Source organism: Protopterus annectens, chromosome 10.part0, assembly GCF_019279795.1.
Source record: "Protopterus annectens isolate FY-2018-M chromosome 10.part0, PAN1.0, whole genome shotgun sequence".
Taxonomy (NCBI): domain Eukaryota; kingdom Metazoa; phylum Chordata; order Ceratodontiformes; family Protopteridae; genus Protopterus; species Protopterus annectens.
In genome coordinates, this window is record NC_056744.1 from 1,516,323,102 (window position 1) to 1,516,578,709 (window position 255,608).

The window sequence follows — 255,608 nt, forward strand, 5'->3', positions numbered from 1 at the left end:
TGTCTTTTTGGTCAACAAGGAACTATAATTTTGTTAACTTTCAACGTTAAGAGCCATACACAGCTTGTTAAATTCTTTAAAGCAAAATTAAACTGGATTTCTTTTCTTACTTATGATATTTTTTCAGGCCAGCTTTTTACTGTAATACTTGTCAGTAGTTACATTTCTAAGTCAGTGTCAGAGCGCCTCTGAAATTATCATTTTTTTTAAATATATTTATTTTTTATTTTCTTCTTTTGTCAGGGATAATTGTGGTATTACTCAAATATAAGATGTTTTCTTGAGTTTTTGGCAAAAATTGCTCTTCTGACCTTATCTGTTATGTATAGTTTCTTGCCTGGTCAGAGTTTTGCTTGCAAACCATACTTCTGTAGATTAAGTAACATCATCTGCATTTTTGTATGTACAAAGTTTCTGTCTATTCTTCTCAACAGTTTATGATCTGTTATTGCCCAAACTTCTTTACAATAGATATACAAGTATAATTTCTCACATCCCCATGATGTTGATAATAGTTACTTTTCTGTTTAAATATATGTCTTTTGTGCATCTATAAATATTCTTGACCCACTGAACTAATCTTGCAAGAGCATAATTATTTCATAATTTTGACTGACATCTACTTGCAACACAAATTACTATTTTACATAATAAAATTATGTAAGTGGGTTGATAACTAGTTTCTTAAACTTTTCAAAACTGTTTTCCTGTTCATAGCTCATTCCCGGGCTACATCTTATCATATTGGTATTAGACATTTTACTTACAGACTTTGCAAGGTATCACACCATTCTTAGAAACGTCTCTACTGTTTGTCTTCTGGCCATGACATTTGAACAATTGATATTTTTCTGTATCAGGTTTCATTCTCTCTCTGATTTTGAAACATGATTTCTATATTTCAGACTTGTTGCTCAAATTTACATTTGCTCTTATTTCAATTGGAACTATGCTGCCTTACTCTATTCAGAAGTTGCATCAGTATCTTGTCATGCTTTTCTTTAGTTTGATCCCAAAGCAATAGATTTGGGCTTTTCAAATGACAGCCAATGGGCAAATCCAGCCAGTAAGTAATTTTTGACTGGCCCTTTACAAATGATTTCTAAGAATGTATCTTTGAATGTATTAAACATTTTCTGTATTGACAATGCGCCCTCATAAATTATGTTTTTCAGAGTTAATTTTTGTGACGGGCAAACTCTGAGGATACATGTACAAGAGTTTACTATTTTAAGCCAGTAAACCAGTCTGTAATGCAGGGATGAAATAAATGAAATTGTGCATAGCACAGTCAGTCCCACAATTTCATCCACTAATTTTATTTGCACAGAGGTTGAAGGTTCAATAATTGATAAAAATCCCATCTTACTATACTCAGCCTTTATGAACAATACTGTAGCACTGACCATGCATCTGCAATTTCATTAACATACTAATTTCTTTCATAAAACACTTACTATGACCAAACATTATGAATGAAGTTAGTCAATGAATGAAGCTGTAGACATGCAAAGTCAGCAGAACTTATTCAATTCACTAACTTCAATGACAAAGCAAAGCATTATATGACGTAATCAGGCAGAAATGTACAACTACAAATGATGTTTTCTGGAATTAATTTTAAAAATGGTGTTACTTTTACTGTACAATGCAAAGCAAAATATCATGACTCTAGAGGGGACTCCCCTCCACAACTGCAGTACTACAAAAGGCATGTTAGTGAAAAACTACTATGTTGTTAACAATCAGTGTTCCTTCCTATTATTTAATTATTTTTTTATTCAACAGTTTAGTACTGAATACTGGCCTACACAGACATTTAAGTGCCAGGTATTATTTCATGTTAGAGTTCCAGAGCCTCCAGACTAATCAGATATATCAGAATAGCTTATTATCACAGAACAGTGCTATGTTGGTGTTCTATCTGACAAAAAGCAAAGCGTGACATAACAGCTGCAATCAGAAAAGTAGTAGATTACAAATGCAGCTTTCTCGGATTATTTTAAAGTACTGAATATTACTGAAAGTGCAATGCAGCATGACACAGTTCTATGTTAAGTTTGATTTTATAATTGTAAAAACTCATTTTTATGTGTCAAAGCTGAGCTGGCTGCCATGGGAGGCAATCTGGAGCCTGGTTCAGATTGGAGTCAAATCCTTGCACCCTTTGTTTATGAGGTAGATGCATTTGCACTAAGCTAATCTCATGTGTGTTTTATTACTGTTTGACTGCTATGATCTAAAAGTGTTTTATGAATTAGGTGGAGCTTGATGGGAGGCTTGGAAAATCACATGGAAACAATCACATGGTTGCATTAAGTGATTCTTATTGATCTAAAATACTTTTTAAACATGAGTGTAAATTAATTGTCTGATGAAGTCTTTTATATAAAAAGATGAAAGCGCTTATCATTTTATGTATAAATAAAAGGATTTGATTTTAAATCTTGAACACTTATTTGAAAAGGAATTAAGGGAATTTTCCTTTAAGTACAGTTCTAGTGCCTGTATTTCCAGCTTTCAACAAACCACTTGTTCCAAGTTTGTTTTTGATGTCCCAGTTCTACACCAGAGCCCATCCCCAAATATCAGGCAGACATCTTAGAATTTATTTACTTTTTTGGTATTTGTTCACCAGGTAAGTGGATTGATCTACTGACACTTTTCAGTCATAACCAGAGCTCAAAGAGCAAAAAATGCATTATGGTTTTCCTAATCAACAATATTATATACATGCATACAAAGCAACATTCAAAACGTAACAGTCAGAGCTCAATGAGAGAAAAAAAATAATGACAAAATGCAAGACAAGATTTGCATAAAATACAGTGCAATCACATATATCATATAGCATAAACAAATGCTTACATACATGTGAAATAATTGTGTATAAGCTGCCAGGTTATGAGGCTGAGAAATGTTTCTTAAATGTATTTTATTATCCATGATATGGGATGGTAAGTTCCCGTCAAAGTGTGGTAGCATTTGCCAAGTAGATTGAGTAAAGAGATGCTCTTAAATGCATCTTTGAAGCTTTTAATGGTTCCTAGATTTTTTATGTCAGTAGGTAGGTGGTTGCAGGGAGCAGGTCTCAATCTACAGAAGGCTCTCTCAGCTACAACAGTTTTAAAATAGAGGGCAAACTAGAGAGAAACTGTTGTTCTGTGTACTTCTGAATCTATAAGGGTTATCTAGCTAGTTGTAGACAGCACAGCATGCCAAAGGAAGACTTCAGCACACATGCTACAGACACAATTACAGATGACACAATGAGGGTAGACCAAGTACTTAAGTATTCAGTGTAAGACAATTAGGGATTCTGCACATGCCAGTGTAATTCTAAAAAACATTGTGCGCTCACAATGCAACTCAAATACAACAGCCATGCTGACTCAGATTTTGAAATCCTCTGTGCATATATTTTGGACTGAAAGGAATTCAAGCAAATACTATGGATTACAGTGAAATCTGTAGCAAAATGAAAAAAATATATAAAAATGCAACCTGCTGGTAATATACTGCAGCAGGCAGCACTGATACAAGCCATAAATAAGGCTATGCATCCTAGAAGGCAGCCAGAATCAGAACAAGGCAGCATCTAGATAAGTTGTCAGACCAGGAAATAATCGGAAGATATCCTCTGCACAGATAAACAGTGCAGGCTGTCTGTAATATGTGTGCCCCACACATGTCCATACAGACCCTGTGAGGAACCCCTTCCCCTTGAAATTAAAGTGTATCTCACCCTGGGTGTACTTACCTCTGGGACATTCCAGAAGCACATCAGGGATGCTGCGGGAGTACCACTGACAGCTGCCAGTCGTATCCTGGCAAAATACCTAAAAGCAATGTGCAGCAAGGAGGATGACTACGTACACTTCCCATCCACCACCCCACAGAAAAGAGAAATGTAATGTGCTAGTTCTACAACACAGCAAACTTACCCAATGTACTCAGTGCAACAGATTGCAGACACATACCAATCAAGACTCCAGTACATCCAGAAGCAGACCAATACATAACAAGAAACAGATGGCCATACATCAGCTATCAAGTTGCGTGTGCAGCAGATGGTAGCATAACATCGTGGCAACACACCCAGGAAGTGTCCATGGTACTGCCATTTGGAGGGGAAAGTGGACTCAGGGCTGCATTCCAGCACGGTGAAATTCCTGAGGGACTGCTACTAGGTAACTACAGGAACACAGCTAGGATATAATCTAACAATCCTCCTCTCAACAATATCCAGTCTGACAAAAAGTGTTTTTATTCCCCACATCAGGTGATGGTGGCTGAGCTGTGGTTAATGACTCCATATTGTGAACCACCCCACCCTGCATAGCAGGACAACAATAGAGCACATACAACAACCAGAAACACCATACAGCATGTGTTTGGTGTATGAAAAGCTAGGTTCAGATGCCTGGATACATCTGGGGTGCACTGCAATACAAACCTGAGAAGGCAGACCAGATGGATAACAATGTGTGCCATGCTCCACAACATGCTAATCCAAGCACATGGTGGTCTTCCAGCTGCAGGTGTGGGAAAACTACCCCAAGAACCACAAATGTCTGAAAAGGACATCCCACAGTTATCAGAGGAGGAGCAGGAGGACTTAGGGGCAGAAGTCACAGGCGTAGGCAATGTAGCATGCGACCACAAGTGCAGGCTCAAGCTACATGCATCTGATCCAAACATTTGAATCATGACAAGCCACATGTACATGACTTCACAGATTGAACACTGATGTTTAGGTGTTGCTCCATCAAAGCAACACATATTGCATCTAATGGCAATTACCCACTAGATGTACACATTGAGTATCACACAAAGCATAACCATACCTCTCAACCTCTTAGAGTAAGAAATCTGGACAAAGTCCTAAAAAAGTGATACAATTAGGGACAATTTTGAAATATTGCTCTTACAGACTTAGAATGTTGATAGAATAACATGTTTTACATTAGCATGAATTTTCTGAAGAGTATGAAATCTAAAACTCAAAAGTCTATCATTATTTTCTAACTTCAGTCTTTAATGATTTGCCACTAATTTGCCAGAAAGCCACAATTTTATTAGAAATGGACCAAAAATATAAGGCAAAAATCTGGACATTCTGCGAATATCTGTACAATTGAGAGGTATGAGTATAACATATTCCAAAGTGAACATATGCAAATGTGTCAAAAATAAAATCACCTTAGGGCACAACTGACACAAATATGCATACACACTCTGGTGTATCACTGTATTGTAAACAATAAGGGACACATGTCAGTGCTACAGTTACATATCTGTACAATGTTATAACATGAAAAAATGAAACCACGTGCAACATAATGCTGACATTTTTATTTCGGAAAGCACATATCACAGTACAGTACAGTGGTATTGAAATAATATGAGTTAGATATGTGTACTACATCAATGGACACACTCTAATGCAGTCTTGGTCATGCTCACTGACATCTCATACCACGGTCTGCCCTGTCACCATGTACAGGCACACCTTGCTCTGGTTGCTCCACAGGAAAGATGGATGGTGGTACAACACTATGTTGAGATGAAAGAGCATGACTGCAAGTTGAAGACCTTGTGACTTGCAGGACCTCAGCAGATGGGTCAGAAGTTGACATCTCTACAGGATGGACCACAGACAGGGATTCTCAATGCCCAGTGGTGGTTCTGCAGACAAGTGGCCTGCCTCTCCCAGGTTGCAATCTGGTGTGCATAGTCATGGAACACAAAATCCTGCTTGTATTACAACACTATGGCAGTACCATAGAGGCCAGTGTTTCCACTGACCATGCCACAGCTAGTATATTTTCATTTTGAGTGGCCAATGCAGCCATAATCTTACCATGTCTGCACTCTTGTCCTTCATGCATGACACATAGCTGGTGCTCCACACCATCTGTGAAATCGGCACATGCACGGATGTCTGAATGATGCTGTTGCTGTGGCTATTTAATTGCCTGCAGCAGGAAGCAGACACCCTCTGACATCTGGCCATGTACAACATCTGCTCGCCTACATCTGTGGTGATGCCCTGTGTCTGGTTGTTGTGTGGATCTGCCAGCAGCAGTGCTCTCAACTGTGGTGTGTTGATCAGCAGCGTCACCTTGTTCATTGTCCAGTGAGCCATCTTCTTCTGAATGCATAGACAAGTGGACCTCCACATGTGGCAATACATCTGGTGCAACATCAGTGTCAACCTCACGGATGGACTCTCCAGACAACTCAAGGTCCTCTGTGCCAGGGGCCATATTACCAAGCTGAGATGCATCACAAACAGCATCACGATTGCTGGATGATAAAGATAGTTGATATGCTACAGTATACAATGAAACAGATCAGAACAATGTCCCTACAGCACATGATGAATATCAAAGACACTTGCATATATATTTCACTACAATGTTATGAAGACTAATTACTTCACTTACAGTCTACTGTACGTATGTTTCATGGAATGTACATACCACAACTATACAATATATTAACATGGTATACATACATGACATATGAGATGCATAAAAAAATAAAAAACACACCTGGCAAACTCTCATGGAATGAGGTTGTCGTTCCAATGGGGAGAACTTCAATTAGTGTAGGAAAAAAACATTACAGATCCCATTATTCACACCATTAATTAGGTGAATACAATTAAAACAAACAGAATGTGTGACATGCACATACCACTCACATGTGAACCTGAAGACTCCTGTTGTATAGAAGTTGTGGGTTGTACTGTGTATCCTGCAATGAGAAAGTAAAAAGAAAGACAGCACAGACATATACTTAGCAAAACAAATACTGCCACCATCACATATACAACACAGTGATAAGGGCCACAAATACTCATGTGATGGACATTACAACTCTACACCAAAGTAAACAGACCTGTGAATATTAATGCAATAAATATTACAAATGTTTGCACCATTCTGTCTGCAACTCAAATGTACCTATACATGTAATTATACTTACGGTCATCATCCTCACCCTGTGTGGAAGTGTGTTCAAGGTTCAACTCTGCTGCTGTAAATCAAAAACAGCAATAAATGAATATGCATGCTGAAGCAATATGCAGTGAGTGTCACAAATACTCATCTCTGTATTGAGCATAAATACATACATGTCCATCCTGGAACTCCTCTTGCTGTATGCAATGAGACCAAAAAAAAACTGTGATTTCATCAGGTGGGGTTCAGTGTTGGTCCACCATTGGTGGTGCCATCCCTCAATCTCTCATAATGTGTCCCTCAGTCTCTCTCAATGTGTCCCTCAATGTCTCATAATCTGTCACTCTGTTGGCTGCACAAAGAATCATGTCCAAGTAGCATCATACAGGCCTTACAGGATTGGTTGTGTCCTCCAACTGCATTGATCATATTGGTGAGGTCTATCCACATTTTATTTCTCCAAACAGTATCCCCTGAATAGCCTAGGAGTCTCCTTCCATGTTGGCAGAGAGCTTTATTATGATGTCAGTTTCCTAGGGGGAAATTATTACCCCTAGGATGGTTGGCCATCTGAAAAACATTGATATGCACAGGATAATAACTATGGTTGAAGACATTTATGTGTTTGATTCTGTGAACAGCATATGTCAAAATAAACACTATGCATTCATGTGCAATACAAAGATCTGTATAACACTGTTTGTGATAACTAATAACATTACATATAAAAATTATCAAAATGCCTTCATACAGTGTCTGTATAATCAACATAACTTGCAACATTTATACAGTTTGTGACTGGGATTAGAACCCCTGATACAACATGTATGTTGAAAGGAGGTCCAAAGACAACAGCATCAGGCCACTAACCTATGTTTGTATTTCACATTAAAATACTGCATCAATTGACAATTAAACAACTTAAGGAATGCATCAGAATACCGCAGGATCCGTAGGGAGTACAGATACTTAATAAACTGAAACAGTAGTGATAACACCTTTGTTTAAAAGCAACACTGAAGAAATATCTGTAACAGCAGCAACACTTGTTTTAACACTCCCCAGGATTCACAAATCCTCCATGTAAGACTAAAGAAGTCTTACACGGAAATGCCAGTCTAAGAGTAAGACGGCAGTGTGCCATGCATATTAATGAGGGTGCGCTGCCTCAACTCAAAGGCTAACATGGAGCGTGCATGAGTGCAGGGGGTGTGTCGGACTGCCGAGTAGTCCAAAAATCCATGCCTCTGCAAGTCTCTCAATTGGGAAATGTCAACTGACATGACCGAGTCCACCCAAGTGTGTACATACCCAACACTACACTCCCCCACATTCTAATCCCCAGTACGATTATAAAATGTAAAACTTTTATTTTTTTTTTTATTATTCCTGATATAGCTGCCCGTATTTGCGTGTGTTTGCACGGGTTTGCCCATTGCTTAGCTACAGTTAGCAGTCAGGACATCGAAGAGGATAATAAGAAACTTATATGCAAATTAAGCAAAATAGCAATAGCGTTGTGGTAGAACCTTCGCACAAAGAGGAGGCATTCCCGGTTCGAATCCCACCACTCCCCTTTTTATTTTCTGTTGGAAATCTGTATATGAAAAGAATTCCTAACATTTATCATTGAAATTTTTGTAAAAAGCACTGAAATGGCCTTTGTAGTAGTGAACAAATTTTATATATATATAAGAAAGTGAAATGGTTATACATACTGATGAATGCATAAGTAACATATCTTAAGCAAGGTGAAGCACTGCTAAGCAAAGTTTACCAGTATTAAGCACATTTCAGTATAATTGCTCTTAGCTTAGCACTGCTTTAGCACAATAGCTTTGCGCAGAGCTGTGCATCATGCCAACTAGCGCAAACAGAACATGTTTGCGCATAGCTGCGCACCACGCTAACTCGCATGATGCAGGGCAATGTCAAGCAACATAGAACAACGTAGAGCAACATTGGGCAAAGTTGAGCAAAGTCGGCTAAACACAGCCACACCTCCTAGCCGGTCTGGCCAGTAGTAAAATAAAAGGCAGTGACAGGCCTCGAACCTGGGATACTGTGCACCATAATCACAGTACTGAACCACTAAGCCATGACAGCTTTGCATATGCATGCACTTTCAACACACACATACATATCAATAGAAATTTACCCATTGCTAAGCAGGTGTGCTTTCAGCTGAGTTTCTTCAAAACCGGCCAATCACAGATAAGTGCGGGAAATTAGGCATATTTAAGCTCCATAGGCGGGAATACTTGCCATAACTGGTTGTAGCTCCCATCTGCAGTCAGCATGGCCAGTGTTGGAGAGGGCTCTCGATTTCGAGTGCAACGTTGGGGCATTGAGGAGTCAAAAGTAATGGTTTGGCTCCTCTTCCATAATCATGAGGAGAGACTCCTGCAGGGCCAGTTCCAAGGCACCCAATACAAAGCGGAAGCCTGGAACCATCTAGCTCATGATTTCACCAGTGCCACAGGCATCCCTCGGACTGGTGAGCAGGTCAGACACCACTACTCAGACCTGAAGAGACACAAGGAGGAATGACTGAACCAGTGGATACAGGAGGCCTGTGGGATAGAAAATGCCCCACTACTGAGTAGGTAGCCATGGAATGAAGTATGTAAGAATTGCTATTGTAGTCTATATTATGGATAGGTATGTCTCAATATCACTTAATTTACTTCACAGCTACAGGTGTCCGTGCTGTAAAACAGCAAGCCTATGCAGATAGGCTGCTAAGGCTGCGCCACCAGGCAGGTTAGTAATTAGTCTGCATGTATTGTTATATAAAATAAGTGAGAGAGCCTGAAAAAGAGTGTTGTAACCCATTAATAAAGGTATAATAAGTCTTGAATAATTTCACTGCTTGTACTGTTATATAAAATAAGTGTGACAGCCTGAAAAAGAGTGTTATAACCCATTAATAAAGGTATAATACATCTTGAATAAGTCTTCTGCATGCACTGTTATATCAAATAAATGAGAGAGTCTCCAGAAAAGTGTGTTATGTAATTAATAAAGGTATAATTCCTGGAGTGTGTCCGTGTCCCTTTCTTTGATATATTGTTGTACTCTTGCATAATAGAAATAGTATTGTTGTATTAAGCGCTGTCAACCCACACTTGGGTAGGCCCATATAAAGTGGATGAAGGGAGTGCCAGTAGCTGTTAAGCATATATACAGTCCTCAACTGTTGGTTCATGGCAGGCATGTACAGGTTAATCTTGCACATGAGTAGCTTGTTATTGTGTTCCCCAGAAATGTCAGTGTGCTGCTATAAATGTAGGGGGCTGTTAAAATATAACTGATAATGTCACCTGAACACATCTAGATATGTAGATATATAAATATAAATTTAATATATAAATACGTAGCAGTAACATCTGCATCCTGGACAGTTTGTATGTCAGATACAGGTCAGGTATATAAAGAACTAGCAAAAACCATTTCACAATTTAACGGACATTGCCTAGTGTAATAATACATGTAGGGGATATATATCTGCAGTCAATAGGAATGTAGTGTAAACTATAAGTATAAATAAGTTGTTAATGGAGGTATCTTTTTACACCCTACTGTATGTGCATAAACAATGCAATTCCACACCTCAATGGCTATGCCTAATCTCAAAACATTTGTTGAGACATATGTCCTATTGGTTTATAAATATATGCATTTACTTTGATGCATGTGCCCTGTTCAAATACCACGATCCTGGTCGCCTGTTGTCACCAATTAATCCTGCATGCTGTTGGAATGTCCACTGTTGTTCTATATATGCGTGTGTTATGCTTGCTGTTCTACAGTTGGAACTCTGGTGTGTTGGGTTAATGGGAATACTACTGCATACTAATTTGGAATGCTGTTGGCTGTTACTAACCCATATTGTCATTAAATCCTCCTAAACATAGAACGTATGGGAAGGCTGGTCCCAGCGGACCCACCTGTCCCACCTCAGCTGGCGATGGCACCTGGCAGCAGCAGGTCTGGTGCCCAGCCCGGGACCTCCTCCTCCATTGGGCTTGTGCCACCTTCTGATGGAAGTGCTGCAGGGGATGGGGCTCATCCCCCCGTGCAAGTGTGGGCAGAGGAGGGCCTCCTCTCACCCTCCGAATGATCCGGGCTGTGGTGCGTAGGGAGATCCAGCGTTCTGTCACTGATCCCCTATGCCAGCTTGAGGCACGAGTGGCGCAATTCATGGGTGAGCCTGCCCCTCCTATGCAGCCCCCAGCACAGCCACCCTCTGGTCTGTGAAGGTGCAGTGGTGACTGCCTATGGGTGGGGATCTCAGTTCCACTGTCGCCATCTGTGGGCTCGTGGGCTTGCGTTTTCCAAACATCCTTCCCCGTCAATGTTGTTCACCCCCCACATGAGTCATATTCCACCCCTGTATGCATCTTGTTTTTCCTGTCTGTTTACCTCCCCAACCTACCTCCCCAGATATACCTACATCTCCTACCCCACATTCCACTCTCACCTGAAAAAAGGAAAAAAAGGGCAATCTGCTCCAAAAAAAATTACGCCCCATACATAGCTGCCCATTTTGCACACATATCTGCTGGACATATAAAATGTAATTTAATTGGCAGTACAACATACTTTGTTGTCCTCACCCCTCTCTCAGGGGTGGAAGGTTTCATATTTCCCTCCAAATGTGTTGCATATGCACAGCTGTTGCTGTAAAAGAAATGGGCAGTTATGGCCCTTCCCTACACCCGTCCTGCACATCCCGAGCTGTTTTCCCTACTGTCTTTCCCTCTTTGTGCCCCTTTTTCACCACTGTCCTATCTCCCCATTTTCTTTTCTTTCAAAGAAATGAGTGCAAGGGTTAGCGGAAGTAAGCACTTTTAAGCAGTAGTTAGCGGGTTTGCGCGAGTGTGCACTTGGGTGCGCTTAGCTAAGCATTGCTAAGCTTCACGCAAACCCTGCGCAAACCCACTTACAACTGCTTAAAAGTGCCTTAGTTACCCTGCATGTGAGGGCCCTTATTCTCCTCAGCAGCAAAATAAAACACCTCTGTCAGTCTCAAACTCCGGACCTTGGACACACTAGACTGCATGAAGTGCCACTAAGCCACAGTAGATATACAGCAGGTTGTTGCTGAAATAGATATATCATGCATCAGAATGAGTGAATGTAAAGGAAAATAGAAATGCCATAACACAAAACCTGTTCTGTGGAACTTTACCAGCAGTTGTTGTGGAATTGCATTACATGACTGTGATAAGAGAACCAGCCATTCTAGCAGTAAATGATGTTACAGCAGCACTTTACAACCCCCACACAGTATCATAGCAGGACAAACAGTGGCATATCTGATTAGGGCAGAGGACATACATCCCAACTGTGACTACATTTCAGGGATGTCCCTGATTTTGAAACATATGTTAGCTGTGTCCCTCTGAATCCCCTGAAAAGTACTGACATTAGGCAGAAAGGTGGGGTATTACACCTAATGAATAATGACAATATGTAGGAGTTAGACACCACCTGTACTTCCGAAAAGGTGTAGTGATCCATATGCACTGGTTCTCCCGAAGTCTCCACTTACTGTCTCTAATATTTTGAAGGTGTACCTCACTCTTATCGACCTTTACCTCACTCTGTTCAAATATGTACCTGAGTGTTTCAGAGGCCTCTCTGAGGCAGAAACACACAGGCATATCAGCTTTTCTGCTGTTACACACTGTGCAAATAGCTTTGGAAGGAGTTCCACAAGCATACCCTTATGTAGGAGTACAACACTGAAATACCAAAGGATGTAGCCATGTACTGGTAGCAAACGACTGTAACAATGCCATTGTACCACTGCTGAAAAGACCTGTGCATTGCACAGACAGAGAAGAACAGCCTAACGTCTGGCTACCATCTGGATAGGTCCACAGTTTTGTACTATGCAGACAGACTACTTGCCTTACTAAACTAACAGGTACACAGCAATCATTTAAGTCCAGCAAGATAACATTCACACAACAATACATAATGCTGTCTGTATGTCTGCATCCCCACCCAAATGTACAATATACCTGTGTGTTCAGGGTCTACCAAGGATGTAGGTAGGCATACTCAGTACTGGAATTGTCCAGTTTTCTTGAGCATCCTGTGCTAATGTCAACAGTAAAAAAGCACAAACTGTGCAGAAGTGAGTACATTAATATTCACAGTATAGCAGTTCATAAACAGTTCATGTGCCAAATGAATACATCTCAATAACTACTTTTGTATGGCAGTTAATTGTATAAGTAGAAAAGAAACTACATACTCCCATGTATCTTGTGTTAGCATTTGTAGGGGTGAGTGCAATTCTACACTGACAACTGTGTACTGGAATTGGCAACATTCTGGTCTGAGCACAACATTTAAATCACATGCTACACCCCTAGCTTCAGATATAAGAACTATACCAACCTTCTGACTTAAACAACGGTGTCCACAGCAAACAAGCATGGGCCCCACTTTGGAAAGCTGAAAGGGCTACGCCTACCTGACATAGAAATTTATACCATTGGGTTGCTATGACAGTGAGTACTGCAATTACCACACAGCAGGCTGCATGCAATTACCAAATGGTGGCCACCAATTGGTGCTGAGGCCATCATATGCACATGTGCACATACCTATACAAGCAGGCTGTATGTGCTGCCCACACACACAATCATTTCATTGCAGATATTGAGAGAGAGAGAGACAGAGACAGAGACAGAGAGAGAGAGAGAGAGAGAGAGACACCCACCCACCCACATCAACAGAATAAAAAAAGCCAAAGACACAGGGGACGTAATACTACCAACACATACAAAGGAAAGGTATGTAACAGATATTTATTTACTGGCATGTAGTAGATGTTTTTGAAAAGTACTCAACATACTTTTAAATATCCATATGTGGCAGCAGTATGTATCTATGCACAGATGCCCTGCATAACTACTGCAATGAACAAATCAGTGTGTAGCAGTGTGCAGTGGGACATAACTGTGACATATGTAGCTCAGCAGTAAATGTCAAACATCTGATCCATGTTATCTGTGTTCTGTACAGTAGTGTGGACAATGGCTGTTTGTGGGAGTAGCGCATACAGCTATATAAACATGGATGTGACAGAGTAACACATGCATGATAGTCATATTAACGTGTAGCTCAGCATTGGCAACTGCTGTACCAGGCTAGTATGCTAATCTAATATTTGCAGCTATATATACACACCCTCTAATATTACTGTGTGCTCACATGTGACACCTGTTCATGTTGCAGCAAGGCCCAACAGGTCAGCTGTGAGGTCCAGGGACTTACAACAGTGTGGACCTTGTGTGTGTATGGCACACACATACAGAGAGATATATCTGTGTCAGATATATTAGCATCTGTACATGTACATAGAGCAAGGGACATGCTGCAACTGTTTGTGAAGGGTGGTCATATATATGTTGGTGAAGGTTGTTATGTGCATATTTGTATGTAGGTTGTAGTGTGTGGCAAACAAGACAGCATACAGTGCTGGTATATGACATGTGGTGGTTAAACGCTGTGGGTGTGATTTGTTATGTTTGCAGTGTTGCAGCCAATGAGGCCTGCTAAAGCCACATGGGCTGAGAACACCTTCAATGCATTTCGCACAAGACTATGCAATATTATTACATAACTGTATACCTCACATCCGTCGCATAATTGATATTCCCACCATGAAAGGTTGACTGTATATGTGCCTATATGTATACCTATATGTACACCAATGGATGTTCATATGTACGTGTATGTATATATATATATATATATATATATATATATATATATATAGAGAGAGAGAGAGAGAGTCATATTTACTGCGACAGATGCCTGGTGACAAAGCCATGGCCTCAAGCTCAATGTCAAAAATGCATTGGCATTCCTTCTGATAAAAACTTTGTACCCATGAACTACCACATAGGTGGCAGTCGACTTAATACCGAAAGTGTGATAAGAGACCATGGGACACAGGTGGACAGTAGTCTCCCCTTTGATAATCAGTGCCACACTAGTCATGTAATCTGTCTACATGGCACACCTCATCACAAATGGTGTGTCATGCAGGGAAAAAGAGGTCAGTGTTCCCCTCTACTCATCACTCACAAAACCCATTATAGAGTACAATGCCCCTTCTGGTATGTACCTCACAAGACATCTACAGCAACTGGAAAGGTCACAGACATACCTCACAAAGAGTATTACTGGCCTCAAACAGATGCCCTATTCAGACCATCTCACAAAACCACAGCTAGACTGTGTCACATACCGCCTACCCAGAGGTGACCTCTGCCTAACATACAAAGCTATGTCAAACCCAGAGCTGTTGGACATGCTCCACGTAGACAGATCCCAATCCCTATGAGCTACATGCTCTAGGGACCTAAACCTTGTCACCTCAATAAACAGAACATACTGGAGGGATAGATTCCTATCTCAGAGACATCCCATACTCTGGAACAAACTACCTATCAATAGCAAACAAAGCTCCTCAGTAGCACTCGTCATGAATAATCTTGATGACTGGATGGGAGATAGCAAATACACCCCGGGAATCACCTCTGTGGCTCTGCTTGACAGGGGCACATGAAATTGAATTACTTGGGTGTCAAAGGCCAGGGTACCATCTGGCTAGGCTTCTATAGGCCCTAGGGCCAATAGCCTATTACCTACCTATGAACCAGTACACACCCACATGTACTTGTTGCAATAATTGCTATGTGAGGTTGACTGAGTGTGATGGTGAATGTGTTGATGAATGTGTCACAGTTGTGTATATGTGGGATAGCTTAGTGGGAAACTGTTTCTGTCATGGCATTTTGTGTCCTAGCTCTGATCCCAGAAAAAGATGTGTATGCTATTGCTAGGCAGAAAAAGCAGTATGGCATATGGTCTGATGTAGTCCCTTGGTGTTAACTGGGGTGTGCCATTGGAGGCTAAAGCAGTACATGTATGCTTATTGATTGGTACTGCTGGTGAATCCAAATCCTGTATGAACTGTAGTACTACCCGAAGCTGTAGGCATAAACAGCACCGTATGGTGTATGTCCACATTGCTTGGAACCACTGTTTTGTGTGTTCCCTGTAGTCCTCACAGATTACATACCTCAGGCATAAGGTTTTGTAAGTACTGACACACAGTACTGTATGGTACACACGTAAAGCTCATCTGGGTTGCCATACCTCTGTGTCCTGTAAGTATGTCCGATGTGTGTTTGGGTATGCCTGTAACATACCCTCGGTCATATGTGTGTTACAGGATATAAGTGCGTATCTAGCAACATGTATAGTCCAGTACAGCAGTATGCCACCTATATTCACGAATGTGCACATATTTTAGGCAGGGGTTTGCCATCAACAACTAGTGTGGTATAGTGGTAATACTGTAACTGGACTTTACAAGCATTGCAATGGATGACATATTTCTTTATGCATTAACTTGATATATACCTCCTGTGGCTAGGCGGTGCATTGTGTTGCATACAGTGTGCCATGTACTGTTGTATAGTCTTACATAGTGGTTTCTCTTTGTTGCTGTGCAGAACATGGTTTAATATATAGAGCATGCCAGGCACTGTCAGGCAGTTGTGGGTTTTGCACTGATATGTGGTATTGAAAGTGTGTATCCTCTGACAGACAATAGGTTGCTATTTATGGCAGTTCAGTGATATCTGTACTGTAGACTGTTAAGTGTGCCACATGACTTGCTCACCCATATTGTTTCATTGTCTTCCAGGGTCATGGCCCACCATCGCAACCCAACCTATAGTCCTGCTGAGGATGAAATCATAATGGCCAGAGTGGTTCAGCACTACACCCTGCTATTCTCAAGAACCAGCCAGGACCAGCATGAGCGGGCTGCACTTTAGCAAGATGTTGTCCATAGGGTAAATGACATAGGCATGCATAACCGGACATAAGAGCAGGTACACCATCACTGCAGTGATTTACTTAGACATGTCTGGCAGCGTGCGTCTGATGTCCGTAGACAACAGCTTGCCACAGGTGGTGGGGTTACCATCCATCCCCCACTCACCAGAGTGGAGGAGCTGCTCCTGAGCCTTGTGGCTCCTGGCCAACAACAACAGCAGACGTGTATCATCATGGAGGCCGGAGCCCCCCAGCAAGTTCACATGGAGCGTGCAGGTAACATGGCATATCTGTAGACTACTGTTACCTCTATTGGTAGTTCATGCATATGTGAGATGTGTACCATGTAGTTAGAAGATGTGGAGCCTGTTGTTGTGCAATACTGATAATTTGGAACATGATCTGTAGGCCTGTGACTGTCAAACATTGTACTACTGTAAGATTGCAAACCCACAGTAGCAATGCTACAGTTGTTGCCACTGACAAACCGTCGCATATCCTTGTAGGTCCCTCTGGTGTGACAACAAGGCAGCAGACCCATGCTGGTGAGTGTGTTCAACATTTAATATTGCAAATAAAATGTGCATGTCATAGGTGAGGTGTAGGCCATGTACACATGTAACACACCTACGCATAATGCATGCTGTGCATGTTTGCTGTGAGACTATGCACATCTCAGTAACGTGAGTAGCTGCCTCAAACACATGCAATACACAGAGCATCCCAAACAATTGTGGCTGCACTGTAGTGGACATTGGATAGGCAGAGTCGATACACATGCACACAACATACACAACTTTGTCATACTCAGTACATGTTAATATGCTACACATGGCATATTCAGACACCTGCTGTAAGGTCACACTCCAGTATCCCAAATGTCATCCACACAGCACACATAATATACCTGAGGGGTAGAGACCTATCATAGGGCGGTGTGACACTCTTCAACACACAACACATTCATGTTAGGCAATGCTTCCTATTGGGCACCTTACAAACCCATGTAACAACTGTCTGTGAAATGGTGAATGTAGCCATGGTACTGCAGTTCAGGTACAGCATGATAGGTTCCGGTCTGGCACACATTAGTAGCCTTGAGTGACCACATGATGCTGCATGACGATGGCTCATGGTACTACACCCCATCCAGTTACAGTAACCACAGTACTACACATAGCATTCATTGCTATACACCTCAATGTTGTGTGTATGCAAACATATGCACCTATACACAATATGCATAGCAATCACCATTTGCACAAAGTGACACATATATGTCTTGTAATGCTATTGAGTGTATAGGTCACGTGACACACATTGTGTATGTGTGATATTTAATGTTGCAGTTGTGTTGTAGCATGCTATGTCATGGCTGGCACTGGCATGTCCACAATATGTTCTACACTCACCATAACTACTGTACAATGGCTATGTTGAGCAATGGTATTCCATCAGGTATACACGCACCACTCATCCTGTGTGTATACATAGCATGCATGAGCTAAACCTGTGTCCACAATTATCTGCTAAAGACAGATGCTCTAATCAGTAATGGATATCTATGTGACACACAGATAAACATCCAGCCATGGTATGTATACCTGTGACTGATGGTGCACAGCACATTGAAGAGCTTGTAATAGTTGCACAGCAATGTTGCATTCCAGGGTGAGGCCAATCACTGAACAACAACACACATGCATCAAAGCCATGTATACTGTTATTAGCAAGGACTGTCTACACTAGCACCGCATGCTGTTGAGAAACACATGTCCTGCATGCTGACACATGTGATATGACTGTTTGGCTTGTGATACTGTACCCCACCATCAACCACTATTGAGTATGTTCTGGATTGCTGGTGTGTGTGTGTGTGTGTGTGTGTGTGTGTGTGTGTGTGTGTGTGTGTGTGTGTGTGTGTGTGTGTGTGTGTGTCTGCTTTAGTGAGGAGTGTATTTGTGTGCATGTGTGCATGTGTGCATTTGTTCATGTGTTCATGTGTGCATGTGTGCATATGTGCATTTGTTCATGTGTGCATGTGTGCATTTGTTCATGTGTGCATGTGTGCATGTGTTCTGACATCATGTACAGGTCGTAAAGTGTGTTTCCTGTCTTCTTCTCACAGGTGCTGAGGTTGGGCTGGTTCACTGCAGCAGGGAACCTGATGTCACTGATACAAATAGTGATAATGTGGATAGGTCTATTGAGGCACAGGCATGTTTGCCAGGGTCTGTCATTGGGCCACCAGTTGGCAGTACACAGGTGTCCACCCCATCCATGCACACACTCATGCTGCCAATACATCCATCATCACCAATGCCCTTAGTTGAGGGTTCAGTGTACAGTCAGCAATGGCCAGGACAGTGTAGTATCTATGGCACATGCATCCGGACACAGCAGCCATACCCAGAGGTCTGGAACGGTACCACATAGGCAGATGTCCAGAGGTTCTCATCGGAGCACTGCTGGTCATCATCCCCCTGGCAGACATGCCACAGGTCTTACAATCTAACGCATGTTCCAGGCTGTCATGGAGGCACAGGCACGTATGGAATGGTACACCACAGGGACCGCTTTAAATGACAGTATCCATGACCTAGCAGCTGCCATCCGTAATTACACTGAGGTCACTGATAGATGTTGGGGTGAGACATTAGATGTCCTCCGCAATGTCATGGCCATGTGTCAGGACAGTACGGGATGGTTGAGACGTGGATGTGGATGTATGCCAGCAACATCAGCAGCTGGCAGTCACCGCAGACGTCCCTCAAGTCACAGCCGCACCTGTAGTGCCAGTACCAGCCCCAGCAATGTTGGGGGTGGGCTGTCCATAGACCGTCCTAGAAGACCACTTGCACGTGGCTCTGGCCAGTCCCAGCAGGGACCAGGGTCCACTGTACATATGTCTACCTCTGAGGATAGTACCCAGTCTGGCTTAGTACCTGATACTGTCAGTAGCACCCCTGCCAGGCACAGGTACCATATCTGTGGCCAGAGACGGTGATCTGTAAAGCCTGGCAGGTACAGGCTGTGGCTGTCCCACAAATCCCCGTATATGGCAGCCACATGGTGGAACTGTGTGCATGCAGACACACACACATAAACCAGACACCTAGGGCTAACACATACCCGCACACATTACATCAACATTGACCCATACCAGTACACTTGGCCCTCACACACACACACACACACACACACACACACACACACACACACACACACACACACACACATGTCAATTGTATGGCTCAATGTAGGCCTCTGGCAAACCAACAACACACCCTGTGCATATGATGAGACCTATGCCACCTCCTGTCATCTGTAACATTGATGCAGGAACAGGCTAACATGGTACTGATGCACATGATGACTTTATAGCAGTATAGCAATGTTAGCATGTTGTCAGCAGTAAAGTGTAATGATATCCTTGAAGGCGTAGCTGTGCAGGCATGATGCATTAAAGCTATGATTGTCAATGTAGTATTGTTTACACCAGTGTTAACTCCAGTAGTGTATTGTCCACCCACGTGCCACTTGGCGGCATGTGTTAGAGAGTGGACAGTACATGTGGGATGTGTGCAGCACAGATTTGCAGGTGTACATTTGTGAACATGGTGGAGGTGCACTGTCTGCATGTACGTGCATAGTGGACACATGGGCAGGGTGACATGCCCTGTATTACACAGCGGTAACACTCCATAGTTTCTATTGGTGGCCAGTATGCATTGTACTACACACATTTTGGAACATGGGTACACATGTGTGTATGACATGGTTTGACACTGTGCTGTGGGTGACACTGTTACTATCTGTCATTGGTTTGCATTCTGGTAGTATAAATAGCCTCAACAGCCTGACCATAAACAATCAGATGATGTCTTGACAACTGACACACAGATGTAGGACACACAGTAACATTTGGATGCTTTGGGTACTATACTATGCCAGTTACCAGTGGTATTCACCTGCACCCATTCCTGGGACCACTCCTGTTTGGCATATAGCTCTTTTAGGTACAGGCAAACACAGTAGGGATATGTCCGTCCATGTCTGGAAATGCATACTGTGGCCTATATTGCATTCTTTAGATGACACACACATCCTCCACAAGGGTATCATACAGACAGATACATGTTGTCAAACCCATGCTGTAAAGCTGTAAGCCAACTAAAGCATAGTCATCCACCTGTACAAAACAAAGTATCCCCACAGTACCACATAGGTAGTAGCCCCCAACATGTTGAACAGGTACCAATGTGTACATACAGCCAAGTGTTACATCATCTCTCCTTTGGTAATCACATTTCCAAAGGTATTTTGAAATCCCTCGGTGAATCACATAAGCAATAAGGGGTCTGCAGGCATAGCCACAAAGGTTGTTGTACACCTATAATGAATAGCCATCATTGACAGACTTTGCTGCATTTGAACAGGTCTGAAATATACCTCAGGCATAAACCCTCACTCACACTATTCAACGAGTGTGTGTTACACGGATGACCTAGGCCAGGGAACACTGCAGTGGCTGGGCTTGTCACAAGCATACAGATGTGACCTAAGGTCTGGAAAGCAGCAGCACACTCTGGCAAAGATAGATGTGTTCATGGAGAAAGCAGGGTTCCCACCTGTGAAATAATTGAGTTCACATGTGCGTATATGTATTTGCCGTACAGCTACCTGACGTGCAATGCACATACTGTTGTCATTGTGATATGTCATACAGTAGTAAAACAAAACCCCACATTGACCAACTGTGTCACACACATAGAGCACACACTCACCAAGTGCAGGATTCAAATCCCTACCTAACTGGGTTATGATACAAGAACAGTACACATTAACATGACATGCTATACACATTACTATGAGCACTCCTTTCCACAGGTATATTTGTAGGATGGTGACATCATCAGACTTGACTAAGATAAGTATACCAATTTTAAGGTGTTTTAGTAGTCTCCAAAAAGGTTGCTTCTCTACAAGGAGATACACACAAACACTCTTATACAGTTGTCAAGCATAGGATTCAAACCCCTACCAAACTACTTTATGATACTAGAGAAATGCACATTAATACAACACACTATACAAATTACTGGGAGCTCTCTTTTCCACAGGTATATTTGTTGGATGGTGACATCATCAGACGACAAAGATAAGTATACCACATTTAAGGTGTTTTAGTAGTCTCCAAAAAGGTTGCTCTTCTACAAGAAAATACACACACACTCTCATACAGTTGGCAAGTGCAGGATTCAAACCTCTACCTGATTACTTTATGATACTACAAGAGTACGCATTAACATGACATGCTATACACATTACTGGGCATTCTCTTTTCCACAGGTATATTTGTAGGATGGTAACATCATCATACTTGACAAAGACAAGTATACCACTTTTAAGGTGTTTTAGTAGTCTCCAGAAAGGTTGCTCCTCTACAAGGAGATACACACACATACAGACACACACACACACTCTCATACAGTTGTCAAGTGCAGGATTCAAACCCCTCCCTAACTACTTTATGATAGTGGAGCAGTATGCATTTACACAACACGGTATACACATTACTGGGAGCTCTTCTTTCCACAGGTATATTTGTAGGATGATGACATCATCAGACTAGACAAAGTGGGTTACATTAGGTGTTATTAGGTGCGCTACATAGAAGGAATCTCTAAACACTTTGGCAATGTGAACATCAATGGAGAGTTTACTATCTACCTGGGCCCCCAGGGCCATAATTACATTCTCCGTACATACTGGATTACTACCTATGTGGTAATTTGTGTGCACTTTGTTTTATCCAAAGGGGATGACTATGCATTCTTTGGCATTCTGCTTGAGGGCATTGTTTTGACACCAGGTATCTGTCTCTGTAAGACCCTTCTGGAGGATGTCTGTGTCAGCCGTAGAGTCGATTATGGACCACAGTTAGCAGTCATCTGCAAACTTGTTCAGCCATACTCCTCCCATGCTTGCCTGTACCTCTGAGCAGTATCTACTGAATAGGTGGGGTCCCAGGACCAAGACCTGTGGGATGCCATTTGTGACTGGTTTAGAGTCGGACATGGCACCTGCAACTCTGAACATGTCTGATCTGTGAGCCAGTTGGCCACCCATCCTGTGACATAGCTGTTAATGTTCAAGCTGGTAAGCTTGTCCATGATGCCAGAGTGGGGAATGGTGTCAGAAGGCCTTAGTGAGGTCCAGGAGGGCTGTGTGGACTACTTTCACCTCCATCTATGTCCTTGGTAACTGTTTCAAATAAGTCAACTAGGTTTAGGAGGCAGGATCTGCCTTTAACAAAGCCAAGTTGGGTAGAGTCCAGTGTCTGGAGGTCCCCAATGTCTCTGTTTATGGGTTCTATGATAATTTGCTCCATATCTTTGCAGACCAGGCTGAGTAGGCCTATAGGGCAATGGTTTCCTGGTTCTGTTGTGGCACCCCCTTTGTGGAGCTGGATGACTGTTGCTGTATGCCATTCTTTGGGTATATAACCTGTGGCAAGGTTGAGTCTGGACAGTCAATGTAGGTGAGGGTGTAGTTCCTTTTGGGGCTGGTGTAAGTCACAGCCTGGGACACCATCCAGTCCCATTGATGCTGTGTTCTTAGTTTTGGAGAGGGCTGTCTTTATCTGCATGTCCATGAAGTCTGGGGCTCTGCATTCTTCTGGGATGGACACAGGCCCTTTTGGGGGCGATGGGGGGAGTTTGCACTGAACTTGTCCCCCAGGATGTGGGCAATGTAAGTTGGTTCAGTGTATTTTTTGCCATTTTGCAGTAGTTGACAGCATATTTGAGAGTTGCCACCTAAATGTTTGGTATAGCTAACAAAGGCTTTGTGGTTGTTATTCTTACATTCCTTGGCAATTTGTCTTTAGAAACTGGCCTTGGATTATTTTATGAGCAATCATTGTTTCTTCCTAATAATGATCAGTGACGCCTTTCCTTTAGTGAAGTTTGCTCTATCATGTGTTTGTTTCCTCCTCCTTCTGTTGTATAGCTTATTTATGGGCGATGACCACCAGATTGGTTTCTTATTTTTGGAGGAGTGCATCTTGGTTTTATTTGGGATGTCTCGATCCATGCATCCCTGTAGATGCTCATGGACTGCACTTGTAAATGATTCGGCAGATTGTATCGCATTATCCTATAGCAAGGGGGCTTTGGAACTTTCCACTTTGGTCTTGGGAAGTGTGCAGTTTGCTTTTGAAAATGTGTTCACAGTGGTTTCCTTGATGGGGGGGGATGTGGATGTCCAGTCTGATTACTTTATGATCTGATATTACCAGTGAAGGGTTTATCTATGTTGTGGAACACTGGTACCCCATGTTGGTGATGATCAGGTCCAGTATGTTGTCACCTCTAGTGGGCGTGGTGACCAGCTGTTCCAGGGCGTTTGAGTTTTTAAACTCTAGGAAACATTGGGCAAAGGACGTTGTACACGAGTAATTCCCCCACTCACTGTTTGGGTAGTTGTAATCTCCTCACATAATGGTGTTTGATAGGACCTTTATATTTTCCACTGTTCTCAGGAATACTGAGTGAGGTTCCTGAAACAAGGTAGGTGATCTGTAGCAGGCTAGAATCTGATAAGCAGCTTTGCCCAATGTTAGTTGCACTTGCATTGTCTCCAAGGTCTCATGCTGTGCCACTGACCTGAAGGTGTGGGTATCCATAAGGTAAATGGATACACCCCTTCCTTTTGTATTTCACTCTGGGTTTTGGGGCTGAAGATCAGAGGGATTGTGAGTGTTTTTCATGGAGCATGTCCAACAGCTTTGAGTTTGACATAGCTTTGTATGTTAGGCAGAGATCACCTCTGAGTAGACGATATGCGAGAGAGTACAGCTAGAGCACTTTGAGACGGTCAGTGTATGGCATGTATTTCAGACCGATAATGCTCTTTGTGAGGTATTTCTGCAGGCTTTCCAGTTGTTGTAGATGTCTTGTGAGGTACATAGCAAAGGGGGCATTGTACTCTATTATGGATTTAGTGAGCGGTGAGTAGAGGGTAACAATGTCCTCTTCTATTCTGCATGAGATGCCGTTTGTGATGAGGTGTGCCATGTAGAAGAATTTCCTGACTACTGTGGGGATGTGATTATCACAGGTGTGTCCACTGTCCACCTGTGACAAAAGGTCTCTTTTTACACTTACAGTGTTAAGTATACTACCACCTATGTTGTAGTTCATGGCTACAGAGTTTTTACCAAAGGGGATGACAATGCACTTATTGGTATTGAGCTTGAGGCCATGGCTTTGACACCAGGCATCTGTCTCAGTGAGGCCCTTTCATAGGATGTCTACATCTTTACTATTTATAATTATGGCTCCTAGTTTGCAGTCATCTGGTAACTTCATTAGCCACAGACCTTCAATGTTAAAGTTTACTTTAGGGATGTAGATACAAAACAGGACAGGACCTGGGACTGAACCCTGTGGTACTGCACTCATCACTGGTCCAAAGTCATACTTGGAGTCTGCTACTTTCACAGTGTGTGTTCTGTCAGTGAGCCAGTTGGCAACCCATCTTGTGACATAGCAATTTATACCTAATTTAGTGGGTTTATCTATACTTCCAGAGTGGGGGATGGTGTTGAAAGACGTGGCAAGATCTACATAGGCTGTGCGAACCACCTTACCCTTGTCTATGGTTCTGGTGACTGCTTCAATGTCGTCTATCAGGTTTAGGAGACATGATCTGCATTTTACAAACCCAACATGGTTGTGGTCTAGAGTTTGGAGATTACCAATGTCTTTTTTTATAAGTTGTATGATGATACATTCCATGGCCTTGCAGAGCAGGCTCATCAGGCTAATGGGGCACTAGTTTCTGGTGTCCGTGGTAACTCCATCCTTGTGTAGTAGGATAACCATCTCTATGCACCATTCAGCAGGCACAAAGCCTGAGGTGAGGCTATGACTGAACATGGTACGTCAGTGTGGTGCCTGTTCATTCTGTTTGTGTAGAACACAGCCTGTGAAGTTATCTGGTCTCATGGATGCTGTAATACTGACTTTGGAGAGTGTTTTTTACCTGTGCAGCCTTGATGACAGCAACTTTGCAGTCTTCCATTATAGAGATGTGGTCTTTCATGGGTGAGAGGGGGGTAAAGTTAATGCTGATCCTATCTGCCAGGATGTTGGCAATATCAGTTGGGTCTGTATATTCAGTGCCATTGAGCTGTAACTCAGAGCAGATCTGAGTGTTGCCATGACATGGACCTGTCTGTTGGGCAGAGATCTCCTGAGTAAACAGTATGCAACAGAGTACAGATTGAGTTAAATTCAGTCTTGTTGCATGGGGCAACTGTTTGAGGCCAGTAATCCTCTTGTTGAGGTACTTCAGTGGTCTTTCCAGCTGCTGCAGGTCCCTAGTCAGATTCATCGCAAGTGTGTTGTGGTACTCTCTGATGGGTCTGATGACTGATGAGTAGAGGGAACCTCCTTTGACCTACATGCAAAGACCTTGGCAGTTTGTGGGAACACATAGCATGATTGTCTGACCACTTTGTGAATGTGCTTCTGGAAGTAGAGGTGACTATCCACATGTGTCCATAGATCCCTTATTATTACCTCCATATTTAGGGTGTTGGCACCTATGTGGTATTTGTATGACTGTAGCTCGAGGCCATAATTTTGACACCACATCTGTCTGACTGAGACCCTTTTTAGGGATGTCTCTGTTGTCCCAAACATCGATTGTGACAACTGTTTTGCAGTCATCCAGAAACTTTGCTAAACATAGCCCTCGTGTATTTGACTGTATTTCCGAAGAGTATACACCAGACAGGAGGGGTCCCAGGACTGAGCCATGGGGGACAGCAGTTGTTACCGGCTTGAACAGGAGACCACAATTCTTACCTTGTGTGATCTATCTGTGCCCCAGTTGGCAATCCATCAGATGACATACATATTTATGTACAGGTTGTTGATTTTGTGGATACGACATGTGCCTGTGCTGTTGGAAAAGGGCTTTTCAAGGTCTATGTGGGACGTGTGTAGCTCATTTCATTGATGTATGTCCTGGGTGACTGCCTTGAAAACAGTCTAGCAGGTTTGGGAACCATGATCTGCCCTTGACCAAACCAAATTTGGTAGGGTTGGGTGTTTGTAGGCTCCCAATAGCTCTGTTTATGAGTTCCATCATGATGGACTCCATGGCCTTGCATATCAGGCTTAATAGGCTTATAAGACATTAGTTCCCATGATCTGTTGTGCACCAACACTTGTGGACTGTGCCAAATGTCGCTGTAACACATTCAACAGTTTCATATCCTGTACAGAGGGTGAGGCTCAACAGACTGTTCAGGTGCAGGGTCTGTTTGTTCTGGAGTTCACTTATGACACAGCTAGGGAAACAATGTAATCCCATAGATGCAGTGTTTTTAGGTTTGGAAGGAGCTGTTTACCCATTCTATATGTGATATCTGTGCTTTCACAGTCTCCAGGTATGATGATAGGGCCTTTTGTCAGTGAGAAGGGGGTATGTATGTATGAGCCTGTCTGACAGGATGTTGGCAATGTCAGTCATTTACAGTTTGCACTGACTCCGGACATATATGAGTGTACATTGCTATTTATGACATAGCGGAAGGAAGCATCATAGTTCTCTATGGACTCCTTCACAGATTATTTTGCCAAAACATGGACTGGATAATGTTTGGAGTGCACATTGTTTATTCATGATACTGATTGCAGGTTTATCAATCTTCTCTGCTTTTTCACTTTCTGTGAACAACTTAAGTACTTCTGGTACATAGTTTGATTATGACAGGGTTCCAATATATTATATGTGTCTGTTTCCATATAACTGTGTGCACAAGGCAGGATTGGTGAATAGTGACAGGTTCCTGGGGTAAAACATATGCAACTGCCAGATATGTGTGGCCCACTGCTGTACTTAGACATGGCCTAAGTGTGTGAGCATGCCCAGTATGACCTTCAGTATGTTGTTGCCTGACATGTGCTTCATTTATTTAAGTGTGCGAGCATGCCCAGTATGACCTTTCAGTATGTTGCTGACTGAAATTTGCTAAATTTGTTTGTGTGTGTGTGCATGCCCAGTATGGACATATATACTATATGTGTGTGAAAAATCAAGTTGGTTTTTACTTCAGGGCTCACCTTTGTGTTATACATCGACAGAAAGCACGCTGTGCCTGCAGGGCTTCCATGAGTCACTTTGCATAGACTTATCAACATTTCTACATACAGTGGGGACAACTATTGTTTGTACATTTCTACCCAGGGGGGAACACCTGATTGTTACTATGGGTGTACATAGGATGAGGGGTTCACCTGACACTTATACACATTTGCTAGGCCTGCCCTGCTATGTCAGGTACTCCATTTCAGTCTGTACTGTTGCCTATCGTACTGGCTTGAGGCATACTACTGTACTACAGATCTTAGCTTCCAATTTCACGTATATTAGTTTGTGACTTCATAGCCTACCCAACCCACATCACACTGCCTGGCCTGCTATCTGTCTGCATAGGCAATTGGTGCTTAAATATGCTAAATAGTGGTAAAATGTGCTTAGCACTGCTTTATATTGCTTAAAATAGGACAATCATGCCTCAGGTGGTACTGCAGGGCTGCCTAAGTTGGATGCACATAGTACACTCCCTATACATGTTTGAAAACAGGTAGTGTCAAGTTAGGCATCCCTTTTATTGTATGTGCGAGTCAGAGAGAGGTGTCATTTCCAGGGTTCCTACTGAGTCAGTGTATGTGCTATGCGTTGCCTCTTTGCCAAGGCCAGGGCATACTGGGCATGCCTCCTTCTGCCTACTAGGGCACGCTCAGGTTGTTCCTCCTCTGAGTCACACTGTGCCTGTGCAGGCCTTGGCAATGGTGGGGGGCTGTTTGGCCCTGCCCCATGCTGTTCCTACTGCAGCTGTTTTCACAGGATCATATTGTGTAGCATGCCACATACCATGACAATTTGGGTACATGTAGTTGGTGAGTACTGCAAGGCTCCACCAGATGTGTCCAGGCACCGGAACCGTGACTTGAGCATCCCAAACACACGGTCAATAATGTTTCTTGTTTGTGCGTGTGCCTCATTATGGAGTTCTTGTTTGGGTGTGTGTGCATTTCTGATGGGTGTCATCAGCCACGGCTCCAGTGCGTATCCAGCATCCCCCACTAGGTGACTGTCAGGGATGTCCCCATTGGCAAATCTCTGGTACAACTGTGTCAGATGCCATATGTGGGAATCGTGATAGCTTCCAGGGCAGCCAGCACACACATTCATTATTATGCTCTGGGCATCGCACACGACCTGGCAGTTGATGGAGGGGAAGCCCTTGTGGTTGATGTAGACCCTACCCTGCTCACCGGGTGGTGCTTTGATGTGTATGTGCGTGCAGTCTATTGCACCCACTACCTCAAGGTATTCTGCTATTTGGTGGAAAAGACACATATTGCTGACCAATGCCTCACTGAAATTGGGGAAATATACGTGCTCACCGACATGTGCTGACATGGCATCCAGGAACTGGTGCAGTACCCTGGATGCTGATGCCTGTGAAACCCCCATCATATCACCAGTTGGTCTCTGGAAGGTACCTGTAGCTAGTATTCGTAGGCCAACACATACCTTGGTATCCACTGGGATGGGTTCCCCTCTGTTGGTTCTGTGTGTGAGGCGTGGCTGGCACAGCTCAACAATTTGCTGCAGGAGGTCTCTGTCCACTCTATAGCACTCCACTATCTCCAGCTCATGTAGCCCCTGGTAGGTTACCCTGGGTCTGTACACTCTTCTCCATCTCCTCACTGTGGGTTGCTCAGCATTATTCACAACATCACCACCCTCAGCACCTTGCACATGTTGGTTTATGATAGCAATAGCAGCCCCTAACATTTTGTCTGACTTAAGCTTTTTAAGTTTTCACTCTTTGTATACTGCAGTGTTGCAGAGTTCTTGGGAAAGAAACAGGGTAGACTGCTGTTTGCAGAGTTTAAAGGGCTGGGCTGGGCTAGTCTACTGCCTGTGTAATTGGCTGATTCTGATATATTTTACCTGGCAGCTCTGCTAGTTCTCCTTGGTTAACTTCCTACTACTTCTTTTCCTTCCTTTTTCCCTTTCTGTTTCCACAAGGGGCAACGCTGCACAAACAAGCGCAAACACGCGCACACGGGTGCAGACGCGCGCACACACTGTGTGCACATTTTCAAGAAATTTCAGTTATATCCACGGCATGCACCTTTGGTTTCTTGTTTTCAGCTAGGACAACTGTAGACACGCTTCTTGCAATAATGAGCAACTCAGGGCAAACACAAGTCACTGTGCTCCAATCAGCTTACAGTCTTTCAGACATACCCCCTCATGATGTCACCTATCTTCTACTCTACTACTTCCCTACTCCTACACTTACACTCTAGGGACATGGCTCACATGCCGGGGAAAATTGGGATTCACTATCCTTATCCTCATTTGCACAGGATTGCCTAATAATGCTTGGTTACATCTCTCGCACTGAGCTTTGCCCCCTTAGCAACCACTACTCAGTGGCCATGTTGTTTTCAGCCTGCCATTCACATGCAATGCAGAACAAGCTTTTTTTTAGTGAAAATGCCCATTTGTGGCTATTTTTCACTTTTTTCATTTTATTTAAAGCGCAGCACGTTTGCGCGCCGCTGCGCTACACTTAAACATTGGTGATTGGGGGGGATTGATTTTAAGGATTTACAACATTTGCAAATGCCAATGGTCTTATATATGACCATTGGCATGCTTCTTCAACTAGATGCATACTTTATTTGGAGCTGTCATAGCTCCGTTTAGCTATTTGCAGAATGGTACTCCGTTACCAACGGAGTACATTTCTGTAAATAACACTACTCTTACACGGACAGGTTAGTGTTTCCTGGATTGCAAATTTACCTAATTTGCATAGCTTTCAGCAGCAAATGAGCTAATTTGCATACCATAACACTGTCTGTGCAAGAGTAGCTTTAGAAGCTCTCATGCACACCCCTGCCGGCTATTGCTGAATCGCTCGGCAGACATATTGCCTGTCTGCCGTCTTACACTACTCTTACACTCTGAGCAAGCCTTCATGAATCCGGCCCACTGTTTAGGAAACATGAAATATCTGTAATATCAACATCGCATTCTAAACATGAATAATGTCATAATCCATAGGCTTCTATAGTTAGATCACAGAGTACAAGGAATTACCAGTAAGAATTGAAGATGTTCCGTAAATCATTTGCAGTGGGAGTCTGTCTATACAACTGCATATGGAATTGAAACAAAATATTTAGAACACCTGTATGCATAAATTTCCAAACAAGACTGCAGGAACTTTTAACAACTTTTGTTAAACTTAATATTTTGAGTAAATATGATTTTAAACATGTACCTTTTGAAATGATTACCTTTAACAAATTTACTAATTAGCACTACAGAACTTCCACCATTTGCCAATATACCCCACACTTACTGAAAGAATCAAAGTGCACCTTGTGTGCACCCAACTTTAAGTACCATTTGCACCATACATAACTGATGAGGTTAATTAAAATTCAAGTGTTTTGAATCCCGGTCACACACTTCCATGTAAATTGTTACATGCTGAAAGATCCAGCTGTACCATGTAGATTTCCAATAGGTATTGATAAATCATACCATGTGTGGCACGTACCTGTTATCTTCCAATAATCTTAGGACATCTCATCAGTGCCACTTTCAAATATTGATTTTGATACATTTACTGAGCAGATTTTTGCTAATTGTGAACTGAGTGGTACCTCAGTGAGCATTTCTATGTTTTTTACTATGTGAGGATCATGATGGTTACTTCAAGGAGGCTGAGACGTGTCCACATGTCAATTGGACCAAAGAGAAGATGAGCCAGAGGCTGGCAATGTACACTGAATTGGAGCATCATATAACAGCCAGGTCCAGGAACTTACTATGATCAATGTGTGGAACTGTATTGTGAGGAACCATCGAATGAGAATGTGTATCTACTGCAATGGGGTACTGTTTATCACTGCTATGATGACCTGCAATGGAGGGCTGCAGCAGAGCTTTGGAGGATGGTCAATGAGGTGTGGAGGCAGCCTGTAGATCCCTACATTAAATAACAATATTCTACTTATAACTTAGCATTCTTATAGATTTTACAAACATTTCTTTGAACCATATATATCATATAGATGTTCTTATAACCATGCTTTAGCTGCTGTGTGAATTAGCTCATGGGGATAATTAAATAAAATTTGTACATAATGCACTCTTAACTATGGGTTCAATACCCACGTTATTATTTTAATAATTGAATAATATTTTCTTTGTACATGTATATATATTTTATAAACTCTAAGTACATAATTTCACATAGCTTCTGTTCCCGTGAATTACAGACACGTATAGCTCCTAGGCCATGGATGACTGCTCATTTCATAGTTTTCTGTTACAGTTCCACTCTACCACCTATTGGACCATTACAAATTAGAAGACAAGCACATATATAACTTACATAATTCTGCATAAACAAGTACACAGACACGTTTATTTCATTTTAATCATTAATTCCAACACCATTGCTTAAACATAGGTTTTTAGGCATGTATTGATAGCTGTTATGTCTTCATGTTATTAACAGATATACTACATTCTGATATATGTAAATCTGTTTTGCTTGAACATATATTGTTTTAGTGTTGTACACATTACATTGTGTGTTCAGCCTAACATCATGCTGCCGGTCTCACATGGTTGCCATGTGGTTTGCCTATTGTCCACAATATTGTCTGATACTGTTCTGCTCAATTTTACAATGACATGTTGTGGCTGCTCATAAAAATCATTGAAAGCAAACAGTAAAATCAGTTTTTGAACATTAATACATCTTTACAAAGCTAATGACTTGTGTATGTGTGTCTAAGCATATAGCATTGTTCAGGAAAGGATTCTGTTGTCCTTTATAAGAGTACAACACAAAGAGCCATAGGTGCCTCTGCCAATAATGGATGTGTCTCAGTCACTCTGTAAATTGACATCATAACAATATTGTGTTGTGCTATGATTTTTATGTGACTGTTCTGCATATTGACATTTTGTTTTCTTTTCTGTTGTGTTTTGCAATTAATCTTTACACAGCATGGTACCTGTGAAGACTGGTAGAGATGGGTGAAGGCTGCCAGCCTTGCCAGATAGAATTGTGCAGGTAATTCTACCATTTGTTAATACTGTGAAATGTTGAACTTAAAACAATGTGGCAACATTGTCCTCTGCTGTAAAGAAAGCTAAGTCAAGCATTTCTTGTTGGTACTTTGAAATTAAAATTATTTAATGACTGCCTTTGATGTTTACCATTCGGCTCTGGTCCGGCTAGATGAAGCCTTCCTGCCTATTGTTTTTAGGCTAAAGTTAATGACCAGAATTTACATGCGGAATGTCCTTTATTGCTCTAAGTATAAAATAATGTAAATGCAGTTTCTGTCAGCCTGGGAACACCAAGAAAGTGTAAAAGATGACATAATGTTTTAGAAGAATTGCAGTTTCAATTTAAACAGTGAGAACCAGAGATTATTAACCATTTTTGTCTTGATATCCAACTCATAGGCGCTCTGCCTTTTGTTTTATGTAAGTTATCCTAGACTTGTGTTTTCTTTTAGAGAGCTAGAAATTAGAAAGGTTAGACTGTGTTTTTCTGTGATGTCAGAACTGTACTACTGATTTATTTTAAGTATGTATGTGTGATCTCTGAACTCTTTTGACTAGTACTGTGTAGTAGAAAGTATTGTCTTGTGGTTTTAATTATTTATTATTAAATATTTTAAAACCTTTTAATTATAGCTGTTTTATGTAGAGATATGTTAAGCTCTAAGAGTACATTGCATGCATATGAGGATCCTGTACCAGGTCTCTCTAATAAGCCTTGAGACTGTTTAGTCACATCTACCAATTGGATAATAATATTGCACAGTAATAATTGGGCACCCTTTTAAGGGCCTTTGAGTAGCTGATAATATTAGCTGGGTGGTGGCAGTAATTACTACTGTATAGTCTGGGTAAAAGGGGTACAGCTGGAGAACTTGTGCCAGCCTGCCCCAGGAGTGTCTGTGTGGTTGTACGAACTTATCTCAAAGTGTGTGTGTGTGTGTGTGTGTGTGTGTGTGTGTGTGTGTGTGTGTGTGTGTGTGTGTGTGTGTGTGTGTGTGTGAGTGTGTCAGCTACTTGGGCAGGGACACAAAGCATTGGTTGGACAGAGCATGCTGGAGATTTTAGCTTGCTTAGCTAGGCTGCGATCTGGACCCTATAGCTGTTCCAGTGGGGAGTCTTATTGGGGACCTGGGGAGCAAAGGAGTGACCATCCCTGGACTGACTGTGATCTCTGTGTGCTCTTAAGGGAAATTACACTTTACTGTGTGTATTTGTTATCCTTTCCTCTCATATGAGACACCCTCTCTGATGTTAGTGGTGAGGATTGAGGCTCCTTGATTGCTGGGCCAGGGCACAAGCATCAAATATTCATTGTTTGGCAGTGGTGGGATATCCACATCACATATTAATTAGTTGGCAAATACTAATTGACTTGTAGTGGTGTGGGTAGAGTAAATCCTGTAGCTAGTGTACAGTGAGCTTTTTAGGTGTTTTGTACTCTAAAACAGCCATGCAGTGAATACTCAGAGCTCAGATCACAGTTGTTTTATTTCTTTTGTTAGCTTAGTTAGTCAGGGTGAGCAGGCAGCATGTCAGCAGAGGAGTATGGAAAGCTGACAAGGAGCCAGCTGGTGGAGATGTTCCAGGCTAGGGAACTGGTGTATAGAAACCTAAGGCAGACCTGATTGCAGCCCTGGTTACAGCTGCATCAGAAAACAGCAACCAGGAGGGCAATCAGACTGGCAGTGGAGATATAATTCCTTTGGAAAATGGACAGCTCAACCTTTCTGCAGTGGACTTAAAAATCCAGCTGGAGCTTAAGAGACTTGTGTTGGAAACCAGGTGTGTGGAATTAGAAGCAAATGAGAGACTGTGACATTTGCAGGCTGAGGAGAATGGGAAACTGTTATGTCTGCAAGCTGAGGAAAAAAAAGGGACAGAGGCAGCATGAGAAGAAGCTGCTGACTCTTTGCCAGAGTCAAGGAGGTAATAGGGAAGGGAGTAACTGGACCACAGAAGCACAAAAGGTCAGTAAATCTTCCACAGTTTAAAGAGAGGGATAATTTTGATAGTTTGATTCATATGTTTGAGAGGGTATGTAAACAGTATGAAGTTGACCAAGGGCTCTGGGTACGGTTCCTGACCACCTTACTCCATGGTATAGCTGTAACTGCTTTAGCTAAGATGTCTGATGCTGTATGTTTTGATTATACTGTTAAGAAATGTCTTTTAGAACTGTTTAAGCTAACTCCTGAAACATATAGAAAACAGTTTCTTGAGCATAGATGCAAGGCAGATGAAAGTGTGTGAATTTTTTGCTGAATTGAGCACTTATTTCCATAGGTGGGTGAGTGGATGTCAGGTCACCACTTTTGAAGGGCTGGCAGACCTTTTGGTGAGGGAACCTTAGTACCTTGCCTGAAGACATGAGGATCTGGTTAGCTGATAAACAATGTGCTACTTCAGGTAAGTTGGGGAAGAAGGGAGACCTATACCTAGCAAACAGGGCAGACCTGCACAGGAAGGAGACCCCCAGTACTGCTCATGAGTCTAAAGGAACCCATGGTGGGCAGCACAGACCGCCCCCAAAAAATCTCCCAGTAGCAGGGGAACCCACTAGTCCAGGTCCTCGCTAGGGTTAAATGTTTTGAATGCAATCAGTGGTGCCATGTGGCATGCAGGTGTCCACGGAGGCAAGGTGGGGAAACAAAGGTGAGGGAGCCAGTAAGTGGTAAAAACAAAATGCCAATAGTAGGTGGTCTTGAGGCAACAGGGGTGCAAAGACTGGTAGAGAAGGGTGAAGTCTGCCAGCCTAGCCAGATAGAATTTCATACATAATTCTATCATTTAAATATGAATGTAAACTACAGGCTTGTTGTCTTAAATGTAAAGAAAGGCTGTTACTAAAATGTGGCAGCAGTACTCTCTACTGACCCAGTAAAAGCATGTGGTGATCCTTTAAATAGACAGTGGTGCCGAAAAGTCTAGATGAAGAAATTATTTCTATTGTTCTAACCAAGATTTAAATTGCTAGATTTAAACATGCAAATGTATTTTTATTGCTATGTTCCTGACCAGCTTCAGGATAACAAAAGGGAGATGTTAAGAATGTAAATGTAGTTAGTGTGTAGCCTGGGAATACCAGGAAAGTGTAAAGGATTATGTACTGTTTTAGCAGAACTGCAGTTTCAATTTAAACAGTGAGAACCAGAGATTATTAAGAATTTTGTCTGACTATCCAACTTATCAGCACTGCCTGTTGTCTTAAGTAAGTTATATTTGAAGAGTGTTTTCTTGCAGAAATAGCTGGGACTATAAAGATTAGACTAAGTGTTTTTCTGTGATGTCAGAACTGTACTACTGATTTATTTCAAGTATTTCTGTGTGATCTCTGAACTCTTTTGACTAGCACTTTGTAGTAGAAAGTATTGTATTGTGGTTTTATTTATTATTAAATATTTTAAAACCTTTTAACTGTGGCTGTTTTGTGTAGAGATAAGTTAAGCTGTCTTCAAGTATATAAGGATCCTGTACCAGGTCACTCTAATAAGCCTTAAGACTGTTTAGTCACACTTACCAATTTGGATAATAATATTGCACAGTAATAATTGGACACCCTTTTAAGGGCCTTTGGGTAGCTGATAATATTAGCTGGGTGGTGGCAGTAGTTTCTACCATATAGTCTGGGTAAAAGGGACACAGCTGGAGAACCTGTGCCAGCCTTCACCAGGAGTGTCTGTGTGGTTATATAAACTTATCTTAAAGTTTGTGTGTCAGCTACTTGGGCATGGGCACGAAGCACTGATTGGACAGAGAGGATGCTGGAGATTTTAGCTTGCCCAACTAGGCTGAGATCTGGACCCTATAGCTGTGCCAGTGGGGAGTTTTATTGGGGACCTGGGGAGCAAGGGAGCAACCAGCACTGGACTGACTGTGATCTCTGTATGCTCTTAAGGAAAATTGCACTTTACTGTGTATTTGTTATCCTTTCCTCATATATGAGATGCCCTCTCTGGTGTTAGTGGTGAGGATTGAGGCTCCTTGATTGCTGGGCCAGGGCATGGGCGTCACATATTAATTAGTGGCAGTGGTGGGATATCCTCATATATAAATTGTTTGGCAGTGGTGGGATATCCACATCACATATTAATTAGTTGGCAAATATTAATTGGCTTGTAGTGGTGTGGGTAGACTAAATCCTGTAGCTTTTGTACAGTGAGCTTTGAAGGTGTTTTGTACTCTAAAGCAGCCACGCAGGGAATACTCAAGAGTTCAGATCACAATTATTTTATTTCTTTTGTTTGCTTAGTTAGTCAAGGTGAGCAGGCAGCATGTCAGCAGAGGAGTATGGAAAGCTGACAAGGAGCCAGCTGGCAGAGATGTGCCAGTCTAGGGGACTGGTGCATGGAAACCTGACTAAGGCAAACCTGATTGCAGCTTTGGTTACAGCTGCATCAGAAAACAGCAACCAGGAGGACAATCAGACTGGCAGTGGAGATATAACTCCCTCAGAGAATGGACAGCTCAAACTTTCTGCAATGGACTTAAAAATCCAGCTTGAGCTAAAGAGACTTATTGGAGGCCTGGCGTGTGGTATTAAAAGCAAATGACAGACTGCAACGTTTGCAAGCTGAGGAGAATGAGAAACTGTTACGTCTGCAAGCTGAGGAACAAGAGAGACAGAGGCAGTATGAGAAGGAGATGCTGACTTTTCACCAAAGTCATGGAGGTAATGGGGAAGGGAGTAACTGGACCCTGGAAGCACAAAAGGTCAATAAATTTCTTCCACAGTTTAAAGAGGGGGATCATTTTGACAGTTTCATTCATATGTTTGAGAGGGTGTGTAAACAGTATGAAGTTGACCAAGGGCTCTGGGTATGGTTCCTGACCCCCTTAGTCCGTGGTAAAGCTGTAATTGCATTATCTAAAATGCCTGATGTTGCATGTTTTGATTATACTGCTGTTAAGAAATGCCTTTTAGAACTGTTTAAGCTAACACCTGAAATGTACAGGAAAAATTTTCATGCGCATAGACACAAGGCAGATGAAAGTGTGTGTGAATATGTTGCTGAATTGAGCACTTATTTCCATAGGTGGGTGAGTGGATGTCAGGTCACCACTTTTAAAGGGCTGGCAGACCTTTTGGTGAGGGAACAAGCCCTTAGCAGTTTGCCTGAGGACATGAGGATCTGGTTAGCTGATAAGACAATGTGCTACTTCAGATGAGTTGGGGAAGAAGGGAAACCTATACCTGGAAATCAGGACAGCCCTGCACAGGAAGGGGACCCCCTGTACTACTCATGGGTCTAAAGGAACCCATGGTGGGCAGCACAGACTGCCCCAACAGAATCTGCCAGTAGCAAGGGAAGACACTAATCCAGGTACACGTCCAGGAACTAGGGTTAAATGTTTTGAGTGCAACCAGTGGGGCCATGTGGCATACAGATGTCCACAGAGGCAAGGTGGGGAGCCAAAGGTGAGGGGGCTAGTAAGTGGGAAAGACAAAATGCCAATAGTAGGTTGTCTTGAGACAACAGGGATATGGAACTACCATCCTGCAGATGTCCTGATAGGGACGGGTTCAGATGAGGCATTACCAGGTGCTTGTGCAGTTACACGCAGTCAGGCTAGGAGACAAGCATGTGGGTCTGGTAGCCTGGGGGAGACCCAGACAGACTGCATACTTGCAGGCAGGACTGGTGAGGTAGCTACTTTAGGAAGGGAAGTACTTTGTAGCAGTGAGACTGAATGAGAGCCACAGCTGCTTGTGGGTACTGATGTTCCCTTGGACAGAGTGACTGCAAAGGTAGAGGTGAGTAGTAGTACCCAGGCTGACAGTGAGGCACCACTGTCAGAGGATGCCAGACTTCCTGTGGAAGGGGAGCTGGGAAGGGTTACAAGGAGAGAGTTGAGAGAGGCTCAGCCCTCAGACCCTACATTGCAAGACCTGTGGCAGGTAGCTAGGAAGGCACCTGATTCTCAAGGAAAGAGGGAATCTGTATACTGGGACAAAGGGTTACTATACAGAGATTGGATCCCTGAGGGAGGGCTAGAAGGTGAGAGAGTACAGCAGTTGGTAGTGTCGAGAGACTACCGTCTGGCGCTTCTAGCCATAGCCCATGATATTCCCTTTGCAGGTCATATGAGCATAAAATGTATAAAGAGAAGTTTTATGCAGAACTTCTATTGGCCTGGAATTTCCAGGGATGTAACAGTGTACTACAGGACCTGTGAGCAGTGCCAAAAGGTAGGCAAAGCAGGAGACAAGGTGAGAGCTCCTTTAATGCTTTTGCTTGTGATTGAGGAGCTATTTCTGAGGCTAGCTATGGATATTGTGGATCCTCTGAGTACCCCAAATTCCCCAGGGAAAAATTATATCTAGTGGTAGTGGATTATGCTACACGATACCCTGAGGCAGTGGCTTTGTCCTCCATTCAGGCAGAGAAGGTGGCAAATGCTTTGTTAGTGATTTTCAGCAGGGTGGGTTTCCCAAAAGAAATACTGACTAACAGAGGTGCCAATTTTATGTCAGACCTTATGGCTTGTCTGTGGAAGTCCTGTGGGGTGAAGCACATGAAGATCACCCCCTACCATCCCCAGACTAATGATCTTGTTGAGAGGTTAAACTCCACAATCAAGTCCATGCTACTGGCATTTGCAGATCAGTCTAAGAGGGAGTGGGACAAATATTTGCCCCATCTGTTGTTTGCTTACAGAGAGGATCCCCAGGAATCCACAAGTTTTTCACCCTTTGAGTTGTTGTATAGGCATAGGGTAAGGGGGCCTCTAGATTTAATTTGAAATGAGTGGGAAGGTGAGTGCGAGTCTCACAAGGAGTTAGTTGTGACATACGCCCTAAACCTCAGGACAAGGCTCAGGGAACTCATGGGCTTGACCCAGAAGAACCTGGCAGAAGCCCAACAACAGACAAAGGTGTGGTATGACAGGAATGCTCAAGCTAGAGAGTATGCTGTGGGGCAGCAGGTAATGGTTCTCATTCCTGTCAGACACAACAAGCAGCTTGGATGGGACCCTACAAGGTGGTAAGAAAGGTAAGTGATTTTAACTACATGGTGGAACTACTAGGCAGATGGCAGGGGCACAAATTGTACCATGTTAACATGTTGAAACCTTACCATGATAGGGAGGCCCTTGTGCTGAGCATTTGCAGTGGATTGCAGGAGGAGTCTGAGGGAGATCTGTGGACTGTTCTTCTAAGTGAGACTCGGGCTGACACCTCAGTGGAAGGGGTAGCAATGTCCCAGCAGCTATCTCCTACCCAGGTTCAAGAAATCCGGGCAGTGTTGCCCGAATTTGGGGACATGTTCATTGGGAAACCAGGGTGCACTCACCTAGTGCAGAACCAGGTGAATACAGGACCTCAAAGGCCTATCAGGCAGGCCCCTTATAGGGTGCCTGAGAGAGTCAGACAGACCCTGAGGGAGGAAGTACAGGAGATGTTGGAACTAGGGGTGATTCAAGAGTCCAACAGTCCCTGGGCATCCCCAATGGTGCTGGTGCCAATGAAAGATGTCAGCACCAGGTTCTGTGTGAACTACAGGAAATTAAATAGTCACACAGAGTCGGATGCTTACACCATGCCTAGGACAGATTAGGCCCTAGTACAGCTGGGTGGGCTAAGTATCTTTATTTATTTTATTTATTTTACATTTGTTAACCGGGAGAGTCCGACTGGATACATGTCCATTTTCAGCGGAGGCCCGGGGAGAAAAGCTCCAAGTACATAACAGACATATGAACAAGATAGTTGAGTTCTAAATACAATATAAAGATACATCACATCTTGGGAAAAAAAAACAACAGCAGCAAATAAAAAAAAACATAGGTCAGTTACAAAGGCGAGGCGCCTTGTTAAAAAGCGGTTAAGGATAGTGAGGTAAGAGAAGGGTAAATGATAGTGGTTAATCAGGTTTGGAACAGGGACATTGCCAGAGAGTATTGAGATGGGGTTTAAGCTTTTTTTTGAATTGTAGGAGTGAGGGTTCTGAGGTGAGCATGGTCGGTAGGGAGTTCCACATTTTACCTACAAAGTTTGAGAATAGAGAATCCCCAGCAGAATTATTGGCTTTGGTAGTACATCATTGCAACCATGATCTTACCAAGGGTTACTGGCAGGTGCCCTTGACTCCCAGTGCTAGAGAGAAGTCAACCTTTGTGACTCCTTTTGTCTTGTATGAGTTCTCAAAGATGCTCCTTGGAATGCAGTTTGTTTTCTTTACCTTGTGTTTTGCTTGCATTCTGTTTTAACAGCATATTAAAACTTCAAAAGAGACCACAGCTCTCTCTGTTCTGAGTCATGCAGAATTTTTTCCCGCCCTCCCACTCATTTAAGTTGTCTTGTTAAATACCACTGTCTTTCTAGTTGCCCGCCTCTTATGTTAATCTGACCATATATCTCATTTCTCTCTACTTTCACTGGCTTATGTGAGTAATCACAGAATCATCATTTTTGAAATCCCACCCCTTCAATTATTTAAATTTATTGGCCATCCTACAGTATTTCATAGTACCAAAATACAAAAGTGACCACCCCTTTCAATCCATCTTGCTGTTTTAAAAATAGTAACTCTCAACTAAACCTTAACTTTTTAAACAGGTAAAACTCAAGTTACCTACTTTCACATCTAACTTCTCTAGTGCACACTGCAGAGTGCATTCTTTTCAATCTTACCTTTAAGCATCCCTGTGACTAGCACTTTCTCTAATACCTGCTGGAAAGCACTAGGAAGCCTTAACCTCATGCAAACACTGAACTCTCCTTGTTAACAAGGAAATTAATAGTAGACACTAAACAGCCTATAATTGCAAAGTACCTTGCTAAGGAAACAACTCCTATACTTTACAAAGAAAAAAAAAAAAGCCCCAAACCAGGCATGTCCAAGGGTCAGCTTCCGGTGATTTCTCCTGTCCACCTGGTGAATCTGGGCATACTGGGGCAATGCAGCAATTGCCTCATGTACACAGACAACCCTCTCCTCCTACCGCCCAACACTACAACCTGTGAGAGATGCACTTACATAGCCAAAATGGAAGCAAAGCTCTCTCCACCCGAGATTGTGCTAAACAGTCAAGAGGAGAAGGTTAACACCCACACTACACCTCAAGCAACACATAGCCCTTCTAAACCCGCACCACCAACACCCACATATAGCAACACTAAATCCACATATGCAGAGGCCCTTAACTGTAACCTGCCCAAGCAACAAAGATCTCTGAAGCTGAAACGAAACAAACACCAATCACAACCAATGTGTCACATAGTTCACAACACCAGTGTGCCACCCAGCAACAGCCCCTAAGGCAAGACAGTGTACCTAACACTTTAGTCATAGGTGACTCTATAGTCCGGCACACTGATGTCCCTCTCACCAGGTTGAATAAGGAGAAAATTACAGTCAGCTGCCTGTCGGGTGCTAGGATCTGCCACATAACGCATGCACTCAAGTCACTCCACAACAAGAACAAATATGACTCTGTCATTGTCCATGTTGGAGTGAATGACTTGAGACGTACCTCCCAGGACTACATGAAAAGAGACATGGAAGAGCTCTCGGATCATGTGGCCCAGGCAGGTATGACCCTAGCCCTGAGTAGCATCCTGCCTTTGCCCAGAATGATACCACAATATAAGGATAAAATGATTGACTTCAACAATTGGCTAAGCTTATGGTGTCATTCAAAGGGGATCCAGTATCTGTCTGCCTGGGATGACATGACTGACAGACCACGATGCTTTGCCAGAGATGGTCTGCACCTGTCGCCACTGGGATTCAGGTTACTGGCTAAGGCTCTTGCCACCCCTATAGTGCCTTTTTTAGGCAAACTTCAAAGGACAAAACCACCACCATAACAGGTACAAGCATGCAAAATCTGAAGGTAATGCTACTCAATGCTAGAAGTCTAAACCTCAAAATGCACTCTCTCGAGGCACTCCTAAAAATGGAGAACATCGATATCTGTGCAGTAACTGAGACCTGGTTCAAGGCTCCAGAGAGCACGCCTGCAATACCAGGCTACATCTCTTACCACACTTTTCGGCCACCAAACCAGGACCGAAACACTAAAGGTGGAGGAGTGTCAATATTCACCAAGGATATTCACACCACCAGGCTAGTTGGCCAACACAATGTGTCTGAAATTCTCCAAGTGCAACTAACACTAGGTAAGACTGCAATCCAAATTGTAGCTTGCTACAGATCCCCCACCATACCCCAAGATTCGCACTACACCTTTCTAAACATACTGGAAAATATTAAGATAGAACCAAACACCCTAATACTGGGTGATTTTAACTACCCTGCCATTAACTGGGAAAACTACTCATGTCCCAACACCTTTGCAATGGTTCTTGGAATTCATAAATTCCAACGCCCTGGATCAACTAATCCATAGTCCCACCAGGGGCTCCAATATCCTAGACCTGGTCATTACCAACATGGGAAATCAATGCTCCATACCTATGGTCACCCCCTTGTTAGTCAGGTCTGACCATAAGCTAATCACCCTTAATATCCACATCCCACCCCACCCCCAGTAAAGAAACCACCATAAAAACTTCTCCAAAGCCAACTTCATGCTACTCAAGTCAGAAGTGACAAACTTCATGACACCCATGCAGACGGGAACTGAAAGTTCAACTGCTGAATCCTACACTAAGGCACTGTACGAGCACATCCACTCATGCATGAATCGTGCCATCCCAAATAGAACTAAAATGCTCTCATCCAAAAAAGGAAGCCAATCTGGTGGTCCCCTGCCATAAACAAACTTTACAACAAAAGGAAGAAACTTTTGCAGAAAAGAGGAAAATCCCAGGATGCAAAAAACTCCCTTACTAGCCTCAGTAAGAAACTGAGATGCCTCATAAAATCCTCCAAAGCTAGTTACGAAAATAAAATTGCCAAAGATTCCAAAGACAACCACAAAGCATTCTATAACTATGTCAAGAATCTAAATGGCAATGCTCAGATAAGCTCTGAGCTAAAACAGAATGGCATTAAATATACTGATCCGAAGGATATTGCCAATATCCTGGCAGATCGATTCAGTGACAACTTCACCCCCCTCTCACCCCCTAAATGGCCCATCTCAATACCGGAAGATTGCCAAATTCCAGTAATAACGGCCACACAGGTACAAAACACTCTCTCTAAAGCCAAGAATACAGCATCCATGGGACCAGATGACATCCCGGGCTGTGTACTACATGAACTACAATATGAACTGGCACCTCACCTAAGTGTCATGTTTAATCATAGCCTCACCTCAGGTTTCATGCCCACTGAGTGGCGCAGAGCTACAGTTATCTCAATCCACAAGGGGGGATCCACCTTGGATCTCGGAAACTACCGTCCCATCAGTCTGACAAGCCTTATCTGCAAGGCCATGGAGCATATTATCATGGAACTTATAAACAAAGACATTGGCAACCTTCAAACACTGGACCCCACCCAGTTTGGGTTTGTGAAGGGCCGATCTTGTCTCCTGAACCTGATAGACTTCTTTGAATCAGTCTCCAGAGCCATGGACAAGGGTAAGGTGGTCCACACAGCCTATCTAGACCTTGCCAAGGCCTTTGACACCATCCCCCACTCTGGAATCATAGATAAACTTACTAAGTTGGGCATTAATCCCTATGTCACCCAATGGGTTGCTAAATGGCTTACTGATAGAACCCACACTGTAAAAGTAGCCGACTCCAAATCCAGCTCCAGACAAGTGACAAGTGGAGTACCTCAGGGTTCAGTCCTGGGGCCGTTCTTGTTTGGCATCTACTTCTCTGAAGTACAGGTCAACACTAAGGGACTCTGGCTAACAAAGTTTGCAGATGACTGCAAACTGGGAGCCATTATTGAATCCCCATATGATCTGGATACTCTACAAAAGGGCCTTACAGAAACAGATGCTTGGTGCCAGAGCCATGGGTTCAAGCTCAATGCCAAGAAATGTATTGTTATCCCCTTTGAGAAAAAACATGTATCCATGAATTACCATATAGGTGGCAGTACACTAAACAGAAAGTGTGATAAGAGACTTAGGGACACAGGTAGACAGTGGTCTCACCTTCGATAACCACATCACCACAACAGTCAGGAAATCCTTCTATGTGGCACACCTCATCACGAAGGACTTTTCATCCAGAAAAAAGGAGGTCATTGTCCCACTGTACTCATCCCTCATTAGACCCATTATAGAATACAACGCCCCATTTGGTATGTACCTCTCAAGACATCTGCAACAACTGGAAAGGCCTCAGAAATACCTCACTAAAAGAATCACAGGCCTAAAGCAGATGCCCTACGCTGACCGCCTTAAAAAACTCCAGCTATACTCTGTCGCATATCGTCTACTCAGATGCAATCTCTGCTTAACATACAAGGCCATGTCAAACCCAGAGCTGTTGGACATGCTACACTTAAAGAAATCCCAATCCCTCAGAGCTACATGCTCCAGGGATCTAAACCTTGTCATCACAATAAACAAAACATGCTGGAGGGATAGGTTCCTGACCCAGAGACTTCCCAGACTCTGGAATAGATTGCCCATCCATGTCAAGCAGAGTGCCTCTTTGGACCTCTTCAAGAGGAACCTTGACGATTGGATGGGAGAAAGGAAATTCACCCCAGGGATCACGTCAGTCGCCCTGCTAGACAAGTGTCCAGGAAAGTAAATAATGTGGGAAGAAATAGCCAGGGAATTGTTATGGCTAGGCTTGTATAGGTCCTACGGCTGATAGCCTAGTACCAACCTATGAACCTATGAATGAAGAATGCCCCAGACACTTTCCAGAGGTTGGTAGATCATATCCTAGCAGGAGCAGGAGGGTTTACCCTTGCTTACCTAGATGATATTGCCATCTACAGCTATTCCTGACCAGAGCACCTTCAGCATGTCAGGGAGATGCTGGGCAGGCTACAGAGGGCAGGGTTGATCATTAAGCCGAGCAAATGTCAGGTGGGTAAGGCAGAGATCTGCTACCTAGGACATAGAGTGCGGAGTGATAAGATAAGGCCAGAACCTACCAAAGTGGAAGCCATTCAGACATGGCATGCACCTGTTACTAAAAAGCAGGTGAGAACATTTTTAGGGACAGCAGGGTACTACAGAAAGTTTGTCCCCAGTTATAGTACCATAGCTGCTTTGCTCACAGATCTGACAAGGAAGAACAGGCCAGATAAGGCAGTGTGGACCCCAGCATGTAAGCAGGCATTCAAGAAGCTTAAAGAAGCTTTGGGAGGACTCCCTGTGTTAGCCAGTCCAGATTACAGCAAATAATTTATTGTGTAGGTGGATGCTTTAAACCGTGGGGTGGGGGCTGTACTTAGCCAGATTTCTTCAGAGGGGGAAGAGCAACCAGTGGTTTATCTCAGTTGTAGGCTCCAACCCAGGGAGGAATGCTATGCAGCTGTAGAAAAGGAATGTCTAGCCACAGTGCAGGCATTGCAGAAACTTCAGCCTTATCTGTATGTAAGGAAATTCACTGTTATGACAGATCACAACCCTCTAATATGGTTAAACAGAGCAAGTCAACAAAATGCCAAGTTGCTAAGATGGAGCTTGGGGTTACAAGCATATGATATGTTACTGCAGTGGGGTAGCAATGCCAATGCAGATGGGCTCTCAAGACAGGGAATGGGGTGAGGTACACTCAGATATACCTAACCCTCTCAAACGGCGTTTCTCAAGTGTCACTTGAAAAACTAGCTTGAGTTCTTCGGGGGGGGGGGGGGGTGAAGACTGATAGAGAAGGGTGAAGGCTGCCAGTCTAGCCATTTAATATTTTATACATAATTCTATCATTTGTAAATATGAATGTAAACTACAGGCTTGTTGTCTTAAATGTAAAGAAAGGCTGTTACAAAAATGTGGCAACAGTGCTCTCTACTGACCCAGTAAAAGCATGTGGTGATTTTTTGAAATAGACAGTGGTGCCAAAAAGTCTAGATGAAGAAATTATTTCTATTGTTCTAACCAAGAGTTAAATTGCTAGATTTAAACATGCAAATGTATTTTTATCGTTCTGTTCCTGACCAGCTGCAAGATAACAAAAGGGAGATGTTAAGAATGTAAATGTAGTTAATGTGTAGCCTGGGAACACCATGAAAGTGTACAATATTTATTTATTTTATTTATTTTACATTTGTTAACCGGGATGGTCCGACTGGATACATGTCCTTTTTCAGTGGAGGCCCGGGGAGAAAAGCTCCAACAGAGTTACATTGATAATTAGGTACAGTAAATGAGCTGAAAGAACTTAACAAAAACATAGGCTATTTACATACAAGTACAAGACTGCCATTACTATTTCTGAGATTACTACAAATGTAACATTAATAACATATTAGCAAGGACGGTAGGCAGTATAATGACAGAGTTAGACAGGATACATATTTCTTTATCACAGTATACAAAGTACTTATCATCTTGGCTAGTTGTTTATGTTTTAGTTAATGGCACAGAGCTAGTCTGGGTTTGAGCAAGGACATAGCCAGTGTGACTTGAAGTGGAGTTTTAGACTATTTTTGAATTGACTTAGAGAAGTTGCAAGCGTGATGTTATTTGGGAGAGAGTTCCATATTTTACCAGTGGTGTTGGCAAATAGCTCGTCACCACCTAGGTTGAGAGATTTAGTTGTTTGGACAAGGAGTCTGTTTGCTGAGCGAAGGCAGCTTAGATTGGAGTAGGGAGTCATTAAGTTTTTAGTGCTGGGGTATTCTCAGGTTGTTTAAGGATTTTGAAGGCCTCTATGAGTTGGGACTGGTGAAGAAGGTGTGGGAATTCTATCCATCCAAGCTTTTTCAGGTTAGTACAGTGGTGTGTTCTGTAGGGTAGGCCTGTGAACCTGGCAATGTGATTATAGCAGGATGAGAGCTTGGCCAGATCAGATTTGTTAAGGTGAGTGAGGACAGGAGAGGCATATAGTAGGGTAGAGAGAAGGTGTGAACGGGCTGTGGCTGCCCTGGCATTCGGGGTAAGGAATGCTTTAATTCTATATAGGGTCCCAAGTTTCTTGTTGACTGACTTAATGGCTTGGTTGATATGTATATCAAATCTGAGTTTATTGTCAGTGTTTACTCCTAATAGCTTTGTATAGGTGTCTGGGGAGATGATGGTCCCATTATTGGATTTTATAGTGAAGTTTTCAGTCGGAGATCTATTGGTTGGGTAGAAGAGAAGTAACTTGGTTTTGTTTGGATTTAAGATCAGGAGATGGTTGGCAAGCCAGTTTTCGACTTTGGTGAAGCTATGTTGGGTGGTAGTTAGTAGATTTTCAAGAGAGGCATTGGAACATATTATAGTCGAGTCATCTGCATATTGAATGCAGGTGGCTTCAGGGATGACTGTTTGGATGTCGTTTATGAAGACTGAAAAGAGGAGAGGTCCTAATATGGAACCTTGTTTTGCCACATTACTGCTTGTTGTCTCCCAGTGAGGTAAGCTTGAAACCAGTCAAGGGCTGGAGTATCTAGATACAGGGTTTTTAAAGTATATAGAAGTAACTGATGGTTTACCATATCGAAGGCTTTCGATAGGACCAGGAAGAGAGCGGAGGATATTTTTTATTATTCCGGTTAAGATTAATGTTTTCAGTAAAAGAGAGGAGGGCAGTGGTTGTACTATGATGGGGTCTGAATCCATGTTGAGAGTCTGTGAGTAGTTTATTTTGGGTTAGATAGAGCATTAGTTGGTTGTGCATGCACTTTTCCATAATTTTGGCAAGTGGTGATAGTATGGCTATAGGTCTATAGTTGGATAGTTCTGTGGATGAACCTCCTTTGTGGAGTGGAATAATATAGGATATTTTCCAAATTGAGGGGATTGAGGCCTCGGTTATGGTTCTGTTAATTAGGATTGAGATAGGGTAGGCTACGACATCTGCAGCAATTTGCAGGTATTCAGCTGGCAGATCGGCTGAAAGGCTTCAGTTTTTTCAAAAGGGATCTGATAAAGGATGTGGACACTGGCTGGAAGTTAAAAGAGAGTGGTGAGTTGGGTATAGTGTTTATAGAAGTGTGGGGAGGAGAAAGTTGGTTAGCTAATGACTGGATGGTTTCTGTGAAGAAAGTATTGAATGAATTGGCTATATCTTCTTGGCTCTTGTCAGATAATGTTCCTGGGGTCGGAGTAGTGGATTTGCCTGGTTGGAGAAGTTTATTTATGCCTGCCCAGTACTTTTGAGGGTTATTCTGATGTTTATGTTGCAGATTGTAGAAGTAATTTTTCTTATCTAGTATGATGGCTTTTTTAGTCTCATTTCTAAGTTGTTGGAATTTGATACGATCTAGGGGTAGTTTGGTAGTGCGCCATTTATCCCACGCTTTGTCTCTAGTTGTTATTTTGGTTTTGGTGTCTGTTGTTAGCCAGGGTGCTAGTTGAGTTTTAATTCTTACTGAGCGTTTAGGGGCATGCAAGTCAAGTATAGTAAGGAATGAATTGTTAAATGATGACACTGCCTCATCAAGGGGAAGGAACTTTAGTTTTGTCCAGTTACATGATTTGAGTTCAAGTTGAAATTTAGTTGGGTCAAAGTTTTTCTTGGATCTGATAGACCTATAAATAGGTAAGCTTGTACAATTAATTTTGTCTTTCATGATGTATGTGAGCAGGTGATCACTAAGATCATTAGGGAGAGTTCCAGACATATAGTTCTGGGGATGACTGTTGGTGAGTATCCAGTCTAGTATACTCTCATACTCTCAATATGATGTAATGTTTTAGCAGAACTGCAGTTTCAATTTAAACATTGAGAACCAGAGATTATTAAGCATTTTTGTCTGACTATCCAACTCATCAGCACTGCCTTTTGTCTTAAGTTAGTTTAAGTAAGTTATCTTAGAAGTGTGTTTTCTTGTAGAAATAGCTAGGATCATAAAGATTAGACTAAGTGTTTTTCTGTAATGTCAGAACTGTACTAATGATTTATTTTAAGTATTTCTGTGTGATCTCTGAACTATTCTGACTAGCACTGTGTAGTAGGAAGTATCGTCTTGTGGCTTTATTTAAATATTTTCAAACCTTTTAACTATGGCTGTTTTGTGTAGAGATAAGTTAAGCTCTAAGAGTACATTGCATGTATATAAGGATCCTGTACCAGGTCACTCTAAGCCTTAAGACTGTTTAGTCACACTTACCATTTAGATAATAATGTTGCACAGTAATAATTGGACACCCTTTTAAGGGACTTTGGGTAGCTGATAATATTAGCTGGGTGGTGGCAGTAATTACTATTGTATAGTCTGGGTAAAAGGGGCACAGCTGGAAAACCTGTGCCAGCCTTCACCAGGAGTGTCTGTGTGGTTGTATAAACCTATCTCAAAGTGTGTGTGTCAGCTACTTGGGCAGGGACACAAAGCATTGGTTGGACAGAGAGGGTGCTGGAGATTTTAGCTTGCCCAGCTAGGCTGAGATCTGGACCCTATAGCTGTGCCAGTGGGGAGCCTTATTGGGCAATTGGGGAGCAAGGGAGCGACCAGCCCTGGACTGACCGTGATCTCTGTGTGCTCTTAAAGGAAATTGCACTTTATTGTGTGTATTTGTTATCCTTTCCTCTCATAGGAGAAACCCTCTCTGGTGTTACTGGTGAGGATTGAGGCTCCTTGATTGCTGGACCAGGGCACGGGCATCACAGTACCCATGGACATTCACCAATCTGAAGGCATCGATGTGCACACATGAGGCCACTGCCAGATTCTTCCAAAGAAGATGGTGATGCAAAGGCACCTGGAACAATCCTGCCTGCAGAGGTGTTAAAATTGCATGCCTTTTTCATATTCTGCAGTTTATCATAGGATTTCTAATAAAAACCTGCAGTACCTGTTTTCTGCAATGAAAGCCTAGTTGAATGTTAGCTTGGCCTGTAAAGCAACTTGCTAACATGTCTAAATTTTAGGGGGATGTGGGTTCCATACCATAGAAGGGAACCTATTACCGTGGTTAACTTCACCCATATATTTTTTTTAAAAAACATATTGCAATACTTTATATTAAGGTTTATGTTTTCTTGGTAACGACTTGCTAATCTAGTCTTTCTAAGAATGACTCTATAGCCTATAATGACCTAATAACATTAGTTTTTGAACAACATTGTTAAAACAGCAGCACCTGTTTGTGTACGAGTACCATGTGCTGAGTGTTAGCTCAGCTTATAAGGACAGAGACTACATGTCTACATTTATGAAAGGGGACACATATATCAAACTGTTATATTGATTTCATATACCCATAGCATTCATTTAATTAAGCATATTACACGAGATACCGTGGTGGTACAGTGGTAGCCTGGTTACCTCACAGCAAGAGGTTCTCCCGTTCAATTCTCGGTGTGGCTTGGGAGTGCCTTCTGTGTGGTCTGCACGTTCTCCCTGCGGTTGGGTAACGTTCGAAAGACATGCATGCGTAAATGGGCATGCCTTCATTGAAGGTTGGGTGTTGAGCTGGCACCTCGGCGTTTTGTAAAAATCTACTGCCAATCATTAGTGGACCGGAGTTCCGCTGTGGCAACCCCTTACCAGGAAAAAGCCGAAAGACAAACAACAACACTTACTGATATTAATGTATGTTTAACTGTTGTTGTGAATAACTCTATTTGTCGAATTTCTACTGATACAATGTTACAAGTTACAGAGTTAACATCCGCTATTTAACAGTGGTGTCACTATCCTGTTACATGTCTAAGCAAGTTTTAGGCTAATATGGTATATTTTTTAAAAATGTTGTCAACCTCTGTTGTTGAAGGACTGTATTCACTAACAGCTGGAATGAAGACCAGGGAAGATGTATATATTTAACTAGTTATGTGCAATTTAGAAGGAATAATGGTCCTCACACATACCTTTGCGTGTCCATAAAGTACAGCAACAGTCATGGTTCTGTTCAGGGAACCTGGATATTACGTGACACTGTCTAAGGAATGGATGCTCCCCATTACTGTTAATTTAATTTTTCTGAGCACAGTGCTGACATGAATATAATTTAAAAACAGTTTAGCTATGAGCAACACGTTCATACATAAGCCAAGATCATTATTATTAGACCATCCACCATCAAGATGATGTCATAATATTAACTCTCTTCACTGCCTGGAAAAGATGCATTTAAAGTTCAAATGTGTTAAGTTTCAAGGTTAGAATTTAGCTGTAGATCCTTGTTGCAGGTTTGAATCTCATGTGCTCAAAGATGTTAACACCTGAATGTGTGCTTATCTAACGTCCTTCAGAAAAAAAGTCTACAAATTGTTGAAAAATGTATATTATTATTTGAGGAATATATTTTTAAAAATATCTATTTTATATATTCCAAATAACAAGGACCTCAGTCGGAACACAGCCAAATATCTTTTTTTTTTTATTTCAAAGACCTCAGATGGAACACAGCCATGTGCATCGAGTGGATGCACAGGCTTGAATAGCAGTGAAGTGAGAAAGGTGTGTTGAATATTTTATGTATATTATGAACTGAAAATTATATTCCACTGTTTCAGGCCTGTAATTTTCAAATTAACATGTTTATTGATTAGAATGCAGGAATACCCATCATGCATCAGCAAAGTAAGTGAAATCAGAAAACAGTAGCTGCCATTACAATTGTATATAAAACTTAGTGTTAATATATTATGTATTTTTGATAATTTTCTCAGCACTTATTTTTAACAATACATAAACTGTCATTTAGGTTGTATATCTGTTACACAGGTTTTAGGGGGGTTGTTTTACATACAAGTGGGTTTAAGTGTTTTGAGCATTACTTATAATGCATGCTTGGCATATTTGTAGGTCTGGCTGTGTTTTCTGATGATAGCCTGTCTTATTTATATAGTGAATAGGAGTTTGCTGTGTCAGTGATAACATTGCTGTATGCAGATTGTGTGGCATGGCCTTCAGTTAAATTGTATCTGCCTCACACACCATGGCTGCATTTGTAAAGACACTGTCAGTCAACCTAGGCAATAACAATCAGCACACCCTGCAGGTTGTTTCTTTCTCAACTCCCGTAGTTGTTTGTTTTTTTTTTTTTTTTTTTTTAAACACTACTGTAGCGTAGGTTGACTGTCACTTGAGCAAGTACCCATTTGATAGCAGCAGTTTATAATCAGCATGCGTATTCACAAAGTTTTGTTTTGTAAGCCTTCTAATTTCTGATTGTTTTTGAAGGCAATGCATACAATTATACACAAGCAGTAGTGTTAACAGATATACTACATTCTTATATATGTAAATTTGTTTACTTGAACATATATTGTTTTTAGTGCTGTACTCATTACATTGATGTGTGTTCAGCCAAACATCATTCTGCCTGTCTCAGATGTTTTGCCTATTGTCCGCAATATTGTCTGATACTGTTCTGCTCATTTTTACAATGACATGTTGTGGCTGCTCATATAAATCATTGAAAGCAAACAGTAAAATATGTTTTTGAACATTAATACATCTTTACAAAGCTAATGACTTGTGTATGTGTGTCTAAGCATATAGCATTGTTCAGGAAATAATTCTGTTGTCCTTTATAGGAGTATAACACAAAGAGTCATAGGTGACTGCCCATAAAGGATGTGTCTCAATCTGTAAATTGTCATCATAACAATATTGTGTTGTGCTATGATTTTTATGTGACTGCTCTGCATAGACATTTTTTCTTTTCTGTTGTGTTTTGCAATTAATCTTTACAGAGCATGGTACCTATGGACATTCACCAATCTGAAGACATTGATGTGCAACACGTAAGGCCACTACCAGATTCTTCTAAAGAAGATGGTGATGCTAAGGCACCTGGAACACCCCTGCCTGAGATATCCTGCCTGCACCCAACAGTAGAAGTCACCATGACAGTGATAGAGATGATTTATGGGAGGTTTTGAATGATGTGTTCTAAACACAGCTAAGAGAGATGATGGGGACTTTCACTGATGCGATGGCATGGGCTATGTGGGATTTGTTAAGAATAGCAGCTTGGGAGATCATTCGGGAGTCTGATCCACATCAGCCTAGTCTTCCTGATTGGTGGGTATTGTCTTTGTGCTCCACTTGTGTTACGCTGCCAACGTGGTGATTGCAGTTTAATTGATTGGACTGTATATGCACTCTTGTGCATGCATACCATGTACTTATCATGCTTATGTGTTATTACTGTGGGACATTTACTTTGATTTCAATGTGTGCATAACACACTAACACATTACACTGTCCGAAAACATTCACTATCCACGCAATGTGGCAGTTAACTCTGCAAAAGGCAGCCTGCAAATGTGTCTTATTGGGATGACTGACAGACAACATATTTTGTCTATAGTCCAACACTAACATTGTCATATTCCTTGGATGTCTGCTTTGCCACATACAAACATGTCATTTCACATTTTTGGATAATGGTTTTCATGATGTCCCACTGTCATGATGTGGTGTTGTGTCATGGTTTGGCAATACTGATAACATGCGATCATATACAGGTACATCTTGTCAATGTGCAGTCCTTTTCTGACTGCATCAAACAGCAAGATAATGTTAATCTGTACACAATGTAATAGATCATACATTCTTTCATTCCAACACTAGTGATGTACTGACATTGGTGTATACCTTCCATAAATAGTTGTATACATTATGACTGTATGCGTGTGTATGCACACAGATGGATACATACTGATACCGAAATATATCTTTGACAAGTCAGCATTCAGTGATGTCATGATGCTTAGAGTGTCCTTTGCTCTGTATTGAGCAGGGTGGTTGACATACACCTGAGTTTCTTTACTTGACATTTGCATGACAGTATATGTATATGTGATTGCAATTTTTAGCTTACTTACCTATGCGTGTTGATGTGACATGATTGCACATTACCGTGTATGTGTGTTTTCTACATGTTAAGTTATGTGGACATCACCAATCCATCTGGCCATTTGATACAAATAGAAACTGTATCTTTTACACCTCCCAGTGTGCTTTACACATGCATTTACATTTTGCCAACTTACTGTGTCCTGCTTTACCCTGATGTGGTCACAGGTTGTTCACCTCCCTCCCACCTTAATATTTCCCTAGTATTTTTGCAGGTATGTTTGCCTTTGTTAAAACTACTGTCCATTGCCATTTATTAATTTGACATGGTGAACATGTGCCATATGTATGGCCATTTTACAATGCAGGACTGTGCACACAAGTTGCTTGTTAATGTTTGCAAACGTCCTGGTTCTCATTCTACTTGTGTGTTACCTAGTGTAGTTTTCTCACACACCTGTGAACAACCTACTACATTCATTATTCTGTCCTGTTATATTTTGTAACATGTTATTACATGTGATTGGTGTATGTATTTACCTTGACTTCATGTACATTCCATTTATGCCACTGGCACACATACATACACATGTACACACTTGTGGGTTGCCTTTGACATGGCATGTGTGTGTAACACATGCACATTCCATTACACATTTGTTTTGGTTATGTACACCTACTTGTATATGTAGCAGCATTTGTTGCTCTTCTGCAGTACTACTGTTTGACAATGTGCTTGGTAGTTTGCCTTTCACATGCAACCTCATAGATCTGGTTCTGTCCTCTGCAGTTATCTATCAGTGTTTGACCTGCATTTGCTCATCTGTGATGTTGCTTGGCTTACACCTGCACTGCTGACAAACTATTTAGATATGTATTTATTCATTCAATTTGTACTGTGACCCTTATTTATTACCCTACAACACACATCTACCATTGATCATACACATCCAGGTATGACTACCACACAGTTTGCAACATATGGTAAAATGATAGTGCATAGTTAGATTTGTCTTCCTGCATTTCACCATGGCTGGCATGCATCCCCACCCAGTTTGTCAACTTTCCATTGCCTGTGTTGTGTAGTAGGCTGTCTGGGTAACCTACTTGTCCTTATTGTTTTTTTTTTCAATCTTTGCCTGTCTTGTGTTGTGCTATTTGTTCTGTTGGTACACCTGTTGTGATTACCTTCATCTTCTCTATCTCTAGGTTTCATTCTTTAAAAAAAATAGAAAAAAAAAATGAGGCCCATTTCCACCAAAAAAAGACACATGCCCCTCTGACTTTCCCTCGTTTTTTCTTATTACAAAATTCATTTGTCCCTCTACTTCACCCATACCCCACATTTTCCTTTCTATCTCCTACTTTCCTTGGGTGTTTGCATTACCTGTGTTCCCCATACAAGTTCTGAACCCATTTTTAGCCACAGTTAGCTGTGACAATGTGGCCGTGATTGCTGTTCACCCCTGTAAGTCCAAGCCAATTTTTTAAAAATCCACATGTACTATGTATGTATCCTTAGCTCTCATTGTTTAGTGTAATGAGTTATGTGAATATATATGTATTACAAATAGCCTTGCAGCTTGGAAGCATGTAGTATAGTGGATGGCATACAGACATATCCCTGGTTGCCTGAGATGGGTCTCCGTGTACTCCTGCAAATTTATGTTATGAATGCCATGTGACTTACTTTGGGATACTTGTCATTTTTAATGTGTGTGGGTTTTTTTGGTCATCACAACACAGTCAGTGATATTCCATAGTTGTCTGTAACCCTACTGTACAGATGTTGCTATATCTCTAATCAACTATCAGGATTCTTAATTTGTGATCATCTTTCCATTTGTTTGGTACTGTACAATGTCATTTGACAACCATTTCTTATAATTATGCATTACTTATGCATTTTTATAATGTGCCATTAGAAATGTGGTACTCCATTGTGCACTGATGCATTCTGAGTTTCTTGTCGTACATTAGCATATTATAATGTTATCTGCAAGTTTCATGCCAATATAGACATAATGCATCGGATTCCATGAACTTTATATTGTGGGGAAGAAGAAACAACAGAACATGTTTTTCAAAAATATGAGAGAGAGAGAAAAAAACAAAACTCTGGAATAAATTATGCAGAGCAATTTTTTGAAAATGTCAAGAATAATGAGAATATAAATACAGATATGATTGAATATGGACATTATGAGCATATAAACAAAAAACTTAAAGAGGACTTGGACAAACAGGTTTTACATAGTATGGGCATTATGGAATGAAAGAATTAATGAAATTATGTTTAATATACTAAAACCAAAGTTCTTAATATAACCACAACGTACAGAACAAGGAACCGCTGCTGAAGAAGAAATACACATTGGACTGAGGAGCACTTTCATTCCTTTATTCAATAAAACAGGACTCCATAAAAACCCAACTTTAAATAGTATAACTCAACCAATCAGCATCTCTTATCAACTAAATAAATCAATCCAAATCCATTATTTATTAAGCAATGGTACCCGATAAAGAAACCTGAATAAATATAAACTTAAGTTTGAAAACTTCAGAACACTGAACATTTTAAGATTTTAGAAAACTTTTTTGAAAAATATATCGCACATAAAATATTCCACAAAGGAACCAGCTAATATAAAACTTATTAGATTTATACTCCAAATGGTGTAATAACATATGCCAAAAAGTACACAAGAAGTAACTCATATAAAATTCTCATATTTTGTCAGGTTTCAGTGCTAACACGCTGCTAATGGACATTCTATTATTGATTCCTGGACACTGCGCGGCGTTTAATAAGCTGTATAGGTTTCTCTATACTCCAAATAAGAAGACCAATTCCCTCCCCTGTTGTTAGTTATGGGTCTATATTATAAGCATGAAAACACTAAAGTACGAACGCTCACATGAGCAAAAATGATGGTAAACAAACTTGCTATTGTGGGGGGCTGTGTCCCTCACACCCCCGCTAACTATATATTCTAACTCCGAGGTCGCACTACAGTGAGGAAAGGGCAATTATCCCATTCCTCACTGTAACACGACCCCACAACCACACTTTCGATTCCCGGCATTTTCGCTCATGTCAGCATTCGCGGTTTAGTCTTTTTGTGCTTCTGATATAGACCCGTTAGTTACTACCTTTTTAATAACACAAAAAACAAACTTTTTGAAATTCTGACAAGTAATTGTATGCCTTTATAAAGCATTTGGTGTCGTCCTTCCTTTTAATAGCATAGGCATGTTGGTATATTCTTTTCTTAAGCTAATTTTCCATTTTGCCTATATAAAAGGCAGGACACAACAAGCAGTTTGCCACACAGAGAACCTCCTTAGTATAGCAATCAGATGTCCCTGGTATGGGAAACACTTTATTGAAATTCCCTGTTGTAATATTGGTGGTTTCATAGATAAATTTACATTCCCTACAGGATCCACTTTTTTTCCTTTACTAATGTTTTCAAATAAAGTTTTCATGTTTTATAAACTATTTTGGGAAGTGTACCTAGCTTGCTGACCAACCCAAAAGCTCCAAAAACACCACCCCAGTTTTTCTCTATTATAGTTCTAGTGGCAGAAGCATTGTGATCAAAAGTAAGGGTACATGTCAAACCTTATCAAGGTCATTTTCTTTTTGTTCTAAACTGAAAGTCAGGGTGACAAAGCAGAGGGCGACAGTGAGTACACCTGTCCCTTAAAACCATAGTCCCCTGTTCATTTAACAAGTGAATGAGATAGCTCCTTTGCTTGAATGTTCCCGTCAAGATATCTAGTTCTTTAAGAAAGTGTGCATCGTCTGTAGGAAGTCTTGATATTCTGATCATCTGCTGCTTAACTAAGTTCCTTTTCTGCCATATAGGATAGTTACTGTCAAAATGGATAAAAATGTTGAAGTAGGCTGGTTTCTTGTAAATGGAGGATTCAAAACACTTGTCTTGAAAATTTCTGTATAAATGTATGTCCAAATAGTTAACGCTATGTCAGTCTCATCTGTAAAAGACAGAAAAGTGGTGGTACTGTTTATCTATACTATGAAGTCTGGGATTTTTTGTAAATCGTCATCCCATAAAATATGCATATCATCCAGGTATCCATAATATTAAGTAGAATTAGTATTAACTTGTATTGAAAATAAATCTCGTCCCCCATAGCCATAACACCATGTTGGCAAATACCAGGGCAGAGGGGACCACCATGGACACTCTTTTTGTATGTTTGAAGTATTTCCTTCAAACACAAAACCGTTTCTTAGTATCATGTCCATTAGTGTAGAAAACACACAACTGTGCGTTAGTTTAGAATCCAACGCCAAGGCTTTCCTGTAGTGATCCATGCCTTTCTTGTGGGAATACTTAAAAATAAATCTAAATAAAATTAAAGATGACTTTAAATGATTGTATAAATTTGTAAATATGTAAATATTTATATAATTAAAGGACCCCCATTCTTTTCAACAGGTGTCATGGGATGTTTTACATCCATCAGAGGTACCACCAACTCAAACTAATGGGAACTCAGTTTAATGTCTCAGCGGAAGGACACCGTAGTCCAGACTGCAGCATCCCCTTATGCTGCTCTGCCCTGTCTGCAATCCCTCTACCTTATGTGTGAATAAAACCCACAGCCTCCTGCAACAAAAGTGAATGGGTTATTCTACCTATTGCACCACTGACAACACCATTTCAAACACATTACGATGCTGTGGGAATTTTTGAAAATTTAACCAGTCTTGTTATAAAGGGAGACAGTTCTTCCTAACCACTTTTAACCAATAACATGAACAATGGACTTATGAATGCTCCCATATTGGTTAGTAACAGCCTGCATATTAACTATAATTACTCTGTAGTTGATGTCCTAACTGAATGAACTATATACAAAGCAGGCACAAGTACACTTGAAGATTTGCTATATTCTCACAGTCAGGGAAGACTTCAGTATAATGAACAGGGCATTAATTCCTGCAGGCAGGTGAGGAGTCATCAAAACAAACTAGTATTAACCAGGGCCCCATGGCACAGAGGAACACAGGCCTGACAAACATCCAAAACAGCTGGGCTCAATTAGCGGTATGGGTGCAGGAGAGCTGCAGCAATGAAGGGCAGGTGTTTGCCCACTGCACCAATGACTTCAGTCATAAGTCTTAATAGAAGGTAGCAGCTAAGGTATAGATGGCTGAAGCCACAAAACTGGGATGTGGCCAGGAGATGGGCTAAGGTCCACCCTTAGGAGACTCCAAGTGCAACAAGTATGAACAGTAGTGTCACCAGCCACAATGAGGGAATGTTCAGAGCCTGTCTGATAGAACTCAAACTCTGGCTGATACCAAACTCCTAACTCTACGCCTTTGTGAACAAATTGGTTGATGAGACTATACCCCAGGCCAGAAACAACTCGTCTGCAAACCTCTCACCCATCCTGAGAATGAATCTGGCTCTTGCCCCTACTAGGGAACACATGGGCCAAACGGAAGAAGTTAAGCAGAAGTTATAGGTTTGGGGGAAGATTCATGCGAATTACTGAAAAGAGCTGTGATTTAATGTAAATTTGCTAGGTTGTAATGCATATATACCTGCTTAAGTCACGATTCTGCCCAAGTACCAAATGCTGCGGGTATGACCCTGTCACTAGAAACGCTAATAATAATCTACTAGCACTTAACGGCTGCCACAAAAATACATTTCTATTGGAAATGTCAGCACTTTGAACACATTAATTCTGCTGCTGTGTAATGGGTTGAGATACTAGCCATTCATCTGAGGCCAGAATTGCTGGGAGTGGGGGGGTTACCTTATGTTCTACTTAAAAAAAAAAAAAAAAAAAAAAAAAAAAAAACAACAGAGGAGTTCACCATTTCTTCCACTACAGTACTGCTATTGCATTTTCAGTATGCAGAAGACAGGTGCAGACCAGGAGCTAATACAAAGGAACAGCACCTTTTTTAAAGTTCACAAATATAAATATCAAGATAAGATTAAAAATAAGTTAAAGACTGACACTATCGGTGACTGCTACTATACTATACAGCTGATGGCTGGTAAAGTTTCATAAAGTCAGGTGTGCCTTTACTATGATGAATGTACAGGTAAGGAAAACTGTCTAAAAAAGCAGTATTCCACAAATTCCAAACAGATATTATGGAAAACCAAACTGGAGACAAAATAACAAAACATGTTGGAAAAAGGCACATGAAATACTGAATACAATAGAAATTGTTTATTAGAGTGGAAATGAAATATTGCCAGATTTCGGACTCTTTTAGGCACTTGCCACACCTCTACATTTGCACACATTTACTATAACCATGTCATTAATATACAGATCAATCAGTCAATGAGACCTACACATTGTCAGAAAAAATTCAAATAATTAGTAAAAGTCCATATGTACAGTCAGCTACATATATTTTTTTATTTGAACAGCCAAATCAGTACATATATAAACAGCTAAAAAGGCAACTTGACAGAAGAAATACATTGAAAAAAATCTGTACAATTTAAAAAATGTAATTTAAAATCAGTCTCATATTTACTGTGAATACGGTATGCAAGAAACACTTCATTTAAACAAAGTTTCATTGTGAAATATAATTTGATCAGGCATTTACTCTCACAAAGCACCTTTTATTGCTATACATTTGTAAATATCAAGATAACAAAGTTAAGACTGGCACTTTAAATGTCAGTGACTGTACTTTTTAACTTTTCTGCTGTGTTATACTGAATCAATTATTCTTAAGAGTTAACACCTTTTCAGATGTCCAAAGCGTGACAATTTCATAAGGAAAGCAAAATTTTGCAGGATAGCTCATATCTCACAGCTAGTGCAAAACACATTTTCGTTTTATTACCAAAACAATAGATCTCAGCAGTTAAGCAAATAAAACAACACATCACAGCTGTAAAATTCTAGTTGTTCCTATTGTTTTGTATCACACTAATGTCTTTCAGATGTAGTATTATAACTTTTTGTGGAAAAATTTGAAATTATTTCTTCAGCTAAAGTATATTTTCCATTTGTCATTTTCCCATAGGACACAAATGTCCATATTAGGACTCCCCTGTGAAAAGGATAGGTGGTAACTGGTGGTAGTTGGCTAGGCTTAAAATGACTCACAAGAGCAGTTACCCTAGAACTAATTTATTTACCTACAAACATAAATGCTTCTCCACTGTACAAAGCTTATAGGTTGAAGTGACAAAACTTCAGACATTGAGAAGGTGTGCCCTTTGCATGGACACCAGGACTTAAAACTGGGTACAGCTTCTCCCTGAAAGTGCTAGTAAATGTATAGATATGGGAACTGTTATTGGCATTGTAAAAAGAAACCTGTCCTCCCTCATAGTCTACATATACACCAATCCTTTCAGGCTTAATTTTCAAATGGAGAGGTACAAGTTCAGACTCAAGAGCACCATATTCTTTTCCATTTCTTAGCCATATGGCCCAGTAACCGGTGTCTGTTGATATGGTAACATCTCCTTTACGACTTACAGACTCTTTGGCCACACCTATTGTCCATTCATTCTTACTTCCCACTTCTACCTCCCAGTAGTGCTTTCCCGAAGTGTATCCCTGGGACCCAAGCACACAGATGCAAGGGTAAAACCTTTCAGGAAGGTCAGGGACCTGTTGTTTTACATAGCTGAGCTCTACACCGGTCCGATCATCTGTTAATTTAAGGTTTCGCTGTGCAGTCTTCTCATCCAAGGTTACACAAGATGGTACTGTCAAAGATAAATGAAAAACATTCACAAATCAACATTTCCTCAAAAACCATACTTCCTGTTAAAAAAAAAAAAGAAGAAGAAAACATGCAAATGTTTATTCTCCCCTTTAAACTAACAAGGCCCCACAAAATAAAAAACATGCTTTAAGTGTGCCACTTCCATCCCCATCTGATCTAATTGTGCAGTCTCTCTCTCTCTACACTGTTTCGACTGCCTGTGAAATCTTGTACTATTTAGGGTTTCAGAATTCATTACATTATCTGACACACCACATTACCTAAGCAGCAAAGTGTTTGTAAGAATTATTCTTCATTGATAAATGGATAAACAAACAGGATAAAAGGAAACTTGGCACCAACAGGTAAGGCAATGCCTGCAACTTAATCATTCCACTATTTGACAGAAGTAAGAAAACTAGTCTATTTCTTGCTGAAACAAGGAAAGACCATAAAAATCTGCTTAGTTACTTGCAGTTAAAATCTTAGGGAATCAGTGAAAAAAATATACCAACTCTATCTAGATACACTGAGAGAAAACAGCAATTCAAAGAACTGCCAACCCTGAGTCAGTGGAGAGACGAGACTGAAGGAAAACAAAAGGCAAGTCAATTACACACTGCAGGGACACAATTCACTAGGGGAAGAAAAACACCTTGGTTTAAAAACAAAATACTATCACACTATGGCTACTCCTACCATGGCATTTTGATGCAAAACTATTAAAAAAATAGCACTAATTATCAAGATATAAAACTGTTTGTTTTTCTTTTTGTATCTTTTCACCACAGTTCTATGTAAGAAGCATTTAAAGCTCATAGCCATACTGCAATTATGCCATCCACAAACTCCTCTCTGAGGAAAAAGCTAAGAAGGGACTTGCATATGACTCAGTCAGCGCAAATCATGGAATCTCTTCGGAGAGCAGTTACTTTTACCCCATTAATTACTCGAGGCAGAAGTGCCTGGCAAACAGCAAATTAAATGCAAAATTATAATTATTCCTCTGCAATTTAGTCCTTATATGTAGTATATCATCTCAAACTACTTTTGCTAATGGGTCTTTCATGTTAATCTGGCAAAGGCAGTCAGAAGTAACAACAACAAATGCAAACAAAGAGTCAGCTTTTAAGATTCTGACTTTTTTATTCCACTTTGCACCTGTTTCCTGCCAATCATCAGGTCCCTCTTGGCCAGTCAGTCCATAACCACCCTATCACTGGGAATATGGGTCAGCTGGGAGGGCCCATCACTTTGCAGTCTTCATGTGTGGTTCAGGATTTTTTTTTTAGCCATACCACCAAGCATCTGTCCAGTGATAACCCACAGATGGAGCATGCAAATAGCATCAGTTTTGCATTGACCCTCACTTTTACTAGGAGCACATGCCACATGGATGGGCCTTTCTCCTCCATAGGGGGCACTACACAACTGTTTTCTTGGTCTCCACTATGGAAGTCAATTTATGTGGATTTTCCCCACTTGTCCCCCAGATGTAGAGCTTACCCATCCTTCCTGCATTGTTAAGCATTCCAAGCAGCTACTTGAACATGGGGTGTCTAGGCCAGAGTTAAGACTTTATCCCTCTATGCCAGTGGTGCAGGCTATGATTCTTCTGAATTTTAAGCTGATGATAGTACTTCAAATGCTTACCCTCAGAACCTACTTGTACAACTAAGAACTGATCCATTTGTTTGGGATTTGGGAACTTATGTGGACAGTTACCTAACTTTTGCTTAACATGTGCCCACTGCTGTAAGAAAGGTCTTCTATACTGCACAGCTTATAAACAAAGGAATTGCGCCTAGATCTATGTCACTGTCCAACTTTATTCAACCCTTATCAGGCCAATCATTGAATATAATGCCCCCTTTGGCATGTATCTGTCCAGGCACATGTAACAACTGGAATGCCTACAGAGATACCTTACTAAAAGGATACAAGGCCTAAACAACATGAACCAACTCAAAGCCCCATCACTAAACTCAGTATCCAACGGACTGCTAAGAGGTGATCTGAGTCTGGCATAAGAGGCATCCTCTGATACAATACTGATGAATTTACTGCACATGAGCAAGTCAGATGGTATCAGATGTGTTTAGGGATCTAAACCTCTTCTGCAACATCAGCAGAATGGTTTGGAGGGACAGCTATATCTCACACAGGATACTGCTGCTCTGGAACAGATTCCCCTTCTCATAAAACAAAGTTTATCCCTGTCCATATTCAAGCTCAACTTGAATCTATGCATGGGAAACAGAAAATTTACCCCAGGGCTGCCCTTGTTCTACTAATGGGCAGAGGCAGATCCTAAATGCTTTATCCCATGCACTGGCCCCCTCAGATTATCTATGGTATGATCATAGTTATTGTCATTAGGGTAATATATAATTATCAACCATGGGATGAGTAAGGCCAGTCTCTAACCAAATGGGTTAATTTGAGCAGAAAAAGGGAAACTGTCTAAGTTTAAAATGGCCTGGAAGGGCAGCTATCCTAGTACTTACCTATGAACCTATAAAATGCTTAAGTATTATGTATATCAACTGTGGGAACTTTGCCTTCCTCCTAAATATTAAATGCACTCCTCTCCCCTAAGAACAGACAATGGAAAGGCTCTGCTATTCTGAAAGTAAGGCAGAAAACAGTGCACTTCTGAAGAACGTACTTTACAAAATTACTACACAGGCAAATTAATGTTTCTATTCAAATACCCATAGATAAAGCCGTGCTCCTTAAGGTGGATGGCTGAACTGGTGGGATACAAACCACGTTCTTTGATCTCGGTTATGCTAACCAAATGGCTTAAGCTAAACTTAAAGGAAATGTCTCACAAATGTGCAGTACTGCCGTGTGGTGGTCCAAGTAGGCAATGGTGTAGCTATGACTCTTCTATGCTTACAAACATCAGAGGTTCTTCTGCTTCAAGATAATATTACTTAGAACATGGGTGCTCAAACATATTGTTGAGTATGCATAAAATCTGCTAAAAACATAGTAATCATCCTGTGACCAAATCAATCTCACCTGCTAGAAAAATTATATTCCATAAATAAAAACTATGCATCATCGTAAGCGCAACTGCTATTGCTTTTGTGTGGTATAAAACTTTCAGCTGGGCTCCAAAACATTACACTGGAATGAGATAGCATCACACACACACACACACACACACACACACACACACACACACACACACACACACCACAGTTTTAACTTCTCAAGGCTCTCTCTCGTCAGCCTATGCAAGGTGACAGACAGGATGCAGTACAGGCCTTTAAGGTAACTTGCTGTGTGTTAATAGAAGAAATCTGAATTTGTGTGCTCAGTGACAACCATACAATGGTGAGCATTTTGCTGCAAACAAGCAAAGAGTAACAAGGGACTACAGAGCCAATTTTACACTATGGGAAAAGGTAACAACAAAGTTGTAATCAGAGTAAATAACCGTTAAATTTTATACTACTTTAAGACCTAATTACATGAATTGTGTACAAGTATAACAGCAAAGAACAGTTTAATACTACTTTTGTAATATACAGACAATTACTTGCATTATATACAAGTATTTTTAAATTATATAATCTGCTCCTAAACACATACTGTTGTTCACTTACTCTGTTCATCAACCAAAAAGCTCAGCTGTAAGTCACTTCCCATTTACTTTCTGTTAAAAATACAAATGTTACATATTATATCATTACTGGCAACAAAATCTAATTAGCACTATATAGCAAACAGGGCTGGTGTTAGCATTTTGAGGACCCCAGCAAATATCATGGAGGTCCCAGAGGCACTTCCAGTCTAAGTATCACCCTGCCACTGTCACCTCTCCTAAGCAACCTTTTAAGTTCATGCCGCAAACTTTTAGGAGTAGTATGCACAGACTGACCTGTAGCTACAATGCTCTTATATTACAACAGGCCTGTACACCACACTATGTTGGTGTGTCTCACAAAGGGAGACTTACAGTTACTGGCATTTAGTTGCAACGATAATACATTACAACTACTGTATGTACAGGTCTGAACTTAACTGATACTGTTTCAACACCCCCCCCCCCACACACACACACACACACACACTAGAGTCCTCCCCTCTGCCCCCTTCTTGGGCTCCCCATACCATACACATTCTTTTTTTCTTCCCCTTCTCACATTTTGCCTTACTCTTCAGCTTTTTCAAGAAGTCATAACTTTCCATATGCTCCGAAGTGCATTTTAAAGTTTTATCCCCCAACCTTTTCATTCAGTCAAGGCTTTAACAGAAATTATGATTAAGGGAAGGCATTCACTGTAGTTGTTCAGCTTTACTTTTCCTCGCATCCTTTCAACACACATTTCCTGACCAAGACCAGAGTAATAATCATTTAGGAAATAAATCAAACAAGCCAGGGTCCAAGAAGCCACAGGTTTATGGTCTGGAATGCATTTTAGAGCATTTTCTTAGCCTTTTAATCCAATGATAGCTTAAACAAAAATCATGAGAAAGAAAAGAATTTCAGCCTTTTTTTTTCATTCAAGGAAGACATAAGTTGTGCCAAAGGCTTAATGTTCGAAGCTGACAAAATAGTAGCTCACAATAAATTAAAAAGCCAGTTGTTGTAGGAATACATAGGTCTTATCTGGGAATACTGCCAGTCTCCCTAATCCCCCACAAGAGACAGTCACTGCCTATGTATCCTTCTGGTGTTAAGACTGGGATGAAAGCACAAGTTTAAATGGCCACAGTCATGAATTCCAAGTGACTGCTGATATACATATACATAGCATGCCTCCTCACCCCTACCTCACAAAAGCAGCCACCTGTATATCTGCCTGATATGTGATTGTGAGGAAAGTGAAAAAATGACTACAGTAATATACTTTAATTTGCTGCTTCTAGACAGTACACCACTCCTCCACGAGCTATAGTAACCTTCTTTGTACACCTCTCGGTCTGTGAGGAAAGTAAAAAACAATGACCACACTGTCCTCAGTTCAAACAAAACTATAACGACCTCATGTGCACACCTCTAAGGTTTGACTGTGATGAAAATTAAAGTAATAACCACACAATCTCCAGTTCCCCATAACCTACAGCAGCTTTCTGTACACACATTTGAGAAGGAAGGTTTTAGAATGTGTGCAGTTGAAAACAGAGGCTATTATCCTAAGCTATTATCCTATCAGCTTTATTAAGAGTCATATCATAGTACTATTCAGGTTAAACAGCATAATCAGAAAATGGATACATTTTTTTCTCCCTATTTTTGCTCAACCAGAAACAGCTTTTGTTGGGGCCCCGCCAGAGTCAAAGATGATTAAGGGAGCCTCCTGTATCCATTTACACAGTCTGGGGAGTGAGGGCCACCAGACTAAGTGTCTGAATTGTTTTGTGATATATTTTATGGCTTACCTTTGGAATATAATTACTTGTTACATATTTTTTTACTGACATCCAGAAGAATAACGTATGTGCCCTGGAATTACTGATGTGTGCACAGATAGAAATCGGTAACACATACACACGCATAAGCCATAGTAGTACTAGTTTTGCACTTATTTTAGCAAATAGCAATACACTGTCACTGTCCCTGATTTCACAGACATCCCTGGTTTTGCTTATACTTTTGCTTTCTCCTCTGTAAAAAGTTTGACTTACTGGTAAATCATTCAGGATTACAAATAGTCAATAAAGCCAGACATCGGAGTTTTACACTTAATATCCAAAAATACATGTTGATGCAAAAGGTGTTATTCTATTAACTTTTTATGTGAATTACAGTAATATTTAAAATGGGTTTCTGATTCTGAGACTTTATTCTGCTATTATTTTTGGCACTGCACTGAATTCATACGCGAAGAAGTTGAGAGTTGTAGTATTTCTGACAGTATTTATAAAACTCCCTGAAAGACAAAACTATCCCTGAAGATTAGAAGCATCAGCTCTTCTTAAAATCCAAGGGTTGAACTGAGGTAAGTCACTCTGGGCTGCTGATCGAGCCTCAAGTGCATACCTTGTTCATGTTCATTACCAGCTTTATCCTAACAGGGTCATATCACAGCCCTGTTTAGGCTAAAGAGCATAATCAGGAAATGAACAATATTTTTTTCTTCTTCATTTTTCCCCAAACAGCAGCAGCTTTTGTGGGGCCTCCATACAGTCAAGGATGTTTAAGGGGGGGCCCCTGCAGCCACAGGTATTGCAGGGACATAAAGATGGCTATGTAGTTAGTTTTAGTGGAGAAAATATGCAACAGCATGGTTTAACAAAGCCAGGTGCACTATATCGGTGGTAAAATATTTAATGGAATTGTGATGCCTGTTACTTGACAAAACACTGTAAATAACCAGAAATACCTTTGAATTTTAAAGGAAATATAAATAATAAATAAGAGTTATTACCCACCTGGTTTACTAAGTATAAAAGATTGCTGTACTAGCTTTTGATGGTTTGACAGACATGTTAGAAAATATCAGGATAAGATAACCCATTGTGTTTGGGGGGCACCCCCAAGTACAGGAGGCCCCCAGTGACCGCAGGGTTTGCCAATGCCTAAAGCTAGCTATGGTAGCAAATGGCAATTGTTCAGCAATAATACACTGAAATAAATGAGAAAGCCTTCTAGCTTCTGCAGCTACATAATGATATCCACAGGAAGATGCTATAGAACTTTCTACAGAATGTCCACAGGAAACAGAAAACAAGGGATGTACCCTCAGTTTGGAAGAAAATGAGCTAAGAAAACAGTTGCTTGATTTAATATACATGGACAGATATATTAAGATCAATGAGAGAAATAGACTGCACAAGGCCAATAAAACCGAAAAAGTCAGAAGTTTGAAAAAACAAATGAATGCAGTAAACAGCAGTGTCCATAGAGATCCATGCAATATAACAGAAGTAAGCAGGATATATTACTGTGCAGCTAAATGAATAACTGAAAGTTCTACCACAAGAACACAGGGTAGTGAGGGACAGGAAGGGGAGAAACTGAATACCATCACGGAAGTATCGAAGAGAGAAAACTATAAAGCAATTAAGACAAGTGTCACTCTTAGAAGACTATAAAAGAAGGAATAGATCAACAAAAATACTAAGACAGACAGATGTGATAAAAGCAGTGCACAGTATTGGAGCAAATTTAGGGAAACAATAGAAGAATGTAAGCTTACTGCCAGAGCATCCGTACTGATTAGCCTACTAAGCCATTTCTTACTTGGGCACTTCCCTCAACCTCGTGGAAACCACACTGCAATAAAGTCCCTTAAGGAAAAATTGCCTGGACGGACACTACACCTGTCAACTTGTTTCAAACAGATATCTTTAGCGTCTAGGTGTTATTTGTTGTACATCGCTTAACAGATTAGTCAGTGTTTAACTGTGTGCACACCAACTGGCTATTACCGCCACACTTTTTAAACCTGCTCTCATCTTTTACTTTGTAAAGCAACTGCATTTCCATGGAAATGCCACTAGGTGGCAGTATAAGCTCTTACAATCCCAACCAATTCCCCATATTTTACCCAAATAGCCCTCGAGCTCTCTGAAATTTGTCCTTTAATTTTTGCCTGGTGACTGCTTATAAACTTTGCTAACTTCAGGCAGTTATCCCTCTTCTTAGCTCCCGACCACAGCCAAATTCCTATCAGACACTTACCTGTGAATCCCAGTAGCTCAGTGTGAAAGTGAGCAACTGTGTCACGGATTGGTTCAGGTGGCTGCTCATGTCCCCATCTTGGTTCTATCTGCTCCATTCGTCCTGCACGCTCACTACACACCCCTACCCTGTCTCCAATTTCCACCAGCCCTCACTACTCCTACATTTATTCTAACCGATATTCTCCTCCCCTTCCTCTCTGTGCCAATCCAATCACAGCTCCACATTACCCCCTCACCCATCCTCCACTAATTAACTACTCCCTCCCCATCTTAAATCATAACATCCTGTACTTACAGCTATACTCCTCCCTCCTACACTCTCAAACACCCCTGACATCCTGCTACTTTCTTTATACTCAACTCACACCAATTAACTATGCCTTCTCCACTTTCACAAACCCTTCTCATTCCCTCTATAAGCTTACTTATTTTAATTCCCCTATTCCATGCTACCTCTTATTCCTCTTGCAAACTCCCCTCATCTTTCCTAGCCCCCACCACCACTCCACACTCCCATCCTCACCCTATCAGATCTCACTTTCACACTATATCCTCCTCTCTAGTTCAACCAAACCCCCTCCACTACTTCAAACCAAAAATTATACCCTCCTCAAGAAACACCACATACCTAAAGCAATATTGCATTTCCCACAAACCTCAAGGAGCAAACCCAAGCTCCTGCTCCCTTCCACCTTTGACTGCATATGCTTAGCAGGAGACATACACCCCAACCCCGGACCTAAGACTAGCACCAATCCTACTCCCCCCAATCACAACCAATATTACCAACCATAAATATCTCAAGCTACTTACCATTAACGCCCAGAGTTTAAAAAACAAAACCCTCTTCCATGCTTGGCTATATCATATCCTACCAGACATAGTAGCCGTCTCTGAGACATGGCTAAAACCCCACATTACTGTCTCTAAAATTCTACCCCCTGGCTTTCAAGCACTCAGATATGACCGCCAAAACAGGAAAGGAGGTGGAGTAGCCTTAATTTACTCTAGCCTACTCGCCATCACTCCCTACCAAACCCCCATTCCTCAGTTTAACAACGCTGAACTAGTCATATGAATACTCAAAATGAATAACTATAAAAGTATGTGTGTTATGGCCCTCTATATCCCCCATGGAAACAAGGCCACCACTCTTGAAGAAATTCTTCTATGGGCTACAACTAATACTAAGCTTGAGACATACATATTAGGGGATGTGAACATTGACTGGAACAAAATTAATACCAATAATCTCTCCATATCTATCAACCTATTTAATTTCACTCAACGTACAAATGCCATTACCAGACCCAATAAAAACAACTCCCCCAGGCTCCACTCTGGACTGGATCCTAGTCTCCTACCCATATAAAATATCATACTCTGGCATCTTACCAGATTTCATGAGTAACCACTTACCTCAAACCCTCTTCCCCTACCTCTACCCAACCTTCCATCTCTAAAACTCCTCCCATATTTCATCTCAAACCCATCTCCAACTCGTACATAAAAAATAACTTCTCTCTAAACTTAAGCCATGCTCCAACACCCCTGACATATCTCCTCACACTTTTCTAAAACTTGCAGATGGTATCGCCATCCTCATTAGCATTCTCACTAATAGATTCATACAGGAATATTATGTCCCCAAACTGTGGCGTGCAGCCTTTATCCTTCCCCTCCACAAAGGAAGCAAAAATAACAACATCTCAAACTTCCAACCAATAGCCATTCTCTCCCCAATCTCAAAAATTCTTGAAAAATGCATCCACCTCCAGCTCATGCCTTTCCTTACCAATAATCAATTCCTCAGCCCTACACAACATGGTTTCCATCCCAGCCATAGTACAATAACTGCTCTTCTCTCTTTCCTAGACATAGTTAACCACACCCGTGACTCTGGAGAAATTGTATCCAAAGTCCTTCTGGATCTTTCCACCTTTCTAACCTTAATTTCCCTCAAAATACCCTAACCTGGTTCAACAGCTACCTCTTTGACAGATCTCAGGCCGCTAAATGGCAAACTGGCACCTCAGCCTTCCTACCTACCCCAACCGGGGTACCCCAGGGATCCATACTCGGTCCAATGCTCTTTAATATATTTCTTAATGATTTCAATGCAGCCATTCCTAACACTAAGAAAGTACAATATGCAGACAGCTCAACTTTAGTCTGCTCTGCTCAACCTCCCAGAGCGCCAAACAAAAACTCAAATTGCCTTCTCAACTACTGAGAACTAGATGCTTCAAAATCACCTCTCTCTAAATGCCAGCAAATCCAAAATTCTACTTTTCTTTCCCTCAAAAACCCTCCCTCTCGACAAACACTTTCAATATTATCAGCCATGCCAACTCCACCACAGAAGTTGTTCCTTTTGCTAAACTTCTTGAGGTTACTCTTGATGAACACCTAAAACTCGATACACATATTCAACTAAACATTAAGAAAACGCATCAGAAACTTGGCATGCTATACAGAAACTCCCACTTTCTCTCTCCTTCTACAAGACAAACACTCGCCACTACCTTACTACCATCACTATTGTACATTGCCCCACTACTAACCAACATATCTTCCTCCATCTCTTCCAAACTGGAAATCTGTTATTCGCAACTAAATCTAAATACTCCTTCCACCACTGTACATCTCTCAGTCTGCTAAATTGGCTAGAACTTCCCAACCACCTTGACTACCTCCAACTCACTACAGCCCACAAATTAGTTTTTAAACCAACTACATGCCCGGCACTAAAACATCTTACCACTATACACCCCTCACAGAACCCCAGGATCTGCCCACCAAAATCTACTTTCTGTACACAAACCAAACCATTACGCTGGTCAGCTTCTCCTATCCTTTTCCTTAGCCAAAAAATGGAATGCTCTCCCAACCTCTCTAAGAATTTCTGAAAACTTTGAACACTTTAAAACCCAGCTCCATTCCCACCTCTCCCATAACTGGGAATGTAATTGCACTCTACCTACCTAATCTGCTAATGACTCTTCTACATTAAACTCTACTCCATTCTGATTTCCTAAACAGTTGCCTCTCTCAGAATATAACGTAATCTAACATCTATATCTTGAATGTATATACTGCAAATGGTATACTGTCTTCTCTCTCCCCATCTGGGAATGAGTCTCACTACTGCCTACATATAAATGTTGATGCTATTTAACAAAGAACATCAACGCTTCGATTATGCACTCCACTTTTTCTATTATACAACTGCCTCTCTCTGAATACATAAATATCATGAATGTATACATAGCAAATACTTTCCACCATTACTTCTCCCCTATTCTGCAGAAAAACTGTACTTACTGCAATCTTTCAAATGTTAGTTTTTATAATGTACAAATGATTTACAATTGTTAGTTTTTATAACCTTGTACACATGATCTACTGCCTTTGTACAACTCAAGCTCTGTTCAAATTGTTCTCTAATCTAGTATGTAAGTAGGTAATGAATGTTCTATTTTTCAATTGTACTTTGCCAAGTCTCACTATATAATATTACTTTTTGCTTATTTTTATGTAATATAGAGCTTTTCTCCCTGGGCCTCCACTGAAAATGGGCTCCTTGAGCCCAGTGGACCTCCCCGGTCATCAAACTGGAAATAAATAAATATTAGAACAGATCAGGATCTATCATGCACTGCCACAAATAATAAACTAAAAATCTCAGCACAGGAAGAAAAACTTAGAAGATACATACATAAATATAAAGGAAAAGTGCAAAATGAGCAATTTATTGATGACCCAAAAAGGTTTTAGAGAGAAAGTACAGTTGTGTACACTTACCATAAATGTAGATGTTAGTGTGTATTCACTGTTGCAGTCATCACATTTGGGTTATCTGCCTGCAAGTAGCCCTCAGCCGGCCTGAATACCAGAGTCTTGGGATTTCTGCTTCAGATGCTGTCGCTTCTTCCATGACGTCAGGTCATCAGTAGTATAAAACATGCAGCCGAAACCATTACATCAGTTTTTCTTGCCCCAGATGTCAGGTGCCCCCACAATAGGAAGCAATTATATGGTGTGGAATACCCCCAGCAAAAAGCAAATACACACAGTATAAGTTAAGACAAACCAAAAAGGATAGGTGAAAGCAAAGACAATTAGGGGGCTGGAGGGAGGGTAACCAGGACTGCAACAGTGAATTCACTTGAACATCTACATTTATGGTAAGTGTACACAACTATACTATGTTCTTCATGTTTCACTGTTGCCTTCATCACATTTAGGTCGATTCTCAAAGATAAGGAAGGGTGGAGGTAGATTAAGAAGCAATAGGGCTGGCAATCAGGCCCTGTAAGACTGCTGTGGCAAATCCAGCTCTGGATTTAGAAAAGATAGGCAAGTGGTAATGCTTGGTGAAAGTATGTACAGAGCTCCAGGTAGTAGCTTCCAGGATGTCCCTGGCAGGGACTCCTCTGAGAAATGCAATAAAGGTAGATGCAGCCCTAGTGGAATGTGTTCTTATCCCCTGTGGGGTAGGTTTTTCATGGTGCTTGTAGCAGAAATGGATGCAGTGTGCTATCCATTTGGACATTGTTTGCTTTGAAATGGCCTTCCCCTCTGCCCCTGCAGCAAAGCTGACTAGCAGCTAGTCAGATTTTCTGAGAGGCTTAGTCCTGTCCAAATAGAATCTAAGCTGTCTGTGCACGTCCAGAGAATGCAGTATCCTTTCCCCTTTATTCTGAGGATTACGGAGAAAAGTAGGCAAATTAATGGATTGGTTTAAAGCTACACTAGACACCACCTTGGGCATAAAACATGGGTTAGTCCTGAGGGAAACCCTGTCCGAATGGAAGACAATGAAGGGTTCCACTGCCATAAGGGCCTGCACTTCAGACACCCTTCTTGCTGAGGTGATGTCTAAAAGTAAGGCTGTTTTCCAAGAGAGGAATTTCAACTCTGCTGTAGCAGCCGGTTCAAAGGGGAAAGAGTTAAGTTTTTCCAATACAAGGTTAAGGTCCCAGGCTGGAGTGGGAGCTCTCCTGGGGCGGGGGGAGGGAGTCTTACATTTTTGGCCCCTCTAAGGAACTGTTTTACCAGAGGATGAGAGAAGAGGGGTGGCTCAGTATTATAATGGGCTGAGGTGGCATGAATCTTAATTGAAGAGAAGACAGGCCCTTGTGGAGCATTTCTGTTAAGTAATCTAGTATATGAGGTAAGCTGGGCACAGTTGTGCCCATCCCCCCCGAGACTGGCTCCAGAAACAGTATCTTTACCACTTTTCTGAATAAGATTTTCTAGTACTAGGCCTCCTTGCCTCAAGAATGACATCCAGCACCTGCTTACTGAGGGTTGCTAGAGGTAAGCTCAGGGGATTAGCCAGGCTGCAAGGTTCAGGGTTTGAAGCTGAGGGTGCAGAATCTGGCCCGCCTGCTGGGACAGCAGGAAAGGGGTCGGAGGCAGGTGCCATGGTTGTAGCACTGTCAGACTATGCAAAAAAGGGTACCAGTGCTGGTGTGGCCAGTCTGGTGCAATCAGGATTGTCCTTGGCTTGTCCTGTTTGATCTTTAGTAGAACCTTCAAGTGGAGAGGCAGAGGGGGAAAGGCATAGACTGAGAGGCTTTCCCAGGTAAAGGCTAGGGCATCCACTTTCCAAGCTTGACTGTGGGGAGTTCTGGTGCAGTATTTGTTCAATTGATAGTTCTGAGGGGAGGCAAACAGGTCTACCTGTGGTGTCCCCCATCTGCTCCTCAAAAGCTTGAATATTTTGGGTTCTAGTTTCCATTCGTGAGGGTCCATGAGTTTTCTGCTTAAGTTGTCTGCCAGTGAATTTAGTTTGCCTGGCAGGAACTGAGCTTGCAGGTGCACTTGGTTGCTCAAGGCTGTGTTCCACAGAGCCATGGCTAGTCTGCAGAGTGGGTAGGAATGGGTTCTCCCTGCTTGTTTATGTACCACATAACTGTGGTGTTGTCTATCTTTACCAATAGTTGTCCTGGAAGAATGAGGTCTTTGGAGGCTGTCAGAGCATTCTGTACAGCTAACAGTTCTTTTTGATTGATATGCAAGTGAATCTGCTTTGGGTTCCATTTACCCTGAATGCACTGCCCTGCCATGTGCCCCCCCATGCACAGTCTGATATGTCTGTTGTTAGGGTTTGGGAGGCAGGGGGTAGAGTGAAAGGGAGTCCCTTGCTCTGGCTGCAGGCCTCTGCCCACCAAAGGAACTCTGCCCTTAGACAAGGAATGATAGGAATTGTTGTTTCCAGGTCCTGAGAATGTCGACACCATAGACTTTTTAGATACATCTAAAGTTTCCTCTTATGCAGTCTTGCATATGGAATTAACAGAATGCAACAGGCCATGAACCCCAGAGCTTGCAGTATTTTCCTTGCAGACAGCTGGGCTTTTGTGGCCAGTAGGTTGAAGTAGGTTGTCAAATAAATGCGTTTCTCTGGAGTGAGGAATGCCATCTGGGAAGTTGTGTTCAAGCTTGCTCCCAGGAATACAATCTCTTGGCAGGGTACTAGGTGTGATTTCTTTTCGCTGATGGTGTACCCCAGTGAAGTTAGAAGTTTCTTTACAAATGCCAGATGCTGTAACAGCAAGTCCTGACTTTCCGCCTGAATCAGGCAATCATCCAGGTATGGGTAAATCTGAATACTTCTCTGCCTGCAGAATGCAATGGCTGGAGCTAGGCACTTTGTGAATACCCTGGGCGCAGTAGGTAAGCCAAAGGGAAGTGCAGAGAACTGATAGTGCATAGAGCCTGTCCTGAATCGTAGGCATTTCCTGAAAGATTCCCTTATGGGGATGTGCAGGTAAGCTTCTTTTAAGTCTAGGGTTGCCAGCCAGGAATCATTGGCTAGCATAGGAAGCAGCTGTTGGAGAGTTAGCATTCTGAATTTTGGAACCACCAGAAAGGTGTTGAGAATAGACAGATCCAGGATAAGAAGCCAGGAGTTTTCTTTTTTGGGAACCAGGAACAGTCTTGAATAAAAGTCTTGCCCCCTTTGTTCTGCTGGGACAGGTTGAACAGCCTTGATGCTGAGGAGAGAGAGTACTTGTTTTTGGGCCTCCGCCCACTGGTTTGGGCTGGGGCAGGTCTGGCCATCCACTCAGGGTTGGGAGGGAGTTTAAGTGGAATCTGTATCCTAGGAAAACAATGTTTAAAACACATTTGTCTTGGGTAATGTAATCCCAGTTTTTTGCAGGCACGGCAAGCTTTCCTCCTAAAGATGCTAGTAGTTGAGCAAGGCTTGGAGGATTTAAGAATAAGTCATTGTGCAATTTTACCAAAGGGGGGTGGCTTACTACTCCCTGCTTTGGACGTGGGAGCACCCCACTGCTTAGATCTGTGCATAACCGGAGACTGAAGTCTTGGTGGTCTGCTGCCCCTGAGTTTGGACTGAGAAGGCCTGGAAGGTACTGAAAAGGACCAGTTCTTTGAAGACCAATGCCCACTGAATCTAGGTGGCTGCACTTGTAAGAAATTAACAGTTTGCATAGATTTAGCTTTTTCCTCCATCCTTTTGAGGACGACTTCTGCTTTACTGCCAAAAAAGCGCTCTTGGTTTAAGGGTGCATCCAGCAATTTTGCTTTTACATGATCTGGAAGTTTTGTTGCTTAAGCCAAGCATGCCTTCTAAGTACAGACCCAGTGACAGCAGCCCTGCAAGATGCTTCTAAAACATCAAAACCACACTGCAAAGTATGTTTACCAACTTGGTCAGCAGAATGCAGCAACTCTTGTAAATCTTTGTGTTCTGCACAGACAGGAATCAACATCATTTTCTGTTTAATTATCCCCATAATATGCTGCTGATACTTTAACATATGAAACTGGCAACTTAAAGCCCTAATGGCCAGAGTAGCAGAGGTGTATACCTTCTTACCCCATCTGTCTAAAGCCTTAGAATCCCTGTCAGAAGGGGTAGGATTTTTGGCAGTAGCAGCCTTAATGCCTTTTGGTCCTTGGGAAATGGTCTCTGGATCCGCAGTAGGATTCTTGAAAAGGAATTTGTGAGAGTCAGGTACTATAGTACCGGTCAGGTTTCCTGTGAGCTGGAGGCAAAGTATCCGGGGGTAAGGCTGGATTCCAAGAAAACATCATCTACAATCTCCAAAACAGGAGGGATAGCTAGAGGCCTGTGCTGAGGCAGGTTTAAAAATTCCCGGAGTTTCTTTTTGGACTGAGAATAGTACTGGCTTTTCCAGCGGAAATGCTCTTAAGAGTACGCAAGGTTTCACCAAAAGAAAAAAATCTTCTGGAGGGGAAGCAGAGGGAATGGAATCCTCTGCATCAGAATCCTCATCGATAGATAAGGGTATGTCCTGGTAGTCAGAAGGAACAGAGATATCAGATTCCTGATCAGAAGAATCAGAAGGAAAATCAGTTCTAGGTCTCTTAGAGGGGGAAGGCTGGCTTCCCCTAATTAAGGTAATAAGGTCTTCAGCCATTCTAATCATTTGTTTGAGGCATGTGGGCCTGAGAATGCACTTTGGTCATCAGTTTCCTAGGAGTAGTGCAAATTTTAGGCCTAAGGAATTTGGTATTTTTGACTTGAAACAAAGTTGTCGGTTTAATATGAAAATCAGTAGGCCTGAATACACCCTCAGAAGCCAGTGCCTGCACAGCGGCTCCGGACCCATCCAAGGTAGAGACATCCGCAGGTTCCATAGTCAAAGAAGCATCTCACGGCATACCGGACTCCGAATGGGTCTCAGCAGAGGCCTGCGTATCTATAGAAGTGGGTATCAGGGACTGCGAAAGTGCCTCACTGAGTATAGGCGGACTGGCGACTAGCTTAATGGAAGCATCGTCGGCAGTTTTGGACCTATGCAGTCTGTCTCTTCTCTTTATCCTTGTGTTTTTTCGGAAGATCGATTGTCAGATGGCTTAAAGCCATTTCGGTGTACGGAGATGGAGATCGAAAGTATTTAGCTACAAAACTAGCCCGACGACGAATAGTATGAGCATTGAACAAGGCACAAAACCAACAGTGAGGGACGTTGTGGTCTGGGCCTAAACAGGTGATGCAGTAAGAATGAAAATCTCTAGAGGTATTTGCTTTCCACAGGCAAGACAATTATTAATTTTTTCTGACATCGGTTAGAGCCAGAAAAAAGGATCCCCAACGGGGTACTTATCTTTTTGAAGACTTCAGGTCTGAAATTCGAAAACCAAAATTTCAGGAGTCGGCCGACTGGCACTTGCGAACTGCCTCTGCTTTGGGCACCGCACAGCAGGAAAGACTGATGTAATGGCATCGGCTGCATGTTTTATACCTCTGACGACCGGAAGAAGCGACAGCATCAGACGCAGAAATCCCAAGACTCTGGTATTCAGGCCGGCTGAGGGCTACCTGCAGGCAGATAACCCACATGTGATGACTGCAACAGTGAAATACGAAGAACATCTGGGAAATAAGGTAAAAGGAATTGAAAGGCCAAAAAAAAAAAAATAGATACATTTTGGAGAAGTATTTATGAAGATCCTTTGGAACATCCAAGTAAAAGGAGGAGGAAAAGGCAGCAGAAGTCACCAACAACAACAGATAAAAAGAGCCCGGATAGCCATTTCCACGAAAACACGTTTATTGACAGGTATTAAGCACAGCACAGCACTCACTAATGCTGACCACAACAGTAAGCAGTATGTTTTCATCCACAACTTCTTCAGATATCCACAAGCATTACCAGTCTCTTTCTGAGCTCTCTCTGAAGTGAAAGGAAATCACAGTACCTTCTCAAGTAGTTTAACTTGAGAAGGTACTGTGATTTCCTTTCACTTCAGAGAGAGCTCAGAAAGAGACTGGTAATCCTTGTGTATATCTGAAGACGTTGTGGACGAAAACATACTGCTTACTGTTGTGGTCAGCGTTAGTGAGTGCTGTGCTTAATACCTGTCAACAAACATGTTTTCGTGGAAATGGCTATCCGGGCGCTTTTTTTCTATCCTGTGGAACACAATAAAGATGCTAATTGGACAGAATAAGTAAATGAAAGAATAAGAAGTTTAAAGGTACAGGATATGAAATGGGATGAAGCAACAACCAGAGATATTGAAACAAAGTTAAGAAAAGCCTCTAAATGGAAAAGCCCAGGCCCATATGCAGTACCTAACTTCTGGTTAAAAGTATCAACATTTTTACATGAATATTTATCCATGAGTAGGAATTATTTATATGTGCACCCTGAACAGACACAAACTTGGCTAACAACAGGAAAAACAAGAGATAAGAGGAGAGGGGCAGGCACTGGGAATGTCCTGTTTTACTGATGGGGGGGCAGTGGGGTGAAGTTTTCACTGAACCTGTCTGCTAGCAGGTTGGCAATATCTACACATTTGTGTATGTGGTGTCCCTGATCACTAGTTCTGAGCAGATCTGGGTGCTACCCTTGAGGATGTGGACATATGTGAAGAAAGCCTTATGATCGAGTCCCAACTGGCCACATCTACGAAAGACAAAGTTTGCTCTGGAAGACTTCACTATTGCTCTTATTTGCTTGTCCAGGCTAAGGAGAGATTACTTCCAATTAGACACCTGCTCCTTCTTGGTCTTGGACAGCAATTTATTCTTTTTATTATAGAGTTTATTCATTGCAGATGCCCACCTTGAGGTGGATGACTTCATCCTGTCGGGTATTCCTGATTCCATGCAGCTATATAAATGCTCATATAGTACTTTGGTGTAGGTTTGGACATATGTGCCAGTTCCTGTGGAGGGGGAAGGGGCTGTGAAGCTGTTTATACCTTCCCTCAGGAGGATGTAATCAGCTCTAGAGAATTTTTTTTTGTTTGAACCTAGCTAGGGGGATGTCGGGGGAGTTGATGACTTTGAAAGTGACTGCTTTGTGGTCGGATCTTACCAGGGATGATGACACTGTAGGGATGCAGTGGTTACTCATGTTGGTTAATACCTAGTCCAAGATATTTTCCCCTCTTGTGGGGATGTCGGCCAACTGGTCAAAGGCATCTATTGATGAAATCAAGGAATCTCTGGCCATTTATGTTTTGGCATGAATATTTCTTCCAATCTATGGTTGGACACTTAAAAGTCACCCAGGATCAGGGTAAAGGGTTGAATCTTGATAGATTCAAAGAGGTCCAGATAGTGGTGTGGGCATCTTGAGTCAAAGTTGGAGGCCTACAGCTAGCTAGGATTTGAATAGGGCTCTTGTCAATTGTTAACTTTATCTGGAGTGTTTCTTGTCAGTCATACTGTTTGACCAGCCTGGAGGTGTGTATGTCTTTTATAGATACTGGAACGCCACCTCCTTTTGCTTTGCTGCCCACAGTTTTGGGTCTGAATATCGGATATGATGAGTAACGAGGTATGGCTGGGATGCTCTCCACAGCCTTAAACCAGGTTTCTGTGACTGCACAAATGTCAGCATTTACAGGGTTCAAATGCTTGCAATGAGTGCAGTTTCATGTTTAGACTCCTAGCATTTATCAGCATGACCTTTAATTTATGTTTTGATGAAATTTTCATGTTGGTAGCTTTGACCTCACGGCAAGTCCAAGGGAGACAGATGCAGGCCATCTCTGGCAAAGCATCGTGGTTTGTCAATCATGTCATCGCAGGCTGTCAGGTAGGATCCTCTTGGAATGACACCAGAACCTAAGCCAAAGTCAATCGTTTTCTGTTTGTATTGAGGCATCATTCTGGAATACCTCAAAAAGGGTTAAAAACCATGAAGCTCAAGCTCTGGATGTAGCAAACCTGTATCTACACTACCCTACTCAATTTAAGTTTAAGAAGATAGTTAAAAAACTCACAAAAAAGCACAAATTAACTACTTACAGTCAAAAGAACAGAACTCAGTATGAAAAAATACAGTAACAAAATGCAGTAAATGCAGTTAAACAGTAATGAGTTGTAGTACATAGCTATGAAATATTGTTACTCAGTAGATTGTATTAAAACAGCAACTCAGAATAACAACAGTAAAAGACAGCTCAAATAAAGCAGCAATTCAGTAGAATACTGTCATCAATTTAATAAGGCTATCGACAAGCAGTAATAAATATGGCAAACTAAATGCAGTTGAACTCCTAAGCACAAGCAGCAAAATGAAGTTGAAGTAGGAAGAGACATTTTTTAGCAGAAAGGGAGGAGACAAAAGAAAATTCAAGGTTGAAAAGCTAAATGGGTGGGCCTTAACAACCTCTCACTGTACAGAGTAGAATGAGCTGATGTAATGGGACTGGGGGAGTGTCCAATATCAAATATATACTAGAGGCGGGCAACTCAAAGCCACCAACCTTTAATACCACAACAGAGAATGAGCAGATTGGTGGAAATACACAAGTTCAGAACAGACATAAGGATTGAATTCTCCAAGTCTTAAAAACCGTTGCACAGTAAAAGCAGATATGCAGCAAGTGTTTTTAGTAAAACAGAAGTGCAGAAAACGTTGAAAATAAGCACTTATCTTTTTTTCAATCTCACAGCAGAGCAATGGCAGAATGCCTATCTCACTGCAGCTTTACAAGTACAAACTGGTTTAAAATGCTGGCTATTAAAAGCGGAGAAACAGAAACCGGCCCAATTATCCAATCAAAATAACAGTGCTGCAGGAATGCTTCTAGCTATATCGAACCAGATTGATTTCTTCTGCCACAAAGAAACAGCTAGGCCTCTAGACAAAAGATTTCACTACAAGCTCCAAAGGTCACAAACAGTAACAGATATTCAGCTCTAATAAACAGATGCACAAGTTACACACACACACACACACACACGTGTATATATATATATATAGTCAAACAAAAGTGCAGAAAACAGTTGAAAATAAGCACTTAACTTTTTCCAATCTCACAGCAGAGCAATGGCAGAAACATTATCTCACTGCAGCTTTTAGCAAACAAGTACAAACTAGTTGAAACACTGGCTATTTAAGGCAGAAAGACAGAAACCAGCCATATTATCCAATCTAAAAAAAAACAGCCTTGTAGTAATGCCTCTAGCTAGATCAGACCAGTCTGAATTCTCCCTCTCACGAAGAAACAACTAGGCCTCTCTAGACAAAAGATTTCACTACAATCTCCAAAGGTCACAAACAGTAACAGATATTCAGCGCTATGCTAGTGTTTCTCAAGTACAGCAACAGGTAAAAAAGAACAAACAAAAAGGAGAAATTCAGAACAGAGATGAGGATCAAATTCACTAAGTCTAAAAAACAGCTGCACAGTTTAAACGGATATGCAGCAAGTGTTTTTAGTAAAACAGAAGTGCAGAAAACAGGTGAAAACAAGCACTTATCCTTTTCCAATCTTACAGCAGACCATTGAGGATAAGAAATAAATTATGAATTGTTACTACTATACAAGAAGCCCATCATTTTCAGGCAGAAGTTTTACAAAAAGATTAAGAAATGAGAGGAAAGAAAAATACTTCCCCCCAAAAAACTACAGGAAGCTTCAAATAAAAATTTGTGCTCATTAATACAACAGAAAAACTTATATAGACCAAGAAAACTTGGACCGTTTGAAAAAAGAAGCATCTGAGGAAGCGTGAAGATATAAAGAACAAAACCTACAGACTTTTGAAAGGTATAAAAAAGAAATATAGACATGGGAAAGAAAGAGAGATCTGATCTGGTGCAATATTTATGCGAAGGAGAAAGCCAAACTAAAACAAAAAGGCAGCCCCAAAGATATTCAAAGAGAAATACAGGCAAAGGCATCCAGAGATGGAAAATTTCACAATAAAAACAATAAGATCACAAAGATGGAATGCAGAACAGATGATCTGTAAAGTAGATGTTAAAAAAAATAGAAGATGAAGTTATGAAACACTTCAGAAGTGAAAGATTTACTGTAGAAAGTTTAACACAGGTTACAGCACAGCATGGTAAAAACAAGGAGTCCCCAGACTAAGGAGAAACAGGAAGATCAGGAAACATCTGAAGAAGAAATACGGACATGGAAAAGAGATTTAATATGGTGTAATATTTATGCAAAGGATAAAGCAAAAACAATCAAAACAAAAAGAGCAGCATCAAAGATATTTGAAGATAAATTTTGGCAAAGGCATCCAGATATGGAAAATTTTACAATACAAAAATAAGAAAAAGAAGGAAAGTAGAAAAGAGGATTAGTAATACAGAAGTTATAGAAATAGAAGCTGAGGTTACAGATTGCCTGTGAATTAAGGATTTATTGTATAGAGTCTAGCTCAGAAAACATCACAGCAGGATAGAGCAATGGATCCCCAAATTAAGGTGAAACTGGTGGAGCAGGAAACATCTGATCAGTTGCTAGATGAAAATACTTTGGAGCCTTCCATAAGAAACCAGTGTAAATGTCCAGTTGGAGTTGCACGGCAGAGGGAGGAACAGGAAACTCTGGGAACTCTGATGTAGCCAATGTTGTGGGGTGATAGGCCAGTGAGTTCCCATATGAAACAGCAATGGATGATGCAGACTGAAATCAAAGAGAATGTAGTACAGGAAGATGTTGAACTACCGATAGAATGTCCACAGGAAATGGAGAAAACAAAGAATATGCCCTCAGTTTAGAGGAAAATGACCTAAGAGAGAGTTGCTTGATTTAGTAGAAATGGACAGACATATTAAGATCAGTGAAAGAAACAGATGACAGAAAGTCAATAAAATAAAATTCAAGGACACAGTAATTAGGACTATCCACAGAAATTTATGTGATATAACAGAAGTAAATAGGATACATTACTGTGCAGCTAAATTAATAACAGATAAAAATCTTACCACAAAAACACAAGGTATTAAGGGAAAAGAAGGGGAGAAAAAGAATGCCATCATGGAAGTATTGAACAGAGAAAACTATAAAGCGATTAAGACAAAAAGTGTATAGAAGAGGGAGCAGATCAACAAAAATACTCAGACAGATGCGATAAAAGCAATGCAAAGTATTGGAACAGATCAGGATCTATCGTGCACTATCGCAAATAATAGACTAAAAATATCAGCACAGGCACAAAAAACGTTTAAGATATGGCGATAAATATAAAGGAAAAGTACAACATAAGCAATTTAATGGTGACCCAAAAAAGTTTTATAGACTTGGGGAAACAAGACAAAAGGAATCGAAACACCACCAAAAAAAGAAGACGGGCACATTTTGGAGATTTATAAAGACCCTGTGAAACATAACAAAGTTGCTAAATTGATAGCAGAAGTAAAAGAAAGAATAAGAAGTTCATAACGTACAGGATATGAAATGGGATGAAGTAACGGCCAGAGAGACTGAAAAAGAAGTTATGATCTTATCATAACGTTCCATGTGAATTGTTCATCTCGCCTTTATTCTTACGCACGGGTTCGGAGCCGCCCCTTGGCTTCGAGTCGGCCACATCGCAAGCTCTGCATCTAAGAGAAGCTCGAGGCCCAGTTCCTATCCCATGATCCCCTGCTGCTATCCCTCAGATCTAGTTTGCCAAGAAACCAGACTTCAGTAACACAACTGACCCCTTTGCCTACTCTCTCATCCACAGGAGATTGAAATACTCAAATTATATACAGACAGGCATACAGTAATGAGTACACCTAAAAGAAGCAGATAGTGCCAGGTAACCCCAAGAAAGTAACCAGACACCAGTCATACCTGTTCTTCCAGAACGTGGAGGGGGATGGAGGGAGGGATTGTAAGAACAAAGGCGAGATGAACACTTCACATGGAACGTCATGGTAAGAACATAACTTCTTTATGTGAAATTGTTCGATCTCGCCGTTTGTTCTTACACACGGGTAGCGTCCCTAGCACCACAACCCTGGGTGGCTCATGGAAGAACATTCCTGAGAACCGTAGAACCAAAGGAAGCCCTGTCCCTGGAGGTCCTGTCCACTTTGTAGTGAGTAATAAAAGTATGAGGTTTGGTCCAAGTAGCCGCCGCACATATGGTATCCAACGGTAAACGATTGGCGTGGGCCAGAGAAGTGGAAACAGCCCTGGTAGAATGAGCTTTAGGTATGAACAGAAGAGACTGCTTGGAGGATGAATAGACAAAATTTATACAATCTGACAGCCACTTAGATAACGTGCATTTTGTCACTGCCAGTCCTTTCTTATTTTCCGCAAAGGAAACAAAAAGTCGATCTGATCTCCTACATTCCTTGGTTCTGTCCAGATAAAATCTCAACTGTCTGTGGACGTCCAATTTGTGTAACATGTATTCCAATTTATTAGAATGGTTCCTGAAAAACGTGGGAAGCTCAATGGATTGATTAATATGAAATACTGAACATACTTTCGGCAGAAAGGATGGATTAGTACGCAAGGTGACCCTGTCTGGGTGAAAGACTATATACGGGGGTCTAATCGACAATGCCTGTAGTTCCAAGATTCTGCGAGCTGAAGTGATTGCCACCAGAAACAGGGTTTTCCAGGATAGATACTTAAGTGGACACGTCGAAGCTGGCTTGAAGGGTTCCAGCATAAGTTGAGACAGCATTAGATTCAAATTCCAGGGAAATACCGGGTTTCGTATGGGTGGCCTGAGGTGGAATGTACCCTTCATAAATGCTCTACAAAGTCTGTGGGGCATAACTGTAGCTCCCCCTTCACCCACATGAAAATTTGATATGGCAGCTAGTTGAACTCTTATCGTGGACGTTGAGGACCCTTGATGAAAGAGTGTGGAGAGAAATTTTAAAATTTTGTGAATAGGGGCCACTAGAGGGTCTATACCCTGTCTGGAGGCCCAACACGCAAAACGTTTCCACTTGCTCCTATACAGCTTTCTTGTGAAAGCTTTGTGGGAAGAAACTAAAATGTGCTGCACTGCCGGGGATAAAAGGTCCGACCTGGCTAGGTTGGGAAGTGGAGCAGCCAAGCTGTCAGTTTGAGGGACTGAAGAGATGGGTGAGGAACTCCTGACAAGTGGGTCAGCAGGTCTGGCACTGGGTCCAAAGTCCAAGGTTCCTCCATCTGGTGAGCTTGATGAAAGGGAAACCAGATCTGTTGAGGCTAAAATGGTGCTATCAAGATGATTGTCCTTCCCAGACCTTTGGCTTTCTGTAGAAATTTGGGAATTAATGGAATAGGAGGGGAGGCATATAGGAGACCCGGGAGTTAATTGTGTACCTGTGCGTCCCTGGGGGCACCCCCCAGAGGGGGAAGTAGGGTGAAGTAGCTTCTGCATTTGGCGTTCAAGGTGGAAGCAAAGAGATCGCAGCAAGGCTGGCCCCATCTGCGGAAGATCTCCTCCGCAACTTGATTCTTGAGGGACCACTCGTCAAGTAACAGGATGGCTCTGCTCAACCTGTCCGCTATGACATTGGATGTTCCCGGGATGTGCGTTGCTATTAGAAAGCGTCCTGTGGACACAGCCCATTTCCAGATTCTCAGGGCCTCTCTGCATAGGGGTAAGACCTGGTTCCTCCCTGTTTGTTTATGTACCAGACTACTGACATATTGTCCGTCTGAATTGCCACTGTTCCCAAAGGTAAGGAGTTGTGAAAGTGTTGCAATGCCAGGAACACTGCTCTCAGCTCCAGGACATTGATGTGCAGGTTGTACTCTATTTTCGACCACTCTCCTTGGACTGTTCTCCCCTGAAAAAGTCCCCCCACCCTATCAGGGAAGCATCCGTGGTTATTGTGGCTATGGGGGCAGGGAGTGCAAAGGGATGCCCCATCGTCAGCTCCTGATTGTTTATCCACCAACGGAGGTCCCGCTTGCAAGTTTCCGTGATTAAGATTCGGTGTGACAATGGTAACCGTTGGAACGACCACTGAGCAAAGAGGAGCCACTGGAGGATCCTCATGTGCATTCTCCCTAGGGGAACTGAAATAAGGGTAGCTGCCATCATGCCCAATACTTTCAAGACTTGTACTGCGGGGACTTTTTTGTTTTGAAGATGAATAGAGACCTGATCCCTCAGGGTGGACACTCTTGCCTGCGGAAGTCTTACCCGTGCTACGGAAGTATCTAACTCCACCCCTATGAATAAGATATGCTGTGAGGGCGACAAGGAAGATTTTTCGAAGTTCACTGTTATTCCTAAGTTGGAACAGAGGGTGATTGTATAGTCTCTGGCTTGCACTAAGTGATGCTTGGTAGTGGCGGTAAGGAGCCAGTTGTCCAGATACGGAAACACTCGGAATCCCTGTCGTCTCAGGTGAGACGCCACTACTGCCATGCACTTGGTGAACACCCTGGGGGCTGAGGTGAGGCCAAAGGGCAGAGCTCGAAACTGAAAATGACTGGCTCCCAGCCGGAAGCACAGGTGATCTCTGGATGGCCTAGCCATTTTTATGTGGTAGTATGGATCCTTGAGATCTATAGAGCACATCCAATCGTTCGTTTGAAGAAATGGAAGAATCGACTGTAGCGTGACCATCCAGAATTTTTCCTTCTTCATGAAGGTGTTGAGTCTGCTGAGGTCCAGTATTGGCCTCCAGTCCCCTGTTTTCTTTGGAACTAAAAAGAACCTTGAGTAAGTTCTGGATCCTATTTGGTCTGCCAGGACTGGCTTGTTTCTAACAGCCTTTGTACTTCTATGGCTGCTTGATCCCGCAGAGTGGGTGGAACATCTGGGAATCTTTTTTGGGTGGTTGGTTTGTTTAGAAAGGGAATATCGTATCCTCTGGTTATTATGTTTTTTACCCAGGAATCTGATGTGAGATTTAGCCAGGCCTCTGGGTATAAAGCCAAGTGACCCCCGACTTGTCTCCAGAGCAGGACAGTCGGGCCTCCACTCAGGGGTGCTGGAAGGGCTTCCCAGGGACGGTATCCCTGTCGCCCTGGTTTTGCAGACCCCCTCTGCCGCCTGGGTGGCATCTTCCATTTCTTCCCCCTCCTCTGCCTCTGGAGGGGGTATCGCTAGGTGCAGACTGGAAAGATCCCAGTGTCTTCCAGAACCACATTTTCTGCCTCGTTGCCCTTTGGGGTATGGTCTAGAGGGGGCGGAAAAACTGACCCCTACGGCAGACAGGGTCTTTCCCTTTTACTCACACCTAGTGAGTGTCTCCTTCACTTTGGGCCCAAACAAGGCAGCACCATCAAAGGGGGCATTAGTAAAGGAAGACTTAAAGGCTTCCGCAAAAGAGCACAGGCGCATCCAGGATGGTCTCTGCAGAGCAATCGCTGAGGCTGCCGCCCTACTCGAACCTTTGGCCACATATATGAGCCTCATGGACGAGTTAACTATTGAAGTAAGGGTGTTAAGTTGTGCTGTCACCTTGTCGGAGACAGCAGCATCTGTGGTACTCTGGAGAGCATCTCCCAACTCCTTAATGAGATCTCTCTGAAGGCGCGTAAAATGGGTAAGGTAGTTCAGCGATCGCATGGCAAAAGTTGCTGAACTAAACACACGCTTCCCATACCTGTCCATAGTCCTAGAATCCCTGTTAGGAGGATGAACTGAGGAAGATGCTTCGGACATTTCCTTCTTGGTGGCTGCCGCCACCACCATAGCATCGACAGGGACTCCCTTGGTAAGGTAAGCTTTATCTTGGGGGTAGTAATAAATTTATTTGGTCTCCGAGGGACTGGTTCTACAGTATCAGGGGCCTCCTATGCCCTTCGAGCTATTAAATCCATTAACTCGAAGGGCGGAGTCACCCAGGAAGTGAAAGGTTGAGCCCCAAATGCCTTCAGTAACACCGACTCATCCTCAGTGGGGGCAAGTGTCTGCCAGCCACCCCTCTGTTTTAAAATTTCTAAGATGTCAGCAAATGAGACATCCTCGGGGGAGGACTGTGGGGACCCCTGTGGGGAATCAATGTGCCTCCTCTTGCACAATCTCTTCCTCGGAATTTCACGAGAGAGGGCATCTGGTGAAGTTTCCGAGGAACAGGGTTCACCCTCTGGGGCTAGCTGAGGCATTGGGTCTCTATGCTTGGTGTGGATCGAGGGCGCAAAAGCAGAACACGGTCCCTTCGGGGAAGGAAAAGAGGACTCTGATGATGTGAGTGTCTGACCAGACAAGACCTTCCTCATGGCGTCGAAGGCACCTGATCCCCCGGCCGAGGACTCCACCGGATCTGAAGAAAACAGTAGCTTCCCCGGTACCGGAGCCACGGGCTCCGATCCAGAGGATGGAGCCGAGCTAATCTGCGCCGAGGCCCCGAGGGGAAGAGTCGGCACTGAAAGCTCAGTTTGACTCTCCACCCCGGAACCAAGGAGAGACCGTCGGCTCTGAGACCCTCCAAGGGTGTCGAGGTCAGTGGTGCCGACAGCTCTAAGGAAGGCTTCAGCACCGGGGGGGGATCAACAACCCCGGCTCCAAAGACTCTATGGGTCTCGAAGGAGGATCTATGGATGGAACAGGGAGGGGAGGGCTTCAAGTTTCAAAATCAACTGGGATGAAACCGCAATGAGTTTGGACAGAGCCGTGTTCTCCATAAGCTTTTGTACCACTCGATCCACATCGGTGTCCGACATCGCCCTGGAGGAACGGGTCGAAGGGGCCGAAGAGGTCACCGAGCAAAGGATCGAAGACGGAGGCACCTCCGACACCGGCTCCAAGACCTGGGCCTCAATTCGAGACAACCGTTCGATGCTCAGTTCCAAGGTCTGTGGAGCCGGCGACCAAATCTTAATCGAGGTGCTCGGAGCCGAGGACTTGGGCTCCGATACCTTCGAAGACTTCAACCCCTTCAAAGACTTCGATGCCTGGTCGGCCTTCTCTAAGGCCTCTTGAAAATCGGGCTTTAGAAGGTCCCTCTCAATAAGCTTCCTGCGTCTCTCCATCATGACCCTTCCACTAAAGGAGTGACAGATGGAACAATCTTCCTGAAGGTGGAGAGGGCCAAGACAGTAGATGCAGGAGGTATGATTGTCCGTAATGGACATCTTCTGTCCACATTGACAGCACTTGAATCCTGATTTAGCTTTCTCAGACACAACTACAAGCTAACCCTAAATATATATATATGTATAGATATATATATATATATATATATATATATATATATATATAGATATATATATAGATATATATATATATATGTATAGATATGTACGACTATAACAATACTACTGTAGAAAAAACACACAGCAAACCACACTAAACTATAGGCATAAATATAACAGCAAACCACACTAAGAGTAAATATATATATATATATATATATATATATATATATATATATATATAGATAAATATATAGATAAATATATATAAAATTATTACAAATATGCAGAATTAGGAAATAATAATTCTGCCAGAGCCCTGACAGAAACAACCGGCCTATTGCCTAGGAGCAGCCGCTCCTACAACTATGACTACTAATATTAAAAAGGATATATCTAATTAACACACACACACAACTCTCTTAAACTATTAATAAAAAACTATTTTTTTAAAACGTGAAAAAATAAAGTTTTACTGGCCCGAGCTCACTCGTCGACGCGACCTGTTGCAGCGGCAAACTAGATCTGAGGGATAGCAGCAGGGGATCACGGGATAGGAACTGGGCCTCGAGCTTCTTTTAGATGCAGAGCTTGCGATGTGGTCGGCTCCGAACCCGTGCATAAGAACAAACGGCGAGATTGAACAATTTCACATACAAAGTTAAGAAAAGCTCCTAAATGGAAAACCCCCAAAGCCAGATGCAGTATCTAAATTCTGGTTAAACGTATTAACACCTTTACATGAAGATTTAACCTTAAGTAAGACTTATTTACATCCACACCCTCAACAGACACCAGTTTGGCTAACAACAGGAAAAGTAATACTCCTAGTTAAGAGCAAACCTGAAAGCTATCCTGAAAACTACAAATAACTTGCCTTCCAACGATGTATAAACTATACACTGGTATTGATGCAGACAGAATTTACAGTCATTTGGAAGAAAACTCAATCATGGCAATAGAACAAAAAGGTAATAAAAATAGTCATATGGAACAAAGGATCATTTGATGTTAAATAAAGTTATAAAGGAGAAATGTAAAAAGGGGAAGAAATATATGGGATGGACAGACTACAAAAAAGCATCTGACAATATCCCTCATTCATGTATAAAAAAGTGCTTAAAATGTACAAGATACACCCTACACTGATTGATTACATTACAGCGAACATGAAACAGTGGCAAGCCAATCTGCAGTTCAGCCATGATAAAGGAGAAATTATTATTCCAACGATAAAAATTCAAAGGGGGATATTCCAGGGTGACTCTTTCACCGCTGCTCTTTTGTCATGCCCTTAACCCATTAAGCTGCCTCAGATTATACATATTATATTATATATACAGTAAAATTAAGCATATTGTGATCGATTCATGGGATTTTTTGGGGAAATTGCAGCCAGATATGGTTATAAATGACATGTGGTTAGTTACAATAGATGTAGTTGATTTATTTTCGAGTATACCCCAACAGGAGGGAGTGACCAGGTTTTGTAACAGTATTAGGAATTTTGGTGATTTGACTTGGGACAGAACATCCCTTACATTAGAACTTATGGATATTGTCTTAACGCATAATTATATTATGTATGAAGGGGAATATTATATACAAAGAAAAGGGGTAGCTATGGGGGCGGCATGCACCATTTTTGCTAACCTGTTTTTATTAGACTGGGAAACTGAATATATTTTTAAAACAGATTGGTACAATAGTATGATATGTTATCTTAGATTTTTTAACGATATTTTTTTAATATGGAAAGGGGACATGAAAGAGCTAAATGAGTTCAAAGATTACTTAAATACTATGACTGATTATTTAAAATTCACCTTTAATGTGGAGAGAAAATCTATCCCCCATTTGGATACTCGTATAACAGTGGATTTAAATCTAATGTCTTTAGAAAAAACACTTTTAGTAATTCCTACCTACAATATTCCAGCTGCCATCCTTATAATCAAAAAAGGAGTATTATTAAAGGTCAGTGTATTAGGAAGGCTAGGATGACCTCGGAGTATCCAGATTTGGTTATGGAACTAGATTTGATTGGTGTTTTTTTTTACCCCCTGGGGATGGTGACAGATGTTATTGATTACGTGAAGGAAGAACGGGGGAAAAAGTACAAACCACTCATTTGTACTGGACCTAGTAACTGAGGTGGAGGCATTAGTGACAAGGACAATGATGATAGTAATGAATATACAAAGGCATGTGTCCTACAATTTGCTCCCCATAGTAGTGTTATCAAAAAAATAATTCAGAAGAATTGGAATATCTTAAAGACAGTAATGTATTTAAGATACTGGGGGACATGCCAAATTTTGTATCAAGAAATGGTAAAAATATGAAATTTGAGCTGGAGAAGAAAAGAACAAGGAACAACACTCAGGAAGTATCGAGTGGGACTACTAGGTGTGGTACCTGTAACCAGTGTAGTTTAATTATTAGCACCCCCTCACTTACACTACAGAACGTTAACTTAACAGAGGTTAAGTTTCAAAAGGTCAATTGCAGGACTAGACATCTGGTATACTTAGCAAAATGCACAAATTGTCCTTGTTTTTATGTAGGAAAAACGGATAGGTGTCGTAGAAACAGAATATACGATCAGTGTTATAGCATGAAAAAGAAGGATGGAAATAATGCACTATGGAGACACTTAGATGCAAACAAAACTTGTTTGTCTTTTTGTTTTGGCATCCTAGAAATTATTAAAGACAACCCCAGGGGGGGTAGTATAAAGAAAATACTAGGGGAGGAGGAGGCAAGATGGCAGATTAAATTGCCTCCGTGTACCCAGGTATTAATGACCATATATCTATCAAAACCATATTAGACAATAGTGGATAGGTTTATGGCAATGTATTAGGTACGTGTTTTTAACTTTAATTCATTTATAAAGTGGTCTATATATTTTTTATTTTTTTACATGTTTATACACATGTTATAGAACACATTAGGATATATTAGATGGGTATTTTTAAAGGTCATACACCTAGGATGAAATGCATGTTTTATTATATAATGTTATATGAAACAGTATCTTTTATTAGTATGATTTTTTAGATTTTAATGGAAGTACGATTAGCTGTTATCATTCACTTACTTTAAGGTATTGGGTGAGGGAAATATGTACTGTGCACTTTAAGGTTTTAATTGCAACTAATTGTGAAATGGAAGTGATTAGTTTGCAAATGTATTTAAGTTGAGCATTTTTTAACTGGAGCATTCTGAAGAAGTCTATGTTAAATAGATGAAAGTGCTTAACCTGTATTATTTTGTGGTCAATAAAGAGACATTTTGTTAATCTGCTATTGTGCCAGTGCATTGTACATGCTGTGACCAGGAACGGACCTTGTTTTCTTTTACTGTCTCAGATTATGTCATGACTATAATTTGGCTCCCAGAAAACAAAAAAGTGTAAAGACTTCTCATTTTTTTGTAGACAATTTAAAACTGTATAGTCATCAGATGAAGAAGTGAAAGCACAACTGTAAGTGGTCAAAACTTTTTCAGATGATATAAGAATGTCATTTGGTCTTGATAAATGTACAAAAGCAACCATTAAAGCAGAAAAGCTGCAGCACCAAGAAAACATTAGTTTGGGACTGGAATGTGATATAAAAGAACTTGAACAAGAGGGAGTGTATAAATATTTGGGAAATGATGACGGATCAACAATAAAACATGAATGTGAATAAAACTCAGTAAGGAATAGTTTAGAAGGTTTAAATTAATACTAAAAACAGCACTGATATCTAGGAACAAAGTCCAAGCTATAAACTAATTTGCTCTTCCTGTCCTTACTTCCAGTTTTGGAGTATCTGACTGGCCCCAAAAAGAGTTGGATAGTTTGGACAGGAAAACAAGAACGCTTCATGGTCATCAAATGATTTATTAAACATCAGTGCATACCAAGACTATATATTCCCTGTTGTGAAGGAGGTATGGGCCTCCTCGAAATTGATTACACATGTAGATCTGCAACTGTGGGTCTGCATACGTATCTGCTGACCTCACAAGACCCAAATGCAGTCAAAGTTTTGAAGCATAAGGAGAACAAGTCTAAGATGACTTCCCTGCTTAATTTAGCAGACGCATATCAGCGTCAAGTGGGGAATGGAAATCAAACCAGAAGTAGACAAAAATCAGGTAGCAACCGAATGTGCCAAAAAACAAAAGAAAGAATATAAGGTGAAAGATCAGATAAGAAGGGAAGAAATGTGGAAAATGCATAAATATAGTTGCAAGTATAGAAAACTCTTGGAACAATCTCATACAGATCAGGACTGGAAGTAGGAATGGTTAAGGAGAGGTGAATTTAAACCAAAAGATGAAAGTTTAATATTGGAGGCCCAAGATAGTGAACTACTTACATGTTGGTTTACAAAGTCCATTGAATGTGTGGGAGAAACAGACAAGTATAGGTTTTATTAAACAGAACTGGAAACACAAACTGCACACCTTGTTGCTAGTTGTGATATACTGATGGCAGGACTGTACACTGAAAGGCATAATAATGTGGCAGGACTGTTGCATTGGGGATTGTGCAAACATTACAATATTGAAGTAGCCGAAAAGCACTGGAAACATGAGCCACAAAGCATCATAGAAAATTATGAAGTCTACATCACATGGGCTCACACATTACCAACAGTTCAAAAGACAGATGCGAGGAAAACCAGATATAGTGGTCCATGAAAAGATAAAGTAGCATTGATCATTGAAATAACTACACCCAGTGACTACTATGTCTTGCGTACAGAGACACACAAAGTCATAAAATATCAGGATTTGCAGGCAGAAACTAGAGCAATGTGGAAGAAAGATAACCAGACAGTTCCAGTAGTAGCAGGAGCAATGGGTCTTATAAAAAAGAATCTACCAATCGTACTTAGATACATTACCAATGCATGTAACTCAGTACGAATTACAGGAGGAGTCATTACTTTACACACTGTGTGCGCTGTGAAGAGCACTTCTGGCTAACATCAAAGATTGAAACAATACTAATTTTGTGATCTTTAATCACACTTTGACTTAGGAATGGGGTCCATTCCCATAATGGTATTAGAAACCCAAAAGATTTGGAGAAATTAAAAAGACAAGACACCTCCTGAATTTCTGTACCTATTCACAGTTTCTCCAGTCCTCCTACATGGGTCTGGTAGTAATTCCAGGGATAAATTGTGAAACACCAAACTTTTGTAAATCACTACTTTCCCAACTTTGAGTGTGTGATTTTGAAGACTCTTTCAGGAGGTGCCCTAAAATATTATCCGTATAATTTCTGGCATATTACCTACACTGTCATGTCTTTTGTCTTAAGTATATTACAGACAAAGCAGAAAATGCTGCCTATTATACTGTGTAAAAATTAAAATCCACAACACAAATTATTTTTAGAATCTACAGCAAGCCAACTGTCACTGTATACACCTTTCTATGAATTCAAAAATGTAAGTCTTGCAAACTAAAATTTTAATGTCCCATTCATTACATGTAAAATGACCAGAAGCTAAGTATTCTGCAGACTCTTCATATCATTAAACACCAAAATGTATGCTGTGGGAACCATGGGAAACCAAAGATGTACTGTAGACAAAAAGTCTAAGGTGGGTATTCTGTCCTTGTACAGCATGCTTGTTCTAACAAATGTTGACAATAATGAAGGTTAGTCCAGAGATGCTCATATGCTGCACGAGCTGTACAACCTTAGCAAGCAGCTGCTAATATACTTAAAGCAACATATAGCTGCATAATCAACATGTTCAGGAGTGGTTCCATAGATTCTCAGACCTTTACCTAGGAATTCTTCCACAGGTGGCTGTGCCAGGACCTTTTGCTTGAATTCTTTGTACTGCTTTGTTTTCCAGATTACGCATACAGAGTAAAGAAATACTTAGATTTAAAATTCTATTCAGTGCATAATTTCTATGGAAATATCATGATAATGAGCTACTACAACACAAAATATTATTTCTGCTTCCAAATTAGCTGTTACATCATGTACTTTAATTTTGGACAATGCTTACATATATGATCAGTAAAATAAAAACATGTTAAAAATTAATTTGATTTTAGGTATACATGCTAGATAGCAAATAGCCAGTTTAACTGTGGTGGGGATGGGGGTAACGGAGAGACTACATCCTTGTTGTATCCTAGGTACAATAAAGACTACACATCCAGGAAAAAGGGGCCATACATTAATGTGCTTGGGTGGAGGTAATTAAGTAGATAAAAGTAACCCCCATTTGCAATGTAAAGGAGCTTTGTCTTCTTTTCACACCTATAAAATGACAGGAGATGAGAAACTGAATACCAGTGGTGGAAAACTACTTCAGCCTGCATTACAATTGCAATAGTCAATGGATATGCAAAGAGCAAATCTCATTACGATTACAAAGGCTGAATACACATCACTCCTAATACTTTGTAAAAGTCTCTTCTATTAATTACTGTTAACCATTATTAGCCAAATAAGGTACTGGACAACCACAACAAGATCCTCTTGACTGCAGATCATACAGGGAGGAGAAGGCTTAATGGAGAAATAACCAAGAAGGGGTACCTCTACATATCCAAGTCTACTAAACAGAAGGTTTTACTTAAGAAGGTACTTCTTAAAACAGAACCACCAAACTTAAGCCACCTCTACATTAGTAATTTCCTGACATGCACTGGCAGAACACGTTGAACTACTGACAGCAGACCAAATGTATATGAAAATCAAGAAAGAAGTGCATCTTAACTGCTGAAAGGACTCTTCGGACTAGGCAAGTGATTAAGTAACCTCTATGATGAGGTAAGGGCAAAAGGAAACTTCCATTTTTCAAGATCATTCTTCAAAGGATGTTGAACCATGGGATTTAGGAAATTCAGAATTCAGTTAAAGAGGTGGCTGACAGGTATTGATCTCTATATTAACACAGAAATCCCAAAGGCAAAGTATTGTTCAAAACTGAGAAAAGAAAAAATAAAAATAAAAAATAAACACTTATCTAGTTCCACTGTTATAGATGCTATGACATGCACCAGTAAAGTGCTTACTATGCCCAACCAATCTCTCTGAAACAAGTTCACTCGAGGTCCTCACTCCCAAAACATGCATGCTTCCATACACACTCTCTAAGCCACCCACCAAACTGGTCTCCTGGAACCAGGGATGCTGCAAGGTGGAATGGAAACCCTTCGCTTACACTGAATGCAACCAAACTCAGATCTGATAAAGCAACAAAAATGGTTGCATCCCAAACATGTTTCATTCTGGAAACAGTAATTTCATAGTAGATTTAATAAATCAGTTAAAACGTTTTTCTTCTTCTAAATGGGATTCTAGTATTAAATGCTCAACTTCTCTTGTCTTTTTTCTCCCTATTTACTGTCTTTGCTATGAATAAACATCAATGCAACATTTAAAATATTTTAAATTGACTGTTTCTCTCACTAGAACAGTATCTTACTGTACTGTGGTGGTTTCATTTCAAAAAACTTTTGTTCCACCCTGCTGTAGTCTCCAATTCACTGATGTCAAAGGCCACTGAATACAGGTAGTTTTCTGGCCGTTTCCCTCCCCAAACTGACATCACCACTACCATCCTAAACTCACCCATGCTGTGATGTCACAGCTCCCTGGTCCTTCCCCTACTCATACAGAAAGCAAAGGTTAGAACAAGGAAACAGTACATGAACCAAGTCTCCTGCTGTGAGCCGTCAATCACAGCAGGTAATAAGTCAAATTACCATTAGCACTGACAGCTAGGGAAGTTAGGTGTAAAGGGGGATGGGAGATGTGTCAAGTAGTATAATTCAGGCTTCACAAAAGACTGCAGTTTAGCCATTCTAAAAAGAAGCAGCAGTAAAAAGCACTTTGAAAGTCTGTTCTGTGGCATTTGCACTGTTTGTGTTTTAAGTAGTCATTGAATGGCATGAAATGCTACTTAAAACTGACTGAAAGACAGCAGTGTATGCATGTAAAGTCAAGACAGTGACAGGAGCTTGACACCTGCATGATGCAATTATTACAGACAAAACACTGCATTATGGGATGCTTAGAGGCAGAGTAAACAAACAGAATTACTTCAAAATGCCACACCCCATGTAGTCAGACTCAGAAATTATGTATAAAAATATTTAAAAACCTGTAAATAGTCCCAGAATGGTGTTAAAATGTAGGAAACACCAAACCATGATGAAATAAAAATTTTTTTTTGAGTCTGCGGGAACGGTTCCCCTTTAAGCTAGAAGATACTACAAGTTAACAGATCAATGTATGTAATTCATAAACTAGTAGAAACTTATAAATGCGGTACAAAATATAGCAATGTTATTGGTAGCCATGGTGGTGCAGTGGTTAGCGCTGTCGCCTCACAGCAAGAGGTTCTTCGGTTTATTTCTCTGCTGGGGTTCCTTCTGCGCAGAGTCTGCATGTCCTCTCTGCGGCTGAATGATCTTTAAAGACATGTAGGTAGGTGCGTGTGCACGTGTGTGCCTTCTGTGAAGATTGGGTGCCCGGCTGACAACTCGGCACTATATAAAAATCCACTGCCAATCAATCTGTGGACTGGTGATCCACTGCAGCGACCCCTAACCGTGAAAAAGCCGAAAGACGTTGCCTTTTACACAATACAGCAATGTTGCAGAAGGAATTAAGAAAAGACTAAATGAAGACAATGTTGTTCCCAGTTCTGAATGTGCATTCTATAGGCCAACAGCTTTGCAATCTGAGGTCTGTGCTTTCACCCCTCACAAAGATCTGCTGTTCAGGGTATCCCTTCATTCTACCATAAAATAATCTTGTGTATCCAGGTGGTGGCTCCTCTCTCAAAGTGACAACAGCCCAAGCTCTGAGTTTTTTGTATCCTTCTTCTGACATACTTCTTGTAATCTTCGTCTGAATGTCTTCCAACAGTATAACAACCCTGTCCTTAAATGGTCGCCTGAACTGCCTGCACTATTCAGAGTGTGGTCTCATCTTTTAACTCGTACACAGTCAATCACCACTTTAATCAAAGTCTCTTAGAATATAACTCCACTTATTTGCCCGTGCTCCAGTTCTTTCACTTTGTGCTTGGTAATCTATTTTCTATCAGTTCCCTCCACTCTCTATTTTCTAGTAGCACCATTCTCGAGTCTTGAAAGGCAGATAAGAGTCAATGTGCCCCAAATGCTCATATTTCCATTATACCTCAACTGCCCTTCTCCCTGCTTTTTCATATGTTCACATCATTTTTCTCATAAACCCACCAGTGCATGCATTTCTGTATCATCTGCAATGAGTTTAGTTTTAATTACTCTGGTTTCACGTGCGTCTGTAAGGTACCCACTAAAAAGTAGAGAAGACAATTTCTATCGGAGACCGTACTAAGGAAGCTCAAAAATAAGCCATATGCTCAGGTTGCCTGACTGTACCTTTAGCAAAGACTATTAGAAGACATTAAGCCAGCTGCTCTCAGAAAAGCACTAAAGACCTGGGTTTACAGACCTCAGCTATTAGTTGTCTGAGTGGAAGGATTAAGATGGATGGCCTGATCTCCCCATATGTCCAGTAAGAGTTTTGCTTCCTTGTGGCTGCAACACAGTAAAAGTTGGAATCGGAGGTGTAATTCCCTCCAGCAGTACTACGATTACTAAGAGAACAGCAGATGTATTAGGAAGCAGCAGGTTGGAGTACACATTCTCAGCATAAGTGTATGCTTTGCAACCAACCAGAAAGGATAATAAGCCACCTAAAGTTCATAGGTACTTACTAGGTTATTGATATGCAAGGAACTTTATGAGCCTAGCCATACATTCCCGAGATTTTTAGTCCTTGTATTTTAAGTACGAATAACCTACAGATGAGCAGAACATTTACATGTTGCCCCTATCCATGATAGACAAGGGTGTTAAACCGGAGTGAATTTGCAGTTAACATGTCTTCATCCAGATTCTGTTCAAATAGAGTAAGAAGTACTTTGCTTTATATGGAGAGGAAGGCAATTGCAAAGAAGTGGTATTCACTGAGATATACATCTGTCCCTCGAACATGTTCTAGTTCTGTTACAAGGGAGACAGAGAGGTCTTGAATGGGTGTTTATGCACCACTGGACATACGAATGCGCAGCAGGTCTGACAGGATAGGGTTAGCCGATACTCTATAGGAGAGGCAGAGAGAGCTCTCAGTGTCCTATACGACACCGAGAAGAGGGACAAAAGTTTGATAAGGTCCACATAGTTAAGATTTAAATCGTTTTATAAGGAAAAAAATCAACTCTGATAAAAACACTATTTCCAAACCTCTCAATGAAAGTACATTCACAGCCCATACAAATTCTGGCAAACAATCAACTACCTTCGCAACCCTGCAGATCCACCACCCCCTCTCATTCCACAACCAATACCTCCAAACCCTTAGTCTCTTAACTCTTATCTCCTGCCTCCTAGAAAGCTATCAAACACCTACCACTCACAGTCCCCACCCCTGCATCTAGTACAACAGAATCCTTTTCATTTAAACCTATTAAAACATCCTACATAAAAAACCTTCTAAGCAAACTAAAACCCTGCTGCCTTGCTGTTGACCTGCTACCTAATAAATTGCTAAACATCGCAGCCCCATCCATTGCCTATCCCATCTCAATACTACTCAATCGTTCTCTCTCTCTCTGAACAATATGTGCTCCACCCCTGGAAAATCGCTCACATCATTCCCCTCCACAAGGGTGACCCCTCTAGAGAAATCGCTAACTACCACCCCATTGTAATCCTCCCTCCCATATCCAAAATCCTTGAGAAATGTATTCAGCAACAACTCGTAAATCACCTTACATCAAATAACCTCCTAGCAGACACCCGGCGTGGTTTCTGTCCCAAGCATAGTACTAACACTGCTTTATTAGCTTTCACAAATACCATTCACCACCGTATGAACAATGGACAACTAGTCTGCAATTTTACTTGACATGTCAAAAGCTTTTGACACCATCTCCCACCAACTACTTTTTAACAAACTTGCGACATACAACCTCAGTTCATCAACCCTAACATGGTTTTACAGTTACTTATCTAACCGGCAACAGGCTACTAAATGGGACCACAATCTCTCCCCTCTACTGCCTGTTTACACTGGTGTACCCCAAGGGTCTATACTGGGCCCCCTTTCTCTTTGTCATATTTACAAATAACCTTATGTCTGCTACCCAACTTGCCTCGATCATACAGTATGCTGACAATACATCTCTTATCGTCTCAGTCCCCTCCCTACTAGAACTCCAAGATAAGATGCAAAAAGCATGCCAGGAAACTGAATCTTACCTTTCAAATCACCAACTCATTCTCAGCCTTAAAAGACCAAGTAAGTTATATTCACAAACAAATCTACCAAGTACAACTCTTCCCCTCTCTGTTCTATCCACCAATAGTACCAAAATTGAGCCAACTAACCAAGTCAAACTCCTAGGTATCACAACAGATGACCGGCTAAAATTTGACATTCATATATCCCAAACCATCAAACAAGTTCATGCTAATTTGGTGCTCTCTATAGGGCTAAACCTTATCTAACACCACTCACCAGGCCAGCCACAACTAGATCTCACCTTCTCTCTACTCTCCTATACTGCTCACTCAATTTCACCAACTTATGCAGAGCCAGCCTTCAAAATCTTGAATCCTGCTACAACAAAACAGCTAGGTCTGCCACCAATCTCCCTCATAAAGCCCACCATTGTACTGCTCTTCAACAACTAAACTGGCTTGAACTCCCCAACCTGTTAACATGAAACCAACTTACCCTCACCCACAAAATCATTTACAGCCCAAATCACTACCCTGCAATTTCTACCCTGGTCCAATTACATGTCAACAGCAGATCCCTCAGGTCTTCCGAAAGACCACTGCTCAAAATTGCACAGTCTTATAACTACCACTGACTCCCTCTACTCAAACAAAATTGCTAAGTAGTGGAATTCTCTTCCACTAAACATACAAAACACTCCATCCTATCCTTCTTTTAAATTAAAAGACTACCTTATAAACAACTGGCTCTGCTCTTGTTGCTCTCCTGGATAATTCTCATTCTCCTAATACTCATCACCTCCTCCCCTTCTCCTGTATACATTTCATAGCTATTTCTCTTCTTGCTATTAATGTCAGTCTACTCTAAATGGATTTCATTTTCTTTCTTATTGCAACTTTTGTCTCTCCAATCTTCCACTCACTAAAATTGTCTCATAATTCTATCTAGATGCATGCCAATTTCATTACATTAAGAATCTGTAATTTTAGATTTCCATATGGTTCCTTATGTGCAATATCTTTAGCTAGTTTCTCTTTTATGTTTTATTCAATGGTTTTACTCAAATCCTAATACTGTAAACTCTGTACTATACAATTGCTTAAACTGTATTGTCTATATTGAGTGTTGTCTAAATTGTATTGTATTTGTGGAGCTTTTCTCTCTGGGTCTCTACTGAAAATGGGCTTCCAGCTCAGTCGGACAATACTCGGTAAACAAATGTAAAATATAATAAAATAAGAAACTGTTGTGAGTATTCATGTCGTATCAGATGTTTGGACATGTACATAATGATCGGACTGACGAGTACACAATATAGTGGAGTAATCTCATCCATGAACCTAGATGCCATACCCTTAGTAATGAGCCGTACAATGAAAAAAATAAGTACTTTCTTATAAAAATGAATATGTGGTGGTTGAAGGGCAGTTCACTGTCTAGGTCCTTAACTGCTTGATCCATTTTCAGGGGTGCGTTGTCAATGTGATAGTCAAAAGGGACTTGCATGCACAAGGATACAACTACACATTTCTTAGCATTTAGTTTTAGCCCATGAATTTAACACCAGCTACTAGTTTGGGAAATACCCTCATGGATAATTTTGGTGCCTTCTGGGGAGGGGGGGGGTTATGAGGGCACCAAATTTATAGTCATCTGTAAACATGGTCAGCCATGAATGCTTAACAGCAGCTTTGACCTCTGAGAAGTTAATGCCAAACAGAAGCTTCCCCATGAACTGAAACCAGTGGTACACCATTAGTGAAAGGTCTTTTGGAGGAGGTAGAGCATCCCACCCTAATTTCCTAGGTTCCATTTGTGAAACAAATTGTTATCCAATAAGTAATAACATTTAGCTGTTACAGTTTATGATACCAGAATATGGGATAGTGTCTACTGACTTTGAGATGTCCAGTTTTGATGAGTGTACTGACATGCCCTCATTCACTGCATCAGTAACTTTCTTCTGGAAGTCAACCAGATTAAGTAAGCAGGATCTGCCCTTGACAAATCCATATTGGCTTGGGTCAAGAATTTGTACGTTACCTATGTCCTTATTTTTAAACTCCATAATAATGATGCTTTCCATAGCATCACAGATGAGACAGGTCAAACTTATGGGTCTATAATTTCCCAGGTCCATTGACCCCCACCTTTGTGCAAGGGGATGACAGTTGCTGACCTCCATTCATCTGGTACAAAGCCTGCTTGGAGGCTGACACTGAGTAGCCTCTGTAGGGAGTCTGACAGATCATGTTTTAAGCTTGCCAGAAAGCAGTCCTGTATGTTATCTAGCCACATACTTGAATGCTTGAATACTGCCGTGAGGACTTGTTCATGGGAGATTTGAAAGGAGGGTGTAGATAGGACAGTGGGTGAATTTAAAGCTAAATTTATGTGCTAGTAGACTGGCTATGTTATCTGGGTCAGAACATGTGACATCATTTGCTATTAGCTTTATAGAGTTAAAAAAGGCATTGCAGTTGTCCTTTGCCTGGGTGGCTATTTCTACCTCATATTTGGCTTTGGTTGATTTGATCAGGGTCTGGAGCTCCCTGTTAAGTTTAGCAGGAGGTTTTTTTTAATCTTGAGAGATTTATTTTTACATGCAATATGTTTTTTTTTTTTTTTAAACTTTGGAGGGGAAAAGATGCATCTATGCACTTATTCACATGTGCTTAGAATTTGGAAGTAAAGGATTCTGCATAAGCACTGGGTTATTGAGTTATAATGGGATGCTGAATTTAGCAATATCATCATTCAGTTTCAAAGATTAGGTCTTTGCATAATCTATTATTTGCATAATCTAATATTTGCCCTTGTAACTCTCCTCTCTAACATCTCCCACTCCATCTACCCTCAACCTCTCTTCCACCCCACTAACTACCTTTGATTACAGCAAACTCTGATGCTTGTATGCATGTTTATTATACTGCCATAATTTCTTACTGTAACGATGTTAACTGCTATTTACTTCGTAGAATACATGCCATCTTAGATGGCACAGATGCTAGGTATCTACTGTATGTACTATGTTCTTCATCAGCAACTATGTAATAATTTTGCTTGTGGAGCTTTTCTCCCTGGGCCTCCTCTGAAAAAGGACCTGCATCCAGTCGGACTTTCCCGGTCAACAAATGTAAATAAATAATAAAAAAACAATCTCCAAACACTGAGGTACTGGAGAATGTTTCTGTCTTCAGTCTTAAGGTGAAATTGACTGATTTGTGGCTTGGCTTGGCCAGGGAGTTACAACTGGTAGGGAGCACAGCTGTCCCATATTAGTGAGGAGCACGTCTAAGATTGTATCCCCCTTAGTTGATTTGCAGATTAACTGGTTTAGAAAAGCTTGTATTGACAAGTCCAGAAATCTATGGAAATATATATTAGAGGATCTTTAAGTCTCTCAGTTAATAGAGGGGAAAGTTGAAATCCCATAAGAGAACAGAGTATGGCTTTTTGCTTATGAAATCCATACTAATTAGACAGAAGTTATGGGCTGAGGGGATATAGAGGGGGTCCTATAGTCAGCCATGATGTAATAAGATGCGTGGTTGATGGCAAGTTGGATGCTGAGAGTTCCAGACCAGCCATTCTGAAGCTGAGGTGTTTGTTGAGACCAACAGCGTTAGTGTCTTCAGTTAGTGCAATCGGCCTGAATGTACTGTAGGCACTGCAAACCTGATCTGATGGGGTGATTTCAATGTTCCTGACCAAGGTCTCTGTGATGATGCATGCATCAATGTTTCCAGGGTAAGGAGTGGATTTTTTTATTAAGGCTCGTAGCACTGAGCAGGAATACCTTTATGTTATCCAGATTCTGTTTTGTTAAGTTGGAAAATTCTGTGGACTGACATTGCCTAAAAAAATGCAGTTTGGGAGTAGTTTAGATTTTAGTCAATATAAGAAAGCCCTGGGGGAAAGAGGTGCGGGTCATCCCAGACACAATAGTTAGCACTGACCAACAAGGTCCTCCCAAGCTTATATATATATATATATATATATATATATATATATATATATATATATATATATATATATATATATATATATATATATATATATTAAGCCCCCTTTGAATGACATCAGAAGCTAAGCCAATTGTAGAAGTCAGTAATCTTTTGTTCATCTTTCTTGGCAAGGCAAAATACTACTCAAGGCTACATTTACACTTGCCTGGGACACATTCAGATAGCCCAGTCGTGTCTCCTTTCATATAGGTAGTGAGGTACATCTTAATTCATTCACAGCCACATTTATCATGCCTGTGTCACATGTATACTTGTGGCACAAGGACAGGCAATGGATCCTGGCCATCTCATTGCACAGCCTGGTGAATGCTGCAACAGTGTCTCTCACAAGGAGGTCATTGATCATCAGGATGTTGTACTATGTGTAGGTTTGCCTTATGAACTGAGATACTAGGACTCTTAGATGTGGGTGAGATATTATTATAGGTTGGTGCTGCCTGGGTTGTGTGTTTATGAGATTTCTGAGGGCACTTGTTTCTTAGGTTACATTTAGGAGCCTTTGTGATTTGGGTAGGTTATTTTTAACAACCTCAGCATAATTCTTATATTGACTAAAATCTTAACTACTCTCATACTGCCTTTTGTCCTCAATACTATATCCTGTTACAACCTCTGTACCGTAAATTACTTCACACCATTGTTGATGATTTTTAAATTTGTTTTTTTACGAAAGTTGCTATTTTTATTAGTATATTTGATATTTTTATTCTGTGTTGTTTGAACTTGTATTATTGTATTTTGACCATGTCTTGGAGCTTATCTCCCCGGGCCTCTACTGAAAAAAGACATGTATCCAGCTGGACTAGCCCGGTCAACAATGTAAAATAAAAAATAATGTTTGGTCTGATCTATGTGTGACACGTTTACTACAAATAGCATGCAGGTCATCAGTACCACACAACACCACAGTATAGTCGCGTGAGAATTTTGTCTCCTACAGAACTAAATAACAGTGTTTCTCACACACTGTCATTTTATATAAGTAGCCAGTGCACACCTACCTCCACCAGCCTCACTACCAGAATTCCATACACTCATCCAACAAATATAGATGCCAAAGCTTACAAAACTTTATCCTAATCACTCTTGGAGACTTCAGACTTAATTACTTAAGAAATAATTTAGGTCCAAAAGTCATGCTATATGTCAGAACTCCTGGCCAGCTTAAGGCTTACCGAAATTACCTCTGAAGCCACTAGACCAGACCTTCAATCTAATAGGCACATCTTACTAGAGCTTGTAATAATAATACTACAATGAGATTTAATCTCACCATATGTGGCACCCTGCTTTACTGATCACTGCCCCATAACTTTCATTGTACATAACCTAATGTTAAAATACAAACCAAACTTATCACCTTCAGAGCCAGAACCCTTCAGAGTATCACCAATTTAAAAAAAAAACAAAAAACTTGCCACCCTTGATTGGTCTCGCTTACCTGCCATAAAAAACACCCAGAGAAACAGCTAACAACTGTACCACTATCCTAGTGCACTTTCAAAACACATTTTTCCCCATAGTACAAAGGCTATTTTGACCTCGTAAACATGACTGGGTATCTAATAAACATAAACACCTCCTCAAATTACACGAAGCATGACACGGCTGGGAATGCAACCCCTCCACAAATTACAATACACTTCACTACGCAACCTAGCCAAGCAATCCATCCACAGACATAAAAGAAACCGCTACCAAACCAAAAAAATCTCAGTTTTAGCCAAACCTAAAAGCTTCTGGAAAGAAATCAACCTGTTGACTGGTCAAAAAACACAGCACAACTCCACTCTCCTGAACCGCTCTACCACCACCAAATACAAATTCTTACTTCCTCAATGAGCTCAGCAACCTGCCATGCATCAACACCCCCCACAGCCCCCCTCTCTCCCCCTTACATTCCACTATTCCACTTCAAAAAGATTATAAACACAATACAAACAGATACTCAGCCTCAGATAACCTAGACCCTTGGTTCTTTCACCTTTGTAAGGTCTTAATCTCCCACGGTCTTACTCACATATATAAAATCTGCTTAACTAAGATTATGCCTCGGGTAATGAAAAAAGCAATAGCCACTCCTGTTACGAAGCCATTCAAGCCATCTACTGCTTTACAATACTGTCTTATCTCAATACTTCCCATTTTAAGTGAAATACTAGAAAAAATTATCTACAAACAAATTGATGCTTATTTACATAAATACAATCTTCTATCCATTAAACAACATGGATTCTGGTCTGGATGCAGCACCTTAACTGCTCTCTACTCCCTCACAGATGGCATCCTGTCCAATATAGACAAAGGCAACTGACAGAAGCCTTTTTTATTGACCTCACAAAAGCCTTGCTCTAACTGATCATAACTTACTACATGAGAAATTAACTGAAATGGGTATTAGAAGTGATGCAAAACCTTGGTTTGTAGATTTCCTCGGCAACAGATCTTTCAAGGTGAAAGTAGGTACCACCTGTGAAACAGCTCCACATATGAAAGGGGCCCCCCTAGGGTTCCACTTTAGCACCTTTGCTATTTTTCATATTTATCAACAAACTCCAATCTGATCATCCTAAGACATCTCTAATTCATTATGTAGATGACATGGCCATCTACAGGTCAAACAAATCCCACTTGATCATACAAACTCAGCTCCAAGATGAACCCCAAATCCCCAACCAGTAGCTAATAGGCCAGAAACTCACACCTTGTCTCTCAAAAACAAAAGCAATCCTATTTGGAACCAAACAAAAAATAGCCCTAGTATTAAAGATGTTAACAGTACCACTACAGAATATCTTTCAAATACCTTGGCATTTGGCTACACCAATCCATTACCTTTCAACTACACATTTCAAAACACAAACAAAAAGATAAATACACTACTTTTCTGGACAAACATGCCATCGCCTCCTGTGTCACGGAGAGCCAAAACTGCTATAGGCAAAGGCATACTCTTATCTCAACTCAAACATGGACTTGACCATTATTGGTGCAGGCTCAAAGGAAAATGTCGCCATCTTACAAACTATCATAAATAAAATCTGCCCGTTTATTACTAACTCCCCCAAATAATTAACACTGCCTAACTCTCACCACAGCTAAATGTTTCCCAATAAACTCGGTTAACCTCCTACAAGGATCAATTATTCACAAAGCCCTTTCACCCTGAGACATCACCCCCTCTCATTCATAAAATTTTCACCAAAACTCCCACATATAATTTTAAGGGTATCTCTGTCTCAACCCACCTTATTAACTTGAAAAACTAAACTTTACTGTACTGAACATGCATCTCCATCCTAGCACCTGAACTATGGGATTCCATTGCTCTCTCTGTCCGAGACATCTAAAAGTACTTGGACTGACTTCAAAACAACTCAAGGAACACCTATTCACCCAAACAAGTGCAGCTACACTCACTCAAGTTCACTTTACATGAACCCAGCAGTTCTCTCAACCCCCTCCCTATTTCACCCTTCCTTCTCTCATCTGGTCATCCGCTTTACTTACTGCCTCTCATTCATCCTACTTCGCTCTTTTCTTTGCATCTCTCTCACACTTCTTTTTTCTGCTCCCCTTATCTACGCATGCTTCTCTCACCCTTTCTATGTCTTTTCCCCATGGTATCTTTTCTTGCAACTATTCTCCCTTTTCCTTCTAATGTCTTCATACCCCTCTATTACATAATGTTATGATGCTATCCCTGTAGCATAAGCCATCTTAGTCATCGCTACATCTTATCCATAAAGCTGTGCTAAGCATAATTCCATTTTTCCATCCATGTTTTGACACTGTAAACACACACACACACATATATATATATATATATATATATATATACACACACACACACACACACACACACACACACTGGTTGCATGGTATGAAAATTAACTTTTCTAATTTTGCTGCTGTTTAGGTGTGCAAGATCACTGTACCATGGGGATCAGTGAATTTTAACCTTTCCCCACTGTACAGCAATTTCAGAGTTGGTATATATAATTAGCAAGGGGGTTGTAGGAGGCTTGACCCCTGCAAAAAAATAGTGTTTGTATTTCTTCGAATCTATGCGATTCTAAGTTTTTTGTTTTCAAATCTTTTGATTCAAATAGTTTTAGTCTATGTATTAGCATCTGAATTGTCTGTAACATGCTAATGCAATATAATCAGACCTAGCCTCCAAAAAGACATACACGCCTCCTGCCAGTATGTGAGAAAAGAAGTACGACCAGCACAGCCAGCTGGAATTTTGTAAATAATTATATGTCATTGGTGAATATAGAAATGATTTATACAAGATGCTTGTGTTATAAATGTATTTGAACTATATGTCATGTGTATATCAAACTGCTTTGTACAGATGTTTGTGTTGAAAAGGTATTTGTAAAGCGCCGTGTTTAAGACGCATCCAAAGTGTGCCCTACTGGAAGAGAACAGAAATGTACATACACTATTGTAACTGTTTAAATGTATATATTTATAACAGTGGTAATTGGAATACAGGAGGTTAATCTCAGTGCAGCAAACTTTAGGAAAATATCTGAAATTAAATACCTTATAGGCTAGGCCATAAAAAAGGCTATCTGACAGGTTTCAATGCAGCTAGGGACAGAGTCTGTACTAGGAAGCTTTCTGTATTGTCTTGGGGGTAAACTAATTGCTACTTTGGAAGCATGAAGAAATACAATTGCTTTGACTTCCAGCAACCAGTAAAAACCTGAACAAAAGCCCTTGTCTGTGTAGTTTCACAGGTAGATGCTAAATACTGCCAGCTTCAGCAATGGGAGTTTTACCTGGTAACTAGAAGTCAGATAACAAGAAATGATGTCTTGGACCTGACAACCACTCACCACATCATCTGCCTTGCTCTATAATAAGTTACTGGGGAATAGTATAATTCACTTAGATACAGTCAGGAATATAGTAAATCTTAGTTTAGATTTTTTTTCATTATTTAGTTGAGACTGTCCTGCAATGTTGTTTTAAATATTTCCTGTAGGTTTGAACTCTGTCACTGTGAATATATATTTAATATTATCTTGTTTTTTATTATTTATGATTAAATATATTTAAACTTTTCATTGTGGCTGATCTGTGTATAATAAATTTAAGTTTTGAGAGTAAGTGCATATTTATTTGGTGGCACTCTGTGGACCACTCCAAATAACCTTGCTCTTGGTCAAACTATCATTTGCATTGACAGTAACATTACACAGTAATATTGGACACCCTTTGTTAAGGGCCCTAAAGTAGCTGATAAGGACGTGGCTGGTGGCAGTGGTAACTACCTTATAGTCTGGGCAGAAGGGGGCATAGCTAGTGAACCTGTGCCAACCTTCCCCAGGTGTGTGTGTGTGTGTGTGTGTGTGTGTGTGTGTGTGTAAATCAAACCTACAAAAATGTGTGCGTTAGCTACTTGGGCAGGGACACGAAGCACTGGTTGGGACAGAAAGGGTGCTGGGTGTCTTGGCTTTGTGACTTAGCTGAGGTTTCAACCCTATAGCTGTGACAGTGGGGAGTCTTAATGCGGATCTGGAGGAAGAGGGAGAAACCAGCACTGGACTGACTGTGGTCTCTGTGTGCTCTTAAGGGAAATTGCACTTGATGCAGAGAGCTGCATCTGGAAATACTGTGTGTGTACCTGCTATCCTCTCAGTGAACGTCCCCCAATGCTGCCAGTGGTGGATTGAGGCTCCTTGATTATTGGTTGGCAGTGGTGGGTCATCAAACAATACATGAATATTCAAACCATAAATATGGCAGGAGAAAAACAGACTTGTGTTCAGAAAGTTTTTTAAAGATATTTTTTCTCAAAGAGTGTCTTGGAACCAACCTTTTGGAGAGTGTTCACTTGTACAAGGATGCACTGCAGGTGAAAACATTTTAGTGTAAACATAAAAGTTTGTTTTGCCTCCTTAAACGTGATCTTTAATTCCCGTATACTCCATCTTCACTTAACCCCAAGCCCTCTGAAAACAATTTCCATCTGCTTTAGTACCTCCTGAGTTTTACTCATTACCCATTCCTTAAATGCCCCTCTTTTTAAAAAAGCACATGTAGGGAAACAACAATACCTCTTTAAGTTACTTGCATCTTTATCTTACCGCTTACAGATGCATGTTCACTATCATTATTCAGTGCGTCCCAATACTTTTGACAAAAGGCACACACTCTTGTGATATATACTTTGTCCAACCTAGACCACTTACTGTACTGAAGACTAAATTCCCCCTGACTGCTGCTCCTGAAATAATATCCTCTACACCAAACACTTCCACATACTTTTTTAAAAAAATCTACCTTCTCTTGCTATAGTTTCCCTTCTGGGCCCCACTCCAGCTTTGATGCTACAAACAAAATTCCATTCACCATCTGGAAATAAAATGCCCTGCTGGAAGCAGACTTCTCACATAATTATTTTAATGTCCCCTAACTACACTTTTAAGATGAATATGCATGCACACCAGTGTCTCTTCACTGCAAAACATCTTCCACCGTAGTCATTGTTTTTTCTTCTTCTACCACACCTCTTCCTATTAATACAATAGCACCATTTTCTTTGTCTGATATTCTTCTACCTAATATCTTCCATGGTATTCTCTTTATCAAACTCATATGTTCATTTCTATTTTGCAACATGGCAATCCACACCCTACATTTCTTAATATTGTTCAGTTTTCTTTTGCTTTTTTCTATACCTGTTAAGCCCATTTGCATTCCATGTAAAAAGTGATAAAGTAGCTATTCAGTTGTCTTAAAATTATAAGAATTTGTAATGCACGTCACTTCTGGTATATGTAAAGTTCCTATTAACAGCTTATTTTGTAACACTAGACTAGTGTGGCTTTTACTTGGCTCTAGTTTAACACATCTGTTTGAGCTGAGATCACACCTTACCAAACAGTTCAATTCATTACACCCTTCCCAAATCCCTTAAAAAAAAAAACAGAATAAAAGAAAAACTACATACAACTGAAATAACAAAACCCCAGGAGCTTCAGCTTTTCCATGATGGCAACCTACACTGGCTTCCACCGTTAAGGCATTCATGCTAAGATGCACCCTGCCAAGGCTTACACACAAACACAATTACTTACTCAACTATAATACATTTCCCCTCCTAAGTGCAGAAAAGCATTTTACATATATTTAAGCTTAAACACTAACTCTTTGAAACATTACTGACTAGCCTTGTAAAAGAATAACAGTATTGTGGCTTAATACTCAGTACATTCCAAACCCACAGCTGGACAGACATACACTCTGTTTCAAAATTGTTTACCTGCACTTATTTTCCTTATTTTAAAACATGCTCTTGGAACTTGCTTTTATTGTCCTTTAAGAGTAAGCCGCAGCTCCTGTTCCTCTGAAAAGGTCACAGAGGTTACGTTCTGAACCTCACTTAACTGAGTTCTTTCCTACCTCAATTGCATCAGTTCAACTCGTCAGTTTTTAATTATATAACCCAGGCATCTGCACTACAATTATTTAACTAGCTTATTTTACAGAAATGAAGGGCGGCGGCCACAGTGGTGCAGCGGTTAGCGTTGCCGCCTCACAGCAAGAGGTTCCCCGGTTCGACTCTTGGCTGGGGTACCTTCTGTGCGAAGTCTGCATGTCCTCCCTGTGGTTGTGTGGGTTTCCTCCGGGTGCTCCAGTTTCCTCCCACATCCCAAAGACATGCAGTAGGTGGATTGGACACTCTAAATTGGCCCTAGGTGTGTGTGTGTGTGTGTGTGTGTGTGTGTGTGTGTGTGTGTGTGTGTGTGTGCGCCTTCTGTGGAAGGTTGGGTGCTGGGCTGGCAACTTGACACCGTAAAACTCCACTGCCAATCATGAGTGGACAAATGATCCGCTGTGGCGACCCCTAACCGGGAAAAGCCGAAAGAAGAAGAAGATTTTACAGAATTGAAGGGAAAAAAATTAAATCTGCTTGGCAATAATCTACATTCTTTACTCTATTCTTGTAACATACACTGTGCTTATAAAAAACATTTAACTTTACTCTTCTAATTAAAAGCTCTGTATGATGCTGTAACAAAGTGATAAGCTACTTTGCTTTTTGATGGCTTACTGTTACAAACTGGCTGTCACTCAAAAAAAAGTACAGTTGTGCACACTTACTATAAATGTAGATGTTCACGTGTATTCACTGTTGCAGTCCTTACAAAATGGGTTATCCAGCTCCTGGTAGCCCTCAGCCAGCCCGAATACCAAAGTCTTTGGTTTATGACATCAGCTGTAAACCTGACATCAGGTATAAAGGGAGGGCAGCCGACGCCATTTCCTCAGTTTTTCTTGCCATAACTGTCAGGAGCACCCAAAAGCAAGTTAGACCAGGAAGAGAATACTCTGGAAGCATCATCCAGAAAATAAAATACCTAGTCTGTGCCTTAGGAAAAGAAAATGGGGAATGGAGGGTGGGAAACCAGGACTGCAACAGTGAATACACTCGAACATCTACATTTATGGTAAGTGTACACAACTGTACTATGTTCATCGTGTTTCACTGTTGCAGTCATTACAAAATGGGTTGAGTCCCAAAGCCCAGATAAAAACAATAGGGAGGAGGCCTAAACACAGACTAAGGGTTGGTAAGAATGCCTTGCAAAACTGCAGAAGCAAAACCAGCCCTGGATTTGGAAAAGAAAGGTAAATTGTAATGCTTTGTAAAGGTATGGACAGAAGACCAAGTGGCTGCTTCTAGAATGTCCTTAGTAGGCACACCTCTCAAAAAAGCTGTAGAAGTAGAGGCTGCTCTAGTAGAATGGGTCCTAATACTCTTGAGGAGGAACCTTTCCATGCTGTAACAAAAGTGAATGCAATGAGCAATCCATTTAGAAATAGTCCGTTTAGAAATAGCTTTACCCTGGGCCCCAAAAGCAAAACTGACTAACAACTGGTTAGACTTCCGAAAAGGTTTTGTCTTGTCCAGGTAGAGGCGTAGCTGTCTATGTACATCAAGAGAATGCAGAATCCTTTCCCCTTTATTCTGGGGATTAGAAAAGAAAGTAGGCAGGTGGATGGACTGGTTGAGAGTCAAAGCAGAAACCACCTTAGGCATAAAAGAGGGATTAGTCGTAAGAGAGAGGCCCGATCTGCATGAAAAATAATGAATGGCTCCACTGCCATTAAGGCTTGCAGCTCAGAAACCCTTCTAGTTGAAGTAATAGCCAAAAGAAAGGCAGTTTTCCAGGAAATAAACTTTAAATCTGCAGAAACAGCTGGTTCAAAAGGAGGCAGAGTAAGTTTCTCAAGGACAAAATTAAGATCCCAAGCAGGAGTAGGAGCCCTTCTGGGAGGTCTTAAGATTGCTAGTACCCCTTAGGAATTGCTTCATCAAAGGATGAGAGAAAATAGGTTGTTCGAAAGAACAATAAGCAGAAATTGCTGAAGCATGTATCTTGATTGAAGAAAAGGAAAGCCCAGCCTTAAGCAAGTCTACTAGGTAATCAAGAATGAAAGGCAGTGAAGGAAGAGAAAAACTTTCTCCTTTAGCCTGCATACAAGAACAAAATATTTTCCATTTATCAGCATAAGATTTTCTGGTACTGGGCCTCCTGGCCTCATGAAGAACCTCAACCACTTGCTGGAAAAGGTTTAAGGTATTATCCAAGCTGTTAAATACAGAGTTTGAAGATGAGGATGTAGGAAAATCCCCCCCTCCTGAACCAAGAGATCTGGTATCAGGGGAAGATGCCAAGGCTGAGACCGTGCAAGGCTGCAAAGTAGGGGATACCAATACTGCCTGGGCCAGTCTGGAGCAATAAGAATAGCCTTTGGCCTTTCATCCCTTATTTTTAACAGCACTCTGGGAAGCAGAGGAGGGAAGGCATAAATTGAGAGTTGTGTCCATTGAAGGACAAAGCATCCACTTTCCAGGCTTTGACGCGATACTCCCTGGTGCAGAAGGTTGGTAGAAGATGATTTTCTGGAGAGGAGAAGAGATCCACTTGAGGAGTGCCCCACTGATGAATGATGAGACGGAAGATTGCTGGCCTATCAGGTGAATGCCCATGGAAGCTGCAATGGACCAGTCTCATGCTTTGTCTGCACAGGGGGTAAGAGCGAGTCCCTCCCTGCTTGTTGATGTACCACATGACTGTTGTGTTGGCCGTCCTGATCAAGAGAGTACCCAGGGATAGAAGATGTCTGAAAGCTAACAAAGCCTGTTGGACTGCCAGTAATTCCTTTAAATTTATGTGCAGACGAGTCTGTTGATAGCTCCAAGTCCCCTGTATGCATCTGCCTTCCAGATGTGCTCCCCATGCATAATCCGAGGCATCTGTGGTCAGAGTCTAACAGGCTAGTGGAGGGCGAAAAGGCAGACCCTTGTTCTGTCAACAGGCTATTGCCCATCAGAGAAACTCAGACAGGGAATCAGAGGAAGAATCGAGTCTAAGTCCTATGTGTGTTGACACCAAAGGTTCTTGAGGTACCACTGTATTTTCCTCATATGCAATCTTGCACATGGAATCATCAGAATGCATGAAGCCATGAACCCCAGAGCTTGCAGGAATTGCCTTGCAGAGAGCTGGGTCATGCTTGCCAAATCCTTGAAGTAAGTCGAAAGATCTTCCTGTTTCTCGAGAGGGAGGAATACCATCTGGGCGGCTGTATTCAGATTCATTCCCAGGAATATCAACTCCCTTGTAGGTACCAGTTTTGACTTCTTTTCATTGAGAGTATAAACAAGGAGGTGAGGAGGTTCTTCACGAAGTCCAAATCCTGTAGAAGTTGTTCTGGGGAGTTTGCTTGAATGAGACATTCATCCAGGTAAGGATAAATCTGAATGTTTCTCTGCCTGCAAAAGGTAATGACTGGTGCTAGGCACTTTGTGAAGTCTCTGGGATCAGTAGATAAGCCAAAGGGTAGTGCAAAGAATTGAAAGTGATGTTCTCCAGCCCTGAAATGAAGGAACTACCTGCAACTTCCCCTGATTGGGATGTGCAGATAAGCCTCCTTGAGATCCAAACTTACCAGCCAGGAGTCCTTGTCCAGCATTGGTAGTAACTGTTGAAGAGTGAGCATCTTGAATTTGGGAATCACCAGAAAAGTATTTAGGATAGATCCAGGATAGGGTGCCATGTGCCCCCTTTTTTGAGTACCAGAAAAAGTCTTGAATAAAAACCCTGGCCCTGCTGCTTTACTGGAACTGGCTCTATAGCACCCAGAGTCAGTAAAGATTGAACCTGGTTTTGTACCTCTGCCCTTTGATTTGAGGGAATATCTGGGTATCCCTGGAGAACAGGGAGAGTGTGAAAATAAAACTTGCAATCCTGGTTCATTATATTGAGTACCCATTTGTCGTCTGTGATGGTAGGCCATACCTTTGTAAGCCTGGCTAACCACCCCCCCAAAGGAAATACTGGGCCTGCAGAGGCTGGCATGGGAAAGCCTAAGTCATTGAGAATGCTTACCTGGGGAAGGTTGCTTAGAACTCCCAGATTTAGAGGACGAAGAGTGCCACTGCTTACCTTTTCAAGAGACAGAAGCTTGCCCTCTGGAAGACCTGAAACCCCTAGACCTAGAGTGACTCTGTTTGCTAGGATCAGGAAAAGACCAATTTTTTGGAAGGATAATTCCTACTGAACAGAGGAGGTTGAACCTGGAGAAAATCCTTAACAGCTAGCATGGATTTTGCCTCATCTTCCAACTTTTTCAAAACCTCTTCAGCCTTGCTATCAAAAAGGAAATCCTTATGTAAAGGCACATCCAGCAACTTAGATTTAACTGGTTCTGAAAGAGGCTGCTCTCTGAGCCACGCATGTCTCCTAATAACTGAACCAGTGGCAGCTGCTCTGCATGAAGCATCCAAAGTGTCAAAACCACAATGGAAAGAATGCTTAGAAACCAGAGAAGCAGAATTCAAAAGATCCTGCAAGTCCCTATTCTCCATCAAGGAGGGAACATCAGCAATTTTAGCTTTAATAGTCTCCAAAGTATGCTGCTGATACTTGAGCATATGAAATAAACAATTTGTAGACCTAATGGTCAGAGTGGCAGAGGTATAGACCTTTTTACCCCACCTGTCCAAGGCTCTAGATTCCTTATCAAAAGGTACAGGATTTTTAGCAATAGTAGCTTTAACACCTTTAGGACCTTGAGAAATAATTTCAGGATCTGCAGTCGGAATCTTGAAAAGAAACTGATGTGAATCAGGAACCCTATAGTACCTGTCAGGTTTCCTAGGAGCTGGAGGAACAGAATTAGGAGTCAGAGAATTTTCCATGAAATCATCATCCACAACTTCCAAAACTGGAGGAATAGCAAGAGGCTTATGCTGAGGCAAATCCAAAAATTCCCCGATTCTCTTCTTAGACTGAGGAAAGTCCTGACACTCCCACTTAAAGTGCTCCTGAAGTGTATTCAAGGTATCCCCAAAAGAAAAATCCTCTGGAGGGGATGCTGAGGGAATAGAGTCTTCAGCATCAGAATCCTCAAAACCAGAAAAAAAAGCTGGGAGTTCCCTTCCTCATCAGCAGAAATACTGGAAAACTCAGAGTCTGAGTCAGATAAAGTCTCAGGAGACACAGCCTAGCCCTCTTGGAAGCGGGGGGGAAGAGGGTTGAGATCCCCTATTAAGAGTTAAAAGATCATTAGCCATTTTCACCAACTGGGCCTAAGGCACAGGAGAGGAATCCGATGCCTGTTTAGGGGTAGGTTTGCGGCTGGAAGACTTGCTGACAAACCGGACAGACTCTGGGAGGCCTAGCAACGGTAGGAGTCTGAACCTGGGCTGCCAGTCTGGATCTGGCCTCCTGACATACACTGGTGTCAGAAGCTGGTGCCTGCATAGTGGCTCTGGACCCATCTGAGGCGGCGCCAGGTGGAGGGTCTGAAGTCAGTGTAGAAGCCTGCAGTATAGAGGACTCAGTAAATGTCTCAGCAGAGGCCTGCAGCTGATTCTGCGGACTGCAGGGGCTGCGAAAGTGCCTCACTGGCTCCCGCTAGGCTGACGGCTTTCTTCAAAATCCTCGGTGCGTCGCTAGTAGCTATGACCCTAGGCCTGTCGCGGTCTTTATCCTTGTGTTTCCTGGGCACATCTGAAGGCAAGAGACCAGACGCCATACCGACAAACCTAGGCCAGACTCCGAAATGCTTATACAAGATTTTAGCTCTATGGCGTATAGTACGCGGGTTAAAGGAAGCACAGAGATCATAGTTAGGGACGTCGTGCTCAAGGTCCAAACAAATAATACAATAGGAATGAAAATCACGGTGTGGAATCTGTTTTCCACAGGCAAGACAGACAGTTACTGACTATCTGACATTCGTTATAGCAAGAAAAGAATGGCCCCAATGGGGTACTTATCTGAGGCAGTCTTCAACTTAAAAGTTGGAATTCAACACTAAGGTAAACGGCTGACCGGCACTGGTGCTAATCGCATCTGCTTCAGGCTCCGCAGCAAGAAAGACTGAGGAAATGTCATCGGCTGCCCTCCCTTTATACCTGACGTCAGGTTTGCAGCCGACGTCATAAACCAAAGACTTTGGTATTCGGGCCGGCTGTGGGCTACCAGGAGCTGGATAACCCATTTTGTAAGGACTGCAACAGTGAAATACGATGAACATCTATTATTTCTCCACACACATGTATTACTTTACCCTTTATATTTCATAATCAATCTACTACTATATTGTATTTTATATTAGTGTTAAACCATTCAAAACAAAATATAGAAGTGAAAAGTAATTTACTTGCATTTAGTTTCCCCTACATTTCATACATTTTAAAATAAACAGCAACAAAGTAAAGTTGAAACTGAGCTCCTCCACAATTTATCAAGTTCATCTCATTAGTCATTTACACATTCGTCACAGTCTCACCATTCCAGGTTCTGGTTCAAATCCCAGCTTCTCTTAACTGGCACAAAAAGGACACTTATGATCTGCTGCTTTCCATCTAATTTGAACAAGTCACAGTGGGATTAATACTTTCCATTTCAGCCTCTGTTCAGTAAGTTCACTTAACTGTTAGACATCTTCTCATTCGTCATTGTCCTGCAATCCTAGTATCTGGTTAGAATCTAAGCTTGTTCTAAGTGTTCTGCTCTGCACCTGGACTTCTGTCATTTACGTATTTTCTTTTGAAGCAAAGAAAAATGTTTTATTGGCATAGTGTCTCTTGGACCACTCTTACTTGTGTAGATTCAGAAATGGAATCATCTTCCCCTTGCTGCCTGGAATTTTGCTGACTTTTTTTTTTTTTTTAATATGTTTCTGACACACTTGGAAAAATACTCTAAATATTACTATGGATAGCAGTTTGAATCTTACCATAGTCTCACAACTCTTAATGACTGCAAAATAAAAACTTACTCATCGTTTGTCTAGCATAAAGTAAGTAGCAATTTTCCACAAATACCCAGCATTGCCAGTGATCAATACCTTTCCTTTAACCATTGTTTTGTCAGAACCATCTTCTGTTGGTATGATTGCATTTTAAGCAATACAGATCTAGGCTTCATAATGGAAGTTAAATTAAGAGCTTATATGCAATGTGTCCTCTCAAAAACAAAAACTACAGTGGAACACCAGTCCAGTTACTTATTTACGTCTTTATAAAGTTAGCACAGTCCACTCTAAAATTAAAGAAACCCTAAGACTTCATCCTCTGTCTTCTAGACTTACTATTTTCTTAAATGATTTCTTTATTTGATACCTCAATCACCTGTCATTCTTTTCTTCACATCTGTTTCTGACTGCTTCATCTTAGCAGTTCATCAGACTGATGATACTTACATTTTTCCAACAGTTTTTCATTTATTCTTGCACAGTCTTCCAAAGTCCTACCGATTTTAAATGGTTCTAAGTGCATATGATCTATTTTTCTTCTAGAAATCATCTCCTGCATTGTTGTTGAACATAGGTCTTCTTCTGGCTGATCAGCCTTAAGATTCTTCTTGTCCAGACGGGTTTCTTCTCTCTAAGTAGCTTTTTTCCCCCTCAGACTTTTTTTTTTTGCGGACATTCAGTGTATCTCACAAACAACAAATACATTTATCACAAATCTGTTACTTCTACCATCTTTTTCACACTAGGACAGCAATATTGACTGTTTCCTAGTTAGCCACCATCTTGGGAATCCACTATGCATCACAATTATGAAAAACACAATAAGGTTTCAACTAAAATATCTGTAGTTCAATTTTTAAGACATTCTAATTACATTTAATAAAGGAATTATGGTCAGAGTTATGTTCTGTGCAGTTTGGTTCACATATCAGCTGCAGTTTTTTTTTTTTTTTGGTCTTGATGGCAAATGTGCAATTTCACTTTCATCTTCCAGCTTAGGGTTTTAGGGTAGTGATTCCAATTGTTTTTGAAAAATTACTATGCATATATGATGTGCATAATGTGCTGATGATGGTGACAAAATGCACATGAATATAGCTATCTTCCCCTTAAAACAAGTATGTGGATTTATGACATCCTTACTATACTCTAGGTATGCCAATAGGACAACATACCCAGAATTAAAGACTGAACATATACACATAGCAGTACTTATCCTAGAAAACCTTTAAATGGTTAATTAGCTTATCGAGCCCATATCACACTGGATGCAGTTAGCTTTTTTTTGCTGGCTTGGTTGTACACTTATTTGATTCATAAGCAGATTTGAATATGACAGACTTTCTGTCTGAGTTGGGCAAATGCTTCTCCTCAAAAGTTTTGTACACCATGGCTTACACGCGAATGGAACATCTCTTCTCTGACAATACTTCACCATTACTCTTTTTGGCGGCCTGATATTTCAATACCACTTGTCTTCTTTGTTGCAGATAATCTTGTTTACAGTTGTCATACAGCTTGCTCATTTTTGTATCGCTGAAACAAATGTTCTGAAAGCTCAAAGCTGATCACCATGAGAGGAGTCCTTCAGTACTCCTGCAGACTGCATTACTTGCATTTTTATCTTCCTTTGACTCTTACTTTCATTTCTCTCGTCTCTTGTTTTGGTTCTGGTTATTATAACCGACCAACTCCATTTTACAGTATTACAGACATTCCTCCTTACCATGTTAATCCTTTGAGGAAGCTGGAACAATCATCTTCCCTAAAAGATGAGCACATTGTTTGCCTTGTGGAGCAGTCTCATCCTAGCACTGCCTTGTTTTACTGTGCCGTCTGCTCACAGAATTGCTACCAATATAGTCACATTTGTATGACAGCTATACAAGTATGGGCAATTAAAATAACACAGAAAGAAGTTCACTAAATAAATAAAAAAGGTGCATTACATTTTGGGGAAAATCTACAGATATACTTTACTGAAAAAAATGTAATAAGTCAGAGAGAAGGGACTTAAAGCAAAAAAGATTTACAGCTGTTGGAGTTGGACTTAAAATGAGAAATAGCAATTACAGATTGGAGCTGGACTAATAGCAATTACAAATTAATTAAAAACTTTCTCAAAGAATACGAGATCTACCAGCTGGTTTACAGAAGAGTTGACTCCCAGAATAAATTATCATCACACATTACAGACCAACAAGTTTTAGAGGCATTTAAAATTATTTAAACATACAGGTCAGTAAATATTGCTATCATATTTCACAAGCTGTTTAGGCCTTTGGTATGTGCCTGTTCATTATTGTACTGTACCTGTACTGCACCCTTCAGCCTTAGAGTCCTCACAGCTTTAAGGTACTCCCTTCAGACACCTTTCTTCCCTCATTTCTTCAATGCATTCTCTGAATATACTGTTGTCAACATCTTTTTTGTGTTTGTGTCCTTACACCAGTTATCTTCTGCTTCAGGAATTAAGGTTCTTTTTTTCCTCACCATAATTAAAACTTCATAAATACCCATGTGGGGCTTCTTTTCAAATATTGTCAGAGAAATCAGCTTCTCTCAGATGATAGTAAACTCAATCCAGACCAACTGTATGCTCATTTCTACTTGTGGTCTTTACAATACTCACTTAAATGTAGGAAGTCTGTAAGAGAGAACATCTCTCAGAATCATGAGTATTCATGAGTAACTCCAGCCTTACATCATTTCATCATTTTCTGAACACTGTCTGAAAAGTGAAGCCCATCTTTCATTGGTTCTTTGAGTATCAGTTCTTTAGGAGCAACTGCTCCAAATGCGGTGCTCTTCTTATGGTTTAAAATTTCCTTAAGGAAGAGTGTTACTTCTGGCTTAAGTCATGCAGCATGGTCACACTTTTTAGATCTTAACCTCAGCATATAAATTCTACCCCTTCTATTTCACCAGTTCTAACAGTGTAGCATCTTTAAAATATTTCCTAACATTATCATGAAAACTGATTCGACAAAAGCAGAATGTATGAAAACTAAATTTTTAAAGAGACTGTAACCTATGCCCCGCACTTCTGCCAAGTAATATATGCCAACTTGAAAATCATTGTAATTTAGAGAACATGATGTACTCTGAGGTACTGCATGAGGTACTGCAACTTCAAACTTCCCCCAAGTTTACATTTACAGTGCTGCAATTATGAGGATTGGAGTTAAGGTCCTTGGGAATTAGAACAAGGACACATTCTTAATTTTAACTATGGCTTTACTGAAAAATGCATATCATTTTGGATCCTTCAATGAGTCTGGAAGCTGGACTCCTACAACGTCTGTTAAACAAATTAATGGGATCCGAGATCTGTGAAGTGCTTCTTGATAACATTCAGCCTAATCTGATTTTACGTAATCAGAGGTCTTAGACTGGGCTGGACTCACAGGATTTTTTCAATTTAGACTGCATCCCTTTAGGACCGAAATTTCAAAAGTATTCTCCAATTTAAGTCACCCATGTCTACTGCCCTTGTTTTCCAGCTGTTGTACACACACTGATGATATGGTTGCTGTTTGTCTTGGAGCACATACACTGATGTCATTCAATCCAATCTGCAAGGAGACTTCTTTCAGATCTGGAAATGATGTGCAGACAAAGGCCTTCAGATTAATCCCAACAAAGCCAAATAGTTTAAAAGAATCTAGTAGAAGCTGTGTAATTCTGTGTTTCTTTGACCCCTCTTAATATGCAAATGCATCAAGTTTTTAAAATATTTAGGCCTGTGGTTTGATCAGAGTTTGCCTTTCACCATTCACAAGGACTGTATACCAAAGTATTCAACACAATTAACATCTCTTACAATGTCACCAATTCAATTACAAGTTAGGCTGGTCATCAGCAAAATGCATTTATTCCTAAAATGAGAAACACACAAAATCTAAAAGACTTCACATGCCCAATGTAAGATCAGACCTCACATACAGTTTTGTCAGAATAAAGTCTACATAAATGCAGTATTCTCTTTGAATAGGCCTAGAAATCCAGCCGTATTAAATCAGGCCTATATTTAATTTTGTATTTCATATTTTTACACACAGTTTCAGTAAGTCAGGTTTCAACAGACAGAAATATTGCAGTGAAACAACCTTTAGGCCAAAGCACTGATAAGGTGAGACATGCTAACAAAATGCGTTGAACAATTTGTTGTGCGTCAAAGACCTTGTGGAGATACAAAAGCAGGCATTTTGGAGAGAGTCACCTGCATTATTATTTAGATGGTACAATGCTTGGGAACAAAGGTTAAGGTGGTGTATAAAATGGGACAAGAAATTTACAGAGATTTGGTATTAAGATAGATACTTTCAAGTTAGAAGTCAGTTCAAAGGCCTGAGTCATAGAAACTACAGATAACAGTAGTTCTGGGTTCAGAACTGTAAAAAAAAAGTAGTTTCAGTTCTGCAGTTGCAGAACAGTTCACTTCAGTCTTTAGATGTACTGAAATCTGAATATTCAGTTTGCAAACTACACTCACAAAAGCTTCAGTATGATTCAGTTCATCAGCTCTGTCATTTGAGACAATTTTGGTAATATATGAATATATCTAACTCCACTGCATGCTACTAACATGTTACATAAAAAAAACACATGCATCTCACATCCAGTGAATTGAGACTTTTATTCTGAAAGGTCCAAGAGGAGATTTGGCAATTTTTCAGTACAGCCACAGACATCCGGTTCACTTATTTCACCCTTCTTAATAAAATGTGTTGTTTTATTTTAGCCAGTAAACATAAATATCACTGTAATCTTTGCAAGTTGGCAAACTGCCTCACTACTTCGCTATTTATATTGGTTAACTGGGGACTGATAAAAGGACTTTTTACAGCCACACCCCAGGCCATTTGGCACAAAATATACATAAAGTACAGCAATAGCAATTTGTAACATAGGATTCCAATAAACAATAATGGCAAACAGTAAAAAGTACAGTTTTGTACCTACCATAAATGTAGATGTTCGAGTGCTAATACAGCTGCAGTCATAACAGATTGGTTTTCCTGCCATCAGGCGGGTCCTCGGTCGGCTGAATTCCAAAGTCTAGGTCCGGCGTCGGTTGTCATCGCTTCTTCCCTGACGTCAGTGCGACAGAGGTATAAAAGAACCAGCCGACGCCATTTTCTTCAGTTTTTCTTGCCCCAGATGTCAGGTGCCCTCAGAAGGAAGGCAATACATAAATTTATGTAATAATGCAATGCAATATAATCAAAAAATAGTAGTTACAAGCAAATACACCATAAATGAATACCCCAATCAGGTTGTATGAGGAGGTGTTAGCCAATAGGCCTGTCCCAAGAGGGGAAGGAGGGAGGGAAACCTGGACTGCAACTGTATTAGCACTCTAACATCTACATTTATGGTAGGTACAAAACTGCACTATGTTCATCGTGCATACAGCTGCAGTCATAACAGATGGGTAGAATCCCAAAGCAAATAAAGGGGTGGTAGGCACTAGGTGGAACTAGGAGGAGACAGGATGCCCTGCAAGACTGCAGTGGCAAAGCCTGCTCTAGTTTTGGAGTATAATGGTAGGTGATAGTGCTTGGAGAAGGTATGCACAGAACTCCAAGTGGCTGCTTCCAAAATATCTTTGGTAGGAACCCCTCTGAGGAAAGCTGCAGAGGTAGCTGTGGCCCTTGTGGAGTGAGATCTGATGCCTGCAGTTACAGTTTTACCATGAAAAGAGTAACAAAAACTTATGCAGTGGGCTATCCATTTTGAGATTGTCTGTTTGGAAACTGACTTCCCTTGAGCTCCTGTAGCATAGGACACAAAGAGTTGCTCTGATTTTCTGAAAGGCTTTGTTCTGTCCAAATAACAACGCAGCTATCTGTGTATGTCCAGGGAATGTAGTAGTCTCTCACCTTTGTTTTGAGGATTAGGGTAAAAGGTAGGTAAGTGGATAGCCCGATTCAAAGCTACCCTGGATACCACCTTTGGCATAGACGGACGGATTGGTTCGTAAGGAAACTCTGTCCTGATGGAAAATGATGAAAGGCTGCACAGCCATGAGGGCTTGTAGTTCCGATACCCTGCGAGCTGAGGTGATAGCCAGAAGGAAGGCTGTTTTCCAGGACAAATATTGCAATTCTGTTGAGGCAGCTGGCTCAAAAGGAGGCAAGGTCAGTTTTTCTAGAATGAAGTTGAGGTCCCAAGCAGGTACAGGTTATTTCCTTGGGGGTTTTATATTCTTAGCCCCTCTGAGGAACTGTCTTAAGAGGGGGTGAGAGAATAAAGGAGGATCAGTGTTGTATTCTGCAGAAATGGCTGAGGCATGGATTTTGATGGAGGAGAATGAAAGTCCACTGCTTAGCATCTCAGCTAGGTACTGTAATATTTGAGGTAAATTCAGTATTCCAGGATTCTGGCCCTTTTTCTCATTCCAGGCACAACACCGTTTCCATTTTGCGGAGTAAGCTTTTCTAGTAGAAGGCCTTCTGGCCTCCAAAATGACATCCTGCACCTCCTTGGAGAGTAGGGTCTGTTGTGAAGTTAAGGAATCTTCCATGCAGCCAGATTGAGTGTTTTCAGCTGACTGTGAAGAGTTTTGAAGCTGTGCTGAGTCAAATAGGCATTAGAGGTAGGGTCCATGGTGGAGAATGCGTCAGGCTCCTCAGGAGTGGGTACCAGTGTTGTCTTGGCCAGTCTGGAGCAATGAGAATCATCTTTGGTCTGTCTGCTCTGGTTTTTAATAGAACTTTGGGCAGCAGAGGAAGAGGTGGAAAGGCATAAACTGTCATTGTTGTCCAACTGAAAGAGAGTGCGTCCCAGGCCTGTGGATGAACAGTCCTTGAGCAGAATTTTGCCAATTGGTGATTTTTGTGGGAGGCAAAGAGATCTATGTCTGGCCTTCCCCATGCTTAAATTATCTCTGCAAAACCTTGAGGATGCAACTTCCATTCGTGTGGATCTGTCATATTTCTGCTTAGGTGGTCTGCCAGCGTGTTTTCCTTGCCTAGCAAGTACTGTGCTTGAAGTTCGATTTGTAATTCCAGAGCCATGTTCCAAAGAGACATGGACAGCCTGCATAGGGGTTTGAATGGGTTCCTCCCTGTTTGTTTATGTACCACATTACTGTGGTGTTGTCTGTCCTCATCAATAGTTGACCTGGATGCAGAAGGTCTTTGAAAAATATAATAGCATTTATTACTGCTAGCATTTCCTTTTGATTGATGTGTAGGTGCTCTTCTTTTTGGGACCATTTGCCCTGAATGCACCGATCTGTCATGTGCGCCCCCCCAGGCGTAGTCCGATGCGTCTGTTGTGATGACTTGATTTGCTTGAGGCTTGCAGAATGGGAAACCTGTGTTTCTTTGGCATGCTTGAGCCCACCACAGAAATTCCTTTTGAAGACATGGAATCAGTGGTATTATTGTTTCCAAACTGTGGCTGTGTTGAGACCATAGGGTTTTCAGGTACCGAGTTTCCTCATATGCAGCTTTGCACATGGGATTAGTAGGATGCAAGATGCCATGAATCCCAGAGCCTGCAGGATTTTCCTTGCAGTAAGCCTGGTGAAATTTGCTAGTTTTCTGAAGTACTGAGTTAGTTGCCCCCGTTTCTCTGGCGTGAGGTAGGCCATCTGGGTGTTTGTGTCCAAGTTGGCACCCAGGAAAATTATTGTTTGAGAGGGTATTCGCCTTGATTTCTTTTTGCTGACTGTGTATCCCAGAGAATTCAACAACATTATTACAAAAGCCAGATGTTTCAGAAGTATGTGCTTGATCAGGCAGTCGTCCAAATATGGGTATATTTGTATCCCTTGAAGTCTGCAGTAGGCAATTACTGATGCCAGGCATTTCGTGAATACTCTGGGCACAGTAGAAAAGCCAAAGGGCAATGCAGAGAATTGATAATGGGCTGAACCGGCAAGAAATCTGAGGTATCTTCTGCAATCTTGTCTGACTGGGACATGCAGGTATGCCTCCTTGAGGTCCAATGTTACCAGCCAAGACTCCTTGCCCAGCATGAGAAGAAGCTGCTGTAATGTGAGCATCCTGAATTTTGGCACGAGTAAAAATGTGTTTAGGATGGATAGGTCCAAAATGGGTCTCCAATATTTTTGGATCCTTGGTACCAGGAATAGTCTGGAGTAAAAACCTTGACCTTGTTCTTGTGTAGGTACCTCTTTAATAGCTTTCATGTCCATGAGATCTGAAATTTGTTTTTGTGCCTCTCCCCTTTGATTGTGTGGCAGGTTTGGCATGCCTCTCATTTTTGGAAGGGTGTGAAAATGGAATCTGTAGCCTCTGTTTATAATGTCCAGGATCCATTTGTCTTTTGTGACAATATGCCAATTTTTCAAAAATAATGCCAGTTTTCCGCCTAAAGGTGCTGCCATTTGAGCCTTGCTTGGCATGCAAAGGGGAAAGTCATTGGGTCTGCTTTCTGAATGGCTCTGAACTATCCTCACCACCTCTTTGTGTAGGAGCTTGCCATTGTCTGCCTCTAAACGATCCTTGAGATTGCCCTCTGCCCCTCGGGCGCCTGTATCTACCTCTTTGGGGTCTGTCCGTGGCTGGAAAGGACCAATTTTTGGAAGGCCAATTTCTACTGAAACGTGGAGGTTATACCTGCAGGAAATCTTTCACTGTTTGCATTGATTTAGCCTTTTCCTCCATTTTCTTTAATACCTCCTCAGCTTTAACACCAAATAATACATCTTTTTGCAGAGGGCATCTAGTAATTTAGCTTTGACATGATCTGGTAAGGTTTGCTCTTTGAACCAGGCATGTCTACGTATGACTGATCCTGTAACAGCAGCTCTACATGAGGCCTCTAAAGCATCAAAACCACATTGCAAGGTATGTTTACCCACTTGTTCTGCACTATGCATCAAATCCTGCAACTCCTTCAAGTCTGGTTGTTCAGGTTGTGACATTTTGCTTCTCAACTGTGATAACAGAAACTGCTGGTACTTTAACATATGGAACTGGCAGTTTGGTACCCTCATGGTTAAGGTGGCAGAGGTGTATACCTTTTCTCCCCACCTTTCTAAAGCTCTGGAATCTCTTTCTGAAGGTAATGGATTTTTAGCAGTGGAGGCCTTAATTCCCTTGGAGCCCTGTGAGATAGTTTCTGGGTCAGCCGCATGGCTTTTGTATAGGAATTGGTGTGAGTCAGGAACCCGGTAATACCTGTCAGGCTTGACTGGGGCTGGAGGTAAAGAGTCTGGGTTAAGGCAGACCTCCGAATACACATCATCTAGAATGTCTAAGACAGGAGGTATAGCCAGAGGCCTGTGTGCTGAGGGAGCAAGAGAAAATCCCTAAGCCTTTTCTTGGAGTCTGAGTACTCTTGGCCTTCCCAGTGGAAGTGTTCCCTCAAGGTATGCAAGATTTCCCCAAAAGAGTAATCCTCAGGGGCTCAGGGGAGGAGACAGAAGGAATGGACTCCTCTGCATCAGAATCTTCAAAAGGGGAGTATGAATGTTCCTGGTCATCAGAATGCTCTGAAATAATGGAGGCCTGGTCCGAGGAGGGGGATTCTTCCTCCACTCTGGGCCTTTTGTCCGGGGTTGAGAACCCCTGATAAGGGTAATCAAATCCTCAGCCATTTTGAGCATCTGTTTTTTAGGCATGGAGCATTGAGAAGGGCCCTGTGGAGCTTGTCTCTTAGTATGCATGGCTGCTTTAGACTTAGTGAAAGCCTTGATGGAAAAAGAAGAGGAAGGCCTGAAGACACCTTGAGAGGTGGCAGACCTGTCTAAACTCTGAGTTTCACCGCCAAGAGTGGCTTCGGTATCGGTAGTCTGGGTGTGGGCCGAAGAGCCTGCAACCTCGGGTACAGTAGACACCGCCAATGAAGTGTCGTCGGTAGTCAGGGGCTGTGGAGGCGCCTCACTGAGAACCGGACCACCTGTAGTCGGCTTTGGCGTGGTGTCGGTAGAAGCCGCGGACCTCATATATCGGTCCTTATCTTTATGTCTTTTACTCAAAACTGGAGTCGGAGTATCCCACGGCATAATGTAATTAAATTTTTTGCCAAAATAGTGTTGGGCGAACTCCGCCCGACGCTTAATGGTGCGTCTGTTGAAAGTAGCACAAAAACGACAGGCCGAGACGTCGTGGTCTGGGCCCAAGCAAGGAATGCAGAGGGAATGAAAATCCTCATGTGGTATTTGCTTCCCACATGAAATGCAATTATTAACTTTGTCTGACATCGGTCTGAGGCAAGAAAAGTTCCCCCAAGGGGGTACTTGGCTTTTAAGAAGACTTCGGTTGTAAAATATTCGTAATCTCAGGAGCTGGCCGACCGGCACTTGCGAACTGCTTCTGCTTCGGGCACCGCGCGGCAAGAAAGACCGAAGAAAATGGCATCGGCTGGTTCTTTTATACCTCCGTCGCACTGACGTCAGGGAAGAAGCGACGACAACCGACACCAGACCTAGACTTTGGAATTCGGCCGACCGAGGACCCGCCTGATGGCAGGAAAACCCATCTGTTATGACTGCAGCTGTATGCACGATGAACATCTTTGTTTGTAGGAGCAATCCAGCAAGTTACAACAAAATGTGATTACATACTGACAGAGCAAGCAACATATCAACTGCACTGTTTGACAACTACATAAGAGATTCTGCCTCGAAGGCCAAGATTTTGACTGAAAAGGCAATAACAATAAAACCCTGCTTTTGGGAACAAGACTGTAAGCAGTAATTGAATGTAATAGTATATCGATATGGTAATAGTACAGTTGTGTACACTTACCATAAATGTAGATGTTAGAGTGTATACACTGTTGCAGCCATTACATTTGGGTAATCTGCTGGCAGGTTGCCCTCAGTCGGCCTGATTAACAAAGCCTTGGGTCCTGCGTCGGTTGCTGTCCCTTCTTCCATGACGTCAGGGGGTATAAAACATGCAGCTGACGCCATTACAACAGTTTTTCTTGCCCCAGATGTCAGGTGTCCCCAAATGGGGAGCAAAATATATATATACATAATTTAAAACATAAAACATATACCTCCAAACAAAACCAAATACACCAAAAAGGCTTTTAATCATAGTAAAGAAAGGAGAGGTATAGTTAGAGAAAAACATGGGGCTGGAGGGAGGGTAACCAGGACTGCAACAGTGAATACACTCGAACATCTACATTTATGGTAAGTGTACACAACTGTACTATGTTCGTGTTTCACTGTTGCAGTCATTACATTTGGGTAGAATCCCAAAGCTATGGTTGGGAGATGGATTTATACAGCATTAGGAGCAGCTATAAGGCCCTGCAGCTGCCCAGTGGCAACATCTTAGTTGTCTGTGTACATGCAATGAATGCAGAATCCGCTCACCCTTGTTCTGTGGATTGGGGAAGAAAGTTGGCAGATGAATGGTCTGATTAAGAGCCACACTGGACACCACCTCAGGCATAAAGGATGGATTGGAACCGAGAGCCACCCTGTCCGGATAAATGGATTGGAACCGAGAGCCACCCTGTCCGGATAAAAAAATAATGAAAGGCTACACTGCCATAAGAGCCTGTAATTCTGAAATCCTTCTAGCTGAAGTGACTGCTAAAAGAAAAGCTATTTTCCAAGAAAGAAATTTTAGGTCCGCAGTAGCAGCTGGCTCAAAAGGAGGTAGAGTGAGTTTTTCCAAAACAAAATTGAGGTCCCATGCAGGAGTTGGTGCTCTCCTGGGAGGTCTTAAAATTTTGGCCCGTCTGAGATACTATTTTAGCAGAGGATGAGAGAAGAGGAAAGGTTCTGTGTTGAAATGAGCTGAAATGGCATGGATTTTTATGGAAGAAAAAGATAGACCCTTGTGAAGCATCTCAGTTCAGTATTGCAGAATCTGACGAATATTGGGCATTGCTGTGCTTATTCCTTGTGCTTGGTTCCAGGCACAGAATCTTTTCCATTTGTCAGCATAAGATTTTCTAGTACTAGGCCTTCTAGCCTCCAAAATGACATCCATCACAGGTTTGCTGAGAGATGTCATGGTTGAAATTAGTTGATTAGCCACACTGCAAGATTCAAAGTTTGGAGCTGAGTGTGCAGAATTTGGTAGTTCTACCGAGCCAGTAGGTAAGGTGTCTGAGGCAGGTTCCACGGAGGAAGGTGTGACACATTGCGCAGGAGTGGGTACCAGTGTTGGCGAGGCCAGTCTGGAGCAATCAGAAACATTTTTGGTTTGTCCTGTCTGACTTTTAGTAGGACTTTGGAGAACAGAGGCAGAGGGGGAAAAGCATAGACTGATGGAGCATCCACTTTCCAAGCTTTTTTGTGATGAATTCTTGTGCAGAATTTATCCAACTGATAGTTCTGGGGTGAGGCAAAAAGATCTATGTCTGGGCTCCCCCATTTGCGTGTCGATATGCTGAAAATTTGTGGTTCCAGTTTCCATTCGTGTGGGTATATAAGATTTCTGCTTAGTTCGTCTGCCAGAGTATTTAGCTTTCCTGGCAGGAATTGAGCTTGTAGATGTATTTGATAAGTCAAGGCCGTGTTCCATAATGCCATGGCTAGTCTGCAAAGGGGGTAGGAATGTGTACCCCACTGCTTGTTTATGTACCACATGACTGTGGTGTTGTCTGTCTATCAGTAGTTGTCCTGGATGAAGGTAGTCCTTGAAGGCTGTCAGAGCATTCTGTACAGCTAGCATCTCTTTCTGATTGATATGTAGGTGCATTTGATTTGGGATCCATTTGCCCTGAATGCATTTCCCTGCCAGATGCTCCCCCCAAGCATAGTCTGATGCATCTGTAGTTAGGGTTTGGGTGGCAGGGGGTGGAGTGAATGACAGTCCCTTGTTTTGGTGGCAGGCCTCTGCCCACCATAGGAACTCTAGTTGCAGGCAAGGTATGATAGGAATCATTGTTTCCAGGCTGTGACAATGTTGACTCCATAAACTTTTTAGGTACCACTGAAGTTTCCTCATATGCAGTCTTGCATATGGAATTAGAAGAATGCAAGAGGCCACGAACCCAAAGGCCTGCAGAATTTGTCTTGCAGATAGCTGGGTTTTTGTGGCCACCTGTTTGAAGCAAGTCATTAACTGAATTTGCTTTTCTGGCGTAAGGTAAGTCATTTGGGCAGTTGTATTCAAGCTTGCACCCAGGAATGTAATTTTTTGAGAGGGTACCAGTTGTGATTTCTTTTCGTTTATGGTGTACCTTAGACAAGTTAGAACCCTTTTTTCAAACGCCAGATGCTTTAGAAGAGTGTCCTTGTTTTCTGCCTGAATTAGACAATTGTCCAGGTACGGATACATTTGAATATTTCTTTGCCTGCAAAATGCAATTACTGGTGCCAGGCACTTCCCTGGGTGCAGTAGATAAGCCAAAGGGCAGTGCAGAGAACTGGCAATGCAAGTAGCCTGCTTTGAAGCGGAGGTATCTTCTGCAAGATTCCCTGATTGGGATATGTAGGTAAGCCTCTTAAGTCTAGAGTTACCAACCAGGCATCTTTGCCTAGTATAGGTAGTAACTGTTAAAGAGTAAGCATCTTGAATTTTGGAATGTCCAGAAATGTATTTAGAATGGATAAGTCCAAAATTGGATGGCATGATTTGTCTTTTCTGGGTACCAGGAAATGTCTTGAATAGAAACCTTGTCCCTTTTCCTCTTCTGGTACTGGTTGAATAGCCCCAATATTCATGAGGGAAAGAACTTGTTTCTGGACCTCTGCCCACTGATATGGAGGCAGATCTGGCCATCCGTTTGGGATTGGCAACATGTGGAAATGAAATCTGTATCCCTGGGATACTATAGTACCTATTTGTCCTGGGTAATCAGTTGCCAGTTTCATGCATGAAGGGCCAGTTTTCCCCCCAAAGGGGTGGCCAAAAGGTAAGTGTTTGGTATTTGTAGAGGAAAGTCAATGAGAATGTTTACCATATGGAGGTGCCTTGTTGCTTCCAGGTTTGGAGGTGGAGGCACCCCATTGTTTTGTTCTAAAAGTTCCTTGTGACTGAAACCTGGAGCCTTTGGAATGTGTGGATTTCACGTGAGCAGCTCTCGAGGGAACTGGAAAGGACCAGTTCTTAGCAGGCCAGTCCCTACTAAATCTGGGTGGCTGCATTTGTAAGAAATCTTTCACAGTCTGCATAGATTTAGCTTTATCTTCCATCTTTTTTTTTTAAACTTCTTCAGCCTTCTTACCAAAGAAACTGTCCTGTTGTAAAGGAGCATCCAACAATTTTGCTTTAACATGGTCAGGCAGATCTTGCTCTGAGCCAAGCATGCCTTCTTATCACAGATCCAGTTACAGCAGCCCTGCAAGAGGCCTCCAAAGAATCAAAACCACATTGCAAAGTATGTTTTCCAACTTGTTCAGCTGAATGTAATAAATCCTGCAACTCTATTTTCCACACAGTCAGAGATCAATATAATTTTCTGTTTAAGTAAACCCATGACATGCTGTTGATATTTAAGCATATGAAATTGACAGTTTAAAGCCCTGATTGCCAAGGTTGCAGACATGTAAACCTTCTTACCCCATCTACCCAGTGCCCTGGAATCTCTGTCAGAAGGGGTAGAATTTTTAGCAGTAGAGGCCTTAATGCCCTTGGGACCTTGAGAAATGGTTTCGGGGTCAGCAGTAGGGTTTTTGAAAAGGAATCATTTGTGGGAGTCAGGAACCATGTAGTATCTGTCTGGCTTACTAGGCGCCAGAGGCAGAGAATCAGGAGTCATACTGGATTCTGAGAAAATATCAACAATGTCTAGGACAGGAGGTATAGCCAAAGGCCTACGCTGAGGAAGAAGAAGAAAATCGCTAAGTCTCTTTTTAGATTCAGAGAAATCCTGACTTTCCCAGTGGAAGTGTTCCCTTAAGGTATGTAAAGTTTCTCCAAAAAAGAAATCCTCAGGGGGAGAAGCAGAAGGGATGGAATCTTCTGCATCAGAGTCCTCATAAGTAGGTATAGATAAATACCGTTCAGAAGAAGAATCAGAAGAAATAGAAACCTGATCTGAAGATTCATAGTCAGTGCCTTGCCTAGGCCTCTTAGCAGGTGGGGGATGGGTACCCCTGATCAAGGTAATTAAATCTTCAGCCATTTTGATCATTTGTTTTTTTAGGCATTGGGGCCTGTACACGTGGCCCAAGCTTCATTTTTTTTATTCACAGAAGTAGATTTTGGCCTTAGTTTTGAAGATGGCGTTGGTTTAATATACAAATCTTTAGGCCTGAAAACACCCTTGGAAGCCGGTGCCTGCTCAGCGGCTCCGGACCCATCTAAGGTAGAGACATCCGTGGGTTCAATACTTAACGCATCTTGCAGCATACCGGACTCCGAATGGGTCTCAGTAGAGGCCTGTGAATCAAAATTAGCAGGTATCAGGGGCTGCGAAAGCGCCACACTGAGTACCGGCGACTGGCTTAAGAGAAGCGTCGTCGGTTTTGGACCTCGACGGTCTGTCTCTGTCTTTTTCTTTGCATCTTTTAGGTATTCCAGTAGTCAGATTGCTAACAGACAACATTTCTGGATAGTTAAATTTTGAACCAAAATATTTAGAAGCAAAAATATACTGATGTTTAACCGTGCGTTGATTAAATTTAGCTCAAAACCGACAGCAAGGCACGTTGTGGTCAGGGCCTAGGCAAGGAATACAGTACAAATGAAAATCTTTATGAGGTATTTGCTTCCCACAAGTAATGCAATTATTAACTTTTACTGACATCGGTAAGGAGCAAGAAAAAGTTTCCCCAACGGGGTACTTGGCTTTCAGTTGAAGACTTCGGTTCTGAAACTCGAAAACAAAAATTTCAGGAGTTGGCCGACTGGCACTTGCGAACTGCTTCTGCTTCGGGCACCGCGCGGCAAGAAAGACTGATGTAATGGCGGCGGCTGCATGTTTTACACCCCTGACGACCCGACGTCATGGAAGAAGGGGCAGCAACCGATGCAGGACCCAAGACTTTGTTAATCAGGCTGACTGAGAGCAACCTGCCAGCAGATTACCCAAATGTAATGACTGCAACAGTGAAACACGAAGAACATCAATAACATATTCATATAGCAACATTTGATTTTATATATATATATATATATATATATATATATATATATATATATATATATATATATATACACACACACACATACACACACACACACACACACATAGATATATCGATATATATATATATATATATATATATATATATATATATATATATATAAAGGAGAATATATAAAGGGAGAATGTTTGATAAACTAAGGGGTGACAGTACATAACCACACAGCAACAAGAAATAGCTGAACAAGTCAAAGAGCCATAAAACTAGTCTAGAGATGCGCTCAGGAATGTAGAAGCGATTTAACTATTGTCCCTAATGCAGCTACATTTACACTCATTTTTAAGATAAGCAAGCATTTTTCTTTTTTTTTTTTTTTACAAAATAGCAGAAGCTTGTCAATTAAGCTGGCAGATAAGCTGTTCCAAGAAGCAGATGCCATCTTAGAAAAAGTTTTTCTTTGTTAAAGCTAAAGCTTTATTTTCATTTGTTAACTGCTCCCCTTGTATGACTTTCAGCCTCAGTGGATATCAACAAACACAATGAAAACAGTTCAAAGTAATTAAGGACAATTTTGTGCCATATCACGTATTAGGGCACATTACGTTACAAATACTCTTGTGTCTGCATAAGACATATCACCTAAAGGGTCTATATTACCAAATCGAAAAGACCTATAATCGAATGGCATTTACATCGAAAATGTCATTTATCGAAGTCGGTCTTGTGGGGAGCTGTGCCCTCCACACCCCCGCTAATTATATATACCAACTCCGAGATCGCACTACTGTGAGGAAAAGGGCAAATTTTCCAATCTTCACTGTACCACAATCTCACTATAAACACCTCGATGAACAGCAGTTCGATGTGAAATGCCGTTCGATTACATGATTTTTCAGTTTGGTGATATAGACCCTCACCTAACCAATCTCCTTTCCAAGTCTCTTCTCCTCTGTCAAGATTCACTGAAGATTGACCCACTTTAGAAACTAACGTAAACATTGTAACTTCCACTCCGATTGTACATTGCACTGTGCTTAGTCACTAGAATATATCTATCCAGTTATTTCTACGTAATTAGTCTGAACTACTCTGTTATTGTTTACATTTCTGTATTTTTTGTTTTGGGAAATGTTTTGCATTTCTCCTGGGCTGAGCCTGAAATTGGTCAATACTGATCAGTGCTCTAACCTGGTAAACAAACAAATAAATAAACACGTAAAAATGCACAATACAAATTATTAATACAAATCAATAGCCCAGAGAGGTCTAAGAAAGAGCAATATCTGCCTGCCTGACTTCTTAGCAAGCAGTTATTTTGATGATACCCATGTGCACTGACTTAATAGTAGGCAGTATATCTACAATCAAACTGAATAATTAGTAGACTCAAAACTATTAACAACATAAGGAACATTTAAAGAGACAGAACAAAATGAAGCATATTAGACTCCATGCAAGCACAGCACGAAGTAAACTGTCATCTATTCTCATTTACAAACATGTATAAAAGTGAAACCTTAAACCTTACTGTGCCAAATATTACTATCTAAAATGTATAACAATCTTATTAAAATTGTAAAAACAGATTTTTTTTTAAACGTATACACGTATTACACAATCTACACATAGGTTCATACTAGGCTATCTGCCCTAGGGCATTTATAAGCCTAGCCAGAGTGTGTGTGGCTTCCGCCACCTCTTGGAATGATGATACTGTGCCGGTTTAGGGTTTAGTTTACTGTGCCTCTGTCTAGTAGTGACACAAAATGACCCCCGGGGTAAACCTACGATCTCCCATCCACTCGTCAAGATTTCTCTTGAAGAGAGTCAGTGAGGGGCTCTGCCTAACATGGACTGGGATTCTGTTCCAGAGTGTAGGGAGCCTCTGGGTTATGAATATGTCCCTCCAGTATGTCCTATTTATTTCTGTGTTGAGGTTCAAATCTCTCGCTCTCGTGGCTCTGGTGGATTTGGATTTTTTCAGGTGGAGCATGTCCATTAATTCCGGATTGGACATGGCCTTGTAGGTCAGGCATAGATCTCCTCTGAGTAGGCGGTATGCGACTGAATATAGCTGGAGTTTCTTCAGTCTGGCAGCATATGACATATGTTTGAGACCCTTGATCCTCTTGGTGAGGTACTTTTGGGGTCTTTCTAACTGCTGCAGGTGCCGGGTAAGGTACATACCAAATGGGGCATTGTACTCAATCATGGGCCTGATAAGGGAAGAGTTTAGGGGCACAATGACCTCTCGATCTAGATGTGAATCCTTTCATAAGGTGGGCAGTATAGAAGGTCTTCCTAACCACTTTGGCAAAGTGGGTGTCAAATGAGGGGTTACTGTCAACTTGGATCCCTAGGTCCCCGATTACTTCTTCCGTAATTAATGGATCACCACCTATGTGGTAATTTGTGGGTACTTTGTTTTTCCCAAAGGGTATGACTATACATTTTTTGGCGTTCAGTTTAAGGCCATGGCTCTGGCACCAGTTATGCGTTTCTGTGAGGCCTTTCTGAAGGATGCTTGTGTCCGCTGGAGTATCAATTATGGTGCCCAGTTTGCAGTAATCTGCAAACTTTGTCAGCCAAAATCCTCCTAGGTTTGCTTGTACCTCTGAAAAATAAATGCCAAACAAGAGGGGGCCCAGGACCGAGCCCTGTGGGACACCACTTGTGACTGACAGAGTCTGACATGGCTCCAGCAATTCTGATCTTGTGGGTTCTGTCCTTCAGCCAGTTTGCAACCCATCTTATGACATATGGGTTTACATTTAAGCTGGTGAGCTTGTCTATGATGCCCGAGTGGGGTATTGTGTCGAAGGCTTTTGCAAGGTCAAGGTAGGCTGTGTGAACTGCCTTACCCTCCATCAATGGCCTTCGTGACTGTTTCAAAAAAGTTGACCAGGTTCAAAAGGCAGGATCTGCCCTTAACAAAGCCGAATTGGGTAGGATCAAGTGTCCGTAGGTCCCCAATGTCTTTGTTTACGAGTTCCATAATGATCCTCTCCATAGCTTTGCAGACCAGGCTCGTCAAGCTCAAAGCCGAATTGGGTAGGATCAAGTGTCCGTAGGTCCCCAATGTCTTTGTTTACGAGTTCCATAATGATCCTCTCCATAGCTTTGCAGACCAGGCTCGTCAAGCTTATGGGGCGGTAATTTCCAGGGTCCATAGAAGCACCTCCTTTGTGGAGTGGCACCACTGTTGCTGTAGGTCATTCTTTGGGTACGTATCCTGTAGTAAGGCTAAGATTAAACAGCAGCCTTATGTGCGAGTTTAGTTCCTCTTGGGGTTCATGTATCACGCAACCCGGGACACCGTCTGGTCCCATTGATGCTGTGTTTTTAGCTTTGGAGAGGGTGGCTCTCACCTGGACATCTGAGATGCCAGGGAGGCTACATTCAGTTGGGATAGATATTTCTCCTTTTGGTGGGGGGGACTGAACCTGTCTGCCAGTATGTTGGCAATATCTGTGGGTTCAGTGTATTTTTTGTCATTTTGAACCAACTCTGAGCACATCTGAGAGTTTTCACCCGGGTTTCTAACATAACTAAAGAAGGCCTTGTGATTATCTTTAGTGTCTTTTGTGATTTTTCTCTCAAAGTTGGCTTTGGATGATTTTATGAGTGATCGTAGTTTTTTGCTAGTACTGATCAGAGATGCCTTCCCTTTTTGGGATTTTGCTCTGTCCTGTAGTAGCTTCCTCCTCCTGTTGTAAAGTTTGTTTATGGCTGGGGTCCACCAGACAGGACGCCTTTCTTTGGGGGAAAGGGTCTTGGTTTTATTTGGGATTGCATGATCCATGCATTCTTGAAGGTGTCCATAGAAAGCGTTTATAAAGGATTCAGTGGTGTGGGATGTGGTTTCCACTGGCCCAGGGGCCTTAATGGATACCACTTCAGTCTTAAGAAGTGTGAAGTCAGCTTTTGAGAAGTTCCTCACTGTGGTCTTTTGTGCAGGAGGTGGGGGCGGGATGTGGATTTCCAGTGAGATTAGTTTATGGTCTGATCTCAGCAGTGAGGGGTATACTTCCGGTGTGGAGCATTGTGTCCCCAAGTTTGTGATGATCAGGTCTAGTATATTATCTCCTCTTGTGGGAGTGGTGACTAGTTGTTCCATCGCATTTGAGTTTATGAATTCTAGGAACCTTTGGGCTAGGGTGTTGGGGCTCGAGTAATGCTCCCAGTCTATGTTTGGGTAGTTGAAGTCTCCAAATATGATGGTATTTGGAGAGACATTCATAATCTCCAGTGTCTTCAGGAAGGCCGAGTGGGGTTCCTGAGTTTGAGAGGGTGGTCTGTAGCATGCTACAAACTGTAGAGCAGTTTTGCCTATGGTTAGTTGCACATGGATGGTCTGCGATGCTTCATGCGTTGCCACTAACCTGGAAGTGGGTGTCTTTGATGAATATGGACACTCCCCCTCCCTTTGTGGTTCGGTCAAAGTTATGGGGCCGAAAAGCATGATATGAGGTATAACTGGTAGTGCTGGGGTGCTCTCAGGAGCCTTGAACCAGGTTTCAGTCACTGCACAGACATCGATGCTCTCCATACTGAGGAGGGCTTGGAGAGTCTGCATCTTGAGGTTTAGACTTCTGGCGTTGAGCAGCATTACCCTTAGTTTTTTTCCACTTGTATTTTCTAGGGAGGTGGGTTTGTCTTTTGAGCCTTGCCTAAAAAAGGCACTATGGGGGTGGCAAGAACCTTTGCCAAAAGCCGGAAGCCTAGGGGTGACAGGTGCAAGCCGTCCCATGCGAAGCAGCGTGGCTTGTCAAGCATGTCATCCCAGGCAGACAGACACTGGATCCCCCTAGGAATGATACCAGTAATTGAGCCAATTATTAAAGCTGATCATTTTGTCTTTGTACTGTGGCATCATTCTTGGTGAGGGTAAGATGCTGCACAGGGTCAGAGTCATACCGGCCGGGGCTACATAAATCAGAGAGCTCCTCTATAGGTCTCTTTTCATGTAGTCCAGGGAGATACGTCTCGGGTCATTCACGCCGGCATGGACAATGACAGAGTCATATTTGTACTTCCTTTGGAGTGACCTGTGTGCTTGTGTTATGTGGCAGATTCTAGCGCCCGACAGGCAGCTTACTGTAAACTTTTCCTTGTTCAGTCTGGTGAGCGGGACGTCAGTGTGTCTGACTATGGAGTCACCTATTACAAGTGTATCAGGCATGTTGTTTGGCCTTAAGGGCTGTGACGGTTTGGCACACTGACTTTGAGAAATATGTGTTGCATGTGCTATGTTTTGAGGTAGTGGTTTCTTGGATGTCTGCTTTGGAGGCCTCTGCTATTTTTGGTAGATTTTTAATTAGAGCCTCCAAGTATGTCTTTGCGTGTTTATGTGTTTGGTTTGCAGTTATGTTTGGTGTATGTGAGACTGGGTTTGTGGTGTGTGTGGTTACCTTCTCCTCCTGACTGGTCTTGCCAGTACTGAGTCGAGAGAGCTCAGCCTCCACATTGGCTATATAGTTGCATCTCTCACATATATTTCTATTTGTTGGGAGGAGGAGAGGGTTGTCGGTGTACATGAGGCAGTTGTAACATTGCCTCAAGATTCCCAGATTCACCAGCTGAACTGGAGAGGATGCCAGTAATTGACCTCTCGACATGCTAGAATAGTGTAAGGGATTGCTGTGTAACTGAGTCAGAAAGGACCTAAAGGGAAATGGGTACTCAAGGGGATTGTAGGTGGATGTTGTGGTTTCTTTTGTTTAAGAGTGCTTTACCTGCATAAAAAATGCTTTAGGAGCAAGTGCTGGGCTTTTTAGATAGAGAATAGATTGATTTTATTGAAGGTAGAGCGGCTTTAAGGGAAAAACTGAAGAGCAGACTTGGCGGAGCCAGAAATAGCTTAAACTTGTTTAACAGGCGCTGCACTATGCGCACAATCGCGCAAAAGCGGATTTTTATACAGGGAACTTCAAAAGAGCTAGAAATGGTCCAAAACAACCAATTACTACTAGATCTTGTGCTGAGGTCACTCCTTCAGGGACAGATAGGCTGCTCAAGGCTCCCCACTCCCACTGGTGAGCAAAGAAACTTCCTTCTATCCAAGTAAGACAATGGGCAACACAGGAACTATCCCAAAGTCCAGAATACAGCAAAGCCTGTATAATGGACTATTCTAGTCAAGAAAAGGCGGGAAAACAAGGATATTTTTTGTAGGAAACTATAGACAAATGCAGGGAAACAGCAGTATATTAAATGCACAGGCTAGCGCACTTGAGTGGGCGCCCTCAACAGTTAAATTAAACAATCTTTAACTTAAGTGCAGGTAATAAAAATGCTAAATACAGATAAAATAGCAGTTAAACTTCGTTTACAGCAAGAAAAGAAGGTTGCACAGGTAGAAACAGCAAAAATATACTTAAATCTGGAAAGTCGTCACTTTTTTCAGTTCTCTGCTGCTAGCACCACTCTACTCTGCAGGACCACGAGGAGCTGTTGCTGAGTAGTATAGTCGAAAAAAAATGCTCAGAGGCAGATTTTTATACAGGGAACTTCAAAAGAGCTAGAAATGGTCCAAAACGACCAATTACTACTAGATCTTGTGCTGAGGTCACTCCTTCAGGGACAGATAGGCTGCTCAAGCCTCCCCACTCCCACTGGTGAGCAAAGAAACTTCCTTCTATCCAAGTAAGGCAACATTACAATCTTGCTGCCCTTAACTTCAGGACAGGTACAAGAGAAACATTCTCATTTAATCCAGGTTCCCTGTAGGCTTCAAGGATAACCTGTATTGTTTTGTCAGAACCATCCTCTCTTGGTATGACTGCATTTTAAGCAATACAGATCTAGGCTTCATAGCGGAACTTAAATCAAGAACTTCTATGCAATGTGTCCTCTCAATAACAAAAACTCCAGTGGAACACCAGTCCAATTACTTATTTACGTCTTTATAAAGTTAGTATAGTCCACTCTAAAATTAAAGAAACGCTAAGACTTCATCCTGTCTTCTAGACTTACTATTTTCTTGAATGATTTCTTCATTTGATACCTCAAATCACCTGCCATTCTTTCCTTCACGTCTATTTCTGACTTCATCTTAGCAGTTCGTTTTTCCAACAGTTTTTCATTTATTCTTAGTCTTCCAAAGTCCGACTTATTTAAATAGTTCTAAGTGCATATGATCTATTTCTCTTCTAGAAATCATCTCATGCATTGTTTTTGAACAGAGGTCTTCTCCTTGTCGATCAGCCTAAGATTCTTCTTGTCTAGACGGTTTTCTTCTCTCTTTCTAATTAGCTCCCCCTCAGATTTTTTTTATTGTTTTGCTTACATTCATGCATCTCACAGCCAACAAATAAATTTATCCCAAATCTGTTACTTGTAACATCTTTTTCACACTGGGACAGCAATACTGACTGTGTTTCCTAGCTAGCCACCATCTTGGGAATCCACTATGCATCACAATTATGAACAACCCAATAAAGCTTTAACCTAAAAGGTCTGTAGTTCTACTTTAAGACATCTACTTACATTAAAAAAGGGAATTAAGGTACACAGAGTTATGTTCTGTGCAGCTTGGTTCACATATCAGCAGCAGTATTTTTCTTTTTTTTTTTTGTCTTGAGGGCAAATCTGCAATTTCACTTTCATCTTCCAGCTTAGACAGGGTTTTAGGGTAGTGATTCCAATTGTTCTTGAAAAATGACAATGCATATATGATGTGCGTAATGTGCTGATGCAGACAAAATGCACATGAATATAGCTATCTTCATCTTAAAACAAGTAAACCTGATCAGAAGAATCATACTCTGTCTCTTGCCTAGGCCTCTTATCAGGAGGGGGATGGGAGCCCCTGATCCCTCTTATCAGGAGGGGGATGGGAGCCCCTGATCAAAGTAATTAGGTCTTCGGCCATTTTAAGCATCTGTTTTTTAGGCATGGAAGTCTGAGTAGGAGAAGGCTGTACTTGTTCCTTTGTCTTTAGTGCTGCTTTAGTCTTTGTCTTTGAAGCTGAAGATGGCTTAATATAGAGTTGTGTAGGTCTGAAGACACCCTCAGAAGCAGATGCCTGCTCAGCGGCTCCGAGCCCATCTGAGGGAATGATTTCCAAGTGTTCAATACCTTGAGTATCCTGAGGCCCATTCGGCTCCACGTGGGAGTCGGAAGCAGCCTGTGACTCTGAGGTAGTGGGCGCCAGGGGCTGCGAAAGCACCTCACTGAGAACCGGTGACTGGCCTAGCAGAGGCTTCGTCATCGGTTTTGGACCTCGGATGCCTATCTTTTTCTTTGTCCTTGCGTTTTTTGTAAACTCCGGTTGTCGGCTGATCCGACGGCATTATATAATTAAATCTTCAGCCACAGTAATGGAATGTAAAACTGAACAGATGCTTGATAGTGCATTGGTTAAATCTAACACAAAACCGACAGCTAGCTATGATCGGGGCCTAGGCAAGGAATACAGTAAGAGTGAAAATCCTTATGAGGTATTTGCTTCCCACAAGTAATACAATTGTTAACTTTTTCTGACATCAGTCCGGAGCAAGAAAAAAAGTTTCCCCAATGGGGTACTTAGCTTTAATGAAGACTTCGGTTCTGAAATTCGAATATGAAAATCTCAGGAGTCTGCCGACCGGCACTTGCGAACTGCTTTTGCTTCAGGCACCGTGCGGCAAGAAAGACTGGGGAAAATGGCGTCAGCTGCATCTTTTATACCCCTGGCGCACCGACGTCAGGGAAGAGGCGACAGCAACCGAAGCCGGACCTAGACTTTGGAATTCTGGCCAACTGCGGGTAGCCTGCCAGCAGGATAACCCAAGAGTAATGACTGCAACAGTGAAACACGATGAACATCAAGTATGTGGATTTATTACATACTTAATATAATCTAGGTATGCCAATAGGATAAATATACCCAAAATTAAAGATTAAACATATACACATAGCAGTACTTATCCTAGAAAACCTTTAAATGGGTAATTAGCTTATCAAGCCAATATCACACTGGATGCAGTTAGCTTTTTTTTTTGCTGGCTTGGTTGTACCCTTTTCTTATTTGATTCATAAACAGATTTGAATATGACAGACTTTGTGTCCTTGAGTTGGGCAAATGCTTCTCCTCAAAAGTTTTGTACACCATGGCTTACACTTGATGGAACATCTCTTCTCTGACGATACTTCACCATTACTCTTTTTGGCCTGACATTTCATCGACTTTTCTTCTTTGTTGCAGATAATCTGTTTGCAGTTGTCATGCAGCTTGCACACTTTTGTATTGCTGTAACAAATGTTCTGATCGCTCAAAGCTGATCACCATGAGAGGAGTCCTTCAGAACTCCTGCAGACTGCATTACTTGCATTTTTAACTTGCTTTGACTCTTACTTTAATTTCTCTCGTCTCTTGTTTTGGTTCTGGTTATTATACCCGACCAACTCCATTTTACAGTATTACAGTTATTCCTCCTTACCAAGTTAATCCTTTAAGGAAGCTGGAACAATCATCTTCCCTAAAAGATGAGCACATTTTTTGCCTTGTGGAGCAGTCTCATCCTAGTACTGCCTTGTTTTACTGTGCCGTCTGCTCACAGAATTGCTACTAATATAGTCACATTTCTATGATAGCTATATGGGCAACTAAAATAACAAAGGAAAATCACTAAATCAATAAAAAAGGTGCATTAAATTTTGGGGCAAGGTTACAGATATATTTTATTGAAAAAAAATGTAATAAGTGAGAGAGAAGGGACTTAAGTTTTAAAGCAAAAAAGATTTATATCTGTTGGAGTTGGACTTAAAATGAGAAATAGCAATTACAGATTAATTAAAAACTTTCTCAAAGAATACGAGATCTACCAGCTGGTTTACAGAAGAGTTGACTCCCAGAATAAATTATAACACATTACAGACCAACAAGTTTCAGAGGCATTTAAAATTTAGATATCCATTTCAGTAAAGATGGTTATCAGATTTCACAAGCTGTTTAGGTCTTTGGTATGTGCCTGTTGCTTACTGTACTGTACTGCACCCTTCAGCCTTAGAGTCCTCATAGCTTTAAGGTACTCCCTTCAGACACCTTTCTTCCCTCATTTCTTCAATGCATTCTCTGAATATACTGTTGTCAACATCTTTTATTTTGTGTTTGTGTCCTTACACCGGTTATCTTCTGCTTCAGGAATTAAGGTTCTTTTTTTCCTCACCATAATTAAAACTTCATAAATACCCATGTGGGGCTTCTTTTCAAATATTGTCAGAGAATTCAGCTTCTCTCAGATGATAGTAAACTCAATCCAGACCAACTGTATGCTCATTTCTACTTGTGGTCTTTACAATATTCACTTAAATGTAGGAAGTCTGTAAGAGAGAACATCTCTCAGAATCATGAGTATTCATGAGTAACTCCAGCCTTACATCATTTCATCATTTTCTGAACACTGTCTGAAAAGTGAAGCCCATCTTTCATTGGTTCTTTGAGTATCAGTTCTTTAGGAGCAACTGCTCCAAATGTGGTGCTCTTCTTATGGTTTAAAATTTCCTTAAGGAAGAGTGTTACTTAAGGCTCAAGTCATGCAGCATGGTCACACTTTTTAGATCCTAACCTCAGCATATAAATTCCACCCCTTCTATTTCACCAGTTCTAACAGTGTAGTATCTTTAAAATGTTTCCTAACAACATCATGAAAATCGATTCTACAAAAGCAGAATGTATGAAAACTATTTTTTTAAGAGGGAGACTGTAACCTATGTCCCGCGCTTCTGCCAAGTAATACATGCTAACTTGAAAATCATTGCAATTTAGAGTACATGGTGTACTCTGAGGTAATGCAACTTCAAACTTCCCCCAAGTTTACATTTACAGAGCTGCAATTATGAGGATTGGAGTTAAGGTCCTTGGGAATTAGAACAAAGGACACAGTCTAATTTTAACTATGGCTTTACTGCAAGATGCATATAATTTTGGAGCCTTCAATGAGTCTGGAAGCTGGACTCCTACAACCATCTGTTAAACAAATTAATGGGATCAGAGGTCTTAGACTGGGCTGGACTCGCAGGATTTTTTCTGTTTAGACTGCATCCCTTTAGAACAGAAATTTCAAAAGTATTCTCTAATTTAAGTCACCCATGTTTACTTCCCTTGTTTTCCAGCTGTTGTATACACACTGATATGGTTGCGGTTTGTCCTGCAGCACATACACTGATGTCATTCAATCCAATCTGCAAGGAGACTTCTTTCAGATCCAGAACTGGTGGGCAGACAAAGGCCTTCAGATTAATTCCAACAAAGCCAAATAGTTTACACAGCTTCTACTAGATTCCTTTAATCTGCGTTTCTTTGACCCCTCTCAATATGCAAATGCATCAAGTTTTTAAAATATTTAGGCCTGTGGTTTGATCAGAGTTTGCTTTTCACCATTCACAAGGACTCTATACCAAAGTCTTCAACACAATTAACATCTCTTACAATGTCACCAATTCAATTAAAGTTAGGCTGGTCATCAGCAAAATGCATTTACTCCTAAAATGAGAAACACAAAATCTAAAAGACTACACATACCCACTGTAAGATCAGGCCTCACATATAGTTTTGTCAGAATAAAGTCTACATAAATGCAGTATTCTCTTTGAATAGGCCTAGAAATCCAGCCATATTAAATCAAGCCTATATTTAATTTTGTATTTCATATTTTTACACACAGTTTCAGTAAGTCAGGTTTCAACAGACAGAAATATTTCAGTGAAACAACCTTCAGGCCAAAGCACGGATAAGGTGAGACATGCTAACAAAATGCGTTGAACAATTTGTTGTGTGTCAAAGACCTTGTGGAGATACAAGCAGGAATTTCGGAGAGAGTCACCTGCATTATTATTTAGATGCTAGAATGCGTGGGAACCAAGGTTAAGGTGGTGTATAAAATGGGACAAGAAATTTACAGAGATTTGGTATTAAGATAGATACTTTCAAGATAGAAGTCAGTTCAGAAGGCCTGAGTCATAGAAACTACAGATAACAGTTCTGGGTTCAGAATTGTAAAAGAAAATAGTTTCAGTTATACAATTACAGAACAGTTCACTTCAGTCTTAAGATGTACTGAAATCTGAATATTCAGTTTGTGATCTACATTCACAAACGCTTTTGTACGATTCAGTTCAACAGCACAGTCATTTGTGACGGTTTTGGTAATATATGAATACATCTACCTCCACTGCATGCTGCCAACATGTTACACAAAAAAAAAAAGAAGGCATCTCACATCCAGTAAATTGAGACTTTTTCTGAAAGCTCCAATAAGAGATTTGACAATTTTTCAGTACAGCCACAGACGTATGTTTTATTTCTCCCTTCTTAACAAAATTATTAGCCAGCAAACAAAAATATCACTGTACTTTTTGCAAGTTGACAAACTGTCTCTCTATTATATTGGTTAACTGGGGACTGATAAAAGGACTTTTTTTTACAGCCACACCCCGGGCCATTTGGCACAAAATATACATAAAGTACAACAGCAATACCAACCTGTAATATAGGATTCCAATAAACAATAATGGCAAACAGTAAAACTGTTGTTTGTAGGAGCAATCCAGCAAGTTACAACAAAATGTAATTACATACTGACAGAGCAAGCAATAACATATAAACTGCACTGTGACAACTACATAAGAGATTCTGCCTCAAGGCCCAGGATTTGACTGAAAAGGTCTCTGCACCTGCTCATGCAGGTGGTTAACAAACTAACAATAACAATAAAACCCTGCTTTTGGGAACAAGACTGCAAGCAGTGACTGAATGTAATAGTATACTGATATTGTAATCAATAACATACTCATAGCAACATTTGATAGACATATATGTACATACACACTATATATATATGTACATACATACATACACACTATATATATATATATATATATATATATATATATATATATATATATATATATATAAAAAGAGAGAATGTTTGATAAACAAAGTAAGGGGCAACAGTACATCTCCCCACAGGAACAAGAAATAGCTGAACAAGTCAAAGAGCCATTAAACTAATCAAGAGATACGCTCAGTAATGTAGAAGCGATTTAACCATTGTCCCTAATGCAGCTACATTTGCACTCATTTTTAACATAAGCAAGCATTTTTTTTTTCAAACTAGCAGAAGCTTGTTAATTAAGCTGGCAGATAAGCAGTTCCAAGAAGCCGATGCTATCTTAGAAAAGGTTTTTCTTTGTTCATAGGTTCATACTAGGCTATCTGCCCTAGGGCATTTATAAGCCTAGCCAGAGTTTGGCGTTCGCCACCCATTTTAAATTAATTCTGCTATGCCCTTTTTCGAGGTTAGTATACTGTGCCTCTGTCTAAACAGTGACACAGAAGTGATACCTGGGGTAAACCTACGATCTCCCATCCACTCATCAACATTCCTCTTGAAGAGAGTCAATGAGGGACTCTGCCTAACCTGGACTGGGATTTTATTCCAGAGTGAAGGGAGCTTCTGGGTTCTGGGTTATGAATCTGTCCCTCCAGCATGTCCTATTTATTTCAGTGCTGAGGTTCAAGTCTCTAGAGCGCGTAGCTCAATGGGATTTGGATTTTCTGAGGTGCAGCATGTCCACTAATTCCGGGTTGGACATGGCTTTATACGTCAGGCACAGATCGCCTCTGAACAGGCGGTATGCCACTGTAGAGCTGGAGTTTCTTTTTTTAAGCAGCATATGCATCTGTTTTTTGAGCCCTTTTTGGTTGGTGAGGTCTTTTTGGGGTCTTTCCAGTTGCTGCAGTGTCTGGTAAGGTACATCCCAAAAGGGCATTGTACTCAATTATGGGCCTGATGAGGGATGAGTAAAGAGGCACGATGACCTCCCTGATCTAGCTGTGAATCCCTTCATGATTAGGTGGGCTATATAAAATGTTTTTCTAACCACTTTGGCCACGTGGTTGTCAAATGAGAGACTGCTATCAACTTGGGTCCCCAGGTCCCAATTACTTCTTCTGTACTTAATGGATTACCACCTATGTGGTAATTTGTGGGCACTTTGTTTTTGCCAAAAGGGGATGACTATACACTTTTTGGCATTTAGCTTGAGGCCATGGCTCTGGCACCAGTTGTCTGTTTCTATGAGGCCCTTTTGGAGGATGCTTGTGTCGGCTGGAGAGTCTATTATGGCACCCAGTTTGCAGTCATCTGCGAACTTGGTCAGCCACAGTCCTTCCGTGTTGGCCTGTACCTCCGAGAAATATATACCGAACAAGAGAGGTCCCAGGACTGAGCCTTGTGGGACACCACTTGTAACTGGTTTGGAGTCTGACATGGCTCCAGCAATTCTAACCATGTGGGTTCTGTCCTTGAGCCAGTTTGCAATCCATCTAGTGACATAGGGGTTTATATTTAAGCTGGTGAGCTTATCTATAATGCCCGAGTGGGGTATTGTATCGAAGGCTTTATGCGAGGTCCAGGTAGGCTGTGTGGACCACCTTCCCTCGCCAATGGCCTTGGTGACTGTTTCAAAGAAATCAACCAGGTTTAAGAGGCAGGATCTGCCCTTAACAAAGCCGAACTGGGTAGGATCCAGTGTCTGTAGGTCCCCAATATCTTTATTTATGAGGTCCATGATGATCCTTTCCATAGCTTTGCAGACCAAGCTAGTCAGGCTTATGGGGCGATAGTTTCCAGGATCTGTTGAGGCACCACCTTTATGGAGAGGGACCACTGTTGCTGTGCGCCACTCTTTGGGCACATATCCTGTAGTAAGACTGAGATTGAACAGTAGTTTTATGTTTGGGTTTAGCTCTTCTTGGAGTTCATGTAGGATGTAGCCCGGGACACTGTCTGGTCCCATTGATGCTGTGTTTTTTGCTTTGGAGAGGGCGGCTCTTACCTGAGCATCTGAGATGTCAGGGGGGCAGCACTCTGCTGGGATAGATATTTGCCCTTTTGGTGGGGAAGGAGTTTGCGCTGAACCTGTCAGCTAGGATGTTGGCAATGTCTGTGGGTTCAGTGTATTTTTTGTCATTTTGGACCAATTCTGAGCATATCTGGGAATTACCACCCAGGTTCCTAACATAACTAAAGAAAGCCTTGGGATTATCCAGTGTCCTGTGCAATTTTTCTCTCGAAGCTGGCCTTAGACAATTTTATGAGTGCCCGTAGTTTTTTTGCTAACACTGATCACTGATGCCTTCCCTTTTTGGGATTTTGCTCTATCATTTAGTAGCTTCCTCCTTCTATTGTATAGTTTGTTTATGGCTGGGGTCCACCAGACAGGACGTCTGCCTTTAGAGGATTGGGTCTTGGTTTTATTTGGGATCACATGATCCATGCATTCCTGAAGGTGTTCATAGAATGCGTTTATAAAGGATTCTGCGGTCTGGGCCGTATTTTCCACAGGCTGGGGGCTTTGAAGGATTCCACCTCGGTTTTGAGGAGTGTGAAATTTGCTTTAGAGAAGTTTTTCACTGTGGTTTTCTGGGCAGGGGGTGGGGTCGGGATGTGAATATCCAGTGAGATTAGTTTATGGTCTGATCTTACCAGTGAGGGATACACTTCTGGTCTGGAGCATAGAGTCCCCATGTTGGTGATGATCTTTGTTAAAGCTAAAGCTTTATTTTCATTTGTTAACTGCTCCCCTTGTATGACTTTCAGCCTCAGTGGATAACTGCTCCCCTTGTATGACTTTCAGCCTCAGTGGATAACTGCTCCCCTTGTATGACTTGCAGCCTCAGTGGATATCAACAAACACAATGAAAATAGTTTAAATCAAGTAATTAAAGACAATTATGTGCCATATCAAGTATTAGGACACATTACATTACAAATACTCTTGCGTCAACATAAGACATATCACCTAAAGGGTCTATATTACTAAATCGAAAAGACCTACAACAGAATGGCATTTACATCGAAAATGTAATTTATCAAAGTTGCTCTTGTGGGAGTCTGTGACCCCCTCCCCCGCTAATTATATATACCAACTCCAAGATCGCACTACTGTGAGGAAAAGGGCAAATTTTCCAATCTTCACTGTACCACAATCTCACTATAAACACCTCGATGAACAGCAGTTCGATGTGAAATGCCATTCGATTACATGACTTGTCAGTTTGGTGATATAGACCCTCACCTAACCTATCTCCTTTCCAAGTCTCTTCTCCTCTGTCAAGATTCACTGAAGATTGACCCACTTTAGAAACTAACGTAAACATTGTACCTTCCACTCTGATTGTACATTGCACTGTGCTTAGTCACTAGAATATATCTATCCAGTTATTTCTATGTAATTAGTCTGAACTACTCTGTTATTGTTTACATTTCTGTATTTCTTGTTTGTTAAACATTTTGCACTTCCCCTGGGCTGAAATTGGTCAATACTGATCAGTGCTCTAAACCTGGTAAACAAACAAACAAGCAAACAAGCAAACACGTGTAAAAATGCAAAATACAAATTATTAATACAAATGAAGAGCCCAGAGAGGTCTAAGAAAGCACTATCTGCCTGCCTGACTTCTTAGCAAATACTTATTTTGATGATACCCATGTGCACTGATTTAAGTGGGCAGTAGCCTTCATACATCCGGGTTTTGAGTAGGAAAAGTGGCCTTAGGTGTAAACAGGCAGAGAATGCACATTTTCAGTGGCGATATAACAATGCTTGGTATTATTTTAAAGAGTAACATTACTTAAGACTTAAATCAAGTAGGGGAATCCTCAGTCACTAAAACACTCAGAACACTCCAAAGACAGAGGATGCAAACAACTCCAGTAGTTGCACAGTCACAAAATAATCCCAAACGAATAAATGGCAGGCACTTCTGGTATTTAACGCCACTACTTTATTATGTACGTTTTCGTCAAAACACTTCATCAGAAATGAACACCAGGACTAAAATCACACCCTTTTTTTTATATCTACAATCAAATTGAATAATTAGTAGACTTAAAACTATTAGCAACATAAGGAACATTTAAAGAGACAGAACAAAAAGAAGCATATTAGACTCCATGCAAACAAAGCACTGAAGTAAACGGTCATCTATTCTCATTTAAAAACATGTAGTGCAACCTTAAACCTTATTGTTCCAAATATTACTAAATGTATAATTATTTTATTAAAATTGTAAAAACAGATTTTTTTTTTTAAAATATATATACGTATTACACAATCTGCACATTACAATCTTGCTGCCCTTAACTTCAGGGCAGGTAAAAGAGAAACATTCTCATTTAATCCAGGTTCCCTGTAGGCTTCAAGGATATCCTGCCAATATAACTCACGGTACTCAATTCTTGTGTCCCACTGACCACCTCTCACATCACAGGGAAATTATTCTAACACATAAAAAGAAAAAAACAGCCTGATCACAAACCGAAGTGTGTTTATATAGGGCATTGTTAACATTTTGGTTGCGAATGTCCCTAGTGTGCTCATATATTCGTCTCTTTAGCTTTCTCTCCATTTTATCAATACAGAAAGCGGGACAGGATCCACACTTAGCTATGTATACCAGACCCATAGAGTCACATGAAGAATGGCTGGTTGCAGCTATACATTTGCTACATGCTTCTAAAGTCACCACTTCACCTTGTGCTATCAGAGGACACTGGGGGCATCTACCACATTTATATGTCCCTAATTTACAATGATTAGTCCTATTTGAAAAGTTTCTATCAAATTTTTAATATTTAGACCCTTTCTAAAAGTACAAGTGAGAGAAGTATCCTCGACTCCTTTAAGGAGAATCGACCCCAATCACTATTCAAAATATCTCTAATAACAATTGCGTCCCCACTAAAATCAGTGGTAAAGGAAGACTCGTAATTCTTACTTACAAGTGCAGTATCAGTACTTGGCCCAATGGACCTCCCTATTACCACACTGTCCATACCTATTAGAGGGCAAAGTCTACTTTGCCTGCCCTCTTTCACATCCTTAGCAAACTGTTCTATCAATCCGCTAGGATAACCCCTCTCAGTGAACATTTCTTTTAACTTCAATACCTCTAAGTCAAAGTCACTGTCCTCGGAGGTCATATAACTAGCTCTCACCAGCTGACCTTTCACTATACCTTTTTTCTGACTAAAAGGGTGGGCACTTTTAAAGTGGAGGAAAGAGTCAGAATATGTATCTTTCCTAAAAAATGTTGATTTAAAGCCACTTGATGTTTTTACAATAGTGATATCTAAATAATTTAAGTTCTCTAGCACAATGATAGGTAAACTTAAAAAAAAATTGTGCTCTTGGAAGCATAATCCAAAAATTCCTTCCGTCTATCCTCTGTATCCTTCCAAAAGATGACTATGTCATCCAAAAACTAAACCGTCTGTAGATGAACCAACAATCTTTGAATGGGGACTCAACACATATTTTCACTCCCAGTGCATAAGGGCAAGGTTAGCCTATACTGGAGCGCATCTAGCACCCATAGCAACCCCACTAATTTGATGGAAAAATTTGTCCTCAAAAAACAAAAAATTATTGTTAAGCAACAGATCCATCAACTCAACACATGTTCAAAATTCATTGAAACAGTTGGGGATGTAGGAATTCTGACTCAATACACCTTAACATGTCCCACGAATCCCTTAAAACAAATTGGTCTCGTTGAGGGATGCGTTTCAACTTTACATCAAGGTATTTTGCTAAGGGGGCAGTAATGGATCTTTCAGCCGTCACTAAAGGCCTAAGTGGAGGATCATTTGTGTCCTTATATACTTTGGATATCCCAAATATAGAGGGAACCTGGGGTTTGTCATTGGTTAAAAATTCAAGAGTACCTGTATCAATCAAACCTTCAAACATTAAATCATTCAAAGCTGGTGGGTAATACTGATTTCATTCTTGGATGCCCTGGTATACTTTCCTGGTTCCCCAAGAATATCTAGCATTTTTGCATTGTAAATAGTGGTGTCCATGAAAACCGTACCCCCCTAGTCTGGTTTCATAACCCTTACATACTTATTGTGCCTAATGTAATTCAATAGACTGTACTCCTCAGTGGTGAGATTAGGTGAAAATCTGTTGTTCAGTTTAGCCATCCTAAGTTCTTTCTCTACCATCAACTGAAAATTTTTCAACTGAGGGTGGGCGGAGGGTTAAAAATACTTTTTCTCTTAAGACCTTCATAGGCCAGTCTATGTTTTGTTTCACCCATCATTATTTCAAAATTTTTCTTCCGCAGAAACATTTTAAGATCAATAATTACTCTACTAATGTCTGACTTCCGCTTGGGGACAAAACTGAATCCCTTAGAAAAGTCTCATTAATGTCCAGACTATTATAATTAAATATGTTGTATCCCCTGCAGGTACATATAGGCCCCTCTTGTGTAAAAAAGACTGAAGGTTTAAGTCTAGTGTTTCATTTAATACTTCCTGTTGCCTTTCCTCCTGGTCCAACCCGTGTTGTTGCCCCTGCCCCTCCAGTAGTAACTGTTGGAATACTTGTTCTAGAGCCTCTCAGACCTCCTAAGGGGTGGGTACTCCACAGGTTCCGGATAGTTTAAACTAGGCTCAATTTCGAGATGGCACTACTGTGAGGAAAGGGCAAATTTTCCAATCTTCACTGTACCACAATCTCACTATAAACACCTCGATGAACAGCAGTTCGATGTGAAATGCCGTTCGATTACATGACTTTTCAGTTTGGTGATATAGACCCTCACCTAACCTATCTCCTTTCCAAGTCTCTTCTCCTGTCAAGATTCACTGAAGATTGACTCACTTTAGAAACTAACGTAAACATTGTACCTTCCACTCTGATTGTACAAATATATCTATCCAGTTATTTCTATGTAATTAGTCTGAACTACTCTGTTACTGTTTACATTTCTGTATTCTTTGTTTTGGGAAATGTTTTGCATTTCTCCTGGACGGAGTGTAAAATTGGTCAATACTGATCAGTACTCTAACCTGGTAAACAAATAAATAAACATGTAAAAATGCACAATGCAAATTGTTAATACAAAAATCAAGAGCCCATAGAGTTCTAAGAAAGAGCAGTATCTGCCTGCCTGACTTCTCAACAAGTAGTTATTTTGATAATACGCACGTGCATTGTTTTAACAGTGGGCAGTAGCCTTCATACATCAGGGTTTTGAGGAGAAAAGTGGCCTTAGGTGTAACAGGCAGATAATGCACATTTTCAGTGGCAATATAATGATGTTTGGTATTACTTGAAAGAGTAACATTACTTAAGACTTAAGACGTGGCGTGTGTGATAAGTACTGTGATCTGTAGTGTGTAAGTCCAGATAGGTAGGGGCTCTAATCTCACTCTGGCCCACTTGCTTTGTGTGTGTATCTATACCTCCTCAAAGAGCAAGTGCGAATATCACACTGACTTCAAAACTGGCATTGCTTTACATGTTTCAGGGGCATTGGGTACTGACTTGTCTAAACATGGGTTAAACACTTGGCTAGGCTTATAAGGGCCTCAGGGCAAACCGCCTAGTAACGTCATATGATCACAGTAATTTGTTTTCAGCGATTTTTAAGAAGCGTGTACTATTAGGAGAGAACAGGGAGATCGGCATACTGTACTCATCTAGGAAGTAACACATTGATGGCTATTGAGCTTTTTGCTTTGCATTAAGTAGAAATGAGACTTTTTGTTAAATTCAGAAGTGTGCCTTACACTGCCTTAATGCTCTGACATACACGTGTTTCTTCCTACAGCATTGCTCTCTATGGCACTGGCTTTAAAGCCTTGTGAACCTCCTTACTATCTTGAACCATGGTGCTGCTGTCTTAAAACTAGTCACCTACATTTTGTTATATAAGCAACATTACTGTTTTGTTAATATCTGTACCTGATTATGTATTTCAAACAATTTGCTCTTCCATGTTCTTTATGAACCAGGAAACAGAGGATTATAAATCTACACTCTGGGTCTTGTGAAACAATTTTAATGTACTTATGGTTATGTCTGACCCTGCCCTAATCTGTAGCTGAAAAATGGTCTTCAGTCTAGCCTACTAACTAGCTTATAAAATATGAAAAGACCATCCATTCACAACCCCCCTTTACCCATTTTTGCATATTGGGATGGGGTGTCACTTGCGCAGTGCAGTCATCTACAGCCAAGGTTGACACTGCTGGATGGTTAGCCCTGCCACAGTAGTTCTTCCATACACATTCACACATACGGCCAATTTAGAGTGCAATTTAGAGTGCACAATCCACCTACTGCATGTCTTTGGAATTTGGGAGGAAACCAGAGCACCGGATGGAAACCAACACGAACACAGGAAGGTCATGCAGACTTGGCATAGAAGGCACCCCAGCTGAGAATCAAACTGGGTAAAATGAACACACATAAATCAATAATACTTTTAGAATTTGAAAAAAATAAAGTAGGATAGTATCATTTGACAGTTGGAAAAACTTTGCATACTCTAAATCAATAACTTATTTGAATGTAATATGCCATCTATTTTCCTACAATAAGACAGAAAACTGCTCAAAACACTCAGTTCATAAACGAGAAAATGAATAAACAGACAGAGCGTCACTGAAACTCTCAAAACTGATAATTTCCTAGGGCTGCTAACCAAATAAGGATGTACACCTCTGATTTTTTTTAAACACTCTTTTCATCTGCACACCTGACCATCATTGCTAGATACAACTACCAGTACTTCCTCCAAATCAGAGTTGTGGCCAGCAAGGAGAATAAGGCATCATAGACAGAATCGCACTTCTGCCAAAGATGTATTTCTATTTTGCTTCCCTCTTCCAGCACATGTCCAGTAACACCACAGGTAAGGAACATGCAATGGACTGTGTTTTGCTTCCATGAAGGAAATGATATCTGAAGGACACCCCATTCACCCTCAGGCAGCACTTAATGGTTGTTTCCCCAGTCTCCCCCAGAGGAAATAAAACAGTGGCATGTGCCCCCTTCCCTCTTCACCCCAGCATGGGTATACTCATCCATCCTGCCCTTAAACACCAATGTCTTTTGGCTTTTCCCGGTTAAGGGTTGCCACAGCGGATCACCAGTCTGCAGACTGACTGGCAGTGTTTTTTTACGGTGCCGAGTTGTCAGCCCGGTGCCAAACTTTCAAGGAAGGCACACCCACAAGCACCTACCTGCATGTCTTTAAAGCTCACTGAGCCACAGGAAGGAAAAGCAGACTCCGCAAAGAAGGAACTCCAGCAGAGAACTGAACCAAAGAACCTCTTGCTGTGTGGAGACAATGCTAACTGCTACACCACTGTGGCGCTCCCAGCACCATCGACACCAGTGTTGATAAATCAAAGCCAGGTCACTCAGGCCACAGTCAGGGCTTTACACTGTACACCACAGTAGTGTCTCCACCTCCCCTGAATGCTAACCTATTCAACATCAGGAGAAGTTACTAGTTTCTAAGACTTCACTATTTAAATCACATCAGTACAAAATGCTGCACATTCCCAAAGAAATTCACACAGAAGAAATATATTCTCACCTGGGGAGACAACAGATTTCATTTCTTTCCAGGTAGCATACAGTAAAGGACCTCGGAATTCTCCCAGAAACTCTGCATTTGACACCAAACCACATGTCAGCTTATGGTTTACCTGCAACCTCTCACTACAGGACCTATAGAGATGGAAAAACATATTTGTGCTGTCAACAACTGGACAATCTTCACCTATGTACAGTAGCAAATAACCTGAAAGACCACTGGAATGCTCAGCAAGGGGAATCTAAACGGGTTAATTTTTGCCGGGAGAGGGCTGATTAACAGTTTGGGATATTAACGTGCATACTTGTTTTGAATCTGGACACCACTATAGTCTTAATGTCTGATGCATCCAGAAACATCTGAGTCAAGGGTTCTATCATGGAATGCTCAAATTTAAACTATGCTGATCTACAGCTACTGAAATGGAGTGTAGACTGCTGCTGAGGACACAGGAAGGATAAGGATTCTGGGAAAAAGTCCTCACCAATAAAGCACAGCAGCATACATGAAGAACAGAATCCCCCAGTGGGAGAGAAGAACACCTCTGAAATGGTGGCAGCAAGGATACTTCCAGCCTTAAATAAAATAAAACAAGCAAAAATCACTTTCACATGTGGCCATAACTTCAAGTTTATTATTCAAAACAATGCTACAGAAGCAACAGGATGGCTTCATTCTGGAGGGACAGCTTCTCTGAAAGAAGACATGAAGATACCTGTAAAGGTCTATAACTACTATATACTAAAAAGGGGCTGCAGGGAAAAGAGAGAGAGAGAGAAAGAGAGAAACATAAAACTTATACATACGTGTCAGAAAAGTCTTTGATTCCCTGCATTAAAAATGAGAGAAAGGGAGAAAAAAATTAAATACTGATTTTCGCAACTTAACAAGCAATCTGTGCAGTAATTAATTTCAAGCAACTCTTAACACATTATGAATAAAAACAGCTTCTTTAAATTCAACAATCTACTCAGTCTTTTTAATTAATAAGCTCTGCCTCAACCTGTATTTTAGTTCCTCGCTCTACTGTTAAGTGATCTTGACCTTTTCCAGTATTGGCAAGTTATCATAATAATTCAAATTACAGTAGAACCATTAACATTCTTCATGAAAACAAAGCAATGGTATCCTGTGAATCTGTTCATACATTAAAGAATCAGTGCATCTTTTGTTGTATAGTTACTGGAGATAATAAGGTAAAAGATGACAGCGCTAATGAAAGACGGCTATCTGCATTATAATTCTAAGAATCCAAAGTTCTACTTTAGGTAGGTTAGACAGAACAGTAGTTTTACATTCAATAATCACGTAACAGATGCTTTGGATGTCATGGAATCTATGCCTCAGCATTTCAATGGAAGTTGTACAAATCAAGCCACCACAATTATCAGTTTATATTTAAGATAAAATCAACAGGGTTTAAAAATGAGGAATAAAGCCCTAGAGGCAGGCCTGAACATAAACAGTGAATTAAAGCTGGGTAGAACAACTAATTAAATCATCAAGATCTATAGTTTACTTACACACAGATAACAGAACTACTAAAAAAGACTGTGGGAGAATAGTTGAAAAATAAATGAAAGTGGGAGTATCTTCAATAAAGTTCTACAGACATCTTAATCAGTTAAGCTGTACAAAGGTCTTGGAGAAACGTACACATAATTCTTTAAGCTAAGAACAGATACTATACTTGACTGCAGCCAAAACAGCTTGCGCAAAATTTATCACAATGTGGATTATATGAATTAACTAACATGAGCAAATGTTCACTATGTTTACAATTTAGTAACCATGGAAAGGGTACGTCTAATTTTGACCTAAAGAAAGAATCCAGCTTATAGTGCTTTATAAAAATATTTACACATGACCAAGCTGCTGGTTCTAGAATGTTTCTAGAATCCAACCCTTTCCAAAAAAGCCACAGATGAAATCAAGGACCTGGTAAAATGGGCCTTGATCCTGCCTGAAATAGTTTTGTTGTGGTTGAGTATAACACAAAGGGTAATAGCCTTAGGCAGCCATTTGGAAATAGTTTGTTTGAACAGATGTTGTCCCTCCTATTACTTCAACAAGAAATTAACAATTGATCTGAAAGATTTAATTCTGTCAAAATAGTGCCAGAGTTATCTGTGGACATTCAAGATATTGGGTACCATTTTCTCCCTCATTTTTAGGTACAGGAAAAAAAAAACAGAGAGATGGATAGTTTGGCTTACAGCGAACTTAGATATCAGATTTCAGAGCTAGTCCTTCTTTTATGCCTAAAGAAACCATGTCTCTGTGGAAAATGAGAACTCAGATACTCTTCTTACAGAGATCAGAGCAATCAGTAAAGCTGTTTTCCATGTTAAAAACTTCAAGTCAGCCAGATTAGCTGGTTCAAAAGGATTTAGTGCTAGCTTTTCCAATACAAAATTAAGAGCCCAAGGAGGGGACACTGGTTTTCTTGAAGGCCTCTTATGGAAAACCCCTTTCAAAAACATTTTGACATGAGACTGCATTGCAACAGGAGGATCCATGGGAAGACATGTTAAAATAGCCAATAAATTAACCTTGATGGAGAAATAAGAAAGGCAGTAGTATAGTAACTCGCACAAATATTGTAAAACCAGAGAACAACTATCCCTGAATGGGTACTGGTTATCTTCTTAGCACCAAATAGAAAACCTTTTCTATTTGCAAATATATGACTTAGCAGGATTTCTTGCCGCCATTAGTACCTGCTGCACATCCTCAGAAAACAGGTGCCTAAAGGGAATTAAGACCTTATCATCGAAACAGTCAGTTGAAGTTGATTGGGGTTGGTGTGTATCAAAACCCCTTGATCTTCTGTGAGTAGAGCCATTCTATGAGGAAGCTTGTGATAACTACCCATGGCTATTTCCAAAAGAAGGAAGAACCACTGTTGTTTGGGCCAGAAGGTAGCCACCACAATGATCTTAGCAGCTTCCTTCTGAATCTTCAAAAGTACCCTGGATGTTAGAGAAAAAGGTGGAAAAACATATCCCTGTCCAAGGAAATGGAAAGGCATCCTTCTTCCGGGTTTATGTTTACCAAATCGAATGAGAAAAGCATTGAACCTATGTTCAGCGAATGTAAAACATCGAACGGTCGCTTCAGAAAATGTTCAATCATTGAATATTTTAGGGAAAAGAGACAGTGGACCAACATTCATACTGTAACACACACCACAGTATATCAAACCCATCCAGGTGGGGGTTGTGCCCCCCCCCCACTTATATATACCAACTCTGAAATCACACTACAGTGGGTAAAAAAGGCAAATTTCCTGAAGGGGAACCAACTAGATGCCTCGAGACCCAAAATCCTGAGGTATTCCTTCACAGAGACCGAAATCTATGAAAAAACCTTAGAAACAGATCTAGATAAAAATCTATTTTTTCCCCTGTGGAAGAAAAGCCCTTTGAACTGAGGTATCTTGACAACACTCCCAGGAAGAAAATTCTGTGTGAAGGAGTCAAAAAGGACTTTTGAACGTTCTCTTGGAATCCCAGCTTGTATGAGAGATCTCTCCCTCAAGTGAGAGATTCCTGACACTTGGAAAAGACTCTGCAAAGATAAGCAAGTTGTATAAGCTATAACTGGAACTAGACACTTTGTGAACACTCTTGGTGCCGCGCATAGTCCAAAGGATAAGGCAGAGAACTGATAAAGGTGTGTCTGGATCACATTAAGAAACACCTCAAGTCTACATTAATAAAATGTGATGACAAGCATCTTTTTAATCTAGCATTACCAGGAAACTTGAATGAGGAAAGAGAGGTAACAAGACTGTCAAGTGACATAATTTTGAACTTGGGCACATTCATAAACAGGTTCAGGAAAGAAAGATCCTACACTGGTCTCCAACAGTTTCTTTCTTTGGCACTGAGAACATGACTGAATAAATACCTTTCCCAACCTGGGAACAAGGAAATAGTTCTATCACTCCTTGGAACAGCATGCGATGAAGAACAGATGGAAATAAGAGTCTGGTCTGGTAGATGAGGACTAAGCACCTGAAAAGGAGGGATTTCTTCCCATGCCTTGAAGGATCCTCAGAACCCATTTGTCAGACATTATCTGTTGCCAAACAGAAAAGTGGAGATTCAGACTTTCTGGAAATGAAAGAGGACTGCCAGAGTGAGAGGAGGGAAAAGGGTTCCTTATACAGTTAGTCTGACTTTTTGAACTACCCTTGGGTTTTAAGGGTTCCTGAATTCTTCTTTGATCCCCACTTGCCATTCCCTTTTAAAGGATTCTTTACGTGCATTTTGTTGAGAATGTTTGTTTTTTGACAACATTGTATGAGGGGTTAGAAAATCCCTTAGCAAATGTGGAAAAGGACGGCTGAAAAATCTTATCACCTCTGCAGCAGATGAACCAAAAACTAAAATTTTCACATTGAGAGGTTCTGAGAATGCAGCCAGGCAAACATCCTCAAATCAGTACAAATATCAAAAGAGTCCTACACATAATATAAAGAATGAGTAGTGACTTGTATAATAAAAGAACATTATTTAAAACAGATTTTTCCTCACAAGAAGAAACTGCAGACAAAACATTCCTCAAACTTTCAAAATTAGTCAGAGTAAACTTTAATACATTAGCCTGACCCTTCAAAATTCTGAAAATCAAAGTTGCAGAAGCATATACTTTTTTCCCGTACTTACAAATAATCTTTTCCATCCTTATCAGAAACAGTAGGATTAGAATTAAAGTACAGTTGTGTACACTTGCCATAAATGTAGATGTTTGAGTGCATTCACAGTTGCAGTCATCACATTTGAGTTATCGGGTGCCAGGATAGCCCTCAGCCGGCCAGAATTCCAGAGGCTTCATCATCATGCTTTGGTTGCTGTTGCCTGTAGAGTGATGTCAGGTCATCAGGGCTATAAACAGAGGCAGCTGACACCATTACATCAGTTTTTCTGTCCATAACCTATCAGGAGCCCCCTTTATAAGTGAAGGCTGGGATCTGGAAATAGATCCTCACTAGAAAAGAAATAAAATTCAATACCCTATGTCTCTTCCCAAGGAAAGGAGAGGAGAGAGGAGTGTAAAAGACAAAAGGGGAAAGGAAGGGGGGAAACCAGGACTGAAACAGTGAACACACTCGAACATCTACATTTATGGTACGTGTACACAACTGTACTATGTTCTTCGTGTTTCACTGCTGCAGTCATCACATTTGGGTAGATTCCCAAAGCTAGGTAGAAGGGTGGAGGCAGCCCCCTAGGGATTAGGGGTTGGAAAGCATGCCCTGCAGGACTGCAGTGGCAAACCCTGCCCTAGATTTAGAAAAGAGTGGCAGATGATAATGTTTGGAAAAGGTGTGGACAGATTTCCAAGTGGCAGCCTCCAAAATTTCCCTAGTGGGAACCCCCCTGAGGAAAGCTGCAGTGGTGGATGCTGCTCTTGTATAGTGGGCTCTGATCCCTTTTGGGGTAGTTACCATATTTGTAGCAAAATTGGATGCAGTGTGCTATCCATTTGGAGATGGTCTGCTTAGATATGGGCTTTGCCCTCTGCCCCTGAAGCAAAGCTTACTAGCAGTTGGTCAGATTTTCTGAAATGCTTGGTCTTGACAAGGTAGTATCTAAGCTGTGTACATCAAGGAATGCAGGATCCATTCACCCTTGTTTTGCAGGTTAGCAAAGAAGGTGGGAAGGTGAATGGATTGGTTAAGGGCAACACTAGAAACCATCTTTGGCATGAAGGAGGGGTTAGTTCTGAGGGTGACCCTTTCTGCATGGAAGATAATGAAAGGTTCCACTGCCATAAGAGCCTGGAGTTCAGAGACTTTCCTGGCTGAGGTGATGGCCAGGAGGAATGCTGTTTTCCAGGAAAGAAACTAACTCGGCAGAGGCAGCAGGCCCAAATGGAGGGAGGGTAAGTTTCTCCAGAGTAAAGTTGAGATCCCAAGCAGGGGCGGGTGCCCTTCTAGGGATTTTTAGATTGTTGGCACCCCCGAGAAACTGCTTGATTAGGGGGTGGGAAAACAAAGGTTACTCTGAATTGCAATGTGCAGAAATTGCTGAGGCATGAATTTTTATAGTGGAGAAGGAAAGGCCCCCTGTTTAGGAGGTCTGCCAGGTAGTCCAAGATTTGGGGAGGGAAATTTGAGACATAGTAATCCCCTGTGTCTGTAACCAAGCACAGAATTGTGCTTGGACATCTGGCTTCTTGAAGAACTTGCATGACCTGAGGGCTGAGAAGGCAAGACTGGTTCGGACTCAGGCTATGAGCCAAGCTGTCAGATTAAGTGTCTGCAACTGTGGATGCAGGAATTTCCCTTCCTCCTGTGTCAGGAGATCTGGGGTTTGCTTCAGGTGCCAAGGCGGTATCTTGGCTAAGCTCCGCAGCAAGGGGTACCAGTGCTGCCTGGGCCAATCCGGGGCAGTTTGTCTTCCCTTATTTTTATTAACACTCTGGGAAGGAGTGGTAGGGGAGGGAATGCATAGGCTGAGAGGAGTGTCCAAGGGAAAGATAGAGCATCCACTCTCCAAGCCTGGTGATGATGTTCCCTCGTGCAAAATATGCTGAGGAGGTGGTTGGAGGGGGAGGCAAACAGGTTGACCTCCGGGGTCCCCCACCTCTGAGATATCTGTTGGAAGACTGACTTGCTGAGTTGCCACTTGTGAGGGTCCAGTACCTGCCTGCTCAGTTGGGACTGCCAAGTTGTTGAGCATTCCTGGTAGGCACTGGGCTATCCGGTGAAGACCCATGGATAATGTTGTTGACCACAAGGCCATGGCCTGCCTGCATGGGGGTAGGAGTGGGTTCCCCCCTGCTTGTTGATGTACCACATCACAGCAGTGTTGTCTGTCTTTATGAGCAGGGTTCCTGGAGAGAGAAGGGATATGAATCCCACTAGGGCTTGTTGCACTCCCATCATTTCTTTTAGATTTATTTGTAAGGCTAGCTGCTGTTGGTCCCATTGGCCCTGTATGCACTTGCCATCCAAGTGAGCCCCCCAGCGTAATCTGACACGTCTGTGGTGAGGCTTTGGGTGGCAGGGGGTGGTTTGAAGTGTAACTCCTTGTTTTGCGCACAAGTTGTGGCCCACCACAGGAGTTCTGCTCTTAAGCAAGGAATCAGTGGTAGATTTATTTCTAGATCCTGAGAGTGCTGACACCATAGGCTCTTTAGGTACCATTGAAGTTTCCTCATATGCAGTCTGGCATATGGAATGAGTAGAATGCAAGAGGCCATGTACCCCAGGGCTTGCAGGATTTTCCTTGCAGTGGTGGCCAATTGCCTGAAGTAGGTTGGAAGAGCCAGTTGTTTCTCTGATGTAAGAAATGCCATCTGGGAAGTTGTATCCAAGCTTGCTCCCAGGAATACAATCTTTTTGGTGGGTACTAGTTTTGACTTTCTTGTTGATTGTGTACCCCAAGGAGGTCAGAAGTTTTTCCACAAAGGATAGGTCTTGGAGCAGCTTTTCTTTGGAGTCTGCCTGAATGAGGCAGTCGTCCAGGTAAGGGTAAATCTGTATGTTTTTCTGCCTGCAAAAGGCGATGGCAAGGGCCAGGCATTTTGTGAATACTCTGGGCGCAGTAGATAAACCGCAGAGCAGAGAATTGAAAGTGCTGTGATCCTGCTATGAATCGAAGGTATTTTCTGCAAGACTCTTTTTCGTTGGGAAGTAGCTGGTTAAGATCCCCTAATCAAATGAATTGAAACCTTGGCCATTCTGAGTATTTGGGTCTGCGGTTGCAGCCCAGAGGTCGTTGGTTGCTTCTGCAAGGTTTTTCGCGAAGTAGGCCGAGATGTCACCCTAAAGGACTCCGGTGGAGAAACAACAGCGGTAGTCGGAAAAGAGTATGCAGGTTTCGGACTGGTTTCGGTAATGTGAAGGGTTTCCTTGGGAGCCGGTACCTGCTCTGCGGCAAGGTAGAGACTACCGCAGTATATGACGCTGAAGTGGAAGCGTGCGGTATGCCAGACTCAGAAGGGGTCTCGGTAGCGGCCTGCACTGAAAATGTAGTGTGAGTCAGGGACTGCGAAAGCGTCTCACTGAGGCCCGATAAATCGACTACAAGGTTCACGGTAATGTCGTTGGTAGTTTTGATTTTTTGCGGTCCGTCTCCTTTGTCTTTACGCTTTTTAGAAATATCGGCAGCCGGATGGCTGCCAGACACCATAACCAAGTACTGAATTGCAGTTCGGAAATGCTTAGCTAAAATCTTAGCTCTGCGACGAATGGTACGCAGATTGAAAAAGGCACAGAGATGGCAGTTACGGACGTCGTGTTCAAGGCCTAGGCAAGTAATACAGTAAGAATGAAAATCTCGATGCGGTATCTGCTTTCCACAGGCAAGACAATTATTACCCTTCTCTGACATCAGTTAGAGCAAGAAAGAGAGATCCCCAACGGGGTACTTAGCTTTTTGAAGACTTCGAAATTCAATTCGGAAAATGTGGTCTGGAACAGCCGACCTGCACTCGTGCGAAATGCTTCTGCTTTGGGCTCCACTGCAAGAAAGACTGATGTAATGGCGTCGGCTGCCTCTCTTTATAGCCATGACTACCTGACGTCACTCTACAGGCGACAGCAACAGACTCCTGATGATGAAGCCTCTGGTATTCTGGCCAGCTGAGGGCTATCCTGGCACCGGATAACCCAAATGTGATGACTGCAACACAAACACAAAGAACATCTTAAGGTTTAGCAGAAGTAGCATTAACTAAAGCTACAGCTGCTGGGTCAGGTTTGGGAAGAGTATATAAAACTTGAAGGAGAAACTCCCATGGGGCGAATCAGAAACTAAGCTCTCCAATGAGCCTGAATCAGCGAGAAGAAAAAGTACAGTTGTGTACACTTACCATAAATGTAGATGTTAGAGTGTATTCACTGTTGCAGTCATCACATTTGGGTTATCCCTGCCAGGGTAGCCCTCGGCCGGCCTGAATACCAGAGGCTTAGTATTTCTGCGTCGGTTGCTGTCGCTCCAGGACTGACGTCAGGTTGTCAGTAGTATAAAGTAAGGCAGCTGACGCCATTACATCAGTTTTTCTTGCCCTAACCTGTCAGGAGCCCCCAAGTGGGAGCCAGGTTTTGGTGGAAGAACCCCACCAGTAGAAAGTAAATACCAATATGCCCCTTCTAAGGAAAGAGAAGAAAGAAGAAGAGGGGATGGAGGGAGGGAAACCAGGACTGCAACAGTGAACACACTCCAACATCTACATGTATGGTAAGTGTGCACAACTGTACTATGTTCTTCGTGTTTCACTGTTGCAGTCATCACATTTAGGTTGATTTCCAAAGCTGAGGAAAAGGGTGGAGGCAGTCAAAGAAACTAGGGGCTGGCTAGGATGCCCTGCAAGACTGCAGAGGCAAACTCTGCCCTTGATTTGGAGAAGATAGGCAGGAGGTAATGTTTGATGAAGGTATGAACAGATGTCCCTGGTGGGGACTCCTCTGAGGAGAGCTGCAAAGGTGGAGGCTGCTCTGATGGAGCGAGTCCTGACCCCCTTGGGAGGAGGCTTTTCGTGTGGTTTGTGGCAGAAATAGATGCAGTGTGGTATCCATTTGGAGATGGCTTTGCCCTCTGCCCCCGCAGCAAAGCTAACCAGCAATTGATCAGACTTTCTGAAGGATTTAGTCCTGTCTAGATAGAATCTAAGCTGCCTGTGCACATTTAGAGAGTGCAGGATTCTTTCTCCCTTGTTCTGTGGGTTAGGGAAAAAGGTGGGCAAATGAATGGATTGGTTGAGAGCCACACTGGACACCACCTTGGGCATGAAGGATGGGTTAGTTCTGAGGGATACCCTGTCAGCATGGAAAATTATGAAGGGTTCCACAGCCATGAGTGCTTGCAGCTCTGTGACCCTTCTGGCTGAAGTGATAGCCAGAAGGAAAGCTGTCTTCCAGGGGAGAAAGTTTAGCTCTGCTGAAGGGGCAGGTTAGAAGGGGGTGGGGGTTGAGCTATTCCAATACAAAGTTAAGGTCCAAAGCTGGGGTTGGTGCTCTTCTAGGTAGCCTCAAGTTGCTATCCCCTCTTAGGAACTGTTTGATCAGAGGGTGTGAGAAAAGGGGCTGCTCAGTGGGAAAATGACCAGAGATAGCAGAGGCATAAGTTTTAATAGAGGAAAAGGAGAGTCCACTGTGTAGGTCAGCTAAGTAGTCCAGGATGAGAGGGAGGGAGGGCAGTGCCGTATTGGCTTCCTTAGCCTGGATCCAGGTGCCGAACCTTTTCTGTTTGTCAGCATAAGACTTCCTAGTGCTAGGGCGGCTGGCCTCACGTATAACATCTAGAACCGGTTAGCTGAGGTTGGCAGATTGATCGGGGGTTAGGGAATAAGCCAAGCTGCCAAACTGAGTGTCTGCAATTGGGGATGCATAAATTCCCCTTCCCTCTGGGTCAGGAGGTTTGGAATCTGAGAGAGATGCCAAGGTGGTAGAGGGGACAGGCTATGCAGCAAGGGGTACCAGTGCTGGTGAGGCCAGTCTAGTGCTATAAGAATTGTCCTTGGTTTTTCTTCCTTTACTTTAAGCAGTACCCTGGGGATGAGAGGTAGTGGAGGAAGGTATAAGGGGAAGGGCGGGGCATCCACTTTCCAAGCCATGCAGTGATGCTCCCTGGTGCAAAACTTGCTGAGTTGATGGTTGGTGATGGAGGCAAAGAGGTCGACTTTGGGGGTGCCTCATTTCTGAGTTATCAGGGCGAAGGTTCTTCTGTTGAGCTGCCACTCATGTGGGCCCAGAAGATTCTTGCGCAAGTGGTCCACCAGAGAGTTGAGAGAACCCGGTAGGAATTGTGCTAATAGGTGAAGCTGCATGGCAGAGGCTGTGTGCCAAAGGGTCATGGCCAGCCGCATAAAGGGCAGGACTGAGTTCCTCCCTGCTTGTTGATATACCACATCACGGTTGTGTTGTCTGTTTTGATCAGTTGAGCCCCTGGGGAGAGAATGGACTTGAAAGCTATCAAAGTGTGCTGGACAGCTATCTTCTCTTTTTGGTCGATGTGCAGATGGATTTGCTGTGGGCTCCACTGGCCCTGTATCCACCTGCCATCCAGGTGTGCACCCCAGGCATAATCTGATGCATCTGTGGTGACGGTCTGGCCGGCGTGGAGTGGTGAGAAAGGTAGTCCTTTGTTGAGGGAGCATGCTGTTGCCCACCAAAGAAAATCTTTTCTGAGGCAAGGTATTACAGGTATTAAAGTCTTGAGGCTTTGACAGTGTTGACAGCAAAGGCTTTTTAGGTACCACTGAAGTTTCCTCATATGCAGTCTGGCATATGGAAGGAGGAGAATGCAAGATGCCATGAACCCCAGAGCTTGCAAGATTTTCCTTGCAGATAGTTGGGGGCTGGTGGCTAGTTGAGAGAGGAAGGCTGTCAGGAAGGTTTGCTTTTCTGGTGTAAGGAATGCCATCTGGGATGCTGTGTCCAGGCTTGCTCCTAGAAATATAATCCTTTGAGTGGGTACCTGTTTGGATTTCATTTCACTGATTGTGTATTCTAGGGAGGTAAGTAGGGACTTTACAAAGGCCAGGTGCTTGAGCAGCTTTTCCTGGCTGTCTGCCTGAATTAGGCAGTCGTCTAAGTATGGGTAAATCTGGATATTCCTTTGTCTGTAAAAGGCAATGGCCAGAGCCAGACATTTTGTGAAAACTCTGGGAGCAGTAGATAAGCCAAAGGGAAGTCAGAGAACTGAAAGTGCTGAGATCCTGCCCTGAAACCAAGATATTTCCTGCAGGATTCCCTGATAGGGATGTGGAAGTAGGCCTCCTTTAGGTCTAGGTTGGCTAGCCAAGCATCCTTGGAGAGCATGGGTAGCAGCTGCTGGAGGGTGAGCATTTTGAATTTTGGGATCACTAGGAAGGTGTTTAGAATGGATAGATCGAGGATGGCGTGCCAGGTGTACTCTTTCCTGGGTACCAGAAAAAGTCTGGAGTGGAAACCTTGGCCTTTCTGTTCTGCAGGAACGTGCTCTACTGCCCTCATGGAGAGCAGGGAAAGGACTTGCTTTTTCACCTCTGCTCACTGGTTTGGAGGTAGATCTGGAAGGGTGTGGAAAGAAAATTTGTATCCCTGGGACACTATGTTGAGAACCCAGCGGTCGTTTGTAATGGTGGCCCAGGTGATTACATGAAAGGAGAGTTTTCCTCCTAGGGTAAGTGGAGGTGGGCAGAGGGATGGGGTGGGGGAGGAGAATCATTGCAAGTTCTTACCATAAAGGGGGTGGCTTAGAACTCCCTAGTTTTGAAGTTGTCTGTGGGGTCTGGTTCCCCGGGGTATGGGCTGAACTGACCTGGTGGGAGCAGGAAAGGACCAGTGCATGGAGGGACAAAGCCTGCTGAACCTGGGTGGCTGGACCTGTAAGAAATCCTTTACTGTCTGCATAGATTTTGCTTTCTCTTCCATTCTTTTTTAAGACCTCTTCTGTCTTAGTGCCAAATAAGTCGTCTTTGTGCAAGATGGCATCCAACAATTTAGATTTAACATGGTCTGGCAAGGGCTGTTCCTTAAGCCATGCATGCCTTCTAAAGACAGAACCGGTGACTGCTGCCCTGCAAGAAGCTTCTAGGGCATCAAAACCACAGTGCAAGGTGTGTTTAGTTACTTGACTTGCAGAATGCATTAACTCTTGTAAGTCTTTAGATTCTGCACAAGCAGGAAAGGAAAACATTATCTGTTTGAGGAGTTCCAGGGTATGTTGCTGAAATTTTAGCATGTGGAACTGACAATGTAGTGCTCTGATAGCAAGAGTAGCTGAGGTATATACTTTTTTTTACCCCATCTGTCTAGTGCTCGGGAATCCCTATACCTCAGGGTCAGCAGTAGGATTTTTAAAAAGAAATGTGTGTGAGTCAGGGACTCTGTAATGCCTGCTTGGTTTTCTGGGTGCTGGAGGGAGGGTGTCAGGAGTCAGGCTGGATTCCAGGAAAACATCCTCCACAACATCCAGGACGGGGGGATGGCCAAGGGTCATCCAGGACTGGGGGGATGGCCAAGGGTCTGTGCTGTGGAAGATCTAGGAATTCCCAGAGTCTCTTTTTAGACTGAGGGTAGTCCTGACGTTCCCATTGGAAATGCTCCCCTAAGGTGTAAAGGATTTTCCCAAAGGAGAAATCCTCTGGGGGAGAGGCTGAGGGAATGGAATCCTCTGCTTCAGAATCCTGATAAGCAGAGATGGGGTGCAGGTCTTCATACTCAGATGCATCAGAGTCATCAGACTCCTGTTCAAACAAAACTTCAGGGGACAGATCTCTTTTTCTTTTGGAAGGGGTAGCTTGGCTTCCCCTGATCAGCATGATAAGGTCTTCTGCCATTTTAAGCATTTGAGACTGAGGCAGGGAAGCAGGTGTCTGAGATTCGTAGCCTGGGCCTAAGACACTTGGCAGTTTTAGAAAGAACGGTAGTCGCGAAATAAGTTAGTTTGTGTCGAGAATCGGTAGTGCGAAGTACTTCCTCAGCGGCTCCAGACCCATCCAAGGTAGAGACGACCGCAGGATCCTAAGTCGAGGAAGAGTTTTGCAGCATACCGGACTACGAAAGGGTCTCGTGAGTGGTCTGTGAATCCACAGAAGCGGGCATCAGGGGCTGCGAAAGCACCTCACTGAGGACGGGAGAACTGACAACTAGCATAATCTGAGCGTTGTCGGAAGGTTTGGACCTGTGCGGTCTGTCTCTGTCTTTACATTTTTTTGGAAGATCTGCTGTCGGATGGCTTACCAAAGCCATATCAGAACTCGAGGACTGTAAGCAAAAATATCTAGTTACAATAAGGGCCCGACTACGTATAGTTCTGGCATTGAACAAAGCACAGAAGCGACAGTGGGGGATGTCGTGGTCTGGGCCCAAGCAAAAAAGTCTCAGTGTGGTATTTGTTTTCCACAGGCGAGACAATTATTAACTACTTCTGACATCAGTTAGTGCAAGAAACAAGGATCCCCAACAGGGTACTTGGCTTTAAAAGACTTCAGCTTTAATTTGGAAGACAAAACTCGGGTAGCGGCCAACCAGCACTCGTGCGAAGTGGTTCTGCTTCGGGCTCCATGGCAAGAAAGACTGATGTAATGGCGTCAGCTGCCTTACTTTATACTACTGATGACCTGACTTCAGTCCTGGAGCGATAGCAATCGATGCAGAAATACTAAGCCTCTGGTATTTTGGCCGGCCGAGGGCTACCCTGGCAGGAATAACCCAAATGTGATGACTGCAACAGTGAAACACGAAGAACATCCAAGTATCCGTTCTGTCATCTTCCTGTCCATACTCAAAATCCTGAATCTATTCAGGAACACAGGTATCCTTTTTTCTTTAGCTAGGAAACACTTTATAAGGAGCAGCAATAGCCTGAATTAAACTCTGACCTAGATGTAGTAAACTACTCCTAAGGAAATTTGAGTAGGAGTAGATATATGTTTAGTTTTCTATTTTTTTTTTTTTTTTTTTTTTTTTTTGACGAGGTCAACACTGTTATTAATGGCAACAGCAGCAGCTGTCATAGGGATGGGGACAACATTCTGACAAAACAGTGAAGACTTCCTTGTTCCTTCTCACAGGGCCAACAAGAGTGACTCTTCCTTGCCCACCAATGGGGACCCCAACCATCACAGAGGACATGGTTAACTCTCTGTCCATAGTGGATATAGGGGTTACACCAGAGGGATCTGGAATAAAAGATGTGGTCTTAGAAACAAGCTATGGCCACAGCAGAGTCAACTACCTGCAGCTGAGGCAAACTCCTAGCCTGCTGTAGTGGCAAAGGCTGTTTGCTTAACTTTTTCATTTTGTGGCTGGAAGAATGACTGACTGTGGAACTGGTAGTTTGTGCCATGGCCAAGCCAAAAACTGTGCATATCTCTTTCCTGGGGGAAACAAGCAGCAAAAAACAGTGAAAATTAAGTCTTTAAAAGTCATTTTTTTACACAAAAACACAGTAAAAGGCACTTACAATACCTTGCTAGTCCCAGGATGTAACGTAATCACACTTTCTCCACAAAAGAAAATGGTTTTCAATTCAACAGTTTTTTGAAATAACAAGAAAGGCACTCATGTTTAAAAGTACAGTTAAATCTCATGAAAGTCCATTAAAACACAAACCAAACTCATAGCTTAAAAATAACTTTCCTAAACAAGAAAGTACAATAAGACAAACAATGTTTTTAATGTGAAAGTTTTTGCCCCAAAGGGAACTTATCTGCTCAGCAATGGAACATCACAAGCAGACCTTCAATCGTTGAACAAAATGACAGGAAAGCTCTTAAGGGCATGGCACACAAACCTGTATTTTACTCAGCTAAGCTCAAGCTGACTGAGGGTTTGGTTGCATGGAATGTGCCCTGAAGCTTTGAAAGCTGGATGCGGTTATATCCTATGTAGGATACAACCCATAAAACTAAGGCTGCTGCAGCAGTGACCAATATGATAAGCATATATATTTTGCCACTAACACAGAGGAAAAATGTCATCAATATGGAAAGAGACAACAGCTACCCAACTTTCATATGTTCCTGGAACATCCTTCACATCAGTCAGAGCATATGCCAATCACTTTACAAACAAAACTAACCAAAATTCTAGCATAGACTATAGAACACGCAAGAATGTACTGACAAATATGGCTTTCAATTCAATTTCTTACGTGGCTTCAGATAAAAGTAGAACTACCATGACTATGCTTTCTCTTCACCATATGCAGTATGGGGAAAAAGGTTACATTACAGATACAAGGGGGGAGCAACACAAACTGTACTAAATTATTTTAGCTGGATATATTCTCTATTTTGCTACTTTTCTTTCCTTGCTTGTAGCAATAGTTGAAATGGCCCCACTTTGTTTTGGTCTACTTACCCTATTTAGTGATGTAAATAACTTGTCTACTTAAATGAATTTCATGTGGCATTTTTCACAATGTTCTCCTAGGCTGTGCAATCTGGATTTGGTTGGGGAGGCCTCACTGAACACCCCCTGCTGAATTTTTATGAGGAACAAAAATTGTTACATTTAAATTCAACAATATGAGGTGTTATGGCTTCACAGAATTATGACTCACATTAGAAGCCTCCAAGTTAAACAAGCAAACTAAATATCCTGGTACATACTGGGATGTGCTACTATAAGGGGGAAGATGATACACTAACCATGACTCCCTGCTCATTAGCTTTTCACTCTGAAATGGTCAGATCAACCAACAACCTCTCTGCAATTTCCTGGCTTAAATCACAGTAGTGTTTCTTACCGAAAGAAAACTGAAGGTATCCACATTCTGTGGAATCATTCTTGACTTCAGTTCTGAGACAGCTGTCTCAGCGGAGACCAGCGCCTCCTTCAGTGTTTCCAGTGTCGCCATCATTTTCTGCTGTACATCTCTCTCTTTCTCTGTAAGCTGGTGAAGAAGCTGTTGCTCCCGTTCATTCAAGAAGTGGTGAAGCTTCGCAAACTCGGAAGAAATCTCTTCTCTTAGGATCGTAGCATTTTTCTAAAGAGGCAGAAAAAAAGGCAAATGAACTCCACAAGACTTCACACTGAACAGGTGATGGATTTATATAAAGACCCCCTCAAATTTTGCACCAGAGTGGGCTTAAGGGAAATGGGAGCCAAGGCAGTTTATTCTCCATATTACATAAATCCCTAAATTGAATGAGAAAAAAGTGAATTCTCAGTTTGTACTACTGCATTATGCCCCCCAACACTACAATGAAGAGGAAGATCCTTCATGGGCGGGGGGGGGGGGGGGTCTTAACAATAAACGTAACAGCTGTTGCTTTTTTCCCATATCTCTGCTTTGCTAATTTTGTCAGATAAAAAAAGCTAGTATGGTCACTAAACGCACCAGATTAGACTTTTAAATACCACTGGATTATGGGCTACATAACGCTTTAATTTTAGAAAGCTACCTCATGGACTGAGCTAAATATGGCACCACTGTTTATGGACAACAGTGCCTCTCACAACCACAGCTCATATGTGTTTAAATGAGAATACTAGTCCCACACCGTTACCAAAATTGCACCCACATATTCTGTCTAAATTGGGGGTTAACATTCTAAAAACCTAAACATACTGCAATCATTAAGACTAAAACTTTTTCTTTCAAACTGTAAATGAGTAAGAATGCAAAACAAGGAAAGCTGCCAGCTTTTCTTTAACATCAAGTCATTTGCTGAGGTTGTAATAAAGCTCTCACAAACGGACTAGTTAACTAACATTCTACAATCTCGGGCACATTCTCAACAACCAGAATTCCAGCAAGTTGGTGGAAGTACAAAAACTGTGTAACCCCTCCCCCACCATTACCTGCCTAATCTAATTTAGGGTAATGGGGAAGCTGGCGCTTATCCTGGCACTCAACAGGCATAAGGCAGAGAAATTAATCCTGGATAGGCAGCAGCTCATTTCAGCATGCATGCATGCACAAGTACATACATACACAGATGGGCAATTTGGATTTATTATCTTATTCAAACAGAGCACATAATCTACCTGCTGTTCTAACCCACTCTTCCCCAAAAACAGATACCAAATAAGATTCAGCAATGACATTTATCTATGAGGGAAACTACAACCCATTCCCAAAAACAGGGCGTAAAATCTAACTATGAACTATGATGTCCCCCTAAAAAATACAAAGTTAAAAGATGGCCAAGCAGTGTGGAAGCAAAAGGAAGGCGTGAAGTGTTCCACTCAAGTTTTGTGATTATACAACTTTTATACATCCATATAGTATATACGCATTCTGTAAACTGAAGGATACGCAAGTGGCATATATAATAAAGTAAGTATTCTGTAAAATGAAAAACATGTAGATGGCCAACGCCAAAATACTGTGTTACAGTAATTTGAGACTAGATTTTCACTGACGTAAATCAAAGGAAGTTTTCTGTATTTGCAACGTCTGAATACATTAGAATAAAACACACACACACCTGTTTGCAACACTAATGGATAACCATCACTGCTGTAAATGGTACAAATACAACAAGCTTCACATACAAATGTACATCTATGGATTTCCTAACCCTTGCCTCCCTACTTTCTGCCTTCAGTGCTCTTATAGAATCTATCCAGTTCCAAGTGATCCATGCAAAATAAACAGCAAAGGAGAACTACAGGGTTCTGTAGCACTAGTGCAGTTTTGCAGAAATCAGCAAGCTAAGCTGCTTTACTAAAGGGACATTAAGGGCAAAAATTGAAGAAAAAAAAAATAATAGCAATCATGTCACACAGTTCTAATTAATCCAATCCTGAGAGCTACACACTTACACTAATTGTATTTATTTTTTTGCTGCCTTGAATAATCTCATTTGAGCAGCTGCCATGACACAGGTTTTCTTAGAAAGCTATTTTTTACTCACTTTGGGAGTACAGCTGCAGGCATTAATTTGCCCTAGTCTCGCCTGTTACACCAGTAGTGAGATTTTTTTTTTTTTTGAGCTTCTGATGCTATCCCAGGTACGCCTTTCACCTTCTTTACCTCAGCCAGCCACAGTACTGCATTTGCTCAACAGTCAAGTAGAAACGACAATACACACAAAGATCAGTGTGCCTAGAGTGCTTGCAAAACTTTTCGCACTTCTTCTGTTATCTTATATAGAAGTTTCACATTAAATGTTAGGCAATGCATTTATGAATCCCGACTACACACAGGTCAAAGGGTCCCTAGAAATGTGCCCAGTAAATTATACAATTTGAAATGCATGTTTAGTCCCAAGAATTATCTTTGCATAGTAATATTCATTTAGAATCAAGTGAACTGTTGCATGTCATACACAACTTCCCATGCCATTCAAATGCTTTTGTGTTGCATCTTAACACATATCAATTCTTTAACATACGACACCCCTCTACTTTATATAACTATTGCTTTAATTTGCGCATATTCTTGTCAGTTTAAATTATGAATTATTCTGAAGGTCTAAATATTTATTTTTTTTACTTTTAATAACTCCAAGGGTAACAAAAAAAATCAGTCACTCCCATTCTGAAAGAACAAAATGGGGGAAATGTGATGATGAAAGCATCACAAAAGAAATAATCCACAAAAATTCTGGGCAGGCTTAAACAAGCTCCTGCACCCAGGCCAGGCAACCACCCCCACTCCAACAACTTGCAAACAACAGTGCCCTGTAAACATTGCTAACACATTCAATAGTTTCTTCACAGAAACTATACAATCCCTGGCCACACAGTTCAAACAAACAACCAGCCCACTCCACTACCCATGCCAGCAGAATACTACAACTACATCAGATCATCTATTTACCTTAGATCCAGTACCCATATCCTTTATAACATCTCTTCTTAAAAAACTAAAACCCACTAAGCTAGCAGCTGACCTTCTCCCAGCTGAGTTTCTGCAAAAAGCAGCTGAGGCCATTTCCTATCCCGTCTCCATAATCATAAATCGTACCTTGTCAGAAGCCTTCATACCCTCCATATGAAAAATGTCCCACATTATTCCTCTCCATAAAGGTGGTAGCTCACTAGAGCTAACCAACTACAGACCTATAGCTATACTCTCACCCCTGGCCAAAATTATGGAAAAGTGTGTCCACAAACAACTGATGGAACACCTCACCAAAAATAAAATTCTAGCCAACTCCCAACATGGCTTCAGGCCAAATCACAGTACCACATCAGCCCTACTATCCTTTTCTAATACCATCAATAACTTCAGAAACAATAATAAACTATCATCTGCTCTTTTCGTAGACCTCTCCAAGGCCTTTGATATGGTGAACCACATTCAACTCCTCCATACATTAAAAAAACTATCACTCAGCAATTCCACGCTGAAATGGTTCCAATCCTACCTGTCCAATAGGCAACAGGCTGTTCTATGGCAGGCCAAATTATCTACATGCCTACCTGTTACACTTGGAGTTCCCCAAGGATCTATTCTTGGCCCTCTTCTCTTCACCATCTTTGTTAATGACCTGCCCACAATCACCCCCCATGCCACATGCATTCAATATGCAGAAGATTCGACTATCATCAGCACTGCCTCCAACCTGGCAGACCTCACTGCTTCAACCCAAGACACCTTCAACCTAATAGAAAAATGGTTCTCAAGTCGACAACTAGTTCTCAACCCCAACAAAACAAAACTACTTACTTTCTCACCCACTAACAAGACTCTTCCCCACCTTCTCTATTACATCCTCCAATGGAATCACTATATCACCAGAAGCTCACACAAAGCTATTAGGTGTTACCATTGATAACTCCCTTAAATTTGACACCCATTTCAATCTTACCATCAAAACCGTCAATAAGCTTGGCTCTCTATAAAGTAAAACACTTTCTCACTCCTCACGCTAAAATTACAATTGCCAGCACACACCTACTATCAACTCTTTTCTATGCCTCCCCCCTCTTTACAAACCTAAACAAGACAACCCTTAACAAACTTGCTTCTTGTTACAATCACATAGCTAGATTTGCCAGAAATTCCACCTTTAGAATGCACCACTGCACTAACTTGAAGCAACTAGGGTGGTTACCAACTCCATTTCAACCAACTCAAAACGGCTCACCAGATACTGTATCACCCAGAGAAAACACCAGCTCTGAAAAACATCATTCACCCCTATATTAACCTGCAATCTTTACGCTCCTCCAATAAGATCTTGGCTCAAACTACCAAAGCCAATAATTCTGCTGGGGATTCTCTATTCTCAAACTTTGTAGGTAAAATGTGGAACTCCCTACCGACCATGCTCACCTCAGAACCCTCACTCCTACAATTCAAAAAAAAGCTTAAACCCCATCTCAATACTCTCTGGCAATGTCCCTGTTCCAAACCTGATTAACCACTATCATTTACCCTTCTCTTACCTCACTATCCTTAACCGCTTTTTAACAAGGCGCCTTGCCTTTGTAACTGACCTATGTTTTTTTTTATATGCTGCTATTGTTTTTTTTTCCCCCCCCAAGATGTGATGTATCTTTATATTGTATTTAGAACTCAACTATCTTCCTTTTTTTGCATTAACAATGTTCATATGTCTGTTATGTACTTGGAGCTTTTCTCCCCGGGCCTCCGCTGAAAATGGACATGTATCCAGTCGGACTCTCCCGGTTAACAAATGTAAAATAAATAAATAAATAAATAAAAATTTGTAAATGTCATCTCCTCCAGTACAGTCATCCTTACTTTAAGCCATGACAGGTTCTCAGACTGTTGATTATGCAGCTTGTTCAGCAGTTCTTGACGGGATTGTAAAGGACGAAGAGACGACTGCAAGGAGTTCTGAAAACAAACAGACAGATGTGAGTGAAAGATGCACACATATACCCGCCTGCTCACCAACAAAATATGCCACTTAAGTGACAAAGAACTTGTGCTGCCAGCATATTCTGCCCACTAACAAACAATTTTAAAGCTATAATATCTGTACAAAGAGGTAAAATAAAAAGGTAGAAGAGCAATTACATTGAATGTTCTGTCATACTACTGTGGTATAAACAGCAAGCTTGCAAATCATGTTCTGTCATACTACTGTGGTATAAACAGCAAGCTTGCAAATCAGTTTGCGTGTGATAGTGAACTAGTATGACAAAAAAAACATTGGTTTTAACACCTGATCAGCAATAATGGTGCGGCTCTGAAAATTAAATTAAGACATTTAAATTGAAATTTGATTCCCATAAACTCCAGATGTATATAGTGGATATAAAAAGTGTACATACCCCTGTTAAAATGCCAGTTTTTTGTGATATAAAAAAATGAGACCACATTAAATCATTTCAAAACTTTTCCCACCTTTAATGTGACCTATAACTTGTACAATTCAACTGAAAAACAAAAAAAAATCTGTTAGGGGAAAAAATATAAAAAAATAAAAAACGTATAATACGTTGGTTGCATAAGTGTGCACACCCTTAAACTAATACTTTGTTGAAGCACCTTTTGATTCAATTATAGCATTCCGTCTTCCTGGGTACACACCTGCCATCAATTAAAGAGACTCTGATTAACCACAAATAAAGTTCAGCTGTCCTAGTAGGATTTTCCTGACATTTACTCAGTTGCCTGCTACAGCAAAACCACGGTTCGCAGAGAGCTTACAAAGCATCAAAGGGATCTTATTGTTGAAAGGTATCAGCCAGGAGAAGGGTACAAAAGCATTTCCACAGCATTGGATATACCATGGAACACAGTGAAGTGAAGACAGTTATCAAAAAGTGGAGAAAATATGGGATCAACAGAGGTATTGCAAAGAACTGGAGGTCCCACCAAAATTGATGAAAAGACAAGATGAAAACTCATCAGGGAGGCTGCCAAAAGACCTACAGCAACACTGAATGAGTGCAGGAATTTCTGGCAAGTACTGGTTGTGTACTACATGTGACAACAATCTCCAGTATTCTCCATATGTCTGGACTATGTGGTAGGGTTGCAAGTCCCATTGTCCCACTGTACTCATCCCTCATTAGACCCACTATAGAATACAATGCCCAGTTTGGTATGTACCTCTCAAGACATCTGCAACAACTGAAAAGGCCGCAGAAATACCTCGCTAAAAGAATCACAGGCCTAAAGCAGATGCCCTATGCTGACCGTCTAAAAAAAACTCCACCTATATACAGTCACATATCGTCTACTCAGAGGCGATTTCTGCTTAACATACAAGGCCATGTCAAACCCAGAGCTGTTGGACATGCTACACAAAGAAATCCCAATCCCTCAGAGCCACATGCTCCAGGGATCTAAACCTTGTCATCACAATGAACAAACCATGCTGGAGGGATAGGTTCCTGACCCAGAGACTCCCCAGACTCAGGAATAGACTGCCCATACATGTCAAGCAGAGCGCCTCTTTGGCCCTCTTCAAAAGGAACATTGATGATTGGATGGGAGATAGGAAATTCACCCCGGGGATCACGTCTGTCGCCCTGCTAGACAGGGGTCCAAGGAAGTAAATACTGTGGGAAGAAATAGCCAGGGAATTGTTAAGGCTAGGCTTGTATAGGCCCTAGGGCCTATAGCCTAGTACCAACCTATGAAGACGGAAGTCTTTTCTTACACAGAAAAACATCCAGGCCCAGATAAAATTTGCAAGACAATACATCAAGTCTCCCCAAAGCATGTGGGAAAATGTGTTATGGTCTGATAAGACCAAGGTTGAACTTTTTGGCCACAATTCCAAAAGGTAGATTTGGCACAAAAACAACACTTTGCATTACCAAAAGAACACTATCCCTACGGTGAAGCATGGTGGTGGCAGTATATTTTGGGGTTACTTTTCTTCAGCTGGAACTGGGGTTTTAGTCAATGTGGAGGGAATTATGAACAGTTCCAAATACCGGTCACTTTTGGCCCAAAACCTTCAGACGTCTGCTAGAAAGCTGAAGATGAAGAGGAATTTCACCTTTCAACATGACAATGACCCCATGCATACATCCCAATCAACAAAAGAATGGCTTCACCAGAAGAAAATTAAAGTTTTGGAACGGTCCAGCCAGAGCCCACACCTAAATCCAATAGAAAATCTGTGGGGTGACCTGAAGAGGGCTGTGCATAAGAGATGCCCTTACAACCTGACAGATTTGAAACACTTTTGCAAGGAAGAGTGGGCAAATACTGCCAAGTCAAGATGTGCCATGCTGATAAGACTCCTACCCAAGAAGACTGAATGTTGTAATTAAATCAAAAGGTACTTCAACAAAGTATTAGTTTAAGGGTGTGCACACTTATGCAACCAACGTATTGTATGTTTTTTTTATTTTTACCCCCAACAGATTTGTTTGTTTTTCAGTTAAATTGTACAAGTTATAGGTCGCATTAAAGGTGGGAAAAGTTTTGAAATGATTTAATGTGGTCTCATTTTTTTATATCACAAAAACCTGGCATTTTAAACAGGGGTGTGTACACTTTTATATCCACCGTATAAGTATCTCTGAAGGTTGATAAGCACTTCCATTGCTGCTGAGACATACAATACATTCCTGAAAATAAGCACATTTGCCAGAACCATTCACTCAAAGCATAATAAGCAATAAATGTACCCGAGCCATACTCATAACTGCTGACTGCTAAGAAGGATCATCTGAAAGTGCAAAATTAGTGGCAGTTTTCTCTGTGTTTAAATATAAATCTTTGGGCAGGATGCTACAAATAAAACGGACAAACTCTTCTCACGAACTAAAGTAGTTCCATGGGCTCAAAATTTTAGATCTAATTATACCCATACTGTATTACAGACCAACTACTGGAGGAAATGGTTGGGGAGGAAAGGCAGGCAGTGGTTGATGCTAGCTAGCCCATCTTAAAAGAAGGTGATGGTACAGTCATCACAGTGGATAATGTTGTCACCTCACAGTAAAAGGTTCTCTGGTTCAATCCTCAGCTGGGGTGTCTTCTGTGTGGCGTCCGCATGTCTTCCCTGTGTTCGTGTGGGTTTCCTCTGTGTGCTCCAGTTTCCTCCCACATTCTGAAGACATGCAGTAGGTGGACTGGACACTCTAAACTGGCCATAGGTGTAACTGTGTGGTGTGAAAAAGCTACTGGCTAGCCACCAAACAGTGTAAACCTTAGCTCTAGATGATTGTTACTGTTGAAGTGACACCCTGACCCCATGTGCAAAAATGGGGAAAGGGGTGACGGATGGATGTTCTCCAACAGTTCTGCCTGGGGAAGGGCAGGTAATGAAGTTACTGGAGAGAGAGCAAGCCCAATAAAAGGGAGCCAATAATCTAGAGATGCATATCAAGATATACACAACTCACATTAGGTCCACCAGACACTGCACATATTCGCCAGATGGGACAGCTGCTATGAGGGGTGCAAACAAAAAAGATGTTATGTACTTACCATAACGTTCCATCTGAGTAGTTAGACTTCATTTGTCATCAACCTGTGGGTTTCGGATCTGGAATGGATCCGAAACTGCAGTTTCACCAGTATCAGATCAGAGCTCCAAGCTCCTCCCCTTACCCACAATACCACCGCACCTCCTTCCTTCCCTAAGATTGAGTTTGCCACCCAACAAATGAGCTCAATCAGCAAAAATCTGACCCACAAGAAAACACCAAAGGGCCGCAAAGGCACTCTCTCTTAATCACTTCAGATGAATGAACCCAATAACAAGGCCAGGGGGAAGGAGGGAGGAACGGCTGATGACAAATAAAGTCTAACTACTCAAATGGAACATTATGGTAAGTACATGAAGTTTGGTCATCAACCTGTGGGACAGAGTCCCCAGCTACCACAACCTTGGGAGGCCCTCATAGAAGGAAATTTCGGAGCACCACGGAGCTAAAGTATGCTCTCCCTCTGGAATCCATGTCTAGTTTATAATGAGAAATGAATGTATGAGATGAGGACCAAGTAGCCACTAAACAAATATCGTCCAAGGACACACTGGGCCAAAAAGCAGCTGACGTAGCCATGGACCTAGTAGAATGAGCTTGAACCCTCCCTGGAATAGGGCTACCTTTACCTTTGTAAACCTGCAGAATGTAAAGGGAAATCCATTTGGTAACGGTCACCTTGGAAACTGGTTTGCCCAGAAAAGGTCTAGTGAAGGACACAAACAATTGGTCAGACTTGCAAAAGGGCCTAGTCCTGTGCAAGTAGAAATGTAGCTGCCTATGTACATCTAACAAATGTAGTTTATATTCCCCCTTGTTCTGAAAACTTGATTGATTGATATTTGATTCTGAAGCCACTTCAGGCAAAAAGAAAGGATTAGTCCGAAGTGAGACCCTGTCTTTATCAAACACCATATAAGGGGGTTTAACAGATAATGCTTGAAGGTCTGACACTCTCCTGGCCGAGGTGATGGAAAGCCATTAGGAAAGCTGTTTTCCAAGACAAAAATTTCAAGTCCACAGAGGCAGCTGGCTCAAAGGGCAGAGCAACTAATGCTGGTAAAACTAAGGTAAGATTCCCAAGGAGGAGTAAGGTCCTTAACCAGAGGCCTTAAAAAGAAAGGTCCCTTTAATGACAGTTTTGCAAAGTCTGGCAGAAGCCAAGGACCCCATGTTTTCACCTACATGGAAATTAGAAATGGCAGCCAGTTGAACTTTCACAGTAGAACAGCTGGCACCCTGCTGGAAAAGGTGTGCTAAAAATTCAAGAACTGCTGGCACTGGAGCCGTAAAAGGGTCTAAATCCCTCTGAGAAGCCCAGATCAAAAAAACGCTTCCACTTACCATGGTAAATTTTCCTGGTAGATTACTTATGGGCTGCCACCAAAATAGATCTAATGGGGGAAGAAAGTCCGAGAGTCCTGGCAATCAATGGAACTGGAGCAGCCAAGCCATGAGCTTCAGACTGCCCAGGTCTGAAAGAGGGATCCCCAATGTGTGCGAAGTAAGATCCGGAGTCGGATCCAAGATAGAGTTACCAGATGAGACCATAGACAGGGAAACCAGATCTGACGAGGCCAGAATGGGGCAATGAGGATGACTGCTCCCCAGCAGATGAGCCTTCTGTAAAAACTTTGTCATGAGGGGTAATGCAGGATATACATAAAGAAGACTTGGAGGCCAAGCATGGACCACCATGTCTCTGGGGCTCTCCCCCTGAGGGGGAATCAGAGCAAAGAACTTGCTGCACTTCGCGTTGGAAGGAGATGCGAAGAGATCGCAGCAAGGCGGACCAAACTCGAGGAAGATCTTCTCCACTACACAAGGATTCAGAGACCACTCGTACAGCATCAGGATAGTTCTGCTCAATTTGTCCGCTAGTACGTTGGACCGACCTGGAATGTGTGTTGCTATCAGAAAACGGTTGGTGGAGATCGCCCATTCCCACACTCTCATGGCCTCTCGACAAAGAGGGTAGGATCTGGTTCTTCCCGGTTTGTTGATGAACCAGACCATTGACATATTGTCCGTCTGAATCACAATAGCTCCCAGAGGAAGAAAGGCATGAAGGGCCTGCAATGCTAATAAGACCACCCTCATCTCCAGAACATTGATATGCAGATTGGTCTTGTTCAGAGACCATGTGCCTTGGACTGTCCTGCTTGAGCAATGCCCCCACCACCCTAGTCGGGAGGCATCCGTGGTCACCATGGCTTGGGGAGGGGCTACAACAAAGGACCATCCCTCTATTATCTCCGGAGAGTGAAGCCACCAGAGGAGGGACTTCCTGTACAGTTCGCTTATGCGAATTGGATGTGTCAATGTCTGCTCCAATAAAGACCACTGGACTGCCAACGTCCACTGCAGAACCCGCATGTGAAGATGAGCACAAGGAAGAAGAGTAATAGTGGCTGCCATGGATCCTGGGGCTCTTAACACACTTTGGCTGGGGGAAAGGGACAATGAAAGATCGCGAGAACATGAACGTTTAAGCTCCAAACCCTCTCTGGAATCAGAAAGACTTTGGATTGCAATGTATCTACTCTTGCCCCTATGTAGTCCAGGACCTGCACCGGTTCTAGAGAGGACTTGGCTAAATTTAAAGTGATGCCCAGAAAGTCTGACAACTTCCGGAAATAATCCCCGACTTGACAGAGTAGATGCCTGGTAGGCGTGGCAAGGAGCCAATCGTCCAGGTACAGATATACCTGTATGCCCTGAAGCCTTAGGTGAGCTGCTACTGCTGCCATGACCTTGGTGAACACCCTGGGGGCTGTGGTGAGACCGAAGGGTAGGGCCCGGAATTGGTAGTGACTGGCCCCTAGCTGAAAGCGGAAAAACCTCCTGGAGCATCTGTGTATCTTAACATAGTAGTATGTATCCTGGAGGTCTATCGAGCACATCCAGTCGTTTTCCTGCAGATAAAGCAGGACGGATTGTAAAGTGACCATCCAGAACTTTTCTTTGGCCACTGACAGGTTCAGAGTGGAAAGCTCGAGAATCGGCCTGGAGTAGCCCATCTTTTTTGGCACCAAAAAGAACCTGGAATAGATGCCTGATCCGGGGGACAAGCAGGATGGCCTGTTTGCTTAGCAGCTTTTCTACTTCGATCGCTGCTGCCTCCTTTTGCGCGGGTGGAACATCCGGGACGTGCTTTGGAGGAGAGGGATGTCACAAAAGGGGTAGTGTAACCTCTGGTTATTATTTGGAGTACCCAATGGTTTGCTGACACAGACTCCCAACGCCGTCAGGTGCATTGAAAAATGGCCCCCAACTGCCTCCAGAGTAGAGCCTCTGGCCCGGCGTCTGTCTTGTCGCCCTCTGCCTCTAGGGGAGGAGGAGTCCTGAGTGTCCTGTGAATACTGAGACTTCTGGAACCACATCTTCTTTTGCCCCCACTACTTCCTGGAGATGGATCTTTAGGGGTTAGAGAAGCAGATGTCGATGGCAGACTGTGTCTTCCCGTCCTTCTCACTCTGGACTAGTGTGTCACGAACCATCTTCCCAAACAAGGAAAAGCTGTCATAGGGAGCATTCGCAACAGACGCCTTGAAGGGTTCCATGAAATTACATAGCCTGAGCCAGGCGTGTCGCCTCATGGTAACGCCAGATCCGGCCGCCCGTGCCACTCCAGTGGCATGAGAAAGGAGTTGCATGGACGTATTGGTAACCACATTCAGAGTGGCCATTCGTGTAGAGAATTTACATTTATTGTCTGGCGACATGGACTCCGGGGGAGACACAGTGCACTCTTTGATCAGGTCATGCTGTAGTCTGGTAACATGGGCCATATAATTCAGCGCCCTTATACAAAAGATGGCTGAAGCATAAGTCCGCTTTCCCAGACGGTCCATCGTCCTGGACTCTTGGTCTGGGGGGGGGGTGTATACCGTGAAACTCTCGAGCCAGTTCCTTCTTCATGGCGGCCGCTACCACCATGGCATCCACTGGAGACCCCTTGTTCCAGCTCGGTCTATCTTCCGGGGGGCTCAAGATTTTATCTGGAGATTTTGGAATTGGCTCCACGCTTGCCTGCTCTTTCCATGCCCTGGTGATAATGAGGTCCACCAGGGTGTCCGTGGGACACACACACACACACACACACACACACACACACACACACACACACACACACACACACACACACACACACACACACACACCCCCAAGAAGTTGATGGGCCCGAGTCGAATGCCTCCAGAAACACTGACTTGTCTGAGGAAGGCTTGGGGATAGATCAACCCCCCCCAGCTGGCACAGGATCCCCATGATGTCTCCAAAGGAGACATCCTCGGGGGTGATCTGGGGTAGCCTTCCCCTTCCTCCAAGTTGGTATCCTCCGTTAGGGACTGGGGGGGAGTCCAGGTCCCTCCTATTGCACTTGCATTTGTGAAGAACCCCTTCAGTGGGGCTTTCTGGAGAGGAATACGAACAGCTTGTGGTTCCTCGAGGGGAACAGTCTGGGGCATGTCGAACACGGGCTGTCCCTGCATGGGCAGAATGGCAGAAGGCACACCCAGAAGAGAGGGGGTCAGCGCGGACTCCGGGGAAATGGTCAGAAGCCTCGATCCATGTGAGAGAACCCTCTCCACCATGCTGAATGCCAAGAGGGAGCAAGCCTCCCCCGGAAGACAGGACGCTCTCCCCAGCTCCGACACGAGGATCAGAACCAAGCTTGAAGGTGCCGGGACTCCAAGGGGTAGGCCGTGACCCAAGGTCAGACCGATGGAGAAAAACCCAACCCCTCGGATCTGACGCCCAGGCTATGGCTCCAAGAGCTCGGATCAGACTCGGTCGGACCTGACATGCTCAAGGTGACTGCCGGAGTTGAGGGAGACGATACCATCGGCACCCCCCCCCCCACCGACTCCGGAACCTCTCAGATCCAGGGAATCCAATACCAGGGGATGGATCGGAGAAGGAGCAATCGGGGCAAACAAAGGTAGTGAGCTACCCCCTCCAGAGGGAGAGGGTGCCAGCAAGACCCCCATCTGCAACTGGGTGCGAATGAACCTTCGCATCATCCTGTCTATATCGGCTTCAGATAAGCTTCTAGTAGACCTTGAAGAGGCCACCGATACCACCTGGGAAGGACTGTGTAGGGAGGCCCTAGATGGAGGCCTAACCTCCTCCGGCTCTGGGGAAAACCTCAGAGAACGGAGCAGAGGAGAAGTTGGCCTGGAAGAAGTAGGTAGTTTGGAAGGAGGACCCGCCGGATCAGAGCATTCCAGGGATATTTTCCTACCCTTTTCTCTCTCTCTTTCTGTCGGTCTTTCCTAGACTCCCTTTCCCCATGCCTGTGGTCAGGATGGCAAGTTCCCGGCCTGGGAGGGAGAGGAGGACACAATGGCAGTGGTAGATGTGGTCATAGCCGTGACCGCAGAAACAGTAGACGAGAAGGTGGCCGCCTCCATGGAAGGGAGAAGCCCCTTTAAAATCAGCTTGGCCCTGCGGTCTTTCAGGGCACTGGGGTTAAACCTTGTGCAAATGGAGCAGTCGGAGGACAAGTGGGCTGCCCCCAAACAAAAAGTGTGGCCATCCTCCAGAAGCAACTTATGGCCACACTCTGTGCATTTCCTAAAGATCAACTTCTGTTGATCAGACATTATCCAGCCAAAAAGGTACAAGGTACCAAAGGTAGATACCCAACTCTCACACTCTCTCACACTCACACTCACTCAAACACACACACACACGCACGCACTCAAACACACACACGCACGCACTCAAACACACACACGTTGATCACACATTATCCAAACACACAGGTACAAGGTACCAAACACACACACTCAAACACACGCACGCACTCAAACACACACACGCACACACTCAAACACACACACGCACACACTCAAACACACACACGCACACACTCAAACACACGCACACACTCAAACACACGCACACACTCAAACACACACACGCACACACTCAAACACACGCACACACTCAAACACGAGGTGGGAAGGGAAAGAAGGCCTGTACTAACTATACTACCCACGAGAACTCTGCTTTACTTTTCTCACCTAATGGAGAACGCGAAGGGGAGGTAAGGAAAAAGGGAATCAAGAATAAACCCAAAAAACACTACACACACAGCAAAAAATACCCCAAAACCGTCCTGCCATCCTGGAGCTCAAGGGATCATGTTGTAGGCAAAGCTGTGGCAAATGAGATCTAAGGGAAGGAAGGAGGTGCTGTGGTATTATTGGTAAGGGGAGGAGCTTGGAGCTTGGATCTGATGCTGGTGAAACTGCCGTCTCGGATCCGAACCCACAGGTTGATGACCAAATGAAGTTAACTACTTCAGATCATTCTTTCCCACTGGCTGATCACTGTGAATCTCCAGGTCTTGCCCCCCTCTTCCAATGTATTTGGAATCTTGAGGTTAGGAGGAATGAATGGGCCTATAAAGGAGGAAAGGATGGGTCACTGATTTGGTTTGGGGGAAGAGGGAAAACATTTTTTTTTTAAAACAGTTCCAAGACTAATTTCAGGGTAAATTTTCTCAAATACTGCTGACAAACAAAATACCATGAGATAAGGACAGACGTAAACTACAGCAAAAAATCCTAATCTCTTCATTTTCCTAAACCATATACAAGATTTAGTTTTCTTTTTTTTTTTTTTAACAAAGAAATCAGAACAAGTGATATTTTTATTATGTTGTACAATGTCAGTCTCACGGCTCTTCCTGACCTTCCACAGTGAATACTGTCTTCATTACAACATCCAGTTGCCATCAGCATCACTTCTCTGCATCAGGCACCCCCCCCACCGAGAAGAAGTTAAGTGGCAGGATCTAATTGATGGGCAAACACAGATGGTGTCATGCCACCAGCTGAAATGGGGCTTAGAACAGGCCATACTGTTAGCACCAGTCAAGCATGATTCACAAAATGGCAGGCAAGGGATAGAAACCAAAGCATGGATGCTTTAGATAGCCAAGTCAGGCTTCTAGATATGCAGTTTACTCTAAATTCCAAACACTGTTAGAATTCACACAATGTCAAACGATAGTCTAGCTTACACTTCATCCCCCACATAAGGGAGTGTGTCGACTACTGCAAACCTACTTCTTTTCACCGCAGTCAGTCCCCTAAGTCTAGTCTCCTTTCCAAGTAAAACTGCTGATGATATAAACAGATACAAAGTCTGATTAGAAAAGCCTGCTCATGAAATCAAGGTACCTAAAATAAAGCTATACCACAAAGAGCTAACAAAATGTTATTGGTGGGGGATATGAAATCAAATTCTTTCTAGTTTACCATTCAAACTTATCAACAATACATATGCCTCCACTATCCTTAAAGATGGTTATTATAAATGCAACAAATTGGGATGATGCCCCAGTCCTCATAGAACCACCTTCTTGGACAGCTGTTCGTATGAAAGCATTTACCAAAATCGATCAGTCTGCTGTAACAGCTTCTTGCTGAAGTAAGCAGTAAACAATGAAAGGCTTTCAAACTAAGCTGAAAGATCTTCTCACAGAAAATAAATGCATTTAGAGATACTGGATAGAGCATTAGAAATAATGCAAACCTTAATGATGATTTTTTTCAGCCATGAGATATACTATCAAACCATGTAATGTGTTCAGTGCCACTACTGCATCTATGTATATCTAAAAAATACACACACACACACACACACACACAATTATATTATATATATTTTTATACAAAATTCACAGGTTCTAGGTAGGTAGGTACTAGGCTATCGGCCCAAGGGCCTAAGCCAGCCTAGCCAACAAGGTTCCCTGGCTTACGGCACCCAAGAAAGTTAATTTCCTGCGCCCTTGTCGAGCAGAGCCACAGAAGTGATCCCCGGGGTGCATTTCCTATTTCCCATCCACTCATCAAGATTTTTCTTGAAGAGGGCTAATGAGGAACTTTGCTTGACATAGATGGGTAGCTTGTTCCAGAGTATGGGAAGTCTCTGGGATAGGAATCTCTCTCTCCAGCATGTCCTGTTTATTGTGGTGACAAAGTTTAGGTCCCTAGAGCATACAGCTCGGAGGGATTGGGATTTCTTTAGGTGTAGCATATCCAACAGCTCTGGGTCTGAAATAGCTTTATATGTTAGGCAGAGATCTCCTCGGAGTAGGCAAAATGCTACAGAGTAAAGCTGGAGTTTTTTGAGACGGTCAGTGTAGGGCACCTGTTTGAGGCCAGTAATCCTCTTTCTGAGGTACTTCTGTGGCCTTTCCAGCTGCTGCAGATGTCCTGTGAAGTACATTCCAAAAGGGGCACTGTACTCTATAATGGGTCTAATGAGTGCTGAGTAGAGGGGAACAATGCCCTCTTTTCCCGGATGAGAACCCTTTTGTGATGAGGTGTGCCACACAGAAGGATTTATTGACTACTGTGGTGATGTGATTATCAAAGGAGAGACTACTGTCCACCTGGGTCCCAAGGTCTCATCACACATTCGGTGTTAAGTAGACTGCCGTCTATGTGGTAGTTCATGGGTACAGAGTTTTTACCAAAGGGGATGACCATGCACGTTTTGACATTGACCTTAAGGCCATGCCTCTGACACCAGGCATCTGTCTCAGTGAGGCCCTTCTGTAGGATGTCCACATCATCTGGGGACTTGACTATGGCTCCTAGTTTGCAGTCATCTGTGAACTTAAGTTAGCCAGAGGCCTTCTGTGTTTGGTATCTACTTCTCTGAAGTACAGGCTAACAGGAGCGGTCCCAGGACTGAACCCTGTGGTACTTCCACTTGTCACTGGTTTGAAGTCAGATCTGGAGTCGGCAACTTTTACACTGTGGGTTCTCTGTCAGTGAGCCAGTTGACATCCCATCTTGTGATGTAGGGATTTATACCTAGTTTAGTGAGTTTAGCTATAATTCCAGAATGGGAGAGGGTGTCGAATGCTGAGGTCAAGATAGGCTGTGTGAACCACCTTACCCTAGTCTATGGCTTTGGTGACTGTCTCAAAGAAGTTGATCAGGTTCAGAAGGCATGATCTACCTTTCACATACTCGAACTGGGTGGGGTCCAGAGTTTGGAGGTTACCAATGTCTTTGTTTATGAGTTCCATGATGATACGTTTCATGGCCTTGCAGACCAGGATAGTCAGGCTAATAGGGCGATGGTTCCCAGGATCAGTGGTGGCTCCCCCTTTGTAAAGTGGGATAACTGCTGCTGTGCGCCATTCAGTGAGCACAAATCCTGATGTGAGACTATGATTGAACATAGTGCTTAGGTGGGGAGCCAGTTGGTTCTGAAGTTCATGTAAAACACAGCCTGGGATGTTGTCCGGTCCCATGGATGCTGTGTTTTTGGTTTTAGAGAGTGCACCTTTTACCTGCAAAGATGTGATTACGGGGACTCTCTTCCTGTATAGATATGAGCCCCTTTAGGGGGTGAGAGGGGGTAAAGTTAGCACTGAATCTATCTGCCAGGATGTTCGCAATATCAGTTGGTTCTGTAATTTTCATGCTGTTGTGCTGTAACTCAGAGCAGAACTGGGTGTTGCCATTGAGATTCTTGACATAGCTATAGAATGCTTTGTGGTTGCCCTTAGAATCAGTGACAATTTTGTTTTCGTAGCTAGCTTTGGAGGATCTTATAAGGGATCTCAGCTTCTTACTGAGGCTGACCAGGGAGTTCCTCCACTCATGGGATTTTACTCTCTCTTGCAACAGTTTCTTCCTTCTGTTGTAGAGTTTGTTTATGGCAAGGGACTGGTTCTGTTGGGGATAGCATGATCCATGCACTCGTACAAGTGCTTTGTAGAGTGCATTTGTGTAGGATTCAGCAGTCGTAACTGTATTGTCCATCTCCATGGGTGTCATGAAGTTCTCCACTTCTGTCTTAAGAAGCATGACGTTGGCTTTGGAGAAATTTTTTTACTGTGGTTTCCTTAATGGTGGGTGGGGGCAGGATGTGGATATCTAGGGTGATTAGTTTATGGTCGGATCTGACCAACGAGGAGTCAGGTGTGGAACACCAGTCACTCATGTTGGCAATGACTAGGCCTAGGATACTGTTGCCCCTGGTGGGGGTGTGGATAAGATGATCCAGGGCATTGGAATTTATGAATTCCAGAAAGCGCTGAATGAAGGAGTTGGTACACGAGTAGTTTTCCCAGTTAATGATGGGGTAGTTGAAATCGCCCATTATTAGGGTGTTTGGTTGAACCCTAATATTTTCCAGTATATCAAGAAAAGAGGAGTGGAAATCCTGGGGCGGTGGGGGATCTGTAGCAAGCTACAATTTGGATTTCAGTTTTGCCCAGAGTTAGTTGCACTATAACCTCGGATGCATTATGCTGCGCTACTAGCCTGGAGGTGTGGATATCCTTAATGAATATGGACACACCTCCGCCTTTGGTGTTCTGGTCCAGGTTACATGGCCGAAAAGTGTGGTATGAGTTATAGCCTGGTAATGCAGGGGTGCTCTCTAGAGCCTTGAACCAGGTCTCAGTCACTGCACAGATATCTATGTTCTCCATTTTAAGGAGTGCCTCGAGTGAGTGTATTTTGAGATTTAGACTTCTAGCATTGAGTAGCATTACCCTCAGTTTTTGCTTGCCTGTGAATCTGTCATTTGAACCTTGCCTAAAAAAAGGCACTATAGGGGCAGCAAGAACCTCAGCCGGTATCCGGAATCCCAGGGGCGACAGGTGCAAGCCATCTCTGGCAAAGCATCGTGGTCTGTCGACCATGTCATCCCAGGCAGACAGATACTGGATCCCCTTAGAATGACACCAGAAGCTTAGCCAATTGAAGTCAATCATTTTGTCCTTGTACTGCAGTATCATTCTGGGCGATGGCAGGATGCCACTTGGGGCCAGGGTCATACCTGCCTGGGCTACAAGATCGGAGAATTCTTCCAGGTCTCTTTTCATGTAGTCCAGGGAGGTACGTCTCAGGTCATTCACACCAACATGGACAATGACAGAATCATATTTGTACTTGACCTGAGTAGATGAGTTAAGTGGCGGATCCTGGCAGCTGACAGTAACCTTCCCCTTGTTTAGCCTAGTGAGTGGGACATCAGTGTGTCTGACTATAGAGTCACCTATGACTAGTGTGTTGGGTACGTTATTTTGCCTTATGGGCTGTGGTTTATTGGCACATTGAGTCTGTGGGCTATGTGTCATTTGGGTTGTGTTGGGGAGTGGGGGCTGCTTGCGTTTCTGCTTTGGAGGTCTCTGTTGCTTGAGCAGATTATTATTGAGAGCCACCACGAATGTTTTTGTGTTTCTATGTGTGGATTTTGGTGGTGTAGGTTTAGTGGGACTATGTGACGAGTGTGGCGTGGTGCAAGTGTTTACCTTCTCCTCTTGACTGTCAAGTTCAGTCTTGGTTGGAGAGAGCTTTATCTCCACTTTGGCTAGATAAGTGCATCTCTCACAGGTTGTGTTGGGTGGTAGGAGGACAGGGTTGTCTGTGTACATGAGGCAATTGCTACATTGAACCAAAATGCCCAGATTCATCAGATAAACAGGAGAGAACACTGGGAGCTGACCCTTGGACATGCCTGAATAAAAACTATTTTCCTCTAGACAAGTGAGGAAAGCGAGTACAAGAGCTGTTTTTCTCTAAGCAAGTGAGAAAAATAAGTACAAAAACGGTTTTCCTCTAGGTAAAGAGGAAGTTTGAGTGATGTAGTAATTTGTCCTTTTACGTTCCTTCCATGTGTCGGTTCGATTCTTAGCTAGAGCGTCTTCTGCATGGAGACATGCGTGAATGGGCGTACCTTCGTTGAAGGTTGTGCGTCAGGGCTGGTAACTCGGCACGTAAAAATCAACTACCAATCATTAGCGGACCAGAGTTCCGCTGTGGCGACCCCTAACTGGGAAAAACCGAAAGAAACAACATGTTCCTTCCATGTATCACGCTGCACAGATCATGGCTTAAAAGGGATCTGCAGCTAGTCCACTTAGCAAATTAATAAAATAAATACAAGATGGTACCGTCTGGCAAATATGCAAAACTACAGTAAACCGTGTTTTCCATAGCAGTTCAAAGTGCAGCTAAAAGGCTTCTTCAGTTTAGAGTTACACAATTGTCAACCTTCCTTCTGATACCACTCCCTCAGGATTCCACTCTACAAAGCTTTCTTTTCTTACCAGTAAATGGAAAATTCCATTCTACTGAATGGTGCATGAAATAAAATTAAACTCTCTTCCACATCAATTGCGTATAAATTTTCATTTTAAATTATCTTCAAGTGTTTTAAAGCTTGTAATATCTACTAAGGTTGTGTATTCCTGGTTTGAATCTCTGTTTCCATTTAAGCAAGTGACTGAAACCTACATTGTTTCTATGTCATCCCCTGAAAAGAAAGATGTTTAACTTAATGGGTTCGCCTGATTAAAACAATAAGTAAAATAAAAACATATCTTAGGTTTATGACTTAATTTTACTGCTACAAGCAGAAGGGCATGCATGCAAATTCTGATAAATATTAAAGTCAAAACAGAAAAATTGCAAAATGTAACTTTGTTGACTTATTCCAGTTTATTACAGACACAACCTTCCCCCCAGTGGTGCTGATGACTGGTTATATAGTTTTCCTACAGGCACATCACCTACTCGTATTCATAAGGAATGCCATAAAGTACAAGTGATGCTAAACTGGACCTTCACATCCATGCTTTGGATGAGAAGTTAAACCAAGAGTCCATCTGCCTGAGGTGGTGGTAGTTCAGATGGATGTAAAAGATCCTATGGCACTTACTGAAAATAGTAAGGGAAGTCCTCCAGTGTCCCAGACAATTTTCCTTCAGTTAGTATGAATACTATTTTAGGTTTCCCCTGAAAATAGGCCAGGACTAACCTGACCAACAAAGTATAAATAAAAACCAAACAAAAAAAAGTATGTATGGATGTTTGTGAGCACTTAGAAGAACTAGCAACCTATATGTTTTTTGCTTTGCAGCTACTGCAGGATCGGACTCCTTGACAAAACAAACATGGCATGTATACAGCTAGTAGGACTTTGTTTTTATTGGTGTGAAAAAAGTAAAAGCCATGTAGCTGAAATGCAGTATGTCCTTAAGGAGTGTATACATCCCAGAGACTCTACTACAGGAGGTTTAATGTATTACACAATGAAGACTAACTTGGCACAGTCTTTCTTGAAGTTTTCCTCACTCTAGAGTACAGGTTCATGGGCAAGGCATTAACAAAGGGTCGCTAAGGGTGTGATGAATTTCTGTATAAAGATATTCAATTTCCATTTCAACATCAGCATTCTGTCTGAAGAATGATGCTGCCATAAGACCCATAAAGGTGCAAAAGTATCCACATATCGACCCTACAGTGCAAACTCATCCAGGTTGCAGAGACAGAATACTTACTATGCACACTAATGACAGAAATGTAAAATGAAAGCTATCCTCTGAGCTAAGAATAGAGAAGACTCCTTCCACTTTATCACTACTCTCAGAGCCTGACAAAAACAGAAGGGCCAAGCACAACTGACTAACAGGATGTTCGTTAACAAGGCCTCAAGCCAGTGCCACTATTAGTTAGCACCTTAATAAGATGTGCAGGAGTCAGTCAACCAGGAAAGGATATGCAAAATCTTCTTTTGCAACATCTGTATCACAGTCAGCTAGTACCCTCAAACACGGTGGTAGCAAAAGACAAACCAAGCAGCAAATTAGAAGTTATGTACTCACCATAACGTTCCATCTGAGTAGGTGTATTCATTTGTCTGCAACCTGTGGGTTATGGATCCGATATCGGATCCGAACCGGCATAGTTTTCCAGCTATGGATCCAAGCTCTCAGCTCCTCCCCTCACCCATAATGCCCTGCTCTACCCTCATGACCTCAGATCGAGTTTGCCAAAGCAACAATACCCTCAAAAGGGTAACAAGTAATATGCAGGAAACTGAAAGGCCAGGGGGATAGGAGGGCGGGATGGTTGCAGACAAATGAATACACCTACTCAGATGGAACGTTATGGTGAGTACATAACTTCTAAATCTGAAGTAGGATATTCATTTGTCTGCAACCTGTGGGACAGAGTCCCCAGCTACCTGAATCTTGGGCGGCCATCATGGAAGGATATTCCGGAGCACCGCGGAGCCAAAGGATGCTCTACCCTAGATGCAAGATCCAACTTATAGTGAGAAATAAATGTATGAGATGAAGCCCACGTGGCTGCTGCACAAATATCATCTAGAGGAATCCTAGCCTTGAAGGCCGCCGAGGTAGATACTGACCGGGTTGAATGGGCATGAACACCCTCCGGTGCGGGCCTTCCTGACGCTTGATAAGCCAATAAAATGCACTGTGAAATCCAGCGGGACAGAGAAACTTTAGAAATTGGCTTGCCCAAATTGAATTTTGCAAAGGAAATAAACAGCTGGTCGGATTGCCTATGACCAGCTGTCCTGTTGAGATAAAATCTTAGTTGCCTGTGAACATCTAGTGAGTGTAGCCTATATTCACCTTTGTTTTCATACTTAGGAAGAAAACAGGGAGGTTAATGGATTGATTGATGTTTGCTTCAGAAGCGATTTTAGGAAGGAAGGACGGGTTGGTCCTGAGGGAGACACGGTCCGGATAAAACCAAGTAAGGAGGTTTAGCTGATAAAGCTTGAAGTTCAGAAACTCTCTTGGCTGATGTAATGGCTACCAAAAGGCTGTCTTGTAAGACAAGAATTTGAGATCCACTGTAGCCGCTGGCTCGAAAGGGGGAGCGGTCAAGGCCTGTAGGACCAAAGAAAGGTCCCAAGGAGGAACTGCTTGCTTTATAGGGGCCTGAGAAGGAAAGTACCCTTAAGAAAAGTTTTGCACAATTTGGCTGACATAAGAGGATTAGACTCTTGACCAATGTGATAGTGAGAAATTGCCGCCAGTTGAACTTTGACTGTGGAACTGCTGGCACCATCATTGAAGAGAGAGGTTAGAAAATCAAGCACTACAGGGAGAGGAACCGTGAAGGGATCTAGGCCTTGCCGCTCCGCCCACACAGAGAAACGTTTCCATTTGCTTCGGTAAACCTTTCTAGTGGATGGTTTATGAGCCGCCACCAAAATAGCCTTTACCGGTGAAGAAATACCGGGAGTCCTTATCAAGAGTGGAACTGGAGCAGCCAAGCGGTCAGCTTCAGGTTGTCCAGGTTCGGAGGAGGAATGCAGGATGGATGGGATATCAGATCCGGAATGGGATCTAGAATCCAAGGAGGATTCACCGAGTGAGACCTTAGGAAGGGGAACCAGATCTGTCGAGGCCAGAACGGAGCAATGAGAATCATTCTGCAACCCACCCGAGAGGCTTTCTGAAGAACCTGCAGCATCAGAGGCAAGGGTGGATAGGCATACAGAAGACCGGGTGGCCAAGCATGCACCAGAGCGTCTCTTGGGGTACCTCCGGGAGGAGGTATTAGAGCGAAAAAACTGTCGCACTTGGTGTTTGAGGGAGAAGCAAAAAGATCGCATGAAGGGGTTCCCCACCGTGCGAATATGCGTTCCGCTACTTGACAATTGAGAGACCACTCGTAAGGGGTCAGAATGGTGCGACTGAGCTTGTCCGCTAGGATGTTGGACCGACCCGGAATGTGCGTTGCTATGAGAAAGCGATTGGTGGAGATTGCCCATTCCCAAACTCTCATGGCCTCTCGACAAAGAGGATAAGACCTTGTTCCCCCTTGCTTGTTGATGTACCAGACAACAGACATATTGTCCGATTGAATCGCAATTGTTCCCAAGGGAAGAAAGTCCTGAAGTGCTAGCAACGCCAAGAGCACTGCTCTCATCTCTAGAACATTGATATGCAGTAAGGTCTCTGAATCGTTCCACGTGCCTTGGACCGTCCGGCCCGCAAAGTGCCCCCCCCACCCGAGGCGGGAGGCGTCCGTGGTCACCGTGGCGAGAGGGGGAGAAGCACAAAATGGGCGACCCTCGTGGAGATCCGGGGAGTGGAGCCACCACAAGAGGGACCGCTTGCAAGCCTTGCTGATCGCTATGGGATGATGCATGGGGAGAGCAAGGTATGACCACTGTACTAAGAGCGTCCACTGAAGAATGCGCATATTGAGCCTGGCAAGAGGAAGAAGTGCTATCGACGAAGCCATGGACCCTAGAGCCCTCAGGACCAACTCCGCTGGAACAGAACCTGAATGGAGAATGGCCCGCACCTGGAGTTGCAGATTTAGAACTCTGTCCGCAGTGAGGAAGGCTCGTAAACTCCTTGTGTCTAGTCTGGCCCCTATGAAATCTAAGAACTGAGTGGGTGCCAGGTTGGACTTGTTTGTATTTATTGTGATGCCCAGAAATGGAGCAAGATGGAGAAAGGAGTCTCGCGCCGAGAGAAGTAGATGCCTTGTTGTGGCGGTAAGGAGCCAGTCGTCCAGGTAGGGAAAGACCTGCACCCCCTGAAGCCTCAGGTGGGCCGCTACCACTGCTAGTACTTTGGTAAACACCCTGGGGGCTGTGGTGAGACCAAAGGGAAGGACCCGAACTGGTAGTGACTGGCTCCCAGCCGAAGCGGAGAAACCTCCTGGAGCGTCTGTCCATTAGGATGTGGTAGTACGCGTCCTTGAGATCTATCGAGCACATCCAGTGGCCTTCTCCCAGAAGGGGGAGAATAGATTGTAGAGTGACCATTCGGAATTTTTCTTTGGGGACTGCCAGGTTCAAGAGAGAGAGGTCTAGGATTGGTCTTAGTTCCCCCGTCTTTTTTGGCACTAAAAAGAACCTGGAGTAGAACCCTGATCCGATCTGGTCTGGGGAACGGGCTGGATGGCTCTTTTCTCTAGCAGATGGCCAATTTCTGCCAAAGCGGCCTCCCTTTGACCGGGTGGTACGTCTGGGAGGGACTTCAACTTTGGAAGGTGAAGGAAAGGAATGCGATATCCCCTGGATATGATTTGGAGAACCCAGCGGTCCGATGTTATGGACTCCCATGCCGCTAGGTGCCCCGAACGTCCCCCGACTGCCTCCAGAGTCGAGCAGTCAGGCAACCCCTCAGGGTTGCTGCCCGGGCCGTTCAGAGAAAGGTTCCCTGGACCCGAAGTTTCTGGGAGCCCCTCTGCCTCTAGGGCGGCGTCCTCCCTGTCCTCCTCTGCCACGGAAGGACTGGTTGTCCGGAGCAGGCTGGGACTGCTGCGACTTCCGGAACCACATCTTCTTCTGACCCTTTTGGTTCCTAGAATAGGGCCTCTGGGGTGCAGAGAAGCGGATTCCGACGGCAGACAGCGTCTTCCCGTCCTTCTCGCTCTGGGTCAGCGTCTCGCGAACGGTCTTGCCAAACAGAGCAGAACCATCAAAGGGGGCGTTCGCAAACGACGCCTTGAAGGGCTCAGAAAAATCGCAGTGGCGGAGCCAGGCCTGACGTCTAGTGACCAGTCCTGTTCCCGCAGCTCTAGCGGCGCCCTCCGTAGCATGGGAGAGTAGCCGCATAGAAGTATTTGTGACTGACCTAAGAGTGGCCATTTTGGTGGAGTGCAGAGCTCTGTCCTCCTCCGAAATGGACTCAGGGGGGGATGCAGCGTACTCTTTAATAAGGTCTCGCTGCATCCGAATAACATGTGCCAAATAGTTCAGCGCCCTTACCGAGAAGGTCGCCGAACTGAACATCCGCTTCCCCAAGCGGTCCATCATCCGAGACTCCTTGCTCGGTGGGTGGACTGAGGACTCTCCTGAGCCAGTTCCCTCTTTGTGGCCGCCGCCATCAACATGGCATCTACAGGAGGCCCCTTACTCCAATGGGTCCTGTCAGAAGGCGGGCTAAGGATTCTATCAGGTCTTTTGGGAATTGGCTCCACGGTGTCCGGTTCCTTCCACGCCCTGGTGGTAATAAGGTCCACCAGGGGGTCGGCAGGGGGGGACACCCAGGAGGTAGACGGGCCCGTTTGGAATGCCTCCAAGAACACGGACTCGTCCGAGGAAGACTTGGGGGCAGACCACCCCCCCCTAATACGGAGCATTTCCATGATGTCTCCAAAGGAGACATCCTCGGGGGGTGACCGTGGGGAGCCTTCCCCTTCCTCCAAGTCCGTGTCTTCAGTGAGAGACTCAGGGGAGTCCATGTGCCTCCTCTTGCACGTATGCTTGCGAGGAGCCTCCTCTGGGGGGCTGTCAGAGGAGTCCTCGCAAGGAGCAATTTGCTCCATGGGAGCAACTTGGGGCACAGAAACGGGCTGTCCCAGGGGCCGGATGGTGGAAGCCTGGCCCAGTGCAGAGGGAGCGCGGAGCCGAAGCAAGTGCCGGGGTCCGGAGACCCTCAACAGAGCCCTCTCCACTACATCAAAAGCCGAAGGGGAGCCGACCTCGACCAAAGGATCCGACAATCGGCTCCCCCTCGGATCCGAAGAGTGGATCGGAGCCGGCGCCGAAGCACTCGGATCCGAAGGGACAGTGCGCTCCGACACAGACGGCGCCGAAGGAGCACTGATGCCCGGATCCGGCTCGGATCCAGGCTCCGAGATCGGGTCCGACGCACTGAGGCATGGTCGGATCCGGTACCAAGTACTATCGGCTCCGACCTCCCCGGCTCGAAGCTGCTCGGCTCCAGTTGCTCCGAACCCGGAAGCGGGTCGGAGAAGGAGCAATAGGCTTAAAAGGGTGTCGAGCTCCCCCCCGGAGGGGGGGGAGGCAAGAGCACTCCCATCTGCATCTGGGCCTGGATGACCCTTCTCATCATCCGGTCCAGATCTGCATCCGAGGCTATGGGTAGATCTCGACGAGGCTACCGAGGTAGGCCTGGAATGCCTCCTCGATAGCCTCGACGGAGATCGGGTCTCCTCCTCCTCAGGACCCGGTGAGAAGCACACAGGTGACCGGAGCCGAGAAGGAGGAGACCGCACAAGGAAGCCGGGAGAAGCCGCTTGGCTGGCGGGGCCGAAACAGAGGTCTCGGCCCGCCGCTTGGTGCTTCTCCTCCGGTCCTTTTAGATGCATCCCTCTCCTGTCCTGAAGCGGGAGTTTGAGTCCCAGGAGCAGGAGGGGTGCCACAGTGGGAACAACTGCAGCCGCAGGAGTCCCGAAGGAGCGGAGGTCGGAGCCGAGTCCGGCGGTAAAGACCCGCCAAGACCAGCTTGGACCTCCGCTCCCTCAGTGCCCTGGGGTTGAACCCTGCACAAATGGAACAACCAGATGTGAGGTGTTCAACCCCAAGACACTTAACACACCGAGTGTGGCCATCAGCCGGTGAGAGCTTATGGCCACACTCGGAGCATTTAGAAAATATTGACTTAGGCTGTTCAGCCATAGTCACTAAAGTTAAGCTAAAGTTACAAAAAGTAACCTAAAACAACAGTAAAGAAGCACACAGGCCTCACACACACTCTACGTACCAGCGAGGGGAGGGAATAAAATTTACTACTAAAAATTAAATTAAACTAAAACAGTCAATAATAATAGGAAACCTACAACTTTCACAAAAAAAGTTAAAGAAGGCAAAAATATTCTATTTTTGAACAAGAAATATCCACTTAGCTGAGAGCTATGAAATCCACATCTAGTTACCAGCGCGGCAAACAAGATCTGAGGTCATGAGGGTAGAGCAGGGCATTATGGGTGAGGGGAGGAGCTGAGAGCTTGGATCCATAGCTGGAAAACTATGCCGGTTCGGATCCGATATCGGATCCATAACCCACAGGTTGCAGACAAATGAATATCCTACTTCAGATCCCTTATTATAATGAAAATGAAGCACACCTAAAGCAAACCAAAGGAATTTCCTGTGCAGTCCCCAGATGATGATGTGCCAAGATGCACTTATGTCCAGCACCACCATAAAAGTGCCCTGCAACAGCTGTATAACCCTCCTGGAGTCGCCACATAAAATCAGATATACGAAATGTGCTTGAAATCACCAAGGTCTGGGATTAGAAAGATATTGCCCATGTTCATTAGAACAAGAAAAATGCAAGTGCAGAATCCTTTATGTACGTCTGAAACAGAAAAGAAGCTTGATGAACCTTTGCATAGTGCAGTCTAGGTCCAATAGCTCTGTAGGGACTGCCTCCTCAAAGAGCAGATCAGTTTCTGAAGAAGGCCACAAAAGTTCTAAAATGTGGATACACATGACAAAATCTGGTGCCCATTAAAACATGGCATTGCTCTCAAGCCCAAATAAACTACTGACATGGCCTAATAATTTACCTGGATACATAAAGCAAATAACACGCTAAGTTATAAATCTGAACTAACCAAGTAAATAAAAATATATATCAATAAAGTAATCCAGAGCCACAAGTTGTAATAACATCCAGAGAATGAACTCATGTCTATTGCAAGTAAAATCTTTCACATAAAATGCTTCATTAGGCAAGACATCTAAATAGTACATATACATATGGAAAACAATTACACATCCATTGAATAAGAAAGAATTTACTCTTTGAGCTTAGCTACTGGGTTTTATCCCCAAAGTATGATGAAACTCCTACAGAATGGCAACCCTCCAAGAACTAAGCGCATTCACCATTACCTAATGGCTTCTTCAGAGTTAATGAGAGGCTAAAAAGTTGTAACTATTATACTCTGATATCACCACACTTCAACCAATCATCTAAAAACATCAATTACTCAATTAGTTGGTTAATCCAATACACATTAGGTTACAAAAAATGTTAAAAACATACAGTTAAACAAATGTTATAAAAACTATTATATATATATATATATATATATATATATATATATATATATATATATATATATATATAGATATATATAGATATATATAGATTATATATATATAGATATATATATATATATATATATATATATATATACATATATATATATACACACACACACACACACACACACACGCCCATAAATATACCTACAGACTCGCAGTCAACTTCTAAGTACTATAAAAAAATACACGAATATAACAAATAAATATGTATATATGTTTATGAGAGATGCTACAAGTCTAACTAATACACCCTATATACACTAATAAACTAATATATACATATAAAAATATATATATATAAATGTATGCAATATTGCACACAAGAAAAATTGCACTAAAAAAAGTTACATAAACAAAGGCTGTAAATTCAACCTCTCATTAACTCTGAAGAAGCCATTAGCTAATGGTGAAAGCGCTTAGTTCTTGGAGGTGTATTTATGCATTAAAACAGATTTACTTTTCCGTTTGTCCGGATTTTATTTTATGAGTTTTTACCCTTGTTGGGCACGTTTTTGTTTCATTGTTAGAATGGCAACCCTATCACATACCAAGGAAACTTTAGACACATTAGCCTAACTAGCCTGATTTGCATAGTCATGGAATGCAACTGATTGGACCTCATGACCTATCATATCAAAAACTTTACCAGGTTAAACTCACGGTGTGCCCCCGGGCTCAGTACTGGGACACCTCTTTTTCAGCATCTACTTCTCTGATCCCCAAGAACAAGATATTCATTTAACTAAGCTTGTAGATGACGCACACTAGGAGTTACCATCAAATCTCCCTCTGACACTGATTCATTATAGCAGGAAGTAACTCTCACAAACCAGTGGTGTATAGCAGAAGGGTTAAAATTAAATGTGAAAAAGTGTAGTAGCATCACATTTTGTAAATAGATCTCTCCAACAACGTACAGAACAGCCAATAAAATTAAATGTGAAAAAGTGTAGTAGCATCACATTTTGTAAATAGATCTCTCCAACAACGTACAGAACAGCCAATACCCCACTACAAAATAACATTCTCATCTATCTTGGAACTCGAGTTGATAATTTCCTTTCCTTCAACTATTATGTAACAAGAATAGCTGAAAATCCTTCTTTTTATCACAAGTAATATCTAAGGGCATATCTTTCTAGTCAAAACAGCTTAACATCCTTCTCCGTGCACCCCCAATTACACCAATTATTGAGTACAACAACCCCTTTGGGATGTATCTTTCTATACATATCAATAATATTGGAATACTGCTTGCCTAAAGTCCCTAAGCTAGAAAGAAAGTCTTGAGACCCTGTAATTTTTTTTTAATAGGCTCTCGCGGGATGACACATGTCTTGCATTCTGTGCTGTCAGGGACCCTATCTTCCTTGATCTCCAGGATCTATACAAGTCAAATAACTCTACCTCCTATGAGCTTACAAATGTAATCATAAACTGGATATTAATAAATCTAAACTCATAAATGAAATTTCTGGCATGTGATCAGTTACTGCTGTGTACAGAAACATGCATGCAAACATTATAGCTGCAGTACACTTAAACGACAAAGCACGGGATATTGTATGCAACTCAGGATCGTTATACTACAACATGGCTTTAAGCACCATGCAGGTGTTTACCTTCAACACTTGTGGCAATGAGGATACATCCAAAGTGATGGATGGCTACAACCACAAAAACAGTTTGTTTTTCAGTTTTAAACACTTCCTGGTGAGGATATACAAAACAAGACAATGACTGAAGGGAAGGGGCAGAAGAGGTGTTTAGTATTCTCATACTGATATAAATACAGGGACACTTCTCATACATTGCTGCCAAGGTTAACATGCATGTACATCAATGGTTAAACAGGAGACATTACTACTGCGCACCCATCAGTGACCCCAATTCTCTATACTATATCCTATGCAGAAAAGGGATTAAACTAATGAGCTACAACAGCTAGAAATCCCACCCCCAAAAAATGATAGGGGCATAAAGTAATTCTACTGAATAAAGTAGGAGTCATGAAATAATTACATGAAAGTAGTTGGCAATAGCAGCCTCAAGAAGATAGATAGGGAGGTAGGAGTATTAGACTGTCTGAAAATACTAGAGATTGACATGGGTTTATTACAGAATTTTGTTCACAGTAGTCCATACCCCTATCATTTTGCAATGCCAAAAAATACACCGTTATTGAAATCAAGCAGGAAATGTACAGCTTCTGCTTGGTAGGGAAAATGTTCAGTAGCCTATACACAAAAAGACTTGTTGGCTCTATTAGATGGTGGGTTGAACAGCTGGGCAGCATTTACGCAGCAGAACTCCAAAGACAGCAAGTACCGACCAAAATGGGAAGAAGTATTCAATTAAATTATGCAGAGATCTAAATGCTAGAGGAAGGTACACAAGAGTCTTGCTATACACATGAATGTTTGAACACCTGGCAAATGCCCTGCTGATCACAAAAGTGGCAAATGTTGTCACCTTACTCTAACAGGTACCCAATCTGAGCTTCAGTTTGATTATAAAATATTTGTACTCATCAATAAAGAAGTCTGGAAACCTATACAATTCCAGAAAGTTGAAGTCCAGTTTCAAGACTATGGCATACTTTTAATCTACAAAGCAGCACCGTGTGTTTACTTTACTGTTAGTGCCCTATGGTGTACTTTATGTACAGAGTCAGACTTGGCCATTCCACTCACGTGAAATGTTTTTGGCATAACAGTACTTTGTCTGGCCTCACATTTACAAATTTTTTTTAAAAATGTATACCTGTGTGATGTCATGTATTATTAACTAAACCTCTACAAGAATTCCCCACCACTAAATACTTGGAGTCTCGTATCTGAAGGTCTTCTATTCTGAAAAAAAATAAAGTGCTCCTCTGCTATTATTTTAGAAGGCCACAGTATTACAAATATGAACATTTACAGGTTTCAGTTTAGCACAATGTGTTTCTTAAGTGGGGGCAAAGGTTCACTATCTTTAAATATAGCATCTGAAGATCTTATTTCCTTAAAGTGCTCTTCTTTCTGATCCTTTTTTATTTTTGAAAGCAAATTTTAGTTTTAGTACCCCACACGAATTGCAGTAGAAAAATCCACCCACCTAATCCCTTTCATGCACACCCCATGAATGTCTAATCAGGCGTGAGCATCCCAACAGTGATGTGCTACCAAAGTATTGTGCATTCCTCCAGCAGCAACAACAGTACAAAACAATACATAAATAAATACGCATAAAAAACATTTCTCTGTCACGACTCTTTTCAAAGACAAATTACTTGTAACACGTTCAGCCATACAGCAACAAAAAAAAGCAGTATTATACAATAAAAGAGTCTATTGAAAAACGTGCATGCTAATTGGACAGCCCAATCAGCATACCCACTGTAAATCTAGCATATCCCAAAATAAAGATGTCTGACCACTGATGTCTTCTTCAGTGACTGAGCTTTCTTTTGGAATATGCTCCTCAAGTAGAACACAATAACTTAGTTACCAAGTACAATGAAAACTGCAATGCAAATTCAAAAATGTCCTGCAAAGTCACAGATAATTGAATAGTATACCTCCCCACCACACAGACGATTCAGCTTCCCTCTTCTCCCTGGACAAGGACAAAATAGTGCAACATCTTAAATTAGAAATAAATTAACAAATAGAAAACTTCATTAATTTTAAAAAAATCATCTTATGTGAAAACATCCAGTTACTTGCTCTTTCACTTGCTCAAAAAATGTATGTATATGTGCTGATTGTCCAATCAGCATTGTGAACAGAGAGCCGGAAAAAGATCACTTTCTCCATATCACCAAGTGAAGTGTCTTAAGGATCGCTACACCAAAGTGTTCCAATGTTAACTACTAAGTTCTAACACTAAGCAATCAATTTTTTTCCTTAAACTTTGTTGTCTTCTGGCTGCCAATGTCTTCCATGGCTCCAATTTTATAAACATTGCTGCTAAAAGTGCCATTCTCGACTACTAAATGCTCTGCCTACCAGTAACACAATAAACATAACACTAAACTGGCTCTGGAGCAAAACAATACATCTTATAATCTCACAGCTCAAGTCTCCATTATTTTTTTTTTTAAATATTTTGTCATACTTTCATTCCAAAAAGAAGCAGGGTGCGTTTCAGTATAGGAAATGCCATCCCCTCCCAAGACCAGCATCAGTTATACAAAATACATACAAAAAGCAGCAGGGGAAAACAAAATTAGCCTTCGACATGTTTCATAACAGTGATATCAAAAACACAAACTTAAGACTCACTTCTCATAACAGAAACAAACTATTACATGAACTATTTGATTGTATTCATATTTTTCATTCTATTTGTTATAACCTATTAGTCACTATCTCACAGTACAACTAATGCTCTTATAACATTCACACATAACATCAATAAAGCCAGAGACAATGACAATTTTGTCTCCTCCTTATTCATAGACTAGTCTAAGGCCTTCGACAGTTTCTTGCAAGAACCCTCCTGTTAAAGATGCCTTACTTAGATCTACCACATTCAATTCTTCAGTAGTTTAATAACTATTTATCTGCTAAGCATCAAACTGTTGACTGGCACTCCACCCTTTCTCCTTACCTACCCATCAATATCGGGATGCCACAATATTCTCTTCTTGGTCCTCTCCATTTTAATATTTTACTAAGAATTTTTGCATGTCTTCTCAAGAAGTCGATCTTATACAATACACAGTCAATTCAATATCTGTTCCTCCGATGCCCTTATCCATCTGAAAATTATTACACAAGATGCCTTAAACTCCACAGAATGCTGGCTCTGACTGCCAACTTCTGCTGAACCCTAAAAAACGCAAGCTACTTTTATTCATCTGAAAATCATATATCCACAAAACAATGTCAAGGCCTCCTGTCTTAACAATACTGAAACGGACCCCCACTTAAAAAAAAAACAAAATAAGTGTTACAACGGATGATAAGTTTGAGCTTCACATATGAAACAGTACAAAATACATCACTAGGAATGTTGTAAAGCGACAAGAAATTCCTTCTAGCTTCCACTAAAGCAACTCTATCACATCTCTGTTACCTTCCTTTCTGTATGGTTCTCCCATCCTGAAAACTCTTCTCTAAAAAGAAATAACGTTACAATAAGGTTGCAAGATCTGAGGCTAATAAAACTCATCAAACCCACAACTGCTCTGCACTTAGAACACTACCTATCATCTGACATATACTCAGCTTCTGTACTTTTTCCCAAACCATCTCCTTTGAGCCAACGATAAGAAAAAAAAAATTGCCATTTACAAAACAGAAAAAAAAATTGTGAGAAACAGTGTGTACACAATTGTGTCCAAAACCTGGAACACATTTATACATCAATTAGATATATGTCTAACCACCATTCCTTTTTTCAAATATACTACAGGTCATATGAATATATTCATTCACGTTAACAACTGACCAAAAATACATGACTTATTTCATAGCAACAGTAAGTTAACTAGAGAGGGTACATCACTTAGAATAGTCATTTCTTGGCATTACAAATTGTGCCAAGTTGTACTCATTTTTTAGGAGACAAAGAAAAAAGGAGAAGAAAAAAAACCAACATAATTCCTGTGTTTGCATACCCTTTAATTATACTGACCAACTACTATTACAACTACATTGTATATGTACACCAACACATCCTAAGAACACCATTTACATTCTGATGTCACCTTATTTATCTAGTTATTCCATTATGGCATTTTAAATGATGAAGCTTGCAAGTCTTCTACACATAGGATAATTTATTATGTTACAATCTATAGCCTGCTCCTTCAATGATTACAATTAATTATTCTGTTACAATATCCATTATTTTCCCCAATATTTCTGGTAGTATATGCGTTTCCCTGGACTTTTGTAACCAATTTGCTTGCTAATATGTATTTCGTGGCTATGATTCTGAAGTCTTCCCAAGAAATGTTGGGCCTATCAAGCCAGTTATTTGCTATGTAAAATTTCAGTAGGGCACAGTGTTATTGTGATGTGTTTTTCTATAAACATGAGGCCATCTGTTACTACATGAAGTATTGCTGTTTCCCATGACAGAGTTGCCTTTGTGTAACCTTTTCTTTTTCCAATTTGGATCTTAGGGAGCACCACAACCTATAAAATATTTTGCAGCTCCAAAAAACATGCAACATGTCCAACTATTTTGGGGCAAAATGGACAGTATGGTGAGTTAACAGGATTTATTTTACTTATAATATGCCACTATTATTTATCATAATTTGGGAGTATATCAACTTTTTAAAGGGGGACAATTCCAAGGTGTGTTTTATGGCTGTTTATTGTTTTGCTGTAACGTTGTCATTTTTTTCTTCCCAATATTTTGAGTATAGCAATATATCTTGGTACTTGATTTTTGTTATTAGTTTGTAAGTGTTAGATAACATTTTTGACTTGAGTATCAATATTTTTAGAATCTGTTGCACCAAGGAGATATCCTGATCACCTATTTCTATGTTAGAGGTCATTGTGTTTACTATGAGTAATATCTGCCTAACAATAATAGTATATTTCTTTGTTACCTTTAGAGTAAGCCTAATGTTACCCATTGAAGAGTTTTTTAGTTGGTAAAAATCCCAAATTGTGCATATTTTATTATAGGATATTTATTTACATTGATCATAGAGTTTGCTAGTTTTATGTTAGGATTGAGGTGGATTGATTGCAGGAATGTGAGGTTGTCTGAGTTGCAGAGAAGTTACCAGTTTCTGAAAAGTTTCAATATGATTTTTAATTAGTGGGTGGACGTTTAATGGTTTAAGAGTACTGCGATTCAAGAAAGGAAAGGCTCTTGGATTTATGTTTAAGAGTAGGTGTTAGTGATATAATTTTATCCATTGTGGTTGCCATTCTTTTTTGCTGGATCGTAATTTATTTTGGTAATATGACTCGCACTTATGATCTCATAATATAGTTGGAAGTCTGGTAATCCAAGTCCCCCTTTCTCTTTAGGTAGCAATGATCTACAATAGCTTATTCTAATACTTTTAGGGAACCAGATGACCTTAGCTAACTGAGTTTTCATTTCATTAAAAAACTTATTTGGTACAGTATTGATAGTGGCATTCAGATTTTAAAGTATTTTTGGAAGAATATTCATTTTTACTATTGCTGCTTTAGACATGGGGGATAGATTTAAGTTTTTCCATCTATTTATGTAATTTACCACATTTGCTCAAGTTTTGTTTAGATTATTTTTTATTGTGTCCTCTTGAGCATGATTAAAAAGTATGCCCAGGTATTTTAGGGAATATTGTACTTCAATTTTTGTTTCCGGAAAGTAGAATTCTTTGTGATTTAGGGGATTGAATGGGAAGATAATACATTTGTTCGAGTTTAATTTATAATTTAATAATTTGGAGAACTTCTCTATAGAGTCAAGGATTTTTCCTAGATCAGTGTTTGGTAGGTCAACGTATAAATTCAAATAGTCAGCAAAGGCTGTGCATTTTATTTAGACTTTGGAAACTTGTATGAGGTGATGGTATGTTCTCCGACATATTTGTAAAAGTAGTGCTTCAATGTATATGCTGAACAAGTGGGCATCCTTGTCTAGTCCCATTTATAATTTTGATTGGCCTTGATTGTATTTTGTTTATGTAAAGTGCTGTAGTTGTATTTCCATATAAAGTCATAACCATATTTATGTATTCCTGTGGTATATTAAACTGTTGTAGTAATTTAAATAGGAAGGTTAGGTAACCCTATCAAAGGCTTTTAGATGCATCTACTGCCAATGTGCATCTTGGGCACCTATCTTTACCCAAAAGATGAATTAAGGAGTCTATTGTGATGGTATTATCCCAGACCTGCCTGTGGTTCATAAAACCCAATTGCTCTGAGGATAGTATGTATGGTAATATTTGCTTAATTCTGTTTACTAATATTATTGATAATATTTTTAAATCTATATTTATAAGAGCTATAGGTATCCAATTGTTAGGGTTTGCGGCTTCAGAGTTTGGTTTTGCAATAAAGATAGTCTTTGAGTTATTTATATGAAGATCAGTAATTCCAAACTATATTATATAATTCTACACTTTTAATAATATAGAAGTGATTTGTATCTTAAATTCCTTATAAAATTCTGACACAAAGCCATCGGGCCCTGGTGCCTACTCAAGTTTCAGCTTATTTATAGCTTCTATAATTTCTATCAAGGGTATTTTTAGATTATTAGTTTGTTCATTAAGTAGTGGAAAATTTAAATCACTAATGACAAATGAAATGTTGATAGGGCAGATTCATGGAGTTGCTCTTGTGGGCCATACAGACTTTGGTAAATCTCCTCAAAAACTTTTATGATTTCACTATCTGAGTTTAGGGCTTTGTTTTTGTAGATTTTCTTTATTTTTATGGGGGGGGGGGACTTTTTGCATTTATGATTCTTGCTAAAATTTTTGATGGAATTTGAGCCCACTCCGCATATCTGTGTCGTAGTTTTATTTACAAGATAAGAGTATTATTGTGTTTGAATCTCATACAATTGTTTTTGCAAGTTTATAATTTGTTTCTCTAGACCAAGGGAGTGTTTTTTTTTTTTTTTTGTAATTCTAGCTGAAGTTCTTCAATTTATTTTCTATACCACTTATTTTTTCTTTGTACAGTTTTTTTATACAGTGAAGCTTTTTGTATTAGTAATCCTATAAGTACAAATTTGGTTGCTTCCCACTGAACATCACAGGGTACTGTGGTTGTTGTGATAGTGTTGATTAGGTGATTAAGGAGGTTTATAATTTCTTGTGCAACTTTTTATTAAGTTTAAATTTAATGACCAGCTAGAAGTGATTTGTGCGGGATGTTTGGATTTTGCTTCCTTTACTATAATACCAATTTTTGAGTGGTCAGACGCATCTGGGTTCAGATTTGTATGTAACCTCATTATTGGCTATGAATTGGGAAATTAGAAATACATCTATTCTGGACCATGATTTATGGAATGATGAGAAGTATGTATATTTATTAACTGGTTCGTTTGTTCTAGGCAATTCAAAAGGATTTATCAGGTTGAAATCCTCCATTAGTTATGATAGTATATTAGTAACCTGGGATGATTGACTGTTGTTTTTGTTTGCTCTATCTTTATTAGGGTTGATAGTTATATTCCAATCTCCTCCTATAATGAATAGGTGATCAGGAAATCTTGTAAGTAGGTTATATATTTCATATAAGAAAACTTTGTTGATTCATACATGAACCATATAAATTAAAAAAAAAAAAGTTTTTTTTGTATTGTGGATGTGTGCATGTAAAGTAGCACTATCTTCCATGTGGGTCCGAATTATGTTTTAGTTCCTTACCTTCAAGTTATTTTTTTGATTATTGCAGTTCCTTTGGATGATGTGTATCCCCTGCTGCTATAATCTGTTATAGTCATTTTTTTATTTTTATCTGCATCCCATTGTTATTTTACGAGTTTCCTGTAAGAAATTAACCCCTGAATTAGCTTGATAAATTAAATGCATAACTAGATTTTTTTCCTTGGGTTTTGCAGGCCATTTATATTCCAGGAGTCTGCACTAATCATGGCGTACTGATTTATTTTACTGTTATACAATATGCGCGACTTAGTTTGTGTGGACCCTTGTACAAAGTTGAGTTTTACTTGGAATTTCAACAGTGATATATGTGATAAGGTGACATCATGCTCTTTCAGTAAACCCCACGTGCCTAACCACATAAACCCCTACCTGAAAGAGACAAGCAAAGATATGTACAAAATGGTATAGTTAATAGATTAATCATTTTATGTTCCATACTTAGCCATAAACAAACTACTATACAATCACTTCACAAACAGCCTACCCAAAAGCAGAAAAGTAACTTGAGTGTGCTTCTAACCATATAGGGTTTGCATTTAAAGTTCAGTCATGGTGCAGGCGCCAGTGTAGTTGTCTAATAATGCTTAGTAGTTAACCTGCAAAATACATATCCATAATTCTTGTCCAAATTATTAAACTCTAATTACTCCCCTTCCACCTCCTTATTTGCTTCTATTTTTACTATTTGCATCAAGGGCAGATTTTTTTTCTTTTTTCATTTTCTTCTCCTTCCCTCCCTTTCTTTATTATAGGTTGTATAGACAAATTCTTGCCTATTTACTTACCAGAGTTTATGTAATGCATAGTTCTAACATTCTTTGTGTATGCATCATAATCAATATAACAACTGTGAGAGGGGAAAAAAAACTCTCCATTTTTTTGAAGGATATGCAAGATATCAGAATATACAGAATAGTGCACTTAAGGAACCACAATTATTCACAAATTCACATATTGACAGTATTGCGCAGTCTAAGTACTTTCTTTAGATGTACTTTACTTGTTGCTACAACTAGGGAAGAGTATTTAGTCATGACACTATTCCTCGAGTTGAGATCCATCTCTGTAAACTCTGTGAATTGCTGTTGTATGTATTGTTCAACTGCACTAGCTCACTAGATAACATCCACCCCCTATTTCTGTTCAGGAAGAAACTTCGGTACAGAAGGCACGTGATTTCTATAAAGCTGCCTGGTGTTTTATGCTTTGATGGAGATGCACATTCATGATACTAAATAAACAAAAGCAGCTTTTTTTTTTTCTCTTTTTTCCTTTCCAAGAACACTTATCTAACCAAGATGCACTCACTTTTAGAACTATAAGCAGGTATTTTCTCCACACTCGGCGATGTCAGCGTGATCAATCAAGTTATTTTAGCAAAAAGTACTCCCTGCTCCATAATTTGAAAATAGTCAGTGGCATATTAGATTTGAGATTGTTGGGCTTTCATAGGTATTATTTGACTTTTAAACTCACGCAGATCCAGTTGAGTCGAGAGGAAGAATTGGTAAGGTTACAGGTCTAAGTTGAACGTGCAACTTCCTGCTCTGAGAACTGTTTAGAATGTTAGAACGGTAGTGGAGATGATCGCAATTTATCGGTAACTACTCTAATAATTTTTACCTTTTTATATTATTATGGGTTTTGGGAATCTTATGCTGGCAGATTAATGTGCGATATATATGAATTGACGTTTACTTGTAGGCAACTGTCGTTTGTTTTCTTGCTATCTCGTTAAAAGCTTTTTGGAAAACGGTCTTAGCCTCTTCAGTATTTTTTTTTTTTTATCTGGTATGTCTTTCTATTGCATTGGAAAGCAAGTGTTGCTGGATACTTCATTTGAAACTTGACTTTTTTATCATCAAGTATGCACAGTAAGGTGATAGTGCTTGTCTTTGGTGTTCTATAGGTAAAGGCAGGTCTTGAGCTATAGTTAATTTATGTCCTTTCCAGATTATTGATTTTTTGCTTTTCACCGCTTGTAAGATTAAGTGCACGTGTGAGGCATTCATGATTCTTACATAGACTTGCCTTGGTGCTTATATTTGTGATTTTCTCAATGCATGGTGAATTCTTTTGATGCTTATTTGTTGGACCAGTTCATCGTTTTCTAGGAGTAAAACGAAAATTTCTTTAGCTATCGAAGGAAAGTGGGTTTGCGCAAATATTTTCTGGGATAACTCTGATTAGTACATTATTTCGTCGTGATCTAGCCTCTAGATCCATTAGCTTTTGTTGAAACTGTTTCACCGAATCTTCCATACTGGTGGTAGCTTTCTGGATTTCTTCAATTTTTATTTCATTGCTTAGCTTTATATCTTCATTTTTTTCCAGCCTAGTTAGGATTTCATCCAGGTTGTTTCCGAACGATATTAGTTTTGTGGAGAAGGTTTGATCTTGAAGCGGCATTAGGGCAGTTTTAAGTTCTTCCATGGAAAAGGCCTGCTCCATTTTGGGTCTGCTTTGGTGTGTCTGGCTGTTTTGTAGTTTTCTGCCTTTTTGTGCATACCTTTTTTTCTGGTGATGCTAATTGCCAAAGTCTGTTTTTTTGTTGTTTGGGATTCCAATTTGTTCCATTAGTTTCATCTTTAGCTTTGATCTACTTTTTTTTTTTTTTTTTTTAATATAGAGTAATGCTCACCAATTGGCAAGGCCTGCCAACATGTGCTGAAATCCCTGTAGAGCCTTTTTGGAAAAATCCAGTAGCAAGTGCTCAGTAGTGATTCTTTCAACAAGATATTCACTTCTTTTGGTTTAGTATTTATTTTAGTTGCAAAAATACCTTATTTGAAGATTCCTTTTGAGGAGAAGAACATCTAATAAGGTCAGATTATTGTTTTCTCTTAGGTGTTGTCTGAAGTATATGGTCTCTCTAGCTAGCGACCATCTTGGAATCCACGTATAACCACCATTCTTGCAAGACAGTATTAAAAGAATTCCTTTCCAACGTTTAGCTTTGTTCTTCATCCACCCAAGATTAATATTCCAATTAATATATTCATTAATACCCCCATATTCCTACTTTCTCAGCCTACCTTCTTCTCCCTGGACAAGTACAAAATAGTGTAACATCTTTTACCTCAGCTTTTCCTTTTTTTCTGCTTTCACCATAACTCTTTATATTTTCTAATGTTATCTTTTTCTCCTATGGCCTCCTACTACTATTTCCTTCCTACCTTTCTTCCTTCCTTGGGTCCTCCTCCTGCTGTAAGGGAAACATTATTATCAGAACACTAACAATGAAAGTTTTATAATGGTTAAGCACGGTTGTCTAGTACAAGCGTCGTCAAGAATCAAATGTTAGCACCTCTGTTCTGTTAGCAAGCTGTTATATAACATGACCAACTTGATCATGTGACTACTGAACAAACCTACATTTAAAAGGTTGTCACCTTCCAGGTATCAATGAAATGCGTTTCTTGTGTACTTGAAAATGAAGGCCAGGTTGTGACTTTTTAAATACAGTTTTAAACATACATCTCTTCATATTTTCATTCTAATCTAACAATTTAATGATTTGATATATGAATATGGTTATTTATTTAGTTAAGTATTCCCTGATTTTAATGCATTTATTCGTTATTTTTATCCAGTGCATTTCTACTAAATGTATTTTTCTTGTCAATGTGCCTTTAAATAGTCTATGTAGTTTGTTCAGTAGTCACATGATCAATATGATCACACTAGTCATGTTATATAATAACTTAACAGAACAGCTAAAAAGTCTGTAGTTTTTTTTATGAAAAATGCATGCACTTAACTATTTAAAAAAAACTTTTCATTGTTACTGCTTACTGCTGTGGTTGCTTTCTTAAGGATGTGCCGATAACTGATTCTGAGTTTGGTGACTGAATGGTTTCCAAAACATCTGGAGCATTTTTGTGGATTACAGCTTTGTTTAACTTATATTGCTTGGTTGCATTTTGTATATTGTGGTGTATTTTCATTGCGCTGTATTTTAAACACATTATGTTTTTCCAATGTATATTTAAACAAAGAAAGAAACCAAGGGTAGCTCTGTTGAGTCATAGAAATTAGATATCCTCACCCTGCTGCTGTTTTGTTCTTAAAATCATGACCTCTAATTGCCTGCCCCTTGTGTTACTTTGAGCATATAAACAGTTAGCCTAGTATTCACCTATGAGCCTATAACTCCTTCCATGTTCTGTTTCACTGGCTGTTGTCAATAAGCATAAAATTATCATTTTGTGAAGTAACTCCTATAAATCTTTGTAGATTTATTTGCCCTCCTACTATATTCCATAAAGCCAGAATAGTGAGGGCCCATTCCCCACCCAATCCATCCTATTCTTTTAAAATTTACAACTCTCTGCTAGAATGTTGAAGCTTGAGTTACACTCTCTTTCATATTGTCCTAACTGCTTAGTTCACACTGCAGTTCTTAGAATATTAAAACATTTTTTTTCATTTTACTGTTAAAATCCACAACATGTGAAAAAGACTGCCAGTCACTGGAGTGCCTACTTTCCACTTCTCAGCACTTTTCCACTGTTGAGTGCTTCTGTTCTGCTCCTGGTGAAAGAAAGAGCAGAGGGACATTATCACCTAGCTTTCCTACATGCTACTGATCACTGGAAACACAGATAACTGCTTCTTAGCAGACATCTTAGGATTACTGCTACTGTTTTGCTCCTGGTTTGAGAAGTAGCAGCAGTAGACTATCTCTGACTGAGGTGAATGAGTGTGAGTGTGTGTACTTCCTGACTGGTCGGATTGCTATCCTGGGCATCTACAAACAGAAAGGTGACAACAAGTCTGCAGACCCCCGCAACAAGTGGGACGAGGCTGGTGATCACCAAACAACCTCTGGTCAGCTTCTCATCTTGGGATTAGTGCTACCGTTTTGCTTCTGGTGAGAGAAAAAGCAAAGGGACATTGAATACCAGCCATGTGAAACTGTGCTTAGAGCAGCGCTAGTTGTTGCCAGGTAGTAACAAATCGGTGAATCACCTGTACTCATCATTCATGGCAAACTAAATTGTGTATTTTCTACAAGTATTACTAGACTAGCTGCCTTTTAACTTAACTTTGGAATATCTCCCTAAACACTTTACCCATAAATCTTCAGAGTCTCTCATTCCCTCCAACCCTGGAGGACTTCACAATCCCCAGTTTCCACCCACTGGCAACATGGCTCAAAAGCTTCCACACCCTATCTTTGGCTAGTCTGATTGCATCAGGTGTTGCAAGACAATACAGCAGTTGTAAAACCAAAAATGTGCGTTACCCGTGCAAGTAAGTTTAAACAATAGTTTTCACACAAAAATTACTTTTAGAAAAGGTAACTGTAATACAGGTGGTCTTGTGTATTTTGCCCTGTGTGACTTTTGTTCCTCATTCTATGTGGGGAAAAACTGAGAGGAAATTGTCTAAGAGAATTTACGAACACTTGTATGATATAAGTAAACTGAACCATAATAATGCACTATTCAAACACACCTGTGCATGTGATGGGTATGAAAAGTTTGTTTTTGGTATTTTGGAAGTAGTTCCAATAGATGCCACGGGGGGGACAGTACAAGGAACTCCTCTGGCAGCTTAGATTGGATGCAATGCAAAAGCCAGGTTTAAATGAAGTTATGTCAATTAACCCTGTGTTAAAAATGAGAGCGGCAAAATTGTAACACTGTGCAGAGTTAATTTTAGGTGAAATAATTTACAATAATAAAACTTTTTACTATTACTATTTTTATGTTTTTTACGGATGTTCATGAAATGTTATGGGGAGAAAAAGATTAAAAACGGCTTCAGCAATGTATAAAAAGTGACTGAATAATTGATTTTTATATGTATATAACTTGTTGGATTTTAAGCGTTTTAATTAGTTTTGAGGAAGGGAGAGAGATGAAAGCACTTAACTTTTGATGTACTGACATTAAAGTTGATGTCTACAACACTTGCTGGATGCCGTGGAATACAGCAGCTGTCTCTATGTTTATCAACTGTTCACTATTTCTACTAGTTGATAGTACAACCTGTGAGAGAAGAAAATATTTAAGAAACATGGAGTCAGTCCTGTCACATCAGCCCACTATCAGCAAGCATCTTACCTTCACATCATCACATCAGTCATAGCACACTACCAGACCCATAATATATGCTGAGGCTGTAAAGAAAAAATTGCCAAAGCAACCTGGAACTCACTGTAAAATATCTTAGCCTCAGCACACAAGGCAACACCAAATCAGTCTCCACTTAAAACATACTACAACACTATAAAACTCATCAGGAAGCAGGCCTAAAACCATAAGGCCCTCCAAGTCTGCTTTCACACAGGGAAATGTTTTAGTCGCAGATGACACCATAGTTAGGCATACATATTCCACATTCACCAAACTGGACAAGAACAGGGTGACTGTAAGCTGCTTGTGTTCGGCACCAACATCTGTGATAATTACATGGGCACTAAGGTCCCTTAAGCAAAACAAGTATGACTACCATCTAATTGTGGCTCACATGTGAGCGAATCACCTGAGGCGCTCCTCCCAGAGGAACATGCAGAGAGACATTACTGAAATTACTATGCATGTGTTAGAGGCAGGAAAGATAGTGGTAATGAGTAGTAGTTTGCTTTCAGCAAGAATGACGCTTACATACAAAGGCAAGAGAATTGGCTATAACAATTGGTTACGTAGTTGAAATCACTCTAGGGGATCCAGTATGTGTCAGCCTAGGAAGATATGGTACATAATGACTTCCTGATTCACAAAGGATGGTTTACACTGGTCATACCAGGACCTCCCCATTCTGGCTGAATCTTTTGCTGCCCCCCACAGTGCCTTTTTAGGAAGATATCCCTCATACCTCTCAACCTCTTGGCTCAAGAAACCTGGACAAAGCCAAAAGGAATGGGGGGGACAAAGGCCCCAAAACAGGGACAGTTTTTAAATATTACTCTCATAAACTTAGAATGATGACAGAAGTTGAAGAGTAAATTTGACTGCAACTCTACATTTATCACTTATCTAGCTAGGTGTACATCCTGTCCAGCATTCTATATCGGTAAAACCAAAAGAAGATTACGAGAAAGGATGTACGAACACCTGTATGCCATTAGGAAAGGGAAACTTGAGAATGCACTTGCAAAACATATAGCTGGCTACTCAAAAATAGCACAAGAAACCTGGACAAAGGCCCCAAAACAGGGACAGTTTTTAAATATTACTCTCATAAACTTACAATGATGACAGAAGTTGAAGAGTAAATTTGACTGCAACTCTACATTTATCACTTATCTAGCTAGGTGTACATCCTGTCCAGCATTCTATATCGGTAAAACCAAAAGAAGGTTACGAGAAAGGATGTACGAACACCTGTATGACATTAGGTAAGGGAAACTTGAGAATGCACTTGCAAAACATATAGCTGGCTACTCAAACCATGGTTTTAGATTTATGGCCATCGACCATGTGACAATTGACCCAAGGGGAGGCCCTAGAAATTTGAAACTGGAGGAACTAGAACTAAAATGGCACGTGAAGTTGAATGCGTATAGCCACCCTGGATTAAATGAGTCTTGTTCAATTGGAAGTATATTGAAATTGAATAGTCTTAAGAGAGGACTGCTTTGATATTTTGATATTTTTATTACTTCAATACTACTACCAATATGCTTGATATGAAACTTGTAACCTAACATAGGGTTTAGTTCATTAAAAACACAACATATTTTCTGGGAATACTATATAATTTCTTACTATACATATAATATTCCCATTATCTTTGTACCAGAAGATTATAGTACTTCATTTTTTATTAGGTAGTGCTTATTTTAATACAATATTATATACATTTTCCATATTTTTTGAAACATCTTATAATTTTTTTAACAAAAGTATATAGGTTTTAAACTAATAAGTGTACATGTTTTCTGTTTCCTTCTGTTTTTATCATTTTTATTAGTATTATGAACATAGGATTTAGCCATTTGTTAACTGTCATTGGTGTTGCTGCTTTAAATTTGAGTTAAGCTGCTAATTGATAGATGTAGGTTGATTGATCAACCCTTTTTATATGGTTCATATTGTCAGTTGCTGTGTTTCTGAAAAGGTCAGCCCACAGAGCTGACTAAACGCGCTTTAAACAATAAGCGCTTTAAACAATAAATATTTTTTGTCGACTATCAACTGCTTTACAAGTTCGTTTTCGTTCGAGTTTTTGTTAATGATGACAGAATGATAGAATTCTCATTGGCATGCATTTTCTAAATGAAGTCTGAAATTCAAATGTCTGTCATTATTTACTTATTTTAAACCCTCAATGATTTGGCAGAAAGCCACATATTTTATGAAGAACAAACTAAAAATATGACGTACAAATCTGGGCATTCTGTGAATATCTGGACAGTTGAGACGTATGATCCCCTAATGGACATTCATAGGTACGTACTAGGCTATCAGCCCAAGGGCCTACATAAGCCAAGCCAGCAAGATACCATAGCTTACGCCACCCAAGAAAGTTATTTTCCTGTGCCACTGTCCAGCAGAGACACAGAAGTGATCCCCAGGGTGTATTTTCTATTTCCCATCCACTCATCAAGATTTTTCTTGAAGAGTGCTAATGAAGAACTTTGCTTGACATAGATGGGTAGCTTGTTCCAGAGTATAGGAAGTCTCTGGGACAGGATTCTATCCCTCCAGCGTGTCCTGTTTATTGTGATAACATGATTTAGGTCCCTAGAGCGTGTAGCTTGCAGGGATTGGGATTTCTTTAGGTATAGCATGTCCAACAGCTCTGGGTTTGACATACCTTTATATGTTAGGCAGAGATCACCTCGGAGTAGGCAATATGCTATGGAGTAAAGCTGGAGTTTTTTTCCTACATAAAAAACTCAAATTATTTGGATAACATCAAGATGGCACTATACTAGGAGTCAGAATAGAAATATGCAAAAATCTCAGGCCCTCCTGCAACTCAAACACATTTATATTTGTTTAGCTACTGAACTGCGGTTTCAATGCATGACAGTACACCCTCTATACAAGCGTTTAGTACCTCTCATGCATTCAGACCATTGAAGCATTAAATATCAAACTAAATAGCTTCTTACTAGGATATTCAATTATCCAAGCTTTAATTGGCATATTTACACCTCTGAAAATAGTTACGCTCAGTGTTAACTAGATTTTATTATCAACAACAATGCACTGTAGCAAATTGTAAAACTACTGACTAGAGGCTCTATCCTTGATCTGGTCCTTAGCAACCTAGCCCCATTCCTGAACCCCACCCTGCAGCTCCTCAGCCCTGGTTAAATCTGATCACAGATCAGTCATCTTCTCAGTCAGGCTTAGCAGTACCATCCCACCACCAAATGAAACAGACTTCTCCAGGACAAACCTACTTCAGCTTGTAGATGACCTATGAAAAATTCCCAACAATCCTTTGTAAATGGACCCACCCAAGATGGCTGCCACATTCACCCTGACATTTTTGCCACCATCTGAACAGTTGTTAAAAAAGTCACAACCTAACAGCCCTAAGTATAACAGTAAATTTAGGAGATAAACCTCTCTGGTGAAACTCCGATATGAATAATCTGTACAACAAAGAAGGAAAGTAATGAAAAGTGGCAAGAAATATCTACAATCACACAAGTCTACACTAAAACATACCAGCAAGGAACTTAAAAACCCTATTAGAAAATGTAAAGCAGTGTATGAACTTAAGATTGCTACAGATTCTAAAGGAAACTGCACAGCTTTCTACAGTTATGTCAAAAAATTAAGGAATAATGTCCAACACTGCAATGAGCTCATCAGTAATATATCGTCCATTTGTATAGACAGACAATGCTAACTTTAATCCTCCTACTCCCATTGTTACACCCACTATCCCTGAGAATTTAGTTTCTTTTGTAATCACCACAGAACAAGTCTTAGAATACCGATCAACGGCCAAAAATAATACATCAATGGGACCAGACAACATACCAAACTACATTCTCAGCAGTGCCAAATATACAATATCGGAGCCACTGCTTAAAATGTTCAACCTCAATCCATCTACTGGGTTTGCACCTGGTGCCTGAAGAGCAATCACTGTGACTCCCCTAGACAAGAGTGGGCCCCTCTACAGACCTGGGTGAAGACTGACCCCATCAGCCTTACCAGTCTTATATGCAAAGCCACAGAATGTATAAAAACAGAACTGATTTATGCAGACACTGGAATCTAAATCAGTTAAGTTGCCTATCAGTTTGGTTTTGTGAAAGGCAGACCCCATCTCCTGAACCTAATAAACTTCTTTACAAAGGTTACAGTGGCTGTGGACAGTGGTCATTCTGTGTACAATGCTTATCTTGACTTGGCCAAGGTTTCTGACATCTCCCATGCTGGTATTATTGAAAAATTAGACAAGGTTAATGTAAATCGCTACACTATCTGCAGGATTGCAAACTATCCATCCAATAGATCCAGAGTTGTGAAAGTTGCTGCTTCTCTCGGAGTGTAAATTTGTTACTAGTGGGGTACCATCAAGATCAGTTCTGGGTCTCTCCTGTTTGGCATTAATTTTGTAGTCATTCAAGACAATATCTCATAAGTGTGTTTGACCAAGTTTGCTGATGACTGCACATGGGCACTATCATCCACTAAAAAAAACCTACAACAAGGGCTGGAATATGTTCATAGACAGTATAACAAAAAAGACTCAAATGAAAAAAGTGCAACATAATAGGCTTTAGCAGAAAGGTTGCTACTGTCTCATGTTATAAATGGCACTCCTCTTCAGACAGATAAGATCAAAGGAGACTTGGGTATTTAAGTAGATAACTTTCTCTCATTCACTCATCATGTTTCCACTGCAGTCAGAAACATTCGCTCATCATGTTTCCACTGCAGTCAGAAAATCCTTGAATTGGGCTCAATTAATTTCCAACAGAATATCTTCAAGATCCAAAGAACTCATCCTACCACTGTATGCTTTCCTTACCAATTCCATCATTAAATATAATGCCTTCTTTGTCATGTACAAATCCAAGCATATCAATAACCTGAATGGCCCCAAAGAATTCTAACCAAGAAAATTAATGGTCTGAAATCCTTCAACTACCCTGATAGATCGGTATGACTTTCTTTATACTCAGAAGCCTACAGTTGTAAGGTGACCTGTGTCTCTCTTTCTGAGCTATAAAAGACACAGTCCTATTTGACCTCCTATTTCTTTGTAAAACCAATGGCTGTACAAATACCCACACCTAAATTGACACCAACAAATGAATAAGACTTGCTGGAGAGAGAGGTTCCAAACTCAAGGCTAGTCTTGATGATTGGATGGGTGTACACAAACATAGACCATGGTTATTGTGTGGCCCTGCTTAGTTCAGGAGGTGAGCTGAAAGGGGTGGCAACATATTTTAAATGTGTCTACTTAAATGTGCATGTAGATAGGAACTTACTTTCAAGGGGACTGTAAGATGCCTAAGTTCTACTACTATTTCTTGCTCTGTTATACCTTCTACTTCATGCCTCCTCCTCTAACAATGTACTTATGCCATACCTCATGCCAATAATCGAGTACAATGCTCCTTTTGGTATGTACCTTTCAAAGCACATGCAGCAATTGGAGAGACCAAAAAGGTTCCTCACAAGGAAAATTCAAGGTCTTCAGCAGCTATCCTGTGTGGATCAGCTGAAATCACTGTCACATTATTCTGTTTCGTGCAGACTTCTCAGAAGTGATCTCTGCCTTGTATACAAGTCAATCTCTGACCCTGCTTTATTGGAAATGGTGCACAGCCACAAGTAAAGTGGCACATGGGTTACTTGCTCTAAGGACCTAAACCAGGTATGTGACATCAACAGAACCTGCTGGAGGGACAGATTTGTCTGCCAGAGGTTACCACACATTTAGTATAGACTGCCACTTCACGTTAAACACAGCACCTCATTGGCCCTCTTCAAACGCAATCTGGACGATTGGATGGGTAACCATAAATTCACCTCAGGGGTTCCATCGGCGTCCCTCCTGGACAGGGGCAATAAGTGTTGATTGTGGTAACAAGGGTAAATCTGGCTAGGCTTGTAAGGGCCCTCGGGCCATTAACTTAGTAACTTCCTATGATCCTATACAAAAAGTTTTATCTTGTGTTTTCCCCCTTTATATCTCATCCTATGTACGCTCAACTATAAGTAATTTGAATTAATGTAACATTCCTCTCTCATGCAACACAGTGACGTGCATTTTTATACAACATTCTAAACTAAATATTCTGATTTTAAAAGCTGTCTACATCACACTGTAACTGTGGTTATTTATATATGTGTAAGTGTATATGTATGTCTCAAAATATCTGTGGAGTGTTTATTCCTGGTCTCCTCTGAAAATGAGTACCATTGCCCAGTTAGACTTTCCAAAAAAACAAATGTCAGTAAATAAAAATATAGCAAAACATACCTCTCAAATGTTAGAATATACACATAGTACTATGATTTCTACCCTCAGGTTTAGCTCCATTCTTCCTAGATATTTACTTCTTCACAAAGATTGACTTGTTTGAGGAAATAAATACTATTAAATAACTGCATTAAGCCTATACAAAATTCTTTATAAGTTTCTATTTTGAGTCTAATACAAGAAAACACAGCAGCTTTTAAGAGAAGAAAATGCTCATTTCCTAACACTCTACTATGACTTCTAAAGGCCAGTGGCATGACTTTTAATGCTCAGAAACTGAGTTATGTACCAAAAGCAGTTAGTACTGATACAAAGCATTATAATAACACAAGCTTTGCTCATTCATTCATTTTGCAGAACACATCAGAGCAACATAAATTCCGGTGAAGTTTAGTTGTTATAGTGCTTAACTGGCATTACTTGTATTAAAGCTGTATAAGCGATCCATTATGCGTGTATTGCTTTTTTTTTAATATTTACATACCTATCACGACAGATTAGCCTATTACAATCAACAAGTCCATGCTTGCATAAAGTATGCTTGATGTTTAACAGAATCACAGAATATACATGGCAACTGGGTCTTGTGGCCATTTACTACCTTGGCAGTGCCCACCCATGTACCTTACTTCCTTTTTCAAGGAGCAACAGGTCACCCACACCGGGGACGAATGTATAAGCACTCATTCAATAGTCTAATTTCTTCTTAAAGAAAACAGTGCATTACACTGCTTGATCTAGTGATGAAGTTTGTTCCAGTGTACAGGTAAGTCCTTGCATGAGAAATCTGTCACTCTCCAACATTACTTGTTTACTTGCTGAAGCAGGATCAGCTCTCTGGTTCTACTGTTTGCCGTAATGTTTGATTTGTGAAGATATTAGAGGTCTTACCTTAGGCTCCATGTTTCTAACTGGGTAATCAGTAATTTACACCTTGACAATGATTTATTTATTTAAACCACATGAAGGACTGTCAAACCTATCAACTGTCCCTGACTTCACCTCATATTGTTGGCCTGATCCTCATAAAACTTATGGCTTTCTGACAAATGACTGAGGACTGCGCACATTCATTAGCATTACAATCTGCATATCCTTCAGAGAAATGCAAAAAACTGTTACTCTAACAATGCGAGTACAAAAGCAACATTTAAAATATATCCATGATTCTTAGCCACTGTCTTACATTAGGAAAAACTTAATATCTGCAACCTTCAGAGTCTGACTTCATTAGGTTTATCACAGTTCTGTGTTGTTGTAAAAATATCAAAAACTTTATTGTACTTGCTTTGTTCTTATATTTCTGCTGCTAGAACTGTTTTAATGCTTTTACTGCAAGGGCAACATTTGCTCTTAACTAAAGCAGTTTGTGAAGCCAGTCTAATCCTCAGTGCTTGCAGTCCAAAACCATTTTGAGGGGGGGGGGGTTATATCTGCAAGCTTCAGGGCTTTCATCTGGCTTGTTACAGTTCTGTTGTGGATATAAATCAAGCCACACTGCACTGGTTTGTTCTAATTAGCCACCTACCCTGATGCGACTTTGTGCCCTCCTCTTATGGTACTTTGACTTCCCTCCCTTTTCACTTTGACTGCTATTGCCAGTAGTGCAAAAGTATCAATCATGTAAATTATTTAAACACTTTTATTCTCCAACTGCATCCCATACATCCAGAGTACTGAGTGCCCACTCACGTAACCAATCAGTGTTGCACTTGAGTTGACTGTTCATAGTTCAAACTGTCTTTGGAATCTCCTCCCAGTCTTATCTCATCTGTATATATCTGGAGCATTTCTCCCCGGGCCTCCGCTGAAAACAGGCTCTGTGGAACCTAGTCGGACATTCCCGGTCAACAAATGCTAAATAAATAAATAAAAAATAAATAATATACTAGTGAGCACCAATAAATCAAACTGGGAACCTCTTCCCCTTAGACTGTTAAGCTCATGTTATTCTTCTAATCTTACTGCCTGCTTAGAGTACAGTGCGCTAGTGCGCTACCTAGAAGGTTTAACCCCCTTTTTCCACTCTGCAAATCTGCTCATCTTAGTGTACTGTTATAAAGACCCTTCTTAATAATCAACTTTATTAGCATTCATTATTGAAGCGATAACCGATGACGTTGTGTGGTACTTTGAAGATTTACCCATGGCTGGCATGGTTTAATCACGCGGGCGAAGCCAGAGCAATTAAATAAAGCCAACCGTGGGTAAATTTCAACATACCACAACCACTGAACCGGTTATTGCTATTATACAATGACATTATTAAAAAAAACTTACTTTTCTTAAACAATGTCTTTGTATAACGGCACTGTACTGTCCTTCCGCAGCTGGTGGTATCCTGCTGCACTGTTTTGATGTACTACACATGCGTATGGGACTTGCATTCCCAAGCATACCCAGTACATCAATGTTTTAAAAAGGAAACAATGGAGAAAGAGTCCCCGTTGCTCTGTTTTTTTTTTTTTTTTTTTTTTTTTTTTTAATTAAAACAAAGTTTTGGATACTTTAAGGGTAGGAGAACGAGAGACAATGGAGGAAATGCAAAGAAAATCAGGTACGTGTCTTTAGTTTTAAATAACGTATCTGATTTTAAATAACTTATCTGATTTTCTTTGTATTTCCTCCATGCCGCCTCTGGTACGTCTGGAGTCCGGACCATAGGTCTTTTTTTTTTTCATTTTGTTAAAAATAAATAAATAAAACTTCTAGAATATATGAATGGAAAAAAGTTCGGGCAACTGGACCTTTTTCCATTGGCATATTCTGGGATTTACAATTTTCGAATATTAATGGCCAGTCATTGTATAATACTCCTTATTTCACCAGGCACTAAATATCATGAAATCACAGTTTACCTCACCATCTGTTGTCAGTTTGATGGCAACAGGAACTTTGAGGCAATGCAAGGACTGCCTCATACTCATTAACAATTGTTTGAGTCTTCCTATAGGAGTATTCCATAAGTGATAGGTGCAAATATTTACTAACCTTCTCTTCAACGATTGTAGATTAGCATGTTATCACTTCTGGCACCCATCTAACACAACCATGTCCTACACAAATAAGCCTTTAAATGGCAAGGTACTTCCTATTAGCTGCCTCTCAGATGCCAGGATCTGCAGTATCACTACGGCCTTCAAGTCCCTTTATCCTAAGTACACATATGCCATGGTCATTGTGTATGCAGGAGTAAATAATTTTGAGACATACATCCTTGAATCATACAAAGAGGGACACAACAGAGATCTCAAAATACATATTTGGAATTGGTATGAAACTAGCATCGAGCAATATCCTACCATCTCCAAGAATAATTCTACAGTAGGTTCATAGGTAGGTACAAGGCTACTGACCATAGGGCCTATATAAGCCTAGCTAAAAAGGTACCCTGGCTTTCGCCATCCAAGAAAATGATTTTCCTGTGCCCCTGTCGAGCAGAGCCACAGAGGTGATCCCTGGGGTGAATTTCCTACTTCCCATCCAATCATCAAGATTTTTCTTGAAGAGTGCTAATGAGGAGCTTTGTTTGATATACATAGGTAGTTTGTTCCCGAGTATGGGAAGTCTCTGGGACAGGAATCTATCCCTCCGGCATGTTCTGTTTATTGTAGTGACAAGGTTTATGTCCCTAGAGCGTGTAGCTCGGAGGGATTGGGATTTCTTTAAGTAGAGCATGTCCAGCAGCTCTGGGTTTGACATAGCTTTGTATGTTAGGCATGTATGTTAGGCAGAGATCACCTCGGAGTATGCGATATGCGATGGAGTAAAAGCTAGAGTTTTTTGAGAAGGTCTGTGTATGGCATCTGTTTGAGGCCGGTAATCCTCTCTGTGAGGTATTTCTGTGGCCTTTCCAGTTGTTGTAGATGTCTTGTGAGGTACATACCAAAAGGGGCGTTGTACTCTATAAATGGGTCTAATGAGTGACGAATAGAGGGGAACAATGACCTCTTTTTTCCTGGATAAGAAACCTTTTGTGAATAGGTGTACCACATAGAAGGATTTCCTGACTACTGTGGCGATGTGATTATCAAAGGACAGACTACTGTCCACCTGTGTCCCAAGGTTTCTTATTACACTTTCGATGTTAAGTAGACTGCCACCTATGTGGAAGCTCATGGGTACAGAGTTTTTACCAAAGTGGATGACAATGCACTTATTGGCATTGAGCTTGAAGCCATGGCTTTGACACCAGGCATATCTCTTAGTGAGGCCCTTTCATAGGATGTCAGCACCGTTAAGAGTTTCAATTATGGCTGCTAGTTTGCAGTCATCTGCAAACTTCGTTAACCAAAGACTTTCAGTGTTAGCCTGTACTTCAGAAAAGTAGATACCAAACAGGAAAGGACCGAGGACTGAACCCTGTGGTATTCCACTGGTCTGAAGTTGGATTTGGAGTCTGCTACTTTCACAGTGTGGGTTCTGTCAGTGAGCCAGTTGGCAACCCATCTTGTGACATAAGATTTATACCTAGTTTAGCGAGTTTATCTATAATTCCAGAGTGGGGGATGGTGTCAAAAGCCTTGGCAAGATCTAGATACCACCTTACCCTCATCTATGGCTTTGGCGACTGCTTCAAAGAAGTCTATCATGTTTAGGAGACATGATCTGCCTTTTACAAACCCGAACTGGGTGGGGTCCAGAGTTTGGAGATTACCAATGTCTTTGTTTATAAGTTCCATGATGATATGTTCCATGGCCTTGCAGACCAGGCTCGTTAAACTAATGGGGCAGTAGTTCCCGGGGTCCATGGTGGCTCCCCCTTTGTGGAGTGGGATAACTGTCACCATGCGCCATTCAGGGGGCACAAAGCCTTAGGTGAGGCTATCATTGAACATAGTGCTTAGATGGGGTGCCAGTTATTCTGTAGTTCGTGTAAAACGCAGCCTGGGATGTTGTCAGGTCCTATGGATGCTGTGTTCTTAGCTTTGGAGAGTGTGTTTTTTACCTGTGCAGCCATGATTACAGGAGCTTTGCATTCTTCCGGGATAGAGATGGGCCCTTTAGGGGGTGAGAGGTGAGTAAAGTTAGCACTGAACCTATCAGCCAGGATGTTGGCAATATCAGTTGGTTCTGTATATTTAGTGTCATTGTGCTGTAACTCAGAGCAAATCTGAGTGTTGCCATTGAGATTCTTGACATAGCTATAGAAGGCTTTGTGGTTTAGAATCAGTGGTGATTTTGTTTTTGTAACTAGCTTTGGAGAATTTTATGAGGGATCTCAGCTTCTTATTGTTCCTCCAATCATGGTATTTTACTTTTTTTGCGACGGTTTCTTTCTTCTGTTGTAGAGTTTGTTTATGGCAGGGGATCACCAGATTGGCTTCCTTTTTTTGGAGGATAGCATATTGGTTCTGTTAGGGATAGCACGATCCATACACTCGTGTAAGTGCTTATAAAGTGCATTTGTGTAGGATTCAGCAATTGTTCCTCTACTGTCCGCCTGCATGGGTGTCATGAAGTTTGCCACTTCTGTCTTAAGAAGCGTGAAGTTAGCTTTGGAGAATTTTTTACAGTGGTCTCCCTAATGGGGGGCTGGGGGCGGGATATGGATGTCTAGGGTGATTAGCTTGTGGTCAGATATGACCACGAGGAACTTGACCTCTGGTGTAGAACACCAGTTGCCCATGTTGGTAATGACCAGGTCTAGGATATTGCTGCCCCTGGTGGAGGTGTTGCTAAGCTGATCCAAGGTGTTGGAATTTATGAATTTCAGAACATGTTGAGCACAAGAGTTGGTACACAAGTAGTTTTCCCAGTTAATGGTAGGGTAGTTGAAATCATCCATTAATAGGGCATTAGGTTGTACTCTAATATTTTCCAGTGTATCAAGAAATGAGAAGTGGGAATCCTGGGGCATGGTGGGGGATCTGTAGCAAGTTACAATTTGGATTGAGGTCTTGCCCAGAGTTAGTTGCACTTGGATAATCTTGGATGCATTATGCTGAGCAACTAGCCTGGAGGTGTGGATATCCTTAATGAATATGGACACGCCTCTACCTTTAGTGTTTCGGTCCAGTTTAGGTGGCCAAAAGGTGTGGTATGAATTATAGCCTAGTAATGCAAGGGTGCTCTATGGAGCCTTGAACCAGGTCTCTGTCACTACACAGATGTCGATGTTCTCCATTTTAAGGAGTGCCTCGAGGAAATGCATTTTGAAGTTTAGACTTCTACCATTAAGTAGCATTACCCTCAGATTTTGCTTGCTTGTATCCATTAGTGGTGAATTTGTCATTTGAACCTTGCCTAAAAAGGCACTACAGGGGGTGGCAAGAGCCTTAGAAAGCATCCGGAATCCCAAAGATAACGAACCTCAGTGATTGCTTTAACTATTGTTGTCATTCTAAGGAGACTCAGTGTATCAACCTTGGATGGTTCAAATCCCAACTAAAGGTTCAAAAGTGAAGCACCTGGTTCTCTGTATTACTGCCATCCTATGTCCAGCAACTACAGTTAGCATGTCACTGGTCAAATCTGACCACTGTTGGGTAACATTTAACATGAGGGTAAAAAACTGACTTACCATAAAACCCTTTTGTCTTTAAAGACTATTCTAAGGCAAACCAAATCCAGCTAACTGATGACCTGAAAATGTAATTGCTTCCTCACCTTGATGTCCCCATCTCTCATGTTTCTACATTTGTGGATAATCTCTATGCTCACCTCAAAGCATGCATCACGGCATCTGTCCCATAAAACAAAAACAATGCCAAATTCTGGAATAACCCCCTACAATGGAATCATGGTATAAACAAAGTATACAATAAGTTAAAGAAATTCATAGTCCGTAAAAGCAAACTTAATACCCCATGACCTAGAGATGAATTCAAAAAGGTTAACAAAGAACTCAGAAATAAAATCATATTCTCCATAAATATGAATCAAGAATTGCTACCTCTGTTAAGGACAACCACAAAACTATTATTTACTTATTTAATGACAACTGTTAACCGGACTGGTCCAGCTGGGCCAAAGGCCCATTTTCAGTGGAGACAGAAAAGCTCCAGTAAGATGCAGTAAAGTTAACAGTAGATAAAAAGAAAAATACACACATACATTGGGTAGCTAGCAAACCAGAAATAGCTTACTGAGCACAAAGGGTGTGAAAGCTAAAACCACAACAGGGTTGGGGGGGTTAGGTTGGAGGTAGGCAGTAACAGGTTTTGTTACTTAGTAGATGAAGTTTGAGCTCCTTTTTTAAAGTATGAAGGGTGTATAATGGAACGTAAGATGTGGGCAGCATTTATTTAGGATAAATATAAGTATGTATTCCTGTGTGGTGTTGTTGCCTTCAGGTTAATGAATATGTAACACCAAAGGGTTAACATTAGGGGTTGGTTATGGTGCTGATTTACCAATTAATGTTGTTTTTAATCATGTGATGTATTTTTTACTATTTAAGGGTAGTCGTTTATGGAAGGCTGTTTATTCTGAATAAGTCTGTGGTTTATTACTGACAAAAGCGCTCAATAAAGTAAAAGTTACTTCCACTGAGTTGCCTCTAGCTCAGTAGACTTCTTAGTTCTGTTTTTGTGTGGTTGTTTGAGGAATGTATGTTTAAGGGAACTTCGTTCCAGGCTAGGGCTATACAACATTCATAAAGAAGTTTGCCTACGTTTTTTTTTGGTCGACTTGACAGTCAAAAGTTGCTGGTTAGAGGTTTAGAGGATCCTTGAAGGGGAATAAGTGGTGACAAGTGATGAAAGAGCTGGACAGAAATATGGTCTGTAGAGCACAGAGTGTAAAACTTGAAACTGTAATTGTAGCAGTAGTTGTGGGAATTCTAGCCACTGTAGAGAGTTAAGGGCATGGCAGTGATGAGATTTATGTGGAGAGTTTTTTATGAATCTAGCAATTTTGTGATAGGTTTGTTGAAGTTTGTTCAATGTTGTGGACTGGATATTGGTTAGGACTGGGGCTGCATACAGAAGAGTGGAAAGGAGGAAAGCCTGTGCCAGGGTGAGTCTTGCATTATAAGTTAGAAATGTTCTGTTACGATACAGCATGCCTAGTTTTTGGTGTGTTTTTTTTATACATTTGAGTAGATGTAGGTTGAATACAAGTCCATCATCAATAATGACGCCTAGGAGTTGTGTGTGGGGTTCAGGTTCAATGACTGTGTTGTTAGAGGATGAAATAGAAATAGTAGATTTATGGTGGGACAGGGATTGGGGAAGGAAAAGCAACAGTTTGGTCTTTTTGGGGTTAAGAATCAGTAGATTATCAGACAACCACTTTTCGATGGCTAGGAAGGACTGTTGGGAAAGGGTCTCGAGTTCGGAGATATTGCCGGACATGGAGATGAGTGCTGAGTCGTCTGCGTACTGGATGACGGAAGATTTTGCGCAAGATGTAAACAGTTGATTTGTGAAGATGTTCAACAGTAGAGGCCCCAAAACGGAGCCTTGTGGAACTCCAGTTGGGACTGAGATATAGGGAGAGCAGGAAGAGAGTCATCTAACGGACTGCTGCCTACTAGAGAAGTAACTGGAGAACCAAGCAAGAGAGGAAGTGGATAGGTTAAGCTTAGCAAGTTTTATAAGCAGAATGGAGTGAGAGACAGTGTCAAAAGCTTTAGAAAGGTTGAGGAAGAGACAGGATATGAGTTGTTTTCTAGAGCTTCAGCTATGCTGTTAACGTATAGTGGTTAGGCCGGAAATCATGTTGTGAGGGAGTGAGAAGGTTATGCTGGAGGAGATCGTTTAGAAGCTATGAGTGAATACACTTTTTGAGTATTTTAGAGAGGGGGGACAGAATGGCAATGGGACGATAGTTAGAAGGGTCAGTTGAGTTGCCTCCTTTATGGAGGGGGATTGTGAAGAAAGAATTACAGATGGTAGGGACTGTAGCTTCTTGGATAGATCTATTAATAAGAATAGATATGGGATAGGCTATGGATTCAGCAGCAAGTTTGAGGAATGTAGGAGGGAGGTTGTCAGTAGAGGGAGAGCATGATTTAAGTTTCAGCAGAAGTGACAATGTATGAAGTAGAAACAGGTTGAAGAGAGAAGAAGTTTTGTTTATGCAAGTTGGGTGGGGTTGGTGTAGGAGCTATGTTGGAGGCGTGAGGTTTTGGATTGCATCTATAAAGTGTTTTTTTAGGAGAGTAGCTGTTTCCAATGGAGATTTATCAGGATATGGTGGAGGTTAGCAGGGCAGCCAGGGGATAGGATTTTGTTAAGGTTAGACCAAAATTTACGGGGATTGATTTGTTGAGGAGTTGAGCAGAGTTACAATAGGATTTTTTTGTCTTTAATGACTAGTATTTTTACTAAATTGCGTAGTTCTCTACATTATTAAGTAGGGGGAGTTCTTTAGTTTTATGCCATGCTTTCCAGGTGCTTATCTCTTTTATGCATAAGTGATTGAGTATCCTTAGAGAGCCAGGGAGCATAGTTTGCTTTGATTCTAATTTTTCTGGAAAGATTAAGGGAGTTCAGTGTTGAGAAAGATGCTGTTGAACTTGTTGACTGCGTCATTGAGAGGGATGTGTCTAAGGATGGACCAATCGAAACTAGACAGTATGGAGTTAAATAACGTGTTGTTAAAGTTGGAGAGCTTACAACAATCTCTAAAGAGGTGAGGTTTATGTGAGTGGGTTGAGTGTCATAGAGTGGAGGTGGGGAGATGATCACTTAAGCATTCTGGTTGGGTAGTGGGGCTATGGTAAAGGTGGGGGGGGAGCTGGTAAGAATCTAGTCGCTAGTGTAGTAGAATGAAAAGCTTGTGTGGACGTGGGTGGGGGATGTTATGAATTAATGGAAACCATGTAGGTTGATGCTGATTTGGGGGAAGTCAGTTTGTAGTTTGGACCAATCTATGTTAACATCTCCTAGGATGAGGGTTTCATTGTCAATGTTGTGGCTAAACTAGAATATTTTCTAGGGTGGGTATATTATTACCAGGGGGATATAAATGGAAGCAACAGCAAACTTCTTGTCTGAGTTTAGATGGCAATTTAGGATAAGTTCAGCTGGGTTGAAGTTGGGAATGGGGCTGGAGACAGGCGTGAGGTTTAGGCCATCTGAATAAAGGATAGCTACACCTCCTCCTTTTTTTTGGGAATCTGTCTGCGCGGCAGATATTGTAACCAGGTGGGAGTATTTCTTTGTTACAGACAAGTGGCTTTAACCAAGTTTCACTTAGGAAAAGAATGTTAGGGGTGGTGTGAGCTAACCAAGTGTGAAATTCAGTGATTTTGTTAGTTAGGGTTTGAATGTTTAAAGACTAAATAGTCAGGAGTTTCTGTGCAGATATAGTTTGACTGTAAGGATGGGCATGGTTGGCAGTGCAAGTAGAAGGGGATATAAGGGAAGACTTGAGTGGTGAGTGATTGTGGGGAGAGGAGATGGGGCCAGGGTTAGGGTGGATGTCACCTGAACAGAGCAAATTTTTTGCAAGTAGTGTGAATGGTATATAAAGTAATAGGTGAAGGTATAGTTTAGGTTTGCACTTGTAAGAATAAGTATGGTTTTGAAATTTAAATAATTTGTGATGGCAGGTTATAGAGATGGTGGAGAGAGATAGGGAGATACAGGAGTGAGTTGTACACGGAATTTCAGAGGAGCAGGAGGTGGGGGAGGTTGGAATGATAGGAGGTTAGAGTACAGAGAATGATGAGACATGTAGTAGTAAAGAGAAAAAAATAGCATTTTAGGATGCGAATACTGAAGTTTGTAAAGTGTTAGAAGTTGCACAATGTGTTGAGCTGGCTATGGTAGGAGGTAGAGCAAGGTATAGTGTTAGAAGATGTATAATGTTTTGGGCTGGCTAGGGTTGGAGGTGAGGTAAGTCAAGGTAGGCAGACGAGGAGTTGGGCATAGGTTGCTGTTGGAAGTTGTTCCTGATTGGGTGAACAGACAGGAAAGGGAGGGATGGGGTAGTATAAAGATAACTGATGTGGAGGTAGGTGTGAATGGGAGTAGGGGAGCGAAGTGACCACAAGCATAGCAAGGGCGAACAGACCGGGTCGACACCCACGGAGGAGAAATCTCAAGAAAAACAATCAAAGAAATAGGGAAAAACATGCAAGTAAGTTTGGCAGCTATAAGAGTGGGGGGGGGGGGTCTAGGAGAAATATCAAGAATAGCTTAGAAGAATGTGAAGTTAGAAATTTGAAGTATCGAAGCCAGAGGCAGGCCAGAAAAGACAGTGGAGTGAAGTTCACAAGAGGATAGATTAGAGAAAATAGGCAAGGGGGGGGGGGGGGTACAGCAGGCAGAGAGCTGATAGAAAGTAAGCCAGTTAGGAGAACTATAGAAGAGTATGAGGGCAGGGCAGGTCAGAGTGGAGAGAACAGGGAGCAGTCCAGCGATGTGCAAGAGACTAGCCAGCACAGGAGAACCAGTACAGGTGGCAACTACAGTATTTAACTGGTAAGGCAGGACATACTTAAATATACTCTGTAGATGTTTGGACTGCAGGAGGTTCCAGACAGGGTCAATCAGTTGGCATACAAACTGCAGCTGTTAAGTTTAACCTATAAGAACGGAAAAAAATCAGAGAAACAGAAAGGTCAGGGGAGAAGAGGAAAACCCAGGTAAGCAGGATGCTGAAAAAACAACTGGTTCCAGTAATGCTATGTATGGGGGAGTTAACAAAAGCTGCTACAGTGTGTAGGATGAGAGGGTGGCTGTAGGTAAGACTTGCTTGTTGGTCAGGTAGGACAGCAGGAGAACCAAACATACGTGGAGGCCTCTGAGTGTTAGGTGTAAGGCAGAGAGTGCAGGTTAGAGTTCAAGGTGAAATAGTGCAGTGAGGGGATGAGTAGGTGGTAAGGGTATAAGGGGAAGAAAATAGTACCCAAGCAGTTACTGATGGACCAAATAATAACTGGGGTGTTATAATAGCAGCACAGAAATGTGCAGCGATACAGTAAACGATATAACCACAGAACACAACTATCCACAGAAATATGCAGTTTTACCATGTACAAATACCATAGATGTGCTTATCAGTTTAGGAGCCTAGCAAGTTCTACAACACCTAAAAGTTTAAGCAGCAGAAAAAGCACTTGGTTATCACAAAATATGCAATTATTAGCAGTACAGAATAAAATAATTCAATTCAGCATCTTAAACAGCTAGTAGTTCACAATGCTAGTAAGACGCTCAAAAGAAACTCCACAGATAAAGAAAGAGTGCCGCTAGTGAACGCTGAACAAGCCTGCTGAAATACATACGCTTACATATAATTGAAACAATGCTAAGCCTTCATATAATATACAAGTTAACATGAGGCAAAGCAAGCACAGGAGATACTTAAAATAAGTACACGGAACACTGTGCAGTATCACCAGACCAGAAATGTTCAGCAACAATAAATAACAACATTTACTCATCCCCTAAAGTCATAGCCAATATAGTAGCAGACAAATTCAGCAATAACTTTACTCCCCCCATCTCCCCCTTACTTCACCAAACTTATAGTTTATCCACACCACTGCCATCATCACAGAGCAGTCCAAAATGCTGTCTCCAAAGCCAAAAAAATGTTTGCCATAGGTCCTGACAAGGTGCCAGGCTGCCTTCTTGTCAGCACCAGACACAGTCTGGAAGGCTCACTACTAAACCTAATGAACCTCTCCATCGGTTATGTGCCACAGGAATGGAGAACCGCAGAGTAGTCATTCCACTGCACAAAAGGCGTATCAAGTACTTATGAAACTACAAACCTATAAGCCAGCCACCGGCCTTGAAATAGGCAGTTTGCATGCCCAGGACCTAAGCCAGTTTGGGTTTGTTAAAAGCAGATTCTTCCTGCTGAACCTGATAGGCTTCTTCTGAACATGTTACTGATGCATTAGACTCGGGCTAATTAGTTCACACTGCCTGGATGTGACAAAGGCCTTTTTTGATATCCCACATTCTGTCATTATCAACAAGCTAATCAAACTAAATGTACACATGTATGCTATCCGCTAGCTAGCAAACGGGCTGACAGAATCCAATACTTGCTGGCTAGTAACCTGGTTGACAGAACCCAATCTATTAGGGTAGGAGGCATGCTCTCTTCAAAAAGCACAGTTATTAATGGTGTCCTGGAGGGATAAATCCTAGGGCCACTTCTCTGATGTCAAGGTTGATATTAAAGGTCCATGGCTTCCAAGTCTGCAGATGACTGCAAAACTAGAGCTGTCAATTAATTTAACACGCACCTTCAAGATTTTCCAGGTCTAATACTAACCAATAAGTGGTACCTGGTCCATAACAGCCTAAAATTAAATTCCAAGAAATACAGCGTGTCATCTTAGATAAAATAGGTCCCCCATCCACGAACCACATATATGACACCCCCTTGAAAGATGACTCTGCTATTAGATACTTTTGCATTTTCACTAACATTGAACTATCCTCTAATTATTATGGATTCACTGTTGTTAGGAAATATTTTTACTTTGCCAGACTAATCACCAGGGGTATTTCCTCCAGACCTAAGGAAGTTATTATCCTTCTCTACTCTTCCCTTGTTAGGTCCACAATGCAGTTTAATGGCTCCTTCGATATGTACCGGTCTACCCCATCTTGAGAGACTGCAGACTTTCTCACCAAGATAATCAAAGCCATGACTTTATTGAGCTATTTGGACCATCTTAAAATCTCTTTCTCTCATTTCTGTTTCCCACACACTCTTGAGAGATGATGTTTGCCTAGCCTACAAAGCCTTGTGACTTGCACATCAGCAAAACAAATAATAGCTTCAATATCTAGAGATCTCAACTTCCACCAGACATAAATAGGACTTGCTAGCAAACTAGACATATATCCCAAAGACTCCCTCCTTTATGGAGCAGGCTTCCTTTGTAAGTAAAGCAAAGTAGCTATCTTTAGCTTCACAGGTGTCTACTAGACTAACGACCACGAGTAACATTATAAGCCTAGCAGTGCAACCAAAATGTGACTCACAAATATGATTTATATAGGGGTGATTTACTGAATGCCTCTGTCCATCAGTCATAGTTCTGATGTTGTGTTTTGCAGATGTACAAAAGGTTCAGAAAAACAGGGTTAAGGGATCTCTTGTATGCCACAGATAGATTACCTCTCAGTAGTCTAAGATACAGCATAAAGAGACAGGACTTTGAGGTGATCAGCGTAGGGCAGTTTGTTTACTCCCTGTATTTTTTTTTGTAAGGAAGCTTTGTGAACATTCCAGTTGCTGCATTTGTCTGGTCAGATACATACCAAAGGGAGCATTATACTCTGATGGTTCTGATGAGTGCAGAATACATAGAAAGATTTTCTTACAACAAACAAATTCTAGTCAAAGGCTAGGTTATTATCTACACAAATTCTCAGATCCCTGACTAGTGAATCAACTTTTAGGGTGCGTTTTATTGATGATGTGGTTAGCCATCCAACTCCCCAAAAGGTACTATAACACATTTCTTGGCATTGAGTTTTAAGCCATGGCTTTGGCACTAAGCATTTGCCTGTGTTAGACCTTCCTGAAGGGTGTTCTCATCTGGGGGAATTCAATGACTACAATCATTTGCAAACTTGGTCAGCCACAGGCCTTTGATACAAACTTTTACCTCTGAGAAGTAGATGCCAGAGAGGAGTGTGCCCAGCACAGAGCCCTGAGGGACTCCACTGATAACCAGCCTCTTTGTGGAGGTAGCCTCACTGATCCTAACCTCTTGGGTCCTATCTGTTAACCAGCTAGCTTTCCAGATTACCTTCTTTAAGCTAACCTGGACAAATGGATGGGCAATTGTAAATATGCCCTGGGTCTGGCCCCTTAAGCCCTCACTGAAAGGAGTTATAACTAACTAGTCATGACAAAAGTAACCAATAATTTGGGGGTACTGTGGCTAGGTGACTAATGGTCCACTACACTAACAACCTAGTATTGACCTATAACCCTATCACTTTTTTGGCTTAGTCCCCAATTCTTTTTTTTTTCACCTTAAGCTACAAGTTTGACATCTATAGGGACTGCCACTCAAGTGAATCAGTCACTGAAACCATATCCAAACCTGCACAAAGCTATAAGCAGGGTGGCGCACTGAGATACCATCTTTATAGAAGGCCAGTCTAACAAGGAGGAAAAAACAGTGGAAAGAGACTGAACTTCAAATAGGTTTTTAACTTTGGTAAAAAGTGAAGCATGCTGTGTGTATTACTTCTTATCATATTAAAGGGGTTTCAGACACACAACTGATTATGGAACAATTAAAGGAAATTTAGAAAATACTTTTTGTTTTAAAGGTCTGAGGACATTTGCTATTGTGGATGTTTTCTCGTACAGCATGACTTCCCCCAAATAGGGATTGTCCTGCGTAAATAGATTCCGGAGTTAATCCTATATAACCCATCTGAAGAGACTGCTTTCAAGAAGAGATCTGTTACACTACTGTACCAGCTTAGTGTAGCTGATACTTAATAAAACTACTTTTCTTACCCCCTGTTAATACCACTTGCTGTACTTTATGTTTGACTTTAGCTCCCCCTTTAATGGGTTAATTGGAAGTTACCCCAAAACAGCGAAATACACCTAACTGTGCTGTAGTACCGTATATTTTTCCAGTGCAGCCTGCACGGGTAGACAGCAGCCATCGGAATGCGAACTGACTACATCCTGCAAACAACTATCACAACGCAGGCTCGAATCCACCATACAGAAGTACTTCACCGCAACAGTAGAATGCGCCTGGCAAAACGGGGGCGTCCTCATCCGCTCTTTTTCCACCAACCGTCTGAGCCGATAGTTGGGTCCGTATGCTCGCCGAGGGAACTCCTGGCGGCACTCGGGACAACTGGGAATATCATCATTGTCCCAGTACCGATCGATGCATTCTTGGCAGAAGTCGTGACAACAGATCAGCGTTACTGCGTCTTTAAAAAGCTCCCGACAAATAGAACAGTACAAGTCATCGTCTGTAGACATCGTGATACTCTTTTACAGACAATCTGTAGTTTCGCTTTTAGCAGGCCTGAACTATTTCACTTTTAAAACACTCTCCCGTCATTGAGTTACGCACTCTTTTCAAATCTAGTTCAGCGTTAATTTGTACAACAGGAGATCATCATCATAACTAGGCGGTACTTTGCAGAAGTCCCGCCCACCTAAATTACGCGTGTTGCCTCAATTTGCTCTGCTTTAATAATTGACAGATATGCTAAATGCTGTTTTAATGACAAATGTCGAGCTCAGTGTTTTTAAGTATCAAAGTCTTATATACATGTGTGCTCCTCATCTTTGTGTATGATCGTATTTGCTTTGTTTGCAATACATATCTGTCCCCTCTCAGCCGCAGAATAGGGGACGCATCCAGAAATAAGCAGGCAACATGTTTATAAAATATTAGAAATGTTAACTTGAAATTTTAATCGACTGAGAAAATGTCAGGTAGCGTGCATTTTTCCGAAGTAAAATAAGTCTAGAACTCAAGTATTATAATTATGTAATTTAATTATAAGTATGTGTACTGTGACCCCACCAATTGTTTTCCCCAAATTGTTAGATTTAGGAGGGGGCGGGAGCCGGGAGGAACAGAGCAAATGTTTGAGCAAATATGTGATACAGTTGAGAGAATGCTGCAGTCACAGCATTTGACCCATACTCCTCCCCCAGCTTTGCAAAATGAATTACTGAAAAAAAACCCGGCTTCTTAACACTTTAGGGAGCCTATTATGCCCATTAAAGGCAATGATATCAACAACGGAACTTAATTTGCACACATATATAATAGTATTTTACTTGCAATGTACCGAACTACTGCTTCTAGGGATACTCCTAAGTAGCTATCCTTTACAGAATTAATTACTGAAAAAATATACAAATTAAACATACCATGACTTATGGAGGCCTTTCTCCATTAACTTAACAATAGATTTTGAAAGGCAGTACATCTGCGTACATATTACCACAAAAGTAAATTGGTGTTCCTTCCAAGTACCACATATCTTATTTAGTGAATGAAATTCTAATTGATTATTTGGCATTATGAGTTCATTGGCATTATAATTATACTTTTGTAAGCAGGGCCAGCTTTAGTAACTGCAGGGCCCAATTTTGGACATTCCTGGGGGGCTGCCACACCACACCCTCATCACCCAGCCCCACTCCTTCCATATTCCACACCTTCGCCCCTGTGATTGCTGTTTGCATGGCAGCTTCTGGGGATAGAAGGGCTGATGGCCACCAACCAATGAGGTACAAATGTTAAAACTTGTCAGTTCAGTGTAAGAGCCCTGCTAATAATTAATTTAAAATGGGTGGCGAAAGCCAAACACACTCTGGCTAGGCTTATAAATGCCGTAAGGCAGATAGCCTAGTATGAACCTATAATTGGCAAATGAATAGACAATGCTCTGTGAACTGTCACAATATTTTTGTTCCTACCTGTGCACTCTGTTAGGCTAATTGTAGATGTACCACCAAAACAGTTCCAATAGAGTAATTGCCTATACTGATTAGGCAGGGCATTCTGATTTTCATGAATGAACATAGTATTTGCAGGGGAAGAGTGTGATGACCATGCCCTCCCTGGCCCAGCAATCAAGGAGCCTCAATCCTCACCACTAACATCAGGGAGGCCATCTCATAGAAGAGGAAAGGATAACTAATACACACAGTAAAGTACAATTTCCCTTAAGTGCACACAGAGATTACAGTCGGTCTGGGGCTGGTTGCTCCCTTGCTCTCCAGGTCCCCAATAAGACTCCCCACTGGCACAGCTATAGGGTCCAGATCTCAGCCTAGCTGGCAAGCTAACCTCCAGTACCCTCCCTTTTCAACCAGTGCTCCGTGTCCCTGCCCAGGTAGCTGACACACCGCACACACACACTTTGAGGAAGAGGTTATACAACCACACAGACCCTCCTGGGGAAAAAGGCTGGCACAGGTTCTCCAGCTGTGCCCCTTTACCCAGGCTATACGGTAGTAATTACTGCCACCACCAGCTAATAAATATCAGCTACTCAAAGGCCCTTAAAAGGGAGTCCAATTATTACTGTGCAATATTATTATCCAGTGGTAGTATGACTAACAGTCAAGGCTTATTGGAAGGGCTCAGACAGTAAACTCTATAAATATATAATCACTCTAAAGCATAATTTATCTCTACACAAACCAGCCACGGGTAGAAGGTTTTGAAAATATTTAATAATAAATAATTAAAACACAAGACAAAACTACTACACCACAGAGATATCTAAGAGTTCACAGATCACACAGAAACCTAAAATAATATCGTAGGAAAGATCTGATTACACAGAAAAATGCTTAATCTAACTTTCTAATCTTTAGCTAATCTTAAGAGAAAACATAGTGCTACAATCCTACTTACATACACAAAGAGCATAAGCAGTGCTGGGTTAGATGTCCAAAGTCGAAATGCTTTTTAGTCTCTTGTGAGAAATAGTATTTTAAACATTACTAACAAACATGTTTGCTGGGTCCCTCCCCAAATTACATCATTTTTGACACTTAGGATTTTCCAGCCAAACAAACTGCATTATTTAGCAATCTAACACCTGCACAGAAACTTACAACAATAGAAGACATTTCACATGCATATTCTAACAAAAACTTAGAGCAATAAAGCACCTTCCACATCCAAATTCCGGTCATAAACTTTAGCCTTAAAACAATGGGCATGAAATCTTCATCCAGCCGCCCATTTTGCAGTTCCACATTTCACTGTATTCTTTTACATGCCTATATTTTACATTTATTTACAAATGCCAGAATTATATATCAAATTCTATTTGACTAGGCTGGCAGTCTTCGTCCGTCTCTCCCCAATCATCACAAAGAGAACAAGGCAAAAAGTGTTCACATAACTAGTTGCACTGGTTAGAAGGCAGTATATGTTTAACATAATAAAAAAGTGTTGCTAACTAATTAAACTGAATTTGTCATTTCATTAGAAGTTAGTTACTTAGGTTCATAGGTTAATAGTTGTTTACTAAGCTAATGACCACAAGGGCCTTTTTAAGCCTAGCCGTGCATCCCAAATCTCTGACAAGTACTGATATCCTTGATAAGTGTAAGCATGGGCCTGGGAGATAAACCATTTACAGGTTACCTGTGTGCATTAGAGACATAGGTGCCAAACTAGGGATGTATTTCTGGTTTCCCATCCAATTGTCCAAGTTGCACTTGAACTGGGTTAGGGAGGAACTCTGCCTCACATGGATGGGAAGCCTGTTCCATAGATGGGGTAGTATCTGGGATGCATACATATCTCTCCACCGGGTCCTGTTTGTATCACAGCCAAGGTTTAAGCCTTTAGAATGGGTAATTCTGGTGCTGTTTGTTTTGTGGATATGCAGGAGGTCCATCAGAGTGGGGTCTGACAATGCCCTATATCCCAGGCAGATCTCCCTTCAAAAGCCTGTAGGAGACAGAATACAGAGATAGGGCTTTGAGGCTGTCTGCATAAGACATATTACTTATGCCCTGTATTCTTTTGAGGAACCTCTTTGGACGTTCCAATTGTTAGATATGCCTGGTTAGGTACATACCAAAGGGGGCATTGTACTCAATGATAGGTCTGATGAATGCCGAATACAGTGGAACAATGACTTTCTTGGACTTAGATGCCATATCTTTGTTTAGAAGTTGCTCAACATAGAATGATTTCCTCTTATGATGATCAAAGGCTAGATTACTACCTATGTATGTCCCTAAGTCTCTGACTACTGGTCGTCAACTCTAACGTTTTTTTTTTTTTGCCAATATGATAGTTACCAGGGATGGATGACTTCCCAAAGGATACCATTATGCATCTCTTGACATTTAGTTTTATTCCATGGCTCTGACACCAGTTGTTTGTCTGTATCAGCCGTCCTGTAGAACATTTGTGTCAGTGTGAGATTCAATGACAACTCCTAATTTGCAATCATCTGCAAATTCATTCAGCCAGAGACCACTGACATTGAACTTGACTTCTGATAAGTAAATGCCAAAAAGGAGCAGTCCAAGGACTGATCCCTGACGGACTCAATTTGTGACTGGCCTCTTTGTAGAGGTGGACTTCCCAATTCTAACTTCCTGGGTTCTGTCTGTGAGCCAGTTGGCTATCCACGGTGTGACATACGAGTTTGTACCTAACCTCTTGAGTTTGTCAACAATACCTGAGTGGGGTATTGTGTCAAATACTTTGGCCAGGTCAAGGTAGACAGTTTAAACCACTTTGCCCTCATCCTTTCCTTTGGTGACCTTCTCAAAGAAGTCCACCAGATTGAGTAGGCATGATCTGCCCTTGGCAAAACCAAATTTAGTTGGGTCCAGTGTCTGGAGGTTTACTATATCTCTGTTGATCATTTTCATGATAATTCTTTCCATGGCTTTACATATAAAACTAGTGAGACTTATAGATCTGTAGTTTCCAGGGTCTGTAGATGGCCTGCCTTTGTGCGAGGGATGATTGTTGCTTTTCTCCATTCATGAGGCACGAAGCCTGCTTGGAGGCTACAACTAAACAGAAAGTCCAGAGGCCCAGATAGTTCATGTTTCATGCTATTAAGAAGGCATCCTGGGATACTGCCTGGGTCCATTGATGCAGTGTTCTTGGTCTTAGAGACAGCATTAAGGACCTGTTCCCTAGTGATAGTAGGGGGAGTTATATTTGATGATATTTCCTGAGGGAAGATTGAGGAGGAGAGATGGGTAAAGTTAAAGCTGAATTTATCAGCCAGGAGGTTTTCTATATCTTCTGGCTTGGTATAGGTGGCTGTATTTACAATGAGCTCTGCACACAATTGTGTATTGCCTTTGAGGTTGTGGACATAGCTAAAGAATGCATTGTGGTTGTTCTTGGCCTGGGACACCAAATTTACCTCAAGATTGGCTTTTTTAGACTTTATTTGTCCTCTGAGTTGTTTGTTTAGTTTAATGAGAGTGCTTTTATCCTGCTGGATGCTACACTTCCTAATTTTTGCCATGATTTTTTTTCCTCCTGTTATACAGCTGATTGATTTAGTGATTCCATGAGGGTGGCTTGTTATTTGAGTTAGTTCTGTACTTCCTGGTGGGTACATCTGCCTCTATGTAGCTATTAATATGCTTGTGCAGGGTTCCTGTGAACAGTTCTGCATAGGCAGAAGTGTATTCAGGGTTTACGAGGGCTTGAAATTTTGCCAGGTTCTCACTTAATAGCAGCAAGTTAGCCTTAGAATAGTTTCTGAATATTGCAGGTTTAGCTGGGAGGTTTTATTTTTCCTTCAAAGGAGACAATTTTGTGGTCTGACCTTGCCAGGGAAGGCATTACTTGAGCTTGTTATGACCTATAACTATCCCTGATTTTCCCATAATTTTTTTTAAATTTTCTGGTAAAATACTGAGGGTTACAATCAGTTGATAATGCCAGATGTGACTCCATACCAATGAATCAGTAATCAAGGAGCCTCAGTCCTCACCACTGGCACCAATGGGGAACATACACTGGGAGGATGACATTATTTCCAGATGCAGCTCTCTGCATCAAGTACAATTTCACTTAAGAGCACACAGATACCTTAGTCAGTCCGGGGCTGATTTCTCCTACTTTCTCCAGATCCCCAGTAAGACTCCACACTGGGACAGCTATAGGGTTGAGATCTCAGCTGAATGACCAAGCCAAGACCTCCAGCACCCTCTCTGTCCAACCAGTGCTTCATGTCCCTGCCCAAATAGCTGACACACACACTCTTTGAGGCTTGATTTATACCCACACACCCCTGGGAAAGGCTGGCACAGGTTTATTAGCTATGCCTGCTTTTTCCCAGACAGTAAAGTAGTTATTACTGCCACCAGCCAGCTCCTTATTAGCTATGTTAAGGCCCTTAATAAAGGGTGTCCAATCTGCTTGTGTAATGTTGCTATTAATACAAATGGCAGTTTGACCAAGAGCCAGGCTGTTAGGAGTGGCCCACAGTGTCACCAAATAAATATGCAAATACACTCAGAATGTAAATAGCTCTAGACAGATCAGCCAGAATGAAACATTTACATATATTTAATAATAAAAGAACAAAATAATACTAAATATCTATTTACAGTGGCATCAGAGTTCAAATCACAGGAAATACTTAAAATAACATTGCAGTACAGTCTCAAAAATACAAAAAAAATATCTAAGCTAAGCTTTGCTATTTTCCTGACTATATCTAAGAGAATTACTATACCCTAATTAACTTACTTAAGAGCAAGGTCGATGTGGTGAATGGATCTTCTCTAGTTGCTGTTGTCAGGTCAAAGACAGAATACATAATGCTGTCTTTCTCTCAGAGAGTTCTAAAATTAAAATCTCAAATATTACTGCTAGGCTAGCTTGCAGAATGACATAATTTCTTGTCATTTGAGTCCTAGTTCCCAGGCTCAAAACAATCATTGATTACAGCTGGTAGCATATACCTGTAAAATACATAGACGAGGGTTTTTCCTCAGATCTTTGACAAATTGTGGAAGTTGTAAAACAATCCCTGGGATTCATGAAGCTCAGCGCAAGGACGGTGTTAGCCTTGTGCCGAACGTGGGGCGTAGAGATGGCGCAGCAGCACCATATGCATATTAATGAAGGTGCGCTGCCGTAATGGCCACATGCATAGGAAATGTGTATGAGTGCAGGGGGCATGTCCAAGCGCTGCACGGAGGCGTGAACATGTCGGTTGCATACTCGCAACCTAAAATGCTGACTAGTACAGCCTGCCTCTAATAGTAATCACTCCTGTCAGTGTCCATGGATACTGTCTAGTATGCAAAGCATACTAGACATCATTGCGAACACCACAATAAGAAGTAAACACAAAGCACGTAGCTGAATATTGAGTCCCCGTCCCTCGAACAAAGATATTTAAAACCCCGTGCCCGTATTCCATTGTAGTGTCACTAGTTATACCAAGTGGAATTGAAACGCATCGTATTAGTGCGCCGCCAATTACCAAGCCTAGCCCAATGGTTTGGATTACCACCGGTCCTACATTGTGAGGGACAATCCCCCTCTAGGCAGGTGTGTCCATACCAAAATCATAATAAATGTGAAATGTCCTGCGATAGTAGGACATAATTATGTCCCATATGTTATGTAACAGTCCCATACAGTATGTATGTCCATATATAAACTACCTATATGTTACAAGAAACAGAATAAGCAAGTAAACGAAACAGAATAAGCAACTACACCGCTACAACAATAAAAGTTTATATGTAGGCTTGAAATTAAAGTACTATCCTTTGTAATGACCGTGAGTATGTGTTTGCGTGTAAACTCAGATGTGTGCCACAAAATGTCCCATCCAGGTCATATGAAAAGGTGGCAACCCTACTAATGGTCAGAGCATTCGGCCAATATCTGCCTATTCGCGGTCCAAGTTGTCCTTGTCAGGACGGCCCATAGATGAACGGGTATTACCCGGGTCTACCTACCATATCATGAAAGATAAGTATTTGTGAGTACCTATGTGCTTGAAGTACAGCATGTGGATGATCTGAAATGTTAGTGTAGACCTCACAACCATATTGGTCCCAGAGATGTGTAGTGTACGCAATGTGTTCTGTTGACTGTGCCATGGGCCATCAACTAGAGAAGGAATGAATGTTGTTTGTGGAATATGGGGGTGGGGGTGATGGGTAATGTAATAATTCGCCAAGGGGAGACTGGGTTGGATGCACAATAGGTGAACTGGAGGTCTACGAGGGAGCAGTGGGTGAATCAGGAAGATAACCAAAGAACAAATATACACATCCGGAATACAATTCTACAAATATGTGAGCATTAAAATGTGCAATAGGTTCATAGGTTCATAGGTTCATACTAGGCTATCTGCCCTAGGGCATTTATAAGCCTAGCCAGAGTGTGTATGGCTTTCGCCACCCATTTTAAATTAATTTTGCTATGCCCTTTTTTGAGGTTAGTATACTGCGCTTCTGTCTAACAGTGACACAGAAGTGATACCCGGGGTAAACCTACGATCTCCCATCCACTCATCAAGATTCCTCTTGAAGAGAGTCCATGAGGGACTCTGCCTAACCTGGACTGGGATTTTATTCCAGAGTGAAGGGAGCATCTGGGTTATGAATCTGTCCCTCCAGCATGTCCTATTTATTTCAGTGCTGAGGTTTAAGTCCCTCGAGCGCGTAGCTCGATGGGATTTGGATTTTCTGAGGTGCAGCATGTCCATTAATTCCGGGTTGGACATGGCTTTATAAGTCAGGCACAGATCGCCTCTGAGCAGGCGGTATGCCACCGAGTAGAGCTGGAGTTTCTTTAACCGGGCAGCATACGGCATCTGTTTGAGCCCCTTGATCCTCTTGGTGAGGTACTTTTGGGGTCTTTCCAGTTGTTGCAGGTGTCTGGTAAGGTACATCCCAAAAGGGGCATTGTACTCAATTATGGGCCTGATGAGGGATGAGTAAAGAGGCACGATGACCTCCCCTGATCTAGATGTGAATCCCTTCATGATTAGGTGGGCTATATAAAATGTTTTTCTAACCACTTTGGCCACGTGGTTGTCAAATGAGAGATTGCTATCAACTTGGGTCCCCAGGTCCCTAATTACTTCTTCTGTACTTAATGGATTACCACCTATGTGGTAATTTGTGGGCAGTTTGTTTTGCCAAAGGGATGACTATACACTTTTTGGCATTTAGCTTGAGGCCATGGCTCTGGCACCAGTTGTCTGTTTCTATGAGGCCCTTTTGGAGGATGCTTGTGTCAGCTGGAGAGTCTATTATGGTGCCCAGTTTGCAGTCATCTGCGAACTTGGTCAGCCACAGTCCTTCCATGTTGGCCTGTACCTCCGAGAAATATATACCGAACAAGAGAGGTCCCAAGACTGAGCCTTGTGGGACGCCACTTGTAACTGGTTTGGAGTCTGACATGGCTCCAGCTATTCTAACCATGTGGGTTCTGTCCTTGAGCCAGTTTGCAACCCATCTAGTGACATAGGGGTTTATATTTAAGCTGGTGAGCTTATCTATAATGCCCGAGTGGGGTATTGTATCGAAGGCTTTTGCGAGATCCAGGTAGGCTGTGTGGACCACCTTCCCCTTGTCAATGGCCTTGGTGACTGTTTCAAAGAAATTGACCAGGTTTAAGAGGCAGGATCTGCCCTTAACAAAGCCGAACTGGGTAGGATCCAGTGTCTGTAGGTCCCCAATATCTTTATTTATAAGGTCCATGATGATCCTTTCCATAGCTTTGCAGACCAAGCTAGTGAGACTTATGGGGCGATAGTTTCCAGGATCCGTTGAGGCACCACCTTTGTGGAGAGGGACCACTGTTGCTGTATGCCACTCTTTGGGTACATATCCTGTAGTAAGGCTGAGATTGAACAGTAGTTTTAGGTTTGGGTTTAGCTCTTCTTGGAGTTCATGTAGGACGCAGCCCGGGACACCGTCTGGTCCCATTGATGCTGTGTTTCTTGCTTTGGAGAGGGCAGCTCTTACCTGAGCATCTGAGATGTCAGGGGAGCCGCACTCTGCTGGGATAGATATTAGCCCTTTTGGTGGGGGGTGGGGGGAGAAGTTTGCGCTGAACCTGTCAGCTAGGATGTTGGCAATGTCTGTGGGTTCGGTGTATTTTGTCATTTTGGACTAATTCTGAGCATATCTGGGAATTCCCACCCAGGTTCCTAACATAACTAAAGAAAGCCTTGTGATTATCCTTAGTGTCCTGTGCAATTTTTCTCTCGAAGCTGGCCTTAGACGATTTTATGAGTGCCGTAGTTTTTGCTAATACTGATCAGAGATGCCTTCCCTTTTTGGGATTTTGCTCTGTCATGTAGTAGCTTCCTCCTTCTATTGTATAGTTTGTTTATGGCTGGGGTCCACCAGACAGGATGTCTGCCTTTGGAGGATTGGGTCTTGGTTTTATTTGGGATTGCATGATCCATGCATTCCTGAAGGTGTTCATAGAATGCGTTTATAAAGGATTTTGTGGTCTGGGCCGTATTATCCAGAGGCCCGGGGCTTTGAAGGATTCCACCTCGGTTTTGAGGAGTGTGAAATTTGCTTTAGAGAAGTTTTTCACTGTGGTTTTCTGGGCATGGGGTGGGGTCGGGATGTGAATATCCAGTGAGATTAGTTTATGGTCTGATCTTACCAGTGAGGGATACACTTCTGGTCTGGAGCATAGAGTCCCCATGTTGGTGATGATCAGGTCCAGTATGTTTTCCCTCTTGTGGGAGTGGTAACAAGTTGTTCCATAGCATTTGAGTTTATAAATTCTAGGAACCTTTGGGCTAGGGTGTTGGAGCTAGAGTAATGCTCCCAGTCTATGGTTGGGTAGTTGAAGTCACCCAATATAATGGTGTTTGGAGAGACCTTCATATTTTCCAGTGTTCTCAGGAAGGCAGTGGGGTTCCTGGGTTTGGGAGGGTGGTCTGTAGCAGGCTATAAACTGGAAGGCAGTTTTACCCACTGTTAGTTGCACATGGATAGTCTCTGATGCTTCGTGCTGTGCCACCAACCTGGAGGTGTGGGTATCTTTGACGAATATTGATACTCCCCCTCCTTTTGTGGTTCGGTCCAAGTTTTGGGCCGAAAAGCATGGTATGAGGTATAACCTGGTAGTGCTGGGGTGCTCTCGAGAGCCTTGAACCAGATTTCTGTTACTGCACAGATATCGATGTTCTCCATGCTAAGGAGAGTTTCGAGTGCATGCATCTTGAGGTTTAGACTTCTGGCGTTGAGTAGCATTACTCTTAGTTTCTTATCCTTGTGATACCTATGGAAGTGGGTTTGTCTTTTGAGCCTTGCCTAAAAAGGCACTATGGGGTAGCAAGAGCCTTTGCCAATATCCAAAAGCCCAGGAGTGACAGGTGCAAGCCGTCCCTAGTGAAGCATCGTGGCTTGTCGAGCATGTCATCCCAGGCTGACAGGCATTGGATCCCCTTTGAATGACACCAATACTTAAGCCAGTTGTTGAAATTGATAATCTTGTCTTCATACTGTGGCATCATTCTTGGTGAGGGTAAGATGCTACTCAAGGTCAGGGTCATACCGGCCTGGGCTACATGCCCAGAGAGCTCCTCTATGTCTCTTTTCATGTAGTCCAGGGAGGTGCGTCTCAGGTCATTCACACCAGCATGGACAATGACTGAGTCATATTTGTACTTGCCTTGGAGTGACCTGAGTGCTTGTGTTATGTGGCGGATCCTAGCACCGATAGGCAGCTCACCGTGACCTTCTCCTTGTTCAGCCTGGTGAGCGGGACGTCAGTGTGCCTGATGATAGAGTCACCTATTACAAGTGTATCAGGTGTGTTGTTTAGCCTTAAGGGCTGTGACTGTTCGGCACACTGGCTTTGTGAGCTATGTGTTGCATGTGTTTTGTTTTGGGGTAGCGGTTGCTTGGGTGTCTGCTTTGAGGTCTTTGCTGCTTAGGCAGATTTTTATTTAGAGCCTCCAAGTATGTTTTGTGTGTTTATGTGTTTGGTTTGCTGTCGTGGTAGGTCTATGTGAGACTGGAATTGTAGTGAGTGTGGTTTCCTTCTCCTCCTGACTGGTTACGCCAGTACTGAGTTGAGAGAGCTTAGCCTCCAGTTTGGCTATATGGTTGCATCTCTCACATGTGTTGGAATTTGTTGGGAGGAGGAGAGGGTTGTCTGTGTACATTAGGCAGTTGTAACATTGCCTCAAGATTCCCAGGTTCACCAGCTGGACCGGAGAGGAGATTGACAACTGACCTTTGGACATGCTAGAATAGTATTGGGAATTCCTTTATAATTGAAAAAAAGGGCCAATGGGGAAAAAGTTACTCAAGGGGAGTTTGTGAGGGTGTAGTGCTTTTAATTTTTTTAGTGTTGACTTATATAATTGTTTTAGTGAGCAAGTGCTAGGCTTTAGCATAGGAATAGGGTGTTTATTATGAGAACTAGATCAGTTCCAAGGCTCAAACCCAAATAAGCTGCTCGATGAAGCGCTATGCACAAAATCACGCAAAGCCGCGCTACAGCGGGTTTTATACAGGCGGACTTGAAAGAGCTAGAAATTGGCCCAAAACAGACTACCAGATTCCTGTGCTGGGAACACTCCTCCAGGGACAGATAGCCTGCTCCAAGCTCCCCACTGCCACTGGTGAACAAAGAAGCCTCCCTCTATCCAAGAAAGGAAATGGCAACACAGGAACTTTCCAAAAGTCCAGAATACAGCAAAGCCTGTATTTGGACTACTCTAGGTCAGGAAAGATGGGAAACAAGGATAACTTTTTTTTTTATTTTTTGCAACAAACAGCAGGAAATTGCAATAAATATGTAACACAGGCTAGCGCACTTGAGTGTGTAGCCTCAACAAGTAAATGCAACAAACAGGACAAACTTTAAAAGTGCAGGTGCAAAAACAACTTTAGACAGTTTAAAACAGTTCAAGAAGCAGAAATATTTGCAGTTTAGCTAGATTGGACAGTCGCCCAGGTAGTAGCAGGAAAAAACACTTTTATCAGGTTAGCAGTCGCTTTTTTAGCCTCTCTGCTGCTAGCACCACCCTGCAGGACCACGAGGAGCTTGGCTGAGTAGTAACAAGCGCAAAAACCTCGCCAAAGCGGGTTTTATACAGGGGGATTTGAAAGAGTTAGAAATTGGTCCAAAATGGCCAATAGACTACCAGATTCTTGTGCTGGGAACACTCCTCCAGGGATAGATAGGCTGCTCTAAGTTCCCCACTGCCACTGGTGAACAAAGAAACCTCCCTCTATCCAAGAAAGGAAATGGACAACACAGGAAATTTCCAAAAGTCCAGAATACAGCAAAGCCTGTATTTGGACTACTCTAGGTCAGGAAAGACGGGAAACAAGGATAATAATTTTTTTTTTTTTTTTTCAACAAATAGCAGGAAAATGCAGTAAATATGTGACACAGGCTAGCATACTTGAGTGTGTAGCCTCAACAGGTAAATGCAAAAAACAGGACAAACTTTAAATTACAAGCGCAAAAGTGCGCTAAAGCTGGCTTTAAAGCAGGGGGTTAGAAAGAGATAGGAAATGGCCCAAAACGGCCCATAAGCTACAGGTCACTGGGCTGGAACCACTCCTCAAGGGACAGATAGGCTGCTCAGAGCTCCCCACTCTCACTGGTGAACAAAGAAGCTTCCTCCTATCCAAATAAGGATATGGGCAACACAGGAACTATGACACAGTCCAGAGATCAGCAATACCTGAAGACTGGACTATTCTAGTTCAGTAAAGGTGGGAAACAAGGATTTTTTTTTTCTTACAAAGTAGCAGAAATTAGGAACAGAAACACAGTAAATGCTTTAATTCGGCTAGCGCACTTCAGTGTGTAGCCTACCAATTAAACTAAGAAAAAACAAACTTTAAAAGTGCAAAAAAAACTCAGAAATAAAGGCAGAAATGCAATAAAACAACTTTACAGAGCTTATTTAGTAAAAGAAACAGAAAAGTCTATATATACAGAAAAGCAGCTAAAACACACAAACACTTCAGATGCAGGGCAACCTAGAGCACTTGAGTTGTAGCAATATTAAGGCTATTACAGTTATAATAAATGCTCTGAAATATACTGTATAATTCCAAAATGTTTGAAAATAAAATAGCAGAAAAGC

At 41.6% G+C, this 255,608-nt stretch overlaps 1 protein-coding gene across 2 annotated transcripts; it reads right to left on the reverse strand.

The window, feature by feature from the left end:
* Nucleotides 1-60,994: 60,994 nt before the first annotated feature.
* LOC122813701 (nuclear factor 7, ovary-like) lies at nt 60,995-242,157 on the reverse strand. Of its 2 annotated transcripts, none has more exons than XM_044086154.1 (6): nt 241,633-242,157; nt 180,058-180,153; nt 175,141-175,380; nt 159,751-159,773; nt 158,945-159,078; nt 60,995-62,520 (listed from the first exon to the last, which is right to left on the reverse strand). In XM_044086154.1, the coding sequence occupies exons 1-6, from the start codon at nt 242,005-242,007 to the stop codon at nt 61,976-61,978; spliced, it is 1,413 nt and encodes a 470-aa protein (XP_043942089.1). In that variant the 5' UTR covers nt 242,008-242,157; the 3' UTR covers nt 60,995-61,975. The 2 variants fall into 2 exon arrangements, with proteins under 2 accessions (XP_043942089.1, XP_043942090.1); XM_044086155.1 differs by having other exon boundaries at nt 241,620-241,783.
* Between the last annotated feature and the right edge of the window lie 13,451 nt (nt 242,158-255,608).

Bases quoted from the DNA above. Each gene is read 5' to 3' on its own strand.
- LOC122813701 (XM_044086154.1), bottom strand. From the start codon at position 242,007: ATGTCTACAGACGATGACTTGTACTGTTCTATTTGTCGGGAGCTTTTT. The intron at 159,079-159,750 runs GTATGTATAAGT...CCATCTCTATAG, and splicing joins ATCAAAGACTTTTCTGACAC to GTCCTGTAGTGAGAGGTTGC. The intron at 62,521-158,944 runs GTGAGAATATAT...TATCTTTGACAG, and splicing joins GAAATCTGTTGTCTCCCCAG to TACCATCTTGTGTAACCTTG.